The sequence below is a fragment of the Barbatula barbatula genome (assembly GCF_947034865.1).
Source record: "Barbatula barbatula genome assembly, chromosome: 19".
Taxonomy (NCBI): domain Eukaryota; kingdom Metazoa; phylum Chordata; class Actinopteri; order Cypriniformes; family Nemacheilidae; genus Barbatula; species Barbatula barbatula.
Window position 1 is genome coordinate 19,296,679 of NC_136782.1, and position 288,358 is coordinate 19,585,036.

At 40.9% G+C, this 288,358-nt stretch overlaps 2 protein-coding genes across 6 annotated transcripts in view; one reads left to right on the forward strand and one right to left on the reverse strand.

Annotated features, from left to right (window-relative positions):
• Positions 1-88,028: 88,028 nt before the first annotated feature.
• robo2 (roundabout, axon guidance receptor, homolog 2) lies at positions 88,029-242,113 on the forward strand (the record flags this gene model as incomplete). 4 transcript variants are annotated; one of them, XM_079482167.1, is made up of 27 exons in its annotated part: positions 88,029-88,689; positions 103,424-103,750; positions 189,410-189,567; positions 189,947-190,067; positions 190,414-190,552; positions 195,494-195,630; positions 200,486-200,610; positions 201,845-202,016; positions 204,700-204,905; positions 206,373-206,454; positions 206,542-206,707; positions 207,101-207,267; positions 207,782-207,903; positions 209,226-209,457; positions 213,060-213,184; positions 213,340-213,511; positions 214,557-214,745; positions 217,914-217,956; positions 223,584-223,708; positions 224,580-224,855; positions 230,934-231,093; positions 231,873-232,136; positions 233,066-233,271; positions 236,501-236,686; positions 237,288-237,446; positions 237,766-238,020; positions 239,453-239,652. In XM_079482167.1, the coding sequence occupies exons 1-27, from the start codon at positions 88,632-88,634 to the stop codon at positions 239,650-239,652; spliced, it is 4,572 nt and encodes a 1,523-aa protein (XP_079338293.1). In that variant the 5' UTR covers positions 88,029-88,631. The 4 variants fall into 4 exon arrangements, with proteins under 4 accessions (XP_079338293.1, XP_079338290.1, XP_079338292.1 ...); XM_079482164.1 differs by lacking the exons at positions 88,029-88,689; positions 103,424-103,750; positions 189,410-189,567; ... (1 more) ...; positions 190,414-190,552; positions 195,494-195,630 and adding an exon at positions 239,731-242,113 and having other exon boundaries at positions 200,492-200,610; positions 239,453-239,647; XM_079482166.1 differs by lacking the exons at positions 88,029-88,689; positions 103,424-103,750; positions 189,410-189,567; ... (2 more) ...; positions 195,494-195,630; positions 236,501-236,686 and adding an exon at positions 239,731-242,113 and having other exon boundaries at positions 200,492-200,610; positions 239,453-239,647.
• A 20,841-nt stretch (positions 242,114-262,954) lies between these two features.
• The window catches only part of robo1 (roundabout, axon guidance receptor, homolog 1), a 104,852-nt gene continuing 79,448 nt past the window's right edge, over positions 262,955-288,358 (reverse strand). Inside the window, exons 9-28 of one of the 2 annotated variants that reach the window (XM_079481720.1) lie at positions 287,385-287,466; positions 287,033-287,201; positions 286,369-286,535; positions 286,139-286,260; positions 284,934-285,168; positions 283,844-283,965; positions 282,063-282,234; positions 280,569-280,769; positions 278,278-278,304; positions 277,309-277,351; positions 275,739-275,893; positions 272,312-272,683; positions 271,557-271,667; positions 269,455-269,590; positions 268,852-269,085; positions 268,283-268,755; positions 267,467-267,631; positions 264,946-265,221; positions 264,248-264,450; positions 262,955-264,071 (exon numbers count right to left, since the gene is read on the reverse strand). In XM_079481720.1, the coding sequence (XP_079337846.1) occupies positions 264,057-264,071; positions 264,248-264,450; positions 264,946-265,221; positions 267,467-267,631; positions 268,283-268,755; positions 268,852-269,085; positions 269,455-269,590; positions 271,557-271,667; positions 272,312-272,683; positions 275,739-275,893; positions 277,309-277,351; positions 278,278-278,304; positions 280,569-280,769; positions 282,063-282,234; positions 283,844-283,965; positions 284,934-285,168; positions 286,139-286,260; positions 286,369-286,535; positions 287,033-287,201; positions 287,385-287,466 (3,480 nt within the window). In that variant the 3' untranslated portion in view covers positions 262,955-264,056. Of the gene's footprint in view, positions 264,072-264,247; positions 264,451-264,945; positions 265,222-267,466; positions 267,632-268,282; positions 268,756-268,851; positions 269,086-269,454; positions 269,591-271,556; positions 271,668-272,311; positions 272,723-275,738; positions 275,894-277,308; positions 277,352-278,277; positions 278,305-280,568; positions 280,770-282,062; positions 282,235-283,843; positions 283,966-284,933; positions 285,169-286,138; positions 286,261-286,368; positions 286,536-287,032; positions 287,202-287,384; positions 287,467-288,358 lie in introns of both variants that reach the window. The other variant, XM_079481719.1, reaches the window with a different exon arrangement.

Below are 288,358 nucleotides of genomic sequence, written 5' to 3' on the forward strand. Positions count from 1 at the left end.
GCCACCGCTTCTCTGAACCCATGCCACACAAGCACACAGACACACTCTCAGGAAAATACATTGGGACAACGGTGGTTCCCTCAGGGGCCTTTTGGCCTGGCATATGACGGTACCCAACAATAGCCTTCAGCAGATGCCCACGGTCCAAGCCAAACAGATGGAAGGACCGGGGTGGATTTGGAGGGGCAAGGTGCTCGCCCGCAGCGCCAGCTTAAGACCCGGGTCTGTCAGAAGAGTGTATGGAGATAAATGAACACGGCGGGGGGCAAAACACAGGGCAGTGCCAGGGTCCAGGAACAGCTTGCAGGGAGACAGGCTTGTGAGAGGGGTGGCACACCCTGAGGAGACCAGGGTGAGCTGGATGCCCACCAAGACTAATCCTCTACCTGAGGGCAGGGAGATGGTTTTGCTTGAGGCAAGAAGAAAAATGTGAAAGACAGTGGAAGATTGGAGTATTTTGAATGAGCTTGGTTTAATTTAGTTGCATGGATCCATTCATTTAATTCTGGGTTTTGGAAGCCATAACGCAGAAAGCTGGAACAGTAGTCTTGGTGTTAACCATTTGTTGTGATATGTGAGTGATCCAATGTTGATAATATGATGATGTTTTCAATGTAGTGCATACACTTGAAAGATGCTGGTGTGTTTTAACCCATGGTTGGCTAAAATATGGAATAGGTATAGAAATCCGAAAGACTTTAGCTGGTAGATACTTTCACAGGCGTCTGTGTGTGTGTGTTTTCAGAATCAGCTGAAGTTAGCAGGTGTGGGATTGTTCCCCTTGAAATGCTCCCAGGATGCTGACTCTGACAGACCCATGATTAGCTTTCCGCTGGCAATGAGAGGTAATCTAAGGAGGAGAGGGTACTGCGACCGATATGCGCACACACAGATACATTTACGTCCATCCGCCAGCCCCCGCACTTACCTACATCAATATTCAACACTTGAGCGCAAATACATGCTGGTAGATGCACACTTAATGACACTTTTTCAATTATAGGCCAAACTTAACGGACGTGCACGCTTCCTCATGCTCATTCTGAATGCCATAATGATTAGGATGCTTAGGATGAGTAATTTCAGAGCCACCTGAACAGAACTCAGCAGGGTCACTAGGAGACCCGGAAAAGAGTGTCTGTTATTAACAGGAGGACACGCTGGAGAGCTAAGATGGACACTGTGACATCACTTATAGAATCCATACAGTATTCAATCCTCACGCTCACACAATTTAGCATTCTGCCATCATCCACACCCTGAAAGCGACACACCCGCAGTGCCATTCATCCAAGCGGGGGCTTCGCTGGAATTGAATTCATCTTCCGTGAAGCTGGAATGGCTCACTCCCAGCTTCCCCTTGTCTCACACGTCCACCCGGACATTAGGCGTAATGAAAGCCAAGCGTCACCTGTCAGAGATAGTTGGAAATGACGCAGATCAACCGATCCTGCCTCGCCATTAAACGTTGTCACACTTCACACTTCATTATGGCTTCGAAGCGGATCCCGCTACCCGCTGAATGCAAATGCGGCCCACCCAGTCTGGTGTGCTCCGGATGGAGACCAAGGAATCAGGCATATGCTGAGCAGGGATCATTAGGGACCAGACTAAACCCGGGCTGCACCGCATACCAAATCGGGGAGACGTGCTATTTGAAAACAGCCCTAGAGTACGGCAAGCATATTTTGACACCTGATGTCTATCCATCAACAAAATAGGCAGACATCTCACATCAGACAATGAAATAGCTCTACTGAGACGAAATGATTGTGGGGCTGTGTTCAAAGCTTTCAGACCAATGTCTTTAAGTTTGACATTATAGAAGTCTATTCAGACTCTCAAACGGCGCTTTAAGCAAATGTGAGTCGTTTAACAACAAGCACTGGGATGTTTCACACGAGATACATTAAAACTTTTTTGGCACTATAATGAGGTCACTCTTTTGTTTTCATGACACGGGTGACAGTTTTATATTTGCCCTTAATTGGCTCTCAGAAGTGTTAGAGAATCTTTACTCTACATAAAAGGGTGGCATATAGAGGTTGTGGTTTGAGGGATGTGCTCGGTGAAGAATAGCTGTGAAGTTTTAGGAAGTGTGTGGACAATTGCGAGTGTCATTGCTCCCAGAAGACCAAGTGTTTTCTATATTATTGCATCGTATTTGCAAATGCAAAAAGCTATTTTTTCAAAAAACATTTGACTAACGTGAACGCAAGCCAAGCTCATTAATTTTCAGTACACGCAAGTAGGCTATGCAAAGAACTATGTGTAAGAGTGGCAAAACATTAAGAAAACATTTGGCAGGGGATTTGTGTTGGTTTGTTTTATGGTACTTACTAATTAAGAAGAGAATTATATCTAAAATAGTTAACAAAATAGCGATCATGAATCTTTAATATTTCTCACTTTTGTTCTCCTTTATCAGTGATTTTTTGTTGTTTATACTTTGGTTAGCTTCAGTAATAAGCTTGACTTGAAAATGTCTTGGTCTTAAATTGAAAGACCCGATTAATATCCAGGGAGAAATGAGTTACCAACCAAAACACCTAAGCAGTGTTCTGCTAACCCCTCTTCACACCATATCATCGCTCCATAGCAACACCCTGACAATGTGGAGGTGACTTTAGTATGGGTCGGTACCATACAGTCCTTGCATCTATTTCTCTCTCTCTCTCCCTCTTGCTGTATTTGCATGCATCTCTTTCTCTTGTCGTCTATCTGGGGTCTCATCTCTGCTCTGTTGAGTAGAGGTTTGCGGAGAGAGGACTCACTATGATTAAATGTGATCATGGCTTGGTTCCAGCAGGCCCCAGAGACCCAAGAGTCTGTTTTCATCAACCCAAGCTGCCCTCCTATCGCCTCGTGTCATCTACAGATGACCTTCTCCAAAATCGTCTTCAAATGAGCCTGAATAGATCTTTTTAATTTTTTTGTTTACAAAGCCATAACTTTCGCATGCCAGGAAAAAAGTCCCAGTTTTTGTAGAGAATAAAAAATATTTACGTGAAATATGCCCGTACCAGTGGAACCAAACATTCCCTCCGGGTGCGGTTCCCTTTCGAGCAGCATGTGAAAAACAACATCAACACATTAAGTAGGTATATGAAAAAAGGAACGGATCCAATGAAGGTTTGCTTTGATTTTGCGTTCCAGTCATGTTTGCGGAAGCCTATTTATATTTACGGTTTATTTTAATGAAGGATGTATATTTATTTATTTCCTTGTTTATTCACATTGTTTTGTTCTCGTGCCAATCCCAGGATTTTTGATTGGTGCTTTTATTTAAATCCTTATCATTTCATTTATCCACATTGTATACAAGTAAGGACTTTATAAATTATAAATAAATTATCTAATGTTTAATCATAATTTAAAAAAAATGATTGACTGCTTAATATTTATCAGAACCCTTTACTACAATCCTTTCACAAATCCATCAGGATATTTTGTTTAATGTTTTAGAATTTATCTCTCATATCATTGGCCTGTTAATCTCAATGACTAGATGTTCTCGGTGGGCTAATCCTGCTCTCATATTCTTCATCCTCATTCAAAGTGTGTTGGAGTAGCTTGCGCACCCAAAACCCCCAACCCTCTTCAAGCACACACTATTCCATCCATATGTGAGTGTGTTCTGGGGTTTGAGTGTGTCCAATGCTATTAGTTTATTGTGAAGCTGCTCATTGGTTGAGAGATTAGCGCTGCGCAGAGCTGTGATGTGAGGATGCTGATAGTCAGATTAGCCTGTAGGCAGACGTAAAGGGGGCCGGCTGGCTTTCAACGGGGTCCTCTGCAAAGGACCGGCATGAGGAACTGGACCTCTCATGAATCTGAAGTGCCACATTACAACTCAGCTGTAGGCAAAGCGCTTTGAGAATCATTTTCTTTTGGTTCAAGGAAGAGATTGAGAATTATATATTTGGCATTGCTGGTGGAATTTTAAGGAGCCCTGTATGTTTTCTACATGTGTTACACAAAAATGAAATATTTTATATTGAAAACAAATGAATAATTGTAATATAAATATGTATTTTATTAATGTATTTATAGTACAATTATTAAATATTTTTAATAAGAATTGTTTTCATCATACAAATGGGTAAAAACTCTTTTTTTAGGAAAATATATACATTTAAAAGTAACGCACTAAAAATATTTACTTATAAATACATTAATAAAATACATATTAATAAGTAAATATTTTAGTTCGTATTTTTAAATGTATATTTATGATTTATATATTTTCCTAAAAAATAGTTTTTCCCATTTTTATGTTGAAAACAATTGTTATTAATAATATTTAATAATTGTACTATAAATACATTAATAAGTTAATAAAATACATATTTATAACTACATATTGAAACTAAAAATATATCTTAAAACTTTAAATCTGGTAAATACATTTTGAACAATATGAGGGTAAATAAATCTAACAAAAATGTGACGGGATAATCTATCCTTTTAAACCCCCCTCATGTCCGCATTACTTCCTCTTCTCTCTCTGTTAATACTTTCAATGTGGCATGTGTATTAAGAAGTGCTTTAACAGGTACCTGAATGTGAATCTAAATGGTGATTGACAGCACTTTATTCACAATCATTTTAAAGGACATCATCGTTGAAAATGTTCACCTTTTTTTAATCATAACTGCTCTTTGATCTCCAATCATAATTGCACCTCAAAGGCATTCATTTTAACTCCATCTACTGTATAGAGAAACCATCACGAAAGCAAAGAGCTATTGATTTTAAAAGGTGGTTTTAAAGAAAGTCTCTGGTGACAATCAAAGAACAATGCGTGCCGAAAAGTACAGTTTATTATAATGCTCCAACTGTATTTTATTGAAATCGGAGCTCTCACATAATATAGATCTCAGTCTTCATTGTACCAGTCATTTTTTCCACATTTTCACATCTTTTAATGAGCTCGTAATGAGGTCCATAACCTGCTCTAGTAACCTTCAAGACGGTTTTCATCATAGATTATTTACAGAGATATCAATTAAGGAGTAAAGCGGAGGAAATGCAGATTTCCAGAGGCCCATCAAAGATATTGATGTTTTGTTATTAGCGCCGATGGGAATGTTGGAATAAAGCTTCCTCGCCTTTTCATCTAGTGCCATGGATTTCATCAAAAACATTTTGATGATGAGCGCGTAACACGTCTGCCAAGTGTCCTCAAAGAATCCCTGATGCTCCCCTTTAATTTAAGAAAGTCTAATTATTCATTTTATCTAAATGGAGTTTAGTCCTTGAGCTTAAAGGTTATTTCAGTGGTGTGATGACCTAACTTAGATGTGCGTGAAGTTAGCTAATGTCACAGAGGAAACGGATAGTTTTGCTCTTCTATAACCTTTCATTTTTTAGCTATCGAACAAGTTAATGAGAACATTTATCAGAAGGTACGTTAAAGGAATAGTTTTCCCAAATACAAGCAAAGTGAAACAAAGCGATCCGAGTTTTGCATTGGTAGCTTATATAAACTGCTGTTTAATACTGGAACGGTTTTGGTTTTAAAATTGGGATGAATAAGTGTGAATGAGATGACGAGTTGCAAGTGTCTTTCCGAAGCCAAATAATGAACTTCAGAACACGAAGTGTGTCTGTGAGATGAAACTCTTGTTGACTTCAGAGCCGAGTTGCTGTGGAATGAAGCGGTGGTGTGATCCATGCCGGCGGAGTTGTTCTGCTCTGACTGATGCTTGCGAAACCCATTGATGTGACAGAACTCAAGGACTCCGCCTGTACACCAGCATCGCACTTGTTCGCTTTTATAAGGGCTCATGTTTTCGTCTCGGTCTCATGTGTTTTATGACCGGCCTTCGTTCGTAACCGGAAGGATCTGTGCGAATTGCTTTGCAGTGAGATGCTGAGATTTGGTGCATGGGGTAATCAAAGTCAATCGTCGCATTTTTCTAGTTTTTGGGCAGCTTCTTACCTTTATCACACTTTAGCGTATGACTATTTCAGCTCACATTACACTGCTTTTACAATACTCTGTTGTATGGGTTCGTATTAGTCATTAGTAAAGGTCAGGAATATGTACATTATATTTAATGTGCGTAATCGTAATGTCTTTGTTTTTATGTCTTGAATGTCATTGAACTTTGGGGTGACTTGAACTTGTTTTCTAGTATGCCTTATTCATGCCCTCATGTTTCCCATAATGCCTTATTTCTTTTCTTGAGCAGTAAAAAACAAGAAAGCTTTTGTAGCGTTAATGCTTTTGATGATAAATTCACAGACTTTCCAAAGCTAACGCTGGCGTTTCAAGAGGTGTTTTCAGGGTTGTTTATAGATTTAATCAGACCTCAAGACACTCTTTTTCTTTACAGTTATGTGTGTTCAGTCTTTAAAAGAAATGATAAAGTTTTCAAATTGAAAATCTAGATTGTTAATGTTTACTTTCAGCCGTGTTGTGAATTTCCGTTATGGTTTGTTTTGTCTAGTGTGATCAAAAAAGGTCTCCCTTGTGTGCCAGGACTAGGTTTTCAAGTGTTATGAAGAAGATACGAGTGGCGTATGAGTTGGAATAAGTCATAACCACAGTGCTTGTGTGCTGAAAGATGGTTACGTGTTTACAAATGTGTTTTTCTGGCGCAGGCCTGAATCAAAACATCGCGACACATGTTTCTTCAATATTCTGGTTTCCGATTGCTTTAAAAAGCATAAAAAGAAACAATTGCGCATTAGACTGCACTAATAAGCAGTAGCACATACTCATTGATGTAGGTTGTTTAAAAAACGAATTATATGCAAAATTAATAAGTATGCTTTTATATATTTTTAGTTTTTGTATACGTATACGCCTGACCCGAAGTTAACTTTCGCTCTGTGTTTGGTCATAATATCACAAATATGTATTTGTTTCATTTATAAGTTGTTACGTTTATATTAATATTTTATTGCATAATAATTGTAAGAAATTAAATAAAAACTACTCAAACTGATACTTTGCTGAGGTCTTCCATTAGTTAAGTTTGGGCCATTTGTTTATGTTGTTGCCACTGAATATAAATATATTCTTTTGTTTTTACTATAGCAGCCTTACAACACCACAAAAGTTACAATTATTTGGTTATTATTCATTTTTTGTAGTGCGTATAAACACGCGAGCTGGCTTATCTCACCGTAGACGTGTCATCATGACACCCTTTGATGTGTGTTGACACCGACACCTCTCAAGAGACGCCACATTTAGCCCTCGGTGTAATGTCATTTCGTTCATGTGCCCTGGAGCAATGCCCCCTAGAGGCATCAATCCGTTCCCAACATACTTTATCAAACAAACCCTGGAAATAGGGCAGCCTGCTAACAACACGTTATTTTTTTCCCGACCTGCAAAGGGGCGGCGCTCATTATCATGCAAATACATGCACGCTTAAAGAGGGGGGAGAAAAATCGACGGATGGAGATGAAGAATTGTGGGTGATTAGCGGAGATGGCATTTTAGTTTGAACCTCGACAGTTTCAACTTTGGTGCTTGCGAATCGGATTCCGGTCGATAAATAAGGAGCAAACAAACGCGGTGGGTGGGGTGCAGAAGAATGCGCCTTTCATGCGGAGAACACACACAGATAAGGCAGCCGGTGTTGTGTTTTACAGAGACGGCTGCTAAATGAGAGAGCGACAGATCCGATTGTCATCACCTCTTTAATTGCAAATAAGGAGTGATATGTGAGACGGCGATTATCGTGCGGCTTCTCGTGCAGCGTGGATGTTTATCACGGCTGTGATTGAGCGTCTGTTTACGCAGGGATGCTCGCTTATCTTCAGTGCATGGATTAGTATGTGTGTGTTGATGGGTTAGCTCTTCTGTAAGGTTTCCCTCTTCTAGCAATTGCTTCCCTCCTGTTGAAGACTTTTATTCTCCGGCTTCTGTGTTTGTTGGAAGCCAGAGGCCTTTTCTTTATCCGCTCGTACTTTGTATGTGTCTCATCATCTTCTTTGAGTGCTGCTAGCTGTTGATAGGATGTCTGTTTGCTTACAAGGTTCGATCTGAACTCCAGGCCTTTTTTTACCCTCATGTCAATTAAAACCTTCACACAAAAGAGAAATGTTGTTTCGTGTCTATACTATGGAAGTCAGTAGGGGTCCTTGTTGTTTGGTTCCTCAATTTGTTTACTAAACATTTTTTCACGTAGTATATGTTTAACACAATCGCTTGATGAGTGGAGAAATGGATTGACATGTTGTTAGTGATTTCAGACTACTGTGTTGATTGCACAAATTGTGGGTGCCGGTGATGAACGTGCTACTTTTGACAAAAGACGGAACCTCTGAATACGATGTCAGCAATTAGTCAGGTTCACTTTCCTATGCAAATTCTGCAATTTCCTGCGCTCTTTCCCTCTGCTTTTGTCGGGTTGTAGTTGCACGGCTGTCTGATGTGCTCGCGGATGATAACACGAAATGCATCATATTGACGACAGTCTGCCAGACCCTTACTAAAGGTTCGGTGATATTTTGCTTTGGTTTCACATTTTAAGATTGACGCTTACTGTGTCATTTGAATAAGTTTACCTTTCAAATCTGAGTTATTCAAGTCACCCGAACTATAAATTCGCTCCCCAGTGGCGAACCACAACAACGGTTGATTTGAAATTAGGCCATAAATACTGATGTTCGCAGGCTCTGCCTTGATTTAAAATACTGCTTGGCAACAATTCTTTTTTCTGTCTCTGGCATTGCGCGCAAAGTGTGTGTTTTGCCTTCAGCTTCTCTATATCGTTCATATTCTCCTTGACCTCAGTAGCAAGAAAGCATTAAAATAACCATGTTTTATGCTTAAAAACAGCTGCCATGCATTGTTCTCCGTTTTTCTCGGAGTTTCACACATTCACACATGTCGTGCACAAATTCTCACTCGTTCTCTTTTTCACACACTAATTGGGTTGTTGATGCCACCATTGAACACAAATTGGAGACAGAACAGATGAATAAAAATGTATACAGTTTTAGTTCATAGAATGATATTTGCTCAATGTGTTTGACACTAGCAAGTCCTTAGAGAAATGCGTTATTTATGAAGCTTAATGGGTTGAGTGTGGTGCCTGCAATCCTATGACGACGAGTCCGATTCTCAGGGAACGGCACTGGAATATAGCCTCAGTCTCAAATATAATATCATTCACGATCAGTTATTTTGCATTAGTCTGAGAACACTTAGAATTTGGACTGCAAATCCCATATAAAACACACCATCTCAGTGGTGGGCTGTATCATGGTCGGAGGTTTGAAACAGAGAGAGCAGAGTTTCCTGCATGCGCCGTGGTGGCTGACAGGCGCACAAACAGAGAAAAACTGCAGGGCCACTGTGCTGTGAATGAACTGTATATTACCTCTATAAATCAACCAGCCACTGATGGATGTCAGCGCCTCAGAGAAAACGCCGCAAGACACCGATCTCAGAGCAGTTTTGTCTTCACTCATTATGGGCAGACGCTGGACGCAGGGTAGAATGTGGTCTCGGAACAGTGCTGGTAGATTTTGGCGTTTTTGGGGCTATGCAGTCACTTTGAGAAACAGACTAGAAGTTATGAGAACAGATGTTGGACCACCTGTGGTTGAATAAAGTCATTCTCACTTATGGTGAACCCTGGTCATTTAGTAAGTTTACGTTTATTGATCGAACTTGAATATGGCAAATATACCATGAAGAGTGGTGATGTTGATTTTAGGAGATGTTCTTGTGTAATTTGTACATTTCTTTTGATTCCCTATCGCCGTCTCTGTTTGAAATCGGAAAACGCAGGGTATTTTACGTACTTACTGTATCTTTACATGGGTTGAAGTCAAATGATGTCATTATACCATGAAATCACTTACAAAAATGTCAATTGAAAAAGATGCAATATAGCATACCAGTATAATCTAACTGGCCCATACTAACCGGCCACATGTTGACCCCCTGGAAAAGACACAGAATTCTGTGAACGTAATAAAGATATTGTCTTTCAAGACTTTTAGAGGACCTTCAAACTTTCAGCCAAGTATTCAACACGGCATGTAATTTCAAGAAAGCAGGTTATGTCTGCAAACTCTGTTATTGCTTCTCTGCGCGGAGTGACAGAAGAGCTGTGATTTGTCTTGTCGCGAGCTGAAGGGCAGATTACTGTACAGATAAATGGAAGGAGTGAAATAAATGAGTGTAAGGCAAGAGAAATGGATCTTGGAAAGGCGGAGTGTGAATGGAGGGCTGATTGTTCTCGCGCAGTATGAGGTGAGAAGCGAGGGATGATGGTGATATAGGGCCTCAGATATAGAGGAATAAAGACTTGTGCATTATAGATGAGAAGATCATCTGAAAGGATGTGAAATAAGAACATCACCTGAATGCCTTTAGAAGGGGCCTGTGTACGTATGTGTGTTTCGTTTCATGTTATGCATGAAAACCATGTGTGTTTGTCCAAAAATATTCAATTTATTTGAATTAGATACTGTACCCTCTAAAAAAGACAGCGTTTTTCACCCTCTCTCCCTTCCTCCATTTCGGTGAGTTCAGCATTCATCACCGGGCACAGTCTTTAACATAATCCGTCGCATAAGGCAAGTTTTAAAGTGAAACTTCTGTTCGACATGCTCATGACGTGTCTTTAATGCAAGCGATCACAATAAAACTCATTTAAAATCAACGAAGCACGTGCTGCTTAACACAGTAAAGCATTTGGCAAGAAAGACAAGCGATCATCAGTCTGTCAAGCTTTTTACTCTGACCGTATGTATAGACTTATAATTAAACTTATTGATTATACATACAGGAATGTCTTTTTTGAAAATATTGCACATATAATATAGTCTAGAATGCTCTCTGTAAATCGTTCTTCAACACTTCAATGGTGAGCATTTATAAAAATAAAAAGAACAATACCCAACCCTACTTTTACCCCATTGTTGGGTCAAATAAAAAAATTCTGGGTTAATTTAACCCATTGGCTGAGATCGTCCTATTTTGACCCAACGCTGATTAAAAATAATTCATCATTATTTAGAGCGTAAAATGGGACATTATCATACTGTATGAGTAATATACAGTACCTCCATTACCAAAAATCTTTAAATAAAATAATTCATGTGTGATCATATGACCATTTAAATAACATTTCAAAAATAGTAGAAAATATAGCTGCAAGCAGCGATACGGGGCTGAGCCCTCGAAGGCGCCATAAGGGCAGAGCCTCACCTGCGCAGAGCAACCAAAGCGTGAAAAACACACTGGTTGAGAACTACAACAAAGACTACCTATATAAGATCGGCACGCACACCACACAGTATTCGAACACACAACTGAAGGAATTTCAAGCAGGTGGCTTTGCCATTTGTGCCATACAGCTTACCACTGGGCCTCACAGAACTGCAAATAGCGATATATACCAATCACCGAAGTGCAGCATAAGGAGCGAAAATGGCAGAAACGTGAAAACAGACATGTTGAGATGAACGGCTGAGAACAATGTTGACTTAACATATAAACGTTACACATTCTGCACACAGGGTTCGAACCCCCAACTTCAAAGTCTGAAGGCGTGGAAAGATGGTACGAGCGGAGCTTTGAAAAAAAATTCCAGACCACTTTTGTCAAATGAGCAGCTACATTTTTTCATATGCTTTGCAATAAGTTAGGAACCGAATGTTAGAGAATGACAAATGAGGCATCAATGGAATCGGCATGGACCACGAGAAATAATGTCAGAAAACGGATTTCAGTCAAAGTGTTCAAGAGTTATAAGCAATTATATGAAAAGCGTCATATCTCATTTAGATTTACATTTAGTCATTAAGCAGACGTTCTCATGAATGCTAACAGGTTCATAGGGCTGCCATAGACTCCCATTGTGGAAGAAAAATAATAATACCAACAGCCCCTAATAAGGAATGAGTGTCCCACTTTACCGATATGCACCCTTATTGTTTTTTTTAAAACACACTAATATTTTTTGGTGAACTGTAATGTGAAGTGTTCTCTTGAATTTTAAATAGCAGTTCATTTGATTGAATAATGTCAGTTTGCAGTTTTTTTACTACATTAACGTTTTAATTCAATATTATTTTAGGGCACTATTTCTGTAAGTAAAGAAACTGTTTGTCATGTATTAATAGCACACTTTAAACAATAGTCTATATATATCTTCTCTGCAGTGGGACACACTTTGTTCTGACACACTTAAAACCTTACTTGAGTTTTTGTGATGTCATATGCACACTTTTTACAGTGGCTAAATACAAAGATCACAGAGACGACTGAACCTCGAGTTCTCACAAAGAAAAGAGAAGTCAGTGAACGGTGAGATGTTAATATAAAGTACAAGAATGTGCAACAAACATGGTATAGGCTGGGAAGCGTAAACAAAACTTTACTTTCAATAATGAATGGAATACTTAGAATGAAATGCATTATGGGATACACCATACCGAGCCTCATTTCTTGGGGTGGGTTTAAAATGGGCGGAGTCTTTGTACCTGCCCGGATTCTGTTTTACCTCAAACTGAATTTCTCAGTCATAAAAACTGATTTGATGGAATCATACAAGCAACACTATACAGTATATACCATAATGCATTTTATTCCGTTGCCATTCTGTAGGAGTAGAGATATGTTCCTCCCGCTTACTTCCTGTCTGTCATTGCTTTCTTTTCTGGTGCTGTTAACCTTGTTTGTTCATTTCCACACACACACACGGTTACATAAGAATAAAAGTACCATCTGTCTATAGCACACCACACATTCTGATACATGCTTGAATGTTTAAACACCGTAAATTTTACCACCTGTCCATGAGAACATGCAGCCAGAGCAGTGCCAAAACACACACCCGGTAAACTGTTGTTGACATTGAGATTGAGTACACATTAGCCAAGCCACAGCCGCACATACATACCAACCTGTCTGCATTGACTCTTCACGGCAGGCTTTACGGCGATGTGATGCTTTCAGTCGGATCACATTATGGCAAACAACTACATCTTATATCTAACTGAATATTTTCTGTTATCTTGACTTGTTTCTTCAGTCATTCATTTTCTGTCTATAAATGGAAATATTTTTTTTTAATTTGGGAGAAAAATTGTTATTGTTAGTAGTCCACAGAATTAAACAAAGCAGTTTCATAGGCCTATATTTAAATACAATGAACATAATACTATATTTTCATTTCATACTAACTGAATGTTCATTTTTATCTTTTAAGATTTTATATATTTCTTTTCAATCATAAATTATTAAGATATTACAGTGTTATTGTCCAATATTTGAATGCTGAGTTTATAGTACAGCTCTTATCAAATCACAAAAGTTTACTCGACTTGTACACATGACCAGTACAAAACAAACCTGTCCGCAGATAAACGCAAATCCACTACGTTCGTGTTTTCTCGCACTGGTGACCTTGCGATCTTAAATTTGCGGTCTGTGAGTTTGAGGTCAGAACACGGGACTTTAATGAAACCTTGTGCTCCGTCTGGCAACGCTGTAGCCTCAGTGCCCAAATAGACTGTTTGTATATATTATTGATGATTTGTCTCCTGCTCTATGTTTTAGTGCTGAGGAAAGCAGGTCAGGTACCCAGAGGGCCGGCCAACTCATATTTCTGTCTCTTATTACATTCCTATTGTCATTCTTTCATTACTTCATATTGGTTATTTTCTCAACCTCGGTGAAGTCGTGACTCTCATCTCATGGATGTCGCTTGTTCTTTGGAAGTGTTTTCTTACTATATATCACATGTTTGTATTTACACTTTATTTACCCCGGAAATGCTAAATTAAGCTCATGTATTTGTCGCTTTGATGAGTAATCTTGAATCGTGATCCATTATGCTAATACGTTTTTGTAGTTTCTCGTGCCAAATAGAGTAGAGCGCATTCACACGCCTGTGGCCAGGCCTGCTGTTTATTTATTGTTTTGTAATAACCGATATCTACCCTGCGGTTTTGGTTTTTAAGTGTAAACTGTAACATCACACTTAAAACTGGTCTCGTTTTTTGATGATCGCAGTGTTTTTGGATGATAACAGCAGGATGTGAGGAAAGTTTTTGACCCTGTGGTTTGGTAGCTTTTGGCAGGATTTCAGCACAGGAGTGGGTTTGAAACAGGATTGAAACTGCTTGTTCTACTCGGCCGGTTAAGTGGGTGGGTAATCCATAGCTTCACGGACTCCCGCCATCGACGAGTCATTTTTCTACAACTCATTCACTGATGTGTAAAGAGTTTATCTCGGGCCAAACCTGCTTCATCTCTTTTTACGAATGGCAGTTCAGTAAGAAATGAAATATTTGATGTTCTTTTTTCACTCCGTCCCTCTACGCCACTGTGTCTGTTTAGCTTTCTGATTTATTCCTCATTATTAAATCAATGTTAAACAGTTTTGGGGATTGTTCAGGGAACACCTTTGCTGTTGAATATAATTAGGACCTCGTTGTCATGATAGAAGAAGTAAATAATGAGCTGGATGACCCTTGGGAAACCCGAAAAAAACTGAGCAGTCACTCACCTTTTACATTTCTTAAAGGGAGTAAGGGTTGCTTGTGCAAACCTTGTATCGTTTGGTTCTGGTGGGTTGCCAGGGTGTTGTTAGGTAGTTTAAGGCATTCTGAGTGTTTTTAGTGTATCGTTACGCAAATTCTAAGCTTTGCTAGAACCTTGATGTATGATGTCACTTCCTGTTGGACTGTAGGACACTTTTTTATGAAAACAAAATAACTGGAGTTAAACAATTATTGTGCCACATTGTCTCGTTTCATAATATTATTTTTCAATAATTTATTTGAGTGTATTTATTATTATTTTTTGTTGTCAATTTAACACTGGATTCAACTAAATAACCAATAAAAACAAATAAAACATTGTTAAAAATGTGAATGCATACATTCAGAAACTAATAGTCAATAATAGATCAAATAAAAATATTTCATAAAAAAATACAATTGTCAATTTAACACTGGACTCAACTTAATGATTTTTTCATTAATGATTTTTTAACTTAATGACAGTGTTAAATTGACAAGTTATTTATTTATTAATAATTTATCCATTATTGATTGTTTGCAAAGTCAATGAGTGATTGTGTTAAATAATCATGATCTCGGCTTTAGGCGTAATAATCATGATTATACATTTTTGACCCTGAAATAATATTAGAATAAAGTTCAACTTAAAAGTTCAATTAGTTTTACTTGCTTTCATTATTGTGAGCTGTTACTTTAAGAGCAATTGGCTTGCATTGTATGCATCTCTTCTGGTAAAGGCCTCGCATCATTGGTTTTAATAGAGTGTAGAGAGGTCAAAGGTGGTCCGAACTCCCCATGCACTCCGGGTCACTCATAATAAGCTGAGCTGATGCCCCCGGGCCACATAAAAACGGGGCCAGGTTACCTCAATCTCTTTCCAGCCGGGCTAATCTTCTCCCAGTGGTGATTTTTAAACGTGTTCTGTGACCCCCGACAAAACACTCCCATAAACCAGAAAGCAATATTCCAATTTACTCAAGCATTAAGCTCTATGTTAATATTTTTTTTCCAATTTGACTGGATTTGTTTTTCCAAACATACCCGTCCCTGCTTGGAACTTGACGCCAATAACGGATATCTGATAAATATCTGAAGTCGATAACGTGAAACATTACATGGTCTATAAAAAGAGAAGGCAAGTAGACATTCTTGATAGAAGTAGAAAACGCTTTTTAGGCAGTTTTTCTGACAGTTAGTTTTTAAGGGTCCGAAGATGAATACTGAAATGATCCTCGCTGGCGTGCTTGAAGTTCCATCACTTTTATTGCGTGTGAGTAATGCACTTGATCATTATTAGCACACTGTTTACTCGGTTAATAATAATTGATAGTGTCAAAATCTCAAAGGGAAATGGCTAATGAGGGTCTTTAAAGGAACATTGTGTCTGTGACATCTTTCATGGATCATAGCGCTTAGCTCTGATGCATTAAGTGCTAGCAAGATGTCTTGTTTTGCATTTCCAATCGTTTTCCTCCCGCAAGATTGAAGGACATTGAAAGCGAGAGAGTGCAGAGGAAGACATTGATTTAATGCTGCAGCAACACATTGAGAAGAATGTGAGAGGCTGTGAATTCGAAAACATTTGAGCGTATTTATCAGAAGGTCACTTATTCGGAGCTCAAATTGTAGACTTTTATGTAAAAGCTATACAGTACGGCTTCACTGAGGATTTCATTGATTTGTTAGTTATTAACTTGAAAGATGCAGGCCTTTAAACTAGAATGTAGATAGAGCAGCACATCTCTTATTCTGCCAAACACAAAAACCTTTCAGGCTGTTAAATACGTTAAACGCATCCATTATAAATCCAGCTCCTGATGTTTGGTGAGAATTGTTTGTTCTACTGTAAATGACAGATTTGTTGCTGTAAAACTATTTTAACTTCTTTCTTTCTTGGTTTGGTCTCTGATGTAGAAAAAACTTCCACCACATATTAGTTGTTTTTAGTATTTTTCACTCAAGGAATTTTCACTCAAATTCAAGGAAACAATAAGCAATATGTCATAAAAGAGCAATAGTACGATAGGTGCTAATACAAAGTTACTAGTTTACAAAGTTACAATATATTAAAGTCCCAGTGAAATAAAACAATTACAACGTCTATTTTTTCATGAAATATTGCAGCGTTTATTGGAAATAGTTTAACAATTTGGGTCATTCTCCTGTGCCCTTATAATCTTAAATTAAAATAAAAAAATGCACTTCCGTCCTAAAGTGACTATCCCTCTTAAACGACGTACGTTACATGACTTGGGCTAGCATCCGTTAACTCCTCCCCTTCATCTTTCAGTTGCTGCCAGTTCCATTTCAAAGTGCGACGGCTGTTTTTCTACATCCAATCAAATCACAGAGAGAGACGAAAGCTACGGCCAGTATTTTTCTCGTTCAAAATTCCATTTCGCACTGAAATGCGTCAAAATACGAAAGTAAAAATGAGCGCAACTTCCGGTTCACGGGGACTTTAAAGCTATAGTACACAATAACATTAAATATTATTTCAATGTAGTCATAATTTGCCTAAATCATTTTGGCATTTGATCATGCCACTTCTTGGAGATTCACACAAAGATGTTTTTTAAACAATATAAAAGGAGTTCCCATTTATTGTGATCTCTTGGCTTCTCTATTTTCAATGTTTAGTCAAAATCATTAAACTTTAAATCAGTTTAAAATGAAAACTGCTTATCACAAATATATTTCTGTCTATGCAATTCATTTCAGACATTTAAGCATACACCTTGAGATGATTACCTTTTAAAGACAATGAGAAACATTTCATTTAAGTGTTTGGAAACGTTTGACCGGTAGAGTCACATTGTTTTGTTGGAACAGAAATAGGCCCCACCCAAACTGTTGCTATACAATTAGAAGCATGTTTTCTCTTGTATATCATTATATGTAGCATTATGATTTGTGTTCACATAAATGAATAAATTATTATATTTAGTTTGCGGTCAATTTGAGGTGACTGAGAGGACCTTGCGTGGCATCTTTTGTTGTCTGAGAAAACAGGTAGTCCTATCTCTAGCTCATGCCATTGGTTAAGTGCTACTCAGTCAAAGAGTGACATTTATTTAAGTCAATATGTCAAGTTTCCGGGACATTGATAGCTTACAGCCCATTTAATAGCGTCACAGCCACGTTTCAGCACCTTGGACAGCGACTCTCATATACATATACAAGATCTTATAGCCCCGTCTGTAATGTCCTGATCTTTTCCTATAAGTGCTGCTGCCTCTTGAATATCTCTCTCTCCCTCATTTATCCTCTGGCCCCTCTCGCTCACATTCAGCTCGTGATGTCTTTTATGGTTATTATTGGAAGAGCTTGCCTTCAGAAGACCGACACAATGGCGCGAGTAGTCCCCTGGGAACGTTTTCATATCAAGGTTAACTTCAAGTGATTAGGATAAGCAGCTGAAGTTGTTGCCATGGGGATGATGGGATGCTGAGCTGTAAAGCATGATAAGTAGACTTGAGGGCGGGAGGGAAGGAGAGAGGTGTGAACTGCTCAGAGGACCAGCAAGAATAGAAGTGAATGTAAATGGCCCTAAACTATACCTGCCTGTCAAACTCTGATGTCTGCTTTCTATTTTTGCACGGCATGCATGTAATTATTCATTTTTGCTTGTCATCCGCACGAGATGAACAAGCAGCAAGGATTTTTGTTCGCTCTCTATCTCTATCATTCTTGATTTTCTTTGCAGCTGAAGTTTGACAAAAAGCTTATCTGCTCTGTTAAGCCTCAGCGTGCGAGTTGTTAATCTTTGAACTGAATTTAGACTCTTGTGATATTTCTTATGTAGGATTTTAAGACAGAAACTTGCCTGCCAGAAAATGGCTTTGAGGACTCGATGCTGGTGACCTTTTTTAAGCGTTCAACTATTGGTATGAGAAAAGTTAAGGATTTTATGCTGGTTTTAAATCACATCACCATGGAAAGTATTTCTTTAGCTTTATAAATGAGTTAATTGCCTGCATTTGGTAAAATTGCGAGGTGTGCTATGATTGGCCAGTTAACCAGTGCTTAGTGATTGGTCGAATAATGCAAGCATGTAACGGAATGTAACGCCTCTTACCATATTCGTAACATCAGGTTCCAAAGCAATTGTACTGACAGGTACGCCCACCTTATTGCGTTTTCATTTGGGCGGTCTAAGTCAAATCATACCACGAACTGACGTAGATTTGTGGGGGTGTGGTTACACGAGGTGTTTCAGCCAGGGCTTGGTAAGCATTCGCTTTTAGATAGAATGCATCACTTACATTTTTACTTGTCTAATACATGCATGGGCAACCAAAGACACAGAAAACAAAGCACGCACAGTATTCGAGGACCCTTTTAAGCAAAACCACTCATGCCAGAATATTCAATTCAATTTTCTACAAATGCACGATTGGAATGAATGTTCCTCATCCAGTAAAATAGAAGCCCAAAACTAACTTTTCATTATTACCACAGACTTTTTCAAACCCTTTTCCTATATTCGATATCCTGCTGAAACATTAGGGAGAAGGGGGAACAAATGATGTCACTTCAGCTGGCCTGTGCAATTTTCTGTAAAGGTCTCTCTCCAGGCAAATGTTGGGTAAGCTGATTAGCCCTGCTGTCCAAACTCACATCTCAATCTGTCAGTATCAATCTGGCCTCGCGCGGAAAGTCAGCGTGCTGTTATTTGGCCGATTAATGTCTCCTTGATCCCCCGCAACGCAATGCTCGCCGTGCCGTGCCAAATGTTTAACAATGCATGAGTTTGTATCTCCAGCCACAGTCTATAAACAAGACAAACGTCTCCAGTCTTAACAGCAGAAACATGGACTGATGACACCACCGCTGGCACGAATTTCCGCTTTTTTGTTTTAGATGGAATGAATAAGTGTTTCCCATAAGAGCTTCTGCTGAAAAGAAAAACCCAGGAAACTTCCTCCTTTGAGATGGACCACAATTCCTCCTACCACCTGCCCCAGAGCTTTTCTACGAGTTTCTCGATGCGCTCTTTTATTCCCAACACAGCATCATAATTTGACTAAGGTGATAATTTCGCATAACTTGAAAGGCAATTAGAGAAATGCGTTCTCATGACTGGCAGGGGGGATTAAGCCTAAACCCTCGTGCTTTACGCATTCGCTCGCAACCCACAGAGACAGCAGATTTGATTTTTTTTCTCCGTCAAAGCCGGGTTCTATTTGGCAGCACACAGTATCGGTCATCACGTTAATACCCGGCGTCTCACGCCGCTTTTGATGTGTTACTTTAATTAAACTGGAAGAAGGCATGACGAATTAACACGGAATTAGAAAGCACCTGTCAGAGGTTTAGTACGGGTTGAGTTATGGGGTCAAATGTAGTTTTATGCCTCCCAAGTTATTCCACTGTAATTTTGCTCCCCCCCCCAAACGTATACAGTAATGAGTGAATGAACATCTGGGTGGTGTATCGAGTTGGAGCTTAATGCTCAGGGCCGCTGTGACAAATACATGCGGATTTGTAATTACCGCAATGAGCGGTGCTTTAGACCAACTGTAGCCCACCCCCTGCTGTCGGCGACGCGCTTTCATTTTCCGAAAGATGCTTTTATGAGCAATAAATCAATGAATTAAGCGCTATTTTAAACCTCTTAATTTCTTCTTATTTTCCAGTTAATGATATTGCTTTCAGTTGAATTGGAAAGTCGGTGCCTGTGGGGATGAGAGCTCTGTGCCGGCCGTGTAATCCATGATTCTGGATTTGACACCTGGCCTGGCGCTGGAGAAATCATAAATCCTTCCTGTAAAGTAATTGAAAGGTGATGTGTGCGTTGAGGCTTGGGCACCAATATCTGCTGGGTGTTTTGAAGGTGCTGTGTTTATTTGCTGCTTGTCTACATAGTCAGTGTGCATTTTGATGTTTTAAATCCATCCACAGTGCCGAATCAATTTTTTCTTTTGGCCTGATACATACTTCACACATGGACCTGAACCGAGACATTTGTAGCAATGCAAGCTTAGATTCACACGTTGTGAAATGTGTTGCGTTCTTAGTGTTGCTGCGAGGGGCTGTAGCATCATTAGCATAAACAGTATATTTCTAAAACCTTATTTCTGAACCTTTTTCTCCCCCCATAATGACAGATGTGACATAAAAGAAGGGCCACGTGAACAGCACGGGCACAGGGATTGCCACCACCTTGTGCTACGTCTTCCTCCCTCTAACTGGATTCCAGCTGTGGCAGGTGTCGCACGTCCAGGCGGCGTTCACCTGCAGGGGGTGGAGGATAGGCTCGGAGTTGCCATCAATATTTCACATGCTAAAGAACAAGCCCCCAGTAACAGCGACTGGCCTAGATGCTCAGCTCCTCCGCATTCAGCCTCATTCAAATGCAAATCCGGCAACAGTGGAGGAGAGAGGTGACGGTCTCAGTAAAAAATACTCCAGATGAATGGAGTATTTCTCATTGGTTAATCCTTCCTGAGAGCTTTCGGATAAACTGGCTTACTTGGCCGATTTAAACACCGTATCAGTGTAGTCAAAATTTTTTTTTGAAGTTTCGAAGTGCCAAATTGATGTGAAACTTCTGAGAATCAAGTTGGCGTCATGGATGCGATTGTCACTGTGATGGACGACATCATTCCTGAGATTGAACTTTGTTTCACCCGCTCTTAATTGTGAAAACATGTAGATACTGGGAAACTTGCTGACGTTTACATCAGATTTACGAAGGACACTCGTTCGTTCCGTCTTGTAGACGTTTGCATAAACTCTACATATTCAAGCCACCTCCTGAATTCCAGCCCAGATCAGGCTTTGTCTCTCCGTGTTTGTGTTTGTGTGTGCGTGCACGTGTCACGTGCATGTTCGGCGCTCCACAGCAAATTTAATTTGCCGAAGAGCACTCGCTTAAAGAGCTCTGTGAACAAACAAGTTAGCAGAATTTACGCTTGCCTGATGTCAAATTACACCACCAAACGAACCTAACCTGAGCGGGGAATAAATTGCCCCCTGTTGCAGTGTGGGAACCAGCCTCGTGTCCCCCCACCCCCTCTTACTTGTTTTCAGCCTTCATATTAAATATACATTTTGCACTTCTCTTCCGCGCGCCGCACGGTAATGACTCGGGCCTTGAATGATTTATGCAGATATTGATTTCACTGTTAAATGTGAGATTAGATGCATAGCTCCCGATGCTATTTATCAAAGACATTGGCATCTAATTAAATTGTCAGCTCTGGTTTTATGGCGGTACACTTCTATGAAATATTAAAGCTGGCTCTGAGATTATTGCGCCCCCGATGCGGGGCTCGCAGCTTGAACAATGATATTTACATGCAAAAGTAAGGCCGTGGAAAGGTTTGGATTATTGGACTAATAAGGTCAAAGTTGAAACAATGTTTTTGTTTCACAGATTCGTAGCATGCTAACTGAGTGTTAACCTCAAATGGGGCATTGCCGGAAGCCGTTGATGATTAATGAGCGCATGTCTAGAGGAACAAATAGGGTGACTTTCTTTATTATAATTTCTTTTCTTATTTAATTCTTTTTGTTCCTGTTATTAATAAGATCTTTACCCTCTGACAGGTCTTCATAGAGTCACCTTCTTCCTTCCCAGCAAACTGTGTTCGCACTATACACTGTGGTCCTAAAACATCTATATTTCAGCAGCGACTGGTATCCCTTGTGCCTCTGCTCATCTCATCTGTTTCTGCAAGATCTTCCGGGTCTTTCCGTAAATTAAGCCTGACCCAGATTGTCTTATCAGCCAGCGTGAGAGAGTTCTGGACTGGGTGGAGCCGTGTTATCTCCCTGCCTTCGCTTTTTCCTTTGATACGCCGTAGGAACGCAAGAAAAACACGCCTGTGAACAAACACACAAGGGGACAGGCGAGCAACAAAAATACACATACAAACATTAACGTGCTGTGCTCATGCTGCGTTTTACAGCAGAAAAACAACACTTTTTCTTCTGACCTGCATGCACAAGGTGAATTGAGTTTGGTTTGAGATGGTCGACTTACGTTTCTTTCTACGACACACTTTCATTTAATAAGCACCCGAGCAGAACACAATTTACTTACATGTCATGTAGCTTGCATTTCTTCTACCCTCTCTATATCTCATACACACCTCTGGTTCATGGAAGTACGCTGTATGCTGGCCCTCTCATTTTCCGCTGCACGCATGTTCGTTTAGCTGATGCTAAGACTCAGATGGTTTTTGCTGTATGGCCGGTTCCTGTTCCCCCCGGCGCATTCATCATTTAGAGCCGATATGAAGAATTAAAGGCTGACATTCACATGGATTTTAAAAATGTGTATTCTGCAATTATGCTTTTAAAATCCGGCTTCGAAAACCGCCTGACAGGAAGGCTGTGTGTGTTGGCAAGAGGCTTTTTTTACGTAAAATTATCTTCTTACTATGCCTGTCACATTATTCGATTTTCATGACATAAATATTGTGGCCAAAAGGGACAGTTTGTGATCATTGTGGCTCCTAACTACAATATGTTGGATACTAGAGATAATTTACGACATTTGCTTCGTGTATTATGATGTGTTGTTGCGATATCAATATCGTAGTTATTGTCAATACTGTTAAACTTTTGTCCTTGTTGGGAAAAATCAGTGCAAAAATAAGCTTTGTAGAAGTTGTTGTTCATTTTTTAAAAGAACACTTTATTTTAAGATTTGTGCCCAGATACCCCAACATACCTTACATCGCACATCTTAGAGCAAGAGACAAATGTCAATCACTCGGAATTCAATTGTTCTGTTGGTAGCATCCAAGTGGTACAACTTACTACCCAGAATGCATTGCTGCTGTTCTCAGTAATGAGATTCTCTTAGAGACTGGGGCAGGACAGGTTCTGTCTCTATCATACTGTATAAACATCATGTTGAGTTTCGAGGACTGTTCTCTTGAGGGAGAAGTCTTTCTCTTACTTTAAAAAGGAGGAAAAGTTTGTGGAGAAAAAATGTTCTGTGCAGTCGACTTAAAGTAAGACAGGAAGTGAGCGACACCAGAAACAAGTAAACAAGCAAAACTGCTGGTATACGTAGGAGTGTGATATTTCTCAAAACAAGACTTTACAAACCACACAGTTTTTCAGCTTGAATCTTGAGGACAACCAATGTCGAAAGATTTGAAGAATAGCACAGATGTTGCACATTTGTGTCCATGTTATGCTAACAATGCAATAAATGTCACTTAAACACACAATAAACATCTGCTAGTAAATAAGGTCAAACATGCCTTAAACTCAACATTCGCAATTTCGCAATACAGATTCTTTAATGCAAGACTTCTCTTGTCTTATGCTCTGTACACACGCGTTTGGCCCTGACAATTTCAACAGAATGTGTGCTTCTATTTTGAAAGCAAGCCATGTGTGACCTTCATCTTCAAGCCACTGTTATGTGACAGGTTTAGCCATCGATAAATCGTTGTACGCTTTCTTTTCCATACAGCCCCGCTCTTCACCTCAACCCACTGTAGAAGTTGAGCTCCTGTCCTCAGAACAGTGACATCATGCTCGGGTAACATCATACAAGCATCACATTGGTTAAATAAACCCGTGTCCATATGTGTCATGTGCTGTCGTTGATTCGGCCAGATTCAATGTTTGTTTCGTCTTCTTGTCATGACCACGTTTGAGTTAGACATACATTACAGGTGATGTTGAAGAATGATACGCATGCCCGGGACAATAAATATTAGAAGAATGTGAGATCATCAGAATGTCCAGGTAAATAAATCCATCTGAAGCTCCATGTTTTGGAAACTGATAGGTTTAATAGAAAGAGACATTTGTGTTGTATTTGTATCAGACAAAATTGACGTTGGCAGATGTCATTACCTTTCTCCTCCATCAGGTTGTGTGTAGCCCGAAATGAGCCATTGACTGTTGGCCCCGGACTCCAGCTACGCATTACACCAATGATACTTGACTGAAAGTCAAGCAGGATGGGGCAAATTATGCCAGTGCCACCCACTGCCCCGACTCCGACAGCCACAAGAGGCCCTCGAGCCGGCTTCGTGTGGAGCGACTACACCCTTGTTTAAAAAGTGGCCCAATTATGAACCCCTGTGATACGAGAACCACCCTACCTGGGCGGACTCATTCGCTCCACGGGTTTTAAACGTGACCTCGGTGGAATGAAGCACGCCGGGTGCCAAGTGCCCCTCCAGTGGCCATTAATGCCAAGTATCAGAATTAGAGAATGAAGAGAGATGAACATAGTACGTACAGTGCTGGTTCTGCATCATCAGATCAAAGTTAAAGAAGTGGTTTCCAAAACAAAGATTCAGACTTCAGTTTAAAAAAGTGGGTTTGATTGAAACACCAAGTTATCTTTTAGTTCTGGGCAAAAGCTTTACTTTTACGTTTATGTTCAGAGCTGAGAAAAGAAGATTAGAAATTCTGCTTTGAGAAAGTGTGTTATTCCCTTTAACGACCTTTGAGAAAAGACCTTTGAGAAAAGTTTGACCAAGACAACATATGCTTGAGAATGTACAGTATACCGGTCTTTTCAAGAGGTTGGAAGGAGTGTTAATTGGCTGATGTGTTATGAGCTTTTAAGACACATCGTTCTTTCTTTGCTGTTTCCAGTTATAGTTCATCCCAAATATAAAAATTCTCCCATAATTCACTAGTTCTCTTGCCATACCAGGTGTAAAATATGTGACTTCCTTCCTTCAGTTAAATCAATCAGAGTCATTAAAAAAAATATATATAAATATATATACACACGCAGCTAAAATTTGGTGATACAGCTAAAATTAATAAAAATAAAAACACAAGAAGATAAATCTCTCTTATACTATTTTGTATTTTAGGCTGAAAATTAAAAATATTATATATTACATTTTTTTGCTACGTCACACCGTAAGACACATTTTTGTATATAAAAGAACTTGTATATTAAATAAATTAAGATGGCATAGTTATCTTATATGGGATACAAAATGCTGAAGGTCGAAAAAGCAAATACATCCAACATTGAAGTGATGCAACTGGCTCCAGTGGGTTAGTAAATGTCGTCCAAAGCGGAAAAACACTTGTGACAGAAAACAATTCATATTTTAAGCTTAACAAAAGTACAGTATGTTGTTAACTGAAATGCAATTCTGATCGAAAAAATATCTTTATACATATTTTTTTTTAATTTTGTAATTGTTTAAATTTTATCCAAGCATTTGCTTAAATATATTTAAATTATTTGCATAGACAATATAGCATAGTGACTTCTTTCATTAGAAAACCACAATTTTATTTAATAAAAACGTTTTTGAAATGGACGATTTGAGCTAAATGATGAGGAAAAGGCGTTCTGAACGGAAGTAAGGAACTCGCATACATAAATGAATAAATGATGAGGGAAAGTTTTCCTTTAACAAGCCTCATGGTTTCTGGTGAGTGACCGTGTGCTTACCTGTGTATGTGAATGTGTTCATACGTTGTGGAGGTCACAGAGAAGGTCGAAACTCCAGAACACAATCTGACTGTTAAAGCTGTGTCTCTTCCCTCAGAAGTTTAGAGGTAGAAAGCTCTCTGCTCTCGGTGTGCCGTCTTCTCTCCCCGCGTCACGCATGCCGAACCGGGTGTCTGAAAAGCTCTCCAAGTCTGAGGTGACGTGTGGAGACGTGCTCCTGCTGAGGAACCAGAGAGTTGGAGTTTTGAAAGCAGCAGTGTGCAGAATGACAAACCCTGGTCCTAAGACTGCAGAGAACAGAGCCAGCCGCACAGGCCTCCTGCCACCGTTATTTACGATGTTTTAGTGTGTCTATCCGTCACGGCGCTACCGTGGGTTCGAGCTCATCTTTTTTCTACCCAGTAGAAACCTCTTCTTGACAGCGTTGACCTTGACCCCTCCCATCCGACTCTGAAAAATCTAAACTATTCTGCGGTGTTCTATCAGTCTTCACCGCTGCTGTCACAGATTGTGATTATGAAGCATGTGATGTGAGCGCTGTATTCAAATCTCTCCTTATTCCTTTTATTTCTCCTTTGAAACTTTTTTGCAATTGTAAAAAGTGAGAATGTGTGAGCGTACAGAAGGCCGGATTTGAAACCTAAACTTAGCTCTTTATAGTTCGGGTTGTAGATTTTGAGGTACGTTAAAAGACGCTTAGAAACATCATTATATATCCACGCTCATGTCAATTTAAAACTGTATGACTTTCTTTATTCTACACAAAAGAAGATGTTTTGAAGAATGTTGGGAACCAAACAGCATTGGCCACTAAGGGCTGGGCGAATCAATCGATTCATAGTTTTTTTTAAATGCGGTATATATCGATATAATATAGATTCTCAAAAGCCGTGAATTTATTTTCTTTGTTTCATATTTCCGCAAGCACAGAAAATAAATTTATGTGAATGTTTCTGCTACTACTATCCACTAGATATCACTTTTCCTTTTAGAACGGGTGGATGTTAACATGGCGGATGCAGGTGTGTCTCGAATTTACCATCACCTTCACATTAAAGACAGCGGTTCATAATTGCAGAAATTATGTTTATTATACTGCTTCTTAAATGTAAAATAACCTTATCCTGTTTGATCAAGGTATGCGACTGTTCCGTTTCAATATACTTAGTGTGTTTAAAGTTTAATATACAAATTTGTGGCTCTTCGTTTCATTTTTTAATTCACATCAGAACGTGATATTTTAAATATCCATACGATTTGTTATAAATCTATAATCACTGACTTGAATCGAGAATCGAATTTGGAACAATAGAATCGATACCCAGCCCTAATGGCCACCATTGACTTCCATTTCTCAAAATATCTTCTTCAGCTGTTCCACAGAGGACGAGTCATGTACAGGTTTTGAATGACCTTAGGGTGAATAAATGATGACAGTGTTTTAATCATCGTTTCACTTTAAAATTCCATTTAAAATAATATCTTATAATTTGCAAATGCAAAGGATTAGTTCCGGTCGGAGATTTTATGTTTTTATAATACAAACGTGAAAATGATGAAGTGTAAACGTGCCTATATTGCATGACAACTCAGAGTTGGTGTAATTTGTGACTGAAGTTTAGTGGTCAGTTAGTCAAATTTTAAAACGACATCACTTTTCTTTAATAAATCCGTTTATTTATTTTTTAAATGTTTTTTCTCAGCAGCAGTCAGTGTGTGTCTGTCATTTCTCCTCAGTTTCCTCTCTACCGTTTGTCTGCTCGCTTCGTGCTGGATATTATTCTCAAGAGCTGTGGAAATCTTGACCCTGTGCTCTCGAACACCTCACCCTGTCACCGTCTTGTCCTCTCTCTCGTCTACCTCTCCTTTTCTCAGCGCCGCGGATGAGTCCAGGGCTGGATCAGAACCCAGCAGGGCCCTGCATGCATGACTGCACTGTTGACGGCTGACAGGCTTTTTGCTCTTTCATCTTTCATTGTTGGCTCCGTTATCTACTCTCCCGGATTTTCAAGACTTTAGTGAAATTGATTGACATTTTCTTTTCTGTGTTGAAGATATAGGGAAATTCTCAAAAATAAAAATCATTCGCTCACTCTCGTGGCTTTACCAACCTGTTTGACTTTCTCCTGTAGAACACAAAGGAAGATACTTTGAAGGATGTTGTTGGCGAAAGGACATCGGACCCTATTGACATCCATTGTATAGACACAAAACCACCGAGACTTTTCTTTGCTGACACATTTTTTGCGTTCGACAGAAGTAAACGGTTCTGCTGACATAATTTTTGATGCTAGGTGTGTCATCACTATTATTGATAAGAGAATACAAAGCAGTAACATTATAATACATTTTTTTTCATTTTACAGTACCTGTACTTGCCGTCCTGTTTGCTACATCAATTCAAAAACAGACATTTCATTGGACATTAATAGGCACTCTCGATTGTTTTTCTGAATGATGCACAACTCCTCCCCTCTCTTCTCATCTCCTCTATCCTCCTGTCACCCAGTCAGCAACTGGAGTATGGGCTGCCATCGCCTCCTGTAATCCTGCTCTCCAGAAAGCCGTAATTGACCAAGAGATTCATGCTGGGATCATTGCTGTGATTTGGGGGAAGGTGATAGTGCCAGAATTCAGGGGAATTTCAGACAGAGTGGGGCATTTTAGGGCTGAAAACCTGGGAGGACGAGGGCCCTGTGTCCACCACAAAAGCGACCTCCTCCAACCCCATAATTTGAAACGGTCGATGTTTTAGTGCGTGATGCAGACAGCCTTCTTCAGAAATCTATACCCATCTTCGCACGCAATAAGGGGGAAACGAAAGCTGCCTTTAGGAAATGATTATAAAGTGAACGACTTTGTGTCACCTTTTTGTCTTGCAAAGCAACTTTTCAAGGTTTCTCTGAAAGATATCTGTATAGGCCGGTACCTCGAATAGATTGAGGTTGTTCAAGAGTGTCGGCTACATCTGTGTCGCTGAGCAAACGTTCGTCTCGTTCCGTCCCTTCGATGAAGCAGCGCCACACAGCTGTGATGTGAAAACTGTTTTCAGGGCATTTTTATCTTTTTATTAAAGAAACAGTTCACCTTCAAAATGAAAATTCTGTCATGGTTTACTCATTTTAAACCTGCGTGATTTTCTTTCTTCTGCAAAACACAAAAGAAGATGCTGGACTTCATTGACTTCTATTGTTTGGACGTAAAACCAGCTGAAGTCAATGGGGAACAACGATTTTCTGCGACCGACATTTTTGGAAATATCTTCTTTTGTGTTGTACCGAAGAAAGTCATACCGTTTTGAAATGACAAGAGGGTGTTACAGAATTTTATAAAATAGATACACAATTATTGTTTTGAAGGTGAACTATTCCTGTAAGCATCACCTAACAAGGATTTAGCGTTAAACCTGCATCATTCTGGGAGCTTTAGCGTTCCATAAAACTTTTATTATAACTTTTATGCTACTTTTCGCTAGGCGAACCAATGATTTCCCAAAGCTTTTTACAATAGAGTGACAAATGCAATTAACTACTTATTTCAGCTGTGCGTGCTAAAAACGAAACGTCTATCCAAGTTAACTGTAACGGTAATCGTGTTAAACCACCCCTTTATGAATGAAAAACACCAAAACACATGAAAACAAAGTCAAATTACATGACACGTTTTATTGGAAATGGACTCGTTCGTATGTCACATATTTAGATATTAGAAGCATGTGGGTTGTACTGTACATCAAACTCTGCCGGATTTAAATGGCTTCCAAATCTGCGGAGGAACGTTGAAGTTTATTTCCTACGAAGTTTATAAGCTGCTTAAAGCCTTTAAGGACTTTAGCATGGGCTGCCATAGAAACGTCAGCCTCCGAGACAGACTACTGAAACTCTGTTAACTGTGTGTGTGTGTGTGTGTGTGTGTGTGTGATGCACATAATTGTGGATAACTGTAGTGTTCTAGTTTCTCCTGGGTAACGTAAACTTGCTTGTTGAATGTCCATTGAAGTAGAAGCGGCAGTGCAGTGAATACAACATGTCATATCAGAGTTCGGTTTTCTGGAAGGTCTTTGGCTACAGAGATATTGAAACCCGCAAGGTATTGTGTAACACGGCTCCTGTTTGGATATGTATTTCGAAGAAGATGTTTTCTATGGTTCGCCATGTGAAATCGTGTCTTGTATTCATCTGCTCTCAGGGAATCCATTGCTGTATTTGAAAAGCTTCTTGTGACCGTGTGATCTTCTACACTGACGTTGTTGTTGTTGTTGTTGTTATTCTTTTGAAAACTGTTTTTAAGTGCTGTCAAAGGAAAGATGGATTCTAACCTTGGGAAGTGGGTGTGTCGGGCGCGATTAGCCTCATTTCCGCCTGTCTGGGTGACATCCAAACCCTGTCGCCCACCCAAGCCTGCTAATGGAGGCTTACTGAGACCATCTAAAGCTAATGAGTTTGAATACCCTGCCCTCCACCGACATATCTGACCTGACTCTGTGGGGAGAGTTTAATCACAGGTGAAAATTGTATTGATGGAATAACATAAAAAGGCATTCGAGCAAAGCTCGCATATGACAGCAGGTTGGATATTTTTCTGTCTGGGGAAACGAGTTACAGACGGAACATGTTTTACCTCTGATTTCTTCGCCCCTTACTAGCCTACAAACACGTCGAGCATAAAAGTAATTTTATTCATGGAATCTCGTATTTCTCTTGTATTGAAACATGTATTTTTTGGGTAGCCGCTCTCCTGAGACAAATGCAAATGTGCACTTGTCGGTTCCAAAGTGAGTTTCTTGTTTTTCCTCTCCGTGCGACACTCACAAGGTAACCTAAGCTTCTCATTGTTAAATGTGTTTTTCTGAATCTCTCCCCCGACTAATAACATGACAGTGTGTTTTCACTTTTACGAGGCCTGGATGAAGTAAACCGTGGATTTAGTATCGTAAAGAAGGTGTAATGTATGATTTGTGGGTGTAATGAGAAAGAAGTGGGGCGCTGTGAACAGAAAGCCGTTTGATTGATTAGTGAGGGCTGTAACCAGCCAAATGTATTCACGCCTGCTCTAATGCCGGGGATTGTGGACTGCGATATAGCCTGTATGCATTACAGTGACATATTCACCTCAGCCGGTTCAATAAATCTTACTGCGGGGAAATATTTCAGTCGAATCATTCTCTACCTCTTCTTATTTATTTCTCGTTGCCTCAAGCAATGAGGGTCCAGAAACCACGACAGTCAGGAACATCGTGCGGATCTTAAAGGGATCGTTTATTTTTTTATCATTCACTTTCATGTCATGAAACAAAGTTTCATTCTTTCTTTTGCAGAACACAAAGAAGATATTCTGAAGAATGTCGGTAGCCAAACAACACAGGCCCTCACTGACTTCCATCGAAAGGACACAAAACCGCTAAGACATTTCTCAAAATATCGTCTAAAAATATATAAAAGACGTGAGGGGGAATAAATGATGGCTTAATTTTTATTTATTGGGCGAACTAAAAACCTCATGGATTTTGTGTCCTTCACCGACGTAAACTGCTGCACACATTAGTGTCAAGGTTTGGAAATAGAACTCACGATATCCCAAAGCATGTAGGAAGTCATACTTTCCCTCGGTTGCACTCTTAAGTAAAAGCCTCAGATTGTGTAGGAGTGTATTTTAACCTCTGCTCACACGAGTTCCGACCATCAAATTGTGCAAACGACACATTAGACGGTGAAAAAAAGCTTTGAAGTCTATTTTGGTAAGAGAGATAGAAAGAGAAAGAACGACAACAAAAGCTCATAGGGAGGACATGTAGTGTATCGTGTGTCATTTGTTTGGAAACATAGATTACATTAGAGGAAGTGGGCTGATGATATTTCCTGCTGCGTGGGAGCTTTATTGTGCCCTGGGGTTACGTGCGTTGAGTAATTGAGGCACTAATGTAAATAATGACACTGATAGAAGATCAATCATTGGCCAATGCTCGAGACTTTAATATCAGAATCAGACATAAGCCGTGTCTGACACAGATATGAGAGATTATATGCAACGTTCCCTCAAGATACGACTAAACTGGCAGTGTGTTCATGTAAAGCTTAAATGTGGAACGTGTAAATGGCTTCCTTCTCTTTTTTCATCCTTACGCTATCCCATGTTTCGTTTGTAGGCCTACCTCAAGAATTTCAATTGAAATATCATTAATACAGTATCAATTGTTTCTCCCAGCGAATAATGGGATTTAATAGAGAGGAAATACTGTAAAAACGTAAGCTTTTCTTTTGGTTGACATAGTCTTTTTTTTCAAGGTATTTTTAGCCCCTCCCCACCAACCACCTCTCCAATAGAGACCATTTTTCACAATCAATTTCAGTTAAAAATCTTGCCCCGCCCTACCAACCTCTTATCATTTAATTACGATGAAAAATGCCCTTACGTTACATCTTCTGAGCTATGAAAGAGCAACCTGTGAGCAATAAAAGTTTCATTTGGACACGCTGGCTATCCAAGACAAAAATCTCTTCCATTCCACTGTCGTATCAACATTATTTAGCGCTGAGCAATGGTGAGAAATGCCCCAGATACCATCAGCCAATGGCCAAGCGTCTGCCATCTATCAGCAGCTACTGCGAATACAGGGAATTATAAATAACAGAGTCAGGGGACGGGGGAAATTGCTCCTGGTGTTCAGAGAATAATTATGTAAATGTTGTTGGACCTCAGACTTGTACGAAGATTTATCACCGGAGTTGTGGCAGAGTATGCAGGTAGTGTTCATTTACAGGTTAATCTGTGTTAGGGTCATTTGAAGGGTCGTGAAACACTAAACTACATTATTATGCTGGGTTCACACCAGACGCGAACAATCGTGTTCCATGCTCCTTATTACTTGCGGGAAAAGTTAGGTAGTTTCGCGTGAGTGACGCTTCGATTCGCGTCATTTGCATCGCCCTTCCGCGAGTTTGTGTCTATTCTTGTCTGTGCATTGACTTTGTGTGTAATTCGCGTTTGGTGTGAACCCCCCATTAGAGTTGTTCATGTTGCACATCACAGGATAAGACATCTGTTCATTTTGACAGGAGGGTCATTTTTAAAATATGGTCACAAACCTGTCCCTACACTTTACATGTAAAAAGCTTCCAAGTGAAAAAATCCACCCGATTTAGCCACTGACATGCAACTCAGTGCCTTTTGATAAAAACGATGTACTTGAAAAAACTAAAAAACACATGTCCCCCTCCATATGTTAACGTAAGGTGTATAAACATTTCCTTTTCATTTATTTTCTTATTAACTTAACCAACTAAACACAAGTATAGGGCCTAATATAAATATGCAAACCAAAATAATTATTTATAAATTCAAATAATTAAAAAAATATATCTGTCCTTTAATTTTTCTATCATTGGTGTTATTGGTGACACAAACTATTATTTTGAACAAATAAAAATATGCAAGTAAGTACAAACAAGGTCAAAGGTCAATAAAGAAGCTACTCTGTTCAAGCAAACACATGGTGAGTGTCCCATTCCTTTTTTTGTATGGTTCTTTAAAAGCATCATTGGTTTGTGTAGTTATGAAATAATGTTTCTCTGTATAATATATCTATTTTCAATTATTTTAGCCTCATCATGCTGGTTTTGAGGTGACTTTCATGTGAATTTGTCATTGGTGAATTGTTCACTGGTGTTACACCAATGACAGAATACTATATGCAAAAAATAAGTAGAGAAAAATAATTAACATTCAAGTTGCCCTTTATTATTGGTAACAATGTAATCATCCTAAAATCTCGGGCTTGAAAACTGAATAATTTTTTTTGACTTTGAGTCAGAAAGTCACAATTTTTTGAGAATGACCCAGTGGGAGAAAAATGGAAACTTCTTTTTGGGCAATATTTTTCTTCTGCATTTATACCTGCTTAATGTAAAAAATATCAACTCTTAAAGCATCTGAAACGCGTTAGGATTTACCTTAGGTAACTAACGTAATTTCTTGCCTCTGAATTATCGCAATATTCCTATTTATCTCCTGGAGAAATTAGAAGTTTCACGACTTTAAAGCAGCGTCTGCGTCCCACCATATTGGGCGTTGTAAGCTGATTTATCCTAATTGCGAGATCTAACAATTGTCTGATGTATTTAATTGGAAGTTCATTACCCAGCATGCGCAACGTTAGCGTGCTCATGCTAACGGTCTCCAGCGAGACACCAGCGTCTCCTCAGCCTGCTTTACGTCAGGACAAACGTCCAAAAATAAAGTGATTGATGTGAAAGCTCCGCCTGATGTTCTCAAGAAACGCCTTTAATATGTATTTAAAACCTCATATTAATGCCATGACAACATTGTCTTGCTTTGAGGAAGAGTAAAGTTCTATTTAAAGGTCCAGTGTGTCATTTTGTGATTATCTGTTGATATAAATGCAATATAATATACATAGTTATGCCTTTAGATGTCTATAAAGAGCTTACACAATGACGCGTTATGTTTTATCATCTTAGAATGAGCTATTTCTATCTCGCAGGGCTGTAGTCAAGTCCACCTTTGTCGCGCCCAAGACCAGGAATAGTCGAGACCGAGTCCAAGGAGGTTCGAGTCCAAGTCAAGACCCAGTCCAGAGACAGAAAAAATAATCCTTTTCAAGGCCACATGCTTAATTACATCAAATTAGGTCATTCTATTTACTTCAATTTCACCAAAGTCACATAAAGCCGAAGTGCAACTTCAGATTTTGAGTCAATCACATTCTGGGCTACCAATGGAAAATGTTCCCATTCTCAGCTTGTTGTCAGTGCTAACTGCATTGAAACCTTGAATCTTGTGTTTTAACGGTTTTATTGTCTGTTATAGGGTTAGTTATTTTCTAACCAATAACTGTCTATGTCTTGTGACTTAAAAAAATATGTCTTGTTCATTCTCTCCCTTGCTTACTCGAGCTTTAATCCTCCTAGTAGTGTGGCCTTTGTAAACTAACGGTACTGTTAGATTGTTGATAAAATGTTTATATGCTCTCCTACTTGTAAGTCGCTTTGGATAAAAGTGTCTGCCAAATGAATACATGTAAAATATTCTAACTAAGATCCATTGGGATCAGGTGATAAGGATTGTAGTCTTTGTGCAGTTACCTAAATAATTGCTCATGAGAGCATTGTGTTATTGATTTATGAGTATTGTGTGATAATACATTGTGGGATTAAAGCAGTGATAAATATATTCAATCAAACATCAAAAATCAGTGTATGAAACTCAACAATAGAGACAATCAACAATCATAGTACAGAACTCATTCATGACTCCCAGCATACATTGCAGTTCATCTGCTTTTCTGAATTACTACTACCATTGTTGAGGTGTGTATGATCACTGTTGATGTCAGGAACCAGAACACTCAAATTGTCAGCAACTCAATTTAGTTTTATATATACGTTTTTTACCGCTTGACACCCATCACCAAAAGGTAACCTACTCCAAGAGGAAAGATAATGAACTTAATGAAAGTCAAGAGTTCAACTAAAGCCAACATATATGCTTCATCAATGGATATGTTTGGAAGGAAAATAATCATCAGACTCGGTCGAGACCAACTAGAACATTTGGTGAGTCCAATGACCAAGTCCGAGACAAGTCAGAAACTACAGAAAAACCTATCGAGTCCGGACTCAAGTACTACAGCACTGCTATCTACATACAACGCGGGTCCCCTTGTATGTAATTCTTCATGTTCTGTCAGCTGTCATAGTGTTTCGAAAGGGAGGAAAGGGGTGGAGTGAGCGGTTTGTTGCAATTTGCAACCTTGCCAATAGATTTCACTGACTGGACCTTTTAGGGAGAGAAGTTCACAACTGTTGTTGTTTTCTTATCCTTATCCATGCGCTGTTGTTTGTTTCTGTAGAACACGGATGTACATGCATTGGAGATGTGTTGAATCGAAATTTTGACCAAGTCTGTGGAGCTCTAAGATGAGCAAAAACGCTATGAAGATTAAAGTGATACTTGACTATAAGTTGAATAATTGACTCACCCGATTGTTCCCAACCTGTATTTCTCTGTTCTCCTGAACACACAGGACAAAAATATTGTCTGATATTATCTGGAAGATTGTCAAATCTCACCCCGTATTTATTTTCCCTTCTATGGCAGTAAATGCTGGGTGAGATCTGACATTCTTTCCAATTTCTTCCAGTGTGTTCAGCAAAACAAAGACATTTATAGAGATTTAGAACAATCTAAGGGTAAGTAAGTGATGACAGATTTTTTACTAGAAAGATGATAGAATAAGGAAAGAAATATATGTACAGTATGTATGCGTTCTCTCTCTTTCTGAAGGTGCACAGTCAGTAGCTAACAGGATTAAGAGTCCTTCGCTCCTTTACCACAGCTTTGCCTTGGGGGCCGTCTCTATGGAAATGCTCTATTTACAGTACTGAAGGAATTCTATTATTTTAGTTTCAGCCATAAGAGGTCAGCCAATCCGTATTTCTCTCTCCTCCTCCATGCCAGATCCCAAACGTTGGTCTCTTTGCTTTTATCCTCAGCGAAGCTAAACAAATTGATGTCCACACACTTGATGAAATAGACCCCCGGGAGAGTAAATAACCACGGCAGCATCTCGCTCTTCCATCTCATGTAAACATTCCAGGGAATTATGTTCTTTTTATAGATTAATTTATTCATAAACCTTCCAAGCTACCCTGTTGAAAAACCAGCATATGCTGGGTTAGGTATGTTTTGATGCTGGTCCTTAGCTGGTTGAAGCTGCTCATGTGCTGGTTCCTCACCAGCCTAAACCAGCGCATGAGTCTTGACCAGCATCACAACATATGCTGTTTTTATTCAACAGGGTAGCCCGTAGTTTTGCCATCGACGGTGACACTCTCCCGTTTGGGCGTGTTGATTTGCGGCCTGGTTTGTTTCTAGCCTCGACATGCGTGCGGAATGTGAAATTATTTAATACGTCCCTCTGACTTTTATGCGAACATGTTTACTGGACCACATTAGCGTGATTAGCCTCCGCGCGAGCGTGGTTAGTCTAATGCACAAGCTGTCTCTCGTTACGCCGTTCGTCGAAGGCAAAGCGGTGGCGCTTAATTGGCTGGCAATGTTCCACATGGGCGAGAAGGCACTCGCCGGGCTTCTGTCACTTTTCCCTGATAAAGACATCACTACTAATGGGTGTCACAGCCAAAAACCTGCGGTTGGCATGACAAATAAAGCCATTATCTCTTCCAACTGGAGCGGCCATTTTGATTGATGCTACAGAGAAAGCGTGTGCGTGCCTCTGTGTGTGGGGAGAGGTGGAGAGAAAGATGGCATGTGTGGTATTTTTACAAAGTCTTTGTTTTGATGACCTTCTAAATCCTATCATAATGCATCTGGTCAACAGGCCCGTGTGCCCGAGCGTCGCCGCCTGTATCGTAGGTTCCATTGAACAGATGAATTAGAGCGAGAGCCGGAGGCTGTGAAAGCGTGCAGTGCTGTAACAGAGCTTTTGTTGGGGAGCATTTGAATAACAGACTAAACTGCAGATGTGAAATGCTAGTTTGCCACCAGGGGGCAGCAAACCTGTATGTTATCAATGCTTTTGCTTTTACACACTTGGATGAAACATACTGTACAGTAGAGAGAGAGAGAGATGTTGTTTTTAGCTTTTTTGTAAAAAATGCTTTTTAACAAGTCTCAAGAACAAGCTTTTAAAAAACATCTAAGCTCTCTACTGAATTTCTTTCTTTCGAAAAACATTTTGCCGCCTTTTGACCGCAAGATGAAAGACCTCTCAGATAATCCTGTGGCACTCAAGACCGGCAACATGTCGTTTCATTAGTCATCTCATGATCCGGACATGTTCCAATTCATGGGCTTTTGTGTGGGATATGCACTTCGTAATGAAAATTCAACACGGATGTCTGGGGAAATGGGGAAGCCCAAAGTCTTATAACTAAGAAATGGGAGACATTTAGTGCAGATGAAATTTTAATGGCGTTAATAATTTAACACGGCAGATGGATCCGTTCTGCCATACCTACACAGACCGCTCAGTCAATCTACCGCCCTAACAGAGGACATTCCTTTGTGTCGAGTTGTCACGCATGCCATCATTGTGACTTCTGTTGTTCTTTCTCTTTTTTTTTATTTCAATACATGAAAATTCTTATTTTGTACTCTTTAAAGGCAACCATGGTTTAGCTGTATGGTAATATACTCTGTGTAATGAAACATAATAACCACAAATCTATTGTTCGATAAATGGTAATCAATGTGCCAACAAAAACTAACTACACTTTTACCATAACAACTCGATGGGGATGATTTTCTCAAGGGTTTGTGTTGTTTTGTTTACCAGCCTTTTGTTTAAGTTCAATATGGTTCACTTGAAATGCATTTGGCTACACAAATGGAGGATGTTTGCTCGTTTCGGTTTAGGATTGATTACCTAATCTCAAGCAATCTTGTTTGACATCAACGGTCGCATGACAAGAGTTTGGCCAAAGGTCAGCATCGCCTTCGCCCGACAGCATTGAGAAGCATCGGACGAGCTGCGTTAATTGGACATTTGTCCAGTGATGGAGACTGTTCGCCGCTTTCTTTGATGGAGCTGCATTTGTCAATAGCATCAATGACTCAAGACAACACAAGACAGGACAGCTAAGAGTAAAAGTGTTGCCAGGCATCTTTAGAATCAGCCATGCACGAGAGAGAGAAAGAGAGGCTGAGCAACCAAAGCTGCAAAGCAGGCATAAAAACAAGAAGAAAAATGGACAGATGCATCGGGTACGCTCTCTGAATTCTTGCCTGTTCAGCGCAGCGGGGTTTAAGCCCCCAGAATCGCTGCATGCATGCATGTATTTATCCTCGCAATGTACACGGTCATTAAGAACCCTGCCAATTAGACACACGCGCATACGTACGTGCACTGACAGAGTTTTCGGCACATCAGAGGGCGGAAATCAAATTTCGGCCCAAATCGTGTTTGTGTGAACATGATTTGGGCGGCGCGGGACTTGAAAGGCTGAGTATGTGGGGTATGCATGCGTCTGCGAGAGAGAGAGTTATCGCATTAAATGCAGTTCCTCTCTCTCTGCAGGGATCATGGATACTCGGAGAACCTCAGCTGTTTTGTGGTTTTAATATCGTTCTTTCACATATATGGTTTCTCTGCATTCAACATCACAGCCTCGGAGGATTAGAGCGTGTGTGTGTGTTTGTTCTCAAACTTTCATTCAGGACCCAACTAGACGGGTGTAATCTATTTTTATAAATGTGTGTTTTAAACGGAAATGTTGGGGGAAATGCACATTCTTTCATCTTTCGTAGAGATGAATACAATATTAGTTGCAATACCAAAATACCTTATTGTAAGATATCAGATTGTTGTCTTTGCTAGTCATTATTGTAACCAAACAGTTGTTGGCCACCATTGAGCACCATAGTATAGAAAAAAATGCTTTATACATTTCTAGATGAAGGAAAGCAAAGAGTTCTGGGGCACTTCCATTAAATTAAAATGGTGGCCAAGAACTGTTTTGATACAAGCATTCTTCCAAATATCTTTCTCTGTGTTCATCAGAACATATATATTTATACAGATTACAAAAAACAACATCAGGGGGGTACAAAAGATGATAGAATTTTTATGTTATATTTAGTTTTATGTCTTCTAGCAGGGTGAAGGAGTGGGAAGCGGTTCGTAGATTAGACCGCTGCTCTTCTCTTAAAATCTCCATCCAAACAACATCTGTAGAATCTGTTTCGATGAATATAGTGCCAGTACTAACAGTTTAATTTCTGTGCTTTTAGTGACACCATTTTGATTTGTAATAATGACAGCTGTTTTCAAACAGGTTACATGAACTCGCGTCCTCTCTGCCATTGTGATCACCATCTGGCCAGATTGGAGACCAGCTAAAGATCAGTTAAAATGATTTTTGGGGGGAACGTTTGGGGAAATCATTCTGTTATCAAAGATGACTGCATGTTTTTATGTTCATGAGTCCGGAAGCTACAGTTTCAGACTAGCTTCCTTAACATCGATCTGCCTTTCCAAACCACATTTTCCTCCCCTTAATATGCAGCTAACAGATGTCTAGACCTTAGGAGTCACATCCGCGTTTTTTATTTATTTGAGTTGATTTTGTTTGCTTATTTTTCCAGACGGAGGCTTTTCACCCGGATTGCAGAGGATTAGGGACCGCAGATAGCCTTTTACAGCACCGGCCGCCGGTAGAGAGTGAGAGAGAGAGAGAGAGAGGGAGCTGTAGAAGCTCCATTATCAGGATCTGCCTGACAATGAGTCCATCAACGTAAAACATCAGCTCCGACAAAGCTAAATTACACACAGAGAGGTAGAGAGAGAGAGACGGCGCTCCCTCACCCCCATGTGCACATTGCTTTCAATTATGCTGCTCGCCCAATTTACGGTGGATTTCAACGGGGCTTGGCCCGGCCAGATGGTCCTGCTGTAAAGTCTATTTCTCATTTAGGAATCATTCGCCGAGCTACAGCGTTTGTTTAGCAACTAATGGAAAAGCTCCCTTTTTCTTTCCGACATGGATCTCTGTGTTAGTGTGCTTGTCATCGTAAAATCGCATAAAGGCATGCGTGTCATTGCGGACGCTTTCCTCTCTGTACATCCAAAAGCATCTTATATTTTAAAGCAGTGTTTTTTGCTGTGATAAGTACAAACCCCCTCCCCTCTTATCTTAAGAAACAATTTAGCAGATGCTCTCTTCTCGCATGCCCGCCTGCCTGGGTTCCACAGACCTAGTGATGTGATGAAGCTTTTTTTTGGCTAAACCCGTTCATTGGCAAAACTGTTATACCGCATAATCACCAAACCCATACGTCCAGTAAATATTTATTTCCACAGTGCTTTTTTCACAAGAGGCCCTTTCTCGTTTCGAAAACACTGATCCACGAAACATGTTGATTCTCGAAGGTCTTTTCATTGCACAGTAGCTGATAAAAACAGATAAGGGTGAAATCATATGTTGTATCTATCTATGTGTTCATGAACACGCCTTCTAGAAAGTTTGCTTTCATCTCCATCGCACAGTTGACCTGCTTGTTCCTCCACAGCTTGTCTGGTAGCCCCCCTCCCGTGCCGGAAATGATGGGCCGGGACCGTCATCTTCCTGTTGGCTCTGTCCGGCCCCGGACACTGGCCAACTGACCAGCAGGTGACCGAGCGATCCACGGGACCCTGGGAAAGATTAATAATTCGCCTAACACGTCAGGACTGAAATCAAGGGTCTAATTGCAGAAGCGATTTGATATGGTTAACAAAGACTGGGCAGAGGATAAAGGACTGTCCTTCCAGGTCAGAGACTTTCCACTGAGCCGAACGGAGAGAATTCCACGGCCAGATGTTCAATTGCAGTCGATGCCCTCGTGCCAGGCGCTTACACAAGGTCACTCTCAAAATGATCTGTGTGTTGGAGTCGATCTTAAACGCAAAGCTTTCTGAGTCATCTCCTGTCACATGATTTTTTTTGCACTTTCACAGAAAAATTCATTTGCTTTGGTTTTTCAATATCACTAATGTTTAGAACATTGCAAGAGTGCTTTTGTTTTGGTCGGCCTTCGTAAGGCTTGTGCACCGATATAGCATTTTGTTTAGACTTAAGCGGATAGATTTCTCTTTTATTTTATATATATTTTTTCTGTCTTTGGTTGGATGTTAATTACAAAAATAAGAATTGAAAAGTCTAAAACCCCACAAAGAATTATTATATTGTATATATTGTGTAAACCATTGTAGTCTCCATGTTTTTTTGGTTTACTGATTAATGTTTTGCAAAACGGTATTATTACTTTACTACAGGAAACATGTTTTTTTGGTTTTAACTAAAATCGGTGTTCATTTTCGAAAGGGAATGTGAATCATACAAAAACGTATGAATATTAGAAAAGAAACACACCCCTAAACCTTACATCGCCAGAGCAAAAGAAGATCGAACCAATAAGTTAGATTGTACGAATCTGTACGAATTAGCCATCTCACGAAATGGTTAGGCCTACCAATCGCCAGAAGATGTAATGGACTAACAGAGCATGTAAATTATCACGTGAAACCTTTAGGAAATGAGAGCACCAGCCCTGCCCATGTGCTGTATATATTGTACATTTATATATAGCAAGGCCACAAATTATATTGCAATTCAGTCCAACCGTTATTGCCACGTTTCAGTCGATCCCAAAGTTCTGTTAGTGGATGGAGGAAAAAGCGAACCGCGCTTCAATCGGGCTGAATTAGGCGCACGAGACGGCCCAGCCTGAGCAAAGCATCTGAAAGGAATTAACTCTAATCAGGGACTGGGTTTCATGGTTTCTTTAAAGAGAGGATGTGCACAGTACTCCGCAGGCATGCGGAGAAGACTGTGGGAAGGGTAGCCGTGACGTCGATGTCTTTGAATGCGTGGGGCGGTTTAGACCACCGTTATGAAAACCTCCAGACTCTGAGCGCTGGTTTGTGATTGATGGGGTGTCTGTCATGTAGCGTAGCTGCAGCTCGCAATTACACCCAAGCGCGCTCACCGCTGGAAAAAGTTGGGCGGATTTTAGCATCATTAGCTAGCGTTAGCCTGAAGTGGCTTCTCGAATCGGAGCCAGTGGAAAAGAGCTTACTTGAGTCTCCAGCATTATTTCTGGTTTGCCATGAACCTCGACATGAAATAGAAGAGCTTGAAAAGATACGCCTGGTATTTCTTTTTAAAAAAAAGAGATTAGGTAGTGTGTTTTGAAATATAGAAGAAAAACACTGAATATAGCCTATATATATATATATATACTGAATATTATTCATGCCGTATTTCTTTATAATTGATAGCTGAGAGAAAGGACTAAACTTAGCCTTCAACCGTCGGGCACTTTTTGATGGAAATATTTTCTGTCAGTCGCACTAGCCTGTGGTGGAAGCTAATTTCATGAAGGCTTCATAAAGCAGCCATTAATGTTGTTTTTGAGGCTGATATAATATTTGATGTAGTTCTGGATGCAGCCTGGCTTTGATAAATAGACATTTCTCCCGAGGAACAAAGAATAGACCAGCAGCTCTTTAAATGCATCTGAGACTGATTCAGAGTGACTTAAATTGAATCTGTGCTGTTAACCGAGGCCTTTTATTCTTCCAGCTCTTTAAATTATTCATCCGCCACATATTAGTTTATATACAGTGAGTGCCTTTTTGTGTGTGTGTAATATACAGTATGGATCCTATAATATATATCGAGGTGGGAATTCACACATATGGAACCGGTCGACTAGGAATCCTAAGGCTACGGTGTGATCAAATGTAATGTTCCAGATTTGATTTATGAAATGAAATCTGGATTGAATGTCCAGGAATGGTACAATAAAGGAGATAAAGTGGTTACACTCATCTGTCATCATACTGTTAATTAAACCTAGTCCATCTTATTTTCCATTTACAGGCAACAATGTACGTCAATATCTGTCATAAATGGGAAAGAGCTGAATTATTTATCAGGAATATGTCTTTGATAATGCAGAGAGATTTAGAAGAATTACCATCAAGGTTAGGGGTGTGTTCAAATCGTTTGCCCTATCAATAATCTCAAGTCAAATGACCTGTTCAAGAAAGGTGAGCTAGGATTTTTCTAAACGTTTGTCCAATGCTTATCTTTTGCACAAACAAGCCCTATCGTATATCCTTCCCAAAACCTAAAATCTTGTTTATGATGTTAACTTTCCTCTGTGGTAGTTCTGTCCTCACTAGTGCGTATCACTCTCTGTGTTCATGTCTGAAGTCAGCAGGCTTTACTTCTCCAAGTGTTATTTTATCAGCTTCACCCAGGTGGTGCCCGTTCCCTTCTGCGAAAAAAACATCAGACCGACTCTCTGTGTGCGCTTGAGACAGAGTTATTAAAGGTGGAAGAGAGTCCATGCTTGGTCTTTTCCATTACCCAAGAAGGGCTTAACTCTGTAGCCTGTGGCATCTTCAACACATCAGTGCATGAGGAACCCAAACGTCCCCAACTACCAGGTTACTACCTTAATGCCTTTCTGCATCTGTTCACCTGAATCTACAGTGTGAAAAAGCAATTGTGTTTTACAGAATTAGACATTTTTCAATTTGAATTTAAAGGTCCAGTGTATGAAATTTAGCAGCAACTAGTGGTATTGCAACATACGGCTCACTCCACCTCTCACCCCTCCCTTCCGAAGCACAGCTATGGATGTTGTCCCGTTTTCGCTTCTTTGCCGAAGGAGATAACGTATTTACATATTGTTTCGTTGATTGCGTGATTTGAGAATGGATGCCATAACATCTGACCTCTGGTAAAAAGGAATTAACATTAGTAATGTCACAACATTGCGTATTTAAATAGTGACCTAGAAATACTGCAGAATCCTAAATGTTAAATATTTATTTAGAAATACTTTAATTTCAAAAACGTCCTAAATCGTTTCAGATATCCGGATTTAATGCAGTCTCAGAATTTCTGACCCCAATATATACATCATGTTAATAGGCCGATCCTTCAGAACGTCTACGGAACATGCAAAGCTGCATGTATGGAAATGTTGCACTCACACAGACACATTGAAATTCACATATGCGCTAACTGTCTTGCATAGTTTATTGTGCCGTTCCTCCTAAAATTAAACATTTGCGCTGGCGTCTTTACATAAACTGTGTCTGCTGTGAGAGAGAGAGAGAGAGAGAGAGAGAGAGAGAGAGAGAGAGAGAGAGAGAGAGAGAGAGAGAGAGAGTCGGCCTGCTTCAGTCCCCAGTCAACAAGTTAATTAAAGAATGATTAACAGCGCTCCTAAGGAGGACACAGTTAATAAAAAGAGAAAGATGTCCATGTATATTTTATCTCCATTTGAATATCTCCAAAGCTGAAGAAGATTTATAATTAAAGTTTTGATTCATAACCAAGGTCGGAGTTCGATAAAGCAGAGGTAAATCACAAAGTTAGATTAGCTCTACGCGTGGTGCATATGGAACAGGTTAATATATCAAACTATGTTTAAAAATAATGTGTAGTTCTTTACTTTACCGTTTAAAAAAACCCTGTACCAAAAAAGTTGCTCTTAAATGTTTGACCTTTCCAATATGGCTGCCGACTTTCATAGAGCGGCCTATTGAAACAGGTAATAATGAGGTATGAATATAAATCTATGGATTTGACACGGTATGAGAGCAAAAAGTATAAAAAATACTCATGAGCTAAATTCTTTCAACGCATTAACGGTCATGAATTTCTGGACTGGTAGGATGAGCCAGATTATAATCCTCGAACATTAGTTTGAATGCTTCTTAATAACATAAAGCCAGTTTTCTTCGACTCTGTTTGGATTTTCATGGCTGGACATTAACACGTCTCTTCACTAATCTAACCTTCAAATTGGAAGCGAACAGGCTAATGACACATCACAGAGGACTGTTGGATACTGGAGGCTGTCTTGCATGCAGGCGCGTGGGCTTCAAAGTGGCCCGTGTGCAAAAGCTCTTTTGAAGTGGAAGGGAATGCGATAAGTCAGAAAAGGGATCAAATTGTGTTAGAGCAGGGCAAAAGAGAGTTAGCATAGGGTGGCACCTGGCCTCAGGGCATAACTGGCACCATGGACCGTGTGGCACTCGGGATGAAGGGTTTTACGCTGATGATCAGGGTTCAGTGAGGGATTCTTGGCCAGCAGTTTAAATGGATTTCTAATCTGGTTTAAATAAATGTTTTGGCACAGCCTCAGAACGGCCAGTCAACATTCAATGTGCTTCCATTTGTCAAACAAATACTTTTTTGAAGTAAATTTATTTTTCATTATATTTCATTGTATTCTCTTTGACTGTAGGTGTAGCTGGCCTTGTGGACTTTCCACCACAATGTTCTGTGATGGAAAATGAATGGTTTAAACCATTTTGAAGTAAATAGCAGACTTTGTCTAGCTACTGTGTGTCCTGTATATGTATACCATTATAAAGTGTGTAGTACATACATTATTATTAGAAATGCAGCGATACAAAATTTCTCTACCGATACCAATAGACGATTATTTGATAACCGATATCGATTCTAAAGATTGAAGAAATATTTCTTAATTTTCTGAATGTTAATTCAAATAATGAGTATTAATATTGAAGAGATGAAGAGTGATTGAGAGGACATATCGGCCCTGAACATCGGCTGTTTTTAAACTATCGGCCGATAATGAGAATTATTTCCGGAATTTAGGTACATCTTTTATTATTGTAGTGCATTATTAAAGCACAGCTTGATATAAAGTCATAAAATGAGGGTTTTTTGCACAGTGCTTTATTTAATCTTTGTTACAGTGTATACTTGGTTACAAAATATAAAAACTTTTGATAACTTGTAAAAAATTGCCGATAGAATGAAAAACTTACTACAAATTTTATTCTCAATATGAATTTATTCACTTATCAATTTAAAAAATGTAAGATTTTTTCAATGTTACATTTTAATATCAAAAGTCTGGATTCGAAATGTGAAAATATATAAAGTAGTTTATAAAATTATTTTTTTCCTTAGGTGTTGCATGCGAATATCAGGGATTTTGTTTTAAACAGGTGTGTGAAGATTTAACTAGCCGGTTATTTCATAGTCCAGGAATTCAAATCTTGAAATACCAGAAGCACAACAATATGATTTTTGCATCGTCTATGTTTAATACATGATGCTAAATTAGATTTGCTCGTCCAAAATAAATCCCCAAGCTATGAAAGATATTAAAAAAGTGGCAAAAGTCATATTTTTAGACCAGATGGGTCCTTGTGCGTGCAATATTGCCAAGCTCATGGTAATAAGGTTGTACACTCAATAAAGCTCAATGCGATTTAATGACAATAGGCACTTCTTATTGGATGCCTGACCCTTCTTATTCTCAAAGGTTAGTTAAACAGCCTCACACCCTACGGACAAACACACACGTACACACTCATATATTTAAGTTTATTGTCGTTGTGCTGGTTCTTTATTTCTTAATGAATATGCATTTGTGACAGAAGCCTAGAGGAGGTGACCCGGTCTAGTCCCAGATGGAGTTTCGGGTTTATCGGCGTGTGTTTACACTCTCCGGGCATAATGTTTCATTATTTTGCGCACTATGTAAATATATGAGCTTTTGTCGCCAGCTAATTCAAGTCACATTCATCTTTTCCTGCGTGCCTGCGAGCTGTTTGCCATTGTTGTTTCATTAGTATCTAAATGTAACGCATTGGTCTCCGTGAAATGTCATTTCGGCGGGCAATGAACATTGTGAGATATGAACTTCTCTGCTGTAAATACACATGAGAACAACAGGCATTTGTGACATGTATTTAATCTTGTAAAAGGCAGACTAGAATCCCAATGCTCCGATGTTAATTAAATGGCTAGTTTGCCCCAGATGAAGCATTCAGTTGCATTGTTCTGTCCCCAAACGTCCAGCAGATATTGACGTCCATTGTCACAATATCTTTGATGCCCTTTTAAGTGAAGCATTTCTGAATGGGAGTCCGATACTTGGTAGGATTCTTACACTACTATGGGTACCTCATTTGCACATCTTTAGACAATGAGTGCTATCTCGCTTATTCACACAATGAGAGTCATCCATTTCCACAAACATGCCTTATAGCACTGCTTGCTCTGTTTGGGTTTTCTTAAAGGGATAGCAACACCAAAACATGTTGTGGTGTATAATTTTTCTTCTTTTGTTGAGTGCCAAACACTTTCCTGTTTTATGTTTTACATTTAATCACAACGAATGGGGCCTGAAGCTTTAAACATAAAGGGGATTGTTGACCAAAAATTCTGTCATCATCTACTCACCACCGTGTCATTTCCAACCTGTATGACTTTCTTTCTTCTGCAGAACACAAAAGCAGATATTTTGAAGAATGTTGGTAACTGAACTACGGCGGTACCCATTGACCACAATAAATCTATCATCGCCGTTCAAACAGAAACAAATGTATGTTGTTTTATCATGTTTACGTCCATTTCGAAGCTTAAAAAGTTTCAGTCCTCATTCGTTCTGAGCAGCTATACTTCTCTGCTTTTGGTTTCAGGGCAAGAAAAGAGAGTCATGTAGGTTTGAGCAGCGTTCGGACGAGTAAACAACATCATTTTCATGTTTGAGTAAACTACGCCTTGCTGTTTTTTGACAAGTCTTGCGTTGTTGCTATAGTAGCTCTGTGTTAGGCAATTTAAGAGCCGTCGAATGAAACAAATTCCTCCGCTCCGGCTTGTAGATTGGGCCCCATTGTCCCATGTATAATGACTTCATTCAAGCGCTTATGAAATCCATTTCCCTTCGGATCGATGTGGCTTAATGTCATCCGTCTCTTTCGCCGGCTCTTGCGATGCGAGACTGTATTAATAACCGCATCGACTGCATTGATTTCTATTGGCAGTCGGGGTGTTGAACCACAGAGGGACGAGTGTTTGCCTGCGACCGCTGCCTGTTATGCTCAGGGCTCTAAATCAAATGACATCTCATTAGAGCCGGCAGACTACTGCTAACAGAACGTTGGAAGCTGTAAAAATGTGATCAGATGGGAATGAGGAGAAGGTGGATTGTTGGTAAACCACCTTTCTTGTTTGTTGTGTGCTCCTGGTAAGGATTTAAAGTGACAGTTATCCAAAATTTGTCAATTCTGTCATCATTTACTCACCCTCAGATTGTTTCAAACCTGTGTCAATTTCTTTGTTCTGTTAAAAACAAAGGAAGATATTTGGAAGAATTAACCAAACAGAGTTGTGTTTATTGTGCAATATCATGAATTTCCATTCAATATCTGAACATTATTTTAAATAAATATCAGGCTTTATTCTGATGATCATCTTCCATCCTCTCTTTGATTTAGTCTGACTAGATCATGACATAGCGCCTTGATGTGACCTCACAATACGTGAAAATAATCTAATAATCTCTTCTCTTTTCTTATTCCCGTGCCTTCCGTTATATTCCGCACGTCCCTGCTTTCATTAAGGTAAGGCACATTTTCTCATTTGCGGTGTGCGAGCGTTCCTGAATGCTTATGGCACCATTACCACAAACACACTCTGTGCGCCGGCAGAATGCGGCATGCATTTCAGCCCTGCCTCTGTTTAATTTAGCCTCCGTTGGTTGCCAATACGAAGGGTCAATTCACCCTGCCCCCGTATCTGCAGGAGGCTGCCGATGATATTGGGAGCTAATCTTTGGCCGGGGATATCGCCTAAATGAACAATTTGAGATGCAGGCCAAGGCCTTGGCTGGTAATGAGGCCGTAATGACATTTGGGACTGTCTGTGTTTTTGATAATGTGGCTAAGCAATGCGCCAGGGGGTGGTTTGATGACCTTATATGCTCACATCAGTGTAGCTTTTATATAGGATGTGTGTGTGTAGAGAAGCGACTACAAGCTGCATTATTGCTGTCTGATCAAGATTTATTGACTGGGCACGTCTCGAGCTTGAGCATAAATGTGTATTTAGCTAGCAGGGAGTAAAATAATAGGCATACATTTACATTTGCTAAAAAATATTTTTTTATTAAAAGATGCTGTGAGTTCACCAGAGTAGTGCAGTTGATTTCTTTCGATGATGGATTTCAATTGAAAATGGGACATTTAAAAGGCTTTTATGCCCTTTTTAAATAGCAATGAGCTTTTGTTGTGTTGTAGCCATTAACCGTGATGTGCTACTTACTAGTCTCACAATGCATTTAACATAATTTGCAAACGCTCAATACGATGCTATATGCAAAAAAAAAATGCTAATATACACTCATGGCGATCGGAAAACTGCCACCTAACCATTATCTTCATAACAACTCCCACATGGCCAGTCAGCGATTTCTTTTTCATAACCTTTTCAAATATTGATGTTGGAGATTCCGTGAGCCTTGTGACTGTAGAGTTAATACACGTGTCGCTTAAATATGCAATATGAGTTAACGGTGCTCATAAACAGCAGCTTAAGCTGTTGCCCCGGAACGAATAGATGCTTAGACCCGAAAACGGTATTCCTCACATCACCAGTTAACAAGCGAATATGTAAAGACACATGTGAGCCAGTCTATGAAATCCAGACTCAAAAAAATCTCATTCTGAGATAACAAACATCAAAGTTTGATTTCAATCATTAATTTCACTATGATTTCAATCTTTGACATTTCCTATAGTGAAACCTTGGTAACCATAAAATAACCATCGTTCCGCTACGGTAACTGTAGTTTAACCATGGTATTTGTAGTAAACTCCAAGAAGATTTTACTGTAGTAAATTCATGGATAATTTTCATAAGGGATGCAAGCAGATGATCCTTTGCTGTTGACTGTGTAGAATTGTGACGTATAAGCACATGCACAACAGTTATGTTGTGGTCACGTGCAACCGAGTGATCCGATCTCAGATCATTTCATCCCATTTGGGTTTCCTGTCCACCTGTGATGGGATCAAAGAGATGTTAGCACAGTATAATCAAGGTTAATGTTATAACATCCATCGGTCTCCTCTCCATTGTCCTGCTGTCTCTCATATCTGCTGAAAGCAGCAAAATCTGTGAACTCATTTCCCAGTTAAATTGATATTAGATTTGTAACAGAGATCTCTTTCCATGTCCAGCTCTCATCTATTAGCATTCAGCACCTTATAAATCCCATACAGACTCTTTGCGAATTGAAGGCATTAGTTATGATGTGCTCTGAGGCGCGGCCATAAATCCAATCGCTGCCGAGATGCGGACGCCCATGTCGATGGTTAGCCGCGCCGGCTTTAATTCGTAGAGGAGCCGTAATTCCTCTCTCTATGGGGAGAGATAGTTTGCTTCTGTCAAACGGTTGGCATTCAAATGGCGCAGTGTTTGGGTTTGTTCGGTTAAACCAACACTAACTGTGCTGTGTACTGTGCGTCTGACCACGCAGGCTATAAACGACTCTGCTGGTCTGGTAATGTGACGTGCGTTTCCCAGTTCATCTTTCAATTTGCTTTCCAGTCAAATCCTCATAATTCTCCAATGGGTTACATTTAAAGTTCGGCTCTGCACATAACGTTAACAGCAGATAATCCTTGTCTGATCTCTCTTAAGCTTAGAGTGGTGGTTACCTTAATGGCACGCTGACCGGTGTGATGGATTATACAGGATGGAGGTCATGGTTGCCCGGGTCTGAGGAGTTCTCATGATGACTCGCGGTGAGACTTGGATGGGTCTTAAAAGAGAGATGTCGACTGACCCCGTAGATCACAGCCTTTCTTGTAACGTACTCAAGGGTCTTCCATCTTGCCCAATTACTGCCACTCCGGTTGTGTTAGCTTTGCCGTGCGCAGGTATGGGTCAGGACCTTCTCTGTTCTGTAGACCCCAGCCATGTTTCAAAGAGCTATCCGAATCAAAGAGCGAGCTACTTCGAAGGTCCCAGGGCTGTTACTTTATTCAGCCTTGTAGTTTCTTGGAACTTGTTTATAGAGCTTCACTATCATATTTTGGGTTTTCATTTACAGAGAAATTGTATCTAGCACAAAGCTATAAGCGTAATGTGATGGGGTCACTACATTTTCCATTAAAGCAGATAACCTGACATTCACAAAATTTCAATATTCTGTACGGGTCGTTTTACCTGCTCCTTGCATAAAAACTGTAAACGGCTTGTTTTGCTTGATCCAAATAGCGAGAGGCAGATTTGCCTATCCGCTGTGCAAGCAGCATGCTGGGTTTGTAGTGAAATAAGTACTTTAAATAATGACGGTAGTCAGACTGTCTCTTGCTGTTCGTGCATGTTGCGGTGCAAGCCTCGCTAATCTGATCACCTGCATAAGCCACACCTCGGGTCACCCGCGCTCTCATTCATGTCTGCCGCACCATGGCGCACCGATCCACCTCTTGCTGTGTAATTACTGTCTTACTTGTACATTGTTTTGCCGTGATCATGCTAATCCAAGCTTTCACACTGTTACTAATTTCGAAAAAATATATACTTTGTTTGCCTGGTTGTGTTTTCACTGGCAGTCTGGTGAATTGAAACATGTTTGCATTGTAATAGTGAGAAATTGGAAGCATCTTTGCTTAAACCTGATTAAGCTGGTTTATTGGTCTTTGTTTGGTCTGGTTTTCTGGTTTATACGTGGTTTTGGGCACATGAGCAGAGCTGTACATCACTCTTATCCAAATCACTTCCAGTTGCTTTGTCACTATAGATCAGTGTTAGTTTTTATTCTCCTGAGCTCAGAAGGCTGTTGCAGCTGGTGGAGTATTTTGGTTGAATAGAAGGGTCTCTTCACATAGAAAAGCATGACGGAGACCTAAGCATTGGAGCATCTGGCTGGTCTAATGAAAGCCTCCCATGATGCATGCTCTGTGCTCTTGGTAATGAAGACTTTGGGTTCCATTAAAGCAAAAGAGAGGGAGGAGATCTTCCAAGACCTGCAATTTAAATGCAAGACAGAATGGTCTAATAAGAGAAAGCGGTCTGCTTCTGAACACACTGGGAAATAATGTAGTGTAGTGACCACTGGTTCAGGAATGCCAACATTCTGATGTGTTTAGGAAGTCTAGAATGAACATACTAGGGTAAAGGTAGAAAGACAAAGCAAATGACTTTAGAATAGTCTTCCGAAAAAAGATGTACTTTTTGCCAGTGCCAAGGGAGATTACACTAAATATTGTCTTTGTCTAAAGGTTTGGTTTGAAAATTGTCTATTTGTATATGTGTGCACAAATGTATACTACCTTTATTTTCTGTTTGTGTTTTAATAAAGAGACCAAAAATAAATACAAAAAATAACAAAGCTAGACGGTAGCCTAAGACAGACAGACAGACAGACAGATAGATAGACAGATGGACAGACAGACAGACAGACAGTTAGAGAGAGAGAGAGATCATCAACACAAAGATCATCCCATCCACTCTCCTACCCCGTAGAGACATTTACCCAGACTCCATCCAGAGAGTCAACTCCGACATCTCCAAAGGATGTGCTTGTCAACCTTGTGTGCACCTGGCTCATCACCTCACTATTACAGTAAGAGAAGTGTATGACCACGTACACATAAGAAGGGATAAGGTTAACGTGTCGGCAAAAACACTGAAAGACACAGCATGGGGCAGACAGACCACCACAACACCTCTAAAAACAAGACAGCTGTCAACACATCACACTCCACAAACCCAGAGACCCAGCAGAAACCCACAGTCTCATCACACAGAACGGCCACCAATGATTGGACAATACTGGGGACCCCCGTCCCAAACTAAAGTCTACCTCAGAACAGATTAATATCCGAAATCACTTAACAGTCGAACAATTTTAACACTGTTAGATAACTTTCCAAATAACAACTATGATCACTCTAAAAAGGTGTCAATCTTGCTGTGAAACATATACATTTCGTATTTGAAAAATCAGCAAAACAATTAAACAAAATTAAAAACAAAATCCGGGGAAAATCAGACCTGTCAAACCTTTCGCAAAAAGTGAGAACTGAGAAAAGTCTCGACCTGATGGGATTTTAAACAGAATGACAACATACAAACAGTGAATTCCAACGGGCCATTTTAAAACGATTTAACGTGATTATGAGTGTAGGTCACTTCCCTGACATCTGGAATCAAGGCTTGATAACATTCATGTTTAAATGCGCAGAGCACAGTGAGCATTTTCAATTCATTTGTATGGGAGCTTCGCTTGACGCTGACGGGTTGCATTATGGGACCGACAGCGGAGTGGAAAAGGTGTTGGGAGAGTCAAAAAGTTGAGCTCTTCTTAACTTTATCCAAATATCAAGCCACAAACGCCGGGCGGCAGCCAATCGCCGTAAGCAGTAGACGAGCCAAGATCATGACGTGTGTTTCTGGCTGCTTGCACATGGCGGAATCATTTCGGAGGTGAGCTTATGTACATGTACTTGAAACGCCTCGAAGCGAACTTGTTTCAGTGGTGCAAGCGGCACGCTCCGCTTTAGTGGAAATTCAACAACCATAGAGGCATTTGTGTGAGTATTAACCTGGGAAAACTATTCTGTAGTTTAATGATTGTCGACTCTTAGACTTCATCACGGCACACAATGTCCCGAGCAGAAGTCAAATAGGATTTTTACCAAACTACCGCACAACCGAACCAACTATCACAACACACATTTACATTAGGCACAAACCCCATAACACACACATCAAGCTACAATAACTTGGGTTTGACAAATCACACTCACAGGAATCTTTAATCCTACAGTAAATAAACGGAGAGATAGAGCAAGCAGGTCACTCGTATCTTTATAAAGCCCTGAAACACCAAGAGAATGAATCCTCTCTGTCAGCTGGTCCAGAGCTTCAGCCCCGATATCTCAGTTCGAACATCTACTGATGCTCTCAATCACAACGAGACTGACAAAATCGGACTCGACCAGATTTCAAACACAAATGAAACAAAACTACTGTATATCACTCACTGGGAAACCCAAACAAAACACCAAAGTAAAATGCTATGTTATTTGGCCCTACAGAGATAATCCAGTATGGCAGACTATCTGTACACAGTCACAGATAGAAAACTAAGAGCCACGTTGATAAGATACAGACTCAGTGGATATAAACTCACTATAGAGACGGGCAGACTAAGACAAAGATGGCTGCCACAGGACCAGAGACTGTGTCCACACTGTGATCTCAGCAGAATTGAGACGGAACTCCACTTCCTAACAGAATGCACAATATATACGGATGCACGAACAATGTTTTATGGAAAAAGCAAGTCCATACACCAGATGTTTGAAAGTCTGCCGTATCTGTTACGAGGACACACGGACTATTTTGTGTTAGCTGCACAATATGCGTCTGCCTTTCACAACAAAATAGAAGACAATGAATCTGCCCTGACCTGATGTTTCCAATATATGTACATCCCTTTATTCTGCTACTTAAGTTTTCTTTAAACTATACTCTATTTCTTTTTTTATATATTTACATATATTATAAACCACTTTAAATTGCACAACACACATCAAACTTTATTTTGTTTTACTTTATTACTATATTTATCTTCTTTTCGTTTGTTTACATACTTGCACTATTCGTACGCAGCCCAGCTGCATATGCTTCGGCAATATGGATGTACATTTTGTCTTGCCAATAAAGCACACTCAAATTGAAAATTGAGAGGGAGAGAGAGAGACAGATACAAACTGTACAAATACAACATATTTACAGTATATATGTATTTATTTGTTAATTGAGATTTTTAATCATTCAAGCCCCTTTTTCCAAATTCCAGAAAAGCGAAGAACATTCCCCGCTGTCATCGCTCATCCCGTGCAGGAAGAGGAATGTGACTCTTTTAACGGCACACGGTGACCTGAGCCTAGTTAGCGTCACAAAGACTTACAGCCTCACACTTCTCGCTATGTCTCTTTTCCGGCCCATTTTATGGCCGTGTGCCGGACTGCAGGGTCGGGCGATACGCCATTGCTCAGAGCAGCTGACATTCTCATCAAAGAACAATTTGCAGTAGATTTTGTGGAAGTCTATTCTTCCAAACCTGCAGGAAAAAAAGGCTGAACGTGAAACGCAGTCGAGAGCCACTGGTGATCATTTTTCACAAAAGCTTATATTTTCACTAGATTGTTCTCGTCGCTGAGAGTGACTGTAGGGCAGAAGGACATTGTGAGGCGAATACGAGAGTAGGATGTGTTATGAGGTTTGAGAAATATAGGATTTGTTTAGAAGTTCTTCTGTTCTGTATGTTCTTGCTATTCTGAAAGAAACTTTTGGTCATATTTGCATTTGAGCATTTTGTTATTACTTTTGCAGTTCTCTTTAGTGTCACTGACGTGTCAGAAATGACACATTTTTATCCATTTTCTGTCTAAAACAAATGAAGCAGTTACCAAATCAACCATTAAGATTTTAACAGTTTTTAAGCATGTCCTTCCTTCTCTTTGGCGGCTTTGAGTAGTGTGAATTTTTAGGATAGATGAAGACTGATCTGTTTATCTGTTATATGACAACAGAAGCAGAGCGGGCGTTAAAAGCCAAACTAATCTCGATGACAACCTGGGACTCGGATAAAACAGACGGGATTCGTCCGGGGTCATGTGCACGGCCACACAAACACATACAAGTGACCGGGTTGGGACCGTAATTCCTTCAACACTCCAAAAATATTGTGCAACTTAAACCAGTAAATACGGCCAAACACACACAGAGACAGGTTTTAATACCGGGACACCGGCAGCAATAATTTACTTTCGGCTTATAGTCTTTCCATCTCGGGACCCCCTAAATTCCTTTTCTATTATTTGAAATTCCATCTCGTGTTGCTGTGGCCCTGCCGCTCGGCTTATAATACAGTTTATTAAAAAAGCAACCCCGTTTGATCTTCAGGGGCTGGGGGGACAGAGGTCACGTGAGGACTGTAACCTGTGTCATTTATAATTCATTGCAGGAATATGCTCTTCTTACCAAGATTAAAGTTTAATAACTCCTGACACAGCCTTGGGTAAATACTCTTTTTGTGTCTGTGTGAGGTGCACGCGTGTATCGGGGTAGTGGGCAGTCGGGAGATGCCGGATCGCCTAAGCCCGGCCAAAGCCAACAGAAGCCTGGAATCAGCAGGTCTGCTCTACTTACTGCCGAAATGTGTTTGCCGACAGATAAGGCCTCGGCCTGAATGGGAGCAGCGAGAAATGTAGCCCCTATCTGCTGTGGGTCTTATTGTGCGTGACATAGATTAGATGAGCAGAAATGTAATACCTTTGGAAAGAAGGCAGTGGGTCTGTGGGAAGTTTGGCTCTACATTTGCAGGAACAGTCTGGGAGATGGAATAATGGAATTCTTTATTTTTCTACCTTGTTGGTGTGATATCCAAGGGCAACTTACTATATCGATCTATATACTATATATGTTATTTGTATACGGTTCTTTAAAGGTCCTGTGTAGGAAATTGAGTTGCATCTAGTGGTGAGGTTGTGAATTGCAAACAACGGCTCACTCTTTGCAAGGCTAAGATGTCACGTCATCACTTCTTTGCCGGAGGAGATAACGTATTTAAGAAAACCCGTAGAGTAGTTTTTCCGTTTACTGTAGAAACAACATGGTGACTTCCATGCGAGGGGACTCACCTTGTATGTACAGTAGATAGAAAACGCTCATTCAAAGGTAATAAAAACATAGCGTTTCGTTCTGTAAGTTTGTTATAAACCCCTGAACACATAGTTATCCATATTATATTCCATTTACGTATATAGATAGTGTTAGACATTCAGCACCTTTACAGAAACAGGGATATACGCTTTTAAAGACATAAAGCTGACTAGTTTGTCCGACCACCAGTACATTTTAAAAACCTCTTCTGTTCAGAGAAGCCTCTTCCGGTGTGCATTGTAACTGCAGACACACATACACGTACGCACACAAAGGCCTTTGTGTGATGTTTTGATTAGCCTGCCTCTCCAGAACAGCACATTACGCTGAGAGAGGGGTCTGCCTTTATCAGTTGCTTTGTCATTGTTTTGATGGCTTGTCATGTTTATTGCTGTCATTTAGCCCGAGAGAAGCAGAGGGCAGAGCGGGCGGGATAGAGAGCAGGGCTCACTGGTCACTGCTCGCAGCACAATGCATGTTGGGATTGCACCTGTCCATCAAAGGGTAAACTCTGCTCTGTAATTACAAGATCCTACTGTTTTCTCATACATTCTAGAGACAAAGAGCAGGTCTGTACCTTTATGTGTGCAAATACACACAGGGACTTTATTTGTATTTTGTTGTCTTACGCTGTCGTGCGTAGGGAGCCTTAAAGGGGTACTTCATCCAGTATTACAAATTTGGTCATCATTTATTTGTTTATTAAAGGTGTAAATGACTCTTTCTTTTGTGTTTTGGCGTCCATAGAGTAAGAGTCGATGCTGACCAATGTTGTTTAGTAACTAACATTTAAAATATCTTCTTTTGTGTTCTACGGAAGAAAGTAAGTCATACAGGAATCACATGAGGGTGAGGAAATGATGACAGAATTAGCATTTTCGGGGAATGATCCTAAAAAAACCTCAAATGTAAAGATGAGATGTATATTGACAGATTTCACCTCTTTATTTAAATATATTGATCAGATGAGATGAGAATTCTGTCTCTAAGGGTCAGGAACTCTGATCAGCTTTAGTGATTTGGTTCTTGGTTTAATGAACCAGTTCACATAAAACACACACATGCATTTTAAATGGAGTACCGAAAAAATACATGCATTTGCATTGTAGCATTGTCGACGTAGTTACTCGTTGTATAGTTTTTGTACAAAATGTGTTATTTTGTATAGTGGTGAAAAATATGAACAACACCAGGTAACACAATCTGTCATGTTAAACACAATTGCAGTATTAACCATAATGAAAATAAGTCATTTTATGCACAATCGCAAAAAACACTATACTATGTATGTACACATTTATATATAAACAACATAATTTACATAAATGTTGAATATTTGTAAATATATAATATATGTATATAATTTGTTAATGTATTTATAAATATTTGCATATATAACACATTATGTATTAGGGCTGTCAAACGATTAATCACGATAAATCGCATCCAAAATCATAGTTTGTGTTTACATAATATAGGTCTATGTATATGTTTTCTTTTTGTATTTATAAAAACATACACATGCATATATTTAAGATTTTTTTAATAGTTCATGTATAATTTCAATTAGTGTTAAATATAAATACATCAAATGAATTGAATATAAAGTATAGATGTATGTGTATGTGTATGTTTTTGTAAACACACAATTAATATGCACAGTATACAGATATATCATGCAAACACAAACGTTTATTCTGGATGGGTTTGATCGTGATAAAACGCCCTGTTTTGTGTATAATAACGCTCCAATTGATCACATTTGCTATCCATACACAGCTTGTGTTATATATGGGTTTGTTTTATTAGTTTTAATCCCAAAGTTCTTACAGTTAAGTGCTTTAAAGACTTTTGGGGTCTTTAAAAAGTCTTACAGTTTAAAAATAAAAGAAATATCAAACTATTTTTATTTTATTTTAAAAGCTTTTCCAGTTTATCTAGAATTTTTAATTCTCAAAAAACGCTACATCTCTTCATATATAAGTTTCCAATGCATGCAAGCAATGTGAAACCAGGGACAGTATAAAGACAAATATGCATGTGTACCGTATCCGAGTAAACTATGACAACGAGCGGTGGTAGTTCACCATCGCGCTGCCACGTGAAGCACCTCAACCTCTTTGACAACCGCTGGCACTCGCTCAACTCATTAACCCCATTAATTGGCTGTGTGAATAGTGGATTATGGATTGAGAAATCCTGTTTGTCATAGGGATCTCCCTTGATGGAGTCTTCGCTATGACTGACGGATGGTGCGAATGAAAGAACATCGAGGAAGACACAGGCGAAAGGGAAAGCAGAGCTAATCTCACTGGGATGGACCCAAGACGCTCATTTCATTTTTCTGTAATGGCTCTTTGAAATCCCCTCTTTAAACCAGAGGCGTGGAAATGTAGTTCTGTCATTTTACCCCTCGATGAGTTCTCTCTGATCGGCCTTTATGGGTCGCCTTGATACTCTATTGACTGCAATGGTCCGCTGCTTGTAAAACCAGAGACGGGATGGAGTGGGGTGGACCAGAACCCCTCCTCGTATCTCTTGCACAAATCACCTTGTCAAATCGGCCAATAGGAATCTATGGATTCATAGAAAATTTGACCAGCAGTTAGCTTGTCGATGGATTTACTGTACGTGTTTCCTGACTATATCTAGATACCAAAAGTTAGGATAGTTGTTGGTTGAATAAAAAACAGACTATAAAGGAATGTGTTTAGTCAAATGGATGTGAATGAGGATATGTTGGAGTAACACGTTCTCTGTGTGTGTGTGTGCTCGAGTTTTTAATTTGCTTTCCTAACAATGTTGATCCACTTCTGTGTAATGACTGGAATCGTGCTTGGCACACTAATATGACTAAGCCAATGAAACGGCAGCGAAGAAGCGTGTCACTTCCTGTTAACCTCGCTGACCTCAAGCAAAGCAGCACAGAGGGAAGCTCTCCAAAATGACACCTTGGAGAAAGCAAGGCAGGCAGATACAGCTGTTGTTTGATTTATTCGGTTCAATCTCACTACTTGTCTGTTCATCACCTTTAATTGAAAATGCTTGTAAATCAATCACATGACTGATAAATAAGTGACAGATTATGCAAATGTGATGCATGAATTATGGGTGAATGCATATGTGTGTTTTGGTAAGATATGGTGAGAGCAGATGACCAAAACAGACAGAGATGATTTATATTAAAACCTGTTTGATATTTGGATTACATTGTTATTTATGTTTATCATGTTTATGCGCATATTCTAGGTAAAAAAAATCTCAATACAGAATAGTTCTTTCTGGAAATGTATTAGTCTCGAATGGTTTAAAAATGGGCAAAAGGTTTTATGTGCACAAACAGCTTAAAGCAACCTTCTTTAAACATGACCCATTTTATAAAGTCAGTGCCGCACATCCACCAGTAGAGGGAGCTCCTCCGCTGAAAAACTTCACTAGCTGTTCGGGCACACACATCATCTCATTCCTGAAATAAACTCTCCACCATTTTTGTATTTCTGCCTGCGCCGCGTTACTGATAGATGGACTGAAGTTTTCACAGCCCTGCGTTCCGGGGGGCTTTGGGAAAGAATGAGGGATTTGTTGTATTTGTAAATGTGGAAGTGGAGAGGGGGTGCAATTCATTTTCGTCTCAGTCTGTGGTGCCACTGACCATTTACAGCCGAGTTGTTAATCAATCTCACCCTAAGAGAGAGAAAATAATGGTCACGTACACAGAATCAGGCCTTTGGGACCCTCGCACCCCCCTTGTGTCCATAAGAATTTACAGGGTGGAACTGTATATGACCCTCAGGGCTTGATAATAAACGCGAGGCCTTTTGCACTGATAATAATGTTATGGTGATACAATATCACGCAAGACTCTCTTAGCTCTGTGTTTTACCAATATTGTAAAACAAGCGGCTTATGTTCTACACGCTCTTGTTTGCTTTGGTTGTCTGAACAGAAAGCTTGTTCAACGAGTCACATTCCAAGTGCTTTTGTAGGACAAACCCTTTGCTTTTGAACTTCTGTGCTGGTAAATTTTACTGGCACGAAGCCTATTAGATGGAAGTGCTTTTTTGAAAATTACCCTTTATAATTTTCTGCAAAGTTAAGCACAATTGTGCGTGCGATGATACCACTGGGTGCTGTATATTTAGAGGAGAATATCGCCCTCAAGTTTACAAAAACCGCAGTGATCGGAATTATGTAAAACCACACACACATATAACAGTAAAAGTGTATGTAGAATGAGAACACGCACTTCACAGTTAACTGTAAATTATAAGGTACGTACAAGTTGTTTCCCACATTCAGTACCAAAATGAAGGTTTGTCAGAACATTGCTGTGTTTGTTGAAGAATCAAGACCCCCATTGACCCCCAGTGATGCAATTCCTTAATGCGACTGTCTGTTTACTTTTAACATTGTATAGTTTTGTTTTTGGACGGATGCGTCCAAATTGGAAGTCCTTTACAGCTTAAAGAGGTGTCCTTTACTTTCAAAGCAATTTGCCTACATGTTGGAGTCTCTTTTTTAGCATTAAGTGCCATTCACACCAGGAACGATAAATATAACAGTAAACAAAGACTCAAAGTTTCATCGAATGTGCGCATGCCTGACCCTCAGTTATCTTCCGATTTGTGTTCGGCTAGTGTCTAATAATATAACTATTTATAGTTTATTTTATTTTATTGATGTTAATATTAACTTATATTATTATTTTACTGTGTAATAATTGTATTAAATAAACAATTTGTTGAAGGGGTGCTGCAGTTTGGTCGCATTTGGAGAAACCGTGTGGTACATTGACATCTAGAGGTTGAGCTTGGTATCGCAGTCTAAAATCAAACTATTGGAGAAACAAGTTTAGCCAAGTAACTCTTCTTCTCTGATTATTTGGCTTGTTATCAGAAATAATCTACAGGCACTCTATTGTTTGTGAATGTGCACCGGAAGTTAAATTGGGGGTCACATAATTGCGCATGCGCAGTAAGGTTTGTTTGTGTTGTTAAGAAGAAACCGTCTATATTAGTGAACATTTTTTAATGTACGAGCCTTTGGATGAAATAGATTTTAATTGGTTGTCAATGTTTTTTCATTCCTCATCTGGGAAAAACACTCTGAAAGTAATTCCAGTAATATCGTTCCTCTGTATCGTGCCCAAAATAATTCTCAATAATGATATTGCGATACCTATTGAGTTTTTAAATAATAAATAAAAATTCTGCGATATTTATCTTTCATTTCTGTCTGTTTTGCCCAATGAATCACATTCAAAATCATAGAGAGAGAGTTGCATTGTGACCCAAGGCCAGTTGTAGACAGATTCTGAGTAATTAATGGTATTATCATACATGTAATGTTAACACTATACCAATAACCGCGGTTATACATATTACAGTAATGGCCAATATCAGAATATTGCGAAAGCTCTATTCCCCATCATTATTGTTATAGCTGCGAAGTTAGAATGATTTTTACAATTTTACAGTTATTGGTGTAACGGGTCCCCACAACCCAAACCAATACACTATTATTGTGTCTTTGGATGGTGTGTATAATTCACTAAAGGCACATTTGGAAACCTCAGATTTTAATTACAAAGTTTGTTCACAAGCTTTGCTTTTATCTCTTGTCTGCCTTTTTAAATGGGTTAGAAACCAAGCAGAATCATTGAATCAATAGAGCCGTGTGCTGTTGTTTATGACCTGTATGTGTGTATGTATGATCTTTAATATTTCACTTTCCTCCACATCCATCTTGCTGCCTGTTGGGGGAGCAGCATCCTCGCACGCGTCCCTAATTCAAACCTCTCGGGGAGAGACGTACGGGTATTTTTCAACAACACATCCACAGCCGCTTCGAGACGCGCAGCACGCCGCCGTTCCGAACGGGGCTGTTGCCATAGCAACGCCGTTGGTGTTTAAAGAGAGTCATATATTTACTTAATGTTGCCCTCATATCTTCAGCGCGGTCATTAGTCTTCGGAGGGCAACAGACTCCGGAATTTACTTCCCCCCCTCACCGGGGACTAACAACTTCTAAATGACTTCTTTCTTTTCTTTAAGCAGTCGTGCTCTCTGTCTGTTTCTTTTCTTTGTCAACCATCGTCTTTACATGTATAATTTAGTCAGATTTTAATGAAAATAGATGATCCCTTTCATGCTTCCTGTCTCAGTAGGGAACACAGAAAGAACAACAGTGCTCATTGTGGGATTTCATCAAGTCTTTAAAGTAAATAGTGACATTTAGAGACACGTGGTGTAATGCTAATGGATGAAGTTTGCTTCTGTTGTTTTTACAAATACGTGTGCAATTTTAATATTGAATGTTTTGTCAAGAACGTTTTTTGTTAAGATGTCTGGCATCTACATACATCTGTAGAGTTTCTAATAACACTCCCCATTTGTATCTGCTTCAAACGCGCGTCGTGGCATCACGGCATTAGCCGTTCCTGCCATTATACTTGCCGATAACACTGCATTTTAGGGCATGATTATATCCTCAGGAAAAAGGCAGGCGGTCTTCTCCCTTTCCACAGCAAACTAATCAGCCCCCCCAAAATTACTTATTGATCTTTGGTTGCCATGTGCGGAGAGAGATTCAGAGTGGCCGGGTCATGGCAGGAGTGCCGTGTGTGCATGTGTGCGCGTGTTTTGAAACACTGTTTGAATATAGACAGACCTTCAGCTCCTATTGTGTCATCGTGAGATCATCTAATATGAATCAATTTCAGCCCAAAATCCTTTTAATAATCCTTTCCTCCTCAATAATCGTCATAACGGACCCATTTGGGACAATATAAATCTGTAACGTCCACTTGGCAGTGATATAATCAGTGCTTTGACATTTTCCACTACGAAGTCTATCTTTCACCAGAAGGCGGAGCATGAAAATACAGTTCATGCATTAGATTTCCAAATAGCAGCATATTTCTATTGCCAAAGCAGAGAAAATATTAATGATCAGCCCCCAGGCCACAGATCAATATGGCTATTACATTATGTGTACGAGCAGCTTGTTATTTTGATATTAGAATCTGCCGTCTTTATATGCCGGTTTTCTTCGTTCGTGAAACAAACACGGGTGATTTTGAGGGCATGTTATGTGTAGACTGTGTTTGGGTCGGTGCAGTCTCTGTGTCAGGGCTCATTGATCCAGGCTATGGGAGATGAATGGATTAATTACAAGCTCTGTGTGCCCTGGGAATGCAGGCAGCCGGGCAGGAAACGTAACGGAGAGGCCGGGACGCAGAAAAAAAACTTTACGGGCAAATTGAACAATTGTTAATGAATGTAACGTCGGCTGTGGCTGCATCAGCGCTTCCAGAGTGTGGAAACTGGGCCATGCCTTTCACTGCAGCCCCCCGAGACCAGGCATGGAGGATGGGTGATGCCCCCTAGGGATTCAGGGTCTCTTTTTAATATAACACGTCGCCAGTGCTTTGAGATACTGTAAAGATAACAACACAGTCGGGATTTTGATCATTTATTAATTTTCCCTTTAAAGAAATGGCGGAACATAACCCTGTTGGACTTTGGAGTCGCTCTGCGCATCAAAGTGCCATGCCAATGGTCATCTACTGGTATTGCGGTACCATCTTGGCTCACCGCAATGACGTGTTATTGCAAACCCAGAAATATATTTTAAAATAACAGCGTTCAAATGAGCCAATGCATTTAAATGACCCTTAAATATGTTATATGTATTTGCTCACTTGCTACCACAACAACTACAATGACTTTGTTTTGGTTCACATCACACAACGGAGATCACAATAAGTCATTTATGAGCTAATATAATCAGGATACAAAACTAAAATCATGTAATGCAAAATAAACGTATGTCATTGTGAATTTGAATCGTCAACAAATTTTTATTGTGATATATCCGAAATCCGTGGCTTCGGGTTCTGTGTTAAATCCAGTCATTTCTTTATGGCTCTGCATTCAGATTGTGTTTGCAGCATATTTACTCACGGTAATAAAGGAAAGGGTTTGGACAGGGAGAAATGTATGCCAGAACCTATTAAACCAGCCCCGATCCAGCTGCCATAAAAAAGAAAGAGATGCATAATGAATAATTGAGTTCCAATGAGTTGTGGGCCTTCTGTTTATCCAATTACGGCACATTAAAAATGAATGATTAATCAATTATTGCTGTTGGGGACTCTAGGTGCTATCAAAGTGGCTGTCCATCTCTTTGTCCATCTATCTTCATAGCTCTGCTCGCTTTATATCTGCATTGGATGCTGCATTCCTCAGCAACCGCTCATTGTGCTAAAGTGTTTAATGTGTGCATTTTGAGCACGTTTTGATCCTTAAGTTTTTGTAGCATTTAGTCCAACAACATGCAACGTGTAGCAACAACAAATACTTATATAAATAGTAGAATTTGTTGGTTTGTCTTCTCTTATTGTGCACCAGTGGTCTTCAACATAGTGCCTATTCACATTCAATAGCCTTAATTGTAATTTTTAACATTCTTGAATTGTGTTTTTTACAATGATGTGTAATAAGATAAGGAGCTGGGTAACATATTATGTAACAATAAATACAATAAATGATCAAATTATAAGAAATTATTAGAATATTTTGTTTCAGAATAGAAATGATAAATGTATATATTTCAATATGTGTTCATGATTTTTCTGCATTGTGTGTTGAATAAATATAAATTTAACATTTTGACATATGATGCAAAAAGTGAAGCATGTTTGTATTTTATTTTTTTAGTACATTCAACAAGTTACATTATTTTGTATTTTATATGTTATTTTATAGTAAGCAGCTCTAATCTTCATAAGGTTGGAGACCTTTGGTGCATTCTCACCCTTGTTTTGATCGTCTATGGTATTGTTTGCAGAATTTATTCATTATTATTTTTCATTGACTTATTTGGTTTGTTCATTTTCAAGGCTTTTCTATGTGGTAAGGTAAACCAAAGGCATGAGCTCTATCAGCCTGATCCCTAGTAACTAATTTGTATATATTTGTATGATATGAATCAATCAAAAATGTATGATTATCATAAAAACAAACTGAAGCCACTCGTAAACTAGTAAGTGCCTTGAAATTGAGTTGGATCTTTGGGCAAACAGATGTACATGTAACATGGTTTTCTGGTCTTCAATGCTCTCCCAGTCAGGTCAGGCTGGTCCTTTGACACCTATAGTGGGCAGATTCGAGCTGACTTTCTCTCTTTGTTTGACTGATGGAATTTTCTCTTGGCGAGGAACATAAGCCACACACACACACACACACACACGCCCCCAAGCTGATTCCAGTCATTACTAGACACACACACAGATCCAATCCTGATCCCAGACATTCATACCATCCCAATATATCAGCCCTATTGATTTCCCTGCAAACAAATAAGAGTGTTTTTTGGAGCACTGGAATATTCTAGAGCACTCAGGAGGTCACAGACGCAACGCAGTGACCTTGAGTTAATCGACTTCTTTCATTTATTTATTTAGCTCTGTTTGTGAAAACCCGGCCTGAAAATGTGTGATATCACTGACATCATAGCGCTAGACCAGCAAAAGTCCATCTGTTAATTTCTTTCATTCCTTTTCTGCTATATTGAAAGGAAGTATGTACGGTGTTCAGTTCCTACTGGTAGATGAAAAGATATCTGGCACTTCCACCATCTGATCCCGGGTTTCATTTGATCTGGAGGTCAGCTGCATCATCTCGCTCAGTGTCCGTGTGTGCTCAGTGTAACAGAGGTGAGCGCTCAGTTTGTTGATAGTGAAGACGATGTGATGTGGAATTTCCTGGAACTGTATGAGCTGTTGTCCGTATCAGTAACCTCTTAACCTTCTGTGGGCTGCTTGCTTTTAATACCTGAGCTATTGAAAAGAGGTGAAAGGGAGAGAAATGGAATATTATCAGTTATTTAGCAAATGTTTTCTTGGGTGGATGGACGGATGGGTGGAAGATAAATACTATGGATGGATGATAGAACCTAAAGATGGATGATAGATAATCTAGATGAATGAATGGATGATATATACTATGGATGGATGATATAGATGGATGGATGATAGATACTAGGGATGGATGGATATAGATGGATGGATGATATATAGATACTAGGGATGGATGAATGGATGATAAATACTATAGATGGATGAATGGAAGATAGACACTATGGATGGATGAATGGATGCTCGAACCGATGGATGGATGGATGGATGGATGGAAGATAGATACTATGGATGGATGATAGATACTATGGATGGATGGATGGATGGATGATAGATACTATGAATGGATGGATAATAGATACTATAGATGAATGGATGGTATATACTATGGATGGATGGATGAATGAATGATAGATCCTATGGATGGACCGATGATAGATACTATGGATGGATGGATGAATGAATGATAGATCCTATGGATGGATGAAAGATAGATACTGTGAATTGATGGATGGATGATATATACCATACAGGGAGGATAAACCCACATACAATACAAATATTAATAAATGTGACATCATTTTTTCTAGCAGTACAACAATTGTCTCTTAAAACTAATTATATTGGATTCGCCTGTGCCGCCGAGATTCGTCAGCCATAGCACGTTATTTTAAATCATGCACTTTAAGGACTAATCCCGGCCGGAGATTGAGCTTCGAGTAGTCTGTGTAATATATGGAAACAAATTCAGCTTGTTCTAATAATCAGGGCTTCAATTACACATTACTCCACGCTAACCCGATTAGCGCTGACAATGGCAGTATCACAGCTACAATAGCAGCGGCTCTATCTTGACAATAAATGCACTCTCCTTTAATTACAGCTGTCTTGCCTCTTGATTTGTCTTGATCTCTGTCAGGTATGTGAGCAGGTTCTTCTTAAACGCTGTTATGCTCTTCAGCGGTGTGAAGAGAGTTATGGAGAACGGCGCTTATCGATTTGGGAAGCTTAAGCGGCAATTAAATCTCATCATTGAAGCTGATCGCGGTGAAATTTTTCAATGCAAAATGAATAGATGTAGGAGAAAGGAAATAACAGGTGTCTATTAGTTGTATTATTAAGATACATTTAGACTGAAGTGTTTTATTCTTGGTCTTTGTTGTCAACTTATCCACCGTGTTTTTCAATGTCTGTGAACTAACAAAAAGCATTTGTTGTCTACACTAGGATCGACCTAAAAAGATAGTAGAAAAATTAGCTTTTATTAACCTTCAGATTGAGTCTTTCGTCTGTGGAACACAAAAGAAGATATTATCAGAAATCTCTGTGGTTTTATGTCCATCCAATGGAAGTCAACAGGGACCAATGTTTTTCGGTTACCGGCATTTTTCGTAATATCTTCTTTTGTGATGTGCAGAAGAAAGTCGCCCAGGCTTGGAATGACATGAGGGTGAGTAAATGATGAAAGAAATAGTTTTTGGGTGAACTATCCCTTCAGGTTTTTATATACTGGACGTATCAACACTATAGACTTAAACCAATACAGATTCATTTGCATCTGAATCGTACTTACCTTTATGCAAGTGTGGAAAGTTCACTTCATCTTTAAAGTTTGCCTTGTTTAGACACTGACTTCAGCAAATTTCATCAAAGATTACACAAAAGTCTGGAACAAGACTTGAGGCTTTCGAGAGCTTTCAGATGTACAAGCTCTTTACTCTTTTGCTGCACTGGATCTAAATATTTCAGTTTGAGCTTTCTCCTAACTGTATCTGGCTTTGCTTTTATGCCTGATAGAGAGTAGATGGACTCATTTCTAAACCTCACGATAGTTACAGGTCTAATGCTAGTTTCCTACCTGGGAATTGAGTAGTTGTTGAACTCATGAACCAGCTCTAACACCAATGTAACCTTGAGCAAAGCATCTTATCCCGCGTTGGCCCATAAAGACTCTTTTCTGCAATTAGTGTACTATTAAGTGCTGCATCTGCTAAATGTCAGGCTATTAAAGCACAACCTTTCGAACAATCCGACCTATTATGCTTTTACGATCATTGCACGTGACAAAACAAGCCAACGATGAGGAGACAATCTCTTTTTCTTTAGGGGTTTTGGACACGGCACACCGTTTCGCTCCCGTGGAGAAAATTCTCTGCTGATGGAAATTGAATGCAGTCGGAGGAACGGCAAGAGCGAACCCGTGCCCCAGAAGACAGTCACAGCTTCTAAATGGCTCAATTTACCTCCGCTGAGCTCCAAAAGAGCACGGCCCCGCACCACACACGCTGTTACAGCAAAAATCAATAAGAAGTCTCCGAACAAGGGACCTTATTAAAACCGGACCCCTTTTCTCACTATGTGTAGAAGAAATACTTTCCTCCAGAAATCATCAATGTCCACAGCGACAGATCTTCGTGTGTTAGAGCCACAATCATCCTTTTAGTGCTTGTTTTCACGGTGGGCTTTTGTGATGGTGTGGACGGTTGGTCATTACCAGCGTTTTAGTGATACAGTCCCGGCGATTTCATTACAGCCGCTGAGATGAGTTCTCCCGGCAGGTGCTGTTCCGTAAGGTTCGGCCTTGAAGAAATTAGCAAAGAGGAAAATAGCTTGAGCCATCAAGGTTCCTCAACAATGGGTATTGGTTAAAAACTAGACAGTTGGAATGTGGGTCGTAGCCTTAACTTACTGAGTCTTTTGCCAGAAGAAGATTACGAAATCAATGTTCACTTTTTGTTTCTTGACACGTAATTGGATTGTCCTGGGTGAAATATATTACCATCTGCAGTTTTACACTCACACCAGCCCCTGGGTTGGTTTAACCCAAGATTAAAGGTGCGAGGTACATCCTTCAAACAAACCGTTTGCAGTAAGCAAGTGTATTTTTTGCACTTAGGTTTGATTAAATCCAAACGGAGACCTTGGCTCCAGTCATCTTTTTATATCCCATAATGCTTTCGGTGTCCGTGTGTACAGGCAGCTATTACGCTGCAAAATATCCCCACCATTACGAGCTTCATTTTACATTCCCCGACCGGTCATAGAGATATAAAGTCACACTCTCAGAAATACCTCTCTCTACCCTTAGTGTGAAAATGACCTTTTGCAGTTTTTATATCGGCAGCGTTAACAGCCCACAATAAAGTCTCAAGGCCTGTGCCGCTGCATAAATGTGAACGTGGTGTAAAAGGAAACAAATAGTACGGTTGACCTGGAGCTCGCGAGTAGCCGCACACCCACACACCGTCCATGCGCTCCAGTAGAACCAAACTTCCACTCATAATAATCTTTGAGGAAAGTAAGGCAGGATTCTCCATGAATTCTCTAGGTCCTGTTTTCGTGAGCGTTGCATCACATAAATGTTTTAATTGCTAGACCGAATGAGACTGAATAACAGAATGAGACCGCCCGCTGTACATATACTATATGCATGTATGTATGTATGTTTGTACAGCCACAGGAAAGAGATTATTCCAAATGTTCATTTAAGCAGCATTTCTAGATGTATTGTGGCCATTCCAGTCCATTGTCCGAATTTCAACAAACCTCAGGAGTGACATAAAGTCGACCAACAGCAATGTTAAAGACTGACAACATGTCAAGACACATGAAAACCGTGTAGCTCAGAGGCGTTATCACAAAATATATTATTTCCTTGATACAAATATTACTGTTGAATTGCTATAAAAGTGAATATGAACTTGTTTTCGTTGCAGTATTTGAGGTCTGCAAAAAATACAGAGCATAGTGTTTGTTATTGTAATGTGTTTCTCCATTTTTTTATATTCTGCAAATAGAAACAGTATTTTTATTTGACTTTTGGGACAAATATTGTTATTAGTTCAATAGTAAATTCAGAAAAACTGAGAATACTTTTAAATGGCCTCTTAATTTTTTTCTGAGCTTTAGACAGAGAGACAGAGAGAGAGAGAGAGACGCAAAAGAGACTAAATGTTTTGGGAAGGCACCAGAAAAATTATTTGACGACAATATAATGATTCCTTTTGCATAACTGTATTACATGAATACATTAGCAACAGTGTTAAACCTATAACAACTCCTGAATGTTTGCGAGTTGTTGAATGTAAATCACACGAGGAGCTGTATTTGGTAGCATGCCTGTTTTTACCGAAGCTACTTAGATTCTCAGGATGTCGTTTACAATCATTTCTGTACTGTAACATCTGCTATCAGATTCCTGGGGAAGTTAGATAATGAATGTGTAACTCTGTGAATTTAGTGCTTTCGACAGAAAGATTGAAAAGGTTGACAAAATAAAGTGAAAATAAAACTGCTAAACTCATTCCAGCCTCATACAGTCTGACAGCACAAATATCTCACAGGTAGCAGATGTGTCTTGCAGACGGGTGAAAATACAATTTTGTTTCTTGGTCTAGACACAATAACATAAACAGAATCAGAAGACAATTGGTTTTACATTCCAATCTAATGGTTAAATAGGCTAGTATATCAGTAGATGTTTTATATGAATAATGCGTTAAAACACGTTTTTTTATTTTGGAGATAGTATTGTAATGATCATTTGGAACACGCTAACTTTCTTATAGATCATAGAAGAAATTACAAGAGTTATTCCGGATGATAACATATCATAACAGCCGATCCTTCCTATACCCAGCTTGCGTAGGGCCTCTGCACCACCAGGGGGCCGTTTGAGGACCGAATCAAAAACACTATCATGTAAACAAAATACTATTTGTAAATGTTGTGGATTCGACTTTAAAGGAATAATTTGGAAAGGTCATTTTTAGTACTTACTTTATTTAATTACTTTGTTTTGGCAAATTATGCAAGTACAGATTTTCTAATGCTACTGGCACAGAGTTAGTTTGACGTCAAGTTTGATAGTTAGAATTTAGGGACCATCTCCAAAGTTACATAGGCTACATATTAATACACACGTTTGTTGAATAGCATTTAAAGGGAATGACTAACAGTCACAACACCAGCTGAACAGTATTCATGTGGGTGTCAGCTATAATGTACACCTCTTAGATTTTGATATTCATCATAACAAACTGTCAAATAATATGTAAATATTACTGTTTATTTCACTTTAATGGTTTTCGTCTTTCAGTTTTTATTCCTTTTAGTGTGTTAATTGATTTAATATTTCTTATAGTTTACAGTTATGCTTATCTATATTGAACTATGACAAGGGCCCCTACAACGGTTTTCTTAGGGCCCCCTGACGTCTAGGATAGGCACCGAATGATTCCTTTCCACACAGGAATTATACCCTTCTTTAACATAAATCTATATCACGTATTGCCTGTTTTTTCATCCACCAGATAAACTTTGTATGCCTAAACGCATCTCTTTTCAACAAGCCACACGATTTGAGAGATCATTCATGTTCGTAGAAATGGTGAGACAACAAGCCGAATACTCGACGTTAGAGATTCCCCATATAAAAGAAAGGCAATAGAGATGCTGTATTTTAGCAGGCACCACTAATTGAAACCAAGAACTTGCCAAGATGGGGATGGTGTAAGAAAAGAAATTAAAGATGAGGAGCAGATCGGTTCTTCGGTCTTTCTGCCAGCTGCTAATCACAAACGCTGTGGAGAGGTCTAAATCGTCCAGTAATCTTTCTCAATGCGGGGTATTGATATATTGAGACGGCTTTGACGTCTGCCAAGAGAGCTTTAGTTTCTCCTTTAGCACTTCTTGAACTTGTTTGAATGGAGAAGCGAGGATGAAAGCGCAGCCAGAGAAAGAACGGGAGAGAGAGAAGAGAACAGGGAGTGTTTTGGGAAGATGCCAGAAAACTGATTTGATGACAATGTAATGATTTCTTATGTAAATGACCAAATCAGCAACCTAATTTAATTGGCCCAGCTGTGCTGTAGTCTTTTGTGGCGCGCTAACCGCTCTGAAATCTGTCCCCCGTGTTTCCGTGTCGGCTCTAAAGAGCCATCTTCAGCTCCTTCGAGAATTGCTGTGCCTCTCTTTCTCAACATTCCCACCTGCTAATTTACATATTCCTTTACTGAATTACACCCCCAAATTCTAGCTTTTATAACCCAAAGCGCTGGTCTAAGAGCGGCAGTCATGCACTCTGTTATTGACTCGAGATGTAGTCCACTGGCACAATTCCTTTTGCATAAATAACAAGATCAATTCTGTAATAGCGAGGCCAATGGAGAATTTGTTGCTTTCTGCGGTACTGGCGAGCTCATACAGTAAACACAACTGCAAGCATCCGCAAATGGACTTCATCTGATGTTTACATGTACTCTTGACGCTTGGGGCTTCCGTGCCGGTTTCAGAACATAATTGGCCTTTCTTACCAATTATTCTAGTCCTTATCCAACTTGCCGACGATAAGTGTCTACATCCTTCGCTGGGTATACCATATAACCTCAGACTCATCCATTTCTGTTTTTGACTGGGTGCTGAGCTGCATTATTTCAGGATTGCATAAGGCTGCAGAGGGACCAATTAGACGGCGGAGACGAGTCTCCATTCAGCTGCAGCTACTAGTGCGGTATCAATGTCAGTGGATGCATGAGCCCCACCGCTACAGAAAAGTTTTCAGCGCGTGTGAGAATACGGTGATGTTTACTTTCGGGCGTTTTCCTAGAACTGGAGTATTGACAGAATTTTGTGAGTCAGACGAGTTTAGTCTGTGGATCAAGTAACGTTATAAATATTTCAACATAAAAGGTCGGGCTTATTGACGCAAAGGATCCATAGACGTCGAGTCGCGAAGCGACGTTCGCTGTGTTCTTGTAAAGCAGGATTGAGTTAATAATTTATCTTTTTTAATATTTCATAGCTCTTTCATGAAGCTATGTAGATGTTATCATTTCTAAGCTTGGGGATGTTATGCCGGTGCAAGTTTTGCTTTGTAAATACCAATTCCCGCGGTGAATGTATCGCAGTGTTTATTTCAGTCCAGGAAGTCAGAGATTTGTGATTCTTTGTGGCAGTGTTGCTTTTCACTGCCCCGATATTAACAATCACAACTACTTGTAAATGTAGCGTTTTAATGATAGCTTCACATATTTACGAGCTGTGGCTAAATTAGGGCTGTCACGTCGCTCGTAAAAGTTCCAAGATTCGCCGAGATATGCACACGCTGCCACCGTTCCGTAATGGCTCCTTGGAGGTGTAAAAGTGCTTTTTCAGCACCTGCTAATTAAATGGATCGAAAGGGTCAGCCGTACACCTCCGACTCTTCATTGTTCCTCTCGATTCGGGTCAAGGCTGAAAGCTCCTAATTGTACCTCTCGCTTTCCCATTTTTGTTATCTTTCAGTCACGGCCTGTTTCTCTTTATTGGGTGCTTTATAAACTCCTTCACGTGAGGATTCGGAGCGCATCGCGAAGGTTTTAGATCAATACGGGACAGTCGTTAGCTGATTTTGTTACTGTGGATGCTCATAAAGCAACAATTACAGAGGGGTTAGGATTGGAGGCGGTGATTCGGGCCGTATTGGGTCCTGGGGGAGGTGCGTGTCAGTTTTATCAGGGAGCGCGGAGATCCATACCGTGTGGATGGGTTGAGGTGGATAGAGATGATTTGTAGCCCAGAGGCGTTGGGTCACAGTTGGGCTGTAAGCACGGTCAGAGGGCTGTATCCCGGGTCACTGGAACCCAGAGGAATCCACCCACTATCAAATGTGTTTATTTATTTTTGAGGGTCAGTGATGACCGCAGGGTAGGTTGACCCCAATACCGTGTTGCTTTGGCTCCTACAGGAATGGACAATTACAGGTCCATTAGTGTTTCACTTTGGCCCTTTTGAATTGTGGACACATTTCAAAAGGTTGGCAAGCTTTACCTGTAAGCAAGAAACAGGGACACGGAGTGAGCCAAGGGTCTTTGCATAAACAAGCATAAAAGTGGTTTTGGTGAATGCAGCTAAACAAGTATGAGCGCTATAGGTCATGGTGTTGTTTGGATATGTTGCGACCATTATAAACCAGTATTAACTTAGTGAGATCTTTATTTAGGTGTCAGGATGCTACATGTTTTTGTTAAAATCGTGTCAAAGCTCTGCTTAGTTGTATTGTTTGTGTGTCTTTTCGTTTTGGTATTACTTTGCGAAGAGTTGTCTGTGTGCTTTGTTCTTTCATATTTACCCTTGTGTGAATGTGTGATAGCTCTCAGTGAAGGACAAATACCAGACACTATAATGTGCTCAAGTTGGAATATCATTTTCCCCAGTCGTGATTAGAGCCAATCCACAGATGAGTGGAGGAGAGGATGAGAGAGGAGGGGCAGAGGAGAGCAGATGAGCTCTAATGGTTTTGGATCTGGGCCCTTGTCCAAAACAGCGCATGGTTGAGGGGTAATGGAGAAAGATTCCTCAGAGAAGGCATGCTTTGCATGGACATACACCGAAGCCTGTCTCTCTCTCTCTCTCTCTCTCTCTCTCTCTCTCTCTCTCTCTCTCTCTTCTCATTTCGCTCTTCATATCAAAGACAAACAGGAGGGGTGAAAATAATTCATGAGCTTATTCACTGATATCACAGAGGTATTTTATCAGAGTGCTATATGAAAACTGTGCCGACGCTGTCTGGATAGTATCAGCCCTGTTTGAGTTACTACCCACAATGCATTGCAGTGGTTAAATATGAGCCTTCCTTTTCAAGACAGAAATGCTGAGGAAGAATATCATTTTTGTGTTGCTGTGCTAATGCCAGTCTCTTCTTGCCCATTTTGAATATCAGAAGTGTTTTAATTTTGATTAAAGTAATTGAAAAATAAAATAAAACGAAATAAATAAATAAATGTTAACTAAATATTAACTATTGTAATAATATTTTTTTATATTTACTCATTTTAAATTGTTGCCTTAGCTTTTTTAATAAAAAACGACATATGCAAATGGTTTAACAGATTAATAAATAAAAAATTAAAATGATTTTTAAACAAGTGTAACACATTATACAATTTATTACACAGCTCTAAAATACTTGATTCTGGATGGTAAGTTTTCCTAAAAAAGGAATAAACAGAATAAAATAGCTGTGCTAGTCTCTTCTCGATCTAGTAAAATGATTTATTTCCAAATTATTATTTATTGCTAAAAATATTTCATTTTATTTTGAAAAAATACCACACAGTAAAATCTCCAGTAATTGTTTTAACACTGGCGATTTTTCTGTGCAGAAATACAAATTTAAACCAAAGAACGAATCCCCTTCCCTAGTGGAGTTAGTAAACCCAAAAAGCAAACATCCTCTTATGTTCTATTGTTTTTATGTATTTTTATAGTCCACTTTAATCAAAGAGAGTGATGTGGTTCTGTTTATCACCACAAACACAGATGTTTTTCAGCTCCGTGCAGGAAAATCAGAGGACTTGAGTGAATGTTATGCAGATAGCAGTTCTTCTGTGGTAATCGTACTCTCATGTGAAGTGTAGTTTTCGGACTTAAGGCTTCTTTGTCTCCTCATTTGCATGACTCATCTTTTATCAAAACTCTGCCTTTATCCAATTGAACATGAATTAGACTTCAATAGTCAATTCAATAGTCAAGTGCTAAATATCCTCATTGAAAACTTTGGAGAGAGAAAGATGCTTTGGAGTAGTTGAAGCGCCATGTGATGTCAGGCGAGAAAAAGACCTTGAGGCGCTGGAGATATTCGCCTGTGTCTTTTGAGCAAAGAAAAAAAGAGAGTTTCAGACAAAAGAGAGTTTGGCAGATGGGGCGATAGCAGGTGGGAGGAAACAGCTATTTATGAGCGAGTGGAAAAGGATTGATATGAAATGCAGAATGCAACCTTTGGAAATGGAAGCAAAACAGCTCTGGTTGTTTTTCGTTGGGCGGTCTGGTTTGATGAAGGGGTCGTGGGCTGGGTGGGCTGGGCTGGGCTTCAGACCCTCATCAGAATTCTCTCTGGCGTTCCCAACAATTAAGATCCTAATTACCCCAGAATTCTATAGAGGAGCGATACCCCTAGATCGTGCAGATTCAGAGGCTGTGTTGTCAACCATATGTCCTTCTGTCTGTCTGACTTTTTTTTAGTCCACACTGTTTACAAAAATCCAGTTACATTCTGTGCAGCATATGGTGCTTTTTGAATCACAGATACTGAGAAACTACTTTGAATTTGGTTAGCCAAATCTCGTATCTCAAATCTGTTTCCTTGTTCTTGCTTGACAAGATTGACTGATTTCCTAGTATGTTTTGCTGAATGAGCATCATGTTGTTTTGCTGTTTGTATGTTGTTGCTATTGTTATGCTTTCCTGTAGCTCAGTGGTTAGATCATGGCACCAACACCAAAGTCATGAAATTGCACAAAATCAGAACCAATGCATATTATAATGCAATGTTAGTCGCTTTGGATAAAAGCGTCTGCCAAATGCATAAATGTCAAAATGTAAATGTGCATCTATTAAAACAATGTACATCCATTTGTTAGGCCCATTTACTATGTTTTCATCTCTCTAAGATTTGCATTAAACTTCTCAAACATTATTATGAAGTTCAAACAGTTTAGATTTGATATCCAAGCTTTGCTTTATTTAAACATGTTCTAACAGTAATATTTATGTGAGGGATGCAACATACTGTACATTTGAGTCCGTCATAAATAGCCTACAGATGCTCCAACGTCGATGTCAAGCACTCACGGTATAATATCCATGTGTTCTTTTACATTTCTTAGCATTGCGAGTTCACTTCTTCAAAGATTAAACTATTTAATAATAAGCCAAACAGGAAATGTGTAATTGCCTTGACAATTGCATATTCTTTCAATGTATGAAGTTCACAAAAATTTCAACTCGATCAAACAAGTTAGTGTTGCTTTTTTAAACAATTCCTTTTGTCTCTTCCCTTTCTATCAGGTTGAGGTTTTCATTCCATTTGCTCTCTTCACATCTTTCTCTTTCATGCTGTCGTTTGAAGGCCCAGATAGTTGAAAGTGTTTATTTGGGTTAAGCATCTCCTCTCAGATCTCCGGCCCTCCAGTCAGGGCCTTGCGGATGTTGTAACTGGCGTGTAATTAGTACAGAGTGGTTCTTAAAGAAGACTTACATGCTCAAAGGGATTTGAGCAATGGCTTTAGCCGGGCCTTCGAACAGCTCGGTCATCGGCTTGACCAGATAAGGAAGATGGGTGAAGGTCTGCACCCTCTTTTCCGTGGCTCTGTTTCTTCTTACGATGATGTCCTCCTGCTTGTGTTGTGTCCTTCCCTCTCTCCATCTCTCTCACTCACATCGCCTTTATCTCGCTCGCACTCATTTTTCGCTCATTAGTGCTAAACTGCCATCATTCATTGCGCCTCTGTGTTGGCGAGACCCATCAGAAACTGTGACTGGTGTTCTGTTATCTGGGCCGAGCCGGGCCGAGGGAGCGACGGATGTGGGTATCTTCAGACCTGTGGTTCTCTGTTAAAGGGTGTCTTGCTAATGAGCGTCTGCAGCACAAGGGCTGCAAGAGAGAACAGCTTCATCAAAGATACGAGGCAATGACAGCAAAAGGAGTGGTGAGCAAACGATTATGGAAACGGGCTACTCCATACATAATGTATATATAGAACCACACATATATACACACTGTATATACATACTGTATACACACATATGAATATGTATGTATGAACTTACAGTATGTATAAGTGTGTGTGTGTGTGTGTAAAGTATATGTGTACATTATATGTCCGTATGTATATTTATGTATGTATGTGTGTGTATGTATGTGTGCATAATATATATATATATATATATATATATATATATATATATATATATATGTATGTATGTGTGTGTGTGTGTACAGTATATGTGAAAATACGTATGAATATTTATGTATATGTATGTATGTATAGCCTATATAAAATCTAGTGGGTGACCGTAATCATCACAATATTTCTTATGTGTCTCTCAATTTAACGTCTCGCTGTGGTTGAAATTGTGTGCAGCCTGTCTGGATTTTGGAAGCTCATGGGGTTTTTCCGAGGCCCACGGTGCTTTTTATAGAAATCGACGGCAGAGCGCCATGTCATACCTGTTTGAGGCAGACAGCTGGGACAGCCCTGGCCAGACGATGCAGCTCACCTGTGGGAATTCCCCTGCTACTCAGGTGTGAATTATGGAACAATTACCCAGCAGGATCTGCCCATCTCCTCTCTGTCATTACAGCCAGCAGGGATAATAAAGCCGCCACGTTCTTCCCGGCCTTGATCACAGGTGGAAAACAGCTTGCCTTTGGAGCGCCTTGCGTCCTCCTCGCGCAACTCGAATAGCTTCCACGGGACGGTTAATGGCGTGGGGAGGTTTGTAGTTATTTTTGGAACGGTTGGAGACCGAGAGAATATCCAGACGTTGAACTCCCACAGTCCTCCGTGAGCCAAGACCGATGAATTTGCTAGCTGTCATAGATGGAGAAATTCTCTCGGAGAACCCCCGCAGGATGCTAGTTTAGCTCTATAAAGACGTTTGAGCCCGTTGCCGCTAATCGTGTGTACGGTTGTGATAGTGCGACGTCTCGGCTGAGTCTTATCCTGAAGAATGCTGAACTTCCAGAGAAAGAGGGCAAACATCTCCCTCATAAATCACAAACAGCTCCCAGACAAGAGCTTGACTCCCTTGTTGACGTTTAGAGAAGGGGGAGGGTTGGTTCGTCTTGACTCTAGGGAGAGATACACTGAAAAGGAACTGAGGGTGATGGTAGTGATAGATTAGAAGAAAAGGGAGAAAGTAAGACGAATGAAATTCGGGAGCCACTCCAGTTTCACCCCATCCCAGTTTGTGTTTGAAGGCCAGAAATGGATAATCTGAACCATTCAATCAAGCTGTGCGTTGATGATAGATGTGTCGCTAAAAATTGAGCGAACAACAGGCTTAAGGACCTTTCGCTGTGTCTCCATGTAGTGAGTTTTAAAACTAACCTCTAGAAGCTGTAAAACTGAATGTATAATCTAAATTAAAATCATTGACCAGCACAAAATGTCATCAAAGGACAGGAAGCAATGATCTTGTGCATCAATCTAAACCATGGCTGGGTCAAATATGGCCAGAACTTAATTTTGTTATTTAACTCAATGTTTGGATATGTCCATATTTGTCTATACTTGACCCAACTATTTGTTGAAACAACCCAGGATTTTTATATATGAAATTATATTGCAATTCAAGTCTATGTGTCTTGTTTTAATGCAGGAAGCTTGTTTCGGAGATAAACAACCACAACGCTAATGCATTCAACATTCTTTAGATGATCATGTTTTTCAGTTTTCCTGTGAGGTCTTTGGAGCGCTTCCATGCCAAGCAGATAAAGTATGGTTGCTATGTGTGGAAGCTTCTCATTTCCTCAGAGTTGAAACCTGGAATTGGGATTTCCCTTCAGAAAACAGTAATTGGCGAAATCCACAAAGCCTTTGTTGTTTTACGCTGTGTTTTCATCTCTTGATCTACCAACCTCACCTGGGCCACCAAACACTGGTTGTTGCCGTGTCTCTAGGGAGATTGCATGGCAACCAAGGAGTCCCCAGGGCATTCTGGGTGGGTGGTACATTTGTATATTTCCCATTATTCCAATGTCTGGCCAAGATGCGTTGTGATATATTATGGTCCTTATGTGTTTAATCTTCCATGTACATACCTTGTCGATTGTTGCATCTCAACATGTTAGCGTGCCTAGAGTGCCTTTCTAATTTCTTAAAGAGCTTTGTCTGTGCTAGCTTTTAGCAATAAACGTCATTATATTCTCCCTGTTAAGTCAACACAAAGATTGATTACAGTACATAGGTGTTTCTGGGTGGTTCCTCAAGGAGCGCTCAGTTGCTGTACACTCTTGCATCAAATTTTGTGCTGTCTTCTCCACAGGAGATTGGAAAAGCCAATGTCCTGTTTATAGGCTGGAGTTCTGCTCAGTTTTATTGTAGGAAATAAAACCATATGTGTGGACGTGCGGCCTGTGAGTTCCAACTCTGCTGGTCACAAATCTCTCGCTTTCCCAGCACATCTCTCTTAAAACACTGTCTTAAATGAGAAAAGCAGCCCCTGCAGAATGCACGGGCCGAGGTTTCCTGAGATGCGAGTTCCTTTGATAGCGTACGTTTGAAGAGATGCTATCTGCTTTACAGCTCTCTGTAGATTTTACTAGGCTTTATCTGAGATTTTTTGGTTATGTAGTGTTGCAATAGAGTGTGTGGTATTGTTTCAGACAGAATTTTACTCTTACCCTTATATTCTTTTTTGCGTAGTGCACTTTCGGTTTCTTTAGAAATGTTTTGCTGTGGTGTTTTGGTTGTTGAGTGGTTGCTTTGTACACATCCCAATATCGCTCTTTGATTTTTGGCCTGATTGCAGGATTTAAATGGATGGTTCATCCCAAAAGGAAAATCTTTAATATTTTTTCACCCTTCACGTAAGACAAAAGGAAGATATTTTGAAGAATGTCGTTAACCAAACAACACTGACACCCATTGACTTCCATCGTATGGACTTAAAACCACTGAGACATTTCTCAAAATATCTTCTTTTGAGTTAAGCAGAGAGAAAGTCATACAGGTTTTGAAAGACTTATTTTTAAGTGATTCTGATGTTTAATACTTAGTTAAGGTTTGGAAAGTTCTCTGATCGCTCGTATGATCAATAACTTACCAAGCATCATTAATTCTATGCTCACTTGCAAATCGGTTGCAAACAAACAAAATAAATAAAGTTGTCTTGGTAAAAAGTGTCTTTGATAAATAATGGCATTTCTGTTTGTGCTGCAGGTGTGACTACACAAGCTCCTCAATCTTCCATTGCAGTTTATTCATTCAGCAGTTGTTCATATAACAGAGAGACGGAAATTATTCACTTGCCAAATTCTCTGTCATCTTTGTTTCCACCCCAGTGGGAATCTAATTTTAGTCTGCGTCTGTGCTTGTATATCTCTCTATTCTTCTGCATGAAAAGTAGAGTTTGTGATTTTTTTTATGCGCATAATTTTCAATGTTTTGTGAGCATGCACAGATATATCTTTGCGCCTTTCGTACCGTTGGTTTGTGCTTATTTATGTGTTTGTATCCGCGAGTAAGTGCCGGCATTGCACATCACAGCTTAAAATTCAATTGTTCAAGGGTTGCAGCCATTAATAAGGTTCTGATCGGGTCGGTCTGACAGAGAAAGATCAGAGGAAAGAATCATGTCTACCCCAGGGTCCCTGAGCCTCAGGTAGCCCCTCTCTGCCAGTCCCTGGTGTCATTACCCATGTTGAGGGGGCTGATGTAGTGTTCCCCCACCTCTGACACCTACATTAATCAAACTTGCACCCCACCTCCTTCTCGTGCCCACCCGCCACCCCCTAATCATCAGAACCCGGGCGCTTTGAGCCGGAGATAGTAGCAAGCCGCAGTGTGAAGGATGTCCACCTAAACATTCCCCGTTCGGCTTTCACACCTGACTGTGACTGATTGGTTTCCGCAGACCCCCCTGACCCACCACACAATTAAATATCTGAGGCCTCGCTCACTGGGACGAATTAAAGTCCCAAATTACCCTCGCCGTTGTTTTTTATCTCCGACGTGGCCCGTCCCCCCACGTCTTTCGATTCCAGCGGTTTTGATGAATGTTAATGCTTTGTTAAGGTACAAAGAATTAAGAGTGATGGGGGAGTTGTTTCGCGATCGGTACCTTTTAAAAAGTGAAAACGATAGAGGGGCGTGTCGGAAATCAAACTGGAGAGTGTTTCACGCCACCCCGACCCTTTGAAAGCTATGCGTGTAGAGCACCATAACATCCGTAATGCTTACGCACCTGGCGGAGGCGTATTGATTGGCAGCCACCGGCATGCTAATTGTCGCTAATGACAAAATCGTCCATGTAGCGTTGATTTGCATGTGCAAACACTAGAGTCGCGTCACAGTCATCCGCTGTGATGGAAGTGTGAGTTAATCAGGATGATGGACTCGGAGAGGTCGTAATTTCAGTCTGGGGACCCCCGTCTTTGTTGTGTTATTTTTAGCATGTAAAACTAGTTCAAGTGGCGTATTTGTTCGTATGGATCAGCTGTATGTAGAAAGCAACAGAAAAACGAGAGGGCCTTGTTTGGAAATCGGTTGCAATCAGGATTTTTTGTTGCTTCTTGTGGGGTTGTTGAAACATAGTTATTTTCTGAAGGGAAAGAGCAAAGCTAATGTTTGGCTTGTATCTCATGTGTGCCCGTCAGAGGAGGTGGTCATGCTAGAACTGTGATCCTTTCACTCGCATGAATGTAGGAGAGCTGGTATGCAAGCATTCGTGTAGGATTTTCATCTTTTGATGTGTATTGAAAATCAGGTTTGGTGAACGCTGCTAGGAAGATGCCAAGAGTGAATGAGAATCACACGCGGGTAAACGTTCTTGTTTAATGTAGGTGGTTCACATTAATATAAGTACACTCACACAACCTGTTATTAAAAAACAACACAGTCTGTCCTCTGAACACTAGATATGTGTCTAGTAAAAGACGACACATTTTGTGTTACCTTTAACTCAACCTTGTGTCCCTTTTATTCACATGACTCGTAATGTTTGAAAAAGTAAAAATTTCATAACACAAAACGTGTTGTTATTTAACACGTCCTTTTTGAGAGTGTGATATATAACATAAGTTTCATTAACATTTTACTTATTTAACTTATTTATGTGGATCACACTCTAAAAAAATAACATTAAAAATAAATGTTGAAATTCAGATTTAAATGTATAATCGAACGTGATATATGATGTTTCGGCTTGAACATTTAACATTTGTGACCTTAATCTGAATATTTACAGTAATTATGATAGCATCAAGGTGACCAAAGCCATAAATGTATAAAAGTCAATGTGTTTATCGCTGTAAATGATAGATTATATGATACTGTATTTAAATATTGTATTTATAATACTGAAAGTATTGATTTTAAACACTGAAATAATGACTATATTGGCACAAAAATACAGAAGATGGCTTCCTAAACATAGATTTCAATCTTTGACCTTTGTCATTATTAAGAACATCAAGATTATATTTTCACCTACTTTTCTTTACATTACGTAAAAGGATTTTATGTAGAAAAATGTTTATGTTTGCTAGGTTTTCACATGCTGAGTCACGTTTGTTGGAATTAAAATGTTTATTTCTTAAAAACAGAAACCTTGTTGCATGACATCATATCCTGATAAAGATTTAAAGACGGTGGAAGTCGTGGTGTAAATGAGCTGTGACTGAACATGACATGTTTCCTGTCATTCGCCACAGGTGTCTGTTTTAGACATTACAAAACCTGGAGGAAGTCCATAAAGCGTGTGAAACTTGTTAAAAGATCCCAGACGCACCCCCTGTGATGCTTCAGAGCAGGACCCAGAATTGTTTAGCCAGTACCTCTTCCTTCTCATCTTGTATCAAGAAAAGTGATGCCCTTAAAGGTTCCTCATTCCGGTACGCTGTACCCTAAGAATGTAGCGGTGTGCCTTAAGGACCTATTGTGTGCGAGTTACATACTATGGGTACAAAATAGTTTTTAATATGTTCTTAGAGTACAATAATTTACCCAAAAAGGTACAAAAAGAACCTTTGGCTACCGCCGCAGTGACAGAAAAGGTCATAAACCTTTGTTTTCTGACAGTGGAGCCCTAAGATACTGTAATCTTAATGGTTCTTATGACTAAACTAGAGGTGTTTACCAGAAAACTGCACCATTACAGAGTGGTCAGACTTATTATATATTTTTTAAACAGCATTTTGTCCGTTAGATCATTCACAGGAAATCTTGTCTGCGTTCTTCTGAATATAATATCAGTTATTATAATCTCCGTCTCTGCGTTGTCAACGTTGAAGAAAAAACAAAAGTTAAGTCCATCAAGACTTTTTAGGTGCGTGGTTCCCTTGGATTCCCTCACCAGATGGTCCGCAAACAAAAAGCGAGAGAGGGTCCTGATAGATGATTTGGTTTGATCAGATTACATGCCCGTAATTGGCCAAATGAGTTGACAGCGTTAGGCGCGTGATTGGTTTAGGCGGAAACAAGCGAGAGGGTCGGTGATGGTGGTGACATTGCCATTGTGCCGTGAGAGATGATGGAGAGACGAGGTGCATAGAGAGGAGGAGAGGGATAATTTGATGTGGGTTTGTTCACGTGTGAGTGTGTTTGCCTTGCGTGGAGCACACATGAAAGCCCAGCCCTGGTAATAGCGCTGGTTTTATTCAACCGTATGAATGCTAATCTCGGGTTGTTTCTGGTGATTGACAGCTTGCCGTAATTTTGCTGCTTTTAAGCTCTTTTGAAAGCCTATTTTGGAAAAATTTACATTCACAATGTTTCTATGAAAGCAGAATGTGTAGTATATTTCATCTTGTTATTTTGACCTTTGATTTCAGCGGGTGAATGGGGGGGGATTTTTTTCATGTGGAAGTCTTTAGTGCACTTTATAGCTTTTCCAAATTTAGTGAGTAAAATCTTCAGCAGAATGTGTTAAACGGAGCTGAAAATTATATAGTTTTATTGATACCTAAGTGTATTATCAAATTAACCAAAATATTTAAATGAATATGCAATCCGAGCGAATGATGGATGTTTGCACTTTGGAAAATCTGGAGCTTTTCATGGAAAACGGTTTGTGCCGAAACCAAGTCTTATTTACAATAATAATATGCGTTGTTTAATTCCTAATATTTGATATATTTTCCATGACGCTTATCATGGGTTACCAAATAAAAGCTGTGATTGCAATATGTTTTATTCCTTCTAATATTCATTCAACATATAGTTAAAGTTTCCAACAGGCCGTATGTGCATCTTTACACTTTCTACCTTTGCAGGACTGATCTGTGGCCCACATCACAGAGATACAGCCACATTACATTTGAAAGCCGTTGGGTCAATAAAGGAATAATGAATTCACATTCGCCGTGACGCTCGCACACATGAATTAACCTATCGAGAGAGATCTCTGAATCGGACTTGTTGACGGCACTCACCGCAAACTAAACGCTGCAGCACCAAAGGCCTCGCAAGCGCCGACATGCCACTTCGCAAACAAACAGAGGTGAAAAATGCTTCTAAGAATCAAAGCTATCATTATGTACCTACTGAGTGCTGTCTTTTAAAAGAACTGCCGCGATGACACCGCAAACGGGTTTGTGAAGCTCGGCAGGAGTTTGTGTGTGAGGGAGAGAGTTTGAAAGGTTAGAGAAGAGCAGGTATTTGTTTTTAAGTGTCTGTGTCTGAATGATTTCCACACTATGACTTTTATTTTGCTTTGATGTCAGAAATCAGTTTGAAAGCGGGGGATTCCAGCTCGCTCCGGGAATCCGGCCCCGGCGCTGCCCGCACAAGTCCGAGCACACTACATAGGAGTCAGGCCTTGTTTGATGATTTTACAACTTTGCTTTTAAGGGCCCGCTGCCTCAGGTTTGAATTCTATTGATTCAGGGTTTCACTTCAAATTCAAAACATCATATCAATCCATATTTAGCCCGGAATTAACTCAAATATGGCTCAATTCAATGAATTCACATGCATTTTGCAATACAGTAATTCTCACAACAAGTCCTTTAAATGTAATATATAAAATGTGTCTCATCTGATTTGATGGTGTGTGTTTTCTCTAATGTGGCAGTAAAATAAGCAAAATTACTTTTATTTTATCAGTATGGTGGAATTTTCCAAATACACCTGCTGTAGCCTACTTTTAAACATGTTAAGATGTTAATAAAGTGCCCTTTCAGATGTTAAGTATGGGGTCAGTAAGGTACAACATCTAATGTTAAGTAAAAGGTAGAGCATGTGTCTTTTGGGAGAACTGTCCAAATAATGAGCAAATCTTTACACATTAAAATCATCGTCCGTGCATTTATTGAGATTTTTTAATAAATGTTTTTCTCTGGAAACATTAGCTGTAATAGCCTACTTAAAATATGTTAAAATAAATTATTATTAGAAAAAAGATATGACAATTTTTTATAGTTCCTAAATACATTAAGACCATTATTGTTGCCATAACAAATACATTATTTAAAAAAATCAAACCTTTGGAGGAACTATAGTAAATTCACAATCTGCTTTAATAAATATGGAACTGGTCAGTTTGGCTGGTTTTACACTCTTCGCCTGGTCAGGCTAGGAGATCACCAAGACTAGTTTAAACCTAGACCATCTTAGGTTGGTTTAAGCAGTGAAAATACACAGAACACATTTCTAGACTTTTGCAATAAAGATATCATCATACATTGACAGGGTTCATTTGGTAAGCCTGTTTGACATCGCTTTCTTTGGGGGTTCACTGCTACAAAATTACATGTATGTCTTAAAATGTCATTGAAACGGTATGTAATTTGCATTTCACTATTGAAGACCCGTGCTTCTTTGTTTGATTCAGTCTTGTGTAATGTGACCATTAGGGGGCGCAAAAGATTCGTCTGTATCCAGAGGCGGATGCAGGCTGCAGGCTGCATCCAGCGTTTCCACGCTTGGATGGAGATACAGACTCGAGCCATGGCCCTGTGCAGTTTAGCTGTGCCACATTTCACAACGTTTTTTCACCCTGCCTGACACTCGCTCTCGATTTCATTATAAAAAGCATCCCACACCGAAACTGCCGAAATAACATCAAGTAAAGGTTATGATAAACCAGCGTATATTTGTTTTTAATAATGCAAAGCACTGCCAAGTGCATTTCTCTTCAAAATGTCTTTTAATGTCAGTGTGAGAGTTATTCTGTTCCAGTACGTGACATTTTACTGTTTGATCCACAACAATGCAGGACAGCTTATTGACATACGTCTGTTTGTCCGTGTGTGCCTCCAATGCGCCCACTCTCTCTAGTATAATAACATAAAATGTCAATAATTATTTTTATTTAATTTTTTATAAAATATGTTTTTCTCACTCTGATAATGGACTTCTAATATTTCCACCATCACGTAATAGGTAATATAACTGATCTGTCATCACAATAAAAATGTTGTACTGTATTGCACAATGAATCAATTTGGTGGAAAGTATTAAGTAACCAAATCTATCCTTATGGCAATTCAGGTCAACTTCATTAGGCGACTCTAGAAAAAGCTGTGATCCAAGATCGTAGAAAACCTCCGAGCGATCCCTAGCCACCACTCTCCACAGCATCCTCCCTCTCCTCCTCCTCCTCCACTCCTGCTCTCCTCCCCCTCGCCGCTTCACTCTCCAGCATGAGCGTCAGTCTTGGCTCGGGCCGGGAGCTGTGCGCATAGGGTGTCAGTTATGGAGCTGTAGGAGCGCTGCGGAGCTCTCGCCCTTCCCAAGGCTGTTCATAGTCACTGCCGTTGACTCGCAGAGCGATCGGGGCCAGCGCCACCCCCACCGATTTACGGTGGATTTAAAGGCGCGCCGCGAAACTTTGGCTGCGGGTTAACGCAGCTTTCCAGACGCGAAATTGAGATTGTTTTGAAACACAAGGACGATTTAACACTGTATTCAGCGGAGGGGATCTTTAAGGTGCCTCGGGATTTTCTGAAGGAAACGGGGTGCGCTAAATTACGCGCGTTGGGTTTGGAGAGATCCGTGCGCTTTTTACGCGTCCTCGCCGTTAATTCTGTTTTCCCCCGAAATTAAAAGCGCAAAAGCTGACATGATAGAGAACACATATTGAGGGACACAACTCGGCTCTCGAATCTGATTCTTCACCCCCCCCAAAAAAACATGTGTCCCGTGAACACTCTGACATTTCAGCTGGATGTGAGCAGCTACTGAGAGAGCAGAGAAATACTCCAGAACTGAGAAACTTCTCCAGTGTTTGAGAACTGAGGTGTGGAGTGGACTATGATACAATGAGTCCTCTAATTCACCTTTTACTCTGTGGATTATTATACTTGCATCAAGTGGATGGTGAGTTACTTTGACTTTGTTCTATGTGTACGATGCGTTTGGTTTAGCTTTGGTTTTGAGTAATTTATAACAGTTGAGACTTTGTTGTTTATGCATCGCGCTTAGTAGAAGTAAAGAGTTTTTATTGTATACCTTAATAGCAAAACAGCGAGGGATACAGTATCATTTCGGCCGTTTTTATGGTCTCCAGTTTCGCCTTTTGCAAAGTAACATTTGATTTAGTTAATTGTATGATACGTTGGATATTTTTAATTCACAAGGAGGTAATTCTCTTTTTTTCTGGTTAAGTTTGTCACATACAGTCTACTAAACCTCTGGTGTCATTCATATGTATTGGTCTGGGGTTGCAGGCGGTGTGGTTAGGTACCCCCGTGTCCCCTCAGCAGGTGCCACAGAAGCGCATCGCGGAATGCGGGGTGACACCTGCTGTGTGAAGCACAAGTGGATGCGCAAAGGCGTGGCGCAAAGATTGCACACACATACCCCACATAATAGACACAGAGCAAGCGGAACGACAAACTAACCATTTTAGCTTGGTTAACCAAACAGTTTATATAGATGGGCAGTATTGTTGTGATGTATTGTTCTAGGTCAAATACATACATGAGAATGAATTGAAAGTATGGGCTTTTGTAGTCCTTCCATGGCGAAGAGTTTGATGCGTGGATATTTGCTCTGTTGGACTTAACTGCATTTTTTTTGGTGACTCTGTGTCTCATTAAACCCTCTGCTTAGCCCATTTCTTCCTGTTAAAACATTACATAAGGAGTTTTATTCCAGTCAAACTCGCAGCGGCTTATGTGATTTATATACAATTCCAAACAGCATGCACTTTTCCATCTGTTAATGTTTTTCCCTGTAGTTTTAAGCTTGTGTTGAAAACTGCTCAGTTCTATAGATCAACACTGTACTCCGCATGGCATCAGATAGCCAATCACCTCTCCCGATTGAGGACTTTCACCAGCTCTCTGCTATAATGTACGACCAGATAACAAGTAGAATCACATTGCTTGATCGCTCAGCACTTTTTATTAAATGACTAATAAGGGAAAGTGTGACTTTTTTGGTGTAGTCGCAGCGCACCCATCATATTCGAAATAATATACTTAAATGTTTATTGTATAATGCGATGTGTTTAAATAAGACAAATAGCCACTACAAGCCGTCGTGGGGTCTTTTATTATACAAACTGCACATATTTATCTTCGAGTCAGTCACACACACATTACATTAGCCGTGTCAAGAGCGTCTTTGTCTGAAAGCCCCATCTCACACTTAACAGTGTTTGCTTGGTTTTTTTGTTGAAGCTCTTTAAAGAAAATCAGGCCAGCAGATCTTAAGGTGACTGATGTGAGGCTGAAGCAGGCTATGGCCTTCAGATTCCGCTTTTGTCCCTCCGCACTTGTGCGCCGTCTTGCTGATTGTCTCCTGTTTTCAGTTTTGTTTGTGTCTATATCTATCATGGAGCCTGCTAGTCTAGCCCAATTCAGCTCAAACTCTCTCCGTGTTGCCCCATTTCTCTTTCGCCCCAGCTGCCGGTTGCTAGGCGCCTGCTGAAGGCATGGCCCTTAGTTTTTGGAGGGAGAGAGGGGTGTAGGTCTTTCTGGAAGAGCCTGTGAATCACTCCGGCAGACCATTTACCCCGTAACCCTCCTCTCTTGCCCATCAGCCTGGCCCATGAGAGCTAATACGGCCGTTCTGGCGGAAGGAGGAGCCTTTTTTTGAGAAGCAACCCTCTCCAAGCAGACAAAAAAGGTTGTGGAGATGCATTCAGGAAAGGCTGTGTTTGTAACAAAGCTGTCCAGGGTTTGAATGGCTGGAGACGTTGGGTTGTATTTGGAGCCGGGTTGATTAATGCGTGTTATCTGGAGGGGTCCGAATGGAGACTTGGGGTAGAAGGTAATTTTTGGGCTGAGACTTAGTGAGAACAAAGAGTCGTGACAGATTCAAGGTGTTTTTGGAGATGTTAATATGTTAACATGATGCTTAAATATCCTGCTGTTTGAGTTTTTTTGAGAGTTAAGGTTGACTGTTTTTTTCATATTTGGCGCTTTTTTGTACGGTGTCTCTGAATTGTCAAAACGTCTCTCAAAATCCTTGCTACGGATGCGCAAAACGGCAAACTTGAACCCAGTCATATTTTTTTATGACGGAGGAAAATATCGAGGAAGTGTGTACATGTGATTGACACAACGTGAGGTCATATTTACTTTTTAACGCGAGTAAATTTCTGACGCAAATTTCAGACTGAATGTGCATTGGCCTTAACTCTTTTCGTCCTTGAAAACCACATTCAATTCAATGTTCTTCTCTTAATGTCCCCACGTCCCAGTTTTCTGTATTATCTGGGGTCTGATCCCATGGTTTATTTAGCTCCTGTCAGTGTGCCGATAGCTGAGAAAAGAACAAGATGATGCTCCACTCCCAAGCTTCCCCGCTGGAGGTGAGGAGACATGCACCGGCCTGCCAGCGGTCCCTCGTGTGCCCGCTCTGACGACAATGATCTTTCCCCGCGCATTAAGGTTTCAGTTCTGCACCGTCAGGGGAAACCAATCCCTGTCTGATATACTCGTCAGCATCTGCAAGTCGTCACTGAAAGAGAGATGCAGAGAAAAAGGAGATCGGATGCTGTGCATTAGCAACGAAACGTCAATGCATGTTTTTTTCTTGATGTCTGAGAACCAATTTAGCGCAGAGTAACATTTCATTGCTCATTGTTGTTTTATAGCTTAGGAAATAGCATCTCAAATGGTCGGCTATTTTTTTTTCTTTTTTACTTTTGATGGCAGTTTTAGGTGTTTTGGACAGTGAAATGGCACAAATAAATGAAAGAATGGTTGACATAAGAGTAATAATTTGGATGTGTTCACATTAAGATTTTCTTAAGAAGTCGTTCGTTCTCTTTTTAATCTCATCGCTGTCTAGGAAAAAACTAACCTTTCGTGAATTTTTTGTCCAATCAGAAGCTTGTGTTTGTAGAAGCATCCAATTGTTTCCTTCGCCATAGGATTCGCAGTACGCTTAATCGCAAGGATCACGCAACCGGCTCGGGGTAATTGAAAGCGAGTTGTAATTAAATCTGCGGTTGTGGGGTTGTACTGATCGGGGGTCATTGCGGATGAGCCGTCATAAAGCTCCGCTCGGGTTTTAAATGAGATTGTTCTGCAATAGTTGGCCAGGCTGTAATGCATCACTTTTGTAATTGTGGCTCATTTTCGAGCAAAGGCCTGCGGTAATGACGCGTACGCGCCGAGACCGCAGACTCGGGGAGCACTTGTGCATGTGTGCGTGAGGATGTGCTGCCCTGTTTTCACTTTAAGAGTTCAGATTAAAACGAGGATGGGCCCTCGGAGAAGGAATGTGATGGATAGCTGAAGCGAGAGGGATGAGGATGGGCGAGAGAGAGACAGGGAGAGAGGGTGTAGGGAAGCTACTGTATAATAAGGGTTAAAGTGGGGGTCAGCGTGTGAGCACTTTGCTGACATTGTTGTAGTTTCAGCCAGTGAGAGCATCAAGTATCTCCGCCGAGATGCTGGTTACACTCCGGATAGGATTACGCCACGCTGCTATACTTAGAGTATCACTTAAACGCTTTAAACCTGCCTCTTCCTCCTCTGAGAATCAGACAGATTCCCTCGTAATGGATAATTACTTCCTCATCTCGCAACAAATGCGACATTACACCAAACAGAGAAGGCTTCCGTCTGAGGAAGCGTGATGTAAGGCTGAGGCGCACTTAGATCACAGTTTTTGTTGACGAAAATGTGATGTTGATTCACACCAGGAATGGCTGTAAAAGCAGGATCTGATGATGGTTGCCGATGGTGAACGCGCCGCTATGTGCTGGCTGTGTTCTTACGGTTTCTCTCGATGGAAATGTCACAAGCAGCACACGGCAAAGAGATTAGATATAGAAGGTGGGGGGGGGGGGCAAAAGCGTTTTCATCTGCTTGGCTCGGTCTCAGTCAAGCATGCCTATGACATTTTCTAGACAGAGGATGCAACGTGGTGAGATTTTGAGACAGGTGAACGCTCTTTCTGAAGTGTTTTTGTTCGTTGGGTTGGAAAATTAGTTAATGCGACGGCATGCGGTGCTCGTGTTCGACCAATCCCTCGTTTTTTAAGTTTACTTATGCAACTGAAAAGAGATGATTTATCATACACCGATGTTATGGTTTTACAATCACCTTTGAACGTGGTGCTTGGCAAATGCAATGTAACGCTTTCATATATACAACAGAAGAATGTATATGTTTGTGCTGCATGAAGGCTCAGACAAGATCGGTTGTACGTCCAGTAGTTTGAGCCTTTTGCTCCGTGCACGTGTGTTCAAGCTGATAACACACCTGTGTGAGGGAATGCGTGGGGTGCACACATTTTGTCGGTCAAGTCTGTGAAGTTCTCTTTGTGCATTTTAGGACGTTTTAGCATTCAGGCCCTTAATATGCTCCTGTACGTTGTATCTACTTTAAAATACAAAAGACCTTTTAGAAGGCCTATTTTAGTGTTTCCTTTTATAGTGTATCACAGAAATTGATATTGAATTCTGTCATCATTTACTCACCTTTGGGTTGTTCCAAATCTGTATGTCTTTGTTTTGATGAAGCATTTGGAAGAATGATTACAAACCAAACAGATCTTGCCCCCATTGACTTCCATTTTATCATTTCTTTGTTCTGTTGAACACAACAGAAGACATTTTGAAGGAACCGAACAGTCCATTTTGACTACTATTTTATTTTTTCCTACTATGGGAGTCAACGGGGGGCAAACATCTGTATGGTTACAAGCATTCTTACAAATATCTTTATCTGTGTTTATCAGAAAAATGACATTTATAGAGATTTGGAAAAACGCGAAGCTGAGTAAATGATGACAGAATGTTCATTTTTGGGTGAAGTATCTCTTTAATGTTTTGTAGGTGCACATACAACATTTTTGTGCAATGAAATGTCCACCTGCCTTGACTAGCAAGAGCATACAGCAAATATCTTTGTGGTCTTATTATTGCTGTGTCACGCTTTAATTAATTGAGTTTAGGTCACAGCCATTTTTTATGATTCGTCCTGTCCCCAGCTTTACACATTCCAGGTGGGCTAGAAAACCGTGCTCATCTTATAATTTCACAACAAAAGCGAACAAGTGTCACTTATTTTTCCACAGACAACCATTGGACACACACTGCCCTTAGTTTCTTAGACCCACACTGGCAGTCTGCAGGGAAACTACAGTGAGATAAGCGCTACAGACTGGTTTACCGACATGGGATTGTTCTGTGGAGATGTAGCCCGGCCTTTATCTTTTCCTCCGTTTGACAGTCAACAAACTCTGCTGAACAGTTTGTACAATCCGCTGACTTGTTCGGTCCACAAAGTCATGTTTGGGAAAGTGTCTTTTGCGCTTTCATCCATTAGCTTCACCTTGCCCTGGTTTGGTTGTCTCACGGCAACCCTTTGATAAGAAGCGATCTGTGTCAAGGCTGAATGACTCAACGCAACACAAACAGATAAGAGCACACGCACACCCCAGCAAAAGAATTCAAATAAAATTCAGCTACGCTATTTTTGAGAATAATCAAGTCCCAGAGCTGTGGTTTCACCCTTGGTGAGCGACTCGCTCGGGCCTGTGCTGGTACCTTCAAGATTTTGCAGTAGAGACAGTGAGATTAAACACGCCTCTGCCGGTCATGAAAATGGATGAGGCCAGGCCGGCTGAAGACAGAGAGACTGCCTGGCACTCCAAAGCGCATCCGTCATGCACGTCAGGGCAGTAATGCAGAGAAAAGCCGGGCAGGGCAGTGTATAAAATGCTCCACGCTGCCACCTTCACTCTCATGCATCACAGCACGCGCTGACTGCTGCATTTCAGACCGCCCGCTGCGTGCAGGAGACCGGCCTTTTGATTTTCAGAGAAAAAGTGGCTAGAGATGATTCTTCTGCACAGGGAGGTTTATATTTGAGTTCAAGGTTCAGAGAGTTCAGATTCAGGTTTACATTCAAGATTGTGGGTTTGGAGTCAGGATAGCCTATTTAGATTCAGGATTGTGTGTTTACATTAAAGATTGTGGGTTTAGATTAAAGATTTTGGATTTACATTCAGGATTGTGGATTTAGATGAAGGATTTTGGATTTACATTTAGGATTGTGGGTTTTCATTCAGGATTGTGGGTTTTCATTCAAGATTGTGGGTTTGAAGTCAGGATAGCCTATTTAGATTCAGGATTGTGTATTTACATTCAAGATTGTGGATTTAGATGAAGGATTTTGGATTTACATTCAGGATTGTGGGTTTTCATTCAGGATTGTGGGTTTTCATTCAAGATTGTGGGTTTGAAGTCAGGATAGCCTATTTAGATTCAGGATTGTGTGTTTACATTCAAGATTGTGGATTTAGATGAAGGATTTTGGATTTACATTCAGGATTGTGGGTTTTCATTCAGGATTGTGGGTTTTCATTCAAGATTGTGGGTTTGAAGTCAGGATAGCCTATTTAGATTCAGGATTGTGTGTTTACATTCAAGATTGTGGATTTAGATGAAGGATTTTGGATTTACATTCAGGATTGTGGGTTTTCATTCAAGATTGTGGGTTAGACTACATTCAGCAATGTGTGTTCAGATTCAGAATTGTGGGTTAATAGTCACTTAGATTTTGTATTTAATAATTCATTTAAAAAACTGAACTAAAGTTGAATATCAATCTTTGTAATATTATCTGCTGAGAAGTTCCCAATGTTAATAATAACTCCCCCACACAGCTGAATAAATAAGGTTTTTTGTCAGCAAACAGCACCTGAAATCAGTGTTTGGTTTCCTTGGACAAAGGCCATGTTTGGGTCGTGTGATGAGTTTTTCTGGAGTCTGTTGATGACCTTTCAAACACACGGATAAGATGGGTCAGAGTAAATTTAATCCACCTGTTCGTCTACTATCTTTCATCAGACATATCTGCATGCTCAGAAAATGAAACTTTATATGTCTGGACCCTTTTATACGAACGTTCTTATATAACATAATTGCAATCTGACCTCACCTGAAATGAGGTGTAATGAGCTTTGACAGCATCTACATGCATAATAACTATTCAACCTATAATACATTGCAAAAATTACTTTCTTACTTAGTATTTTTGTATTGTTTTCCAGTACAAATGGCTCAAAATTCTTGAATCAAGATACATTTTCTCGATGGGCAAAATAACCTAAGGAAATAAGTCTTGGTTTTTAGAAACAAAATATGAAATTTCAGTAAATTTGTGTTTAAAACAAGCAAAAAGATCTGCCAATGGGTTAAGAAAAAGTTAACTTAATCTTAAAGTTAACTTTTGTCTTAGTCACTAAATTCAAGATGATTTTTCTTGCCCCATTGGCAGATGATTTCGCTTGTTTTAAGCAAAAATTCACTTAAATTTCGTATTATACATTTGTTTTTGATTTGTCCTAAAAGTCTTTTCATTTACATACATTTAGTCATTTAGCAGACGCTTTTATCCAAAGCGACTTACAGATGAGGAAACATTGGACGCAATTATAACAACATAGGCAACAAAATACATAAGTGCATCAAAACAAGTCCAATAAAGCCTAGCACAGTATACAAAGCTTTTCCATATATAAAGTTCTTATCAATATAGAGCGGACCCCTGCAGACTCATATCTGATTTGAACCTGAAACCTCATCTCCGTGTCCCTCCGCAGAGACGTTCAGATTAAGACTTCTATGAAATAGGACTTTAATAAATCTCATTGGCTCTGGGTACATGCTGAGGCTTACAAACATAGACTCGAATCGCCCAGATCAAGCTTTTCATTAACATGCATTCAAGGCTGATCTTTCACTTCTTTCTTTCTTTCTTTCTTTGTCTCTTTCTCTTTCTTTCCTTCTGTCTTTCCACAAAGTGTTTATTTAATTTAATCTCTTTTGAATTTGTCTCGTGGCCCACAAGGTTATAGGTAAAGTCATTATTGGAAGACAGGAGACAATCCATACTTCTTTTTATGTACGTGCACAAAAGCTTCTGTACTGTTCAGACATCAGCCCTCACCAGGATGCAAAGAATGAGCTAGCCGTGCCGCAGAACACCTGCGTGTGTGCGTTCATTAGGGCGTGGGCTTGTACGCGCACACACAAACATACTTCTGATGTGAGCACACACTCTGGTATCACAAAAGATCGTACACCAAAACATTTTCACAAGTCAAACAAACTCACACCTGCGATGAGGATTTCAAAGCACCCGAGCCACGTTTCTACAAAAGAGGATCTTTGGCAAGGATCTTGAAATCTGTGTTTTCAAAAATGTGCTTTAAAGTAATTGAGAAATAACAATATGCACGCGGACATGCTTTTCACGATGGGAGACAGAAACGCGCGGGGAAATATTTGAGAATGAAATGAGATCTGGGCACGTTGAAGGATAAATACACACAGAGCGTTTGTTGCTGATTATTAAAATCTCGTTCCTGCTGTCGTGACTATTTATACCTCTCGGAAGGAGCCGACTGGAAGTGTGCTCGGATACAAAGTCAATAACTCACTGCAGGGGGAGAAAAAGTGAGGAGAGAGTGAGGCGATATGTAGATCCTATTTTTTAAGTAAAATATAAGGTTACCGGAACAGCTCTCGTGTTTGCTTTCCATGTGTGCGATTGAGTTTTGGAGAGTAGATGGCACACTGCTCGGGTGCACGGGGTTCTGCGGGTTTGTGTCTTATGGAGCTGTTCTTTACTGAATCGTTCGGCTGTAACCACACCATTTCTATTTTCGAACTCCCTTCGAAGTGGTTGTGCGTCCAGACAGAATGCCAGAGGGAAGGCTCTGTGTGTCGGTGTATGTGCGAGGGGGTGGCAGGGTGGTGACATGATGAATCTTCAAGGGCGTGTCTGTCCATGCGAGGTTGTGTGGCGTGTATTTGGTACTGTGTGTATTGCGTGTCTCACTCTGAGGGCATCTAGTAACATCATCCCTGTTTCCCCACAGATTTTGTTTTATATTTTCCAGTGATGACATGATGAATGTGTTGCTGTCAGAGCAGGCCGAGTGAAGATATTCATCTGAAAGAGAGAGAGAGAGAGAGAGAGAGAGAGAGAGAGAGAGAGAGGGAGGGACTTTCTGTGTCTGAACCTAAAGTATAACTATATTTTTGTAGTAGTTGGTCAGAGCTAAACGGCATTCGTATAACACAAAGTGATCTGTGCTGATTTGCCGACGAAACGGTTCTTGGTCACTATTGACTGCTTTATGCATTTCTTTGTTTTGTTAAACAAAAAAAACCTTCCAAATATCTTTCTCTGGAGCAACGGACATTATAAAGATTTGTAACTACTCAAGGATGAGTAAACGTTGAAATAATTTTCATTTTTGGGCGAACTGTGTAGTCGGCCCAAGAGCAGCACAGCAAAAACATTTGGCACAAAATAAAATACTGGTGTTTTGTTTCTAATGTGTAAATAATACCTCACCGTTAAAAGAAGGCACATTGGTGTATTTCCTGGAAAATGGTTTCTGGTATTTCTGGTCATTTTGTGCTTTTCCAGGACGTAAGAGTGGCTAATGTCAATATCTTGATGAAAAATACATTACAAAACCAGAGAAAAGCATCTTCTCTTATAGATGCTTTACCGAGCCGTGAATGATTATTTATGACAACGTTCCTTCAGGCGCATACTAATTTAATTAACGTTAATCCACATCAAAATCCTGAGATAGCTCCGTACCTCAAACGGTGACCTCTTTCTTCGCCTTTATTTATTGCCGATGGAACAGTGTAATTAGAACACCTTTGGGAGGTTGCCAGTGGTAACCTCTGATCACACACACAGAATAAGTGATGCATCCTCGGGGATGTTTCTGGCCTTGCTCTGGTGGGTGGGTAGCATCTCTGGCTATCGATTTGGTTGGTGGGCTGATGAATCTCGGGGGAACTAATAAAAATAATTACTATAAAGATCATCAAAGCTTCCCAGCCTTCTGTTCTGCACATGAATAAATAGGCGGCACGGTTAATAGTCGGTTAGTGGAGGTGGCATATGTGGCCAGCCATAACCAGAAGAGAAATTTATAGCCCAGAGGTTGACCTTTTATAGCTCACAGTTCTCATTTAGGTTTCTTTTAAGTATCAATGCTGTCCCAGATGTTTCAGATGGAGAAATAAATATATTAGACCAGAGGGTCCAGTACATTTTGGACATATGCAGATTTTGGCCCGGTTTCACAGACAAGGTTTAAGACTTGTCCCAGACTAAAGTGAAAGTTTGAAATAAATTGCCCTGCCATATCTTTAAATATGCCATTGTTTTGTCTCAAGATACACACCAGTAATATTTTTATCTAAGGCATTTTAATAAACGTGACTTAAATATGCAAATTTTACTTTACTAGGCATAGTCCCGGTTTAAGCTGATCCTTATGTCCTGCAAATCTAATGGATTCATAAATTCAAGTGGTGTTTGTTTAGTTATGCAAAATGTATTCCTTGGTCAGTCCTTGTGGAACAGGGTTGAAAACCACTATCTTAAATAAATCAAAAGGAGACTTGTTTGCCCTGTTTCACAGGCTTAAGACTAGTCCCAGGACTTAAATGAATCTTTGAGCCTTATAAACTGAATATAACTTGACATATCCCTGACATATCTTAACATATGTCTAAAAAAAAAGATTCCCAAGACTTTTATAAATATTTAAATTTAACTAAGGCATTGTTCTGGCTTAAGCTAAGCCTTGTCTGCGAAACCGGGCCTAAATGTTCTTTATGGAGGCTTAGATGTTTCTGCAGCAGGCTTGGATGGAGTTTGCGCTGTTATTTTTCTCTTCCACCTCTCATTGAATGGAAGGACAATACGTACAAGGATGAAATTAGTCTTCTCGCCACGCAGAAGACCAGAGGGAGGACCTGCAAGAAAGCTATTGTTCTTAACCGGCCTGTAAACAATGACTAACATGACAGTTAAGCCCCCAAGCTCCGTCATCCATGGAAACCACATCCTCCTCCTCATCTAAATCTATAGGCTACATATGGAAATAGAAAGAAAGAGAGAGAGACTGGATCTGTGGGTGATGTCTGCCTTCAAATCTCTTAAGGCATACGTTTGAAAGTTTTTTGTCTTGCACGTTTCATATTTTAATACAAAATGAGAAATGGGAAGTTTATTTCTTTTTGTACCTGTCTATACTGATGTCATCTTATTGACTATTTCTGGCTTCCTGGTTGGATATCATTGTGCGTAAATTTCTGACAGTAAAGTGATTGTATTGCTGGAGGGTGCCTAGTATTGTAGGTGTTGGTAGTTGGTCATAGTGGGCGTATAGCTGCTAGTCCTCAGTGTTGTTGGTGGGCTGAAATACAGGCAATATTATTCTCATTTGAATCATTTTAAAATTAACTTTCCAGAGGCATTGTGTTTGTATGAGTTATGTGTGTTTCATCTCTGCACACATTTTGTTCAACACTGTTCATGTCTAGTTAGTTAATTTAGTGATACACACACCTTGTCCATGTGTGCATATACTGTATGTACTGTATGTGTTGGCTGTTTGGGGGGTCTGAAGGAATAGTATGAATAGTAGGCGTTCAGAGACAAAGCAAAGAGCACTCTCCCACGCGGCCAAGTGCACTTGATTGTTCAACAAGCAATGATCGCATTAAGAGAGGGCAACAGGACGAGAGGGGATGGAGACAAAGAGAGAGAGAGAGAGAAAGGGAAATAAATTGACTTTGCCAGTGGCTTAGTCTGCTGATTGAAGTAAATATAGAAAAAACGAGTTTTTCATTTTCATGTGCGATGTCCTCAAGTGTGTTAGGGGTAATGGAGTGTGTTTGTGGCCCTGCAAGTTGTCATTGCAGACATTGTTTTTGCATTTTAGAGAGTGATGATGGACCACCGTTTCTCCAGCATGCACACATTTTTTATAGCATTTCAAAATGTGAAAGGAAATCACGAAAATGTTTTTAGAAATCCCACTGTCAGTAAAACACGTAATAAGGGTGTTATCAAAACATGATGTGCACTTGATATGTTTGCAATTATGGAATGACCAGTATCTCTAGCGTTGAGAAAAATTAAGAAAATGCGTTGAAAATACGTTTATACATTCAAGACAAAATCACGTGAACGTACTCACATATTTATGATTCATGAAATTTGCATCCTTGGTTTTCAAATGCAGTTTGTATCGTAAGATAAAAACAACATTACAACATTACAACCTTAAAACGTTACTGCCAAGAACATTGCCCTATTTGTGTATTCAAAAGTAAACAAAATGTATTCCGTGTTTGTTATCCGGAGAATAATATCCCTGTCTGATTTTATATTTCCTTTAATTTCTCTCCTAGAAAGCACAATAAAAGCAGAATTACAAGCATCTGCTGGGCAAAAATGTTCCTTGGATTGAAAGAAAAACAGAGAAAAGTACAGCAAGCAGATGGCGCCTTGAGGTTCAGGCGATTAGAGCTTGCGTATTGGAATATGAATTGGATTAAAAGAAATTAGTCTAATAAAAATCTAATCACATGGCAAGTGCCAGTATCGTCACCTTCCCTGTGTAAAACTTGCCGCCAGTGGCTGTCGATTAGAGGCGAAACAGATGCTCTAAAGAGATACTGTTGCTGTTAATGTGTGTGCGCGTGTTGGTTGAGGACAGGGTCCCCCTGCATCACGGTCTTATCTCGACCCACCTCATTTATCAATGTCATAATGTTAATTAGCGCTTCATTTATTTAGTCACTTATGGTGTCACGTGTTTCTGATTGGCCTTGCTTATGCATAAAATAAGCTTTAAGAAGGAAGGTTAAATATTTAATACAAAAGGTTCATGTCGACAAAGCTGACGTTACAGGTAATGTAGCAATAAAGTAACTTTAATGTAACACTTTACGCTTACAGGATGAACAACAGAAAGCGACAGAATGCAAAACGCAAGCCGTAGAAGGAAAGAGAAAGAGAGAGGACGACTGAACAGAATCAGCACATTTCAGCCGAGCTCCATTACATTCAAAATGCGCCGCAGATTAAACACGAAACCTTTATGATTATAGATAAGATTTTGCTCTGTCAGTAGACGTTCTCTTGTGTCCGCTCTAGTCTCTGGGTGGCCCTACGTAGACAGCAGACAACCGAGTGATCACTAATCAATGAAAAGAAAACGGCAGGAATTAGCACAAATTAGGTGAAGTGAGGCGGTGGGGGCGCACTCCCCTTAAAAGAGTCAGCACTGCTGCACCCCCAGACCACCAAGACACATGCCAGATTCAGAAATGCCCCATATTTGAAAGGTAGCTAACAAGCTTGTTTTACTGTACTGTGTTCTGGTCCCAGTGGTATAAACTGGTGGTTATAATGGATCTGCACTGTTTCCGTCTCTTACATCAGCATTCAAAAAGTACCACCTGCTGACCCGGGGGAGAGACTGGCCAACGCCACCCCTCGCTAGCTGCTGCCATTGGGTCTCTTGTTGTTCTGGGTCCATCCTGCACACCGTAATGGTTTGTGTTTAGCAAACAGCTAGCGAGCAGATGTTTCAGCGGGTCTAAACAAACAAAGCTGCACAGCTAGCGTGCCCCTGTAGTAGGAGGTTTAGCCTGCTAGCTATTCCACAAGCTTCATTTAAGTCCTAATGCATGCAAATTTATTTTGTTTCTATTGCACATTGTTTACAGAAAGAGAATATAATTAGTTTTTATACCATTGTGGGGATGCTACGTTATCTTAAATTCCAAAATTAGGCTTATTTCTACAGTGTGTGCTAACCCTGACTGTAGCGCTAAACTTAAAAGTGAAATAATACAATATTTTGAACTCAATTTTATTCCTGTATTTCTTATCTGTTTGAAGCTTTGACCTTTTAGGGATCAAAATACGTACCCACCTTTGACCATGATTATATTGCAGTAAATATAGTTCTGTAGGAAAACCATGATTACTTTTTGGTTACTTTATGTTAAGATAGCACAACATGAGAGACATAATTGTTTTCCTTAAATATTCAGTATTCAAATTCTAAAACATTTTGCCCTTCCCCCTCACCGGTTTGGAAAGTCAGACATAGAGTTAAGCAATTCAAATCCCTGAAAGAAGTAGAAAATCAGCATTTACAATCTCAAGGGTGTTTCTGCACTAACCAAGTGCTTTCGAAGCATGCAAAGCTAGCAGCATTCATCTGACGGCAGCCCATAGCGGCACAGAGCTTAGCCCTTCTCTTTGGTGGGGTTTTGGTGGGATCAGGGGCCACTTTTGTCCTCATTCGGCCCGTGCCTTAGTGATGTAAATGCAGGGTGGCCTCTGGCTCCTTATCTCTCGGGTTAAGGCTCATACTGCTCTTTCTGCAATCTATTATCATAAGGGCCAGACTCCTAGCGTGGGCTGCTAGCGTTATCCATGGCAAATGCTGGGCTGTGCAGGGGAACATTCAGGGGATTAGCATTTTAACACAGTGTGAGTCTGAACCCCTGAACCCCTCTGTCACGGAGGGCAAGTCCCCGATGGCTTGCCAGCTCAATGAGTGAGCTGGATGAGAGAACCACGTTGTGCTTTTGTCGTAACTTTTCTTGGATCACAAGTGGTAATTTGGTATACTGGGCTTTTAACTCAAAATGCAGCTTGGTTTGTGGGAAATTTTGCATCATGATTATTGAGTTTGTTCAACAACCAAAAAACATGTTTTCCATTTCCTCTTTAAAAGTTTCAGTAGGCATATAAGGTCATACTGATAAGTATTTCTTTATTTTCTGTTTTCCCAGGATCCCGTCTGCGGCAGGAAGATTCTCCGCCCCGGATTGTGGAACACCCCTCTGATCTGATCGTATCCAAGGGCGAACCCGCCACCCTAAACTGCAAGGCGGAGGGGCGGCCCACCCCCACCGTGGAGTGGTATAAGGATGGAGAACGTGTTGAAACCGACAAAGATGACCCACGATCGCACCGAATGCTCCTGCCCAGCGGCTCTCTCTTCTTCCTGCGCATTGTACATGGCCGTCGCAGTAAACCCGATGAGGGCGCGTACGTGTGTGTGGCACGCAACTACCTGGGGGAGGCCGTTAGCCGAAACGCCTCTCTTGAAGTAGCATGTGAGTTTGTATTTCAACAATTTTTGTCTAAAGCGACAGTTACAGCCAGTGTTGGGAAACTAGCTGTGCTCTTCAGGTTGGACTTCTTCATGTTCCCCGAAGCACAAACAAAAATTACAATTGCACAAAATTATCCTTTGAGTGTTGCAGTTTCCACATCTTGGCTGATTTTGGTGTTGCCTCTAAGGAATGTTGGAAAGCGTCGTTTCCAAGGTTAAAAAAAGAGAGATGGGTATTTTGCATATCGCTCCATAGTTTGATTTGTTCTACATATGTTTTGGCATATTTATCAAGCTGTTTCACTGCAACCTGCCAAGTTTTCCCAAGAAACTAGTTTTAGCAAGAAATGACGGAGTTACAGATAAAAGAGAGATGGCTTTGCTATGTGCAGAAGGAAAGCTGTACACATGGGATACAGGAGAAGGGTGTATTGACAACCTGTAGATGGGTTTGGCTTTGATGATGGGTCCCTGTTTGTTTGACTAGCATTTTTAGAGAGATCACATCCCCTGGGCTCAAATCCCCAAGCCAATCAGAATCCAGCATGAGTGACAAGTCACCCATCCTAGTTTTTTCTAACCATTGGCCAGATATATTTGAAATCTCTGCTATTTCTTTGTTATTTAATTGACCCTTTGCTTGGCTGACCTTGAGTTAGTTATTAGATAACACGTTCTACCATCGAATGGTGCTTTTAAAGGATTTTTGCCACATCAAAGCTGACAGAACTAGCTTAGCCAATATGTTAAGTCATTAGAGATTAAAGAAGTATTGGTCTTGCTTCGTTGTATTTGTAGTCTAGACCTGTAGTCTAAGAGAGCGGCTATCTTAAAGTCTGTTTTAACCCCAGGCTGATCAATACTGAGGCCTCGCTTATGCCTTGATATGAAAATAGAGGCAATCCATCATGAAATAAGGATATGATGATAAATATTGAATGAACGGATAACCAAACCGGCTCGGTGCGCCGCCGCCAAGACCCCATGCAGTAATGAGAGGGTGTGTGTGTTTGCTGCTGAAAATCCTGACTCTAAAGCGAGGGATTGTGGGAAGCTTTTTGAGAGGCAAATTTTTAACACAGCTGCTTTTTCTATTTAACTGTGTAATAGATGATACAGCACAGGAATTTGGGTTAAAGTCTATGGATACACAGATGATTTGTGTTTATTTTGGTAGCAATTGTGGCAGGGTTTTCTGTAATATTTTTGGATACTTTTCTATTGTTTGCTTGTAGCTGTTGATACACAATGGTATATTTAGGTTATAGAGTCCATATAAAAGGCTTTAAAGGCAGGAATGGTGTTTGTGTGTGTTTAACTTGTGTAGTGGGCAGGGGGTGTGTATTTGCTCTGATCTTCTCTGGGCTCTTCACAGGCGTGCTGGAGGCCCCCAGGTGCTAACTGTGTGACAGCAGCTTGATCTATCGATCGCGCTAAGAGGGGTGTCCTCGCCTAAATGAAAATTCATGAAAAATTGATGAAGTCCCCGGTTATTCCTCTTTCTCTTTTCCTTTATCGCTCTCTCTCTTCATCTCTCTACCTCTTTCTCATTCAGAGTTTAGTGGAAGAGTGTAAATGAGCTGTAGGATATTTTTTACGAGCGGCAGGTGAGAGGTGAAGGGTAGAAGAGGTCGGCGTGACAGTGAATACTTAAACTACAACGAGAAACGCACCAAAGTGAAACCGTCAGCTGTGTTGCATTACACAGTTTCTACTCATAAAACTTCTCTTTAGTGGCGAGCGATCATAGAAGTGAAGCCAACGTAAACCGATACGTCTCTCGGATGGTGCCAAACAAAATATGTTTCATCAGTCACCTCGTAGAAATATTCTGAAGCCGAGCTGTTTTCTCAAGAAGTAAATGTTGATTTTATTGCCAGCTGTGTGTACGGACACTCATGCGCAGAAAATGTTCCACTCCAACACAAACAGCTGGCCTTCGGTGACATAAAAAAATGCGTCTGACGTTTCAGTCTGTAGTTCTTGGGGCTTCTCGGTTGCTTCATCTTGAGTCACGAGTCCTCTCCTGTCTTTTCTCTCTCTCTTTTTCTTTCGCTCTCATATGGGGTCGTGTCAATCCCCCATCCAAGCATCCCCCCCACCCCCTTACACTGAATGAAAGGCTCTGTTGAAACAGATTGCAGCCAGGCACTCACCGTGGACCACTGGAGCCGCCTGATCAGAGAGACCCCAAGCTGGGCTGCAGGAAGCTGAGAGAGGCTTGTGAAAGGAGCTCGCTGCATTATTAATATCAGGGCAGATTGTGGGGAGGTGTCCGTCCGAGCAGGATTATCTCAAACGCTAGTCTTTAACAATTGATTATTAGCAATGCAACAAAGCAGACACACAGATCTTGTTACGCATATTTGTGTCCAATAGAGTTGAAAGAAAGAGTAGATTTTGTCGCTATTCAACAACACGTCAGATGCAAGTGTGTAAATAGCTAATATTAGTGTTTGTTTGGTGTGACCTCGGTTCCATGTCATTTACTGTCGTTATCTTTCCTTTCGACTCTTGAAATGATCTATTTCTCTGTTTTAAGGTGAAGTGTAAACTAGCAGAAGCAAAGAGAAATGCAAAAATGTGTGAAAATTCTGCCCTACAATGGGTTCCATTGGATAAGCTAGTGTTGCTGTGTGTGACTGGAGGGGTTAGTGTCATAGACATACAAATATGCTGCATTTGTATCGTATTCATATTGTGAATCGTATGTCAACGGCGCTACCATATTGGGAAGTTGGTCTGCACGATATCGAAGAAAAATATGTATGCAATAACTCTACGAATTATGTGATATATGATTTGCAATACTATTGTAAAAATAGTACGTTTGTGAAATCAGTTTTATTAATATTGAAATATATCCTCACTTTGAAAAGAAAGCAGCATTACCGCTTCTGAAACTCAACCATGTTGTACTCATTACGTGAACAGTCATCTTACATTGTTATTGCAAACCATGATTTCTTACTATTGTGCAGAAAATTAAAGCACCACTGTTTATCACATTAATTTAATCAGTTTATTCTCAAAAAGTAGAAAATAAGTGTCAACAAAAACAAAGTATAATCGTATTATAAAGTTTAAACGTGCATTCATGGCAGCTGATTCTAATCAGAAGGTTGATTTCCGCTGTATCATGGGAAATAGTGAGTAAATGAGTGGACATCGGATGTACACTCAAAATCGTAATGCATTGTGGGTAAAAAGTAGTGAACGAAAGTTGTTCACTGAGAATTCGGACAACACTACAAAATGGCGGACACCTGAACTATGTAGGAGATAGGGGCGAATTCAGACACAGCTACAGTCTTAACTTAGCGGCTAAGTTTATGCAACTGGGCCCTAATATGGTGGACTCGTTCGCTGACATATCTGACTAAATCTCACAATGCGGCTGCTTTGTATATCTGTGGTTAGGTTTGGGGGACAGAGTTTGTAAATCTAATAATGGCTTGCTTATAGCTTTCGTCACATGCTAAGCAGAAATAGGAGAACATATTTTAACATAAAAAAACGACACACTTTCCACCAGGTGTTTTCCCACTTGCCTCAACATAAATTAATCCCTTTCCTGTCTTTATAAGCTCTTAATTAGACCAGAGGAAAAATGAGAAAAGGTGCTGACAGGCTATTGGGAACGATTGGCTGAACCCCAATTTACATACGTCTTCAGCCTAAAGGTACATATTTGACTGGTGATAGAAAAGTACATATTTTTCAGCATGATGTAATATTGAAACAGTGTCATGCATTTTTTTTGTTTTTAGTTTTTATGTTTCTCTCTCTCTCTCTCCTGTCCTGTCGCTCCCTCTTTCTTCCTCCTCGGGATAAACTGGGTCAATGAGCAGGTTCATAAATCATTGTAAAGAGCATGTCAGACCGCGGCAAACCCTGCTTTGAATAAATTTGCCAAAGCGACGGAATCTCGGGTCAGAGCTTGTGTACGGGAAGCGTGTGACAAGCCACACCTGGGGCGAACAGTCATGCAGGAAAATGTTAATTAGCTGCTGTATCTCTTCTTTTAGGTGTGCAGGTGTATTAGAAGTCTGGAGGCAACAAGCTTGTTGAACATGGAGGAATTAATTGAGAATATAGGGTGTGAACCGTAGACTGTGAATGTGTTTGTGTCTGTTAATGGTTTGCGATAAACAGTTGGAAAGCTTGCGTGTACTTTTAAGTCTTAGAGAAAAAAAGTGCCATTTCGTGTAACCTTTAAAAGTATGCAAATGGACAACGGGCGAAACGGATGTCATTGCCGGTGTGTAAAAAGGCCACCAGTCTGCGATTGGCTGGCGTTTTTTGAAAGGTTTCTGCGATTGGCTGACGTTTTTGAAAAGGTTCTTTTCAAGATTCTTTGATGCGCACCAACGTGCCACTTTGGAGCATCATTTGGCACCATTTGGAAGTGGTTAAGATTAAATTCTAAGTGGGTAAAAGTGCAGCTTTATTGTGTAAAGCTTTTCAAATGAATCTCAAGCTGTTTGACTGTGTGTCTAGAATTAATAAAACCCAATAAGAGTGGGTGAATCTGATTGGATGGGCGCAACTAGTTGGGGTTGATAATATGGTATGACCAATATGTTAAAATTGAATTAAATTAAAATGTAAAAACGGATTAAAAATCTACGGCCAAATATATTCTGAATGGATAATCATATTTGCAGCTGTTGTCAAATTTGGCAAATAAATGGATGCACAATAAGACAAAGAAACGACGCCACTTTAGTCAGTGTATCGTTTTTATGCCATTTATGTCGCTAAGATCATCATATATTATTGTTACTGGATATCAAACAGGACAAACTCTGAACAACTTAAATGTGTGTGTGCGCATAAATAAATCACAGACACACTCGCATAGAGTGGCGAGTCCGGTTGTAAATGCATCCAGGTCCACTGACCCGCGTTCAATCTGTGTTATCCCGGGATACGAGCCGTGGATTCTGCAGGTTCTAGGAGCTGGTGATTAAGTTGAAAGCAGATGGATGTCAGAAGGTATCCGCGGCCCACAGGGAATGGTGGTCTCTGATAAGAGCGTGGAAGGGTGAGGTGGAGGAAGGAAGGATCTCTGGTTCATGATAAAGGAGAAAGAAAGAAAATCCCTGATTGAATGTGTCAGTGGTGTATATCTGCAGTCCTGGAGTCGGCACAAACACTGTAAAGACCGACCTGCTTATCAGCACCACGTTACACACACACACAAACACACGGCGGCTGTGAGCCATGCAGATTTTATGCTTATCTTACTGTCACATCGGAGTGTGTGAGACGATCGGTGAGCTCGGTGGCTAGATGATATTCAGTGATACTTCATGTATGTATGAGAGAGAGAGAGAGAGAGAGAGAGAGAGAGAGAGAGAGAGAGAGAGAGAGAAAAGATGAACTGCTGTATATATGTAAGAGTGTGAAGGTGGCGCTATACAAAGCAGATAAATCATTGGTCCCATGGAACCTCTCTGTCTCTTTCTTTCTTGTGAATCTTCTGCTGTATTTCTGTGTTTCAAGACTCATGCAGGGAGAGAGAGAGAGAGAGAGAGAGAGAGAGAGAGAGAGAATGATGTTATTATGCCGCTGCATTAAACACATGCACACATGAGGTGGATTAAGATCTGGTGCATGTTTTCAGCTGAAAATAGGTCAGGAATAGAGTTTTGCATTTAAAAAGAGCGTGTAATGCACTGAGTGTTATTAAAGTCGAGTATTTTGGCCCGTATCGGAATAAAGGAGATCACTCTTTACAGAGATGTACCCTGCTGTGATAGTCAAATGGATTTAACAGAGCCCATTGTGATCAGATGGTCGGTGTGGATTAGTAGAAAGGATTTAATGTTGTTTTTTTGTAAACAAATGTTTCAGCTTTGTTCAATTTGTTTGTTTTGAGTCAGTCAGGACCTCTGCTTGATCTGAACATCATTGCAGAGAGAGAATATATTATAGATGTTCAATTTATACATGTTTTCAGTTCTAGTAAGCATTGCTTGTTTGGAGATTCATTGTGCTTTGTTATCTGTGTTCTGCCTATCTTTGCCTGTGTATACATGTGCTTATATTTGCGTGTTACATTGATTCAGTGTGGTCTCTGTGACCCTAAACTACTTAAAACTCCATTACATGATTGCCCGCCATCAAAAAGTGCCCCGAGCCACGCCGAATCATTCCGATTGGTCATTTAAATCCAATCAAAGTCCAGACTATTGACTTCAATCCTGTCGTTTGCATTACCAGGCCACAGCAGACAGGGTTTTGTTTTCTGTGCCGGAGTACAGAACGAGGTTCCTCTGTGGTTCCTTGCAGTAATTTGAGGTACAAACCATCTACCCCTTGAGTTGATGGATTCCCATGAGGTTTCCGCATTCTGACAGTGACTGAGATTGGATCCGATGACCCCTAAAAATCCCAATGTCCCACTCAGACCAGCCGCCATTGCAATTCCTTAACGTTCGGCTCCGTGTAGAGCAGATACCCCTCACCCTATAGATACGCCACCACTGTCTGCTGTGACCCCTGAAGCAAAGCCTCCTGGGACCCCCACCAAGGCCTGTAATCCATCATATGTGTGTGTGAGAGAGAGAAAGCTCAAATTCAGCCCCGCCCCTCAACGGAGGTCTGAGGAAATTGATTCAGCTCTCTGTTGAAGCGAACAATCTGTTATTTTCCTCAAAGAAAAAAAAGTGCAGGTGACCCAAATGTTGCTGATGCTGCAAACGCTGTCTGACACACACAAACATAGAGATGTTGGTGCTGCGTGTGTGTTATGGAGTGTCGTCGTTAGAGAATGCTTCCAGTCGCATTGATGGATTGCGTGTTTTTGAACTCTGGACTCTAGTCACCTACAACACACACACACGGCTCAATCAAGATGGCCACATGAAGGTATCTGCCAGGACGATGACATCATCCGTCTCGGGGAAAGTTGGTGTTAAACTGGCATTTAGATGGTGCCAACTTGAGCATGTCATGGTGTTTCTCTCTCTCTCTCTCTCTCTCTCTCTCTCTCTCTCTCTCTCTCTTTCTCTTTCTCTTCTCCAGTTATTTTATAGCAGTGTTTTTCAACTGGTTTTGTTAAAAGCCCAAAAGTAGTTACTGGGCAACTAATGGTGAGCCAGCAAAATGTGAACATTTCTTTTCCATCTAAATGAATTCATATTATCATGAATGGCAAAGTCAAGTTATTTACTCTTTCACGTATTACTTTTTGACAACCTCTGTCAGCTTTTCGTGTGTTCTTTGCTCTTAAAATGTAAAACTATATTTTTTTGGGTTTGTTAAAAACAATTGCAATATCTTTCAAAGATTTTTAGATGCATTTTCTATTAATTTGAAGAGCGACTGTAGCTGTGCACCAAAGGGTTGATATGACAGGCTGAATAAAAGGCATTTACTGAACTTGAACAAAAATCATTGAATAGAACATTTGAATAAACTAAAATAAATGTGTATTAGTATTGGCCATATAACCAAGTGACGGATACATTTTATTACCAATGAACAAACAGCCGTTGTCATTAACAAAATATTTGAGAATTTCTCCTCTCTTTTAAACATTTATGATTTTATACATTTTTCAGGTTCAAGATTATTTGCAATTTATTATTTGTATTAATTGTTTTTCCGTCCTATCTGTGTTTTTCCACCAGTTGAGAATCACTGTTGTGAATGGTCTAACGGTCTGTCGTGATCGTGTGTTAATATCTGGACAGATATTGGGTTTGACTCTGGTTACTGTGTGAACGGGAGTCTCGTTGCCGCTCGGGACAGCTGCGTAAGGAGGGTCGGCAGGGTAGGGGGTAACCTAAGCTTCCTGTACTGGGGTGTGTGTGTGTGGGGGGTGAAACCTGAGCCTGGTGTCCTTCCTGCTGGTGTTTGAAATTGATAGGCAGTGTGGGGTCCGTCAGAAGGGTTGAGAGTTTATGAGTGCGATGTGAAGAACAGCTGGAGGTGGACGCTGGACGCTCTGTCTGCGCTGCGGCCCCACGTTTGTGTCAATGAGAAAATTTGTCAGTAGTGAAGACCTCTGCCCTTGTATTTATTCCTTTGAGTCCTGTTTGTGTTAATTGCCTTTTTTCGTTGCTTTTTGCTTTCTTGCAGCCTTTAGAATGAACACTACTGTACCTTTAAGACTATGTGACTATCTCTGTTATTATTGGCTATCTTTCGCATGATGGCATAGTTTACACTTTAGTTTTTTATGGTGGGTCCAGAGCCATTGAGAGAGAGAGAGTTCAAAATGTTCATGCGTCACGTGATTCATGGAGCATTGAGTTCCAGGAAGTTATGTTGTCTCTCGCAATGCTTTTTCCCCCTTCTATGATATGACTTACGTCTTTAAATGGGTTAAAAGTTGACCTTAGTTGGTCTGTTAAGCCGCAGCTTCATGCGATACTATTACTATTGAGAGCCGCCATTGCTGTGTTCCATTGGAGTCAACGGAGTTGACGTGACTCTCTCTCTGTCATGTTTCTGAGTACGAATAGATGTTAATGAGTTTGGGGTTGTGACGTAATAACTATGAAAGCTTTAGATTTTTTGTTGCGGACTTGTTAAAATTGATAATATCGGAAATAGGAAAACAATAGGACATTGTTTGATATGACATTTCCCCCTTAAGGGATTGCAATAGTCTACATTTGAGTAAATGTTTTGTCGTATGTGAATGTTAATTTGAGACAAATAGTGATTCATCTGTGTGGGCTTATGAACTCACGTTTAGTAGTGAGACAGCGAGACAGACAGATGGACTGATAGACACACTCACTCACTCACTTGTGAACTTGAACATGAAAATGAGAAACACATGGACTGGCTAGTCATACATCACACGCACATACATACATCATGGCAAAAGGCCAAGCTGCATAGAAATCAGAACAGCTCCATTCAAATGCTAAGTAGAGTGTTATCTCTGGACTGCTCTTCGCAGTTTTCCTGTCTCCACGATTGTTATTCGGGGATGTTTGTACAGCAGGTTCGTGTGGTACTTGCACACGCCCGGAGTGATGGTGTGAATATCAGAGTGAAGGTCCAGTGAGGTTCCGCTGTTATTATTTCCTTGTGATTTTTCACTAGACACTTTTAGATTTTACTGGGGGTCACTGTGGCGGAGCTTGCAAAAACAAAGCCGAACCTTTATGAGAATAATCTGTCACATTTTTCATATCTCCAACCTGATCAAACCATCCAATATTCGCCTGTTTATGCCTAGAGGGGCCAGTCACGAGGAAGGGCCCACATTTCATCTCTTAGATTCTGCTGCATGGTGTCTGCTGGTCCCAGAGAGGATTTCTAATTTGAAAGCTGTTAAATTGTCGTGATCAATCACTTTAATTTCTCGGCCACGTTGTTATCCAGGGTTAAATGCGTTTATGTATCGCTGTTTTAAGATCAGAGCCGTTTTGCAGTCTCGTGTGATGTGTGTGAGGATGTCTTTGGATGGTCTTATATCAAATTACTGACCTGCACAGGAAATGAAAGCGGCTGACAGTGAGTGATCGCCTTGTAAGTGTGTGTGCGTGTGTGTCTGTCTGTGTATGTGTGTGTGTGTGAGATTGACAAACGGAGGCATTTGACTTCTTGAATATTTGATAAAAACATTAATAGTCTTTTACTCAGGCCCAAGACAGTCCCAACATACATCAGTTTGTCTGTGTGTGTATCGAAAGGGTGAATTATGCATTTCTCGCTGACTTTGAAAAATGAACAGTGTCATATCCTCATCTGCATAAATCTTCATTGTATTCATGTTTATGTAGCGAATATATGTTTAGTTTTGTGTTGTTTGTATAGAGGTTATAATGACTAAAGCAGCAGGTGACTTCCAAATTCTCCATAATGCACTATTGCAGCGTCACTGCATGACACAATAAAGTGCATTAAAAATCTCTTGTGTTTCCATCTCCTTCCCATTTATTTCTGAAAATATCTACCAGGAGACAACTAAATGACTTCTCGGACACATTACGAATATTGATTTGGCTGCTTATATAGCAGCACTGAAATCATGACGAACAAGCGCAGGAGTAAAGCATTGAGTCGCAATCTCCAACTACGCCTCTGTTAGCACCAATAATTACACAAATATAGATACTGTAATTCAACTGCAGATTCGCATGCTTGCGGAAACATAAAGACACAGGAATTCATGCATTGACGAATGCACAAAGAAAACAAAGAGCCTCAAACACACATAAACATGCTGAGTTAGTTGTAGATAACCACACAAACATAAACCCATTGTAATTCAGCTGTAGATTCCGGCACACACTGCTGGCATCTATGCAAAGCGAATCGCAAGCGTTATGCAAAATAAAATTGGCTGCACGTGGCATTGTAATACTAAAACCATGTTGGTCCAGCAGGTGGATGGCAAATAAACCACGCGTGTTAGTTGATACCCGCTTTCCTCAGTACTGTATAAAACCACATTGAATGGCCCCATAGTGTTCGGAATCTCTCCGCCGGACGGGAGAAATGAGAAGTCCGATAATGATTTCCTGTAGCTCAGCCTTTAATCCCAAACACAAGGCTTATCTCTGCGGTGTAAAGCATGTGTTGTGTGGTAAGCCGCTCTCAGATTGGCCCTTTCTGAATGGGCGGCCACTGAAGAGCCTTGGAGAGTCCGGTGTGCCGGCGTGATTGCGGGACCTCTCGAAGGGAGCGGCAGATAAAAGGTCATTCCCTGGAAATGACCTCCGATTGGGCATTGATTGACCTGCGATTGAACCTTTGCTAATAAACTGAAGAGACGGTACGGGTCGGTTTGCGGACGATACAGTGACATGCTTAACATGGGCTGGCTTTTGTGTTGCAATCTTTATGGTAAAAGCAGTAACGTTGGGGAAGCTCTGATATAAAAACTTGGGCAAACTGATAGCTATTAATTATTTTAGTTATGGCCAATAACCGGTTAATGATACTATCAATTGTAGTTATTGGACTTATTTGATTTTCAATGGTCGATGCACTAGGGTTTTTAATTTTCATCTCCTATTTATTATCTTTACTATCCCTTCTGTTGTACCTGTTGTTTTTTTACTTTTACTTTTTTATCTGCAACTTTGCAGATTTTCAACCCTCTTTGTATTGTTACAATGTTTGTAGTGTATGTAATGATGCATGTTTTGCGTTATTTGGTGAATTTTGCTGGCAAACGCATTTCTCAATCCAAGGAACATAGAGAAAGAGTTGTTAATTTACATATACCAACATTGTAATAATGCAAAGTGGGTTTAAAAGTGGCAAAGTGAGAAGCCTGGAATGAATGCAGTGGTCTGTAATGTTCTAATCAAACTAACCTTTCACTTCCTGTACTCCCTCTTTTTTCCTCAACATCCCTCTCCTCCGCCTCCTCTGATTGCCGTGGTCCACAGATGATAACCATTCCCCCTTGTTCCCTGAACCCTCCCCCCTCCAGGCACACACACATCAGATAGGGGTCCGCGGCAGGCAGCTAATGAAATTAGCCCCACGTTGCCCATACGCTTTAATAAGTCACTTGACTCGATTAAGGATGTGATCGGGGGGATGGAGGATGTTGGATAGATACAGTGAATCTCCAGCTCGCCCAACGGTGCCAACCGGGGTGTTGATTATCATAAATATTCCCTGTCCACACGCACACATGGATAGCGATACCTCAGGCAAAACCATTACCCCGCTACCCCCTTTTCCTCATGTCGCTCCTCTTTCCTGGGCCAGGCGTTTTTGGCAGTCTGGCAAGCAGCTCTGAAGAAACAGGAAAAGTGGGTGGTGCCAACATTGTGTTGTCATCAACTTTCTTTGACTGGCAGCCATGAGGCTGTCTGAGCCCCGCCCCCCTGCGGTGCTGCAGTTTCCACCTCCCTCTTATGAATCTCTCTTTCCTGTCATCACTCCATCCCAAAGTGGCAGCGATTCCTTGGGTCTCAGCTGCTTGGAGAGATGATACTCCAGACACCCGCTGCTCGGGTGAATCTTTTTGGATCGGAGAAGTGGAGCCAGTCAGCCAGCCCCGAGTGAAAGACATCGGCTCGGTGCGCAACCTGATCCCCGCTGCCTCTCCGCAAAAACCTCACGCTGAGCAGATAATGTAAGCAATCCGCAAATAACTCAACATCAGCTACTGATTGCTGAGTTCAAGGTATTTCATTATCACAGACAAGTCAAATCTAAAATTCCTGCTAAAATTCATTACATGTTGTTAAAGAGTAAATATTTTGTGATTATTAAGGTCGTACTTTGGTTTATTGAGTGTCCAACAACAAGTTTACGTACACGGGGTAAAACCACTTTCATTTTCTAATAAAAGGCAGCTATTATAAAGGTACTTCTTGACTGACTATCAAATGATTTGTTTTGCGATTCATCTTTCTAATCCCCTCCTTTCGGTCAGCTTTCTCTGATCTGATTGGTCAGATGGTCTAGTCTGCTGTGATTGGTCTACCGCGTGCAGCGTCGCAAATGGAAACGTAGGCGAACATTACACGGAGTGACGCAAATCCGACCCGGAACTGAACTTAGAACGACAGATTACTCGTTCGCATGATTCAGAGTCGACTCCTTTTTTCCCAAGCCAATAACTTTGTTATTCGTTCACTTTCGGCTTTACAACTTGGCAGACTGCTTACATTCGTACACAGCAACATTACACACTGAATGAAATGTAATCTTAAGGACATTGTAATATTTACTCTTTAAGATTTTTTTATTGATCAACGAGACAAAATATTTATATTTCTAGCTCTTCTGCCTGACTAATGCACGTAGCATCCTCGTGCCCTGACAGCTGGCAATCTGGTACCCGCCTTGACCTGCCTCACACTTTCTGCTCTTTCTCTGCTCTGTCTTCCGATCTTCTTTTCTTTTTGATTCGCCCCTCATGTTTGTCCAGCCACATAAATAGACCTAAGAGCTTATGACAGCTGGAAATGAACTTGTGTTCCCCTCTGTGACCCCTTTTCTAAGACGTAGAACAAGAACCCCACACACACAAACGAAGGCATCGTGCCCCCCCACGCCAAGTCTCTGATCCGCATGGGGCCAGAAGGGGTCAATGGATTTGCCAGGTCACCGTGGCAACTCTTGACAGGCTCAAATGTCAGTGAGTTGGCCAGCCATGACATCGCTGTCAGAGTCAAATGCGCCCCCCTCATTCTGTGGGTCATTACAGAGGACGGAGGGGAGAAGAAACGGGGGGAAGCGGTGGGATGCAGGCGACCTGGAGCTGTTAGTCTTCAGTCCGGTCCGGTTGTGTCAGAGGCACGCTGTCACTTTATGTCTAATTGGGGCGGGTCAAAGCCCAAGAGGCGTGAAGGGTTACGCTCGCTCTGTTCATTTCTGCGGGCCTTTTTTGTCTCTCGCTTGCTCAAAATTTGGCCACCTATCTAGTCCTCTCAATCTTTTTTGAACTTGCCAGTCGCTTAAAGGGATAGTCCAACCAATTCATCATGTTTTTTTATGGACTATAAAAGAGATGCACAAAAAGCTGCAATTCACAATTTCTGTCTCTATTGCCACCTCTGTTTGAAACAAAAATTGCAGGTTGCTTTCTGTACTTATCTTTTAGTCAGATGATGTAAAACTTAAAACTCATAAATCTATAGATTTTTTGTGTAAATTATAGCTATTATAATTAATTATATTATTAATCATTTTTACTATTATTAAAAGTTTACCAATTGGAATCAGCGCAAGATAAAAAAAAATTATGTATCTGCTTTACCAACAACAATAAAGTTACGAGGTGCACCTTTAAATTGTTTTGTATGCTTGTTTCTTAAATAAGCATTTACAGTAGTTCAAATAAATGTACAGTTTAAATCCTCTTTGTTTTTATACTTTTCTTTTGTGCCTTGCACTTATTCTGCATGGCATTATGGGTAATTTTGTAACCGTGAGAAATGCAAGAGACTGTACTTCAGGTGTAAATAATGAAAAGAGAGAGAGTTTATACAGAGATGAAGAGAGCTATTGGCAGAATTTTTTTATTGATATGTTTGTTGTGTCAGTGATGTGCGGATGATTGCATTGATTGATCCGGGGGTTGTTTAGGGGTCATTTTCCCTCAGAGGGGACCGATAATAGGTCACATTATTTATCATGAACCCGTTTAAAATGACTATTACCTCTCTAACACAGCTATAGTGGTCTTATTGTCAAGTGTGTGTTTGTGTCTAGCTTCTAAAAAGTAAACATGCATGTATCTGTGTTGGCCTGTCGTGTTTGTGTGTATCGTGAGCCCTGTGTGTATTGTGTGTGTGTGTTCAATGCAAGCTTTCTGTTTATGTGTTTATTTCTGTGTATTTTAACCTTCGGTGCGAGTTAATATGTTGTGAATGTTTCCACATTAGCGCTTCCATTAAGCTGCATTTGTATGCACGTCCACGGCTGTGCAGGCATCGCGTTTGTGCATGTGTGTATTTGTGTGTGTGGTGAACAGTGTCAAATGGGTTTGTTTGGCTGCTTGAACTAAAGGAGCTTATTCTGATTGGCTGCGAAGCCAGAACTAATACCTGCATATTTATTTTGCGCTTCATGAGCAAATGCTACCGACCCCCCAAATAAACACACACTTCATATCCTGCTGAACCATAGTAAAATCTTTGGAAGAGAAGCGGAGAGCCTCCTATATAATCAATGTTAAAAAATGAAACCTTACATTTACATTCATGCATTTGACGAATGCATCTCAATGCATTTATCATTATGTGTTTTCTGAGTGATCAAACCCATGGCCTACCAGTTTGACTACAGGAACCTTAGCAACCACATAGCAACCACTTACAGCAGGGATGCTGTGAGGTTCGCATGGGTCGGACCATTCACACTTATTTCATTGTAATACAATTTTACAAGGCAATACTATAGTACGAATGTTACGATAAACAAAAACAGATGCATTATCCAAATGATCTGTAAATCAGCGAGACGGACGCTTTGCGGTTGCGGGTGTTAATACATCACTGTGCGATTGCTCTATCTGTCCATTAGTATAACGAAATGCCACAGAAACATTACACAAGATACATTGACTGAAGTGTCAGGATTGCATTGTGCAGTTTATTTTTCCACGGACCGTCACATCTCTCTCCTCGCTCTCATTATCACTCCATCACCGCAGTTTGTTTTATTAGACCCCAGAGGTGGCTGCCAGGCAACTGTGTGTGTGTGTGTGTGTGTGTGTGTGTGTGTGTGTGTGTGTGTTTGTGTGGTTTTGCACTGTGTCTGTTCCCTAAAGTGGGAACTTTCTTCCTTCTGACCTACATTCTTTTACAGCAATATTTTAGTGGAGTTCGTTTGGTTGATGTGCGCTTGGAGGTTAGACATACAACAAAGGCACACACGCGGTCCCAAAACAAATCTTTTTTGATAAGGCTCTGGGGAAACCAGCTACTGCTTGTACAGCGGCCGAAAACGCCCTGTATAGACAGAGGGTTTGAACAGGTGCTGGTAATAGCGTATTGTGTTTGAGAATGAGCTGTCGTTTCATTCTGTCGTAGTTGACTCACCGTTACATTGTTACACAAACATGTATGATGTGTAGGCTCTGAAACCAATGTCTTTGTAGTTGCGATAGGGTCAAATTGATCAATTTATCAAAGAAAATTAGTTTAAAACGGCAAATGAGAAAATGGTGAATATTAAAGGTCCAGTGTGTAATATTTTGGAGCATCTATTGACAGAAATACAATATAATATACATAACTTTCTTTAGAGGTAAAAAGAACGTAGAGAAGGAAGCGTTATGTTATTATGACCTTAGAATGAGCTATTTCTATCTAAATACGCCGCAGGTCCGCCTGCATTGAATTCACCTTGATGTTTCTACAGTAGACTGACTAACTGCTCTACAGAGCGTGTTTCATGAGTTATCTCCTTTTGCAAAGAAATGACGACATCGTAGGCGGCGTAGTGATTCAAAAGGGAGCGGTGGAGTGAGCCGTTGGTTGCAATTCACAACCTCACCGCTAGATGCTGCTAAATTTCATACACTGGACCTAATTTTACTGGGGAATAATTTCTTAAAAATTAGGGTTCAGTAACGCCTGCTTCATCCAGCAGTTTGTGTTTGCGTGTGGTTATGTGTCTCTGTGCGTGGTTGTGTGTGTGTAGTTCTCCTGCAGTGAGCTTTTGTCTGCCTTTGTCTCTCCGCTCACCTCTGTACTTTTACACACACACACAGTCATGACCGGCAGTCTGGCATCAGGTGGATAAAGCTTGCGTCTGTCCGTCTAAGAGTTTGTCTCCCGCTGTGTGTGTGTTTGAATGGTGTATAACAGCAATTTGAACCCTCGTGAATTGAGGATACAATCATACAGAAACACAGGGACGGTGTTCTGTCGACTTGTCCTACCATGTCAGAATTTCTTACCGCAGGGCAAAACTTCATATAATCTAAACACCATCGTCAAAATAAACAGGTAGGATGATTTTACAATGCAAAGTCAGATAGTCCTACCAGTTTAAAATAAACACAGCGTAGTTTACAGCGTAAATACCCTTTCAGATTATCCCACCAGCATAAAAGAAACATGTAGGAATAATTTACAGCGCGATATACCCTATCAAATTGTACTTTGTTTAAAAATATGTAAATAAATGTAAATAAATTACACTTATTAAATAAATATGTAGAATGATTTAACAGCAGAATCAGCACTATAAAATAAACAGGATGACTTTATTGTGCAAAAAAATGACATAATATTGATGTGCACATTCCTGGTAGGATAATCTGACGGGTAGGATGAAATTTCAGGACACCGGCTCCGTCTCCATCTCTTTTCTTCCGTTTATTCTTTTTTTTTGCATGTCTGTGTCTCTTGGTGTTTTGTGTGCAGTGATGCTGTGTTCACGGACCCGTGTGTGTGTGTAGTGGCAGTATTACCCCCGGTGTCTGTCCTTTACTATATGAACCGCTACACAGGAGCACTAACAGCTCCTCTTTAAATCCCTGTGTTTACTGTGGACTGTTGTTTGTATGTGTGCGTTTATGACTAATGTAGCCGGAGGCCTGAGAGATGAGCTCTTTAAAAACACACAGCCATTTCCTTTCAAAGATTCCTCTAACACACACGCTGCACAGACGCAAATGCAGACTCCTAAAAGTCTCCGTGAGACTGATTGAGGCTGATTGCAAAATGAATGCTTTCATCACCAGACATGAAAAGCATTTTCCCTCTCTCGCTCTCTTAAAATGCGGAAAATTCCACATCTTGCTTTTTGTGCATCTGTGTTTACGAAATAGCCACACTTGAGTTACAATATTAAAATGCACCTTCTTCGGAAAGTAATGGGAACAAACCGGCTTTGTTTGCTTTGAGAGGACTTGATGTCCTGTATTTTGCTTTAAGGTCTTACCCATCACTAAAGAAGGTTAGATAGAATAGTTGAAGTTTGTAAATATTTCAACATCTCACAGCCCCTTTCAGATATCATTCAAATCAAGGTTGAATCGATGTCTGTATATCGACTTAGGGATATCAACGCTCGTATCCCAAGATGTTCTCAATCCGTTTCTCTTTGCTCGTAAGGTCCCCTGCGTTCTTCTAAGCCTTTGTTTCTGTATCTCATCCCTGTGTGTTAACAGGCTAACCACCGGTGTTTATCCTGTTGAAATGATTGGATTTAAATCGTAGGAACCACGTTGGGAAGGAAAAAAAGGAATAACAAACATTAGGAGAGTGCGAAGGGGGGGTACCGTAGTTAGGAAGGCGTCCCCCTGGACAATAAATCCCTTTCTCCCAAATCCCATTGTTAAGAAAGCATGAAACCGGATTCCTGTAACAAGGCCTCTGATCTGAAGAGGTATGACCCACAGGACTCAATTAGAGATACAACAGGCGTGATCTTTATACCTTTTCTTTTCTTCCATTCCCCGCATCCTCTCTTCCCTCCTGTGTGGACCTGCTGGGCTGCAGCGCCACAGCTGGGGTCTGGAAAGCAGAACATGATCTCGCACACACAACCACCAATAAATGACACGGCCAGTCACTGAACCGTGGCGTGGATTGTGTGTGTTTGGTTCTTGTGCTGTCCTGCTGTGTGGTTTGTATTCCGGCTAAAACTCGTTGGGTTCGCATAGGAACAAATGAAGGCTATGTAAAATGGTTTGTGCAAATAGGTGCCACTTAAGTAAAAAACACTAAAATGCTGAAACAAGTTTTGTCATTGTTTACTCATGCTTGTGATGCCACTTTGTTTTTCTATACAATGCGAATGGTTACCAAGACATTGACATTCTCTAACATTGTGTTTTTTTCTATTCAATGAAAGAAAGAAAGCGATATGGGTTTCAGGGCGAGTATACGATGATAAAATCAAATCACAGGCCAAATTCTTTAAATAAAAAAGGCATAAATATCAAGCATATACATTAGCCAGATATCTGTTTTAAAAACAAAGCATAGCCTCCATTCCCCGAAGACACAATTTCATGAAATTATCATTGGTACCTTACTATGGTTACACACTGCCAGTGTGCCTGGGGACGATCATTTGTGCGACGCATTGGCAGGAAATGCTGCTCTGATTGTACAGAATCTACGGCATCAGATGCTTAATCTCATATAATACATTTAAATATTCATGCGAGCAGCGTGCGAGAGGTCTTAATTTCAATTTGGTTTCAAAATAACCTAAACTGATTTGGCTTACAGTGCTGAGTTCAAGGTTAATAGTACAATAATAAGGTTATTGGTTTAAAACATCATATATTTCCAATGAACTGTCTTGACTTTTTGTTGTTACTTTAAAAATTTTAAGGTAAATGTTTTGCATTGCAACACGTATTACAGTTATATATATTATATGTATCAAATAATATAATATAGCCTAATATAATATAATTTTTCAAAAATCTTTTTTTTTTGTTGAATTTCAATCAAACTAAGTAATAATAACGAAAAAATATAGCTAACTAACACAATCTGATCTGATCTGATCTGATCTGATATGATATAATTCTTTATTTCAGTACAATTCTACCTGTTTTATTTTGGTTAATGTACTGTAAAAGCAGAGGTGTTGTGGACTTATTTATACCCAGGTTAATGTGTGTGTACGCTATTTTCGCAAAAATCAAAAGGAACCTTAAACCACTGATTGTTCTCAAGCCGCAGAAGTCAATTAGAGGCTCATTAAAGAATAAAATGAGTTGTTATAGATTTGATAGGTGAGGTATGTGTGTAATGTTAGCCACCCAGCAGCAGGGAGGGCCGTTTTTGGCTCCTAGGGGAAATGAGTGGATCTCTGCTTCAGACCAGCAGTTAATGGATTCTGTTTAGTCTTGATAATGTCTGGTAATTAGTTAATCAAAAGCGGCACCAACCCACGCGTGTTAGCTTCTTTTACATTAGCGGCTTTGTGCGAAAAACAGGTCAGCGAGCGACTGCTCGTGTGAGACAATGGAAAGCCGAGGAGTGACGTTCCGGGTCCCCTGTCTGAGTGCTTTCAGAATGAACTGCTTTTAATTTCCTTGTTTATTATGTGTAAAAACACCTTACTGGAGGATCATTTTGACCCAATCGTTTAGTTTGTTTCAGACGATGGCTATTAAAAGTTTGATGCAGCGCAGTTTTTGTATGTCATTGGACCATGACGCCGTTTATGGCTGAATGGCCCATGAGAAAACAGTGGGCATTGACAAACTGTCCTGCTGGCTCCTGGGTCCCGCCGCTGTTCTGTGAGTAATATGCTGTTTTCTCAGCAATCAATTAGTTAACCGCCATTATTGAAGCCATCGGTTATGTGACCCTGACAAGGAGAGGACAGCCAGCGCGTGTCCTGGACGAGGTCCTCGACTACACTGCGTTACAAAACCAACTTCAAAATGCAGCTTCTGGTCAAACAGTATAGTTGCCGACTATATATTGAATATTAATGTTTACGTCATATCCACAAGTATCATCGACATCTGTTGTCACTGCTGGAACAACTTTTCCATGAATCAAAATGTGCGCCGATGATTTGTAAACAAAGATTCACATTTCTTCGGTTTGAATCCGCTAATGTGCTTCGTACCTTGTGCCAAACTAGAAAGAAAAAGCCAAACAAGTTGGCTTCAAGGTGGCGTTGTTACTCATTTTACTAGGTTTTGTTTTCTCTAATAAAAAACAGACACAGTAATGCAACTTTACGTCAATCTGGATTGAGAGTGTTGTTTTAGCTACGACAAAGAATGTTGAACATGTGTTGAGCTTGCCATATATATTAATATGGGCGTGAATATGACAGAAGCTTGCAAAGTCGACCTTCACGTTCTCTGTACTTTGATGAGAACCGTACGCGCAGCTCGAGCATCCTTGAGACGTACATGATTAGAGGCCCGCTGAGATTAAAAGCACCCGATATTGGATCCTTACATGATGGATGAACGGATCAATTAAACGATATGAAATGTGTTGGGCTGCTGACATGTTCATTACGGACCCCCTGAAACGGGAGGGAGGGGTGGAGGTTTCTTTCCCTTCTCATCATTCTGTCGCCGTTCCCTGCTTCATGCCACACCGGTGATTGAGAGAGGATAAATATCTGCACAATCGATGGGGACACAGATTTATTTACTTGTTTATGAGGGAATTTAGGGTTGGCTGTCATGCCGCGACAAGTTTCATTAATTTTTTTAACTCGGGAACTATTTAAAGTGTATTTCATCTAAAGCTAAGCAAGGTTTCTCACCCAGAGAATGGAAGTTTGTGTGATTTTTAGCCTCTGGCAAATGTTTTTCACTCTGTACGGTTTAATATGATTTTAAGAAAAGTTAGAGAAATGAGAAGCAACGGTTAGAATTAGATTTGCAAGTCCTGGAGGATATACCAAAGCGTGCAAAGCAGCAAAACAAGAATGTAAACTAGTTACAAAGAAGTATCAAGTAGTGTAGAAAGGTTTATGTAGGCTGTGGGAGAGAGAAAGAAATTGATTGTGATGTGCAAAAAAGGGATAAATGCATGTCAGGTAGAAAAGACTAATCACAAATCAGTATGCAAATATAACAACCGCATTTGCATTTGTCGGAAGAAATGCAAGTGCCAGCAAAAATAGGTTTGAGCTTCAGTTCTGCATAAAAAAGGACCAGAGTTTTAATCTTAGCCATCCACACAAAAAGTCTCCACAGTAATGGTACGAGGACCAGATGCTCAGTGTTCCAGCAGAACAAGTGTTGACAGGAATCCTGCATGACTGACCATGACAGTCTTCGACTGAAGCTTCTTCGTGTCCCCTGTGCACCTCTGCTTCTGTTAAGCCCTTAAAAGAACCTCTTCCTTCTCCCCTCATTCGCATATCTTTACTCTGCCTTTGTTGGTTTTGAATCAGAAAGCCACAATTGTGCAAAATGTCATTGCCATTGTGTTAGTTGGCAAAAAATTTATTTCGTGCTTTTGTTAGGATTAAAAAACAATGACACCCAAAAATGATAAGTAATTATTTACGCATCTTTTATAGTCACCAATTTTCCCGATCATGTCTTTGTAATTGCATTAAAAAGTACAACACATGTCGTGCCACTCGGCGGCCATGTTTGCAATTTCTTTGGGCAGCTATGTACGTCATAGCATGTCAACCGTCCTATCTCCTTGAATGTTGGAAGGCAGATATTTCTTAAGTCGCTGGCAAATTCACAATTAAATAGCATATTTCTGATCAATAAATAAACCTGATATGTACCATAACTTTGGTTTGCTAAGCTTAACCAGCTGGAAAGCGCCTCACAAGAGTCATGCCCCAGAGAATCGTCAGTCTTTATCGATTGGATCGTTTTACTGGAAGGCGGGGCTTCCTTCGTTCGAGCGGCCATATTGAGCGTTGCATTGTTCCCCATGCATAGAAATGGCAGTGGTGCATATATATTGTCTTTGACAAGGGTTAGTAAATGATGGCGGTTTTCAATTTTGGGTGAACTGTTTCTTATGTAAAGTTTTATACCTCTGTAGTGTAAATGTTTGCACTACGCTACTTTTTTTCTCATCTTCATTCATCTGTAGCCTCTCTTGTGATTGCAAAAAATGAGGAAAGCTGAAAGAAACAAGATACATGCATCAGCTCGTCTCAAATGCAATAAACTCTGAAGTGTTCTCTGTTCTCAGCCGGGTGAATCTCAGTGTGCAGTGCACTTGACAAACACACATGAAATATGAAGAAATATCCACATGACCAGTCACATAAGTTCCAAGTCGCTGCTTACAGGTGTGTACACATCTGCATTTCTTCTACTTGTTAACATTTCCAATTGGCATTGGGAATCATAGCTTATCGTAATTCATTAACCGTCTGCGATGCCAAACCCTCCTAATGGTTCTAATACAAGACAACGAATTGAATGCAACATACAATTAACACCAAGCTTTGCCTATTAACTTCTACATATTAATGAATTAGCGTAAAGCTCCGCCTATTAACCCTACATATTCATGAATTAACACACATGTTAAAACCGACTTGTACGGTTCGTCTAGAGGGTGGCTGGAATCCCTGGAAATGCGTCAGATGGGCACAAGCCTTTTCAGGAGAATCGTGTCATTGTTGCCGTCTGGCACCCCGGCCTCTCCGTTCATGCCAACTCCCCCATGATAGAGTGTGCATAAGTGTGAGTCGGCGGGGAGGGAGAGCCCCATTTACAGATGGGCGGCACAGACGGACGGCCAGCATCGTGGGCCAAGCTGGGCGACACGTCTTCTGAATGCAGATGCCACGGCAACTGGAAAGTGCTGCAGTCCGGTACTCATTTGGGCGGAAGGACGTTCAATGGGACGTAGGGAGAGGAGGTTATGGTCATGTTATGGGATGTTTATAGAGCAGATGTTAGAGGCGTTGCAGTTGACATCTGGGCTTTTAAGAGGACGGTGAAGGCCAATGTAATCACATTTGAAAGGGTGTTTGGAGAGCCCAGATGTTTGTCCGGCCATGCGTGTGTTGATGATGTTCTTGCACTTTATAGTATTTTTTGGCTGGTTTTCAGCTTATTTATTTTTACACGCTACTAGATTTTATCATTGCATGTCTATGGTGAATTTGTAAAAAAGTAGTGTATGTTGATAGTGAATTTAAATTTTCTTATTCAGTTCATCAGTTCTATCAGGTGGAAAATTGCATTTGCCAGGTGTATTTGCACTCCTTTTGAATAAACAAGACAAATAACAGCGAAGAAACCACACAGCGGGCGTCACTCCGATCTCGCTCATCTAAATTTGCTTTCCATTTTAGTCCATTATATCTACAAGTCAGACAAGATGGCAGATGACTTTTAAATCAAGTCCCTCACGATAATCATCGTGTCCCATCCCCCAGCAATCTCTCTTCCCCTCTCATTCCCCCAGTCTTTCACCGTCAGAGCCCCATTTTCCTCCAATTTGATTTTTATGAAGTGATGAGACTATGACAGCTGGCGAGTCGTTCCACTATTACTCCATCTAACAGAACAAGAAGGAAGGTCTATGGAAACTGCAGTTGCGACAGAGAAATTGAATCAAAAGCAAACCTCTCTTCCTGGTCACAGCTTGCCGGTTTCTGATTAAATTGTAAATACATACGGTTGGATAAAGGTGGGTACTGTAGTCGGTAGCGAGTTGGCAAATAGAAGTCTCGGGTTGGAGGCCTCCGTACGTTCATATTTTAGAAGTTTTTGTTTGTGCCCGTAGGCATAAAACAGGCTATTTACAATATATCTGTGTAACAGTGTCTCCGTCAAGCCCCGTTGAACATGATGAGAAAGAGAGAGTAGATATGAAGCCGCATGCGGTCTTTGAAGCACATCGCAATATGTGTATTCACTGAGAGACTCATAACCATTACGACTCACCGCCCAGACAAACACCCACCCTGCTGCGGCCGTGCAACAGCTACACGGTTCGGGAAAGATATGAGCTCCATCCACCAACCCCCCAAAACCCCTCAGAAGCAGAGGGACCCTCTCTCCCTCATTAAAAAAACAACAGCCATTAATACTAAATGAGAAGAAGATAGAGGGAGGCGAGCCGGGCGATTTTAGCAGAATGGCGTCATCACTGAGCATGCGCGACTCTCACCAAACATACAGTACTGTATTCTTTACAAACTCACTGCACTTTTACAGATGGTATGGTTGTTCTCAGTGTCCTCGTGCCCGTTGACCTGTGGAGTTTACATTTGAGTCTGTTTTTTCTGGAATTACTTAAACGGAATTCCAGCAGTCAATGCATCGACTCCAGAGAGACTCTTTCTTCAATTCTTCCATTTCAACTTAGTCTGTGAAAATTTTAGTGGCAGGGCGCTATAGGTAATCAATGCGCTTGATAGCAAATTGACTCCAATAATCTCAAGTCAATGATGCACCAATAGTAATGATCCCACAATGCAACACTTTCACCAGCGGGTTAACATTTTTCTTACAGAGGCTGGATTTTCTGATTTCATTTGTATTTGATTTATTTCTGGTCGTACAAGACTACATAATTTCTTATGTTTTTGACAGCAGCAAGGATAGTAAATTCTATGTACTTTTATATAAAAATAAAGGTGGTTAAAAGGCTTTTCACAGCAATAGAAGAACCATTTTTGGTTCTTTCTTTCCTTTTTATAATCTGAAGAACCTTTTTTTGCCACAAAAACATTATTTTCACTCTTTAAAATAAAGATGCTTCAAAGGTTATTTGATAGAAGAACCTTTTTTGTCTAAATGGTTCCATAAATGTTTTACAAAAGGTTCTTTGTGGCAAAAAAAGGTTCTTCAGATTCTAAGAAGGTACAGTAAGAAAGAGACGGTTCTTTTAAAGAACCTTTGACTAAATGGTTCTTCTATGGCATCGATGTGAAGAACCTTTTTAGCACCTTTATTTTTAAGAGTGTTCTTCAGATCTTAAAGTTTCTTTATGGAACCATCTAGACAGAAAAGGGTCCTCTATGGCATTGTGTAACTTGATTTGCTGGTTCTGGTTGCTTTTTGATAAATATTAAGAATCAGATCAATATTAAGAATCGGAATAATCCGAACTTTCCATCTCTTTGAACTTTTTTCTTGAGTTGTGTTTTTCAAATTTTGGGTGAAGTATCCCTTTAAGCATAAACCTCATTAAATGCATTATTCTGTATTTTTAACAACCATGTTTTGCAGTGTAGGAATGTTGCAGCCCGAGGAGTTTTGTGTGATCTGAGAGTTGAATTTTTAAGTAACCGCTCAGAAGCGCATATGTTTGTGTGTGTGTGCGCACTTTGCATGTGCATTGGTGTAATGCCATTATTTGGCGTGATATTGGTGCTCTGGGGCAGCAGGGTAGACGGCAGTGCTGTAGCCCTGTAGCGATGCTCTGTCTGTGGGGACGGTGCTGGGCTGTAGGCCCTGTTTTGCTGGGGTGCTGTGGGAAGGGTGGTGGATGCATAATGAATGCTCTTGTCCACAGGCTCTGTGAACAGAATAATTAGCCTCATCAAAGGCTGAAAGCATAAACACCAGAGCGTCTTCCTGCATCCTGAGTCTTAACTGAAACAAAGCCCACATCAGTCACCTCATCTGCATGCCTTCCATCCAGGTTCCCTAAGTTGTATTTTTTACTTAAACTTTTTTAAAGCTGCAATGCTCCCTTAGGTTGTGTTTAGGACAAAGATCATATATTTTGAATGTTGTCGAATTTATGTCGTTGGTAGACATCAAAGAGCTATAACGGTACTCCCTAAAAGTTCTGGGCTTTTTCAACCATGTTAGGGTAAACTATGGAACAAAAACGTATAAAAATCATATTTGCCTTGGACACAGATAAGTGTTTTTGGTGCATAGTCTTTCGTAAAGGTCGGACCTTGAGGAATTTAGCCAATTCGAGTCCTAGAATGCAAGATCACGTTTCTCTCTGTTTCTCCCCTCCTCTCGTCCTCTCCTCACCCAATGGCGTCTTCAAGAAAAGGTCAAGGTTGCACCAGAGCACCTTGGCGATTTGCTTCTCGCTGATATTGTACACATCGTACCTTTGACCAGGAGCGTGTGTGTATAACACACCTCACCCAGTTCCACACCAAAGCAAAGAGACAGATGGAAAGAGTCAGCATAGTATTCCAGATTCCTCTTTTCCTTTTTTTGTACTTGGGATTTATAGGGTCTTACCTTTTGTCTTGGACAGTGATGTATTAGTTGTAAACCTCAAGCACGCTTTAAATCTTTCAGGGTCCTTCTTTCTTTGCTAAGCGCGAGACGTGGTTCCTCATTAGGTCTTCTGTGGCCTTACGACTGCTGTTTCTGCTGAAAAGGTTCCAGTATGGATTGCTTGTGTCCTCTATTGAAAACCCCAGGGCTCTGGACCATGTGCCACCTGACACCAGCAGATCCCCTTAGGAGGGACAGAATTCAAGTGACCTGGCCTTCCTGTTAGAAGTTACAGTCACCTCACACACACACACACACACACTTCTTGCTTACGTTAGCAAATATCTGCCCTTATTGCACACATACGTTGGCACGAAATCCATGGGATGTGTTTTTTTACGCTCCCCCGAGTTGTTCCAAATCTGTATTATTTTCTTGGTTCTGATGAACACAGAGAAATATTTGAAAGAATGCTTGTAACCTAACAGTTCTTGGCCACCGTTGACAACCATTGTAGCAACGATTGTGGCCAAGACGTCAAGTTGCAACTTGGATATCACTTTTGGCCACTACGGTACTTGAGTATATATACTGTATACACATAGTACATGTGTACTAGATAATCCATAAAGTTAAGCATAAACTGCAGTTCTCATTAAGCTCTATTGGTTTGCATAATGCTCATTTTTATAGTTATTTTCTTTTCTCTTCATTTCTTGCCATGTACAGTATGCCTATACATTATGCTAAATGTGGTCACCCATCAGGGATTAAGTCCATCTTCATCTTTGTAGTGGGTAAATACGTCAGTTTATCGTGCGCAGGAGACTGGCTGTCGTCATGATTGAAGTTGTTATTGACAGTGGCACAGGGCTGATAAGAGAGGCTTAGTCGCTAATTACTGCACCACACTGTCTACTGCAGTCAATAAAGACATTCCCGTCCCTCTCACTGGACTGGACCCTCTGGTTTTATGGAATTGTAGATTAGCCAGTGTTCCTCATTCTCTCTCTCTCTCTCTCTCTCTCTCTCTCTCTCTCTCTCTCTCTCTCTCTCTCTCTCTCTCTCTCTCTCTTCTCCTCTTCCCCCAGTCATCAGCTCGTTAAATGCAAATGTGCTCATTTGTTTGTAAGGATGGCAGGCTTCAGTGTCTCTCCAGTGTGTTGTGTTTGGTTATCTGGGCTACAGTGTCTCTGCTCTCGCTAATCTCCAAACATTAGATTACTTTCCGCTAATTAAAGTGGCTTCAGAGCCAAGCAGGTGACGGACAGAGAGACGCCCATTCTTTTCCCTCAGATCGACTCATGCCTCCTGTAGGTTGGCATGGCTAGGTTCATGGGACGTAACAGCACTTAAAGGAACAGTTCACCCAAAAATCTTAATTCTGTCATCATTTACTCACCATCATTTAGTTTCAAATCTGCATTAATGTCTTTGTTGTGATGAACACGGAGAAAGATATTTGGAAGAATGCTTGTAGCCAAATAGTTCTTGACCACCATATTAGGAGAAATTGCTTCACACATTTTCTTTGTTCTGTTGAAGAACAAAAGGAACAATTTGAAAGAATGTAAGAAAGCACACAGTTCTTGGGCACTTTTGACTACTATTGTCATTTATTGCGCAAATCTGCATGTTTGAGCGAGGCGGGGCAAAGAGGAGATACAAACATGCACGGTATGTGGAAAATATGACCCCTTTAAGTCTCTGAAACGATTTAAAGACTTCCCTAAGAGTCTCGGTATACCAGACTATACAATTAACAAAACCTGCAGGTCCAATAAACTGCAGATGAGAAGGGTTTAGCCCAAATTGCTGTTAGGAAACATACAGTATAACAGTGGAAAATTGTCTTTCAGTGGGATTGTTAACAGCTCTTGCTAAGCACACATTTTCAGCATGCTGGTGGGGGTGGTGGGTAGGAGAAAGAGTGCTGAGATCAGCATCACACCGTAGCGAAAGAAACGGAGAGAGCGGCGTAGAAATTGCTTATGGATTTATTTTTGTCAAAATTGAAAATGGCGTTTCCCCCTTTCATCCTCTCTCTCTCCTTCAAGTTTTACACTCTCTGCATTTTTACCGTTATCCTTAATTCTGTACACCATATGGGTGTGTGTGTGCACATGTGCTACCTTCAGCAATATGACTTAAATAGAGGGTAAATGGCAGTGCGCACACACACCCTTATGTTTGACAGCAACCGGGATAAATGTCACTTGTGACAATGTGTGTGTTGTGCCAAAGAGATGGCCTTTTCCACAACGTCCCCTTACGACCCCTCTGGCACGCTCGGTCTCAATATGGTGTCAAGTGGTGGACCTGCACATCTATATGCATGTTCACACCTTTGTGCGCACAGATATGCAAGCAGGTGGAGGAAGGCTGACAGAATGGATGTGATTTCAGTATCACCATGTCATCAGAGACCCAACGTGATGTCAGGTGTCCGTTCTCTCTTCCAGTGCAGTTTAGCCTCTGGAGCTTACCATTTATATCCCTGTAGAAGTGTATTTTTTGTCTCAATACGTTCTGTTTGTTTATTCGTGAGAACAGTCACAGTCATTTTCCACAGACATTATCTCTTTCGCCAGCAGTCTTTTTATTTTCCCATGCCTCTGGCTTTTCCCCATTCATTGGTTTATCTTGTGGTATTCGTCATGTTTTGTAAATAACCAGCTCCTAAATAATGATGCCATATTACCCATTAACGCGAGCCTTTAGCCATAATAAAAGCTGCAATCCATATTACAAACGGCCACAGCAAACACTTAATTAATGGTAATTGCCTCCATCCACGCCGTTACTCTAAACCTGCACACACACTGTTTTCTTCTCGTCCATTCTCTACGCTCGACGTGATGAAATGCAGTCCCCCCACCCCTTAGCCTACTATTTACCTGCTCCTCATCCCCATAATTCCCCAGGAAAACATTTTGCGAGCTGCCAAACAGCTTTGGTTGGTAGGGAGGCCATTTTTGATGCGGCGGTCCAAGCGGAAAAGAGGTGGATGGGGGGTGAGAAATGTTCGCTCCTCCGTCCTTATCGCTGTGCTGCACACCTGCTGTCCTTATGGTGCTGCACTTCTAATTGCTTTCTTCATCCTTACGCCGCAAGACCTCCGCCCAATATCTGCCCATGCCTCACGTTCCTGGATAATGCCTCTGTTGTTTATTAATGCCAGTAAAGATGTGGATTTATTGCTTTGCGAGGTGCAAAGAACTGGCCATGTCTCTTTTGGAGAAAGGAGATGGAAGAACCATTTTTGGTTCCACAAAGATCCATTCAGTCAAAGGTTCTTTAAAGAACTATCTATTTCTTACTATTTTAAGATCCTTTTTGCCACAAAGAACCTTTTTGGAAACAGAAAGGTTCTTCGGATGTTAAAGGTTCTTTGTTGAACCAGAAAGGCCATCAAAGAACCTTTTGAAGCACCTCTTTTTAAAGAGTGTGAGAGACGGCAAGGTGACTCTATTCTGTCAAAGTACGAACCATATCTTCTTATTTCTTCATGTTGTATGATTTCCTTTTTTCATAAAAAGAGAACCTTTGTGACCTACCCAGGCGTATAACTAGTAAGATGTCAGAAAAGGTTTGAATATGAGATTCAAGTCACCTTTAAGACATGCAACATCTGCTTGGTCTTAATGACACCTGTGTGATGTTTTCCTCCCAAACACGACCCTAACCCATTATTGGGCTTAGTCAGGCTTGTCATTGAGAGGTAATTTGGAAACACTTTTGGGCCTGAAGATGGGTAGTTCTCAAGACCTCTCTCCTGTCTAAAAGTGCCCTAATAGTGCCGTCTCTCAGTCTGGGGGTCAGTAGGAGGCTTGTGTAATGGGAAGAATTCATCTTCGGTGTGCATTGAAAAGCACTTCCTCCCTGTGGGATGAGACATATTGACAAAGACTGTTTCCCCTTCAGATGGGAGAAGTAGATTCCTTGGGCTTTAGGAATACCTATTTGTCTGTGCTTGGAAAATTCTCTTTCCTCCACTTGACAGAATATTACAGCACAAAAGGCGGGAACAAGAGCACTCGCTGTGGGCTCACGTACCAGCCCCCAGTGGGACAGCTGGACGAGGTGATGCAGGCTAGACCACAGCAGTGGTCGAGCCCCTGGGGTCACGAGGGTTCTGAGATCTCTCAGTTGGCATTGGCCTCCACATTGATGAATGTTTGGGAACCCTTTGGGTGACGCCATATTTCTCATCATTAATCCAGCCCATTATAAACCCGTTTCCCCCATCATTGATCCTACAGTTTCTTCCAGCTCCAGGAAAGGGTGGGGGTGGCCCGGGTCATTGGTTTCCTTGAGGAAGGACGGAGATCAAGCCCTTGGCAATGTGTCGGAGGGAACCAGAAGGTGCGATAGTGGTGCAGATGTTGTTACGAACGGTTGTCCAGCTTGCATACGAATTTGAGTTCGCTGACAGCTGCGGTCGCCAGTGTGGTGTTATTTTGTAAAGATGGATGTGAGGATGAAAAGGTTTGAAGCTTTAACAGATGTCACCAGATTGTAAAGGTCACCATTGACGCTTCGGTGATTCAAGAGAAACCTCAGTAATACTGTGTTAAATGGCAAAGAATTAATTTGCACATCGGCTGTGATCTGAAAGGCAAGATATTCAGGTGTGGCCTAGTCTGTAGGAACTGTAGAGAGAAAGTTAATATTTCTAAAAGAAAATTCTGTATTACTTGCCGTCATTCTAAACCTGTATGACTTGCAGAGCACAATGATTTGAAGAACGTTGGTAACCAAACACATTGCCCCACATTGACTAACATTGTATAGACAAAAAAAACACTATGACATTTCTAAAGATATCTTTTTTTGTGAAGAAAACATATACAAGTTTGGGATGGCATGAGCATGAAATAAATTACGTTATGATTATCTTGGGGTGAACGATCCTTTTATGCCCCCTCTCTGTCTCTCCCTAACGCCTTTTCTGGGAGGCTCCTCTACATTTTCTCTCTCTCATTGCTTCTTCTGTCTGCACTTACGAATGATATCAAATATAAGCATGGCAAAGTCTGTCAACTGTGAAATTGCTGATAGTCAAGGCCCTTATGCCTCCGCCCACTACAGGAAGTGAGGGACTCCAGAGGCGACGGAGGAGATAAAACAAGGAAGCAAGTAGGTGATTCCCGCAGGGTCTGTCTGCTACCCACCTGTGTCTGTTGATCAGGAGTAGACCTTTCTAATTGGCCAGCCCCTGTGATTCTAGTTCAGGACAGATGGAGGGTTTCTTTGCCCTGCAGGGGACAGACTGTCTTTAGCAGCTAACTGTTCTTCTGACTAGTTCCTCTTGTAGATTAATTTTGTAGAAGACTTCTCTCAGAGAGAGAGGATTGTATATAATACGTGTTTCTTATTCCATCATTTAAAAACTGAGTTTTAAAACATGAGTTTTATACAGTGCTTGAAGTGGGACGCTATGTACCTAAATGTCTTATAAATAGCCAATCATGTATGAAGAGGTCACCAGACAGCAAGGTAAACCACCAATGGTTTGCTTAATTTTATGTGACGTTAAGCAAGGTTATTTTAGTTCACTAAAATAAAACATTTAAAATGTTTCTGTTATTGAAATCAAATCAAATATTGGCCTAAAAGCTATTGGAGGAACTTAAACTAAATGAAAATTTGACATGTTTAATGCACTGAAAGTATAATAATCTAAACTATATAACAAAAATTGAAATAAAATAAAAAAATACATTAATCTTTCACATCAACATAAAAATAATAATAATTAATTAAATATATAAATAAAACTAAACCAAATTATAATAACAGTAATAGGTAGTTTAAATGATTAATGCATTAATTATATGTAAAGAAATTGTTTATGAAGTATAAAAGAGATCCAAAAATGAAAATTATTAGATTTTCCTTCTTCTGCAGAACACAAAAGAAGATATTTGGAAGAATGGTGGAAACCAAACAACATTGAACCCCATTGACTTGCATTGCATTAACACAAAATAAATACTGTTTTGTTCAATTCAGTTGCAAATGCGTTATTGTTTATCCCAAGTGGTAGAAAATTGTCTTTAGACCAAGGCTCAAACACACAAACAATACAAATAATCATCACAACAAACTTTACATTGCATACAAAACATTTTAAGATCCCGTTAAAAATGGGTCTTTTTATACTTTGCCCTTTTTACTAAAGGTACTTTTTGCCGTCTGCCAGAGGGAAGTAACTGGAAAGAACCACACAGGTGATGAGAAGAGTCTCCCACAATAACATCCGCTTTCCTTTTCAATGCCACGGTAAAGAGATCAGTGAGATGTGGTCGTCTCTCACAAATCATTTTACTCGCCACCTTAAAAGTTAACTTTGCTTTCAACAGAAAGAGAGTTAAACCAAGATACAATTTTAAAAGTTAGAGAGTTACAAACTATTAAAATGTCCTTTTCAATCTGATGACAGAGTTTATATATAAAAAATATATACATAGGCTATATACTGCATATATATGTAATATTATGTAAACTTGTTTTTTCGTATCAGTGTTCTACAGAAGTGGTGTCAGTTAGCGGGAGAAAATAAATCCAGGTAATCCGTCCAAATGTCCAGCGGTGACGTGGGAATGCAGGTGTTTTTTTGGGAATGGAATGCTCCCTTTGCCGTACATGTGTGTGTTTGGTGTGTGTGGGTCAGCTAGACGGAGTAATTACTCGGATCAGTGAGCATGAAGGTGGGGCCGTGCTCTCCTGTCAGCAGCGGGTCGTGGCCGGCAGCTGGGGAGCTAATACTCCTATCAACAGCTGTGTAATCACAGTCCTGTGCTTCAGCCAGTCTGGACTCGCTCACCTGCCAGCACAAAGCGCGCGCCCCCTTGACTCCAACTCCCATGATCCTTTGCTGCATATGCAGGCGCAGGCTCAATAGACAAGACAGGGAGCTCTCATTAGAGTCCAGAAACAAAAGAAAGAAAGAAATGCTGAGACTTTTGTACGTTTCCTAATGCCAAACCCTGCTAGGGACGTATTATCAGAGTTTATCGGCGTAACGGTGGATGCCGACTTCATTTGTCAGCGAAAAGCGGCGGTCACGGTAGCTGGTGAGCCGTGTGGTCTCGTGGAAGATGAAGACATTAGGGGAGGTGTCGCTTTATTACCTTACTGTTTCCCTAATGGAAGAAAAAAATCAAATTAGCTGCTAATTTGCGCTGATGTCTCTGGTGACAGGAAGTTGCATGTCGCGTCGGTCTCCATTAGAAGAGGCTCTGTCACTTTTTTCCTGTGATATTTCCTGAGAACGATGCACGCTGTGATTGACCTTTTATGAAGATAGCGTGATGTTCGGCATATTAAATATTAACAGCACATTAAGTGACTTGTAATTGGAGGTTGTTGTTCTGTTCGCAGTGTTCATGTAATATTTAAGCGCTTAAATGATTCAGATCTTGATTTCTGTTTCACTTCAGGCAACTGCGTTTTTGATGTCAGTCCAGTTTTTCAACAGCGGATATCACAGATTCATTCATGGACTGATAGTGGGTGTTGTTGTGTGCTGAACGCCACTGCAGTTTTCAGTACGCAGAGTATCATAAAGATAATTGCGCCTCTGTTTAATAAGATTAGCCACGTCCTATTTCCGTTAACAAACGTCCCATGTTAATTCCTTCGACGCAATTTGTGCAATTTGCGTTTAAAGAAATGCTAAAGAAGTGGGCGAGCTGTGATCGCGGATTCGGGCGTTATTCACTCTGAAAGTGTCTAAATAAAAGAAGAACCCTTGATTGAAGGTGAATAGATGAAAAGATGACACCCATTTACCCCCTATTAACATCCAAACATCTGGAACTTTGTCTTTATATGAGGCACGTCTTTACATTCAGACGTTTATGTTCCAGATATCGTCCTCCAGCATAGAATAACTTCGCTCACACGAGGAATGAATGAAAAGACTTTGACAGATGAAAAGAAATCAGGCTGTATTGTTTGATACGCCCTCATGATAGTTTCTGTAATAGGGGTCTCGCGTCTTCATGTGGGTTTCTGGAGCGCGTGCCTTGCGTGTCTGTAGTTTATTTCCGTTTCCCTGTGAGTGTAATTTCGTCCACGTTCTTCCCATGTGTACGTTTTCTCTTGGGTCGCCGGGCCGCCCCGTGTCATGTTGTTGTCAGTCAGGAGCTGCAGGCCAAGCGTGGAGATGGAGCGGGAGACGGTGGAAAGCATGAAAAATACATGATAATCACGACGCCACACTGAGCACAAAGGCCTAATTGGGAAAGAGTTTTTTTTTCTCTATTTGCGCTGCTGTGTGAGCCCGCGGGCTTCAGGGCTCAGATTCCGCAGAGAGACGCCACGCTGCGACTTCTATTACAATCCTTTCATTTATTTTATTTACTTAGATGCGGCCTTTTGGAGCGGAGGTTTCACAACATCTCTTTATGAAGAGACCAAAAGAAGACAACAAATAATAGATAGTCTGGTTCGCTTTTTTCTTCATAAACATGGTTTGTTCGAGTGAGTATGGCACAGAAAATATTTCCACCCCAAATCTATAGTTTGGGCTGAGCCAGTGTTGAGCTGAACATTTATATTTCAAACCTACAAGTGGGTTACTTAAAGGGAAACTTCACTTAAAAATGAAAATTCTGTCATCATTTACTCACCCTCAGATTGTTCCAACCCGGTATACATTTCTTTGTTCTGCTGAACACAGGACGATATCTGAAAGATTGGCAAATCTCACCCCATTGACTCGTGATATCAATATTCCCTACTAGGGCAGTGAATGGTGGGTGAGATTTGACATTCTTTCAAAAGTGTGTTTAGCAAAACAAGACATTTATACAGGTTTGGAAAAATCTAGGGGTTAGTAAATGATGACAGAATTTTAATTTTTGGGTGAAGTATCCATTTTAGTCCCGCTCCCATCAACGACAATAACTGAAACTATAAAGAAAGACTCTCAAAAACCAAAGTTTAAAGGGACAGTTCACCCAAAAATGGAAATTCTGTCATCATTGTTGTTTCAAACCTCTATAAATGTATTTTGTATCAACAAAGAGAAGAATATCAGCAGTATTCAGTTCTGGGGCAACATTGACTACCATATTAGAAAAAATTTAATTGGTGGTCAAAGATGCGCGAGTAATGTTGGCCTTCCTAAATTCTTCAAAATATCAAATTTGCTACTATAGTGAATGTTGTCCCATGAAAATGACTAACATTCTTACATATATCTTTCTTTGTGTTCAACAGAACAAAGAAATGTATACAGGTTTGGGTAAACTATCCCTTTAAGAGAATAGAGGAGTCCACATAACAACTACAGTATAACAATACAGAGTCGCGATCATTTTCCATTTTTTTCTGCTGCTGAATGACAAAATTGGTATTTACAAATGTAAAATACTCATGCTATTGAAATGTGATAATACTACCTGTAGAAAAAAACACGGTTCCGCTCGTGCTATACTTATATTTATATTTATCGTTCTTGGTGAGATCGCGTTTTAACATCTCATCTTGCATTGTAGGCTTGAATAAAATAAATTTTTTAAACATCACAAAATTCTGCACTTTAAATTCAGCTTTACATTCCCCTGGCATAGATGTGATGAATACAAAAATGAGGAGTTAAAGAATGATGCACCATTTACCCTCCTCCTTCATCTCCTCCCCTCCATTCTCTCATCCATTAAACCCGGCCAGGCCCATGCGGCTGTCCCTGATTATAAAACAATGCCTTATCAGAAGCGCATTCTCCTGCCATAAATCAATTAGAGGCTGTGTGCGGATCTGTCGCCCTGCATGCAAAACTCACCGCCTACTGACAAACAGGCGTGCTCGGTCCTGGCCGTCCCCTCTGAGATCGGCCAAATTAATAACAGTAAGTGGATAAAACCTCGGGTCACACCGGCATCCAAATTCAATTCCTGTATGCGGATTAAAGTGCAGATGGAAGAGGCCGACTGCACCGATTCCGCTCTCCCATGATTCCTTCTGGTTCACATGCTAATGCTTCAATTTAATTGGCAAAACGAGCTTTTGGGTTTCTTCGCTTTCTACTCCCGGAAAATCTGGGTATACGTGGTTTCGTGTGGAACAAAGAAAACATTGAGTTAGCACAAATACAAATTCGGTTTCGGCCTGGAAAGATTCCTTATCTCTTGACGTTTTAAAAGCATTTTTAAGTAAATGCACAACTGAATTTCTTAAGTAGTTGTTTGCATGCGCCGGTAGCCGGTCAAATCGGCATCCTCTGTTTGTTCTTTTGGAGACGAGCAGGTCACCACGTCTGATTAAGTGTGCTTGTGGTTTGAGGGACCTTGGGTTCCTGTGGTCCTCCAAAGCTTCGTGTCATGCTTTATTCCTTATCATAAATCCTGTTGAAGGATGGCTCAGATGAGCTTTTTCATCTCCTATCCCTCTTGTTTTTTCTCATCATGTCGAAATTAAAACGTGTCTCTCTCAAGGTCAATGGTATGCTCAACATCTGAGTATTCTTGCTGTCCGTTTCTGCTCCTCTTTGTTTTTGTCCTCCTCTCTTTTGCTTTGAGTGGGCGTCTGTTGACGCCGGCTCTCCGGGGAGCTGATGGCCCTCAGAATCACCACAGGAAAGAGAGAAGAGGCTGTTAGTTTAATTTTCTCAGGCAATGTCAGCAAAGGGCAGAAAATGATGGTGGGGTAGAATACAGAAGCATCATGTCCAGGCCTCAGTGTCTTTTTTTATTTTGTTTTGGAATTAGTTCATCCAAAAATGACAACTCGCTCTTTATTATTTTAACAGGTGAATTTCTGTAAGAATATATTTGGGCACTTATACTATATTACATGAAACACACAGCAAAATAAACATCACAGAAGTCATGCAAAAGTCTTTACAAGCCATATGATAGTTTAATATAAAGTATAAATCATTACAGAACATGAAAAATCACACATTTGATCCCTTCTTCTAGGGACCGTGACGAATTGGCTGCCTCCTAAAAAAAGCAGAAAGCAATTTCTTGTGCAGCATACAATGAAGGATACAGAGCATCACTTATGCGTCATTTTAGGGTCCTAACATCATATAACTGCTTTTGTAATATCTTTAGTACAGAGGCTTGTCTTCTTTGACAGACAGGGTGAGCGGTGTCAGAGATGAGTTTAAAACAGTTCAACCTCTCGCCCTTGTTTGTCACCCCGTGTGACATACGGTTTTGGGGGCCGGGCGAATGATATGATGTGTCGAAGAGATGGGGGTCAACTAATCCTGCAGCCCAGCATGCCGGCGCTCTCTCACGCACGACTGCCTTTCTATAAATAAAAAATAGAGAACGTGTCTCGCAAATGTAATATTAACCTCCCTAACTCCAGCGGGAGAGAAAGAAAAGACAGGGTTCGGTTCATGAGCAGGTCCCTGGACGTGGCGGAAGACACGCTGTGCTAATGGAAACACAGGCATACCGTATTTGAAGATTAGACCACTGCGTACCTTTAAGGACTTCAGTCTAGGGAGAAATGGGGGTGGAAATTGGAACACGGAAAACACCCTGTTTGAACCCTGCGACTGCCTATTGCATCTCATTCCCGGAGCGATTACGAGTTCCAACGCGTTTTTCCATCCCGCCGTTCACCGCAATCGAAAAGGTCGTTTTCAGAGAGAGGAGGTTGAAGGGTTTGAGACACGGTCTTATACCGATGTTGACAGGCCACACTCGCATGCGGTCCTGCATTGCTGCTCAAGCAACCACAACCCCTCTGCTTTTTTTTAGGAGATAGCCAATTGGTCACGGTCCCTAGGAGAATGCGACTGACCTCTGGAACCGAATTTTATATTATTCTTTTTTTCAATAAGCCAGAACCGTTCCTGTTGAGCAGCTCTGGAATGGAGCCGTAAAAATATTCCTGCCCCGCTGGAAATTCCTGTTAATATTATAATTGAGAAAGATAAAATTGTCTGCCATTTCTGAAATAATATTAATGGAGACCTTCAAACAAAAACACGAAATAAAGAACAAATCGGAAAGAATAAAAAGAAGAAAGTCGTTCCAGGCTTTATCTTTTTGACTTTCATTACCATGCGGTTAATGGAACCATGTCTCGGAGAGAATGTTAATTACAGATTCACTGCTTCTGACCGACAGACGATTTTACAACGTATTTCACAGTATACAAAGCTGTTGCTCGCTGTCCATCTGTAAGACGCGATTCATTCTGATGAAATGAGCTTCGTCACGTTTCGTCCTTCACAACTTCCTGCCTATCAAACCGCAGTGATGCATTTTAATTCCATAATAATACTTTGAAATGACACATAGTCGTAATCCAGTCATCGTCAGTCTTTATCTACATTCATCTATTTTTAATCTTTCCTAAATCACAATGAGCAAAGAGCCTCTTCATTTATTTACTTCACTGATGTGAAGCTTGTTTTGCTTTGGCTGTGTTCTTCTGGTCCACATACAGATGTGAGATGCTTTTCAGCATCATTAGATGTGCAAACTCTGCAGAAGTCCTGAGAAGCTTCAAAGCTTTCAGACCGGAGATCAAAGGCTTGACTCTTTGCTGACTAACCGGCACATATATCTGAAATCAATTTTATTTGAAGTAATGCTCAAATAAATAAATAAATACAGAGTCATTACGCCCACACAAATCCGTTTACATCAACAGACCATTTCAGTGATTGGTGTCGTAGAGTATAGAAACAGTCAACCGCATGCTCACTTTGTGTCATGATGAATGCTGGAACTCTCTTACAGCATTTCTTCTACCACGCCGAGAGATACTTTGCCATTTTTTATGTTTTTTATGAATCTGACGTAGTTTCGAAGACGTGCATGAGCTTAAAAGGAAATTACGAGGCAGTTCTTTTGCGCTGGTATTTGTTTGCACTGCCAGGACTTTAATGGCCGATCATGCTTCAGTATCTCTCTCTTTCATTCTTGTCTTCCGTCCCTTCCCCTTCGTTCAACTTCAGATGGATATTTTCTGCCTCACTGACATTCCTGCGGCAAAAAGCCCAGTCAAGGAGCTACGCAAGGTCGACAGAGAACAAGAGGCAGCAGGGGGAAAATTACACATTCAATGAATCCTGCAGGCTTTGCTTTTAACATTTGCCTAATAATTCAAGCCATTTCAATCTCTTGTCCAATAGAGCGCAACAGTTGGGGTCCGGAGATAAAAATCCCATTCGGTTATATCACAGGGAACGTGAAAAGCCTATTTAAGTCTTCAGCAAGTTCAGATATCAAGTTATGATACATGCTTCTGTGGAAGCCACTTGTCATTGTGATTTCGGCTTTCTTTTTCATTATTTTTGATACTAATATTTTATATAATGTTATATTTAAATTATAATATTAATGATAATAATTTTACACTATTGATCGTAACAATGATAATACTTTACATAATAAATGTATTGTTGCTATTATTAGCATTTCATTAATAAATTTTTTTTTTTTATAAAATATCAATATATAGATCTTTTTTTATGACAATTACTGTGAAAAAGGCCTCTAAAAACATGAGGTCACTGTTTTTTTTATTAAACCCGTTCCTGATTTTCCTGTGTTTGCTTTATACCTGTCCTCCCCCTCACGCTAATCTTCCTGGGTTTAGATTCGTATATCAGCTTGAGCTTTTGTCTTTAAGCAGCGAACAACTTTTAAATCCCTCTTGAAGTCTTTGGGAATTCCTCAGGCTTATCTTGATTAAAGAAGATAATACCGATAATGGCGGCCAGCCACGTAATTATTACAGGCAGCACATATGTTTGTTCACAGCAGAAATTGTTGCGGTCTGATGGACTCCTAAAGGCTTTCTGTGGTCTTAAGGGTGGGATGGAGCTGGGAATCCCCTGTCATTACAAAGAGTCTGACTTTTTATTTATTCATTTGTTCGTTCTACTCATACATCCATACCTGTCGTCCCTTTTCATGTCCCATTCTTTTTGTCGTTAGAAGTGGGTCACAGAGGGAATAAGTGAAGGTCAATGAATTTCCCTCTTCCTTTTCTTCCGAGACCCCTCCTGGCCCTCGCATGCATTCTGGCCATTGACTACGCCGCTGATATTGATCTGACAGACAGGAAAGGGTTACTACAGAGAGAGAGGCTGTTTTGAAACGCTCGCACTTATATGCAGATAATGTCATTAGCACAGTAGCGCTGCTCTCCGGGGTCCATCGAGTTCCTGTCCGAGACTGTTAGCTTGAGACGCTGTGCTGACAGCTTCTGTCCAGGGTCCGTGTACTGCCCAGCGCAGGTCCGATAGGATTTCAGCACCCTGCTTGAGCTGCTTATGAGTGTATGTGCGCTGCCCTTCCCCAGCCATTCTTCCACAAATACACGCTTGTATACGCTCGGTGAGGTGATAACACAGTTAAGCCAGTGATGAAAAGCTGTTTGACACATTGTTGACGCTGGGATAACACTAACGCTTTGTCACGGTGGGTTTTTAGCAGGTGTGTCTCGCACCAGGCGTTCGGTCCCCGGTGCTCGTGTTGCCAGAATGACTCTTCTTAAAGACAGTTGTAAAAGTGTGTGTTTTCTGCAAATCCTCGGTGTATAACCAACAATATCTGTAGCAAAAGCCAATACTGGTGACAATAAGAGTAGCGATGGTATGAGAACCGCACGTTTTGTGTGCGTGTATATGTGTGTGTACGTATAAATAACACAGACCCGCTGCTTTTGTTTGGTTTACATAATAATAGGCTTTATGATGGTGTACCTATCACATACCACTGGATCTACAAAAGCACACACACTGAAATCAGGACTTGATTTAGAACCAGCAGGTGTTTCAGTAAGCCCGTCTAGACCTGGATTTGCTCAATTCAGCACTGAACAGCTCCTGGTATATTTACATTAACAGCTCTCTCTCTCTCTCTCTCTCTCTCTCTCTGACTCTGTGAGTCTCTCAATCTGAATACTCTTGTTAGGGAGTTTGTCTGCGTTTAGCGAAGTAAACTATATCTGACTGTGCTCACTGACCTTCCTTTAGCTCCATTAAGCTCTCCGTCTATCCCACAATTCCAAGAGCTTTTAGCACGTGTGGTTCCTAAATAGGGTTTTGCAATCTGTTCATTCTTTAAATGTTTTGTGTCTAATTTGTTCTGCTTTCTCTCTTTTTTCTCCCACATGCTTTTGCCATCACCTTTTCCAAAACGACCGGTACAGGTGAGTAGTCAGATTTCTTTTCTTTCTTATATTTACTACAGCGCTTGCAAGTCCGCACAGTATTAAAATGTCATATATTTTCACATTTCCTTTAGAAAATGAAATCCTTTCTCTTTTCTTTCTTTGTTCCTGGTAGGGATGCACTGATATATCGGCCATTAATCGGTATCAGTCGATAGTTTCAAAACAGCCGATGATCACCTTTGTATATAGAAAACGTTTAGAAACATCACCGGTTTGATGATCAATATTAATAGTCATTATATGAGTTCATAAAATTCGGCAAGTTAAGAAAGAGTCATTTCATCTTCAGAATCGATATCGGCAGATTTCACCATCAGTGGAGAAATTTAGCATCTCTTGTTTCTCTTTGCATATTTGTTTAATTGAAAACGCTGTTCTTTTCTGCCTCGCAAGCACCTTCAGGAAATGCAAATGTAGTTTTATTTTCAGCCGTACAAGCTTACAAATGCACACACGGTACATGTACTGTGAAGACAAATGGCAGAAAGAGAGAATATAAAAGGAAACCAGAGGAAGAAAGACAGAATCGTTTTTTCTCTCAATTAAACCAGCCGCCTTTATCGAATCAGGCAGAACTTCACCCTCCAGAGTCACCGCTCCAATCCTTCTCTATCTGTCCTCCTGCACATCCCCACACATCGCCAGCAGCAGAAATCTCAAGCACTCTTTCCGTTGCGTTTGCAAACACAAGCCTGCCATCGGCCGATCGCCTGTCTCACAGGTGAAGATAATTCTGTCAGATCCGACCGAGCGCACGCTTTTGGTTACGAGAGCCCTTACTGCAACGGGGCGCAAGGTGGGTTAATTAGAGACAAATTCCCACCCAAGACATCTTCTGGAAAGCATATGTGTGCAGCCCCCGCGGGACGGGCACGTGTGTGAGCGCAAGAGTGTGCGAGAGTGACAGCGACATTTACATGCTTTAATGATGAGGATGGAACGGGTGCTGTCAGGCCACCTAATGAGTGTGTGTTGTGTGCATGTGTGTGTTTAGCCCAGGGGTGAAAAGGGGGGTGTCTTGCGTGATCCTCTGGCTGGCATCTGTCTGTCCACACACGCGCACACACAGACCATTATGGATTCAGTCCTGTCGCTCGCAAGCCACCGCACACCCCTTAATGATCACACGCCACCCCTCTGTGTCTGTCTCCCAAGGGCCGAATTTAAATAAACACACATTCCGGGCAGTTTATTTTTTTAGCACCTGTTATAGTCAATGTGATGGTAAAATGGATTGTGCTCTCTATAAGATGCCTAATTTAGTCAAATGCTCGAACAGCATAAAATAACAAAGTAGCTCACTAGGAATTGTTTTGCTCTACATGTTGTGTTACATGCTTGCTTTGGCATTTTGAGGTGCTGTTTTCGTGTTTTCTTTTTCGGACGGGCTCGTGGTATGTGTGAGTAATTGCTTTATGTTTGGCTGTAGGGGATTTTGTGTGTATGTGTGTGTGTGTGTAAGGCAGCAGCAGCTCAGGGTGTGAAGACGTGTTGAAGTCTTAGATGAGCAGTAATGGTCTCCCTGTTGACCCGTGGACTCTCGATGGATTTAAAGAAGCGCATGACGTAGACAAAAGAGAACTTGATTTCACTGGCAGTGTTTTCAAAACAGGATGAGTTAATACTGCAAATAAGCGGGGGTAAATCTTTTCTTTTTTCAAACGCGCAAATGCACACGATTCAGCATTTGCAGAGACCTCTGTTGATTTCAAATGAGGCTCATCGTAATTACTAGACTAGACGCACCCAAACAATCACAGCCAATCACAGTGGAATATTCAATTATTATTGACAGTTTTAAAGGAATCGTTCTCCCAAATATGATGGGAAACTATCATTATTTACTCGTGCTCATGTCATCCCAGATGTGTATGACTTTCTTTTTGTGGATGAACACCAATGGCTTTTTTTTATTAAAGTGTTCATCATTTGATATACATACAGTACAGGGATCATGAAAGTAGCCCAGTTGTCTCCAATGGAGTAGTATTGCAGAAACACAACACTTGTGAGAGAAAACAAATTCATGTATTGCGGTTATTTGGTGAAACCGAAATAACAAAAAATCATATGGCAACTAGTCCAAAACAACAAGATCTGAAGTTTGTTTTGGTTTAAACTTGGCTAAATAAATATAGTAAGAATAATTTTCTCATAAACATTGAAGCTATTGGTTCTCTTCGGAAGACAATATATTTACTTTTTAGGGCTTCAACCGATTGGGACCAATACATTATACACATATAATATATCTGTATTAAAAAATGTTGTTCTATTATTGCATATCGCTGCAGTCCTACTGAAACCTCCTATCTCCGTATTTTAAAATTGTATTTCTTGCCATACATTATTATAATGTTACCCTTTATGTTTGTCACTGGGATTTACAAATATAAAGTATAAAAAAGGTAAAAGTCAAAATGTACAGTGTGTTTTCCCAGTAAAGAATCAAACATTTTAATCTGGATGTATATTTTGCATCAATCTAAACAGAGAAATACTGGAATTATTGAAATGTGTATTTTTGTGCCCGAACTGACTCCGCCAAGTGTGGCAATGTACTGTACAGTACTTTATCAACCCTGGAACAACATGGTTGTAGAAAAAGCCTTTACCCATCCCAAACTCTATTCAAATTCATCCTAACAATCCAATGGAAATGGTGTGAATTACAATGAACTGTAAACTGATTCCTCAAATTTACATTTAGTCATTTAGCGGACGCTTTTATCCGAAGCGACTTACAGATGAGGAAACATAGGCAACAAAATACATAAATTCATCAAAACAAGTCCATTAAAGCCTAGCACAAATCTGATTGGTCGATTGAAATGTTGTCCTGGGGTTAACAATTATGTTGACCCAAGAACATCGCTCACTTGGCGAAATCAGGAAAGCCATATTTGTTTACCGTATTATGAAAACATCATTATATTTTCACCAACATGACCAATGACAAGTCATGTTAAGTTTAGCCACAACGCACTCATCCCCTACATATCCTGTTCTGTGAATGAAAGCCCTTTTAAGAGCACTAGATTGGCAGCTCTCATGGCAGACAGAGGTATTGATTCAAGCGTGAGTGCTGTCCATTGAGCTAAACTCTGTCTTAGTGTGCTGTGAAGAGGTTAAGTTTGTTCAATATGGAGCAGTCATTAGCAGATCTATCAGTGTCGTATCGGACGTGCATACTCGAGGGTGCTCGTGCAGAGAGGGGCCCCACTGATGCCCCGGTGCCCTGAGGCCGTGTCCCTAAGGTTAAAGGTCAAGCTACTAGCCCGCCTAAATGCACTTTCTGTCATTATATGCATTAGTGAAGGGGAATGGACAGATTTATTTTGTCTATAGTTTGGGATGCCACCCATGGTGCATGTCTGAATTTAGGTGCTGTCCGCTGCATTTTCAAGGTCAAATATCTGACCTTCCTGAAGGCGGGTGTGTGTGTGGGTGATATGTGTGATGTCTATATATCACTCGCAAAGAACTACACCAGTGCTATGGTTTAATAACGGAGTCCAATCGTAATGTTAAAGGGCCGGAAATAAAAACTATGTCATCATTGATTGAACCTCATGTCATGTCCAAAGTTGTTATTACTTTCTTTCTTCTACAAATGTTGGTAACCAAACAACATTGGCCCGATTGACTTCCAATGAAGGGACGCAAAACCACAGGGACATTTCTCAACATATATATTTTTGTGTTTCGCAGAACAAAGAGTCATATAGGCTACAGGTTTTGAATGACATGAGGGTTAAAGAATTATGATAGAATCTCAAAAAGCATCCTAATTTAACCAGAACTAACCTTGATATTAAATCTCAAATATAAAATATCAAAATGCCACTACTGTATCTGAAATGATACTGTAAAACATGTCAAACCTGACATTTTTTTAACACCATGTTTTCTTGGAAATTAACTGTTGGATTGAAGTATGACACCATGGTATTATCGTTATACTTTACCACCATACCATGGTATACCCAGCAGTGTCTAAATCGTGTTTTTATGCTGGATTTTGTCCACATGCACGCCCTCAATGTGCACCCACAGCGGTACGTCACCCTGTAGCGGGTGTGTTCCGGGCCCTTGGTCTCCCACCACATCAAGAGCCCACATCAGAACGGAGATCTCCACGGAGCTGCTCCCTACTTCAGTCCATCAGCCTCTGTTTGTGCCGCTTTAATTATAGCTCTCCACTCCGCCAAGCTGTCATTTATAAAGCCCAAAACACTGTAATTAAGTGCTGTTTTACGGTACCTCATAAATAATCCCAGCCCATCTGTACCGTAGCTGCACTCTTTACAGACCTCCGCTCTTCCATACAGCGGGGTGCGCGAACGCATCTCCAGAAATAATCCGCTCGCTCTTATTTTAGTCCCCTTGTTTAGTCGGTCCCGCTTTGCAGTGGCGTTTTCCTATTGGCTAGATCAGAAAACATTCTTTTGTGTTGGTTTCATTCGCTGTCACAAAGAAATATTTCCAACTGTTCTCAACATGTTCTGTTTCCCGTTCTCAATCTGTTGAGCGGTGATGTAATTAATGACTCCCAACAGCAAACTGCAGGGAAAACGTAACCATATGGCTAAAGCGAACATACATTTAGGCAATCTTTCCCAGTTGTCCTTGACAGTTTCCTTTTTTGTAACATGCATTTTAGGCATAATGTGTTTGTAAGTGTATCTGTGTTTGATGTGTATGCATACTTGCATGTAAATGTGTGTTTGTGCGGTCAGATGGCAAACCTTACAGTGGCTCAGTTATTCTTTGATCTGCTTCTTTGAGCTCGGAGACAAGCTGCTACCTGCTGGAATCCACAACACAGAGTCGACTTTGCTTTTCATGTCATGGCTTAAAAGACTTTTATTTATAATTGATTCATTCTTGTAAGAACGGCGTCTTATCAGAAAACTCGCACATGGTGTTTTATGAACAAATTATATTTTATGGTTAACATTTTTGATGGATTTTTGACGCCGGTTGGATCGGTTGATTTATAGGCCGGTAAACCCGATGTAGATTGTGATTTGCCATAAATATCTACAGTCACCAGGAAATCCAGTGCCAATGTGTGTTTTATGTTTAGTGATTTATGAAATAATTTACTAGAATTCGTAAAGTAAATGTTATTTGTTTTCATGTAAAAAAATTTTTTATGAAATTTATATTACATAAAATGTAAACTAAGGTTTGTGTGTTTTTGTGCATATGTGCACATTTTTTAGAAATATGTGAGACTTTTTCTTTTATCATTTGCATGTTTAGGCTGCCGGTGTGATTTATGAAGTAATCTCTCTCTCTCTCTCTCTCTCTCTCTCTGGTATTATCCGTACTCGGCATTCCTCCTCTCATATCTTATGTGAGACTTGCTGCCCAACGACACATCGCAGACAAAAGGAGAGAAAATAAATGTTTTTCTTTTCTTTCTGCCAGTGATGAAAACATGAAAAAAGCGAGGGGACGCATTGTAGCCCTGGGAGGTGGGAGAGGGGGCTTCACCTTAGAAAAGCTAAAGGAGGATGGAGAGGTGGAGAACAGGAGAGCTCTGTTCTACAGACCCTCACACACTATTGTTCATCTGCCCGAAACGTAGAGGCGTGGTGAACGCACACGCACACACACAGTCCATTGCTGCTGTTCAGACCACCCAGAAACTCCATCAGCCCCATTTACCCCAAACAGAGAGAGTTAGAAATACATCTCTTGCTTTCACTCATTCTGTGAAGTTGTTGTCCTCTCATGCAGCTAGAAAGAGTCTAGTGAGTATTATCGGCACATCCCTGAGCGACAGGGGCATGTAGGGAAATCTAGTTTGCTCTAATGTGGACTTCAATCTAATCCGGCAAGCGAAACATCTGTCTCTCTCTGTGTGTGAGCGGTATGCGTCTGTATGTACATTTGCCTTTGTGTCCTTACAAACACCCAGTCTGTTTTAAAGGAAAGAAAAATCAAATCAGGTCATTATTTCGTTCCAAATCTGTATGAACATGGTCACTATCATGCATTGATATAAACGCCTTTCTCCAATTCGTCCCACTTTTTTTTCGGTCCAAAACAGCATACAGGATTGGAATGGTGGACAGATTATGTTTGTGGGTGAACATTTCTTTTAAAGTGTGTATTGTCGGATGCGTATGTGTGGGTCTTTGCAAGGTAAATAAATGGCTCTCCGGAGAGCTAGAACCGAGCTCTTGAGATGAGCCTCAGAGACATTAGACCTTCCCTCGCCAAGCTGTTCTCCTTAATGACAATATGCTTACCAGCTCCTGCCACACTGCTGAAAGAAACTTTGTGTGTGTGTGTGTGTGTGTTTCAGTTGTGTCGGTCATTTGCGTGTGCTGACATGTACTCGTCAAAGAGGCATGGGGGCGGGGTCACTGTCGTATGATTACTGAAACATCTAAAAGCTTTAGTCGCGCTGAGTTTAACCCCGCCCACCCCCACACACACAATGCGGCAGACCACACTGACCCACAAAAACATCAGATTGATATTACGTGAAATGATTACGTGAGTGTTGATTTATTACATTTCAGTGATTAATTTACGCAAGCTGTCAACTGCACTTTTTTATGTCACTATGGGTAATAATCCCAGAGAAAGTCATCTACCTAAAGAAATGAACACGGGCAGATGGGAAGAGATGGACGGCCAGATATATAGACTGAGATTAAAAACCGTAAATGTTTTATGACATTTCATAAATGACATTATATAAATAGTGCACGCAGTCCAAGATTTACAGTGTTTTAAATTGATGTCATCACCAGGTTGGAAACAAAATGAAAAGCGTATTTCGGGTAAACCGTGAAGGCTTGACTGCTGCGGTGGCCGAGTTTAATTTCCAGTGTAATTAAGGCTGAACAGAAAGTGCTGTGATTGTCCTGCGATCTGTTATTAGAGGTAAAGTAGGGTGATTTATTTCCAGAGGCGAGAAGCTGTCATGTCAACTCTCTTCTCTCAGACACTGGAAGTGCCCGGCGGACCAATTAGAGAGAGAGAGAGAGAGAGAGAGAGACAGATCTGAGCTGTCATACTCCACAGACACACACTGGCTGTTCTATCGATTTTTAGCATAAACACCAAGCATCACTATGACAGTAACAGTTGCAACATTCAACACAATGCCATTGTTTATATGTGTGTTTTTAAGCTATGTCATGTATATTTCATACCTCTGTATGGTTGGTTTCATGCCATTGTCCAGTGTAACACACACACACGTCTCCATCCGTATGGTCGGTGTCATGCACAGGTAATTAGTGGCCATTATTATTCAGTGTGTGCTACACTAATTAAAAGCTCTGTTGTGTGTCCCTCTGTTGAGTCTCTGGTCACCTCAGGGGATCGACTCACCATTCAGGTCTTTTTTGTAGGACCGAAAATACACTCAACCTGGGCGGGGCTGTATGTGTGATGTTATATTTTCCATGAAACTCCATTCAAAGAGACTAGGGCCCCATCACGATGCCAGTGAGAAGTTGTATTTGTGCGTGTTTCTATTCGCTGAATGATGCTGAAGATTCGAGTTACTAAATTAATTCTTCTGCGATTCAAATATTGTATTTACAGCTGCAGAAATAATTAAAAAGTGACCGTATCAATATTGTTTAGAGGTTTTTTATTTACTATTTATAGGTATGTGATGAGGTAAAATGTTCATTTTTAACATTTTAACAATATTTCTCCCAAATTTCAAATAGAAAACTAGTCAATAACAGAAAATATGCTCCGTATTTTTCACGGCAAAGAAAAAACGTCATTGTTCACTTTAGAGCGACATTTGTACAAAAATATTTTTATTTGATAATCTGGAATTTTATCACAGTTTTTAACTTTCTTTTTTTGTCATGCTTTCAGTCTTTTACGTTGCCTTTATGTCACTCCTCAGGTTTGATTTGTTTGAAATTCGAAAGACACTGGACTGAAATGACCACAATACATCTAGAAATGTTGAATAAATGAACACTTGGAATGGTCTTTCAAACTTTTTCGCAGCTGTATATAGGGCAGCTCGATTATGACACAAACATAATCCCGAATTATTTTGGCCAATATTGAGATCCTGATTATTTAACACGACTACTCATTAACGTTTAAAACAACATTGAAAATAAAAAACTTGGCTTTTAAACTCTGAATTCAACTGAAAAATAAATGTGAAGAGATTGCACTGCTGAACCACTCTAAAGGAAAGGGTGCGCTGTGTTTTATACTACAAGAAGAGAAGATCCTTGCAAAATGGATTGCAGCACAATAATTGTTTACCTCGATTATTTTGTTTTTGTAATTGATGAAGGCTAAAATTGACGATTACGATTAATTTGCGATTAATTGCACAACCCTAGCTGTATATTCTAAACAGTTAAAAGCAAATTCAATGTTTTTTCTCTTTCACAATGTACAGATTCTTAAAACATTTTAGCTCAGAAATTACAATTACAAAGAAAATCATTCAACAAACAATAAAAGACGTACAAAAATGTAAGAGAGACGTAAATACAACAGTGGCAAGGCTGTATATATATTCCTTAAAGTGCTATAACATAATGGTTGTAATCTGAATTCATTGAGAACAGATTAAACAGAAATTGTGTTTTTTCTTTTTTAAATGTATATGTATATATAATTGTTAACAGTGTTACCCTTTACAGCAAAATGAAAGGTCCTGTGTTATGTTCTTACAATGATTTGATAGTGTAGAATAAAACTTAACAAAAGCAGTCGCCTGTATTTCGTTCTTGTCGTGAACGGATTCGAAATGATCCAGCGCTGTCTAAAGAAATCAACAGATAAATGACTTTTTCCAGAACTTCTCCGCGGTTAGTTTCGTTTTAAACGTTTCGTATATCAAATCGTTCGTCTTCGGGCTCAGGAAATCTGTTGTGTCTGTATGTCAATGACGACCTGGATTGTGCGCTTCTGCGGCAGCGGGAAACATCACTGATGCGAGTGACCAGTTGACTATCACACACAGCCTGCACTTGAGGCGAGCACTAAAATTATGTTCTACTCGTCTTTCCACGTGAAATAACAACTGCAAGAAATTCCAAATTCGCAGGTCGTACATGCGAGTGCAAAATGCGACCATTTAGTCGCAGCCTGGAGCCCCGCTGGTTAAAAGTTGTATTACATAAAAATCACACATTGTTATTGATCTTCTAGATTTGATGCCAGGTTTGTGCTTGTTTGTGCTTTTAATTCCAACAATTTCTATTCAGGGAATTCTGATTTCTAAATCCTCAGTGGCAACCACTTCAACTCGTCAACGATGCAATATGTTACACGCCCCCTCTTTATTGAAGCAGGACAGAGCAGAACAATCCCTCCCTCTTTTCTTTTATATCTCCAATGCAGATTGTTCACATCCATCCTCGTCTCCGTCTGGGCCGTGTTCTGACCCCGGCTCGACAGCCCTAATGGTTGCAGGCGGGCAGCTGGAGTCTGGCGGATTATCCCAGAGACAGTTAACAACTTTTGTACTGTTTACCGAGCACAAAGAGGCTTCCTCACCCGCGCGGCAAAGCATGTGCATATTTAACTTGCATGCAACAGAAGGGGGCTCGGCATTCTCTTGTAGCCGGCGGCAGGCCTACAGAAGCTGGTCCCATTAGCAACCGGTGTCAGATCTGGAAAGGAGGGGGCTGATGGGATAGGATCGAGGTCCTCTGGGAAATGGGAGTCTACCTCGATGGTGAAGGGGGGTCGCGGTGTTGAGGAGAGACGGGGAACTTCATCTAGAGGATTGTTAAACTGAAGCAATGAGATTAGAGGCAGATGAGGACTTTAATATCAGACCCGAGATATTGGTCGGCTTCTGTGTGTCCCTTAAAAATGTCAAATGTGATTTAGGAGGTTATTACACTGCTTAGCAGGTGGAAGAGGCATTCACTATCTCTCTCTCGCTCTTTTTCTTGGCTGTCACTATTTCATAATAAATCTCTCAATGTAATCAGATTCAACCTCGCCATCTGTGTCACGGTCTCAATTATCCAGGCGTAGTTGGTTAAAGAAGCTCACTTTTAGAATAAGAGAAAACAAAAGCGACGGTGAGGGGTGAGAGAAACGGCATATAATGTAAGTTGAACAAAAATCAATGAGACTCGGGTTGGTGTGATGTTGTAGAGTCAAGCATTGATCAGTGTGTATGTGATTTGAAATGAAGAGAAATAAAGAGTGCTGAAAAAGATGCTAAACGATGGCATTGAAGTGGCATTTTTGGATGCATGGTTTATGAAAGAACTTTGATTATAACATTTAGATTAAATAGTTTCACAAAAATGTCTTTGTAGTGGAAAAATATTTATTTTAAAAAGTGTCTTTTAAGTACCTTTGACTGAATCATTCTTTGGGGAGTCAAAAATGTGTCCTATACAAACTGTAGCATCTTTATTTTTTAAAAAGTGTTATATGAGTCCTAAATTCTTGGGTTGCATTTTTAGACTAAAACAATTGTCTGTACGTTATTGTAACTTGAGGATGAGTAAATGACGACATCATTCTCCTTTTTGGGTGAACTATGCTCCCTAAATATCAGCTTGAGGATATTTTACCAATGAATCCCACCTCCCACCTCCTCTCTTTTTCCACCCATCCCTTCTTTTCTTACCTCTCCCCGCCCCTCCTGGCGCACTGTGGGTGCATCTATCATCATTCAACCCCTGGTCTCACTGTTGCTGGCATGCATAATGCAATGAGTCCTGGATTCCATTGCACCTGCTGCCTTCTCTTCCTCTACCATTCCATCTCTTCACTTTCTGCCCCTCTAGGGACCAGGATACCCCCTTGCCTCTTAATCCATCCATCCCTCTCTCTTTCTCTCTTTCTGTTGTGGGCCCTGCAGTGCCGGAAGGTTTGAGTGCCAGTCCTCGGTTGTGAGATAAATGGTGGATGGGGTGTAATTCTATAATCAGAGGATATGGCTGGGAGGCTGATTAACCTATCAGCTGCTGCCCTCATGGCCATCTGATCTGTTTCTCGCTCAGATGGACCGCCACTCTTCAAGGGAAAGGGATTGTGGGATGTTGCCCCAAGCCAGGATAAAGTTGGAGTTTGATCATTCTGTCTGGATCTGTAGGAGTGTGATAATCATTTGTTCCAGCTTTATCTGTCATACATTTGTTTTATCACCTTTACTTGCTTTGTGTGGCTGTTTTATTCTTTCTTTCATTCATTAATTCATTCATTAATTCCATAACTTCCTCCTTTATTGTATTTTATATATTAAATTATTATAATTGTTTCTTTTCTAAATTCATCCTCTATTATTATAATATAGTTATTTTATAATATATTTATATTATATTATATATCTTTTGTTTTGTTTTGTTTTATTACTGTATATCATTTTTTCCTTTCTCTTTAATTAACTTTTCCCGCTACCTTCCTTCATTTCATTCTTAATCCCTCCTTCCCCCCTTCATTCCTTTTTTCTTTATTTCGTTCTTACCTACCTACTTTCCTTTCTTCATTCTCTTTCTCTCCATCCTTCCCATATCCTTCCTTTTCTTACATTCTCTCGTTCTTTCTTTCTCTCTGTCCCACCCAGATCCTGTGCTTTGACACCCCACCCATCCATCTCTCTCAAATCCCGGACAGATAAGCAGCAGGCTTTCCCTCCTGGTGCTGGCCGACAGACACCCACTGCGTGCCAGTGGTTATGCCAGGTTCTTATGACGGTCTGTGTATCCCGCCCATGCCGGGCTACATGGCTCGGGCTAATTACCTGTCATCTGGCTCACGAAGACAGGCAGAGAGATGAGCCTCTTTGTCTGCTTTCGGCACCGCGACATGTTTGACGGTGTCTGCGTGCTACAAAACGGCCTCATAAATATAGAATTTGTTTGGAGATGTTGCTCATGTGGGTTCGAATCCACCATGCAGCATTTGTTGTTTTAAACTGACCTAACTCTTGTATAACTTCAAAACAGATATTGTATTATATCATATAATGTTTTGTTCTTTCCGTATGTTTCAACTATTTCTAGATGTATAATACAACCATTATTTGCACAGAGCAGTAGGCTACTTGAGCAAAGCTCTAAGATCTTAATTTAGTAGTTTGTAAACTTCAGTAAGGTTTTAAGTGTAGGTTCAACATTTCCAGCATGCTTTATTTCAAACTCAATAGGCTCTGGTTCAGATCATACGACAAACCTTTAATCGAAACAGATTCAATCTTTGGCTTGTAGAGGAGATAAAGGTTCAGTGAGCAATGCTGAGCGAGAGAAAAGAGAAACACAGTCGCAACACAAAAAGTGAGAGAGAAGTGATAACGCCCTCTCTTTCTCGCTGGCGGACCGCCGCGTGGAGCGTTCGAGCAGGAATGAGAAGAATAGCAAAACAGGGATCCTGGATGTCAGCCAATATGTTTTTTGTATTTCTCTCCTTTACTTTTCTTCTCCTTTGTGTGAATCTTTATTGCCTGTGCCAAGATCTTTATCCAGGAGGTAATGAAATCTTCCTCTTACTAGCGGGAGGTTACAGGGCTGGCTGTAATGGTGCCATATCGCCGGTGTATTTTCTACGGTCCTTCCGTTCTTTGTCAAAGTTGTTCTTTTATCCATCAAGAGTTTGTTGTGAGTTGGAAACTTGTAGCTAGTCATGCATCGAGATGTTTTCAGGACCTTTAAGTATAAGGCATGAGCTAATGGCATGGAAAGCTGGAGTAAGACATGACCTGTTGTGTTATCAGATTGTTTGACCTTAGGAACCTTTAGAGGATAACAGTGGATGATCTCTTGTTGACCGAACCCTCGAAGCTGAACTGTCGACCTGACGTGGGCACTTAATGTATCATTTCCAGCAATAAAATTGGTTTTGCAAAGCACAGCAAGTTAATGCAACCAATGCCATGCTTGCAAGAAAAGTTTAATTCTGCTTCTTCCCCCACCCAGCCTCAGGCTAACAGTCATCTAATAGGCCAAGGTAGAAACCGGGGTTCGGTTTTGATGAGCTGCCCCAGTTTGACACTTGCTCTTTGGTTAACAAGCTGCCGATGGACCCTCTTTGCCCCGAGGCCTGTAGGCCTGTCAGTTTAAGAACATGAAACAGCTGAGATACGCTAAAGGTGGAGACAGAATAAAGCAGATCTGACTGAAAGCTATACAGCGTTTCTGGATATTTCTGACACGGCAGAGTCAGACCTCACAGGCTCATGGCAGGAGACCGAGTTATCTGTAGATGTCATGTTGCCTACTTTGCATTTGAAATGAAATCTTTCTGCATTATCCTTTTCCCCAAAGATTAGCAGAACTCCCACAATACACCCACCATCATCCTCAACGGTTTTTGTAGTCCGATGCCATAATAGGATCTTTCTAGTTAATCATCTAGTTAATAAAGATATCCATGCACTGAAAAGGCCAAGCTGGCGGATCTGAAAGCTGCGCAATATAAGGAAAATGTTGCAAATGTGCAATCGTATGCATATTCATATTGCAATGTGAATGCTTTGAATACCTAGAAATTGAGGTATAATGTTGTATAGTCAAAGTTTTCGGTTGACTGGTCAGACAGAGAGAATGATGGTTTTATATACTTAAAGTATACATATAAATTTTAACATTTTCCTAAATTTTACCTTTTAAACTGAATGAATTAGGAAATCTTTATCTTTAGGAAGTATCGATGACTCTTGTATGCATCAAAATGCTCTGTGAATGAGCATGTCTCCTATCCAGGTAGACAAAAAATTTCGTCTTTAAGTGAAAAGTTGGAAACCTATTCGACATGTTTGGCTCTCCAAAAATGTACTAAATAAAACCAGCAACACTTTTCCACTCAAAGCTCTCAGAGTAGAAGGATTTCGTCCCAGAATGTAGAAAAGCGATGCCAAAACATCTCCATATATGCACCAGGAAAGACTCCCTGCCGTGGAATGTAAGAATTGGTGTGTCTGGTGTGTATAAAGGACTAAAATCCTGTGGTCCTCAGAGAGGCCGCGGTGAGTGGGCCCTCAGCTAGCCTGGCAGCGGGGGCCGTTTATCTGTTATTAGAGCAGATTGGATGAAATAATCCGAAACTGTAAACTGTGGCGAGTGTCTCAGTCAACTCCCCAGGGGGAGAGAGAGAGAGAGAGAGAGAGAGAGAGAGAGAGAGAAAGAGCGCCTCCCCGCATGAGTCACTCTAATACGCTTTTAAACGCTCGCTCGCACGCGCATGCATACGCACTCATAAAGGATATGCACTTTACACACACTTTTTAAAACCCCTCAGACATTCATGTGTTCATACATCACCGCAACATGCAACGCAACAAAGTCTGTGTTGTGGTGTTTACTTCCAAAGCTGCATGCACACAAATACACACACATACACAAATACTGTACAGATGCACATATGCCACCGAGTCATGCCACATGCATCACCCACCTCGCTGCAACACACACACGCCACCTGCTCGCATACACACACATAATGTATTCCTATCTCCAGTGGCTCATTAGGGATTAGGCAAATGGTCGGGAATGGAGGAAATATCCACTTTGATAGCCCGTGTTATTTACACTGGAAAAGCACAAGGCATCTGGAGTGTGTTTACGGACGGGAGGAAAAGTGTTCCCTCCAGACAGGGAAATAAAGCCGTCACCTCCGAATAAAAGTGTACTGTGGAGAATCTGGACTTTATGAGGATAATAAGCTTTATTTTGGTGAACATTTTTGATCTCGACTGTCTTTATGACTGATCTGTTTCAGTGCACGTTTGTAGCGTACTGAAATAGGAAACAAGCGACATCATTGGTAAACAATCTACAGTCCTGTAGTCACCGTTGTTGTTTTGGTTGTCAAGTAGCCTACTTGCACATGCACATGCCTATTGATTGAATATGTAATTTGCATGTACATGTTGTCACCTTTTTCACAAACTTGTGTTCTTGTAGCTTACAGAGAGACAATTTTAAAACCTTTTTATTTTCAAAAAACACTTTGAAACACGTTTTCTTTTTCATCAAAAATAACAGCCAAAATGCAAAGTGCAAAGTGCCACCTTAAAATACAAATTTGATAGATTTATTGATGAACAATACATTTTTGCATAGGCCTAAGTAGCTGAAACAGCATTGTTTGTGCTTTTTAATACCTACATGTTTTACCTCCTTTACAAAAATGTCAACAATGGTAACCATACGTGTATATTCTACCACACCATAGTTTTATAGGAAACTTTATATCACAAATGTTCAAGTTGTAGTTCATGTAGATGTCTTTCTCCAAGACTGCTTTTCCAACTTGAAGTTTTAAGCGTTGAGTCAGACCCCGTCCTGCTACAGAAGCCTCTTGTCCCTGATTTTTGTTTCTTTCCATGCGGTCTCAAAGATTCGTTCTCTATGAGTTACAGATGGGGTGGTGGAGGAGGGGTTTGTTGGTTGTTATAACTGTACCCCACCCTGACTTCTGCTAGGATCCGGGCTCCGAGCCATGAGCTAGACTCTTTTGAAGAACTGTAGAAGAAAGAGAGACAGCAAAGGCTTATGGGTAATTGTAGGTTCTAGCTGTCTTGCCATGCAGTGAGAGGAGTTTTATCACCATGTGACCCCTGGGTATGACATCACGATCGTGTGTTACTGTACATCAACTGGTCAAACATTGTGTTAGCAGCACCAAGGTCGGCGGTTCGTAAGTTAATAAATAAATTTGAGATACAGAAATCCTTTTTAGGTTCTTGAAATTATAACTTTAAACTATTTTGTTATTTAACATATGTAATGCTATTGCTTTCAAACACCTTTTAATAGTCAATAATAATAAAACAAAAGTAAATGTCTATTATCAAAACATCTGTAATGTTTCATATCAACAACATCTATTCACGTAACATGGATACTGACACAGGACTACATTAATGTAAAGTAACCGTCTGTATCTAATGAATTCTAACATGCGTGCTGTTTCAGGGTGAGAACATGTAAATGATTAGTATAGATCATTCTAAGTGCTGTGTACTCTCCCACACGGGTCAAAGGTCAGAACAGGCCATCGGTTCTCTGCTTCACAGCTGTGGATTTACACCTCTGCTCCTTATCACACGCATACACACAAAAGCTTTCTACAGGTCTGAGTGCTTGTTGAAAAGCAAAGTTTGAATGCTTTTAGTTTTATAACACAGAAGCACTTAACAGAATCAATCTGTGACGGTTATTTTTATTTCATTGCTTTATTGTGCCGTAGACTGTCTGATGTTGTTGTATGGAGAATTTCGGGTGTGTACGAGCAGTTAACACTTGCCAGTTGTTTTTTTTACATTTACAACATTTGTTCACTATATTAGTGGAATGTCTGCCAAGATTCTAGAAAGATTTAAAGGGACAGTTCACCCAAAAATAAAAGTTCTGTCATCTTTTACTGACCCTCGAGTTGTTACAAATCTGTATAAATGTCTTTGTTCTGATGAACACAGAGAAAGATATTTGTAAGAATGCTTGTAAACAAACAGATTGACTCCCATAGTAGGACAAAATGACTTAATAATTACTTTTTTTTGGTTCTGTTGAAAACAAAAGACGTTTTGAAGAATGTAGGACAGCAAACAGTTCTGGGGCACTTTTCACTACCATTGTATTTTCTTTCAAACCCCGTCTGTTTATAAACGTTCTTCTAAACATCTTTCTCTGTGTTCATCACAACAAATAAATGTATACAGATTTGGAACAACTCGAAGGTGAGTAAATGATGGCAGAATTTTCATTTTTGGGTGCAGTGTCCCTTTTATAAATGTCTTTGTTTTGTTCAACACAACACAACAGAAGATATTTTCAAGAATGTAGAAAAGCAAACAGCTCTGGGTCACTATTAAATACCATTGTCATTTTTCCTTCTACGTTCCAGGGTGTTGCTGTGGATTCCCTAGCGTGTTACTATAGCGTTCAGCTAAAAAAGTAGTTTTTTTCGGAGGGAAAGTCAATGCGCTGCTAATCTTGTAATATCTACAGTATATCCAACATGAAGTATTTATCCTTGAAGGTTTATGGGATTTTTTGTCACCCATTTACAAAAGCAATAACACTCCTCATCTCAAAAAGCCAATTTGGAGTATCACTTATATCAAAACTTTGGCCAGTATCACAAATTCAAAGCTTGAGTTCCTTCCATAGTATGCAAGCTGTGATACACAGCAGCCAAGAAACATAAAACATTTTCTCACCTCTCTCTCTCTCTCTCTCTCTCTCTCTCTCTCTCTCTCTCTCTCTCTCTCTCTCTCTCGCTCTCTTTCTCTCTCATCTTAGTATTTAACACCCCAGTGGATTTGTGCTGTTATTTACTTTGTTTTAACCGCTGCATCTGTATTCGCCTTTTGTCCACATGTGCCTTTGGTTTATTAGCCCGCACACACACCTGTGTCACGCGCCACACACACCATTTGAGGTCTGCCATCCGTTTAAAAGGAGCTCAAAGAGTGAGGCAAGAAATTGTCGAGTCTGGGGAAAAGACCCATTATATAAGAAAAAGCCGGAAGGAACAGCACGTCAAACAGGACACAACAAAGAGCTCTACAAAACGAATGCTCCATGCGGTTGAGATTTAAACTTTGGGTCTAAAGGGGCCCCGGCCAGCAACCGCGGCCGGGCCTGCTCAGTCCCCCGTGGGTCCTCGTAGCAACGCTCAGCCCGGGCCACAGGCCGATGGCACAGAAATAACATCAAGCAACAAAAAGGAAGTAATTACGACTGCCCTGAAATTGGCATCCACATATTGAATTATTACCAACCAAAATAAACACCCAATCCCAGCAGGAGATTGGTCAGTCTGCTCGGCTCGGGCTGAGTTGCCAAGACGATGGAAATAATCAACACGGGAAAATGGAAGAGAACGGCGCAGATTACATCACAGAGATTTCGAGCACTTCAAAGAGGTCACTCCGGCTAAAACAAATGAGGGTTTCATTCTCCAGCTTATTTTCACGCACGGTTCCCATGTTTTCGTGCGCGATTTGCACAACGCCCCCGCCAAATGTTTAACGCTGATGATTTGGCTTCGGAGATTAATATTTCACATAATGTTTGCTCGGCTGAAATAAAAGCCGTGTAGACTGCCAATCGGCCTGCAGACGTGTGCTGTATGTATGATTAACTTTCTTCATGAGCTGTGTCGTTTTGGCGGGGTCCCGAGCATAGCCTGTCTTCATTTGTCAAATATGTTTCATTCACAAGTGAGGTACCTAAAAAAAAACTGGTTTTGAAGTGGGCTTTAAATAAAACAATGGAGCATTATGGGTAGCCTGTGTGAATTTCTAATTTCGTTATTTTTCTTCCATAATTGCTGTGTTAACAGTTTGAAAATGTCATACCTGGTTGAAAGACCACCTTAACCCTGAGGGTCCTGGTGTTAGAGCAGAGATCAAGCGGTAGAGAATAATACATAAGAAGATATGAATTATAAATGTGTGATTGTCTTATAAATCGCCCGTAGGAAACGGGAGGTGGTGGTCCCGCGCGCTTCTTTTATCCCACGTAACCAGAGTTCACCAGATCATATTTGTGCGTTTATGTCTCTGTATGTGTGTGTTCGTGTGGCAGACAGAGTCGCACCAGCCAGATTTAATGCTTCATAGATGAGGCCTTTGGGCAACGCTGATGCATCACCACGCTCTTTCTTTCTCTCCATCTTTGTGTTTTTCACATTTTCTCTCTATTTTCTTTGCAACGTTCATGCACGTTGTTCTCGTCTGTTTATTTGAGATTGATGATGCGTGCTTGCCTAAACAACACAACTACACCCTGACACTAGATACATGCACTTACTGCGCACTGCACGCTTCCAGACTGCTGTAAGTGCTGACATCCCACTGTTTCTGTTGTGCAGACTGTCTGGGATCAGATCTATTAATGTATTTGCTGCATTAGCAAGCAAAACAAAAAGAGCCATGTAAGTCGAAAGTGATATCAGTGAGAAGGTGTGTTTATCAGATTACATGCAGTTGTTTATAGATATAGACAAGGATTATTGATATTAAGGGGATATAGTTCTCTCAAAAATAAGTCGTTCATCATTTATTCATTCCGAACTCGTATGACTTTCTTTCTACCGCAGAACAAAAAAGTTATTTTGAAGAACGTTGGTAACCAAACAAGAACGACCACCATTGACTTCCATAATACGGACGCACCCCCCCCCCCAAATGACATTTCTCAAAATATCTTCTCTTGTGAATGACACGAGGGTGAATAAAGGATGACAGTTCTTTTCCAACACGCTGGAATTCATTTTTTGGTATGTATCTGTACCCATGCAGCAACAACAAATGAAAGCATCTACACTTTAACAAAAACAGGTCTACAATGGCGCCTGGTGCCGTATCCCGAATTGACAGATTTTCAATCTGTTATTCCAAACGTGACACGATCATCTCAACCACTTGCAGTTCCTTCAGCGGGGCGTCTGTAAATCTGCCTGAATCATTTCGGCGCAGGTGCTATAATGCTTCAATCAGCACGGCACAATTTTCACTGTAGACTCTAAAGACAGACTCGAGCCGGTTTATCCGAGCGCGGGCTGCCTGCCGGATGCGTCTGTAATGCCGGCACTTATAAAGTCTCTTTCTGCTGATTGCTGGTGACATTTTGGGGGCATCAACGAGCTCATTTAGTCACAACGCTCTGGAACAATCCCTTGCCGCCTATGCGTTTTTAATTTTAATGAGCGATGTGTAAATGTGCGTCTTCACTGTGTTGTACTATGATCATTTGGAATTCTGGGTAATGGAAGTTCATGCGTGTCAAATGCACACACACACACACACACACTGACCTCTGTTCTCCTGTTCTGCCGTAGCCCGGAGCCCGATGCCTCACCAGCAGAATGCGGTGTTGTTTTTCTTTTTTGCAGAAATGGAATAATAATACAGAGCTATAAGACACCCACCAGGCCAAATGAAAGAGAGAGACGGTCAAGGTTGTGCGGATGAGTTTCTCTTCTAGTCATAGGTCAGAGTGCTAGCAGCTGTTAGCGGGAGAACTAGACGACTGTAAATGTGTTTGTGTGTGAATGAAGATGCTAAAGGGGTGTTAGCACACACAGATCTGAGGCCAATCTCCCTAGGGTGTGTCACGCCATGCTAGCTGTGTTTACCTAAAGCTGGAGTGTGCACCAAAAAAATACTATGAATCATATGATAGAAAATATGTAAATATATTCAGAATTAAATCTAATTGTGATGTTTTCTTTCTCTTTTTTCATCCTCCTGTGCCCCTGTGTGCCCATGTGTGATCTGATGTCTTCTCCTCTCCACTAAAACAGGTGAGTTTTCACACACACACACATTGTTGTCTATTGTTTTTATACACAACTAGTTACAAATAGCCTACTATAACTTACTGCTAACCCTGAAAGAAAGGTTATATTGCATTTATACAATTTCGGAAAAAACATTTGTGCTGCATTTTTATAGTGTTTATACAAATAAGAGCATCCTCACTTTTGGGTGCAAATTTGTCACTTACACACAAACACACACACACACACACACACACATAAGTCTTTCTTTGGAATTGCATACTATCACACTGCTTTTACTTTTTTGTTGTTCATAGTATGTAAATCTCATGCTACGGGGAGGATTGTATCCCATAATGCAATGCAGTCTTGATCTCCTGTCTTGAAGATGGATGAATTTACCTGACATCATCTTTTTATCTAAATAAAGAAAAATAGCTTTTTGCAAACTAAGCGCATGTGATAGGGTTTAATAAAACTAGTAGGATTTATTTAGTCTTTTTGTGTTATTTACACAAGTTTTTGCACACTGTTTTTAAAGTAAACTTACTTTTCTTTTACTTTGCACACAAACGTGACACTTTCTTGTGTCACACAAATGTTAACACACAAAAAAAGTAAATCCTACTTGTTGTTTTAAAGTGTAAAGGCTGCCACATGTTACTGTTTAAAACGTGTACCTTTGCACATAGCATGCAGTTTCACATACTATTTTTGACTAGTGTGCAGTGCAGAGTATATACTACCCAGTAAATATCACCTTAGTATTCGAATCCAAATATAGCAGTCGTCTCTCACAGATACTCTTCCCACACATGCTGTCTCTTCCTTCACCTTGATTTCATTCTAACCATGCGTGCCTCCAGAAAGAGTTCATTATTTCTGATCAGGATTCGACTCACGAGAATTGTTAACAATTCTTAAATCATAATAATCTGGTGTTCTGATCGATCTTATATTCGGAGCTTCAATTGGTTGCGAGTCTTAATGCGATTATAAATAGATTTTCCTCAACTATGAACGCATCATCTCTCATAATCCTGAGAAAATGTTCGACTCTCACGTCCACGTAAGCGAGCAACAGATGGTTCTTCACAACATCTTCACCACTTCAGTAGTTCAGGGGGCGGGGGGGTCTATAATAAAGTGAGACTGTGAGACTGAGCCAAAAGGAATGAAGAGAGAGAGATAAATAAACACACAAGTTCTTGTCCAAAGCTCTTAACAGGATTTCCTAAATGTGTTCAAGCTTCCTTAAAAAGTGTCTCTTCCCACGTCGAGTAAATGCATGCCGTCCTGCGAGTGTGTGTGCAGTTCATATTTGTTCGGGGAGGCCCAGTGTGTGTGTTTAAGCCCTGCTGGGATGACTGGAGAGAGATGGAGGGAGCAGATAAAGAGGAGAGTGAGGCTCTAATTGGCTTAAATGGACCCGTCTCCGTTCACAGGAGTGGGTGAATGACATATTTTTGTAGCTTTTTTATCACGAGGAGGAAGGAAGTGAAGGTTTTGTTTGACATTGTGTCTCACGCGTGTTTCCACACACGCTCACGCATCGGGCACTTTGCTTAGCGGTAAACCGGGCACTGTTTGCTTAGTGTCATATCATCTTTAACTTCACATTTTCAGACATCAGTTATCAGACAAAAACGCTTCTTTTCTGAAACAAAGTGACACTGTTACCGTACTGTACGTGACACAGCTACATGTGTTGAAATCTCATATATCTCTCGGTTTGACCTTCTGTCAAACAAACGTCTCAATGAAGAGCAGCTGTTAACAGCCTTTGATTCACGCCTCTGTAAAGAGGACAGTGATTCATTGTCTCCTCATAGTTCGTTGCACTGATGCAACAGAATGATAATCTAAATCTAAATGAAAACTCGTTTTCTAAGCTCATTTCTGAAGTCGACTGGACTTCATTAGCTTGTTTGTATGAGCTCATACAAGTTCTTTGTTTGCTTTCGGACCCCAGTAACAAAACTACGTAAAATTCAGGTCGAGCCCCTCAATCTCTCTCCTCCTCCTCTTGGCTTACGCACTTATCTCTCTTCAGGGTCGTTGCTAAGGGTTACCAGCAATGATTGAGACACACTCTTTAGTGTTTTTTCCAGCGTCTGATAGCAGTTTCTGAGGACAGTCATTGTTATGGTTGCGTTTATCTGCTGGCGAAGGGTCTGTGTACAAGTCTTCTGGTTTAGATCCATGCTCTGTTTTCAAGTGTTTGACTGCTACGGACCTACGGTAGCTTGATGGGTTTACCTGTGATGCAGGTGTGTAACCATGGCAACAGTTGGGAACAAAGTGTACCTGCGAACATTTTAAGGACGTGACGTATTTTACAGGCCCTACCTTATGTATTTAAGTTTTAAATTAAAGTTTAAGTCTAAATATATCAAATACGATTTTCACTTTTGAAATATGCATATGTATGCATATAATGTATATAAAAAAGTTTCAAATGACTGCGTGTGTGAAATGTTCACCAAATTTTAAAATTTCTCGTATACAGTGCATACTGTGCCTATACAGTACATACGTAAACAGGAAATTGTGAAAAAATTGTATACAAATAAATACACGCACATTTGATGTACTTTTATAAACATTTAAGTTCCAAATACTTGCTTACTGTATATTTGCCCCAAAGATCATTTCAGTTTTGATTAATCGCAGAAAGAGCATCTGTTTATGGCTTGAACAGCATTTTTTTGTGGGACCTCTCTAAGGAAAGTTTGTAACGTAATTTCGGTCAGCTTTGCGAAAAAAGACCCATTCCCTCTTCAGGATGGTGTTTCGACAGTTTACAAGCATTTCCGAGCAAAAGCTGAGTCTGAAAATCGCACCTAAGCGTTTGAATGACCACAAAGAAAGATGTTCGGAATGCTCGTGTGATATTTTTTAAGTGAAGCGATGGTTATTGTCAATGTTTGCATGCTTGCTTTATTTGAGGGTGCTTTGAAGTGCCCTAACTAAGGAGTTCAACAGAGCACACTAACCTCATAATATCCACCCTGGATATTGTTAAATCACTGAACGCGGCTGGAATTGGCGTGTAAGCTGATGTCCTTCTTGCAATGCTTTAGATGTGGACTTTATGTGCGAGTGTACATAAGGGCCAGTGGGAGCATATTTATTCTCTGTTAAAGATGTTGGCCTGGGATGTGAGAGACTCGAGTCCGACCCTTCTGACGCACGCTGTGGATCTTTCTGAGATGCGCAGCTCGTTTGATCGTCAGCAGTGGGGTATTTCATTTCGGCGGTATTGCGTTTCTATACCGGGCCGAGTGGCGACACGTTGCGCTTGGGCGTAAATAATCTTCCTCACGGTACGAGAACGTAATTGTTCATTGTAATATTCTAGAGCGCGACTGATTCGCAGTTATTGTTGGCTGTGCGAGCGGCTGTAAGGAGAGAGAGAGTTTGGTAAATGAGGAGGAAAATCCCCGCACACGCTGTTTGGCTGAGCATCAAGAAGTGCTTTTCACACGCCGAGAGAGCTCTGTTTTCTCACACGCCTCACCTTAATGAAACCATTTCTGCCATTCATCGGATCGCTGTTAAGATCTTTACCGCGTGACGGCCCGTTAACCACCGAACTCCCTGAAAAATAAATACAATTTCCAATTCTCCGCTTGAATTTCACTTGCGAGCTCTCTTAGACTGTTGACTTTTCCCCTGCCCAAACATAAGCGCGACACGCACGTGCATTCTTCCTCTTACCGCCCATTATTGCGTTTTGACGACAACTGACGCCCCTCCTTTAACCGGAGCAGTCCGGCCAATTAGAGCGTGGAGCGGGGAGTCAGTCTCCGATGGCGTTTGTGTTGGGAGAGCGCTGTTATTGTTCATTAGGTGAAGGAGAGGAGCTTCTGCACTAATGAGAAACGTGCCACAGCCCAGCCGCTCGTACCAACAAGACCGCAATTCCATTAATTACAACATATTGCCTAATAATGTGGCCTGAATAATCCTGATGTGCCTTTTCTTCTCATTTTCCATCGTTTCCTCTCGCTCTCGCTCTGCGGTGCACCGTGTTTGTTTGGCCATGCTTTGGGGCTTGGAGCGCAGGGTTTTGAAAAAGTGTGCTGTGTGTTTTGGCAGACGGAGGGTTTACAGAAGAGAGGCCAGTGCCAGCCTGCAGTGTAGAGAAGAGGTCTTTGTGTGATTTTTTTCTCTTGAGTAACTGTATTGACTGTGTTGCATTAGATGTTTGTCGGAATCAGACATATACGGGATGACAACAGCATCAGGTGTTAAAATGGTCCGATGGTTCCCCAGGTATCTGCTCCACGCGTCTCCTTTCATAGACCCTCATCACGGTAATTAGGTCGCTCTCAGAGGACACGAACCGCCGGCTTTTTCTAGGGACGCGTTGCTTTGCTTGGCAACCTCGTGTCTTGTAAACACACAGAGGGAACCGCAATGTCACAGTGAAATATCGTAGGCCTGTATTTCCTCTCTATTTTGAGTCGCTGAGATCCATCACTGTATTACTGTATCGGTATAAGGCTCGCGTAGACTCAATGAGTTATGCTTTCCTATATGTGGATTATTCTACATGTTAAGTGACTAATGCTTTCTTTTGAAGAATATTATAAGTAAAAGGACAGATTCATTTTGTGATTGTAGTAGAGCTGCGCTCACTCCTGCTATTTGACGGATTGAATCAAGCAGGCCGGCAGAGCTCATGTATGATATAAATGGAGAGGTGATTCACTTCCCCTGGAGGCAACGGTATTTAGCACCGTCACCTGGGGCAGAGAGAGAGAGAGAGAGAGAGATAGAGATATCTGCCCAAATGGACCCACCTAAACTCCACCATCCTTCATGACGGGTAATTCGGGGGTGGCAGGGAAGGGTGGAGGTGGTGGGGGCGTAAGCTGGAGCCCCGTAATGAAGAAGCTTGACCCAACGAGATGGATTGAATGTGTTTACACAGTATAAAGAGACAGTTTCCCCCATGGCAGGGATGAGAGAAATAATATAAACGATTTTATTACAAAATGAGATAGGTCGGTGGATGGATGGATGGATGGATAGACACATTAGCGTTAAGTGACAAAGACCAAACAAAGCGTAAATTTTTTGAAGTAAATGGCATCTTCAAAGTGTCAGTTTGAAGCGTATCGTCCCCCAGCGGCGGGTGTTAGGCAGGATTAGGTCCGGGCAGCCAGTCAAGATGAATAGGCATCTTTTTCTCAAACTAGATCTTCTTCAGCATTCCCTCAGCGCTAGATAAACCGTCCTACGGCCGTTTGATACAGAGATGATACAGGGTTTCAAAGCAAACAGAGAGATCGTCTTAACTCAGGGCACAATCGATGAAGGTTTAGAAGAAACACAAGGGCAGCGTTCTAGGCGTTCGCATGTTAGACGATTCATTCGATTCCAGGCAGACGTGCAAAGGTAATCATACACAATTGTATCTCATGAATAATTGTGTTTTGATTTGCTATGATTTGGCAATTTCACTTTGTGTCATCAAAGCTTCCCTACATCCATTTATTTAAATTTCAACGCAAACAGACACACAGAATAACGTTTCTGTCTCGGTCTGTTCCCAAGGTACCAAATGACAGGTTTGGCAGCCGAGAATTTCAAGTTACCCCCAAATGTTCAGGCCCTACTTATTACGACCAAACGGATGTTTCCGTTACTCACCACCACCACAGTCTGCGTGATTCAGACGGTTTCGTCCTCATACATCAACAGCTCCACGACGCCCATATACTTATTTATTATGTGACTGATGTGAGCTCATCGGAGATCACCCTCATGTCTACCTGATCAGTATAGAGACAGACTAATGTGATTTGTGAAGGCTGATCTTTTTTCCCCCTTTGAAATGAATGCACACTTGTTCTTAATAACATAAGTAAATATTGAAGTGACCCTGGATGAAAACATCAACAAAATGTATTCAACTGTGTCGTTTAAAGGTCACGGATCATAGCGAAGTCATTCCAGAGCTCTGATTTTTAAAGAACACTTTATTTTCTCGTGCGACCTCTCAAAATAATGACTTTCCACAGTCATTGAAATGTTAAAGAGGTAAAACTGTTGAATAATTCTGTCTCTAATGTGTTGTTTTCGTGCTTAGCCCTGGCTCTGGGACGCAGGAAAAGTAAACGCGCTCTCGGATTAGATATTCAGCTCGCTCGCTGATCGATCTCTCCTCAGCTGTTCCACAGGGCACAGCGCTGCCCTCTCAAATCCTTCCCCAGATTATTCTTCCATACTGAATCTTTGCTTTCTGATTTTTCATTTGTCTCTTTTTCAGTTGAACACATGCAGAAACAGCCCAAAAGATGAACAATGACAGTCAGTCATTTTGGCACAATAGAAAAATACACTAGAAATTTATTTTCTTAATAAAACAAAATAAAATCAACACAGTTTCAGGTGGAGGGGTCAGCGTACATTTTAGCTTCTCCCTAATGACTGTTTGCGTTGCCTTCTCAACCGGCAGCGTGAAATAACCGTCCGGCTCATTTGATGCTGCTCAGCATCTCTTGCTGTATGTCTGTTTGCTAGCACGCTCCAGTCCTGCCCTTCTGCACGAGCACTAAAGCTTTAAGTGCCACTAATTGACAGCCATTAGCTTTGACCTCTGTGTTTTTGTGTTTCTTCCTTGTGTGTAAGAGAACAGGACAGTCTGTCCGGATAAGCAGATGGGGTTGAGATAGCATCCTCGTCTATTCCACTGCCTGATGGTTTAACCTTTGACCTTTAAGGTCAGGATGGATTGACTTTGTACTGAGTCCATCGTTTGGGGGAACATGTCATCATTTAGAAAGCACACACACCCCTCAAATGGCCTGATGTCCTATGGCCATCAGCAATATGGAGACGATTTCGATTCGTCTTCTTTTGCGAGTTTTGTCGGGGTAAATGACCGGCTGACCTTTTTGAACCTAATGACCCTTTACTCACCCCATCAAAAAAAAGATGTCACCCTTGGTTTTCCCTTGGGTCCCGCCCTCACCTGACAGCACCCTTTATTCATTAAATGGCATTTTTGTTTCACATGGAGTTTAATGTCATTATTATTGGATGTCTTATCTAAGCGCCCCTTATACAGGGTTAATTTTGTGTGCTTTTCTGTTAATTTATATGGGAACCATAAAACATCAGCCAGTCGCTGTGTGAAACATATTTTGCGTATATATGCATAAGTGAATTTTTTCAAATATTATTAGACGGCTCGTTGAAATGCTTGATTCTGATTGGCCAGTCGCGACAGTTGCAGATTCGTTATTCCCAGAGAACAACCTCTCAAAACGATCATAACCCTGATGCAGCAAATAATTTTGACAGATTTTTTAAACAAATTATATATAAATATGTCTATAAATAACATATAGTGACATCATCAGATAAAGTGTATTTCTATGACATCATCAGAGGTAGTTCTGATAAGTGATCAAGCGTGTTTCTATGACATCATCAGATGTAGTTCTGATCAGTGATCAAGTGTGTTTCTATGACATCATCAGAGGTAGTTCTGATAAGTGATCAAGTGTGTTTCTATGACATCATCAGAGGTAGTTCTGAAAAGTGATCAAGTGTGTTTCTATGACATCATCAGAGGTAGTTCTGATAAGTGATCAAGTGTGTTTCTATGACATCATCAGAGGTAGTTCTGATAAGTGATCAAGTGTGTTTCTATGACATCATCAGAGGTAGTTCTGATAAGTGATCAAGTGTGTTTCTATGACATCATCAGAGGTAGTTCTGATAAGTGATCAAGTGTGTTTCCATGACATCATCAGAGGTAGTTCTGATAAGTGATCAAGTGTGTTTCTATGACATCATCAGATGTAGTTCTGATTAGTGATCAAGTGTGTTTCTATGACATCATCAGATGTAGTTCTGATAAGTGATCAGGTTAAATTTCTTTATACAGTATGTCAATGACAGCATTAAATGTGTAAGTAATGGACAATGAATAATTTTGTCAGGTCAGCTAAATCTTTATTATAATACTAAAAAGCGATTTTTGTGAAATCGTGATAGACCTATTATAACTTTTGATATATTTGAACAGGATGGTCTTAGTGTTATGGTTTAACAGCGTTCCACGTGTGGTATTTTGGTTTGAGGCCCGTGTGAATGTAATCGTCCTCTGTAAGTGATGACATATAGTGAATGTATTTCACGGTGTCATATAAAAACATGAAACTGGATATATAGCTCCCAGTCCGCACGTGTGAATTGTATGTTTGCGTTTCTGTCAGTGTGTGTGCAGCCTTCCCATGAGCAGCAGAACTCGCTGTCAGGACTCGGATGGCCTTTATATTCAGTATATTTCCGTTTGAGGTCATGAAATAACAGAGAGGCCCTGTTAATGGGCCTGTCAACACTTCAGACCGCTGCCTGTCCGAGACTTCAAGTGTGTGCGTCCTATTACTTTTGTGCTCTCTTGAGAGTGTGTGTGTCGTGTTACAGGACAGGCTTGTGTCTCCCATCAGTCCGTCACCAGTCCGGCTGCGGAGAAGCAGTACGTGTATCGTGCCACGATGTAAGTCTGTCAGCACGAGAGGTGGTAGATGATGACCCCCTCTGTCTTTTGTTTTAAAACATTACGAGGTTATCCAAACTCATTTTCAAAAAAGGCCACAGCTTGACCCACAGTGGAATGATATCACAAAAAGAGGCTCTTTGCGCTTCATCTGAATGTGTTTTTTTGGCTCAACTTCAGTCCAGTTCCAGTAAATCTATTGATATTAGAGATTCTGAAAACAATAGCTTGGCGGTTCCCAGAGGTTGATTTAGCTGAAGTGAGTCACGTGTGATTCAGAAGGATTGCTGGAATTTGTGGTCTAGATAATCTGCACCGTTACCTGAAATTGTGTCATCACACTAAAGACCAAATGAAAATGAATTGAGCCTGTTTGCTTTGTTATTGTGCCTGGTTGTAGAGCATGGTTTGCTGTTGGTGGATAAAGTCCAATCCTTCGTTTCTCAAACATTTATAGTTTTTTATTTGTTAATGCATCACATTATGGAACTAAAATCGTTGGTTGAGAGCAATCAAATACTTGAACTTGAATGCGCAAACACAATGTCATTGACAGAGTATTTAGATGGACTATAAGGGGGCTTGTGTTGTGTTTTTCTGCGTGTTCTGGAGGAGGTCGGGCCCCTGAAGCCCCAGGGTTCTTTATGTGCAGACAGCATGCTGCAGAGATGTCTATAGCGCTCTGCTGTGCTATCTCACTCAGCACAGACGTTATTGCTGGGATTACCCAGCTTGACATGGCAGGCCGTCTATGATCAACTGGCCATTCAAACACACCAGCACGCACACACATAAAGTACAGCGTCTCACTGCTCAGATTCACGCTGTCTTGTGTAGTAGAAAATATTTGCTTTGAAGAACTACAGTGACCTTATAGAATAATGGCAGGAGTATTGTAATGAAAATGTCGGTGCATATAAAAAGTAAATAAAAAAACACGTGGAAACTGCAAATAAATCATTTTGGACCTTTTCTCAGAACGAACTTTTCTACGTTTTCAACCAACGGGTCTCAAGGTCATTTTGGTGAACGTATGAAGTCAGTTCACCTCAAGTTCACACAGGTGTCCCAGCAGCTGTACAAATCTCCAAAAACGTAATTTCAAACAGTTTATAGAATGGTCAATGATGATTTTGTGCTTTTCTGCATGAAAGTAAAAGACACTTGATTTGAAATTTGCTTATCCCCATTTAAAAAAATGTCCAATAGCGTCCTCATATTTTTGGGGGGCGCTATTCCTTTGTATGGTATGTTTATATTTTTAGTCTTGATAATAATTGTAATTTCTGAGTAAAATATGGACTTTTATTCATGTTTTATATAGGCCTGTTACAGCACTGGATCACAGTTATGTTGTTGTTTACGGCGACTGTTTCATAGGAACCGTAAAATGACTAAAATGCAGGAGCGAGATGTTTATGATGTCCCCTCTCCCTTTTCTTTTCTCTATCTCTTCCACTCATACCCATTAGACGGCAGTGTGTACAGCTCCCCTGGCGCCTGCTTAAACATTTAAAAGCTTTTCCTCCATCTTTTACTGTCTGTTTGTTTATATATATATATATTACTGGTGACCTTGATTTTCTGCCCGCTTAGAGTCTCAGCCCAAAACAGCATCATAGTATAACGGCCATATAACGGAATCTTAATAATGACGAAACAATGCGTCTTTACGTTTGTACATCATTTTAAACATACTTGTCCAAACGGCTTCTTTTTATGCTCACCTTTTAATATCTGGCAGCTTTCTGGCACAAACAGACAATCCGTCGTTTGTCACAGAGACGGGATGTGGTGCTTTGATAGACTAATGACTCATCTGTCTTCACTATCTGATGTGCTATAAAAGCACAAATGGCGCGACGATAGTCCCCCGACACACACACCTACCTCCAGACCCCACGGGGGCACGGGGCATTGCTAAAACTCAGCAGACCGCGAGACAGCCCCGCGTGCTGCCCACCCTCTGACGCACACATTCAACGATCGGTGGGTCATTTTTCAACCTGACAACAGCGGAAGCTTCACGCGAGGTGCTACAGGCTGCGGCGCCAGATGTTGACAGCTGCAAACCCAAAGGGTCGAGCGGAGTCATAGAGTCCATCACAGATCTGCACATCTGCAGTGACTCTTAAGCCAAATGAGCCTATTCATTTCATCTAGATTTTATTGAAATATTTATCAACCAAGGGTGCAATATAGATCTTATGAAACAATTTTTAAGAAATCGTTTTATTTAATACAATAGTGAATCACATTTGTGACTTTATTCAATTAGTTGAAGTTTAAGGATCTGACAGAGATTGCTGTTTTGTTCGACACGTTCAAGAGGACAGAAACCATGCAAAGAAAATCAAATTACCTTTGAAATAACTCACTCTGTACTAAACCGTGGAAAACTGCAGATCCTAATGCTCCGTGTTGTGCCTTTATCGTTCATTCTAAGCCTCCGACTTTAATTATTGGCATTTTTAATGGATATGACGACAAAGTGTGATTTGATTTCGTGGGTGCTGAAAATAGCTGACGGGTTGGATGGTTTGAAAGGACCATTAAGTCCTCGCCTGCCAAATATGATCCGATTAAGACCAAAGCTCATCACTGTAGCTTTCATTAGCCGGAGCTCTTCCAGCTCCACTTGTAATGTGAATAATACAGAGAAATGTCATCCTGGACGGTTTTGTTTCTCTTCTGATTGATATTTCATTAAAAATATATCACTTTATTTAGTAATCTGTCATATTTTCCCTGTGAAAGCTGCGGCAGATGTTGAAGACATCTGGGAGTTGTTAGCATTTGTACCGCTAGCGTTCGTAACATCACACAAAGAGACCTTTTGTTATTTGTGGATTAATATTCCTTATCAAGTCAACGCATCATTCAAAGAACACAATTTCTTCTCTGGTTATTCACTACACTGTTTATGTTGGTGTCAATCGAGAACCTCACGCGGTAAAGAAAACTGTTTCGCTGTTCATGTAAATATGTTTATTAAATATGGATTAGTTTGCATTTACATGCATGCGTTTGGCAGATGCTTTTATCCAAAGTGACTGTGTGTGTTTCCTGGGAATCAAACCTGTGCTCTCTGAAGTTTAGATATACAGTATGTCCGGAAAACTTTTTTTCGAAACATGACTTTGTCGAGTTATTAGTGAGTCACGTTCAAAATTGAGATGTTTGAGTCACAGTTCAGCACGTGAAGGTGGGTTGACAGATATCTGCAATCCATCCAGCTCCTTCAGGATTGGCTCTCGAACCCCTGTCGAGTGTTTAAGTTACTTAATACCTCTGAATCCTGTTTGATTTCATTAGTGTTAGTGAGGAGGGTTTTATATCATACATAATGGAAGGCAGTGGACGGGAGACAGACAGCGAGGAAGATTAGAAGGCGCTCTAATTGCGTGTGCTTTACACCGAGGCCGGTGTGGAGCGTGGGATCGATCGGGAGGGAGAGGTAAGAAAGGAGGAATAATCATGAGATGGAAAAGGAGAGGAAGAGATGGAGTGGCGGAGGCTCGTTACAGGACGAATGATGTATTGATCGCGTCTGACAGGCTGGCGCAGAGCGCATCGACCATTTACTCGTGTGTGTGCGTGTGTATGTGAGGGCATGGTAGTTTTGGAGAATTTGCAGGTCTCCACGACAACCAGGACAGGTATGATCAAGAATTTATCTCTGGCATAAATGGACACATTAAGGCCATTTTTCCCACATGAAAAATCAAAGATGCTACAAGGTTCTTTGCTTCCCCAAAGAACCATTCGGTCACCTTTGCCTTTTTCTATTGTCTGTAACATTTACATTATATTTCATGATAATTCTTCATTAAAGGCGCAGTTTATGATTTACAGCGGCCACTAGCGTTGTATTATAGATTTGCAACGAATCTCTCAGTCCAAAAAACGACGGTGGCCACCACAGTACAAAACATGTCGTCGGCTGCGACAGCGTGTCTTCTCATGTAGACGCAGGAAAGAGATCATGCGGGCATTAAAAATACTGTAGAAAGGTCTGTGGATTTTAAGTATAAAAAGTAGGATAAAAGTCGAGCGGTAGCTGGGATCTGCGTTAATTATATTATAATAAGATTATAAAGAGATACTCATAGATATCTATGGAGATACGTTACAGCAGAGAGGTGTTGGAGAGAAAGATGGTCTAAAAATCACCCCCGAGGAGTTTGCTTCGTTTCGGATCAGTATGTGAGTAACATTGGTTCTCATGTTTGTTAGAACCATTTACAATAGTAACGTTAAAAAACACTTTAGTTTCTGTGAATTTTGCCACATTTTATATAGTATAGTATACTACCATATTTTTCATGTGGGTAAAACCATTTTACACCCCATTTTTGTAAGTATCAGTTTTGTATAAGTTTTTCGTGTAGTTGTAGCTGGAGTGGTGGTTGATGATGTACCCGTCTATAGCAGTTAATAAATCGCTGAGTTTAACTTGAAACCAGCTATCGTGTTTCAAAGCACAGCTTCTTTAGCAGTGTTATCATTTTATCATCCGGTATCATCACTGTACTGTGGTATAAGGGAATAAGCTTCACTTTGGCTCTTTGAAACTTCTTATTGTTGTTCTACTCCGAGAGCAAATGAAGAATCTAACAGTTTGGTTTGTTCATAAATCAGTAACCTTTAGTGTCCCTTAAACACTCTACTGTATATTACAGACCAGCCAGCGATGAATCACCTCTCCTGATTGAATTAGTATGCACATCTTAGAGAGCGTTAAAACCATTAGTCACTCTTAACAGGAAGTGAGAAAGAGATAGATCAAAGCAAAAAGAGAGAGCGAGCGACTGTTATTACTGTACATAAAGAGCACAGTTTCACAGGAAGTTGAAAAACATTTGGCAAGCCTCCGGCGCCATTCACACCAAGGAAAGTAACTATAACGAAATCCATAATGATGATCACATTAGCGTCCACACCGATGGACGATAACATTATGCTTGCGCACAGATATTTGATATGAGCAAGCCCTTTAACTTCAAATGAATTTGATTGGTTGTCAGTGCTTTATGGTTTATCAACTGGAGATAAAATGCTCCCAACAATCATGGCATAGTTGTAGTGTGGACTTCCTTAAATGTTATTGTCTTAAATTCTTCTATGTGCAATGCCAAAGGGTTCTTGTAAAAATAACTTCCGCAAAAAAAGTATTTTGTAAAGCAGAAAGTTATTTAGATGTTAAAGGTTCGGGAACTATTCAGCCAATGGTGGGTCTTTATTCTCCTCTATGAATGTTCCTCAATAGATATGCTGTGACTTCACCCTCCAGAAACTCTGCAAGTATATGCAAGTTATGTAAATGTGTTTTCTTTTTGAAACAACCGCACATTCATCTCGTGTCTGTGGCCACAGGCTGCCTTCCGGCCGCTTAATTGATTGCCTCATGTTAATTGAAGGCTGCTCTGAGTGGGCTCTGTTAATGGAGGGGGAATCGCGTTGGCCTGACAATAAATCGCAGAGTGATCTGCCAGAAAGGCCACGGCATTGAGCGCGTGTGTGGCATCACCGATAGAATATTCTATTTCAACAGGAATAGACATTTTTCCATCAAGACTTTCCGCTCCTGTAATCCCCGAAAGAAAGTAGATTGATGGAGAGGTGTCCATATAAATGAGACTGAGAAAGTAGTGTGAATGCACGCGGATATATTCCATTACCTGACAAACTCTCCGGCTGTGTGTTTGGATCGATGTCCGTCTCTCTCTCGTGTCCGGCATCGCAGCGTGGCGGCATTTGCATTCATCTCAGGTAATTGCCGGCATTAATCACACCCGCGTTTACCAAACGTCTTCGACCGTGGACTGATTATGCTAATCTCCCCAAAAGCTGTCTTTAACTGCAAATTCTTTCTGGTGACTTGAACAATCGTATTTCAAAGCCGGGGTAATGGTTGGGTTTTTCGCAGGCGGGCTAAAACGGAACGTCCCGAGCAAACCTCGTCCCCAGTGCTCGGCTTGTCTCTTATGGGAGCGTATTGATGTAAAACATGTCACAATTACCTGCTTCCCTGGCCGACCCTGCTGAGAATACTAACCGGGATGCTGTCAGGAAGGCATCACACGGGGTCACAGGTTTCTGAGAGACTCTTTCATCTGCTTCACTCGCTTCCCCCACCGGAAAATGTCAGCCACATCTTTTCACAAACCGGACCCGTTTTTATGCCATGAATTATTCAACAGAAGAACCGGGGCTTGTTCGGGTCAGCGGCTATCAAAAGAGCCCAGGCTCTGAAAGGTATGGCCTCTGTTTTGCCTGTGTTGGGTCTAAATCGAGCCTGAATAATAATAGCCATCTTTGAAGATTGATTAAACTTGCTTCTTCGCTTCATTGATGACCGCTTTAGGTTTTTTTTGCAGTCGTGTTAAATTTCTGCCACTGTTGTTTTTTCATAGGGAGCGTATGCCTGGGAGATGGAAACAGGTCGTGTTAAAGAGTCACGGCTGGGTTGAGGCAATCTCCAAATTTAAAGAAAGCCCCGCGCACCCAAGAGATGGATTTTTCGCTGTTGGTTCCGCCTTACTCCTGTCAAATGGATGTCATGAAAAATCAAACTTCATATCGCCCCCTTTTTTCTCTGAGTGCAGCCATTCAAAACATTAGACAGGCTGCGAATGCAAGAAAATTGTTTTGGGAAACGGCATTGCGGAAAAAATGACTTTTCCGCCGACACAATAGATTTAAACTTCCACCCTTCGCTGCCAGTCAGTGTTAAATTCCCCCCTCGAGGAACAAAGACTAGCTGTCACGTTTGAATTAGCGTGTATTTTTGAATACATTCCCTTTTTGTGCATTGTCGTTGCCTTTCTAACTTTTCTTTTTTAAAACAAGCTGCATTGAGTTTTTTAAGAATGGGGTAGACGGGGGTTTGTTTTAAGTTATCCGCACACAATAACCACAACCACTGTTATTTTCTGACAATTTAATGAATAACAATACAACAAAAGGCAGTTTTAAAAGTTGCAAACTCAGTTTGATGTTGGTGTAGTTGAAGTCAACCCGGTGGTGAAGGTTACACTCTCTCTCTGGAGGTGTGGGATACAGGCCTGGAGCTCAACAGCCGTTGACACTGATACCCGCCTTCAAACGAAAGATATGCAAAAACAACCACACTCCTTCTTTCAAATATCTCTCTCTTTTTTCATGGAGAATTGAAGGAAGACAGCAGCTCTGCTCGCTGCTGCAGAGAGATGAAGAGAGAGAGAGCGAGTGCAACTCGTCCGCTCCCGTGCTCTTTCATGTTTCTCCAGAAACATTTGAAGCGGAAGAAATGTGAGTCGGTTTTCCGACGTCTGCGGTCTCCCGTCTCGGAGATTGATGCGCTGAAACCGAGAGATGCAGACGTTCTGCTAGCTTTGACCAAGACTTATTAAAAACGAGACGGTTTTCTTAATCTGAGTCTCGATGCTGAGATTACAGAGAGACACTCAGGAACGTGAGCACAGGGGGAACCGTTGGATGTGTTTTATCCGTGTGTGACGTTTCGTTTTTGCCCGGGTGCTCTGTGCTGAGGGTTATCTGGATATCTGTGTGCAGCAGATAACACATTGACACTAATTGGGTTGTACGGAGACATGCAGTCCTGCAATAGAGATTCATTACCCTGGGGAACCAGTGGCCGCTCACAATTCCGACGTGAACGTTTGTCTATTGTCGCCTACTTATCTTTCCAACTTTGCTGCTCAAAGTTAAACGTTCATAAAGGTCTTGAGGAGACCAGCAAAAACAATCGTGCTGTTGTTTGTTTGGGTTTTCATAAAGCGTATTTTTCTATGTCAGCCCCCGGTCGCCGCCATTGTGAAGTTGAAACGGCACAGGAAAATATTAATGTAAGTCTGTGTTTTTAGTTTTTGGGGTCCATTCACAATATGGCCCCCAACTTTCTTATTATTCTATACTGTAAAAATGATTTGTTGTTTTTTGTTGTTTCAACTTTAAACCTGGTTGCCTTAACATTTTAACTACTGTAGAAACAACATGGTGAATTCCATGTAAGGAGACCTGCTTTTTTTGTAAATTCATTGGCATTCTTTGCTCATTTAATCTTGCTGCTTATACAAACTATTACAGATGTGCAATGTAAACATCCATACATGTTTTGGGAGGCAACACAAAGTATTAATAAGTTTGTTTGTCAACAGATTAATTTGTTTTAGTTAAGATGCATAAGCTACATTTTAATTGATTTAATATATATATATATATATATATATATATATATATTATTGAAGTTCATTTAACCAGTACTGAAGTTCTGTCAAAGAATTGTGGACATAACTTTATAAGCTTGTCAAACTCATGAAGGTCATTAACACGGCCATTAAGAAGACAGTGAAGCAATGATGGATGGTAATGAGATTCGGTAACAAACAGTTATTGTCTAACTCTTTACAGACTTCTAGGTACGCTGACTTTTACTGTTTATAAACACACACTCCCATTTCTCCCCTTTTTGAGATTTGCGCAGCAGTCTGGCGTTATTAAATTACCTCTAACAGTGGGCAGATTAGTATTGACGTGAATGCTTTTTTTCAGTAGCTGATGTGAATAGTGTTCTATAGTCGGTCTCTAACCGAATTGGCTTTGCCATTTAATTAAAATGAGAAATCCAAAAAAGAGAGGACAAATAAAGAGCGTTTGGATTCAGAAGCGCTCAGCAGAAATGTACTCGGCTCGGCAGAAGGCTTGCGGTGGGCAGTAGGCGAACGGATGCTGGATTGAGCACATGACCTGACTCATCGTATTCCTGCTGGTTTCACTGGGGTAAAATTGCTCACATCAGGCCGAAGCTTTACTGATACAGATATTTGTCATCTCCAGCCGCACTAGTCAAGTAATCGCAGAGGATCAGGAAGCATTATGACTTCAGGGCATCCAGATGTAAGGGCAAAATACTTGGGAAAGATTATAGCACAGAATTATGTCATTTATTTGGTTATGTAGACCATTTAATCTTGCTGTTTATGTGGGTTTTCCAGTTTCAGGACATTCAGTCATAAAAGATTTATTTGCAAAACAAAATGTTTTTTTTACAAGACTTGACTTTTTAATTTTAGTGCTGAAGTGAAAGTGGTGCCTTTTATTTTATTACATTTTTGTAAAGAACAGGTAGGTACAGATGCCTCCTCTGTAGTAAAGACAGAGCAAGACACATTCAATCGTATGTGCAGAGTAGATACATTTGCATTTCAGATGAACAACACATCCAGCCACACACGTTTCTGAACCGTAGGGGGGCACTTCACATCTTAAATCTGCGTTCCAGTCTTTGCCACACAGAGCCGAGGGTTCTCCCCATAACATCTAGTTTTCTTTACAAAGGCGTATCTGAAGTTCATCCCCCACTGCATTGCGGCAGCCGGCCAATTACAAGCCAGACAAACAAAATTACCTCCCGTAGCCTATGATGCAATTAACAGCAAGAGAAACGTACAAATGACTGTGAAAGAGGCTTGCGTGATCCGGTGAGGGTCTTTGTGTCGTCTATTGTTGAGCAAAACAGGCCAAGATGATTTATACCGAAAACAAGTCGGTTCTTTATAGAGACTGAGAATCAGCTAGAGACAGAAGGAAACATCTGTTAATGACACAGCAGGTGTGTTTTAATGCGCAGGTGTTTGTGTGTGAGATGTTTTGACATTAATCTTGCAAATAGATTTCGGTCTTTTGTTGGAATTCATTCAAAACAAGCCATTTTGTTTTGTTGCTGGAACGATGTTGTTCTATTTTCCATCTTAACTTACCGTGTGTGTGTGTGTTTGATGACCTAAGCCTAATGGTGCAGAGATGCTGAGTTTGCAAACAACCCGATGAATGTATTTCCAGTGTTTAGCTGTAAAGGGTTAGCGCACACACGAGCAGATGTACTCGCTCTGTTTTCTTTTCGCTGTTAGTTTGGGTCGTTGAAGCCGAAGGTCCATTAATCTTGTCCTCTGATGCAACACACACACACGCAAGCACGCAACCAGCCATGACTGCAGAAAGATGCAGCAGATTTTCACATATCACATATCCCCATCTAACTCGCTTTCTCATGCACGTGGATTTCTTTCCATCTATTCATGGCTCAGAATGCTGTAAAGGTCATCAGGATATCCAGTGTAATTTTTGCTCTTCCTCTCCTGTTAAGATCCATAAAACAGTCAATAAATAATTTTTAACGTCGGTGTGAGAGCTGAGCGCTGACTTGGATTCAACACCAGACTGCTGTCAGCTCTCTCTCATTCCTTGCCATATACACACTGATTGTTCTGATAGAGAGAGAGAGAGAGAGAGAGAGAGAGAGAGAGAGAGAGAGATAGATAGATAGATAGATAGATAGATAGATAGATAGATAGATAGATAGAGAGAGAGAGAGAGAGAGAGAGAGAGAGAGAGAGAGAGAGAGAGAGAGAGAGAGAGAGAGAGAGAGAGAGAGAGAGAGAGAGAGAGAGAGAGGTAGGTCGGTCGGTCGGTCGGTCGGTAGATCGATAGATAGAGAGAGAGGTAGGTAGGTAGGTCGGTAGGTCAATAGATGGATGGATGGATGGATGGATGGATGGATGGATGGATGGATGGATGGAGGGACGGACGGACAGACAGATAGCAGTGTGTCTAGCATTAATGTGGCTTGTCCGAAACACACATGTACTCTAGTTTGGAAGCGAGGCTTTTGTTCATGAATGCAGCGTCTCCAGCAGAGAGTTTGATTAAACGCGAGCCGCCGCTGATATCAGACACCTTCCCACAAAACACCTCCACTTTAATTAAATACAGCAAAGCATTAAAGCCAGAAGACCACAATCAACACATAAGACACATATTCCCCTTTCAACCATTGTGTCTGTGAGTACATGTGTGTCGCATGCTGCTGAAACTATAGAGCTCATTCCAACAATAGTGAAGGTCTCCTCACGGAGCTCCACCGTGGGGCTCACGTTACCCTTCTAAGGTCAGGTCTGCAATGTCACTCCACGAAAAACACAATTTTTTTGTTCATGAAGACCAGAACTGTATTAGTGTTTTTCGTGTGTTGATGTGCTTTCACACTGCAGCTGGCTAGTGTTACATCCAGCAGAGTTTGCGTCATCCTGCATCGCTTCTGCATGAACGAACGGCGCCAAAACACATTGCATGAAAACAATCCATACATATACGGTATGTTGTAACACTGGCTAACGTTATGGAAATGATGCAACTTTAATATAGTTTATCGTATAGTGTGCCTCTCTTCATCTTTCCTCAAATTCGGTTCCTTCGCTGCACGCTGGCCCTTTAGGAATAGAGTGAAGCTTTAGAAGCGAGAGAGACGGAGAGATTGATTTCAACCCATTTCCTTTCTAAACCCCACTCATCTGAAGTGACATGTTCTTCTCTAAGACGCCGCAGACAGTGGAAAATCCAGAAGGCAGCTGTGCTTAAATGACTTCTGACCCACAAAATATACATCTATAAAAATATAAATTGACCACAGCTCTGATTCTACGCAAGAGTTCCCCAATGAGCGATCGTGACGCTTTCCGTCTTGACAAACTAATTTAAGAGCAGGAGAACGAATAGAGGAGAGAGCAACTTTGTAGGCATATCTCAGAAAGCCATCTGAAGGTTTTCCTCTCCGTTATATAAATAGACCAGAGAAGAGCTCAGCACCTTCATTAGCCGATGGAGATCTTTGATATCTCGGAAATAAGGAGCAGCGTTCATTTTATTAATCTTTCTCCCTCGCTCGATTTCTCTTGTTCGAAAAAGGTGTAGGAGTAGATGTGACTTTTGGCTTTTGATCAGGGTTTCACAAGCAGGTTTCTCACCGCGCTGCCGAGGCTTCCAAAGTCAGAGGAGTCGTTCATTATTGTGGATCAGGCACACCAGATGACTTTTGGAACACGTGGGTGACTTTTGAAGTGGTTCACAAACTGCGGTGCGTATGCATCCTGCTGTTTGCCGCTTGAAGAAGCGGCTAAGATCAGTGTGATACTCCATTCTGCTTTATGCTGGTTTATACAACCGCAAAGCTGGTTGATCAACTTGGTTTTTCTATACAATGCTTCCAAAAAACTCAAAACGCAATTTTAAAGGTTGTGGAGGCGGGCGAGTTTCTATAGCCGTGGCATTTGCATTTTGTCTTCATACATTGTAGTTCATTTTGGGGATTTAATAAGATAATCGGATTTAATTGTCCGTGCCATCGATAAAGCAACACATTTTAATAAGAACTTTTACGCCCATTTTCATGGTCTCGATGCCCACCGGGCAAAACGCATTCACACAGGAAGATGGAAACAGTTGGCGTCTCGCAGAGACCCTGAAGTGCCTCCCTTAATAATTTTCGAAGGAAACGTGTCTTTAGTAATCAGTGCTGTTTAATTAATCCAAAAGTCTCACCGAAAATGAGTCGGCCAGCGCTCGTGTTGATTATGCAAATGCTTGATGTTTTCAGTCGCAATTAAGCGATTAGAGAGTCGTCGTTCTCTTTGTCCCATCATCCACTTTTCTTCTCTCTCCTGTTCTCCGTCTTCCTCATTTTGGTCTTTGCTTTTCAGCAATATCACAGTAATGAAGCTATTACTCCGAGTGAATTTTAATGACTTTTAGCCAGCATTTTAATGAGCTATACATTACCATAAAGCCCGGGATTAGACTCAATTGAATTTGGGGAGTGGTGTGTAGAAGACACACGAACAAAAGGTTCATTAAGAGTTAATTGTATTGTTTGCTGATGAGTGCGGTTTTCGGAGCAAGAGGGCGTCCTATTTGAGGCCTTTGTATGGGACAGAAGTCCACACGTATCCGAGATTGAGTATGCGGAGGAAGCTCTGCGGACGCGTTTGTGTGAAAGACGGACGCGGAAAGTCAAGTATACCCGCGCCTTTATATGTTTGTTGAATGGAGAGTTGAAATATATTTGTGATCTTCGGCCACTATGCAAGACGGAATGTGTGTTTTAGGCCTCAAGGAGGAGATTCGCGATGATGATGTTGAAGGCCAGATGTATCCTTATGTGCGTGACTGGAGGGCTTTATTTGCAGTGTGAGGTTTAGGAGATGAGATGGGGTTTACTGGGGTCACTGGGGCTCATAAGAGATCTAATACAGCCTGCAAACAAATGAAACTGAATTTGTACCCACTATGGACTGGCCAGCATTTTTACATTCATCTTGTATGAAACACACACAGACACACACAAAGCCGCGGGCAATGTTTAAAAAATGTGCTTTCTCTCCGAGTGACACATTTACACTCTTTCATTGGAAAGCCACATCAGAAACTGCACAGGGTATAGTGCGAACACTTTCGAGAGACTCTCAAATGAAATGCTATCACTGCTTATATCATACTAGGAAGGCACTCATCTATTCACCGTCTCTCTTTCTCTGTATCTCACGGTCAGTATGTTGTTATGAAGTGCGCTACAAGTGTGATATGCTGTAGGCTAGTCCTGTACTGTAATTCTGCTGTGTCCTGACCTTCGCTGCCTTTGATGCAGACACAAGCTACCAGTGCTGCAATGCATGATGGGTGAAAAAAAACAGTTTTTATTTCCTAGTAAAAAGAGACATATCCTCCACATGCTATGTGTGTTCTCACATTTATCTTCATACAGTTGCTGTATCTTCATACAATACAATGTCTTTCGATCAATTGTATCGTTTTGATAAATCTATAAAATAATAATATTATGTTCTATTGTTGTATTTTCTATGTTTCATAATGTTTATATTATTCATAATTGTATTATTTGATATTATGTTATGTTATAATAATAAATAAACAAAGTTACAAATATTTTTACATCCTTCAAATATTTGCCTTGCATGTCTTTGTGGAGCAGATCTTACCTCAAAATAGATGTTAAAAACATGTTTGGAAAAATGATTCCTTTCGTACTCTTCCCAAATAATATTTAGACAAATATGACGTGAACGCAACCAACGTATATTGAACGAATGTTACACATTGTACAGGGGCATTCAAAAGCATTGTTACTTTACCTCCCTTAGCTCATTCAAAGACGTCCGGCCGGTAGTCGAACTTGAGAGCACAATTGCCATCTTGTTGCAAGATTTTGTGGCTTTCCTGTGACTAACGTGCCAAAAATGTACCAACAAAAGAAAAGTCAACTCTAATATCGACACTTTTTAATTGCCTTTGGTATTATCCGGCTGTACCAAACATGCTTAAGTACAAAGTAGCATCTGTCCTTGTTTAATGATTCTCTTGGCTTTCCTCCACCGTACCGTCTCATGTTACCCTCCTTCACTGCGAACCCTCAACTTCACTACGAAGTTTTGAAGCATTGCCAAAAAAGTGCAAAGTTGCCTGTTTAACCCTCAACAACCCCCTCCACCTCTACCGCCCGTCCTCCAGGAGACGAGGTGGAGAAATATTCCTCAGATTCCTTCTGTAGCCTGAAGCCTGGCAGACAGATGCTGCTCTCGCAAACATGCGGGGGAGGAACAATATATAAATATTAATCAGACGGAAGACAGAGAGTCTCATCTCTCCATGTGAGAGACAGAAAGATATGAAGAAGGCGGAAGTCGAGGCATTTAGGGGGATGAAAATGCAATTATGCGTATTGAATGTCTGCATGCGCCCCGAGGCCAGAAAAAGTCATGAAGTTTGGAAATGTTTTACACATCCACGCTTCGTCTTTTTTACTTGACAGCAATATTGTTCTCTGCTTAAATGAATTCCGGGAGCACGTTTTGTTTTACCGCGTTGAAACCTTTTGTAGAAGCACAAAGCCGATTTGACTGGATCTGAAAGTGAAGACAAAATCCAATAAATCTGCGTTCTAAGGATTCATTTCTATGGCTCATACACTTTTCCCATTATGTAAAACAGGCGTATTGGTCCCATTGCATGTTTGCTGCCGTGTTTCTCCCTCAAGATTAAACATAAAAATAAGGCGCTGTACAACCTCCATACATTAATACCTGCTTATATCCTTATGTGTATAGAAAGCATCATGCAGGGACTTCCCACGAAATCTGTGTACAAAGAGCTATTCTTTTTTCGCTTTTAAAGTCATTATCTGTAGTCTAAATCAAAACAGAAGCATTTTTCTCTATTAACACATGACCGGCTGACAAATCCCTCATAACAGGTCGACGCAAAGGTATAATACCCGACTTGTTTATTAATAAGGATGTGGTAACGAATGTGAAAATGTGGCATACAGGTGTGTGTTCATTAATCCGCTGGAGTTATTTATCGCTGACAATTAGGTGACCTCTTGTATGTTTTTCGTTGTTGTGTTTATTGCTACTTTAGTTATAGCCAGGGGCGTAGATGGCAGGATGAAAGGGTTAGCATGGGTGATTAGTTCGCACAGATTTACTCGCCCACCCACCGACACCGTATGAGTGACAGAGAGCTGGAGGGCATAATCTCTCTCTCTCTTTCGCTCGATAGTGAACCTCTATTAAATCCAATTAAGTATTTCTCATTGTCACCCCATCAAATCAAACACACCCTTTTTCATACGGATGCCATCACACACGGTACGATTTATGGCGTGTTATTGATGTGACCTTAAACACTTAACTTTCAGACAGGTGTCCTGCGCACGTGCGCGAGCACGTTCCAGCTCAGCCGAGAATTTGACGTCTGATTAAATGACATCTGTTTCAGCACAAGAGCGATTATTTGTGCCCTAGGGACCGTAAGCGTGGCTACACTTGCAAATGGTTCGAGAATTAGCTCATCTGTATCTCTTTTTCTATCTCTTTCAGTGTTACGAGATGATTTCAGACAGAACCCGACAGATGTGGTGGTCGCCGCCGGAGAGCCGGCCATCTTGGAATGCGTCCCACCTCGTGGCCATCCGGAGCCCACCATCTATTGGAAGAAAGACAAAGTACGAATTGAAGAAAAGGATGACAGGATAAAGGTGAGAAGAGGATACGAAAACATTACGAGCAGATTTTAGAGGAAAAGTTTGTAAACCAGTAAATAAAAATTGTTCCGAGACCGATAGCCAATAGGAGATGTTTCAGTGATATCTGTCAATGCCGATACCGATAGTATGGTGGTTATAATACCTTGCATTAATTAAAACACAGAGCACAAATTCATTGGATTTTTCAGTGCTCTTTTGATAGACAGGATATATCGGCCCTGATCAACGGCTGTTTTGAAACAATAATGGCTTTAATTGGCCGAGACAGATGATTTGGCCGATATATATCGGCGCATCTCTAAAATATAGTTTTTGGAGTTAAAATGTCCTGAAGTTTTGTTGTTTGTAATGTTGTGATGTTGTTACTCAGATCCGGGGAGGGAAGCTGATGATTTCCAACACGAGGAAAAGCGACGCTGGCATCTACATCTGCGTGGGCACGAACATGGTTGGCGAGAGAGACAGCGAGACGGCTCAGGTCACCGTGTTTGGTACGTGCCAACTGCCTAGTCATGATTCTCAGATATTTCCGAACATCCTTAAAAAAATCTACAAAACTGAAAAAATGTTAAATGGTTGGGTCATGTTCTGAACATTTTTTACGTTCATTGGACAGTCGTCATGATGTTTTTCCATAGTGAGAGAATGTGTCATTCTTAATTCCCCTATTTATGCTTGTGTATTCACGTTAGTCGTAAAATGTGCCGGGACACGTTTATCATTCTCTTACATAATAACACAAACCTTTTTGTGGTTTGTTGTTTCATCTCAGCGTGAGTCAACACTGAGTCATTCTCTGTACTCCTAATGTCCTTTTCCCATCGGTGTATCTTCCAGAGAGGCCCACGTTTCTGCGGCGTCCCATAAACCAGGTGGTTCTTGAGGAAGAGGCGGTGGAATTTCGCTGTCAGGTGCAGGGAGACCCGCCCCCTTCAGTGCGCTGGAAAAAAGACGAAATTGACATCCCCCGCGGGAGGTGAGACAGGGACACGCTGGCGTAGACGTCTGCCAATCTAAAGCATTATTTCAAATCTCTACTCCTATACCCATAAAAGCCACCTGTAATGGAAGCGTTGAGCTCCACGCTGGGCCCCATTTACAGAAACACAGGAGCTCTGTTTGCGGGGCCCACCTGCTGATAATTTAAGCCGGAGCTGCGCGATGGGCCTCAGCGATTGGTGTTTTTTCGCTCCGTGCTGAGGCCCTGAGGTAAGAACAGGTGAGACTGAACCGGTTCAAGTGAGGTTCTGTCATGAGAAAAAAGAAGTGGCCTTCTTTATTGTAGAGGCAGCGAGAGGGGATGAAAGCGGTTCTGACAACAGTACAAAAAAAGATCTAGTCAAGTACCAGATACATAGTGTCAAAGGCAAGAAAATTTGGATCGATTACCTCGAAAGAGAGACGAGATAAGACAGACAGGAAGGACACCAGTGTACAATCTATCGTTCTTGGCCGATATTGCAATGTTGAAAGCATCGTGGTGTCCCAAAGTTATTTGCACATTCATGTGAAAGTTATTTTGGCATAAAAAGCATAAAAACTTAATAGCATGACAAAGAACACATTTCCAAAAGCAAAACTTTGAAAGTGTGTTTTTTGATCAAAGTCTTTTGGGGGGTTTTGAGAAAGCAGCTTCAAAGGCAGACAGCTCCAAACGCGCCCGTGTGTGTGTGCGAATGTCCTCAGCTGACAGATAAGAATGCAGGCAACGGCTGGATTTTAGCGCTATCGTGGCTTGTTTGTTTGTTTGTTTGTCTGTGTGTTTGATATGATACGGGTCACCAGTCCACATGCTCTTACAAGCACAAACAGACAGACTAAACAACTCTACGTCTGTGTCGTATCTACCCACATTTCAGGCTTTAAAACATCTACATTTGTATTGCTGTCCGATTGACGTAAGATTTGCGTCATCCATCACAATCACATTCAGTCCGGCAGCGCACACTTGCCAAACGTAACAAAGATTAAAATGTAATTACATCACCAAGTCACTTTCAGCAGAACGCGAATGTCGTGGGCAAAGGTTTCGCACCTTTCCCCGCCGAGTTTTCTTGCTATATTAGTTTTGGAGGGAACAATTTGATTAATCTGCATTATTCAGCTGTCAGCTGAAACACACATCGTAATTAATTCGGCGAGTACAATCAGTGTATCCGTCAGGTAATAACTCAACGCTCTTCTCTTTTCTTTCTGAACGGCATATCAAAAGATTAATTAGGTTTAGAGAAAGAAACGCAGACAATCAGACAATTAAATAACTCACGGCCGTGCGGCACGTAATTACCAGAAGACCCAGACTAGACAAAACACGTGTCTCGTGGTCTTATTTTATTTGCCGTCTTTGAAGAAGCCGATCATTTTAATTTGGTCATTCTCGGCCGTCGCGCAGTCACTTGTTTTCTCGTGGACTCCCGCACATGATTATGCAGATGTCTGACTTCTAAGAGCATGCACATTTTGTAGATAAATGTTGAGCAGTTGACCTTCAGCTTCATGAGAAATATAGAGTCAGAAAGCGTATGATCTGTAATGAAGAAACACGTTAACCCATCATACAGCGCTTTGTTGCGCTGGAGAAGACATACTGTAGACAAAAACGTATAAAACTTAGCCACATTTTTATGACGTAAAACATTTCTGAAGATACATGTGGGGTCCCGCTAACATGCAGAAAGCTTTCCACGGCATGAATGTGGTGAAAAGTTTTTAACTTTGTTTCAAATAAATATTCTGTTTAAAAGTGCTTCTCAATTACAAAAAAAGAAAGACAGAATCTTAGCAAAGTTTGCAAAATTCTTAATAAAACCTGTAAGGAAAAAGTGTCTCAAAGAGCATAGTTCATACATGTTTTTTTACTTTTTTACGTTTCCTTTTCCACTTACTACAAGTGCCAGATCTTTCCCTCTGCAGTGCGGGAATTTCACAAACTTCTGCCGTTAGATGCCTGTGATGTTCATATAGCTGTGAGATATGATCTCATTAGTTTGGCAAACTAACACCAGGCCATTTGGCTCAGACTTTCACAGCAGCTCCAAGTTCCAAGTACAAATTAACAAGAAAAAAGACCCTCGCGAAAGCTGTTTCTGCAAATGTTTACACCCCGAATCTGTCAGCAATACACGCTGTGTAATATGTGTGCGTGTTGTTTAAAGGCCAATGGACTGAACTGAATTCTCAGCCTTGCTTTATTCCACGTGTAATTGCATTCCTCTCTTAATAGAGAACAGATTCAGCTCGCAGAGGAAAGAGCTACTGTTTCTCTCTGTGTGTGTGTGTGTGTTTGTGTGGTTTCACCAATCTTACAGAATATTTATTCTTAGTGGTTGAAAATCTGATTTCCTTCTGTTTATGTCCTCTCTCAATCTCTCCAGACTTTATTCTTAGACTCTGTCAGTGAGGCACTTTATATATATCGACTTTTCAGCATCTGCAATCTGTCAGATCTCTCAGTCAAAATCTTCCATTTTGATTAAAACGATAAAAGCAGTATTCACAAATCTGACTTTGACGTGAACCTGGACTTTGTGACCTTACACACATGATCAAAGCATGTATAGATGTGCGCTGTGTGCTGTGACCATTATGACGTTAGTAGTCAACGTAATCGAATGCCATTTTTTATAATGCTGTCCCAGTTCTGTCAAGAATGAGCCAAAACTGATGGGTCAAAACTGTCAAGGAAATTTCAGGTCATAGTTTACCTCAAAATCAAGAGAAGATCAATATTTATAATGAAATACATTAAAGGACCGTTAAGATTATTTGCATTGTAACATTATTTCCATGACAATTACGCAAACTCTGTTTCCTTAATCTCAGAAGTCGTCAGGAACGTGCAGTATTATTTATTCCACATCACAACAATAAAATATTGTGTGAAAATGTCAGAATTTAATATGTCTACCTACACAAAATGGAGAAAATGTAAACAAATTTCATGCGGCTCAAACTTAAGTTGAATACAATAACAAAACAAAATGGTGGTCTTCTGGTCTGGAAGTTCAGGCTAGGCTGACCTGACCCCCAGTTAACTTCCGGTTTGTGCTTGGCTAGTGTCTAATAATATATCTATTTATATTTAATTGATGTTAATATTAATTTGTATTATTTTACTGTATAATAATTGTTTTAGGTAAATTTGTTGTATTCAAAATATTGGAGTGACAAGTTTAGCCAAGTAATGCGTCTTCTCGGTTTCTTTTGCTTGTTTTCAGAAATAATCTACAGGTGCTTGTTTGTGAATGTGTACCGGAAGTTAAGATGGGCGTCACAAAAGTGCGCTTGCGCAGTAACGTTTGTTTATGTTCTTAAGATGAAACCGTCTATAAATGATTAGTTTCCTCTCGTTTTTTGAAGAAAAGCAACGTATGAATAAAGCATCTTTTTAAGAAGAATATACATTTTGGAATGTGATTGCATCTTTCCTCATACTGTAAATATCAAAAAGCAGATGTGAGAATGGTGGTGATTATTTGGTAGTCAGTGTCAAGAATCAGCATGTCTCTGAGCCCGGCTTCCTGCGGAAGGGCGGATCTGAAGTGACAGACAGCAGACAGTGTGTTGTCTAGCTGTCAGACGAATACTGCCATGACACAAGGCCCTCTCACACGCACACACATATACACACATACAAGAAATCCCAATTATAGCAGAATACTACAAAGACGACCAACCCGCAAGGCCTGTCAACTTCTCAACCTCACTTTCACCCCACACGCACACGGAGCTCATCACCTTTGGCTGTCAGTTTCCAGGACATACTCCTGAAGTACCTGGAGATGCCAGAGAGGTGCGGATCAATAAGGCTGGATCTCAAATCCCTATCTGCACAGTCTGACCTGGTAACGGCCTGCATTTCTGATTAGCTCACAAATACGCCCACTTCCTTCTGTCTCACACACACACGCGCAGGATTTGGACGCCTCATAAATATTGAAAGCATCTGTGGTTCTGGTTGAAAGCTTCCTCGCTCTATATAGAGTGTGTGTCATTGTTGAATAATTGATCTTTCGCTGTCAGTAATGAAAAAATGCAGTGTTTCTATTCTGTGTTTCTGTGTCTAAATATACTAGATCCGTCTCATCCGGTATTCTCTATAACATATGACACACTGTCAGTTTAAATGGACTCACATTAGCTAGACCTTCAGACTGTAGCTGGTGATGGTTAACTAGATTTATATATATTATTTTTAATATATTATAGAGTTTATATACGGTTATGTTTCCTGATGAAAAAGACAAAAACACAATCGGAAATGTAAATGATATAGTGCTTATTATGGGAATTGTATTGGTTATATTGGAATGTATAGGTGTCTACTGGTATGTGATGGTCTCTTATAGTGGGATGTAATGTGGCAGATGGGAACCAATAGAACGCTGTTAAACCTTTTGGAACGATACAGAAAATGGACAAAAAGTACATTTGTAATGGTTTTAATGGAAAAAAGCTAACTGCTCATAGTGGTATTTTAACAGAAACGGCTGAAAAAACTATATAGAAACCATTAAAGAAGTTGGTTTTAAAGGGATTTGTATTGGTTTTAATGGAAACTATAATGGGGTTTACTGGTATGTGATGGATTATATAGATGGGATATTAAATGCTACTGGAATAATGCACAAAAAACATTTTCTTATGGTTTTAATGGAAAAAGCTCTTGGATCATAATGGTTTTTAATGGAAACCATTTTGTTATTTCAGCAAGGGTATTATGTATTATATGATATTATTTATGTGCATACTGTATGCTATTTATGTTAAATAGCAGTGTTCATTAATAGAAAAGGATGACATTTTCATCTTTATATTATTATTAAAGCAAACAGACTATTAAGGAAGAGATATACTGAGCATATACATATACACTGTATGTAAACTAAACAAGAACTTATGTTTCTTTGTGTTCCAGGTATGATATTAAATACGATAAAGATGACTATGTGCTGAGGATAAAGAAGGCCACAGCGAGTGATGAAGGAACCTTCACCTGTATAGCGGAGAACCGAGTGGGCAAAACAGAGGCGTCCGCCACCCTCACGGTCAGAGGTCAGTCAACATCTGAGACCACCACACTGCTTAGATCTCCTATAGGGGGCATTTAGAAATCTAAAATCATGTCGGACATTCTCATCAGAGCATCCAAGAAACGAATGCAATCCTTATGATGTGGTTGATCACACCGTTGTTTTCTTCCTCCCAAAAATGTCTCGCACGTTTCATACCTCAAGTTTAGATTCAGCAATGTTTCACTTAAAAAACAAAACCAAACGGTGATGTTGTGCTGATCCGGGTTATTTGACTCTATTGTAAAGCCTTCCCTTTACTCGAAATCGATAGCGGTATAATGTATTTGCTGCAGTCTCTGACTAAAAGACTGAGATAACCTCCTGATGTGCCGCAAATGAACTCCTGAAGTGTAATTTACGTGTGGGGGGATCTTGCCCTGAGCACCAATCCTTTTTATTATTTACACCCCCTAGAAGGGAAGTCAACCCCCCCACACACACACACACTATCTCCACCTCTCCACCGTGGCTCCCGAGCCAAACCAGCAAAACCATTTCACAGCTTAGTGGTGCAGACCGACCTCGAAAAGCCCCACCCGGGTGGGCAAGGTTAATAAAAACGTTTTTTCCCACCGTAATCTCACTCTCTCCCCTTCCACCTCTTCTCCATCTCCCTTCTCTCCTCACCACATTAAATCAAACTGCTTAGATGCTCGAGCAGGAGGGCTTTAGTACCTCACGGGGGGTTTGTGGCCTTCTAGAGGGGGCCGGAACTGTCGATGGGGACCGTCATCAATTTGCATCCCTTGGATTTACAGGTTGTGTGTGGAGATGCCCGAGTGCAGGGAGAGAGATAGAGAAGAAGAAAACAGCACTCTGAATGTGATTGCTCCCTCTTAATGTCAATATGGCATCAGCCCTCTCGACAGCTGGAGTATTGCATTAAATATGAACACTTTTTCTCTTTGTCAGCTTGTTTCTCTCTCTCTCTCTCTCTCTCTCTCTCACACATTCTGTCTTGCTGGTTCAGCTTCCTCACAGGGAGATGTGTATATAGACCTCATTAATGCAGGTGAAGCTGATCTCACAGCACAGTGTCTGTTTTTCTCATGGACGAGCCCCCAATTTGAATGACTTCAAATAAAAATGCCTCCCAGCTTGTTTTGTTGTCCTGAAAATCATACACACGCAATGACAATAGATTCTACATTGTTTTGCCACCAGGTGGCGCTAGTCCAGATAAACATTGTTTGGGATGGTGAACTTAGCTGTGACAGTGAAAAAAACAAAGCGTTTCTCTTCACATCTCTGCTGTGGAATCAGTTTCCACCCCGGACACTGTGATGAAATGATGTGGCCACATTATCATTGTTCATTCTGGATTTGATTTGGTTGGTTCTTACTTCTTCTTTTTCTTTGTTTTGTTCATCCTGTTTGTTTGTGTGTGTGTCTGTCTTTTCTTCATTTTTTGGTTACCTCACTCCACCATTGTGTCTTCAGCTCGCCCTGTCGGTAAGTACCCATCACGATCACTCCTCCATATCGCATGTGATCCCCCTCTCTCTCTCTCTCTCTCTCGTTCTCTCTGTGTGATCCTGCAGCACATGCACACGCTGCGGTAGCTCAAGTCTTGAACTAACCCTGTTTTAATAACAGCTTCGGTTCCGTCCTTCCTATCTTGATGTAGCTCTTAACTAAGATAACATTAGGTTAGTTTGCTATCCCTTACTAACATGTGGATGCACTAACTAGTTTTAAAGAGATCCTTAAAGGGACAGTTCACCATAGAATGCAAATTCTGTCATCTTTTACTTACCCTCTAGTCATTTCAAATCTTTGTGGGTTTCTTTCTTTCGCAGAACACAAACAAATATATTTTAAGAACATTGGTAACTGAACAATGGCTGTACCCATTCACGTCTATTGTATGGACATAAAACCAATGCAAGTCAATGGGTCCCGCAGTTGTTCGGTTACCAACATTCTTACAAATATCTTCTTTTTTTGTTCTGCAGACGAAAAGAAGCAGGTTTGAAATGACAAGAGGCATTTAGGGTGAACTATCCCTTTAATGTGTGTGTGTATTTGTTGAATGGATATAATAGTTCTTCTTAACACAGAGCCATTTGTACAGCCAAAAAACTAACAACTGTGAGATTTAAGATTCTATTTTTTATATATTTTGGTTAGCTGGTGTGTATTTATTCCGAGAGTGTCTTTAGTAATCGAAGGTTTTTTTGTCTACGTGTGAAATTGAGGTTGCGTGTTTTTCCTTTTCCGTGTGTGTTTACACATAGCACTCAAAAGTCTGTTAAGTCTCACCAGCACATGACAGATGTGATCCATCATGAATTAAACCATTTGGTTCTTATAGTGCAGTTTTCTCCCACCAGTTTCACAATGAAAGTGCAAAATGTGTGCATATACACAGGGTTTATCATGCAAGGGACCCCAAAAATTGCTTTTTTTAAGGACTCCCTTCCTAAAAGGCATATCCATCTATATATACAGTACTGTATATTTTATTGTCTAAAAATGCGGACATATTAACTCATTTGCTAAAAGAAGCGTAGGCTAATGTTGGATGTCTAAATCTAAACAGAAATATTATTAATTCAAATGTATTTGTACTGTAGAAATTTTCATTTCATCTTTGCTTAAACTGCTTTACAGAAAAAACTGGTCAGAAAAACTCACTATAAAGATATAAAATATATGGAAAGTGAAAAGTATGCATGGCAAAGAAGAAATAAACTCTGAAAAATAAATATGAAACTTCTAAATGAAACAATATTATTTTTCCATAGACTTTTACATTTTTTGCATTGTCATTTTATTAGTCTGAGTTTTTTGGGGGAGCCCCTAGAATCTTCGGGGGGCCCCTGGGGATCCCGACCCCCAGTTTGAAAACCCCTGTGTTAACACACATGCACAATTAAAAACTGAAAGAATATACCAAAGATACAAAGAAACCTTTGTTCTTCTTTATAGACTCTTGTGGAACAGAAAAGTATGGCCTCTAACAAGATCTCCAATGGTCGATGATCTCGTACGTCCAAGTCATTAAACATACACTGTCAGTGAGTGGCGCGTGTAAACGTCCATCTTTTGTGCCCACTTGCCCTGTTGCGGAAAAGCTCAGAAGCCGAACGAAACAGGGCCAAACTGCGATTTAAAGCTTTTGTGTGATGCCCAAACCCGCAGAAGTGCCCAGATTGGGACGGCTGTAAATCTGCCACCATCTGTAACGTGGCCGAATGTGTCAGCCTTAGTCAAGTACTGCCTCACAATGCGGGATAAGCCACATAAATGGCAAACACTTGCCGACTTTTCATTTGCCAGCTGCACGGACAGTAGAGGGGCTCATATGGGGATCAAAATGGAGGGGAGGGTTGTTTTCTTGTGTGTGTTTGACCCTTTTGTTCCTGTATAAAGGCGTGTCGTGAAAAGCCGTTCCCCGCTGAAGTCTTGAATCTGGATTTATTACACAGCCGTCAGCATAAAACTAACACATGTTCCATTTTCATAATAGTTGTTGGTTTTGCTCTGAAATCTTGACTTACTGTGAACCTCAATATGGAGAGAGATATATTTTTGAACGTTAGTGTGTTCTGTGTAGGTTTTTTTGGGTTGAAATGATTGATTGTAGGTTCGTAGTTCGTAGTTTATGGCTGCAAATCTATCTTTTGTTTAGGTCAGCTGAAACATTTATTTCACAGACCTCTGCTTCATTTTTGAAACCCACCAACTGTAAAGCCCCAGTGTTCAACAGCATTTAATATTGCAAGCCCCAGCAGTCATTTTTTACTTTTGAAGGCTCAAAGCAACGTTTTTCTTAAGTAGACTTGTGCCCTAACCTTCTCATTAAGTAGAAAGTAGTTGTGACTCAATGTCAAGGGGAAAGTTTGGTGCAGTCTCCCGGAATTGTGATGTCATCTTAAGGTCATCCTGGATGGGAAGATGGTACTTTTTAATTGGTTTATTTGAATTCGCTGTCCAGGAACGTTGGCTGGGTTTCCGTGCCGGGTGAGTTGAGAGGTTAAAATGACTTCGCCACAAGTGACGCAAAAGACAAATCTCGTTCGGTGAGAACTTGACCGGCATATAGAATACAAAATAACAACCATCAAAGGTCCATTGTGTGATCTTTGGGATGATCTTCTCTGACAGAAATGCATATATTATATACAGTATACATAGCTATACCTTCAGAGGTGTATAAAGATCGTACACAATAAAGTTATGGTTTTACTACCTTAGAATTAGCTTTTTCTATCTACATACACCGCGGGTCCCCTTGCATGTAATTTGCCATATTCTTTCAGCCATCGTAGTGTTTCGAAAGGGAGAGGGAGGGGTGGAGTGAAGTGGAGTGAGCGGTTGGTTGCAATTCGCGACCTTGCCGATAGATTTCACTGACTGGACCTTTAAAATGCAAGCATCTTCAGCTTGTTGCACATTTAAGTTGCGATAATGATGTCAAATAATGAGTTTAACCAAAGGTTGTAGCTCAGCAGGGACAGGTTCAAAAATCCACATCCTCTAAGTGTGACCCAACTGGAATGACCCTCCCTTCCCAATGTTGTGACCGCAGCACGGCCGTGCCCAAAACCTGTCATTCATTCAGTTCTGCCCAACATGGCCCTGTCTGGATGAATGGCTCCCTCTTGTTGCTGTTCGTATCCCCTCACTGTTTGTGGTCAAAGCAAACAGAGATTGTGAACCCGAGATTGTCGGATGCTGTCGGAAACAGACTGATGCATGGTAGTGTGTCTCAGTGACCCCGGCAGTCGATGCCTGCGGATGCCTGAGGTTCCACCGATTGGTGTGCATTTGCGTGTTGGTTTGCCTGTTGATGTGATTTATAACGTTTATGTCTTCGGTTCTTGATCCAGCCCCACCCCAGTTTGTAATCAGGCCACGGGACCAGATCGTGGCACAGGGCCGCACAGCCACTTTCCCATGCGAGACCAAAGGGAACCCGCAGCCGGCCGTCTTCTGGCAAAAAGATGGGAGTCAGGTAAGGAACTCGCTATTTTTGATGGAAAGCAATGGCACATCAGAAGATGGGTATGATGGAAATGATTGTATTCAACGTACAAGAAATCTGTATGATTTAACTTGATTTGTAGTTCCCAACCATGAGAGTGCTTTAATACTTTCTGTAGTACATTATTTAAGCATCTCTCCAATTTGTGTGTAATGACCATACAGTTTTAATGAACTCATATTAATTAGGCAATTTATGTATGTTGAACATTCATTTGCCACATTGCTTGACTACTTAAATGAACTGTTAGGGGCCAAAATGGGATTCAATAATAAATGACACTTTCCTAAAACCTCTCTTGTGATTGTGCATGGTGTTGAAATACAAATACCTACATTTTACAAGAGTTTCACAGCTAATATGAACGCAATATGGATCTCACTAGGCCCTTTTCCTCCCTGTTCTCTCTTAAGTGAGATATGAAGGTATTTGTTGAAAGGCAAAATGAAAGCAGTTATTGAGTCATTAGTGCGGACAGAAGCCTCTCAGTCACACTCGAGGATAATGGACCCGGCATCCATCATGTGTGAGAGGCTAATTAAAAAAAAGAGCCAGAGAAAGAAAGAGAAAAATATCATTTGGAGCATAATTTGAAGCATTAAAGTCATTACGTGTAATTGAATCCGCCTAATGCCTTTGTTTTTTTTGCCGATCAGCTATGAGGATTTCGAAATGAAAAGAAAGAGTGAGAAAATAAAAGGAAGGGTCGGAGAGACCTCAAGGATATAAAACCCAGGGTAAATGTTGAGGGCGGCCATTAATGAACCTGGCGCGTTATCTGGCGTAATTAGCGAAAGCGACCGCTGGTGGTGAATGAGCTCTGAATCACCTTGCCACCTCCTTTCTAACAGATTTCATTTCCAACCCCGTCAGATGAAGTGAGTAAACAACGATGCCCGGAGCAATTACCAGAGTCATTTAGACACAAAGGATGCTTACACACAGTGTACTGGTTAGAAAGCGCTTTATCTGCTTGAGCCATTGAGCCATTGCGCCGAGCAATTTTGCAAATTAAAGTCGAGCTTTTGGAAGACGTTGATAACACTTTAATCATTTGCCTTATCTAACGCAAGAATGCCATCGCCGGAGTGCGTCTATTCAAAGAGACGACTGCTCCGTATGAACAATTCCAGAACCGCGGGTAACCGATTTCCTCAGAAATGATCATTTTCGCACTTTTCTCTTTTCTTCTCCGTTTGTGTAGAACCTTCTGTTTCCGAATCAACCTCAGCAGCCCAACAGCCGTTTTTCAGTGTCGCCCGGTGGAGATCTGACCATCACGGCTGTCCAGCGGAGCGACGCGGGGTACTATATCTGCCAGGCCCTGACGGTGGCGGGTAGCATTCTGGCCAAAGCCCAACTTGAGGTCACAGACGGTAAGCGCTGGGGTGGATCGGGGCATAGCAGGGCTCTTGATGCGGTTCTTAGCTTGCCAACATTTTCTTTTCTTTTTTGTTGGGCGTATGCACAGCACATGCAACCCGTTTTAATTGTTTCAAAATAAGTGAAAAGTGGTTAACATCAGTTTTGGATTACTAATAATCTCTGAATATTATGTATATTTTAAATCTCAACATTTTCTTTTAAAGATTGAGAATTTAAAAGTGTAACCTGTAACTTACATTTACATTTATGCATTTGGCGAACGCTTTTATCCGAAGCGACTTCCATAGCATTATCCAATACATTTAAACATAAGTATCTGCAATCCCCTGGGATTGAACCCACAACCTTGCGTTGTTAACTAAACAAGTAACAAATTTCAGCTTTAAACTATTGTTTTTAACAATAGTGCCTCTCTCTCTCTCTCTCTCTCTCTCTCACTCTACCACCCTTTATTTTCTCTCATGCATATGTTAATCTGCACTTTTTACACCAGTAAATCCGAAGGCCTCTGTATCGCCGCACAAAACTAGCAGTAAAATGAATGTCATAGAAAAACACTTCTGCCGCTTCTGGATTCACATTAAGAGCTGAATTGCAACGTGGCCTTGAGTCTCCGCTACATTCATTCCACCTCGATGTGTGTAATGAAAAGCCCCACGACCCTGAATTCGGTACACGTTTAAACATTACAGGAGCCGTCTTTCTGAACTCCTCCTGACACCCGGAAAACTTCATTTCAACTTGAGAAGGGAGTGAAAAACTAGCGTCCTTGAGAACTTAAGATACCGATGTCTTTGGCAACGTTTGTGTGTTTAAGGGTTGTGTAAGAGTTCTGGTAAACTTTTAAACGACATCTGGATAAATATATTTTTTTCAAAGTGACAGCTGCTGCACTTTATGCATAAAAGATTAAATCTCGCACTTGAAACTGCATTTGTCTGCTGCAAATAAGTGAGTACGGGCGAGATGTTGTGAAGGATGATGTGAAAGAGAACAGAAAGGAAAGAGGTCACGGCCACACCTGTACTGCGGAAAGATTTTGATTTAGTGGCTGTTAAGGTGGCAGAGATATCTGAACGGGTTCAAGGAGAGATCTGATGAAAAATGTCTGATGATAGACCAAGGCCTTCATGCCGCCCCTTCCCGCGATGAGTAGTATCCATCATGCCAGTCTGACACACACATATCACATCATAAAATCTTATAATACATACACACTCGCACAAACACAAACTTGAGTCTTGATGCATTTTTGTTTGGAGAGTTTCCTCAGCTTTCTGAGGAAAAATGTGAACTTGTCTTATCAGCAGGGAGTTGATCTGAACAAATGCATCCCGGTCAAGTTCAAATGCAACCGAGCAAATGTTAAAGACTCATCCTGCACAGAAGATGCCGTTTCTAATCCAAATACAGCTATTATGCTCCATCAGCCTCCATTTATCTACACGTGCATCTCTGGGGTTTGTCGGTGGTCTGATGGATGCTCCTGCAAAGCACTCTGGGATTTAACCTCGGCGCTGGGTAATCCTCTGTGATGAATTAGGATGGCGTCACTTTGGCCCTGAACCTAAATGAGCCATTCCGATAGAGATTTGGACTGTATAAATATCATCCTTTATTCAGCTTGAGACAAATACTAACACAAGAGAGAAGGGAGGGGTGTGCGTTTGAAACTGTGTTTAAGGGTTAGATGTGCACCCGCAGGCTTTTTCTCATTAATTCACACCTGCTAATGAATGTGTCCTCAGAGGGCCAGAGAGACACGACACATGTGTTGTTATTGTTAGATTATCAGGCAGAGAAATAAAAGGTCGTTGATCCGAAAGGGATGTTTGGTTCCCATTCATACAGTATGTGTACATTATAGCCCTGAGAATGCAATCGTTTTTCGTATTTATGTCCAGTTCAAACTGTTTTACTCATTTTCCACCACACTAACACTTATATTTGGCAGGGACATTGTTTGCATTGCTATTGCTTGCACTAAAGGAACAAAGAATAAGCACAGCAAATGTAAAAAAAATAAGCAGATCTTGTGTGGTCCCACATGACAAAAAGTGAATTACATAGATCCAAACTCACTCCTTGAATTCAATTCAAAATAAAATTATCCATGTGCCGTACGATGGAGGTTAAATGTTTTCCGAGGCGATTTACCAGTCTGTCTAGGCCCTCTCCATGGAGACGTTCTCGTAACCAGCATGAGATATTTCCCCTGACCGCACTCGCTCCGATAGTCGGATGTATAGTAATATATAAAGTTTTACTCAGGCTTTGGTTCCTAAATCAGGGATCCCAGGCACTGACTGGAAACTACAAAACCACCTCACTACCACATCAGTGGACTAAAATCCAACACTCAGCATTTCCTCCCACTTTTCCCAGAATTCTTGGGGGGTAGACGTTGCCCTGCGGTGCGACCACAAAATGTGCATGTAACCCCGTTACCTCCAGGAATAGGGCAATCGTGGCTGCATCCTGTTTCCTGCGGCACGCGGCATATCGCCATCGTGTTCATGTTTCCAGTCACCTTTAATGGTGGACGTATATGATAAATGGATGGTATCATAAAGCAACTCTGAACTTCAGTGAATTTGTGGGCTCAAAGATGACATGACATGCTCCAATATGACATTTTAATATTTAATACATTTTCCTTTTTCTCTTTCTCAGTGTTAACAGACCGCCCTCCGCCCATCATCCGTCAGGGTCCTGGCAACCAGACTCTGGGTGTGGACAGCGTGGCTCTTCTGAAGTGCCATGCATCCGGAGAACCCGTCCCAACCATCAGCTGGCTGAAGGACGGCGTCAGTCTGCTGGGGAAAGACCCTCGCATGTCTTTGCAGGACCTCGGCAGCCTGCAGATCAAGGGTTTACGGGTGAGCCTAATACATTTTTGTTTTTGCTGTAATGGATATAAATCGTGGGTACAGGAAAGATTTTTAATTTTAAATTTGGTTTCTTCCATGGGCATGTCACGTGGGCATGGGTGGGTATTTACCTTATTTTTTGTGTATGGGCTTGGAGTAGTCAAAATGCTCGTATTTTTATTTAGTTTGTTTCATTTGATATGACCTTTTTTTCGTCCTGTACGATCTTTGTTTCAACTATGTTTAAGGGATAGTTCACTCTTTTGTCATTTCAAACCTGTATGACTGTATGAAGGTTTGAAATGATAAGAGGGTAAGTAAATGATGATTTATCACTTTAATAAAATAATAGTAAAAGTTATTAATAAAACATAATAATACAAATAAAGAAGAATGCAAAGCAATATAATAAAATATAAATTCATAAATGTTTGTATAGAAATGTGTGAAACAAATTCATACCTCAACTGACCACAAGCTGTGGGTCAGCTGCATATTGAAAAACTAGTATTAAAAATCTATATTGTTGTTTATTCGAAAAATACACTTCCCCAAAATGCAGACCTTTACCAAATCTGACAAATGTACAATAATACAACAGTCAAGATTAAAGATTTAGTACTCATGTAAAATATGACCTTTTTCCAATATCAGCCAAACATTTTATCACGTTCTATTTATCGTTTGTTGTTTAATAATTACCGGGCGTACAGTATTTTACATCCCTACCATTCAGCACAAGTTCCAGATGTGTATGTGTATGTGTGACTACTGGCTGTCAAAAACCATCTTCAAGTGTGATGTATAAGCTTAGCAGAATTCAATCAGATATCGGTAAGACATAACAGAGATGGGCACAGGGAATCATATTGCATTATAGGGATGAATGGGAAATATTGATTTTGGTAAATTGTTTGATACTATCACTTAGGGATACGACAGCTCTCCCAAGAATCATTTATAGAAGCCTGGACCGGCTCCAGCAACACACACATACTGTATGCACACACAGGACACACACACATACAAACACAGTTTTAAGGCCATATTAAATTTAAAGTCCCCAAACCCACCCCCCGTCAGCTCAGAATGGAATAGCCATTATGTATGACAAGGCTGCCCACCTCTGACATTTTATCTAATAAATGGAGGCAAGACGCTTAGATGAAAAGCAACAAAAAACAGAGGCAAGGTCCCGGAAAGGTAGAGAGAGGGGGGACGCACGCCAGCTGTCAACAGTCCAGGGGGTTTCAGCGACCGGCCCTTTAAATGAATTAGTCTGCCTCTCGTTGCGGTTAGAAGGGTGGTTTGCGAATTTGCCAGCAGGGATAAAAGCCGGATGAAGGGTGAAGAAAATAGAATATAGCCACCATATTAGTGTCAGCACCCAAGCCAAACTGAATGCTCGCTCTCGATCTCACTTAGATCAGAGCTTGAGCTCCAAGATTTCAAGATATGCTTTTGTTTTTATTTCAGCTCTCAGATTCTGGTATCTACACCTGCGTGGCCGCTAGTTCCAGCGGAGAAACTTCATGGAGCGCCTTCTTGGAAATCAAGGGTACTTTGCGGTTTTCCAAATGATCAACAGTTATTTTCTCCTTCCGACATTTTTCTTTTCTATTGACTGTCTTTCTTTTCCTATCAGAGTCTGGTGCTCTTCTTGTAGTCAAAAACAGAGATGAAAGTGAGCTGCCAGGTCCACCGTCTAAACCTCAGGTCACAGATGTCACTAAAAACAGCGTGTCGTTGTCCTGGCAACCTGGCCTTTCTGGGGCGTCGCCCATCTCTTCATATGTCATCGAAGCCTTCAGGTGTTCATTATTTAATAGCCAATTGAGATTCAGTTCATAATTTTTGTACAATGCATGTTGTTTTAAAGCAGCTTGACAAAAAGTGTCATTGTATTTATCGTTATAAAACGATCAGATTTCGTCCTTGACTCGTCCCTGGCTGTGCCGTTATAAAATACCCCGATTTATAACGGCTGACCGCATTACATAGCCTAAATATTGTTTTATAAACTTTATTGTATGAAATAACCGTATTATAAAAGCAATCGGCCCCACGAAGCAATGGGTGTAAGTGCATTTTATAACAGCTAAGGGCGTTGTGGCACGACACAAAGCTTCTTGGTGCTTATTGCTTTAACAACACATATGAGTGGACTGACATCTCTATGACATCACTTCCTCCTCCTCATGCAGCCAATCGGTGAGCAACAGCTGGCAGACTGTCGCCGATCATGTGAAAACAACGCAGTACACCATTAAAGGTCTCCGACCCAACACTATCTACCTGTTCATGGTGCGAGCGTTGAACGCCCAGGGCCTGAGTGACCCCAGTCCAATGTCTGAACCCGTTCGTACACAAGGTAACAAATATTCCCTTCATATTGACTTTCTAAGTTACTTACGAACCTCAATTCTATGTGGTCCGTGTCAACATGAGTGGCGTCCACATGTAGTTTATCACAGACATGGAGAAAGAGACTAAGCCTGGATACTACGCAAACTAACAGTCTCTTAAGCTTATTTGTTCCAGGGATGGATGATCATGTAGAACAAACATCTACTTTTGCAGTGTATAATAGAGTTAGTGCCCTGCCTGGTACCTTAATGATCATTACGGGGAAAAAGACTGGAAAAAGATTTGATTAAGGTGCCACGGAGTCTCCGTATGTTCATTAGGGGTGACTGATTCTGGGACCTTGAGCGGTTACCTCGGCGTTTGGTTGTGAAGCTGTTTTTTGCTCAATGGGAATGACTTCTCATCCATCTTTTAGGGAATTAGATTGTATTTAAGGGATTACGTTGTACCGGTCAGCAATTTAGCTATTTCGGTACACTGTATAATTTAATGGCATTGCCTTTTTTGTCTCCTTACAGATATAAGTCCTCCAGCGCAAGGTGTGGATCACAGACAGGTGCAGAAGGAGCTTGGTGAAGTTATCGTGAGGCTACACAACCCCGTGGTCCTCAGTCCCACCACCATACAGGTCACATGGACGGTAAGATGCTCTGTGATCGGACGGATGTTGTAGAATGAGTTCTTGGTTGTTGTTTCTATTTTTCATATAAAGATTCAAAAAGTGTTTATTGTTTGTTGAATTGCATTAAAAGTGAGTTTTTACAGCTCAGGCTGTGTCACATTAGTTTCTAAGCACTCTCCTGCGGTATATTAACGATTGCCATCAAGCATCATTACAGAGACAAATGTAAGCGTCTGTCTGTTCGGCCTAAATGGGGATAGACTGTTTCAGAGGTATTTTTCGCCTATGAATAATCCATAAATCATCAACCTACGCAGCCCCCGGATACAGCAGCACTCTCGCTGTAAACATAGATGGGTGTCAGGAAAGCTTTTACGATCCTGAATCATTCAATTAATGAAAGTTAAAAACCGTAGGAAGGAATTGAAGCCCATTGGGCAGATTTATTCATGTGCGGGGAGGAAAAGCAGATGTGTAATGTCTCGCTGCGCTGTTGGGGAAACATTCATGTGAGTTATGCCCGCTTTTGTTTCGCATTAAATACAACTTTTATTCAAAAAACAAGAAAGGAATAAAGGGACTTGTTTACTTTTTTATAAATTATTTGTTGTGTTAAATCTTTGTGGTGACACACTGCAAAAATGAACTTCTTGAATTAAGTAGTTAATAGAGTAAAGTTTATGTTTCGTACGCCAATGGCAAATTCTTTTTGTTTTATGCATAACTGATACAAATTTTGTCAATTTTATTTTTTAAACATAATATCCTAAGTCATTTTGCTTTTCAAGGATTAATGGTGATTGTTCGCATCCAGAATGAAAGTTTGTGTTTACATAATATGTTTACGTCCTTTGCAAATAAATGTTGTATTTCGAAACACAAAAAACATACACGTACATGTGTACGTATTTAGGAAACGTATTTAGATCTCTTCATTTATATTTACCAATGTGCACAGTATGTACTGTATATGTTTTTAATAATGCAAAATGAATATGCACAGTACACAGACGTTGTGGAACACAAACCTTTATTGACGCGATTGCGATTCATTGTTTGGCAGCCCAAGAATTTGTACCCATTTGTACGTAAAAATTAGACAAAATTCATTGTTGTTAATATTTACAGTACGTTAAAAAGTATGAAGTACTAACGCAGTATACAAGGATTGTAATGAGGATATTATCACACCTAATGCCATTTTGGTAACCATAACCTAAAACACAAGAAAACCCAAGATGAGCATTTTTTCTCACTAATACATTCTTCATCTCGTCTCATCTCTCTTATTTTGAGTATTCTTTGCCCCCTTTAAATGTCATCTTCTGTGTCCCCCGCAGGTGGACCGCCAGTCTCAGTTCATCCAGGGCTACAGAGTTTTGTACAGGCAGATGTCAGGCCTGCCCTCCCCCGGGTCGTGGCAGAGCCAGGATGTGAAGATTCCCTCAGAGAGGAGCATGGTGCTCTCAGCTCTGAAGAAAGGCATCGTGTACGAGATCAAAGTCCGGCCTTACTTTAACGAGTTCCAGGGCATGGACAGCGAGTCCCGCACAGGCAGAACAACGGAGGAAGGTACGCAGGTTGGCTCCTTTGAAGAGCTACAGGAAATCTGTGATGATGTTTTGGACATCTTATGGTTTTGATGCGTGACAGGAATGAATACGAGAGTTGAGAGGTCGAACCTCTTAATGGTGTTTTTGTTCTTGGGCAGCAATTTTGGGGTAGTGATACATAATTCTCCCTTAGGCCAATGTCATTACAAATACCGTAGTATGCAATACTTACCTTGCTTTCCACAGCATCACAGCCTCCAGCTTGTCTCTAAATCTGACAGCACTCATGGGAAATACGCCATTATTTTGACACAGGCATTGACCTTTTCTTTGTTGTGGGTATCGTGTGTGGCTGATAAGACCCTAAATAAGCATGATTTGCAAATGTGTTCCTCCTGTTAGTCTCGGCTAATAAAACATCAAAAACACATCTTTTGTCCTTCCTAAATGAATCATTGGACAACGTGACTCTGTTACTCAAATATGGGACGTAAACAACATCCAGGATTCACAACAGTGTCTGGGTCTAAATGATGGTCACCACCACACATAAATCTTTTTTTTAAATCATTTTGCGAGACATTTAAGCAGCATATGGAGATCTCGAGACGTACATTCACACACACACACACAAGCACAGAAGGTTTGCTGATTAAAGTTGGAGCTCAATGACAGACTCATTTGTTACCCCGAGTGTCCACAGAGAGCCGTATCTCCTCCCCACAGCGCCTGCTCTGTCTGAGCTCACTGCCGTCACACCTTACACCTGCATGTCATCGCCATTACCGGAGCAAGACCAAACACCAGGTCCCCTGGTGAAAGAAAGACAAGGGGCCCGCGAGCTGAGATGGACCCCTTTTGTTTCTTGTTTTCCTCTGTGTATCGCTCGAAAGTGTTTGTCATGAGAACAGGATGATTTATTGACCATTGTCTTATTAGACAATTAAAGCTTCCCTCTGGATCTCGCTCTTTCCGTGTGCTTTTCCCACTTTGTTTTTCGCAGGGAAGTGCCTTCGCTTTCATTTAGACCTTCTGCTGAAGTGACAAATTTTGCAGGCTGACATGACTTTTTCTTTGAAATAAAACTGTGGTAAATTGGTAACAGACACCACTTTGATCAAAAGACATTAAGCAAGTGATGTGGGAGTGGTAAAAGCTTTGAGAGAGATCCCATATTTCGCTGCTGTCTGTAACTTGTTTTATAAAAAATTTAATTCACGTCATTTGACTTTACCCCACTTAAAGATAAAAACATAAAGTAACCTGCAATTTTTTGTTACAAACAGAGATGGCGATAGAGAGAGGAAATGCTTTATATTGTTTTACAGTAGCAGCGATATTTGTTTTCGCTTAGCAGTACATTTTGGTTACCGAGTTCTCCGTTTTGTCATTCTATATTTCTATAATTTCTGTTATTATAGTATTATTATAGTGTTATTACAGTAATATTATTATAGTAGCTGTATTAAAACTCCAGGTTGAAAAGGTGAAACAGACTCTTTCCGAAAACATCTTAATCCATTTACAAGTTAATAATCAGCTTCTCAATGGTAGTCTTTTCCCAAGGGTCATTATCGCACAATGATCGGTGACGTGTTAAAGCAACCTCACATTTCTGCCGCAGCTCACCCAGGGTCTCAATATTAGCTCACTTCAGTGTTTTTTTCCCTTCAGATTACAGTAACTGCAGTGAAACAGAGGTCACATCCTCACTAGCCATACATCACGCCGCTAATAGCGCAATTAGCATCGCCCGCGCCGTTGCTCGCCATATGAGAAATATGTATTCTTTGGCTCAAACGTGCATAACGATGAGCCTCCAAATGATTTGAGGCATTAACTTTGAATGACATTGGCTGCATTGTTACGAGAGGGATTCTGTCACCTGCGACGTGCCGAGTTAACTCAGCGCGCATTATCCAGATTGAATCGCGCCGGCCGCTATTTCATTTTCCCTCGGCTGCAGATGTTTGATGAAGGCAAGCTGCCGGCCGTCCCGTCAAGCCGTTCGGGGGTTAAAACGGGCCGCCCCGTGCGAGGAGATGAGTGCGGCTTTGGGATATATGCCATTTACTTTGGGGTCAGAGGGTGGAGAAAGAAAAGAGAGAGAGCGAGCGGGAGTTTATCGTAATTGAGCTGTCAGTATTCTGCTGTGTCGCTGAACCTCGGTTCGCCACCGAAAAACCGTTAAAAAACAATGTTATTTTTCATGACAGCTCGCTGTTATTTAATTCATTCCCTTGCACTCAGACTGCTAGTGTGTCTGTCAGAGGGGCTCTGATGGGGTTAATAAAAAGGGGCCTGGGGTCCCGTCGCACAGACAAAACAGGGTCTTCGATTCGCAACCGGCTTCTTCCGATCAATATGTGGCTGTCGATTTGTTTGCCCTGTGCTTTATGCTTTACCCAATCTAATCCATTTCTCGAAAAATATCTGTTCTTCACATTCTTCAAGTCATTCCTTCAAGCTCGACAATCCACCCGTCTGTCAGAGCGGTTTGCTAAGAGAGCCAGATAGTTGCTGTGGCTGACTCTCATTGTCTCTCAGTTAATGTGTTTTTCAGTAAATCCCTTCTTTCACGGGCGAGATATAAAATCTTAGTGAAATGTGATGGACTGGCAGTGGCAGGCTAGAAATCCCCATCTAATGAACTTGTGCACTCGTGAGCACCTGACTTACTTCCTAAAGCTCAACACACATACAACAGATTCTTTCAGAAGAAACTGAATGTGTGTTGAGAGATGCACACCTGGAGGAAAATTGTATTGGGTGCGCTTTCATAGTTTAGGAGATTTGATCAAATTCTCAGTTGTGTCTCATTTACCTCTCAAATTAGTCTCAGATGATGAAGAAATGGTTAAAACACATGAAGAATATTTAGATTGAAAATGAAAGTAGATGTAAAATAATCTCAATTTGGATAAATTTGAGACATGTTTGTGTTCATATCGAGATCTTCAATACTTCAATACAATTTTGATTTAGCAGATCTCTTGTGTATATCTAATAGAGACATGTGTGAGATTTATGGGCCTTTTTCTTTGGAGATATATTTGAGACCCACATTTGGATCTGCTCTCTGTTTAATCTCATTTCATCTCATTAATGTTGAGGAGAAATAATTATAGAGATATTAAATTGACGGGCAATTCCAGCGTTATGGATGTGACATTTTGCAATATGGATGTGACATTAAAATGCTCAGAGTTTCTATTTTTTATGAATATATTGAACCATCTGTTTATGTTTTACTAAACTCATGATAGAGTCTAAACATCAGGAAAATGTCAGTCTATGAACACATTTTCTATTTTGAGAAAGGGAAATCAACATGCGACCAATGGATGTGACCAAAGAAGGACACTTTGTAGGATCCTGAAAATGGCTTTAAAATTCGAACATGGATATTTGAACCACCAAATGTAGATATCTGTACTGTTAGCATAGTAAACATTCTTAATTGAAAAGGTTGACATTTTCACAGAATTGCCCAGACTTTAAAGCTTTTTTAGTGCTTTAAAGCACCAGTGAAAACTGCTTTATGTGGTAACACGTATGTTACTTCTCGCTTAGAAAACCTCTCTCTCAATTTCTTTCTTTCTCTCGCTCTCTCTCTCTCAGCACCCAGCGCTCCACCTCAGCAGGTGACTGTTCTCACGGTGGGCAATCAGAACAGCACATCCATCAGTATCTCGTGGGACCCTCCTCCAGCTGACTTTCAAAATGGCATCATCCAGGAGTATAAGGTAAACCCTCCCAATTTTCCTTTTTTCCGAACAATTTACACTCAAAATCTGTCTGCTCGTGCTTCATGGAGGAGACCACGTGATTAAAAATGTGACAATTATCTTCCAGACACTAGCATGGCTTATTTCATCTCACTTAATAATATTTCTTTCAGATCTGGTGTTTGGGGAATGAAACCCGTTTCCATGTCAATAAAACGGTGGACGCTGCCATCCGTTCGGTTGTGGTGGGGAGTCTTCAGGCGGGGGTCCTGTATCGTGTGGAGGTGGCCGCCAGCACCAGCGCTGGGGTGGGGGTGAAGAGCGAACCCCAAACCATCATCATCGGTATCAATAACCTTTTCTGTGTTTGGCATTTATAGATGATGCATCAGAAATGTCTTTATGGCTTGACTGTTGATTGGATCGATTCCATTGCGGGCATCAGAAACTAAATTAAATCTCGAAGTCACAGTGGCAGGGATTTTTCGTACCATGTTTTGGTGGTTTTAAGTGAGTAATGTGGATTGTGGCGGGTTGTGACTGGTTTGACCCGTAAGTGATGATTTGGCCAGCGATATGCCCTTATTCCCAAATGTCAAACTCACTATCTATCGTCACACACAGCCAGAGGCTGATAGACTATAAATCACCACTGTGACTTGAGCGTATGTGTGTGTGTCCTACCATCTTTTGAACTTAAAGCGGTGGGTTTAAAGGGAGAGTTTCGCTTGTCATTCCAAACCTGTACGACTTTCTTAAATTCTTATAAGATATCATGAAGAACGTTGGTAACCAAACAATACTCGACCCCATTGACTTCCATTAAATGGACACTAAACCACATTTAGACATTTCTCAAACAATCTTATTTTGTAGAGTCATACAGAGGTTGTGAACAGCATCAGGGTGAAAAAAATGGAGAACTGTCCCTATAAATGGACCTTCTTTCCTTTATTGAGAAATATCCTTCTCTTGTGCACACACGCAAGTTGTTATACAGAAAAATATGTTTATTTCATTCCAATTTCATTCATGTCTTCACCTCAGAAATGACTTGTCTGTTCCGCTTATGTAATTGAAGCTAAGTCAATGTAAAAAAATCATATTAAACAATAAGAGCCTAATACTCGTCCTAGGTCCCACCATAACAAGATGTTCTTGACAGTTAAATGTGATGTGTGAATGTCTTTCAAACTTCCAGTTTTAGTCATTTTTTACACGTTTTCATCCTCTGCTCACTGATCTGACAGTAACGTCGAGGTGATGAGCCCTAAATGCTCCAGTTGAGATGATTAAATGATTTCATGCTGATGTCTGCTGGAGCGTGAATGTTTTCCTCGTGCCTCCAAACTTGTGTTTAAAAAAAACGATTTCTTGTGTGTTCGTGCAGGAAAAGACTTCCGGGACGTGATCGTGAGCGGAAACAGGAACAACAGCATCACGGAGCAGATCACAGACGTTGTGAAGCAGCCGGCCTTCATCGCGGGCATCGGTGGGGCCTGCTGGGTCATTCTGATGGGCTTCAGCATCTGGCTCTACTGGCGGAGAAAGAAGAGAAAGGGTCTGAGCAACTACGCAGGTAGAGACGAAACCTAAAAGTTGTTTGCGTGTCTTCTGTGTTACTGCCCGCCTTATGAGTTTTCCTGATTGTTTGGCTGCGATCGTAGCGCTCGGTCTCCTGCGGCAGCACAAACGCACACGCAGAAATAAACGCAAACATGCATGCATATAACACAGACGAGCTCCAGCGCACAAGCACTGCAGGCTTTGTAACGCACACTCTTTCTGTCTTGTTTTGCAGTTCAGTCCTTCACCTTCACCCCTGCAGGTACTGTTCATTTGTCCCGTCTTCTACAACTCCCATCATGCATTGCTCCTCTTGTTCCCACACGCATTGAAGCATCCTTTTTCATGCGTGCTAGTCTTCTGTTTTTGTCCACACTGAGTTGAAGATCTGTGGGCTGGAGGTCATACTGCGCTCAGTTTTGTGTTTCCTTGTACTTTTCTTTAGCTCATTGGTGGTCACCTCTTCTCATGTGGTTTTTCTATCTCATGTTTGCAAACGTCTCCTTGATTTCTTCTGGGTGTCTGTTTGTACAGGTGTCAGGAATGAGTTTTGGTCTTCTCCGTCTTTGCTCTCCTCGGTTCTTTCATTCATTCCGCCCTTTGTTATTAAATGCTTAAACAAGTGACATCAGGGGTGAATTGGGATTTAAAATTTGGACTGGCATTTTTGACCAATGGCTGTCTTCCAACCGTTCCAGCGACGGGGTGGGCTGTCATTCCGATTTGCGTTTCTAATCTGTCCGTCGGCCGTTTCGGCCAATGCGTTTGCGCTATATCCCAGAATGCCAGATGTCTAGTCGGTAATCTTCTAGGTCCTACGAATTGGCCAATCTGAGCTTGTGTGGGATTCACTACTTGCTTTTTGAAAGGTTTTCGTTAGGCAAACATCTTATGATGTTTTATTTAAAATGAGGTATTCTGTCTGCTATTTAAAAAAAGACTTTGAAAGGGTTGTATTTGTTTAATGCAATGAACAGTATAGTTTCCAGCATTTATTCATCTTTGGTTATGTTAACAGATACAGCTTTTGATAAAAAAAATGTATAAGTAAATACTAAATGAACTAAATTAAAAATAGTAAAATAGTATTTTGCCATGAGGATTATGGGAATTAAATGCTCCTTAATAACAGGCATACTTCATAAAGAGTACGTACTAGCCTATAAACTGCACAAATAAAAACAATGTGCTATTCCAGACGAAGCCATATTTCAATCAAATACATGGTCTTCGATACGTCAAATATCATCTCATTCATGCTCCCCTTGATTTTACACTTATTTTCGCAATAGCTCGAGAAACGTTTGTAATTCAATGGTTGGTTTGTCCGTAGGTCGTGCAATATACAGGAGATTCCCAAGCCTGCAGAGGCTAACCAATGATGACCCGATCTCACATGGTTGACCACAATCACCCTCTGAATTGATAACAAAACGACAGACAAAATTCAGTCAGCTGGCCCAGGTGGTCTTCGGGGATTGTGTGTGGATTGAGGTGCTTTTATCTTGTTGGAGCTCCAAACTTCATTACAGATCGCGTCAGTCTCCTTGCAAAAGCAGACACTCCTTCGCTTTCTCTCTTTCGGTGGAAGATAAGAGCAAAGGTGGCCGGGTCTTATGGCCCAGATATCTGCTCTTCCCGTTCTAATGCACTCCAGTGGTCCGGTCGCCACTGCTCCAGTGGTCTTCAGGGTTCTTGGGTCCCAGAGGAGCACGTCTCGGGTGGTTTCCCGACGCCCGTGTGTCGAGCAGATAAGTGTGGCGTTCAGTCGCATTACCAACATGCCAGACCCCATGTGTGTAACTCGTGCTGAGGCATTCATCCGTGCTGGTGAGAGCAGCTTCTTCTGTAGGTTAGATGTTGTTTCCCGAAGCTGATTTGTCTTGGGCTCATTATGACGGTTCACTGAAAATCTTGCGTTCCAGCATGTCTGGGGTTAATGTAATAAACAACGATCGTAAAGGATGGGACGTCAGGGTTTTAGGGTGTTGTTGTTCTGAAATGATATGACATTTAAGAAATGCCCATTTGCCGACGAGTTTGTTTATTTAAAGGAGGCTGGGGCGTCGATGATGAATCCAAATACACCTGTTCGCACAAACGCACCAACGTCAAAACCGTCGCTGCCGCGAGGCTGAATCTAGTTCTGCTCAGGAAGGAGGGAAGATTTGATGGAATTTTTATACAGCGATTTTGTGCGGCTGTAAATGCTTATTAAAGAGGAGTAATCAGTTTTCATATTGGAGAGAGTGCTTATCTGGAGCCCAGTCTGAGCCGATGCCAGCGCCAGTCTAACACGCCACATCAAAAAGACAGCAATGTGCTCTATTGTAGATAGGCACTTAACAGAGCTACACACACATAGCGTCACATTAAAAGAGTCCCACGGGGAGAGAAAATACCGTTAGTGTTTGTTCTCAATTTACCAAAATGCCAGATTCTGGAATTAGGCACGAATGCAAATAAACAATGCTCAGAAGAGACCAGACCCCCAGGAAGTGTTCATCTAGTTTAATATTTAAACTGTCTGTTTGTTAAAAGAGGTGATGGATTGTGATCACTGGAGACTGAAATGTCACAGATCTCATTTGGATTCTCTGCAGGCTGCTTCGGTAACGGATTGGGAGTTCGGCATCAGAGCGTGCGTTACGTTGGGAAATAAGTAGGGATGTGTAATACGGTAAAGACTTCTTGTTTACTGGTGACCAAATCAGGCGCAAAATGACAACGATAAACCATGCAAGTAGTGAGCACTAAGTAGTGTTGATAGAAACGGAAGCTCAAGTGATCCTAACTACACAAAGACGTCATCACCCGTTCATCTATTTGTGTTTGTTCATTTTGTGTCCAGAATATAGAAACATTTCCAGAGAAAAGAAAATTATATAAGACATGGGCGGAGATGCTTGGATTTTAATTTTGCATGTTTATCTGCGTGCACGCTCTGGGCGGTGCAGTCACTCGTGTAAGATTACAAAGACAGATAAATGGATAGATACAACTTTTAATTTCTTCATCAGTTCCACTTCTTCAGCGTGGAATCTTGTTTCAAAGAATCATCAATCAGACAGATATGACTGATGCATAATTGATTTCATTTTGTTTGTATTATCATGCTGCAATGACTCAGTTTCTCTTTCTCTCTCTCTCTCTCTCTCTCTCTCCCTTGTTCTGACCTCAGTGACGTTCCAGCGCGTTGATGGAGGCTTGATGAGCAACGGGAGGTAAGATTCTTGTCATCTGTTCTCTCGTTCTCTTTGTTTTTCCTCGGCATGCCAAAAAACAGCACCGGTTATTATATTTGTGCCAATCAACTGCCTTTAACCTTCAAAGACCAGCCCCTCAATTCCAAACCTCATTCATATTCTGTCCATCATCCTTTGGAAGGTCATCAAAACCATTATCCTCTACAAGGCAGCCGTCTTCCGACCCGTTCTCCTCTTTTAGGGGTTCACGCCGTCCCCGCGCAGCTAGAAATTCATTTTGAGACGTCGCAGAAAGGAGAATTGAAATGTTGTTCTTTAGGTTTCCGTGGGACTTCGCGTGGGGAACACAACCATTTCTCATGGGTCAACAGCTTGGTTAACCTTCCAAACGTCCGAAGTAATTGTCATAACATGAAAAAGGGAAATGTGAAGATGCTGATATGCACTGAAAATGTATAGCTAACAGGTTGGAAACTGCAGAACCATATTGTAGAACCAAAGCCGCTTCATTTCAAGGTATAAAACCAAACGCACGTTGGGATCACAGCAGAGGGTCGTATGTGTTCCCCATGATCAGTTTTATCAACCGATCAAACTGCAGAACGGCTTTGGATCTTCCAGCGTCTCCCCATTCATACACACATCAAGCTGCTTCTAATATCACGGCATGACTGATGGAATATAAGATGAGATCTGCCTGTTTGTGTACCCTGCCTTCTGTCAAACACACACACGTACGCGCACACATCTTCCTTCACGGGCGGCTGGCCGCTCATAAATCTCACCCCCCAAAAAGAATTAGCAGGAACAATTTAAGCAGAGAAGGGTTTTATTTTATCATTTGTCAACCCCCCATACGGCCCTGCTGCCTGTACGGACCCCCGCAGTGATAAATTTGCCTGTCACCTCAGCTGGGCGGATGGAATATGAGCATGTGTAATAATGTAAAAATAATTACCCCTGGGAAAGGCTAGACCAACCCTTACAGATTCCTCAGGCAGGTCTGAGCTGAGTTTTTTCGGGGGGCGGCAGAGCAAAGGAGAGGTATGTTTGAATGACACCAGTTACCCGACGGATTGCGAGAATCAATCGGAGGGGGTTTGAGGGGGCAGGGGGGTCTGTCTGATTTTCGTCCTAGTGTCTTTTATCATATCTGACTGGTCAGATTCAAGCAGAAGGAGGGGGGGTTTGGAAGTCATTTTCTGCACCCGCACATCTTCTCGTTGTCTCTGTTGCTAAAACTGTAGATGAAGGTATATCTGTATCTGGAATTAAAGTCTCAGCAGGTGTCGTGGGTAGCAGACACTATCATCTGAATCCCCCTGCAAGGTTTCCTGCTCAAGTGAAGTTCCGCTGTAATTGATTTGATGATTTCAGATCCCGGGGGTCTCCTTTCCAATCATAGATGATGCCCGATTGTATTTTTTAATAGTGATACCTTGTCTTTTCCTGTATAACACTCGAGAGACCAGGGATAAGCAGTCATCTCTGTAGAGATGATTAAAGGAAACAAAGACATTCATGGTAACATGATTGTAGTCTGTATGTAACTTGTATTTATAACAATGCTACTTATTCTTGTATTAGTATTCCATAGAATGCTTGTTTATGTTTACACAGGTATAACACATTAGGTTTCTAATACTGTATTAATTGATTATCTATCGAAATTTTACCTTTATTATTATTAAATTAAATGTTTTATAATCATAAATGATATAACATTTGACATATATCCCTTGTTTTTTTATATATTAAGTAAAATAATTATTGCACTTCAATATTTCTTAATAGATCATATTAACAAATTGATTTTAATCCATACTTTTATTGTCTGCTTAAAGGTATAAATCTGATCTCTGTAGGAAGTATAGGAACTCGAGATGCAAATTTCAGAGCGATGTCTGCCGATACCAATACCGTTATATTAAATCACATTTACAAAATTCGGAAGATTAAATTAATTTTTCTTAACTTTCTAAATGTTATTAATTCATATAATGACTACTATTGAACATCCCTCTGGTGATGTTTTTAGCACATATACAGTGCACAAATGCATTGCATTCTCTAATAGGAACATAACAAAGATACAAAACGGATTTACGAAATTATGAATCCATAATGCATTTATAATATGAATTTATAATAAATGAATTAAAATACGGCCTAGTAGATAGCATCGTAGGTTAATTGTGAATTGCATTAGGCTGCGAAGCTGTAGATCTATTGACTTGATCTGCTCTTTTGGTTAAACCCCCATGACCAGTGGAGTCTGGGGAGATGATGGGTAAACTGGGCAGAATGTGTTCATTTGTTACAGACTTTGTTTATTGCATTAATTAGACAATAGCAAATGAAGCTGCGTCTGTTTCTCCAGCTTCTCATTGGCTGCTGCCAAATTGCTCGTACTGAACAATTAAGCTTAATCGATCACAGAATAAATGATTCGTGGAAGATGAATAGGCTGCATATCGGTCAGGACTGGAACTGATGGCAACTGATAATGTCGTTTTTCTTTCTCACATGCTTTCATTTTCTATCAACTTGTTTCTTTCTTTCTTTTCTTGCTCCATCACCACACAGCCTGTGATATACGTGTTTATATGGGCATGTTTGTGTGCATATTAGATTTTCACTGCGACGGCATCCAGCAGCCAATGTAAATCTAAAAGGCAAATGCGTGTTTCAACATGCCTTGAGCATAATTTAATGTGCACACTTTTAGTTCAGTCTCCCTCTCTCTCTCTCTCTCTCCCCGTTTCTCTGGTGCCGCATCGGAGGGCGTGTGGGCCTGTAAAACTCGTCTGATTTATGAAGTAGGATTGGGATTAAAATTGCCCGCTCGACTTGTTTACGGCGACCCTCACAGACGCGCCGCGAGGTTGTATTTCACTGTGGCGCGTGCGTGGCAGGGAAGAATTGAGCCAAATCAAATCTCTTTCGTCTCAAGGCCGCGGTGGGCTCCTAGTGTCATAGGAGAGGGATTCAGTGTTGGGTGTCAGGGTCAGGATAAGGCCCCTGGCCCCGCTCCCGGTGATTTGCAGGGCAGAAATATGCCCGCTAAAGCGATATTTCTCAATCTCATCATCTTGCGCTGGGAAGATGAATGCAAGGACAGGGCAGCAGTTACCACAGTCAACATCATCATCACCGGTTCTTACAAATGATCCTGAAGGGGCCGGACGGGAGGGTATGCATGTGTGGGTGTGCGAATTTGTGTTGCCTGTGGTTGTTTACAAGAAAAGTCAAACTCACGCAGTTGATTAATTCTGACTATTAATAAAGAAATTGTGAAGTAACATTCGTAACAACGTAACATTCACTGGATTACATCATCAGAAAAGAAAATCTTCGCATGGTTGGAGAAAACAAACAAAAGCATATTATAGTACACTATTGAAGAATAGCTGACGGCACACAGGAAGACTCTTTAGAAAGAGGTGAGGGGGCACAGGATAGATGGAGGAGGGGCATGGGGGGTTGGCTTAAGTCCTTGTCACATAACTCTATAAGAAGCGAGAGTGTCTGAGGAGGAGCCATCAATTTGAATGACTCGTCCCTCCCCGAGGGCCTGTTTTGGCATTCAGCTGCCACATCGGGGGGCTTTTAGCCTGTCAGGACCCCCCTCCCCATCAGCTCAAGACCCTCCATTCCGGCTCTTCTTGGTTCTTATTAAAACCTGTGGCTTAGAGCGCGACTGGTTCCAATACCCTCATATTGCCCCCGGCCTTAAAAGAACACACGCTATTCCCCCGGTCTGGGGAAAGACTAGCCCCCCTGAGGTTTGATTTAGTTCCATATGGAGAGAGGAGCTGAGGGAGAAAGACGCGTGCTCTGCATTTGCAGGATTTCAAAATGTCCACTGACTTACCGTACAAAATATTTTACCAAAGGTTGGTGTGTTTGCGTTCTTTTGAGTTTTATGACCATGGCCACAAATCGCCTTTTGTCAACAGCAATGAAAGCGAACACAGCAGCCGAAAAAACGTCCTTGAGCGCTTTATTCATCCACCCCTCCACTCTTTTTATCATTATTCTTTTGTTACAATCCTAACCTTCATCTTCCGACAGCTGTTTATTTACATCCACATTCATTCCGATGAAAAGGCATTTTTAGTTAATCACTTTATTGAAGGAATGGGTGTAAAAACACATTTGGGAGGTTGGACCTTTGGCGTCTGTTGCCCATGGCAACGAGCATCCGAGAGAGGTGATTGCAGAGTAAAGTGGTGGTAATAGCTCACAGCACTCACCCTTGCCAGGTTAAAGTCTTAATGATGGTACACAAACACCCTTGGGAAGACACACAACACCTCTTAAAATGAAATCTACAATGAGTGGTTTTGTGCACATAAAAGTGTCAGATGTGTATCACGAAATACAGAAGTTGTATTTGTTTGTGTAGACAGGCACGGGAAAAGTTTTGATCTGATACGTGACATAGATAAAGCACTCCTTAAGGTTTACTATTTTTGGTATTTTGTGAATTTTTAGATCCTAGTTTTCTATTTTAAAAGTTTAAATAAAAAAATCCAGTTTGAATTTCGTTGACGTTACTGTTAACATAGAGGAAAAGATGGTAATCCTCATGAAAATCTTAGCGATACCAAGTGAAGAGAGTGTGTTTTGTTAAACCGTGAGAATAACACACTTCTCTCCTCAGCAGGTTTAACCACACACACACACAAACACAGCCATATGTTTGCATTTATGTCTTTATTCGGACTCCCTACAGACTCTCATGTGTTTAATTCATTATTTCTCAATCCTGTCGGAAAATCTTACATTGAGACAGATTGAGACAGACACGCTGAAACCAGACTCATTAAATGGGACATAATGCCTGCACGGAATTATATATGCATAACATACTCTACATTCCAGTTTTACCATGGTAAACGTTCCATTCTGCCGTATTTTAAACTTTATTATGCTGCTTTCCTTCTGAAACCTGGTATTTCCGTATTCTGTTTTTATTTTTTTCCCATGAATCATTATTATAAGTCACCGTTTATGTGTGTCACTGGGTTTTGCAAATCTCTCACCAATAAAAAGTATTAAAAAGTCCTTGTTAACTTTGACAACAGAGTATGCAATCATTGGTCACCCAAGGTTTTTCCCATTTTCTAAAAAACTGTGAATTTGGACATACAAGGTTTCAGAAGGACATCGACGATTTACATCTGTTCTTGTTAAATCTTTACCGGTCACAAAATTGTCAAAATATGTATCACTTGGGCAGTACCCTTTCACAAAGGTCCTAATATGTACCATTAGGCACAGATACGTTGGCACCAATATGTTCCTTTGTAATACTAATATGTCCCTTTTGAGTACTTATATGCACTTTTTCGGTGCAAATGTGGACTTTTCGAAAGGGTACTGAATATTGTTCTGATAAAGTGAAAAACCTGGAAATATGAGGGAATTTGAAGCCTTGTTTAATAACACTTTTCATTAACATTATTATAGTTCCTCTCATATAAATGCATTTCTCTAATCGTGCTATTCTCTAAAATATTTCATATTTAATTTTCGCCCTTTTGAGTTGGGTCTTTTTAATTATTCAGTTGAATCACTTTGGTCTGAATGATATACTTTTGTGGGTCTGTCTGAATCAAAATGTTTCTCTTTTCCCATAGTCGCCCTGGTTTGCTGAATGCAAGTGATTCTGGGTACCCGTGGCTTGCTGACTCCTGGCCGACCACCAGTCTGCCTGTTAACAGCGGCTCTGGACCAAATGACATCAACAACTTTGGCCGTGGAGGTGAATCTACTTTTAGACTCATTGCAGCATTGTCTAGGAATTTAAGACATGTTGAGTTTATGTACCTGCTTTCAAATGTTATTCCAAATTCATCGAGTATAAAAATCGAGGAGGAGTTTAGTGATTCGGCTATCACCTCACATGAAAAATCTATCTTATTAAAGCAGTATATCACTCAAAAATGTCAAATCTGCAATGAATTACACGCTGTCACACACTTTTTTCACTTTACAGAACACAAAAGTCAAAGTTATTAGGTAGCTCTAGTTTTGGGAATGACAAGCGTTGGGCTCATTCCAAAATGTCCCCTTAAACTATTCCTTCAAGAATAAAGTAAAACATGCCAAAGTTCTTTTTATATTTTTAGAGAATGAATTATCCGTCATGTCGCGTTGATGTCTAAAAGATGTACACCCGTATGCAGATCCCATCGCCCGTGCTTGGACACACATTTATTCATCACGCTCAGGAGACAGAGCCATATCGCCACCAGCATTCCGCTGTCATGCCGAGAATAATAGCCGCTGTTCTGACCCGCTGTCAGACGCAGGAAGGGCTAATAGCAGAGGAGAAGAGAGAGACAGAGAGTTGGGGTTTGAGAAAAAGATGGTGGTCGAGCAGTGAGTCGTAAAGGACAAGCGCAGCTTGAGTTAGGCAGATGCAGACGTTGTATATGATTTTCCCTTCACTACACACACACATATGCAGAGTTTGACAAACCTCCAAAAATATGAGAAGTTGAGTCAAAGTCAAGATTTTGTTTGTATTACGGGTCAAGTGTAAGTATCAAATATTCACAGATTCTTAGTATACTTGTTCTTGTTTGCATATCAAGATGAAAATGAACCTTTAAAATCTTTTTGCCGTTCAGACGTGATGCCCAGCTCTCAGGCAGATAAGACGGGCACCATGCTTTCGGACGGAGCCATTTACAGCAGCATCGACTTCACCACCAAAGGCGGCTTTGGCAGCCCAAGCCCCGCCTCCCAGGCCACGCCCTACGCCACCACCCAGATCCTCCATTCAAACAGCATCCATGAGCTAGCTGTAGATCTGCCCGACGCCCAATGGAAGTCCTCTCTACAGGCCAAACAAGAGATGGCAAGCCTGGGCTACTCACTGCCTGACAAAAACTCCTGCAACAACAGTAAGTGAGGGATCCGTGTGTGCGTTTGTGAACTTCAATTCACGTGAGCCTGTCCGTCTGAGTCCAGCTTTTTCCTTTATAAAGCGTTCCATCATTTGAAACAAAGCCAATTTCTCTATTCCAGAGATTGCCTGAGGTTTGTATCAACGTTAATTTGAGCAACGTCGTATTAATGCTGCATTGTTTTGACGTACACGAGGAGTACGAATGCGTTTGTGGGCCTGCAACAAAATCATCGACCCTTAAATGTGTTTCCGACCAACCGCGCTGCGTTTATTATTTAAATTGTCTTTGGGCTAAAAGAATGTAAAATCATTATGTTGGATTTATTCTGTTTTGAAAAGCTTTTAGATAAATGCACTCAGATTCTTTAATCCAGAAAGTTCCACTATCCATATTAATGAACCTGGTCTCCACGGTTGGACAGAATGATAAATCGCAGACGTTTCTGTAACGCAATTAAAAAACATTTTCTCTTTGATTTGGACTTAGAGACCTCAACCTATGAAATTACTGTAAATCACACATATAAATGTTTCAGTGATCTGTTTAACTTTGCAACAAATAGAATTAATTCCAGGAAAATTATCACTAATGTACGTTGTTAACCTCTGAATAAGATGCTTTGCCAGGAAACTAGACATAATGAGATATTGTTACCGTGATTAAGTGCTAAATCAAGTAATGAGTCTGTATTGTTCACACGAGTCTCGCAATGGGGTAAGACCTGGTAGTTTTAAATACTCATTCTGCATTTACTTTGTGTCGGAAATACTACGGAGAAAATACCTTTTTTTGTCGTTTATAAGATTTTATGTGAAAGGGAAATATACATGTTAAGTAATTCTGCAAAGCCAAGGAGATCCATTTTGACGTTGTTGTATGCCTTGCGATAAAAAGCAAATCATTTCTGATTCACAAACCCCTGCGTCCGAAATTGCCTACTTCCAAACATAGTAATAGTATATAATAGGCGAAAATCAGTATGCGAGGCGAGTAGGATGTCCGAACTCGAAAAGCAGTATTGCGAAAAGTACCCAGATGTTTCCTAGATTTTTAAGTGTGCGTTCGATGGACACTTTACCATCTCATGAACCCGTCACTCATGAGGCGTCATATTTCAAAATGGCGGAAAGCGTCGGCTGTAGCATGTCCGAATTCCACATATACTACTAATACTCATACTAAATAAAATATACTTTTGCTGCGGTCGGGAAGTACATTTCGATAAAAATGTAGTACTACCTACACAGACAGTATGCGCTTTTCGGACGCAGCTAACATCTCATGGTAGATTCTCAATCGCAGTTACGAGAATTTGTGCATCAACGCGAACGCGACATTATTCTGTGTGTGAGCCGCGCTTCGCTTGTTGCTCTAACTGCACGTTCTTGCATGCGCTTGTGCCATCTTGCCCCCCACCTGATGCCACTGTTTTCCCCTTCGCCTCCACTAGCACTCCTTTTCATTCCTGACTACCGATTGGCTGACGGATTGTCTAATAGAATGCCCCACAACCAATCACAGGATTTCAGCACTACCAGCTCCCACAACAGCTCAGATCGGAGCAACAGTCTGTCAGGTTGGTATTTCACTGATCCAGGGTCAGCAGCCCCTCCATCTTTCCTACAGTCTACCCTTTCCCTTTCACCTCAACTAACAGTGGTATACGCACCGTGACATGAATGCTGTGACTGGTTATGTTTTATAACACATCATGCGATTTTAAGAGGTCGGCCGGTATATGATGGCCTGTTTATTTAAAAAAGCACATTCGTCCAAAGAAGAGGGTTTGTAGTGTATGTGACGGGTCCAGCTATTTTTGATCTTTGAAAAGACTAATATAGATTATGGCATACAGATGATTTAATACCATAGATTTATAATAGAAATGTAATAATGTGTGACAAATGTTATGGTCGGTTGGTTGGCACAGCTGACCCAAAATTATAGATATTGAATGACTTTCTGGCCTATCGCTTTTTTTCAAAAAAACATTTCACAAAAAGATCAGCACCGACTTCTTTAATTTCATGGTAACAAGCCAGTGTGTTGTGGTGTTGGTTTCTTCACAGAATGTTTAAGAAACGACTCGGGAACACAAACACAGCACACTCAAACCCTCCGGTTTGATGATTCTCTTTTTCCCCGGTCTTTCCGCTAATGGTTACTAGCAACAATAAAATTCATGTACCGAAAATTACAATGTCATTTATAGGACACAGAGACGGCCCCCGCCCCTCATCTCTCTCTCTCTCTAATCAAGTTTCATAGCCTTTCACAGTAATCCAGCACAGCTTCAGACTTTACATGGGAAGATCTCCAAGCATCTGCCTCAAGTGTGTCATGCACTGCCATTAGGAGTCCAAGGGCAGATTAAGGTCAAACATCTCAACCTCTTCAGACAGGGGTTACAGATCAGCTCACCAAACCAAATCAGTCAGACCTCATTTAACCTATATATGTAAAGTAATGGCGTGTTTAATAACTTGATAAGTGATATAACATGTGTGCACTGTACTGTCTCTAAGAAACTGATTAAGGTAAAACAATTTTATTACAGTCTATCATTCAGACAGACGATACAAATGATTTTGTGGAAATATATTGCGAGATCATTTTTAAATGCCTGTTCCTTTTCCTCTTGATTAATACATTTTCCACCACAAGATTTATATTCAAGTTTCACAAAATGTTGAAACCAGTCTGCACTTTAAAGAAGTGCAGAGAGAGTAAAAGAGAACCATGCATGTCTGAAAGAAATATGGAGAGGATAGGGAAGGGCCTCATTTGCATTTCCAAAGAAAGAGGCTATAGTTCGTGTTTCCAAGCTAACATATGTACTCAATTTGTTCGCCTCAGGTAATGTTTGGGCTGCCATCCAAGAAAATTCAGAAATATTTGGACCTCCAGCGTCGACCCCCGTGATTGTATGTCTCATTTGCACACTGAGCTTCGGAAGCTGTAAAAGGGCTTTGGTCTGTCAGCGATCACTTTTAGACCAGATAGTTAAGGTCAAACTACAAACAACTGTCCAGCTTGTTCAAAAGGCATCCCAGCGTGCACCTCACCAAGTTGGTTGAGAGGTGTATGAATGCTGAATGTGCAGATCCGTTGACAAATGCAGACTACTATTAAGAAGCTACAGTCTAACATGTTGCTGGCGTCCTTCTGAAACCTTGTATCTCCATATTTCGTGCTTTTATTTTTTGCAAAATCAAACATTTTCAAATATTTAACTAATAAAAAGAATTGAAACGCGCCCGTCAACTTTGACAACACATTATGCAATCATTTAAAGTACAGAGTTTTTTCCATTTCCTGAACAAGAAGAGAATTTGGACATCCAAGGTTTCAGAAGGACAGCGATGATATGTTTAATATGATCAAAACCTTAAAGTTTGAAGGGCCTTTAACCTTATTCACAAATTGGGAGCGTTTCGGCCTATAGAGAGATGTCCTGTATCAACACAAAAAGAATATAAATACAGGCTAGGAAAAGAAAACATTTACATTGAGAAAGAATGCAATATGATGCAATTGGTTCTCGTAAACCGTGCGCTCATTGTTAAAAACAGAAAAGCATCCAAGTATCTAAATGTATAAACTACTTCGTGTCATAATCAGAAACATATAAATTTCTTTCATAGAAAACCCATAAAGTCTTTCTGCTGTCCAATTAAAAGGCAATTATTTTGAAAGCTGTTATTACTCCTCCTTCCCACTGTACCATACAATTAAACCATAATTCACAGCACAAGACACAACACATCGGAGTTGAGCAAACTCTCAATGATGCATCAATAAAGATCGTTCGGTGTGGCCAGAATTACGAAATACTCCTCAGCGGACCTCAATCCTCCCAAATGCACTTGAAAACACCCTGTTTATCTCAGCGCACTTGTGGTTCAGGAAGTGACCTCATGTTTGTCAGTTGAATTGCCACCCCGTGGCACCCTGCCTCTCCCTCGCATTTCATACGCCAGCATTTTCAGACGCTGCCCGGGGTCCTCAGCAGAGACTCGTTTACATTATTGATGCCCTCTCCTCAACAAACAGAGAAAGAGAGAGAGAATGAAAGCGCGCGGGTGATTGAGCGATCACGCCATCTCTCCATTTATTGGCTGATGCCGAGCGTCACCCAGAGGAGCGATTAGGAAACCCAATTACTTCCCCCCACTGCACTTCCACTCCAGCCACTGCTGCCTCCAGCCTGTTGTTATTTTTTTATTACTAGCATGCTTTATTCATCTTCGTTTGACACTTCTATCCCTCCGCAAGACTCCTAATGCCTCTCGCTCTCCCTCTCTCGCCGGAACAATAGCGCACAGTCAGCGAGAAGTTCCGCCGATGAGAACTCGCTCTAATAGGCGCTACCGCCAAGAGCGTCGTAAACGTCAGGCTTCGTATGACGGATCTGCCCTGAACGGCGCATAGCTACAGTTCTGGCATGTTTCTGGTTTGTTCACTCACTCGAAGGGACAGTTCACTTAAAAATTGTTACAAATAGTTTTTATGTACTTATCCACCATTAAAAGACACATTTTAAAGAATACGATTGAACCACTTTGTTTCATGCATTTAAATTAAAGGTGCCGTGTGTAATAATTTGCAGGATCTAAATGCAATAGAATCAACATAGCTATGTCTTGAGAGGTGTATAAAGACCTCACATAATGAAGCGTTATGTTTTTATTACCTTAGAATGTGCTTTTCATATCTACGTACACTGCGGGTCCATTCACCATGTTGTTTCTACAGTAGCCCTAAATGGACAAACTGCTCTACAGAGTGTGTTTCATAAATATGTTATCGCCATTCGGTAAAGAAGCGAAAATGTGCCGTGTCAGCCACCATAGTGCTTCGAAAAGGAGGAGTGGGGTGAGCCGTTGGCTGCAAGATGCCGCTAAAATCTCCACATTGCTCCTTGTGTCTGAGGAAAGTACATATGATTCTTCAAAGTCTGTTTGTGTTCAGACGCTTTAAAATTCCATGAGAGTGAGTAAATAATGACAGGATTTCCCATTTCCATTTTTGGGTAAAATTCTTTAAGGGTCTAGAAAAGGTTTAGTCTTCACAGCCCAGAATGAGCCCTCAATTGAGCTTTTACAAAATAGTTTTTTGGACGTAAGTTATAGCCATGTCAGCATCCTGCCGCTATATTAAATGATACGATGTTTGAATCCACAGGGTTGCCTAAATCGGAGCGTTTTTGAGGCGGCAGGGACGATTAGAGGCCATTGGCAGAGAGATGAAGCTGACAGATAGAGTTCCATACAGCAGGAAGGTTGCCAGAGGAGGTTTTTCCCCCGTTTACTTTTGGCTCTGTGTCCAGATCTTTTATGTGGGTGGATCTGGCAACAGTCGGCAGTCGCTGATCATGTAGAGTTTGCCAGCAGCGGCATTAATAATTTACAGTAATGAATCTCTCTGCGTGCAGCCTTCAGAGGACACACATATACATCACATCCCCGGCCCAAATGTCTTCGTTTGCCATTGATGGCTGTAACATTAAGATGGTTTTGGTAATGAGTTTATGACAAAAAAGCGATTCATGTGCTAAGTACAAAACCGTACGGAAGTTGTTATTGTGCGATCGTGGTTGAATGCATTCTTACGCCTTGAATTACATGAACTTTGTGTCAAACATTTCTTCTCAAATTTCTCTGTACTTTGCTTCGTGAAAAGAAAATTAAGTTTGCACTCGTAAAATAAAGCTGGCAAAGATATTCCTGCCAGTTACAATGACAGGCAATCATGGTAACAGAAGAAAGGCAAATTAATATCTGTTCAGCCGGCGTTTCTCTGCTCTGTTAAACCCTGACATCTTTGAGGCCTGTGCTTTTATGGCTGTGTCACCCAAGGAACATATTGAAGGCAGTTGTGTGCAGTGAATTTAGAAAGCCCAGTTGTACGTGGTAAAATGCAAGCAGTTAAATTTGACACTGGTTTTGCAAAAGCCTTCAATTACCCCTCAGAATTTCATGTGGTGAATAAAATTCATGTTTTTCTAGGCCAAAACGTGAAACTCTCTATTCACGTGTTGTAATTGAAATACCCCAAATTTTGATGTTATAGGTGGGAAAGGAGGAAAGAAGAAGAAGACGAAAGCGAACGCAAAGCCCACCAAGATGAACGGGTCGAATTGGGCCAACGTTCCACTGCCTCCACCTCCAATCCACCCTCTTCCGGGAACAGAGATGGACCACTATGCCACAGAACACCATGATGCGGGAGGGTAGGTTATATGGTTTTTACAACTTACTGTAAGAGTCTATACTACAAATTCAGTGTCTATCTAAAGAATGTGACCCATGCAAGCACTGGATAAAACAAAGTCAAACCCGCTACGATTAGGGAATTTCCCAAACGCTTTGTTCTGAACAGCTAATATCTTGCATCAGTCAATCCTTATTAATTAATGATTTGGAGAGTTAATAAAGCCAAAGTACGACCAAATGATCTATTTATTGTGTTTATTATTAATAGACGGCCTGTTTCTCCCAACGTGTAATATTCACTTTGACAAACCAATCACGCTCAGCAACTTTCCCCTCTGACGGCACTCCACCCCGACGAGATACGGGCGTCAGCCCATCTGTACACTTACAGGAAACATGAAGGTGGTGATAGAAATTAAATCTCCTGCTTGAGAGGTGTGCTTGCCTTTCAACCCCGTTAATTTTCATCTCTGAAAGTCATCTGCCTTAATAGGCTCTCTGGCAAATGAGAAGTCTTCGGAGCTGTAAATCTCACCACTGTCTTTAATGGCTTCAGATTAAAACTGTTATGTCCTACGGGATATGCACTGACAAATTCCTCTAATGAACATCGGCTTTATGACGTGTATTATTTCAGCATGTATAAGCACAGTTCCGGGAAATAAAAAAACGCAGTCATTCTGCTGGAACTGTCTTTATTAAAAATGAAGTGGCTTTTTTGTATTTAACCCAAGATTTACATCATATTTACTGGGTTGGATGTTATGAATTATGATTTCATCTTTATTTGTTCCAGGTATGATAGTGATGGTTGGGGTCCACCGTTGCCCGTCCAGACGTACCTGCACCAGGGTTTAGAAGATGAGCTAGAGGAGGAAGAAGAACGGGTGCCCACTCCGCCCATAAGGGGCGTGGCCTCCTCTCCTGCTACCGTGTCTTTTGGGAAACAGTCCACGGCCACTCTGAGCCCCTCTCCACGTGAGGAAATACAACCCATGTTTCAGGCCCACCTCGAAGAGCTGACCCGAGCCTACCAACTGGACATGACCAAGCAGACTTGGTAAGATCTAAAGAGTACTAAATAGTGCCCTCACAAAGAAAGTTCTCCCAACGACAAAAATGATGCTTCATCCTCATGTCATTCAAAACCTGTATGTGAATCTTTCATCTGCGGAACTCAAAAGAAGATATTTTGAGAAATGTCTCAGTTGTTTTGTGGAAGTCAATAGGGGTCAATATTGTTCGGTTACCAATAACGCTCCTCAATATATCCTGTTGCGTTCTCCAGATTAAAGAACACTTATTTTTGAGCAAACTATCCGTTTAAGAGCTCGGCCTTAATTTCATCAGATACAGTTTTTCCTTTGGGTAAAAGTGTTTGCTAAATGAAACAAAATCGTAATTGTAGTTGAATTACACATCAAAATGATTCGGTAATGATTTGGTGTTCGTAAGGCGCCATGCTATGCTTAACCTGTCGCCGCTGTTGCCGCTTAACCTGTTGCAGATGTCAGCTTCCGCCTTAATGAATATTTCTCACAGTGAATTTTTGAAGTCAAGGGAGAGCCCATAATTATATGTGAATCCTGGCACGGCCGCATCAAATCACCAGCACCGCACAAACACACACATACTGTATATAGACACAGAGTGGTGCTGTCATCGAGCTTCAGCGTCTTCCTGGTGACAGCCGCTGCGAAGACACGCCTGTGGTGGTTGCCATTGTATCTCCTTCAAGCTGCAATTAGCAGGTCATTGTGTTAGCATGCAATCCGTAGCGCCGCTGAATTAGCCAAATTGTCCCAATTCATCTGAGACATGACAAGGAATGTTCTAGGAATACTGACAGGCCGCACACCCTACGCATTTCTCTTTTGTCTTGACTTGTCGCTCGTTGACACCTTTTATCTCCCGTTGACAGCTTGTGAAGCACACGCTTATGCAAAACAGCGTGTTGTGTTTGACTTTGATGTTTGGTATTCTCTGAAGGCACATGCAGGGTGGGCCTTACCCTCCCCAGGCCCCCGCGCCACCCGTGGGCTACATCTCCAGCACCCTGGTGTCCGATATCGAAACGGACCTCCCCGATGAAGATGAGGACGATGAGGACGAAGGGTATGAGATGTCGCCACCGATCAGGGGAATGGAACACACGCCAGGCTCAAGCATGGACAACTTGGACAGCTCTGTAACGGGTGAGCTGGGATTTGTGTTTGTCATGAAAATGCACACTGATGGTAAAACTATTTTTAAAACGTTCTTTGTTGGACATTCTGAAGACCTCTCCTAAACCTTTCGGTGTACATTTAGATGGCCGGTGGAGATTGTGTTCATTCAATGCATTAAGCATTTGCTTAATATCTCATCCGTCGTCCCCATAATCTAAGATTTCTATCTTTCTAATTCATTTCAGAACTCAGTTTGAACCCAGTATGGACAGAAGAAAAAATATATAATTCAACAAACCTGAGGAAAAATGTTTAAAGTGGTTCATTAAAATGCAGTTCATTCGGTCAGAGACACCAGAGGATACGATCTGGTCACATCTCGAATTATAAAACAAAAGGCACATGTGGCTTAGAGATAAAACAATAAAACAGTGGTCTCTAATCTAAAGGCTGCACATCTCTGTCCAGCGAGCACTTGGAGATTGTATTGTTCATGTTAACATGGAAAGCGGTCATGTTTTTTTTACATTTGTAAAAACAACGTATGTGTACAACGTGGCTTTGTTTGCCCTGAAGAGAGAAAAACTCTTATCTGTAAATATAGCAACATCATGTAGTCATTATGACCGTGTGGGTGCGTGTGTTTACTCCCACCTCAACTATAGGGCAGTGCATTGAAAGCTAGAGAGAGAGAGAGAGAGAGAGAGAGAGAGAGAGAGAGGCCGTATGCATTCACTGCATCACAGCCCATTTCCTCTTTTCGCCTTTGTAGCTTTTGAATAAATCTCACGTTCACGTGGCTCCGTTTCCCCATTCGAGACAGGAGGCACCGTTTTCATTTTACAGCTTTATTGGGGTTTTATGGGCCGCCTGTCAGAGAGGACTCATGAAGGGTATGACATTGCAGGGATAAAAACTCAGAGTACTCTGTTCTGTTTTAGCCCTGGACCGAGCCAAACCCGACGTTGATCTTCATTATCACTGGGCGTCATTTTCACGTCTGAGGACAGTGTGCTTATATGTATACAAACAGAAAGAAATATCAAAAAAGAGAAAGTATGATCTATGTAATGCAAACTTTAAGGGAACTAGTAGTATATGAAAATATATAAAAGCAGAAATAAATAACAATTTGGGGTGAAATTTCCCTTTCAATGAAGAAGCATGGGTCATCCGTGACACATTTTGGACTGAGAAACACAGAGCAGGTTCTGTTCACTGGTGTCTGTGGACTCCTGTAAGACTCTCGTCGGCTTCGTTTCTTTATTTTGGTCTGCAGTACTTGCTTTAGTTTGTGCCCACAGTAGCGCCGGCCCGACAGTAATGCCCCAATTCTGCCTGAATCATTCTATAGACAAGACAAAGACGAGCACTTTAGTTAATTGAGAAGACCTATTTCTTTTGGATAGTTCTAGCAAGCCTGAGAATCGTTTTAAAGGTAACCATATTTTCCTTTATTGGGCATAATTATTTATTGCGTTTATCAAGTTTGTGAAACCGAGAGGCCATTAAGGGTGTTGTAATGTCAACAGTGAGCTCACTGTCCAGCTCCTATATGCTGCTCTCACAGACTGCACAGAGAAAGTGGTCACGTGACGTGAGGCGAGGGTCTCCTCCCATCATCAAGAGGAATAATGACGACGCTTAACGATAATGCAGATGAGGCCACGGGCCGGTGTAAATCAACTTTGGGTGGGTTTTATCGTCCTGCATTACTCCAGTCGTGACTGATATGGGAAAACAAACTCGGTATTCCAAGCACAAGGAGTCTTTGTCCATAAAATGTTAAAAGATTTTTTCATATTTATATAAGCTGCAGTATTCTAGCTTCAGACGTTTGCCTGTGTACTGCCAGCTCTGAATTAAGAACAATTTGTGGGAAGTTCTCTTCACGGCACGCAGTATAAAGAGAATACGGTTTGCGAGCGCGCTCCAGAATTTCTTTTGGATGAAGGATTGTTATTGTTTTGCAGCTGCCAGGGTTATTATACGGTACAGAGTGAAAGCTCAGTGTTTTGGAGGATCTGGTTGTTAAAGGGGATATTATCTCTGGAGGTGGGAGGTGCTCAGGCATACAGCAGGTATTCTGCAGGAGCTGTCTCCTCTGATGGGAAGGTGTGTGCCTGCTTCTGTCTTTGCCAGCACATCCAATTCATTATACGCACTCCTGTTTTTGCTGAGAGACGGTCTCCAGAGACTCAACTGTTTTTTTTTTGGTGAAAAAGTCGTGTGCTGTTTCTGAGCACAGGAGCTTGAAATCGGGAAGAGACTGCAAGAAAGAGATTCGTTTCCCAAATCTCTCTTAAAGACATAGTTCACTTAAAAAGTCGTCACTTATTCACCCCCATGTTGTTCAAGACCTGTACATGATTTTTGTCTTGTGTGGAACACGAAAGAAGATATTTTGTAAAATGTTTCAGTGGTTTTGTGTCCATACAATGGAAGTTAATGGGGGCCGATGTTGTTTGCTTACCAACGTTCTTCAAAATATCTTCTTTTGTATTCTTCTGGATTAAGTCACACAGGTTTGTAATGACATGAGGATGAATAAACGATGAAAGAATTTTCATTCTTGTATGAACGATCCCTTAAACCTTCCCATACGCTTCCCTTATCTTTCATTGGTTTGACAAACAGGAAGCCCTACCCCAACATGTTCATTAGCAGTACACGAACAATACATGACATCAATCTATCACCAGGACCTCATTTTGAAATGCACAAACCTGCACTCACAAGACCGAAGCCAAAAAAGATTACCCCGGGAACAGTGACTGTATCCACCTCAACCTCAGATCATTAAACAATAGTCGCGTCATCTCGCATCAACTTCCCCGAGGATGTTTGCGGCTCCTGCCATCAATCAAACGAATCTGTGCCGTGACTATGACAAGCGCCAAAAAAGCAGAGTCGCTTTGATCGCGCTGCGTGTTTCCATGCGAGATATCAGCTGCCTCACCCGAGGCCACGCGCAGGTGCTCATGCTCAGTTCCATCAGAGCAGTCAGAGGAAGTGAGGTCGCTGCTGATGGGTAGACAGGTGCCTGCTGTTGTGTCGTGAGTTTATACGGAGGATGTGGGCAGAAAAAGTCTTTGTTAGCAGAGCGTAAAGCATGATCTTTTAGACATGAACTAACTGTTAAATATAAATGATGTTGGAAAAAATGTAATGTATTACCATTAAGCTCCTGTTTCTCTGGATAAGACGCATTATAAAGCTGGTTAATGTAACGCCCCCCGCCGCCGCTCCTATGCAGGCTCTATGGTGAACGGTTGGGGTTCGGCTTCAGAAGACGATGACAGGAACTTTTCCAGTCGTAGGTCCAGCGCCGGCAGCTCATCCGACGGGTCGCTCTTCACTCGCTGCAGCTTCGCACGAGCCCTGGTGGCCGCCGCTGACAAGGCCGGATACCGTCTGGACGGCACCAGCCTAAGCAAGAGAGGTCCGTCTGGAAGAAACCCGAGTCTGGACTCTGGCGCTAGTTCACTTTTAACAGAATCTTTTCCTCTTTGACTGCCTTTTGATTTTTGCACTTGTGTATTCTTGCAATTTATCTTGAGGGGTTTCGTGTGCAGCATGTTGCAGATACTAACATCTTCGGGTTTGCTGAGTGTGTTTTCATGACGGCTGTTTTCACTTAGCAAAGTTTCGATCCCGTGCTTTCAACATAATGATTCGTGTTGCGCTGCGAATGAATTTACTGGGAACGGATCAGGTGCTTATGTTCCTTCCATTCTTTTGTTATGCCTTTCGGCTTTGACTTCATCTCTTTCCATTTCTGTAACGATCTTGATTGTTTGGAACTTCCACAACAATTCATGAAGTCGCCCTCACAGTCTTGAATCCGTCTCGGGGTCAAGTTTTCTCCAGCAGGCTGCATAAGAAAAATGAAATATATTGATCGATTTTGCTGCGTCTGGATCAAACTAACAAGCTATCCGCCCTCCTTCTGAACTCTCCTTTCACCATCTATTTTTTTTTCACTGCAGGATTTCGATAGCATTTATTGCTGCTTCATAATCATGGTTGTCTCTGTCTTGCAGATAAAGGTCTACATCACAGACCTCGTCCTTCCAGCCCGTTCTCCACAGACGGAAGCACGGTGGGCACGCACAGTCTGGGTCACCAGCGGGCGGCAAGGCCCACCCGCAAACACAAAGGCCCTGGCACAGCCCAGAACCGCCGCGATGCCAGCGCAGACGGTGAGAACATTTCATTTCAGTTTCTTATGATTATACAAACATATGTTTAGACAAATATGTTCCAGAATGGGGTTATTTTTGGTTACATAAGATGGAGATGGAGGGTCAAATTAGCAAACCTATGATCTGTTCATTCCGAATCCATTACTTATCAATTAGGATGGAATCAATATTAGCCTTTTAAAACCATTTAGGTAGCTACAAAACACGCCCAGTGCCAAGGTGATATATGCACAATGTATATAAAAAATGTGACACACCTTATGTATGAGGTAAATTTACACGCCATTGTGTGACAATTTACAACTTTTTTTTTTAGATCTGCCCCCACCTCCAGAACCTCCACCCTGCCAGTCGGCTCGCATTCAAGGGGCGAGAAACATGTTCAATCCCTCCGATCGCCAGGCCTCATCGCTAGAGAGACAACCTATGATTGGCCTCGAGGAGATGAAGAGTTCTTTGGACCGGCAGACCCGAACATCACTGGAGCGCCATTGGCAGGCCCAGGATAGACTGGGGTCCATAGAGAGAGGCGAGGAGAACAGGAGAGGGCAGAAAAACGGCCCTGTTTCAGGTTGGTCTTAAGATGCGAATTAAGGGGGTAGAGAGACATTTATTTAATTAATTGATTTAAATTATCAGTTTTATACTGTATATAATGAATGAACTTATTATCTATAAATGTTTTAATTCATTTATTGTTATTATGTTAAAAAAAACTAGTGTTATAGCGATACACTGTGAAATATTGTGAAGAAATGTGAAAATACCACAATAATATATCACACAAAAATTATAGGATGAAACATTTACATTTTTAGGTATTTTTACAATCGATGTCTGTTTAATCCTGTTGATTGAGTTTCCAACATGTGACATGGATCAACATCTATTATATTGTAATTTTATGTAGTGTTTTATTTCATTATCTCTTTAAAAAGTTGTCTCTAGCATTATAGCCTTCCTAATTGTTTTCTTAATTTTATATTAACGTTTATTGTATTTGTATTCTTCTATTAAAATACTTTTTCTATTTTTATGACTCAACATGCAGAGCATTTAGTTAAACTTTAAATATTGCCAATAGACCTGAAATACGTTTTACTTCAATATTATCTTAGGTCTTAACTTACTTTGTTCTTTGTAAAGAAATCTTGAACTAGACATTTTAGATGTTTTAATAAGAAAACAAGACCAAAAAACTACGTGAGAATGTCATTTTTCTTTATATACTTACAGGAATGTGTTAATGATAAGGAAATAATTTCAGTTTAGTTTTTTTAAATGTTGTTCAAAATATCACTGTACTATCGTAATTGTGAACCCGGTTCATCAAATTGTAAGCCTAGTTCCTACATATCACAAAAAAGAGTCAATACGGTACACGCGTGCATACGTGTCCATACGATTTTGGACGGATCTGCTTGGCACAATAAACGCACTCTTAATTTACTAGAGCGAGCTTGTAAAATGTTATCTTGCTATCATGGTCGCCAGAGACAGATGTTTGACAGCACCAGCTGTGGACCCTTGGCATTCATTTACAGTCCCCGTTGTACGGAGGCCAACCCGGCCTTCTCCAGGATCCCGCAGACAGGAGGCACACTTATCCGCACAGATGTACCCTAATCGCTCTAGCTCTCATTTTTCACTGTATACACACACGCTGCAATGAGGCAGGAGCTCCATCTGTGCCTGTCTGATCATTAGGATCCAGCATTCTGGCTCACATGAAGCACAGAGAACCAGCGAATCTGGCCAGACCGGGCAACCCTTCATGGTCCATCTTCAACTTTAGTTTGGGGATTCGTCCGAGCATATTGGTAATGGGTCAAAGCTGGCTCGCGTTGGTCAGACACAAACCAAGTATGGATAGTTTCCAAACTGGAAACTGCCACCCAACCTACAGAATGAGAAACACCTGCTGACATTTTCAGCTACGTGTAGACGTTCACCGAGATGTCTCACTAGGGTCGTTAACGTATGGTTTCGTGTCTTTTTTTCAGATGAGGTCATATTGCTGTACAACAAACCGTCATTCCCATCTCCTGGGGGGCACAGCTCATCTGGGACAGCTTCATCTAAAGGCTCGACGGGTCCTCGGAAAGGAGAGGGGACGAGGGGACAACACCAGCGCTCCAACACTGAGCAGACCGACAGCGGATACATGGGGCCCAACGCGCAGTACTCTGGAGAATTATGTTAGTCTGGGATTTATTGAGAAGCTTTGGTTGTTTGTTTGAAAGCGATTCTAATGTATTTGTTCTCTTTGCGTCTTCAACAGAGTGAGCCATTTTGATGGAAACAGACGAATGCCTTGATCTTTGCCGGATACGTGGCCTCACCTTCCCGGTGCAATGAACTCGTGAAGCGTCAGACGGAAGAAAAGAAAAAAAGAATAAAACGTCTGAAAATGACCAACTGTATATGTGATGTAAAGATGGACGTGCTACCCACAACATCCCTCACCTTCCCCCTTAAACTTTTCATTCACAGAAAAAAAGAAAGTCATGGGGAAAAATACGCTACGGATTGCCAACGTGGGCGAGCCCGCGGAAGGGATTCGAGTTTCCTGTAAATATATTCTTGACGTCAGAGATGGAAAGTGGCATTATTGTTATTGCATCGCTATGCAAACCGAGTTCTGTTTCCGCGCTCTCCTCCCTCTTACGCTGTTGGTCGTTTGTACGATAAGTGAATCGATGGGCTGTGGTGCCATAGAAATTATGTTGTCATCCATCATTTGTTAATACTTCTCATGAATTAATTGTTGTCATTATAATTATTATAATTAATTATTTTCTTTTGCACTGCAATTTTGGTGATAAGCACAAAATTATAGCTCCTGCTGACATGAAGAATTGTGGGTAAGGAAATGTGAAGGGGAGTATCTGTACTGTAACTAGAGATTAAAAAAATATATAACAGTGTACAGAGATATATTAAGAGATGCCTGCATCTATGGCGGTGTAAAGATTTTCTGCAGTTGCGTTCCTCTGCGGTAGAGGAGCTAGACCCTCTCCATGCTGGAAATGGGCAATCTGGTCACAGATAGGTTGAGAAAACTGTCTCCAGGGACATTTATTAAAGCGGTTCTGCTTTCAACTGTTCCCACTGCCCTTAGCATTTCTACTTAATAGTCAAATCTAGTCCACTTGGTCCGATTGGAATTTTTTAACTACACTGGACTTCACACACAAAACTCTTCGTCCTCACTGTCGGTTGCTTGCTTCTGTTTTACATGTTGATCATTTCATTTTTGTATTGGTCCATCTGAACAATTTGTAACACGGCTAATGTTCGGAGAAGACTTGCGAGATAATTCTTGTGTTTTTCTTTACTTTTTTTATCTCCACTATGAAAACAAGCACTTGAAAGCCATATGAACAAAGCTACAATGCCCCTGCCTTCCCGGAAGGTTTCTGCCTTTCTAAAGAGGTTTTGTAGATGTTCTTTTGCTTGTCTCGAGATTCGAGTGGAGAGTCAGGTACTTAGTTTTACTTTTGTTGAGCACTTAATGTATCTTGTTTTTGACAATGTCCCAAGCCTTGCTTTTCTTTCTCTGGTTCTTTTGTTTTTCCACGGATTCGGTTTAGATCCTTTGAGTGTCTTTCGATCACATAAATCTAAAATAAATAAAAAACAATAACATTATGCCTCGCAGAAAAAAACGCATAATCGCTAATGCAACGTCTTTAGTTTGGGGACAATTTGTCGAACGAACTGTGTTCACAGACACAATCCCCACTTGCACATCACATGACCGTTTACCGTCCGTTTTTGCGAACAGTCCAGTAAATTCTTTCAGTGTCCTTTTTGGTTCTTTCGCCCACTTTTACGAATATAAATATATTCTGAAAACATGACTTACAAAAGGCTGCTCAAAAGGATATTTTTACTGGAGATTCTTCACGAGTTACTGGTCAAATGACTGTTTGCTTTCGTTCTTTTTCGTTTTCGTACTGACGACTATGAACACACTCCCAGACCGGGCCGTTGTTCTCAAATGTTTCACGTTTTCTGGAATTCACGTCATTTCGATGCTAACGTCAAGCTGTTTTGGAATAATGAGGTGCGAACGAGTATCTCAGGTGATTTTACATCTATAATGGGTGGTGTTGATGTGGGTGTATATAAATGTATAAATTCATATGCATCCTCACGTAAAGAGAGTTCATTTCATGTTCGCTATCGAAACGTTTTCCACCCCGTGTAGGCCTACCTGATGGATCGCTATATGCTCTCTTCCTTTTTGGCCCCGTCGACAGTGGATGTCCATTTCTTCCTCTCATCTGAAACGTGCCGGTACACTAAATGTCCATAAGACAAAGATGTCACTTACAGAACATACCAAAATTAATATTGATATTTCTAATGTCTAATGCATTTTAGTGTCTTTTTTAATACTTGTTTCTTTAAACATCACAGTGTTGTTGTTTTTTTGTATTTATTAAGATAATAAAGGTATATTGTGAAAAATGCATAAAGGTTTGTGGAATATAAAATGCTTCTCCTTGACTTCATTTCACGCTGTCAACCGAATTCAAAGATTGTCTTTTATGGTTTGTGTGCAATGCCTCCTATCGTTTTACAAACAGAACAATAACAACAACAAAATATTTTTAAATTCAGATAATGCAATAAACGTTCCCCTGAAAATGGAACACATACAGATCGTTTCTGAACGTATTTTTGGCACATTTTGGTTGGTCTTACATAGAAGATAATCTAGATAATGATGCCGTAATGCTGTTCTATAACTTGAAAAATCTTGCAGAACTATTTATGCGTATCTTGAGTTACTAAAACCTCTGTTATGTTTAAACGTGTAGATCTCAAAAAGCTAAATAAATAGCGTCATTGGGATATTTAAAAGAAAAAGTCTGCTGAATGAGCCGACAAAAAACACACATTCTGCCAAATGCACTGAATTCTCAGCGTAAGATGTTATTCAGGCGTCAAGACGGAGTGTTGAGTGCATCACTGCGGCTTTAAAGTATATATTCAAATACACCCAAAGGGGGTCAAGCCCATCGACAAAGTTAAAAACATATCTGATGACGAGTTTCAGAAAAACTGTATCTGTACTGTACAGATTGAAAGTTTAGATTTATTAAGATATGCCTGCATCTATAAGATTTTCTACAGTTGGGTTTCTCTGCGGTAGAGGAGCTAGATCAGGGGTCTCCAACCTTTTTGTAAGCAAGGGCTACCAAAATATCTAAAATCATCTAGAGGGCTACTTGTTGATAACATACTTTCGAACTTTAAACACTTATTTTTACGCTAACAGAACCAAATTCAGTTTTCTTTCAGATATTTTGCACTTGAATATATTAAAGCTCATAACACTTGCTAATAATAACCTTTCATGACGGTGTAGCACTTGGCTGATCGGTATAGTCACAGATTTGTCAGCTGTCTTGAGCATTATTGGTGAGCCCTGTGTTTAGCGGGCACCTTACAGAGTTCACGCGGGCTACCAGGTGGCCACGGGCACCACGTTGGAGACCCCTGAGCTAGACCCTCTCCATGCCGGAAATAGGATAACTGCAAAATAAATGACATCAGGGTAAGCAAACAATGACAGAATTTTCATTTTAAAGTATTGAAATATAATAACTCAAAAAAAAGAGATTAGCATTATTTGCCATTTGTAGGATATTTGGTCTGTATTTATATTGCCATAGTATCTCTGGACTATGTAGATGAGAAAAGTAATTTGAGGGAAGGGGACGAGAGAAAAACAATGGGAAGTCCTCTAGCTGCGAATATAAACCATGCTTTGTGTTCAATGGAAAGTGACTGTGTTTGTGTTTATAGCAAAAACCTGCTCTGTTTTCATTGGCTGTGACCCTCAGAGACTATGTTACACACACACACACACACACAGATGTGTCCTGTATGCTTGCCAGTCAGAAAAATAATGACTAACCCTTATTTCGCCAGCAAAGCAGCTTTTTCTCGCTTCCCCAATTTCATGGTTCTTCCCTTCCATTTTTCACCTGCTTCGCCTAAATGCATTTTTTCATTGTCATTTTTCCATCCGTTTCAAACTGGTCACAATATGAACTACACAGCATCTACAACGTTTTATTGTTGAAGTATATATGAGCTCAATTGACTATTGACTTTAATTGCACGCATTGAGCATATGTTTGCTGCTTGATTTTGATGGGTCGCATTTGAGTCCACGACTGCAAGCGGCAGTCTGCAAGGCATGATGCAAGCAGTGCGTGTGTGGCCGGTGGATGCTGGGGATGTGCTGGTATGTAGGTTAATTAAAGGAAACATCCCTGGCTACTGTTGCTGTTCTCTCTCTCTCTCTCTCTCTCTCTCTCTCTCTCTCTCTCTCTCTCAGTAATGAGGAATGGAAACAAAGAGGCCAGTGAAACCAGTACAACATAATTCATCATTCTTGTCCGCCATGCTAGAGCCAGCTGCTCAGAACAGACACGGAAAATTAGCATTGCAACTCGCCTCTCCCTCTCTCCCCCCCCCTCTCTCTCTCTCTCTCTTCAACCCCTCTTTTGTCACATCTCACTGTTAATGGTCGTTCCTTATCATTTAACCTGTCTTTGATTATTGTGACCCAAATGTGTCTTTCTGCCATTTCGTTTTTGCTGAAAGCTCATTTTCTCTGAGTTGGATGACAAGATCAAATAAAAAATATTTAAGTTCTGGTTTGAGTTTCTCTACTCGTTGTCGTGCAATTCTTTTAAATGTATACTTGTATAAGGTGCGATAGTCTAAGCCTCCGGTATTTTTGCACCTGTAAGTAGACTAATGATGTGCTATCAATCTTCCCACTATGTACAAAGTGCAGATACAGACAATGATTTTAATGTTCTTTCTGGAGATTTAGTCTTATTTTAACAACGCTTTCAATTCAATATTTGTTTGATGTATGCAGATAGACGGACGTCGATTTCAAGCAATGGGAGAACGGTTTGCATCATTATTTTATGAAGATTCTCGTAGGCCTACACACTTCAAAGAAAGTGTTTCAAAAGGTGCCTTAGTTAGTTTGTACTTCATAATCCAGCCTTGGCTGAAAATTGGTCCTTGGTATCGCTATACAATCAACGATACGATTAACAAACACAGCATCACAATACATAATACAATACACAGCCTCCACCTCATGTAAAAAAAAGCTGAGTTCTTTAAAGAAACTTTGACAGAATGGTTCTTTGTGGAACCAAAAGGGGTTCTTCTACGACATGGCTGTGAAGAACCTTTAAAGCACCTTTATTTTTAAGAGTGTATCTCAGAATATTGTTTATTTGGTGTCCGAAGTACTTGGTTCTTTGTGGAAGCAAATATGGTTCTTCAATGGCATCGCTGTAAAGAACATTTAGGCTTGATGCATTCTGTCCAACACTCTTTTTGTTCAGCACCCCAGCTTTCATGTTAAGCAGATAAATGCGCCACAAGGTCATTTATTTCAGGTTTATTTTTCCTATTATCTTTCTCCTCTCCCATGTTTTTGTGAAATCCACTAACATAGCTGCGGTTAGCTGAAGTCACAAGTACTGTAATTACCCACGAACACTTGCTAGAACTTTTCTTTTGTCGAGCCAAGAATGAACCAAAGGCCAATCTCGGTGGCCGAGACTTTATCTGAAGACTGAATGAAGTTCAGCGAAGAGAACATCTATTCAACCGAGAAAATTATTTTACCAAACCTCAGGCTCTCTGTCCACCTGAAAACGCACCTGTTGGAGGATGAGTTCAGAGATTCGGTCCGAGCGGTGGCTTGTCTTCAGGTGGGATCGGCTGATGAACATCTCTTAATCAAGCCGTAATTGTTTGAGCAGGACCCCCGGTGACCCGGCTAATGGAAATGGCCCAGATTAATGATGTGTGCTCACTCACGCACTTGGAGGTACCGCCCACACCCGCGACTCATTGGATCTCTCGTTCATTTATTAATTAAAGGGTAACAATGAGGCTGGAAACAAAGAAGCAGCACGCGGACGGCTACAGGACAATGAGGAGATGGTCTTTCTGCATTGTGCCGTGACTCATATGTGTACTTAAGTATATTGATAATTAAAAAACGTTACGTAAAATTGATCACAGTTTGAAAGTAATTATTGAGTTAGAAAAGGACGATACGGGGCCATTGTAACACACGTTCTGGTCATAAATATTTTCTAAAGACGTCAATATGAAATGAATGAAGCGTTACATGGATTTAGATGGCACCATTGTTTTAAACATATTCTGTCATATATCTAGGAATTTCGTAAATTTGCCAAATGTGTCCTCTCTGAAAATCTTTTTTTTAAATCGAAACTGTAACCTGAACACATAACTTTATTATAACACATAAAATCAAAGTAAAAGACCAATCGACCTCATAGCTTGTACCAGTTGTATTGTTTACACAGGCACATTAACCCAAGTAAATCGTCTTTATTGGTAGTAAAACCACAGTGATTACAAATTTACTATGATTTCACTACACTACACTAACCAAATAATATTTCTACCCAAACTGCAGTCGTATAATACAATAATACAGCAATCTGTAGTAAAACAAATATGAAGGCCAAAGACAACATATACAGTGAGGGAAATTATTATTAGATCCCGTTAATTTTAACTGATAGAGACAGAATATCAATTTGCTTATCAGTCAGTGAAATAAGTATTTGATCCCCGAGCAAAACATAACTCGGATAAACCCTTGTTGGCAAGCACAGAGGTCAGACATTTCTGATAGTTGGTCACCAGGTTTGCACATATGTCAGGATACATTTAGGTCCACTCCTTTGTAAATCTTTAAGGTTTCTTGGCTGTCGCTCAGAGTTTAAACCTCCTTCACTGATTTTCTATAGGGCTATGGTCTAGAAAGACTAGCTAGGACATTTAATGTGATTCTCCTTAAGCCGCTCTTTGGTTGTATTGGCAATATGTTTTGGGTCTTTGTCATGTTAAAGGAATATCCACGACCCATCTTCAGTGATCTAGTTTAGGAGGTTTTACGGTACATGGGCCTGTCCCTCAGCCCCTCAATGTGGTGAAGTCATCATGTACCCGTAGCAGACAAATAGCCCTAAAGCGTAATGTTTCCAATAATGGGCGTCTCTGTAGGGATCCTGTTCTTGTAGTAATAGTCAGCATTTCTCTCCCTCCAAAAACACAAGTCAATTTTGGTCTCACAGCACCTTCTCTGAATCATTTTGATGTTCTTTGTCAAACTTCGAGCCAGGCGGGCCTTCTTGGGCAGGAGGACCTTGCGGGTGCTTCAGGTTATCAATCTTTTGTGGCATAGCGTGTTACCAATGGTTTGCATGCTAACTGTGGTCCCAGCTGTCTTGAAATCCTTAACAATCTTCTTCCGTGGAGTTCCTATCACTGTGTCCTATCACAAATTAGCCTATCACTGTTTTCTTTAAAAAAAACACTTAAGATGTGTATTTATGTATAGGCAATGTTCAGGTTGTTAGACACTTTAAAAAATGAAAAATGCACTTATTTATTGTGAATGTCGGTTAAGCTTAAACGGCACATCTTTCCGTATCCTAAATTACTGCCGATGGCCTTGAATAGCCTTTGCATTCGTTCATAATAATATCTGATAAAAGTTTCTGTGAAACCACAAGAGGAAAACGTCACTCTCTTCATCCGCCTATGTCCAACGGATGAGAAATGATCATCCAGAAGTGAAAAAAAAGAGTTTCACCTCCCTGTTAAGCCAACCTGCCCCCTAAACCATATAGAAACACACTAACTGATCAAATCTGCAGACTGGCACAGACTTTCTGCAACAAGTCCAGACTGAAAATCTGAGCAAAAGTCTCGTAGTGTGTTTTAGCCACACGACCATACTTCCATCTCATTGCAACAAATCTTAAAATCAAAGACGATGTCTCTTCTTATATCATCCTAAAAATCTGCTAGACGGGCTTCACAACATACAGCAACAAACTCCTGCGAGTCTTGTAAATTCTCTGGTTTAGGGCGCATGACCGTCGAGGTTATTTCTAATCATTTGAGTGCCATCGTAGCGTGCACGTGATTCTTCACGAGGCGGCTGAAGTTATTAGACGTGGCGCTTTCGATGTAGCGTCTCACTGAAGCAGCAAATTAACACAAAGAGACTGCGACGCATTAAGATCGAGGAAGGAAGAAATACTAACACGTTTCTGCGGTTTTCTACCGTAGCCTTGGCAATTTCTTACGCAATTAATCGAACAAACTGTTGGAGTGTTGACATGTCCCCGTGTGCTAACTTATAGGGAATGCGTTAGATGTCGAGCAGGTACAGTAAGTGGGAATGTCTTACCTCAGGGGCACATGCAGCGGGTCTGTATACAAAACACTCTTCTGAGACTGTTAAACGGGGATGAAATGCAATCGGCTTGAAATTGCGTTCATAAATCCATAACAGCGCATTATTTTGCTGGCAATTTTAGGTCTCAGTGTAATAATCGACACGTGTAGCATTTCAGACATTTAACTCTGTGCAAAGCATGTATAAATAATGTAAGTGAACGCTAATATTGTCATAAGCTCATCTGAGGGCCAAGCAATCTAAATCTGGATTGAATGGAAAGGGTCACGACTTGGTTTGGTCGTGTGCGGATCTTTCAACTCAACACAAGTGGTTACAGGCGAAGAACTGTGAAAAATCAATGTTTAATCACAGTCGTTTTAATATTTGGTCCGTCCCAACTCATCCATTAGACGACTCTCCATTTTCCCAAGATGATAAAGCTCATTTATGATATTACAGTTTTATGGCTCCTCTGGGTCAACTGTGATGAGTTTGAGAGGCTTCCTGAGTGCTTGATGTAAATGCTTATGATGTCATTTCCAAATATGTTTTTGTAAAGGACTTGAAATTGGTCTAATGGTGGTCGTAAAATTATGCTTTTATTATTTATCTGTTAATTAAGCAAGAGTAATTTATATGACCAAAACGGTCGATTTTATTCTTTAATTTTATCATAACAATATTGAGACTAGCAAAAAATGTCAACTTTACAATCTCTGTGCAGCTGACAGAGCAGTTTAAAAACAGGCTTCACCAACCGGTGCAACTCCTCAAGACATTTGGTTCTGCGCCAATACATGTTTGAGCATAAAATTTACATGTATGTTTATTTACATGTAACGTTTTGAATTGGTATAAGATGAAGCTTAAGCTCAAACACAATTTTCTTACTTTTCATGTCATTCTTCTGTGTAACACAAAAGAAAATATTCGAATAAAAATATAATACATGCAAGTAATTGAGCGCCAATTTGGTTTCCAGAGTTCTTATGTTCTAAGTTATGGACGTTTAAAATGCCATGAAGATGAGTGTCAAGTTCTCAGGGGGTTTTGCTTTACTTCTGCCCAAACTTGAAAGAGGCCTTAGCCATAAACAGGGGTAGATGGAATCAACTCAAACAATTTCTTCTTCTTGTGATTTATTAAGGCAAATTATCAGAAGTTTTCCATTTAGTTAGCCATTTAGTTAGCCATTTAGTTAGCCATTTAGTTAGGTTGAAAACCTTTACAAGAAAAGAGAAACAAAATACAAAATACAACAATTACTTTAAACTGCCTAGTAACAAATATACAAACAAATATAAAGTTCTCCTTAACCTTACATTAACTTCAACAAACAACATTCACAGTGTTAGAAGAACCAACATGAGTGCAAGGCATTTAGAAATTAACTACATTAACTCTAGCAATTTCACCATCAACATTTGCATTTAACATTAAACAGTTGACAAATATCAGCATCAAATCATTTCTTACCAGTAGCATCCCTGGAAATGCCCAGCAAGTAAAGTCCTTCCCCAATTCATCAACTTTCAACAGCAACTCACAACAAGTGCTTCACAGCCTCTCACTGCATGTGCTTCAAACAAAAACTCTTCACTTCCTGATTTCTGGTCTGAAGACTGGAAAGTCTCAACTCCCTTTTTCAAAATAAAAGTCTTTTTTAAAACAAAAGTCTCTGTCCATTTGCAATCTGACAGCACACCTCCCACTTGAGCTCCTGGTTCCAGAACCCGAGGAGGTCATGTCAAGCTTCTTTGGAGTGTACCGGATCTTCTCTTCATTGCTCCTCCACTGGAATCAACACAACAAGACGCCTAACGTCTCTGTGTAAGATCGTTGCAGGGATTTTGTTGGAAAGCTTCTTCTTTGCTGGCGTACTCCTGCTGTGTTCTTCATGGGAGGGCTTCTTAATCATGACCGGATAGCTGGGAAACGTCCTGATTCTGACGTCTCTCACAACTCCTTTCTCGTCAGGACACACACTGATCACTCTGCCTAATTTGAACTGACCTCTTAAGGCATTCTGATCCGCAAGCCAAACAACATCTCCTACTGCAACATTTCTCTCCTTTGTGTGCCATTTGCTTCTGACGAAGAGGTTCGGGCCTGCCAATTGACACCATTTCTTCCAGAATTTATTCACCTCTGACTGGATCACTCTCAGCCTTTTGTAGGGGTAACCCTCGAACTGGAAGTCTCCTGGGTCTCCTCTCAAGCTTGCTCGCCCCAGCAGGAGAGAGTTTGGAGTAATATACTCCACACAATCCTCTTGGACTTGTGCTCTCGCATCTATAGGCCTCTCGTTGGCCAGGTTGGCTGCCATATATACAAAGGTCTGGAATTCTCCCCATGTGAAGACTCCATTGCCACCTACATTCTGGAGGGCTCTCTTTACAGTTCGCACTCCTGCCTCAGCCGCTCCATTTCTATGAGGCGAGTCAGCTGGATGGATCTTCCAGGACCACTTTGTGCCATGCTTGGCCACCTTTTTTTCCACTCCTGATCTTTCCAGGTGCTCCAGGAACTGATACAGGTCCTCGAGGGCAGGTTTGGCCCCGACAAAGTTGGTGCCTGGGTCAGACCATACCTTGCTGGGGTGTCCCCTCAACGACGTAAATCTCTGATAGGCCAGCAGAAATCCTTCTGCGGACATATCACTGACAATATCAGCATGAATGGCTCTGGATGCCATGCAACTGAACACAATACCCCACACTTTCAGCCTTGCTCTCTTCTTCACCTCATCTTTCACTTCATATGGGCCAAATAGGTCCACGGCAGTGAACTGATATGGAGCTGCTGGCGTGGTCCGCTCAGGCGGCAGGTCGCTCATTATTTGCTGGCATCTCTCTCCTCTCGCTTACCTGCAGATGACACAACTGTCCACTACTTTTTTGGCTATCCTTCTTCCCTTAACCACCCAGGCTTTTCTCCTCATCCTCAACAGCGTCCCTGCTATACCCTCATGATTGACATTGTGTGCCTCTTGCGCAAGCAGTGTAGAAATCCACGTATCATGAGGGAGAATGGGCACAAACGATTTGTCTTCCCTGAAGGTCTGAATTCTGCCGCCGCAGAGAAGGAGTCCATCTTTGTCCTTAATCACCACTAGTCGGTTGAGCGTAGTATCAGGGAATGTTGTGCCTTCTTGAGCTGCCAAGGAGAGAGTTCTGAAGGCATAGTCGCAGTTTTCAACATTGAGAACGAGAACTTCTTCTTTTGAGGGTGATGCCTCCCACTTTGATTTCTTTTGGGCCTGATATTTCAGGCCTAGCCAGCTGTCAGCAGCCTGTCGTACCCAAGCAACGACATTCACCAACCTGGACAAGCAGCTAAACTTCTTCACCTCCAAAAGATTTTTGACAGCTGAACTGGAAAGTGTTTTCCTCATCGCGGCTTCATCCTGCTTAACTCCTGGATCAATGTCTGATGCATCAGGGCAGACAGTCGGGTGAGTTATTTCAGCAATATTCCTTTCATTAGAGTCTTCAGCTTTGGTGTGCTCCTGGGAGGTAACCCCGCGGCGTCTCTTCACTTGACCTCTTGTCACTACTGCTGAAAAGGCCTTCCTCTGTAGCTTACTAATGCTGTCTCTGGCGTCAGTTACCACTTCCCCAGCTGACTTTATTGGCCAGTCTTCTAATGGCCTCCTCAAAAACTCCGGTCCACTTTGCCAAGTCTCTTTCAGATCCTTTAGAGCAGCTCCCCTAGTAATGATGTCTGCTATATTGAGGTTCCCTGGGATCCACCACCAGTCTTCAACCGACACAGACTTCTGGATTTCTCCTATCCTGTTGGCAAAAAATGTTTGGTAGCCATAGCTGTCTCGCTGAATGGCTCCCAATACTGTCTGGCTGTCAACTAGGTGAAACCAGCGCTCCATCTCCATTCGGCCATGCCTCTCTACGTATTTTCTCAATCTGGCTGCAAACACAGCGCCACAGACTTCAGCCTTCACGGCATCGCCCTTCTGATCCATTGGTGTCAGCTTGGCCTTGGATTCTAGCAACCTGATGTCTATTCCTTCATCCGTCTCCCATCTAAGGTATAGAACCGCTCCGTAGGACTTATCACTGCCATCTGAGAAGGTAATGGCCCAGGGTTTTCCTTTCCAACCTAGTGGAGTAAGGCTTCTATGAAACTTTACTTGTCCCAGCTGTGCATACTCCTCAAACAGCTTGGTGGCCTCCTCCCTGAGGCCCTCAGAAAGTGGCTTGTCCCAGGTGTTTTGGGCCAGATTTCCACTCCCTGTTTCCTGGAATGCTTTCCTAACGAGGATGGCACCTTTCTGCTTTAGAGGTGTGACCAGTCCGATTGGGTCATAGAGCCCTGCAACCTGACTCAGCAGTAATCTTCTAGTGAGAGGATTAGGTGTTTTAGATCTCACCTCCTCCATCAGCAGGTCTTGGCCCGTCCTCATCTTCCCTCTTCTTCTGGAGAAGTTGACTGATGACATTATGTAGAGTTTGTCTTCCTCTGCTAGATACCCAATGCCTAATGCCTTGTTGTCCTCATCCTTCATCTGATTTGGCAAAACAAGAATTGTGTTCGTCTCAGAGGGCGTCCTCGCCGTGAGGTTTGTTTCTCCACTTTTCTGCCTGCTACTCTGTGCAGACTGGACCCATGGCTTCAGGGAAAATCCACCTGCTTGCAGAATCTCTTCAATCTCCTTCGTCATTTTGCTAAGTCTGTTTGCATCATTGTGGGATGTGAGGACATCATCCATGTAGCTGTCTTCCTCCAGCACTCTTCGCGCCTCCTCCAGGTGAGAGAACTTGGTGAGCCTTGCAGTTTCTCGCATAGCCAGCTGTGCTATGCATCCAGCAGGTCTGTCCCCTATATTCACCCTTGTGATGACGTACTCCCCTATCTCTTCATCCTGCCGGTCCCTCCAAAGGAATCTGTGCAGATGCATTTCACGTTCCTCCAGCCACACAGAGTTATACATCTTCCTGATGTCTCCTAAGGCTGCATGCACTCCTTTCCTAAACCTTAGTAAGACAGCTCTGATGGGGTTTAAGACATCTGGCCCTTTGAGCAGCAGGTCGTTCATGCTCACTCCCCTGAACTTTTGACTGCTGTTCCATACAAGGCGCACTGGAGTAGTGACTGAGTGGGGATTTGGCGCAACTAGATGACTCACGTACCAAACTGGCCCTTTCCAATCCTCAGTCATCTTCTTTGTGAGTCTCTTTGCAGCTCCGCGCTCAACCATCTCGTGAACTTGAGCAGTGTAAGCAGCGAGCCACTCTGGTTCCTTCCTGAGCCTTTTCTCAGTTCTTAAAAAGGTGGCCTCAACTCCACTTCGGTTATTGGGAAGGCAGGCAGGATCCATTATCCAAGGATACCTTGCATCCCAGTGTGGAGACTTGCTGTGTTCATCTTCAATGATGTACGTAAGGCCATCTTTTATTATTTCAAGTTCCCTTTCCTCTGCTAAGGTCATCTCCTTTCCTCCAGGCTGACAATTCCCACAGCGGCATCCACCACATTTCGGCTCGCAGGCTGCACCGATACTGTCCCATCTCCACCACTCAAGGAAGTCGCGGTGAGTTGCGGCTGTATGCCTAGTTTCAGCGATGGTGTCTTGAATATGGAGTGTCTTCATCATGAAGGGGATCTCAGCAGGAATCTCCTCATATTTGATGGCAGCTGTTCTCATAGAACGGGCAAAGTGCGTCTTCGACTCATGTGCGGCCACGTTTACTTGCTCAAACAGATCAGGGTGTGCTCCGCCCACCGTCTTTCCAAGAGGACTCTCCCACAAGACAAGATCTCCTACAACCTTCATCCTTTGCGGGGCAAGTCTCCCTTCTCTGTGACTTATGAGCAATTCAATCTTCTTCGGTCTCCTTAGCTCCTCAATTTCAACTTCAGGGAAGAATCTCCTCAGCTCTTCAGGCCTAATGACTTGGTGAACTTTGGCGATCTCCTTCAGCCCATAACAGAGCAGTTCATGGGCCCTCTCAGTTCCCTTGGAGGTTTTGATTCGAACTCTGAGGAGGTATCTCCTCGTGGCTACTTTGGTAACCATTCCACCAACTCCATGCACAACAAGTGTGATCTTCTCGCTCCTAAGATTCAACCTGTTGGCTGCTTTATGAGTGATATAATTGGTGTCTGAAGCCAGATCCACCAGGGCTCCGATTTTTTGACCTGCATTAGCGGTCACTTCCATCAACATCATAATGACGGGGAGTTCTCTCAATCCACCTTCTTTGAGGAGGCTCACCTGGCAGTTGGCTGGACAGCTAACCTTTGACACTGTATTGGTGAAGGCCTTCCTGCATTTCTCAGCTAACTCTGGTGTAAGTTCACCCAGGAATTTCTTCTGTTCCTCAGTTAAGCCCTTTTTGTCTCTGTCATCTGTTTGAGGTCTCTCAAGTTCACGCCTCTTGTTGTTTCCTCGTGGACAGAGAAAGAAGTGGTGATCTGAGGGGCCTCTCGTCCTGCAGTCTGCATTTCTGCACAGATAAGTGTCTCTGCAGCCGTCATCATACTTGTGGCATCCCAAACACTCCCTACATGCACCGATCCTTTTCACAGCAGCTTCCTTTTCTGATAGCTTCAGACCCTTGAATTTCTTGCAGAAGAAAATCCTGTCCTTATGTTTCTCATCTCCACAGATAATGCACCCTTCCTCAGAATCCTCTTTCTTCGTGGCTTTAGTCGAGGCATATTTCTTGTTGAACTTCCTTTCTGCTTGGTCTGGTTTCTCTGGCTTGTCTGTGATTCGTAGTTGGTCTAGCCTCTCGAAGATCTCCTCTTGCTTCTTTAGAAAAGCTAGGAGCACATCAAAATGGTTGTCTGGAGTAACACCGTTGCTAGGATCCACCATGAACGTTAGCCAGTCCTTCTTCACAAACTCCGGAAGTTTGCTCTCTAAAGACCTCACCACCAGAGGGTTTTTGATGGCGCCGGTACTTCCTAGATCTGTGAGATCAGCAAGCGCTTTCTCTATTGTCTGGATAAGGTCTACTACTTTTCTTGGCTGATTTCCTTTAACAGGCGGAATCTTCTCCAGCTCTTCAGCAATCTCTAGAGCAATGGCAGATTTATTTCCATACCTGTTAGCTAGCACTCTGAAAACATCATCCGCTGTGGTATAGGTTGACAGGCGAAGATCTTTCACAATTCTTTCTTCCACACTATCAAGAAGCTGAATCTTTTTGACCTCTGGCGAACCAGTTGGCTCTCCCTGCTTTTGAAGGATCTCCCAGTCAGACTTCCAGCGGTGGAAGTCTCTTTTACAGCCGTTAAACGTGGGCAGTTTGGTCGGCTTAATTTTCACTACTGGTATTCTCAGTCCAGTTGGCTCCTGATTCACGCCTATACCTTGCTTCTCCACAGCAATCCTCCGTGCTCTGGCAAACTCAGCTTTCCTCATGTCAAGCTCATTGTAAGACACTCTCAGGTCCTTGCTTCGCATCCGAAAGTTCCTTGCCTCCGCTCCAGGAATCCATGACTCCCAGGCTGTGAATGCGATAGATGTTTCTTTGATCAACTTTTCCAGTACAGTAAGGTGGACTTCAAATCCTTCACAGTTACTGCTTTCCACAGGTATTCCATATGCATGCCTCCCGGCTTTTTCTGCTTCTTCAAAAGCAGCCTCCAGCGTGTCTGATCCATATCTGCTCCAGAGGTTGGTTTTCAACTGTCAAGTTCTCAGGGGGTTTTGCTTTACTTCTGCCCAAACTTGAAAGAGGCCTTAGCCATAAACAGGGGTAGATGGAATCAACTCAAACAATTTCTTCTTCTTGTGATTTATTAAGGCAAATTATCAGAAGTTTTCCATTTAGTTAGCCATTTAGTTAGCCATTTAGTTAGCCATTTAGTTAGGTTGAAAACCTTTACAAGAAAAGAGAAACAAAATACAAAATACAACAATTACTTTAAACTGCCTAGTAACAAATATACAAACAAATATAAAGTTCTCCTTAACCTTACATTAACTTCAACAAACAACATTCACAGTGTTAGAAGAACCAACATGAGTGCAAGGCATTTAGAAATTAACTACATTAACTCTAGCAATTTCACCATCAACATTTGCATTTAACATTAAACAGTTGACAAATATCAGCATCAAATCATTTCTTACCAGTAGCATCCCTGGAAATGCCCAGCAAGTAAAGTCCTTCCCCAATTCATCAACTTTCAACAGCAACTCACAACAAGTGCTTCACAGCCTCTCACTGCATGTGCTTCAAACAAAAACTCTTCACTTCCTGATTTCTGGTCTGAAGACTGGAAAGTCTCAACTCCCTTTTTCAAAATAAAAGTCTTTTTTAAAACAAAAGTCTCTGTCCATTTGCAATCTGACAGCACAATGAGTAAAGAATTTATATTTGCCTTTAATATAAAGTTTTTTCTTGGATGTAATTGGATGGAGGTTTTTGGAGTTTGGTCACCATTCATCTTAATCCCCTTCCAAAGTTTAGTTAAATTCAGATTTATCAATCCTTTGTGGGTTTTGTTTTCATAGTTCATTTCACAACACTATCAACAATAGGAAGTCGTCCTGTAAGCAGTTTATTATTCAATCATTTCATTTTACTCCACACACATGATCCTTTTATTGCTTGACTGTTTCCCCAAAACACAATGCAAACATGTTTTCTGTTGTGCATAAAATGCATTGTATGAGCATTTAAATGAAGGCAATATATCATAACATTTCAGGTTTATCTGTATCTCCCGTCACATTATCCTGAAGCCACTTAATGTTTATTTCATTCACTGACAGAGCATACATAACAGCATGTATAACCATCACAAATGCAACCGTTTCACAAAGCCATTGTTTAATATTATCACCAAGATAAAATCCAATGCTGCAGGGTTACAAACCTAAACCCGCTAAACATTTGATCATAAACCTATAGGTGCGAGTAGTAAAACGTTTGGTGCAGAGAACGGCATTGTTTTGATGCATGTGCAGATTATGCCTCAGAGGGAAAGCAAGCACATCACGTTGCCATCCAATTTGTGTTCCATTCAGCAATTACTTTCATGCTCGGCTTGCCCCCATCTCAGACAGAAGAGAGATTATCTGTGTAGCGTCTGAATCCTAATTAAAAATACACTGTCTGCTGATAACACAACTGAAAATAACAGATAGTGGAAGAACCCAAGTGCAGGCAGCGAGGATGAAGGGGTTAAACAATAACTTTTATATATAAACACGATAACAAACACCCACGATGGGGAAAAACACTAACCAACTAGATACAAAAACTGAAAACAAATACTTCCCACAAGGGGGGCAAAAACAACCAACTAGGAAAAATAAACAAAGAACTTGGACTATACATACAAAATGACCGGCACAAGGAAACTCTGAACAAGGCATGGAACACAGTATACAACCAAAACAAATGAGCACAAGACAATAGACATGAGGGCATTAAATAGGGAGACAAACGGAGGAGATAACAATGGGCAGGAGCCTGTCATGATTCTGCCCCAGAACTGAAAATCAAGACAAGAGAAGGCAGAATCATGACAATAGTTATTTATAGAATAGTTTCTTGTGCCGATATTTACACTTTAAACATTTTCTTCACAGCAAACTAAATATTGAAGTCAACACGTGATACTCCGTGTTTGCTGATAATGCTACAATTTTAACATTGTATATCAGTATTAGTAGATTGTGTCAGATGTGTTTTTACTCTGCTGCGTTATGAACGGTGGATGTTTATAGCAAGTAAATAAGAAACTCTTTGCCTTATGTGTTTAATAAAATTGGTATCCTGGTTTAAATTGTATTATGTTGAGAGTTTTTAATTTACTCGGAAATTATTAGTCGTAGGCTTATTTAAAAAAAGTTGAAATGTGCCGCCCTTGTATGAGGAACTTATCCACTCGCATGATTTGTACTGTAAAGTAGATGCCACTTTTTATTCAACCAAAAAAAATCCTTTTCATTCCAAATTTGCAGTGTTGCATTATTTTTTGCAAAAGACTGTCCATCAAAATTTTCCAGGAGTTAGGCTATGTTCGCATTTAACTTCTTTTTTGAAGCTGCCAGCGTCTTTTTTACATCGAGATCCTATGGAGTAAACTGTGTTCTGACCGCATATTAAAACATCAACTGCCACTCGGAGCGCCTTTTTCATCGCCAACCAATGACAAGCGAGTAGCGAGACCAGTCGTTTCCAAAACAAAAAATGGCGGCCGAAACACTGCTTGGATCATACTTTAGTTTCCACAAGTTTCCGGAGGGCGCTTGAGGGACTGTATAGTTTTTAAAAGACGAACTTTAAAAAGGTGGTCAAATATCCCAAATGAGAGGCGTCTGAAAAGCAGCATTAAACTGGGATGTTCCCACCTCCGGCTTTGTTGCAGACGCGGCATCAGTTCACTCAGATTCAATACGATTATCAAAACAAGTTGTATACATGCATGCTACACACATCAGCTTCTCTCCGCCTTCCATCACACTAATGAAGATAGATTTATCCAATCTATTCCCGGATTTATACCCAAACCAGAGCAAGCCCAGCCCCAGCCCCCGCACGATGCCTCTTCCTTCTGCGCGTCTCCTGCATCTCTTCCGCGGCACGCTACCGTCTAAGATGTGGAAAGGGCAAAGAATTTGTCACCTTCCCCAACAAGACCCTCGCCAGACGAAAGAACAGCGCTATTAATCATTTGACATTTCAATATTGTATTACCCTTTGAGGTGAAAATCAAGGGGGTCATTAAACTGGTTAAAGGAGACGGGGGCGGTGATCAATAGAACATATCACGAACAGAAGCGCGAGTTATACGGCCAGCGCCAGATTCACAGTCGCTGTCAGCAGGTATGATGGGACGCTGCCCTAACTAATTAACTCTACGTGAAGGCCATGAAGTGGCGTTCAATGCGCTGAAGAGCAGAAATGAGAAGAACACTTCATCAGCATCCAATGAATATAAACAAGCGACCATCAGCAGGGATTCAAGTTAATAGAAGCCTCTGGTATGTGGTGCTGTTTTGATGGGGGTCATTGCCAATGTGACGGGTGTATCTCTGTAATGTACTTAGGGACTCATGGGTACTTTAAGTGTGAAGCGTTTCCACTCTAAAAAGTGTTAGGAAAGAATTAAATATACTTTTTGTTTTGGCATCTCTTCTCTCCGAAGATCTTCATGTCTTCAGCTTCTATCATTCATGCTGAAATCAGTTGTCATGTTCATTCAGCTTTGAAAACATGTCAATCTAGTTGGAGTATGTCTGTGGACATCTTCCCGAACACATGTCTGTCATCACACCCTGAAACCTTTATTTTTGTCTGCCTTAAGTTTTTAAGTATTATCAAACCGCTTTACGGGTCATTTCAATTTACTAATGTTTTTATTTGTGTCATTAATAAAAAACAAGTTGACATTAAGGTATTTCGCTTAATTCTTTCATTCGTTACTCACCCTCGTGTCATTCTACACCAGTATGACTTTCGATTGTCCGGTGAACACAAAACAATATATTTTATATAATACACATTTTGAAGAACGTTGGCAACCTGGGAAGGTAAAACAAAAAGAGATGGAAAAAAAGTGTAATTGTCAAAGTTTAGGTCCGTGACTTTAGCTCTCATAACAAAATCAAGGGATCCCTTTTGTTGCTTAGTTTCATATTTGACGGTTTATGTTAAAAGTGATGCCATTGTTATGTTAAAATACCCTATGAACTGATATGCAAAGACAACTAAGCAAGGTATTAAAGCTAAAAATGAACACAGTAAACAACAACCCTATAACAGAATTGCCTGGCACATGAGACAACTTACATTTTCATTTATATTTATATTGAGGCATTTAACAGACGCTTTTATCGAAAAGAAAATTTGTTGTCAGGTTAGCATTCAGGTTTTCACGGTCAGAACAATACATGATTCTTAGAGACGAGATTGCATTTGGAAGATCGTTCCTCAAGCAAGAAGCGGAAAGTGATTTGGTGCTAAAACATGAGGACAACTGAATATTTAAATTTCATAAACACTGTTTTTGTTAAAGACTGCGCACACAATAGCCTACACTGTACATTTTTTTGCTGTAGTTTTGCAGCTAGTTGCCGGTAACTAACTGTAGACTTATATTTATCTCATTTAATGGCAACAGTTTGTTCAAAGATAAATGAATAACAAGTCTTTATCTTTACAGAAAAAAACTACAAAATAACAGCCTCGTGCAAAGGATTCTGGGAACCAACAATCCACGTCAACCGTTTTGTCTAATTTTGGTTCCCAGAATGCTATATATATATTTTTTTTCTGTAAAGATCAAGACTTATTCATGTTTATTGTTCATTTATCTTTGAACAAACCAATATATTACATAAATGTAAATCTACATTAAATTACTGGCAAACCGCTGCCAGTAATACTGTAATTTCTACAGTCTCTGCCTTGAACATGTTGAGTAATTGTGATCTATAAAAACTCAGCTGTTTTCTTTGTGATTTATTGTCTTCTACATCACAAAATACTCCTAAATACTGTAGCGAACATTCTGTGAAAATGTTACCATTTGAATGTTGACAAAGGACATGTCAAAGATTAAAATAATGTTTAGGAAGCCAACTTCTGGTATTTTTGGTGCAAAATAATAATGTCAGTGAAATCGTTCATTTCAGTTTTCATCTTCCTACATAACTAGATGTGCATCTTTAGTCTGTATTTTATAGACATGGTCACATATGCTACCAGGAATAAAACTGCTCGCTGATTTAGTTGTAGTTTACATTTTAATCAATTGAGCCTGTACAAATGAATGTCTTTTTGCCGTTGTGCAAAAATCATTGTTATTTGTGTCATTTACTTTATAAATGATGCTATTGTATGTTTTTGCTGACAAAAACATACCATCAATATGCAACATTAATCTGTTCCTGCAAAGTAATGTAAAATCTGAAAGGTTCATTTGAAGTGTCATCCCTTCACCAGCTTTTAACCGTTACCATGTAGCGTCACATCATTAATCAGCTTGGCATGTCATTCCTTTTAATCATTGGTTTATGGAGACATCTCGACACGTAATTCATCTCTTCTGTTTTCTTTAAGAGACCGTGAAACGTCTTCGTCAGCAAGTGTTGACTGCGGCATCCCGCATTTACTCCGATATTGGCCAGAATGAACGATGACAAACTTTCCGTCCATCTCTGCCGATTCGGCAGCATTCCTTTTGGCAGCGAGACGGTTACATTAATTTGATTGAGCTTCGTTTTGATGAGCAAAAGTGCAGCGTCTTATAGTGTAAAGGATAAAAAGCTCATAATAAAGTTGATGTAAAGTTGGCCCGTTGACTGTTGGGATTACGTCAACCCGCGTGTACAGGAACAAGAGAAGATGTGAAAGAAAGATGAAGTTTCTTTGAGGTTAATTGTGAGGTCTGAGTACACATGGAGTGAGTTCTGCTGAGCTGAGCACTGGATGGACTTATTAAAACAGTTATTAAAGGAAAAAAACTACAGCTTGGTCCACTGTCAGACTCGGGGGAGAAAATCCTTGTTCGGTTTAATTGAATTTGATGAATTCGCGACGTTCCACGAGATATGCCCGAGTGATACGCCGGCGCTTTGTTAAAGGGACAGTTCACCCAGAAATGAACACGATATCGTCATTTCCAAACCTGTATGACTTTCTTTCTTCTGCAGAACACAAAAGAACATATTTCGAAGAAAGCTGGTCCCCATTGACTTCCATTGAAAGGACACGAAACCACCGAGACATTTCTCAAAACATCTTCTTTTTTGACTATACAGGTTTTGAATGGCATGAGGGTGAAAAAAGGATGGATGAAGGTAAACTAAAAGAAATAAGTAAAGACAAAGAAAGAAAGAAAGAAAGAAAGAAAGAAAGAAAGAATGAAAGACAGAAAGAAAGAAAGAAAGAAAGAAAGAAAGAAAGGAAGAAGTGAAAGACCGAATTCATTGATCAAATCAAGACAATCATGTCATGTGTTCTCCAGAGGAGATGTAGTAAATGAAATGAAGGTACCTTAGAACGAGGATGCGAGTTTTCAGTCTGAACGAGCAGGTGGGATGAAGTGAACGAGGGTCTCCTGTGGGTTTCCTGACAGCACACAGCTGTTTCTCTTAATTCCCTTTTACGCGCCTGGGGTTCATTACACCAGTTTGGCTGCAAAAATAAGACTTTTCTAACAAAGGATATTAGGTTAAACGCTACACATTACTGCAACAAGGAATGCCGAATGCTCATCATATTTTCAGTATCACCTCCGAGTTTTGCGTCTCATTTAACCAGCAAGTGCTCATTAGTGCCACACCAAAGCTAGACAACCCAAAAACCTGTTAGGTGCATTTTGTGATTCCCTATCTTGCACTAATGTTTCATAGAAAAGATATCTTGCATTTTCTAGACAACAATGGCCCTTCTCTGATCTAAATGCAGCGCAGGTGTGTTTAATAGGAACGAGGGACAGAACCGTCACACAGAGTTGCAGCCACGTAAGTCTTTTTATAATAATGACCATGATATATGACCACTCATCTCTGAGCCACATAGACTGTGATGATGTTAATCTGAAGGATAAAGTGTGTGCCTTTCTCTCATCTCTCTGTGTGTGTGTGTGGTATCTTTAATCACCTGTGAGCAGTATACACACCTCAGCTCATTAAAATGATGGATCATGCCAGAGGGGGAACTCTCACTTGCTCAAAATTTGTTCTCGTTTAAAAGGTGCTTAATAGGAGAACACCTGAGGGGAAGAGCACGCCTTCTGACACCAACCAAGATGCTCCGGAGAAGGCACCCCTACCTCGATATTTGTCTGTGGATTGTTGATATACATTTACTATACAGTTTGACTATGTATGTGAAAACTCTGATCAAACTGCATTCGGTCAGCATGCATGGGATCTTTCTTGCAGTTACAATTGCAATTTTAGTTAAAGGGATAGTTCGCATTTAAATACAAATTCTGGCATCGTTGGTGACACTTTACAATAAGGTGCTATTAGTTAACATTAGCTAATGCATTAGCAAACATGACTTAACAATGAAGAATCGAGCATTTATTTATCCTTGACAATGTTAGTTCATGTCAATAGAGTTATTCATATTAGTTCACGGTGCATTGACTAATGTAAACAGTGACGACATTTGATTTTAATCATGTATTAGTAAATGCTGAAATGAACCAGGAACAAGATGCAAAACACAAGTCGTCAAGTCAGTTTCAGTATTTTGATTTATTTTTTTTCTTCATTTTTATACGCTTTTTGTTTTAAGAAACAAATGCTTGCAGATGTCAAATGAATTATCACTCACATCCACACCTCTATAGAGCGTGAACGACTAATCAAACCCGACGGCCAATCACCACTCCAAATTCTCAAGCCGACACCCACTTCCTGTTCACAAACATCCTTATAAGTGCATCAAACCAAGTAAATCAAACAATGTTTTCGTTTTCTAATGTTTCGCAAAACAGACGATTTTTGCAGGTTTACGGGTGCTGAAATCAGAATCTGAAAGAGACGCCAGAGGTGAGGATGCGGGAATTCGTTTCAATTCATTCACGCGTTTGTAAACAGCTTATCCTTTCGTTTCTCATAACCTACATCGACAGGTTTAACAAGGCCTTTTGTCGTAGCGCCCGTTCGCTCCCGGCGTAAGACAAAAAGGTTAATCGATAACATGGTTCAAAATAAAGTTTAGTGATTGTGCTTTTAAAACCAAAGACATAGGACAACAAACATTAACAATGACGAAAAGTATAACAGTGCATTACAAAAAAAACAAACAACAAATATCTCTCAAAATGTGGCACTTCTCCCGGGCAGTTAAAACACTATGACAATTTACAAGCAGGATGGAGGCTATAAAACAAATTATATTAATTGGCGTAATAGAAATTTTAAATGATTCAAATAAGCCGAGGAAGACAAATTGAATGTACCACAATGGATTATAAAAGACAGTTAGATACACGTGTATGTACATGTCAGTCCTTCCCTTTGTGCCTGAAGTTTCGTTACAGTACCAGATGACCGACGATCTTCTTTTTTCATGGTGAACAAAAGCCATGAATCAGTTTCTGGAGCTAACAGACACACCATCATATTGCATTGGAATCAAATCAACGAAACCGCTTTAGCCCCTCCAATGTACCCTTATTTTTTTCTTCGTTGTCTTTTTTTGTTCTTTAAATGCACATTGAAATCAAGGTAAAGAAATGAATGAATGCTCGGTCAGTTTTTCAAACGTGACGTAACTCATGGTCGGTAGTTTTCAGTGAAAGATACCGCCGAGATGACCGTGCCGCGCTGACGATTGGTAATTGAAGATGGTTTGACGACGATATTGTTATCTTCAGCTTTCCACCATCTGAAAATAGATAATATTGCATTATAATTTACGGCCACCCAAACATGTAATACCGATCATGCAAATGTGTGATCAGAATTACCCAAATTTATTGCAAGTTGGACAGTTTTTAACAACTGTAATGGCGTGCAGGTCACAATTACTGACATTAACTGCAAGAGGGATTTAGGACATACCTCAAGCTCATCCCCTCCTGTCTGGAAGGCGTTCAGCCCAAAATCCGAAGGGTTTCTGCGAGCCCCCGGAGCCGCTTCTCCTCTCCGTCGTCCACCGGACCCTCGAGACGACAGTGAACTGGAGGAGCTGGGGTCCCTCTCCCCACGAGGGTTGTGGACGGCTGGGAAAGACGGACGGCTGTACGGTGGGATGTCCTCTGGTCCTGGGTAAAAAATGGAATAGGATGTATATGAGAAACTTGTCCAAATCTTACATGTGCGACGCTTGCATAATATGACATCTTTATGTAAGAAAAGGGGCGGGGCATGACGTTTTAAAATAGGGAATTGTTTGGGCCAGGGTGTTAGTTTGATAAAACAAGGATGTCAATGGAGAAAAAAGATTATTGTATTTTCAAAGTTTTATACTTTTTCTATCGTTTGATCATTGTTGAGTAAGAAAATCAGCATGTATTTTGGAGAAAAAACTTAACCAAATTCGAAATGTAAATGAAATTAAAAAAGCTGCTACGAAAATAGACCTTCTTGTTCTTTACTTTCCATATATTTAATGTTCATATATTGATAAAAAATTATCTAAAATGTTGGTGCTGGTGTCGAAAAGGTAGATTTCAATCAAATGCTTATTAAAATAAAATGTTTATATTTTATATGCACCAACGAATATTTACAATAAGTGCAAATTGTTTGTGTTGTACCTTGGTGTTGGCGGCTCTTCGTGGCTTCTTGTTTGCTGCTCTTTGCTGACCTCGGGCCTTTCTGTAAATCCTGGGCCTCGCGTCGCTCTGAAGAGCTGGTCCGTGTGTCCGAGCCGTCCCTGGGCCTGGGTCCTCCTGAACCTGTTCGTCTATCCTTACCATCAGCAGAACTAGACCTAGGAGACATGGCCCCCCGTGGACCCTCTGGGATAGTTTTGGCCGGGTGTGTTGGGGACTTCAGCATGGCCGGGGGAGGAATTGGAGGAGGTGGAAGATCTGCGAAGGAGCGAGAAAAATAAGCGTGATGTTTTGTCACATTAATGAGCATCGGAGACTTCAGGTGACGATAACAATATCCGCTTTTCACGTGCGCTTGTGTCCTTCAAAGGCAGACGTTCTGCTAATTGACACCAGACCTCATTTGGCTGGCACCCGGAAGGTGGCACGGAAACACAGCTGTGCCAGCCTTCAAACAGCTGCACGCTGGAGCAACTGTGGAGAAGCTGTGAACATCGGTTCATCACTGTCACTCCACGTCTCAACACTTCGCCTGCGGGTTATTCAAGGTCATTAACAATTGCTTTTCTTGTGAAATAGCACCTCCTTGGTAGCACAAACCTCCAGTGAGATGCGTGCGAGATGAAATCCTAAACTTGACCAATGGACGCCCATAAGAAAGAAAAATGACTCTCTTTTATATCTCATTCATTTCTCATAAACATCAATGAGATTAAATGGAGAGCAAGTCTGCACTGCCTCAGATATTTCGTCTGACAAAAAGACTCACAACCGCCTCAGAAGAGAATTCAACAATTTCACAATTTGAACTCAGATTTGTCAAGTCGATGTCAATGCAGATCTTAATATGAACTCATTATTTCTCCTTAGCCATCAGGGCTCATGATGCTCGCACAAACCGAGTGCCCGGTGAAGGTTTTCACACTCTCAAAGCACACCTGACGTCTTCTGCGCACGTGCCTGGTTTTGTCGGGGAGAGATTAACAAGCTTTCATCGCTGCTCTGACACTCAGGAAAATCTGAGAAGGGTCAGTCGATCGTGGGCGGTTTTATGTCTTGCTGTATTCAGGTGGCCGATCGATGGCTGGGTGAGAGAGATAGGGGGCTTTTTTCAGGAAGATGAGGGAGCCGGATGCTGGGAAGGTTTTCTTTGTTGCTGTGCTAAATACTGGCATAATGTGTCTACCCTGCTATCTATGTGTGTTTTTCTTCTTTAAAAAGAAGATAGTTCGAGAAATGTCTCCGTGGTTTTGTGTTCATACAATGGAAGTCAAGGGGTGCATTGTTGTCGGGTTACCAACATTCTTCAAAATATCTTGTTTTCTGCAGAAGAAAAACAGTCGCACAGGTTTGAATTACACGAGGGTTAAAAAATGATGAAAGATTTTCATCTATTCAAGGCTAACACGTTCTTACTAAACGCCAAGAAATGTTCCTTTTGATTTCATGGGGACTTTTAAGATTTCTGAAACTCCTCTAACAAAACTCCGTAAATCTTCAATGCAAGTTTGACAGAAGCATGTAAAAGAAGGAAACTAATGAAAGGCGGGTGGAGCGGCGCAGTTAAAGACTGGCGCATTTCTCCCCAGACAGAAGTGGAAGCAGATGAAAGGTTCAGGGGGCCTTCTGGAGAGGAGTTGGAGGAGGATGAGATAATAAGCCTGGTGTCAACCAAAGCACTGAGCAAACAAGAGCAAAATTAACAGAGGCGGAGGAGACTGTGTGTGTGTGTGTGTTATATGGGGGTTGGTAGGCAATCTGTGTTTTAAAGCGGTTCGTTTCGAGTGTGCTTGTGTGAGATGTAACACACAGAGAATTCATATAACAACCTTCCTTGTTCTCGGTGCATTCAACCCTCCGTCGCGATGCAAGTCTATCGAAACACATTCTATAGAAACTGATTCTGACTGCTCATTCTGGCTCTATTGAGCGGCGACTGCGAACGCAGACGGGAGAGAGAGACAGATCAGATGAGGGGGGACGATGAGAAGAGCTACTTGATCTGATTCAGCCGGCCGGGGCCTGTGCGTGTCTGATATTAAATCTCACTGTCAACACACATGGACAACCGACTGGAGGATGAGACGCAGCAGATGAGAACACACACATACATACACACAAATCTTTACAGCCGTCTAAAAGTTTTGTTTGTGATCACTTTTCTGTGTTAACATCACACACACACACACACACACACACACACGAGATGACCTTTCTGGCGACCTTTCTAGAGAGCTCCTCAAGGGGAGCGCCGGCACCTTCTGCAATTTCATTAGAGACCGAAGCTGAATCCATCCCTCATGACACACTAAAGCCGAGTCCTCCAGTCCGTCGTTTCTCTCTTGCACAACCTTTATGATCCTGCTCGATATATCTGTAGATTAAATGTGTGCTAGATACGGCAGCGTGGTGCGCGATACGTGAAACAAGTCGTAGCGATAAAAGCGAATCAATCAGAATTACAGTGTGGAAAAAACAGCATGGTAGTTTTGTGTGTACGTACCCTCCGTGAAGACCTCTCTGCGCTGGTAGCCGGTCTGAGCCGCTGGATGTTGTTTCTGTCTCTTTAAGGGCCTCCTCTGACCCGGGGCCGTGCTAACGTTACTGTCTGTGGACACCGGGCTGCCTGGACGGTGTCCTGGAGGGAGGTTTTGGTATTTCCGTGCGGCTGGTAAATGAAAGGACAGACGGTTTGCTAAGCTGCAGATTTCTGCTGTAGTACGTGTGTTTGTCTTATAATGTCTCAATTTCAGTTTATCTGTCTTTTTAATCCGTGAGCTAATATTGACAAACTCAATTTAAGTGTAAAAAATGGATATTGCTATCTGGTCTGTTTGTGCAAAATACATTGTGTTTATAAAAAACTCACAGTTAAACATTGATAATGTGCTTTGCTTTGGTTTCAAAGGGAACCGAATTGGATTATCTATAAATTCTTAAAGATACATGTACTTGACAAAAAAGCTCATTTATGTACGAAAAATAAACTTGAATATAGTTTAGCTTTTTAAGTAAATCTCCTTGGCTAGTATTCAACATAAACTGACTTAATTCTTATATTTCCATTCGTAAAACAAGACTAAATATTTTAGGTCACTTTCCTTGTCAAGTAAATGTATCTCGATCTCTATATTGATTTTTTAAATACATTTTGTAATAAAAACAAGACAAAAATACACATTTCGAAAATGTTATATCGCACAAATTGTATATTGTGAAAATTCAACTTTTGTTTTATATGCACTAAGAGCAACACACAAAACATCCTTACTTAATTGCTGTATGTAAGGGTTAACTAAGCATCATATTTTTTTAATACCTCCAGATACTGGCAGCTGATGGTGGCCTTTCCCAGAATGCTTTGCCACTCGTAGGCCGGCATACTCGGCCGCCGCCGCCACCGCCTGTGCGAAATCAGCATCGGTGAAGAAAGACCCGTCCGACGAGCTGACGGCGCTAGAGCGGCCCGACGAAGCGTTATCCTCCTCCGATGCCGAGCCCCATCCGTTGATCATAGAACCGGTTACCGAACTCTCCAGATCACATGTGCTAGAGGCGGGAGTCTGCTCCAGGCCCCGTATGAGAGCCCTCTGCTGGTTTAAGTGCTGCTGGTGAGCGAGGGCGTGGTGCTGGTGGACCCGGGCCACTTCTGCGTCCATCTCGTCACCTTCTATATCGTCCTCTTCCTCCTCCAGTCCGTCCGTGTCGAGGCCCAGCGGGCTGGAGATGTAACCGTACGTGTGCGGAGGGGAGAGAGGGTGTGGCGGAGGGAGAGGGCTTACCAGGATTCGCCTGCAGGCGAAGTGACATACAAAAACATCAATAACTAAACTTGCACAACTAAAACGATTTACTGCTCGAGTGGTGTGCGTTTGAATTCCAGCGTACCTGCGCTCGTGTAGGTCGGCGTTCTCCTGTAACATGGGCTGCATCTCTTCCTGAGGGGACGGGGTGAGGGTCGCAGTGGACTGGTGGCTGTAGGAGACCGCTGCAGGGGAGGAGGCGGCCCCCCTCACGGGAGGGGTGGGTCCCCGCTCGAGCTCCGCCTCTTCCTCTTCTAACTCATCGGGCTGCAGGTACATGCGGGAGGACGGCATAGGGCACTGCAGATCTGTGTCATAACTGATGACAGAAAAGAAAAGTTATGTTATTCCTAAAAATGTATTTCTTATAAAATCAATTCAGTACATTCAGTTTGGGAAGTTGCTTTGGATAAAAACATCTGCTAAATATATACATATAATATGTAATGCAGGTATACGAGTTCATTATTTAATGGTTTATGTAAGATAAATATACATAAATATATTTAATAATAATTGCATTTACTTTGTATAAAAATTACTGTATATGATGTAAATAATTTTAATTGAATAATAATCATCAGTGTATTTATTTATTTATTTAATTAAACAATTTATTAACACGATAAATACAAATCCTATTTAAAAAAAGAAAAGTTTGAAATAATATATATTATATAATTCTCACCTGTCGTCAATAGCAAGTGTATATTCCTGACATGGGGGTGGATTAACTGGGGGAGGGGGCAGCAGCTCAGTCCAGTTCATTGGGTTCTGTTTGGCATGTTTTGTCGTGCGTCCCCCTTTCTTCTGGCCTTGGCTTCCTGCACGACAATAAAACAAACAAACAAACAAACAAACAAGAATTAAAACTGTCAAGGCACACCAACACAACTCCAGCGACACCCAGCCCACAACATCTCCGAAATCATAAACTCAAATGAAAATGCATTAATAAGCACTGCTTCATTTCTCTTTCTGTTGGTTTGTTTGCCGAACGTGATGCCCGTGTGAAATAAATGGCACTTTTACACTCAGGAGAAGCAACATTAATGACACCCACACTGTAATTTATGCGGTGTAAAGCGCTTACGTGCATTATCTCTCTATTTGTAATTAACGTTGTGCTCTCCATCAACAAAACGAGTCATTTTTCAAATCTAACACTCCATTGCCCGGAGGAAAGCCAGAGAGAGAGAGACCGAAACATCACAGGCCAATTAACAGCCAGGAATTAAAATTCAAAGCCAATGAGCTGTGAGGACCCCCGTGCCCTCGGACCCTCTCTTTAATTACCTGAACTTCAAATACAATATAAAAATACATCCCATGCATTACGCTGGCAGCCCTGCGCACACCGCAGAATGGAGCTCATTTATCTTTGTCCCGCAACTAACAACGTCTTTCTGACAACATTATCCCCCCTTTCTTTGAGTTGGAGGATGAAAGCTGAAGTAATTAATGACGGTGTGCTGAATCGGGGAAAGGGAGGGGGATCCTAAAGGTCCAGGGAGGGATGCAACAGACCCTGGAAATCTGCAGGGAATGTGGTTTTAACTGAAGGAATTAGAAAAAGTGTTGCTACCGTGTTTAAACTACGCAGTCGTGAACTATAGTAATAGTGAGGAGGAACAATCAAGCCCCTTTGTTGAGACGTAATGACTTTCTTTGTCTCCCTGGAGTTCCAACACTAGGAAGAGTCATTTGATGTGATCATGTGATTGATTTTCCTAATGTTACCAAAAATCACATTAATCGAGACAATGTTTTTGATGGGTGGACAGACAGACAGACAAACATACAAATAGTTGGATGGATGGTTGGAGGAAAACGTGGATAGAAAGACAGAGAGATAGATGGCTGGACAGAGTGACAGACAGATTAATAAACAAAAAAGAAAGATAACAGACAAAAAGACAGACAGATATATAGACAGACGGATAGGTGGGTGGATGATTGATGGATAGACAGACAGGTGGACAGACAGATAGAGACAGATAGACGGATAGGTGGATGGATGATTGATGGATAGACACACAGGTGGATGGATGATAGATGGATAGACAGACATACAGACAGAGAGTCAGACAGACAGACAGACAGAAATGTGGATGGATGCAAGATGGATAGAAAGACAGACAGAGAGTCAGACAGATAGACAGACGGATTGATGATAGATGGATAGACAGACAGAGAGACAGGTGAATGGATGGATACATGGACAGTCATACAAACAGACAGAAAGGCAGGTGAATGGATGGATAGTCAGACAAACAGACAGACAGGTGGATGATAGATTGATAGACAGACAGAGAGTCAGACAGACAGAAAGGTGGATGGATGGATGATAGACACACAGACAGACAGAAAGGCAGGTGAATGGATGGATACATGGACAGTCATACAAACAGACAGAAAGGCAGGTGAATGGATGGATAGTCAGACAAACAGACAGACAGACAGACAGACAGAGAGCTGAATAGACAGAGAGATGGATGAATATATGGATAGACAGAGAGTCAGACAGACAGAAAGACAGAAAGGTGGATGGATGATAGATGGATAGACAGACAGACAGGTGGATGATAGATTGATAGACAGACAGACAGAGAGTCAGACAGACACAAATGTGGATGGATGGATAGACAGACACACTGACAGACAGAAAGGCAGGTGAATGGATGGATAGATGGACAGTCAGACAGACAGAGAGCTGAATAGACAGAGAGATGGATGAATAGACAGAGAGACAGACAGAGGGATGAATAGATGGATGTTCAGATGTCTCACCAGATGTGCTGCTCCCTCTGTCTGAGCTGCTGTATGTTCCTCCAGTATGAGTCTCTTGACTGTGGTTATAGGGGATGGTGACTGAGATGTTACCTTCACCTCTGAAGTGGTCTAGATGATGAAGAGATTGGTTATAAAACAGCTGAAATACTGCTTTGAGGTCTAAAATGTGTGTGTGTGTGTGAAACAGACAAACAACAGCTCTTTTATAAAAGCATATGCACTTCAGTACACAACATTGCAGGGCGGAGCATCTGACACTCGAGCGGTGAACACTTACACAAGAGTTTAGTCATAAGCTGTTATGACTTGTTAGTGACTGGTTTCAATTGTCTAGTAAGTGTGAAATATCACACCCACACACACAGTTAGATTCATGCAAGTCGAGTCACACAGACAACACCGTGACCTTTTTAGTAGCAACACATGGATAGCTTTGATCTAGAGTTACACCGCCCCGTATTTGTACAGTAATCCAAGATCTCTGGCTTCACACTGTTCAGAGACATCGGACACCTCATAATCTTCTCTTTCCCTTCATCGCCATCCAAACAGTAAAACAACGACTATAAATAAGGATTAACTTTACTAGCAGAGCGTAGAGTTCAGTTACACGCGAGCACGCCGTGACGGATCAAAACAGGGTTGAAAAGTGAAAGATGTGAGGATGCCAGCGAAGCTTTTTAAAAGAACAAAATGAAGAGACACAAGAATCCTTGAGATTCTTCAGGCCCCAAGTAAATCCACAGACTCACCCTTGTTCAGTTTGTTTTGCTCCATGACGTTGAACTGGAGCGGCGCGATGATGTCGGCTTGTTTATGAGGAGTGCCCTGACTGCTCTTCCAGCACTGCTTCTCGTTGAGGTCACTTCCTCCTCCGCTTCCTCCGCTGCTGCTGTTCATGTTGTTATTGGCCAGACAGGATTGGATGAGCTGGGTGGTGGCGTAGGGCGTGGGCTGACCTCCGGGCCCAACGAAACGGCCGTCTTTTAGATTGGGGCTGTTGAAGGTCTTCATCTCGTTGATCTTGTTGGAGAGGTCCACGTCGCTGTAGAGGGCCGTGTCTGGAGCCAGCAGGTTGCCGGTTTTGTTGTCCATCTGGTTGCTGTAGTTGGCGATGCAGTCGGCTGGACGATACAAGATATTTTGAGGATTTTGTACGGTTGCTGTATAGGATTTTAAGATACAGTTGGTGGATGATATGCCTTTATAAATTCTTTTAAGATGTCCTCACTTGCTAAAAATATTTTCCTAGCATTTCGTTCTTGTTTTTTTGTACAAATATTTAAATATACATTTACCGGAGAGGCAAAATGAAATATTAAGCTTTATTTTCGAAAACAATTTTGCAAACTTACATTTTTATCAACAGATAAAACATTTTTAATAAATGTAATTAATATAATTGAATTTATTTTGACTTTAAAAATGTTTCGCATCTATTTTTTTCCTTGAAAAATCCCTAAGAAGGAAAATAGATTTCTTAAAAAAAGATAAAAAATGAAGTGAGTTCATACTTAAGACAATAAAAATATCTGCCAATGGGGAAATAAAAAGATAACATAAAAAAACAATAAACTTGACATGAAGTTTATTTTTACCCCTTTTGCAAATATTTTTCTAAGAGTAAAATTAAAGTAAAAAATGTTTTAAAGAAACCAAAGGGTTTGGAATTAATACTGAGAAAATCATATTTCTTAGCGCTCGGGTGTTTTTCTTGTCTCAGGGTATTTGTAACAAATATCAATGCCAAATGCCAATTCTGAATTATTGTGTAGCCTTACATGCAAATCCAAGTGAAGTCTCTAATAAAGATTGACAATCGGTTAAAAGCCAAGAAATAGCACAATAAATTGGTTTTAATCTATGCTAAACCGCCGACGATTAAAAGAAAGAGAAAAAATCCCAACACCACCACTAGGAAGCACAAAAATGCAAATACTATAATAACACCCTCTCACACTCTTCTTCTCCTCATCCTCTCTCTTAGGCCCATGACACAAGTCAAGCGTGTCACTTTGAGTTGAAAAGCGGGCCGGCTCATCGAGCAGGATGTTCTAACACGACCGAATCAAAAGCCTCCCGAACGCGAAGCGCTGTAAAAAGACCATCCTCTGACAGATCCAATTTTCAACGACTCATAAAATATTCAAATCCTCCGCAGCAGCATCCGAGCTCGGAGCCTGGCGCGTAAATACCGCCGCCTGCCATCGGACGGATTCCACATAGCTCGGTTTCCGTACGGCGGAACCTCAACGGTTGAAGTGTCAGTGATAAAAGATCTCGTGGAATAAGACGAACTAAGTCGTCTTTCCAGAGAAGCCCTGATGTTACCGATCCGGTTAATATCCTGGAGATTTTTTAGTATTTGGCACAGCAGGCAGGTGGGTGTCAAGCTTTTAAAACATCATGCTGTAAGAAGCACTCGACATTAATCCTTCATTCCTTCTTTGATGAAGGCGACAGGAATAAAACCTGGTGTTAGTAAAAACACACTCGCAATGAAAAGGCAAATCAAAGGTAAAGCGAAGCTTTGAGGGTTAAAAGCTTCATCCCAAAAACGTTGATGCTCTCTGAGAATGGCGTGTCCACACATAATCCTCCAGACTACGAATGAAAATAGTGACTAATTCATGAACTTCAATGAAGACGTTTACTAAAAACCTGGATGCGTTTCACACGTCTTAATGAATGAAATACTCTCACCCACTTATATCACAGAACCAAACACGCTGTAGCTATTGGTTTATATCAGGAGTGACTGTAAATATTAATAATGTAATACTGGTTCTCCTCAGAACAACAAAAACCTGAAGGTCCTCTACGACTCCTCCCCTCTTTTTCCATTCTTGGTTTATTGTGACCCGCGTGACCGCTCCTGGTTTCCTGAAGTGAGCACTTAGGAGAAACTGCATTAGTGGCTTCTAGCAGTTCTATGGAAATCAGGCGGTAGATTGGATTAGCTGGACTACAGCCTGTAGGGCTCTTTCAGTATTGCTAGCTTTTATTTTCCCTGACGTCTGGAGAGCGCACACGCACGGTTGCGTGTCAAAGGAAGGACACCATACTTGCTGTGTTTCGTTCAACTTGGAAATTCCAGTCGCCTGCTTGGAAAAGTGCAACAAAGCACCATTTGTATTCAAAGGGTTCGCAAAATCATCGACAGCAACAGACACGGGTGTATGAGGTCGTACACAGTTAATAAACACAGTTGTTCTGGAAATTGTAGGAATTACCTACAAAGAATATATATATAATATGTAATAATTTAGATATTATATTTATGAATGACATACATAAACGTTCACTTTTACATTTTCTTATTATAATTGATAATGTAAAATTTATTTGAACTTAACTTAGACCTAAAAATGTTATTATTATGAAATATTTTTATATATTTATTTATGTTTAATATTTGCAAATTGGAGGAAAGACCTACAATAAATAAATAGACATATATATATATATTATTAATTTTAATAATATTTAATTTTATATTAATAAAGGCATACATACACGTTCATTTTTACATTTTTAAATTGAAATTGAAAATGTAACATTTATTTGATCGTAACTTAGACTTATAATTTTTGTTTTATTGTTGTTTTTAGACTACTTATTTATGTTTAATATTTGGAAATTGTAGGAACGACTTACTTATTGTAGATAATATGTTGATAAATACATATATAAATTTTACAAATATTTAATTTTATATTAACAAAGACATACAAACACGTTTATTTTTACATTTTAAATTGTACTTAACAAATATATTTTTAACATTACATAGACTTACGTTTTTTGTATTATTATTGTTTTTAGATAAGTATTTATGTTAAAAAATGTAATCATCATATTTTCTGGAAATGATATGCTGTTATAGTTATGTAAGTTAAGCTAATTTCTAAAGAGCAAGTCGCTTATTTTGCCCCAATTGTTGTATACTGTTTAACCTTTAAAGAACATGCTAATAAATATTTAAAGAGTTTTGCCTGCAAGGTTTTTTCTAAGACATTTGTACTTCTTTCAGAGAAAACGTGTTTTTTGGATAAATATGACAAAATGTAAATGTAGGTAGGCAAACAATAAATGGTCTTCTGTTTTACCGGTTTGTTCCTTCATGTTATGTATGCCTGCAGAAAGTTGTAAAACACACGCATTGTCATACACACTCACCAGGGCGGCTGTAGGTGGCCAGGTTGCTATCGCTGTTTCCATTACTGCCAGTACAGCAGTTGATGGTACAGTCATTTTGATTGGAGCAGTTGTTGGGCCAGGTGTCTGCCAGCCAGGGCTGAGTCGCCGGTTCGCCGATATTCAACAGACCTGGTCTAAAAATACACAAACATGTTGATTTATTACCAACTTTAACACAGACATGGTTAATAAACAAGACATGTGGTGCCAAGACCTTGAGCGGCCATCTTTGATTTTAGCCCTCGATGGAGGGCCGTTGGAAAACTGCTTTTAAAACGGTAACATTGCTCAACCAATGACGTGAGTTTGTGGAGGAACTATCCCTTTGTCCAACCAATGGAGTTGAGGGAAAAATGAATTATTTGTACAATTCTAGGTGGATCAGAAACATCACTTTCCACAAAGGCCCGGTTCTCTTTCTCTCTTCCAGTGCTTCTCTCCGGGCATTTGTGCTAAATGGATTGCGTTTTCTTGACTTGCTCGTGACTCAACTTGACACTTTCCTTGAAGCCTTGTGACTGTCGGGTGGATTTCGGATTACCCAAACGCAGGAGAACATCGCTGCTCCAGCGTGGGAAAGACGAACCCGAATCATCTAAGCCATCACTAAAGACGAAGGGCTCCGAGTTACAGCTCATGCCAGCATGTCGCAGTCTATCACTATCATCTCAGATGTTTGAAGAGGATCTGAATGAGCCTGAATACATTCAGATCCAGATCTAGTGCAAAACAACTTCACTGAATTTCCCATTTGACCTAATTACAAATCCAGAAACAAGAAACAACGCAAGCGTTCTTTCATTTAGCGGTTGTCTTTAAAAGCGCTGATGATATAATAGCAAGTTCTAGAGAATTCAATAACACCATAAAACAAGGTCATATTAAAATGATGGAGGAAGAAAGAAATAAGAGGTTCAGAGGATATTTTTCCAGGGACGGGCATCAAAGACGCATCAAAGACAGAGTTTTGTGCTTCAACGTCAAAGTGCGGTAAATGGCTTCCCGTTCCCCCGGCGCTCGCCGCATCCCTGCAGCAGGTTCTGCCTCTTTCTTGTATTTCACTAAGACGACCTAACAAGCTCTCTTAGCTCCGAAAAAGGTCTGAAACCTTTGCTATAGGCAAGGGTAAAGACTTGGCTAATGAAAAGAACACATAAAGGAAGAAGACGCGCAGGAATTCTCATCTGCGGCTATTCATATGAAAACAAAGATGCATACGTGCATGAGGGAACATCAATTCTCTCATGCGTGCCACCAAACGCTCGCCATGGGGATGTGGAGACATTCAGGGTAAATGCATAAATATGTTGGTGCAAATAATTGCATTCGCAGGGGAAATAAAATGGCCTTTGTCTCTTTTGGCTTCTGAACGGCTCCATCTCACAACACACGACAGCTGAATGGATATTTTACAAAGACAAACATGCCCCCTGGTGTCAATAAAATGCGATTGCACTGCAGCACGCACCCTCCATGTGGACGTCATAGGGTTCAGCTAAACCTGACATTGTTTTGAAGATGTAAATTCAGACGTTGTGTATATTCTCACCTTCCTGCACTGGTGACAGCCTCTCCTCCTCTCTGATAGGCCACTGCAGCAAAAGAAAAGAAATGGTAAGAAAACATACAAGACATTTTCTTTTAAATGGATAGTTCACCCAAAAACATGAATTCTGTCATTTATTTTTTCCCCGTTATTTCATTCACAACGTGCGAAACACAAAAGAAGATATTTTGAGAAATGCCTCAATGGTCCATTCACCGGTGTTACCAACGCTCTTCAAAATATCTTCTTCTGTGTTCTGCAGAAGTATGAAAGTCATACGGGAATGACACAAGGCGAGTTAAAAAGATAAATATCAATCGTAAAAGAAAGATTTCGGTCATGCAAAAGCAGATGGGTCTAAATTCATTCCACTGAATAAGTTCACATCCAATCCCTACACGACAAGACGTTTTGTCCTGTCTGAGTTATCAGAGTAGTCGCCGGTGCTTTGATCAATTCCTCTGTCGGTTCTAACGCCCTCTTTATTCAAGCACGCATTCTCTCTCTCTATATACTTTTATGCTGGCAGTCCGTGCGAGCGGCTAAAGTTCTCTCTGATTATCCGTGTCAACCTCAGACTGGATTTAGACTTCCTTTCTTGTGGAGAGATGCATTTAGATCCTCCCACACTTCCCCTGGTGTCGTTCAGTTTAGTTTTGGGTTAAGCTGCGAACCGGACTGAACCGGCCGTTGAGGAATATATTGTTACTACAGCTGAGAAATGGGAAGTAGCAATGCGTGACGGGAAGTGTAGTTCTTTATGACTTTTGGAAGTCAAACAAACAATTTATTCGATTTAACACAGTGGACAGAACATGGACAGGAAGTTGTGTCAGACTCTAGGAATTGTGGGAATCTCCAGGGTGTATACAGGAATCATGGAGATGAAAGTTATACTTTTTAAGACTCTTTCCACACATTGTTAGACGTCATCTTTTTGACACCCTGGGGAAGTCTATGAGGTGTGCTTACCTGTGGGCGTGAAGGTGAAGGAGGGCACTGCATACACACGAGACAGCAAAGAGAAGAAAGACATATCATTAGTTATTCATTAGATTCACAATTATTACTCACAACATTATATATTTATGATATCGGATTCTCGCGTGAAAATATTGAGGCATAAAAACACAATTAAATAAACATGAAGTAGACAGACAGACACTCAAAACGTATTCGAACACGTGTCCTCCGTTTGACAGAAATCGAGTTTCTTTCATGTTGATCAAAGGGCCGATAAGCAGGTGAATAAAACGGCGAGTCAATCTGAGCGATATGAGGGCAGAATTCGTAATAAACAGCCCATCAGACACATCAAAGTGTTCATGCAGAGATCTCCTGTCTGTGCGCTTGTTTTTTGGCTGTTTCGGATCCATCAGAATTCAACACCTGCTGTCCGCACCGCCTCATTTTCATCTATTTACGGGAAGACATCCTTCAAAACGGTCCAAATGTCATGTTTATCGACAGTGCTGGTCTGGGTTCCTTGGCAGCGCTTTGAGGAAAGATGAGTCAAGCAGATTGGCCGGCGTTTTTTGATGATTTTCTCTTAAAGCAGAAGTAGATTGACGATAAAACAAATTTCATTGGTGAATAAATGATTGACAGGGCTCACAGAATCTCTTCACACTTTAAGATTAGGCACTTAAAGGGATACTGCTGTCATCATTTACTCACCTTCGAGGTTGTTCCAAATCTGAATAAACGTTTCCGATGAACATGGAAAGATATCTGGAAGAACGCTTGTTGACTCCCATAGTAGGAAAAAATACAATGGTAGTGCCCGAGAACTGTTTGCTGTCCTACATTCTTCAAAATATCTTCTTTTCTAACAAAAAAATAAAGTATATTCCTACTATGGGAGTCAATGGGGGTCAAATTCTGACAGGTAAGTAAATGATAATTTTTGGGTGAAGCATCACTACTTTACGAAACTTCAAGCAAGTCGGGGCTTGTCCACGACAGACAACCTTTATTTTCGCCGTACCTTCTGCGAACGCTATAATATCAGTCGCGCCAGCCCGTACACATGTTGTGTAAACTGTTTTCTAGCATTCAAAAGATCATAAGCGATCAGAAATAAAAGAACCCTACGTTTCGTCTTGCGCTAGCATTTACAAAAAACACGACTGCCGGTCATGTCAATCTTGTCGTTGTTGAGTCATTCTGGTAAACACATTCAGGTGTTCTCAACCTTGAAACGTGGACGTATTCAGTATTGCTTTTTTGTTCCTTTGCGGTCGACACGTTCAATTAACTTGAATGCGACTCAGCCTTCGGAGTCTATGAATGCTAACGCTAATGAATGGCTTGGATCTCTTCCTTTAGATTCTTGCCAATAAACATTCCATTCGCTTTATAACCTTGAAACATGCAGCTATTGCACGCCGAAAAAACGCCATTGTTCGCATCGCTCTTCCTGTCAACTCATCAAGCGAATGAGAACGGATTGTAAAGAAAACATTCAGACTGTCAGGGATCAGCTGTGATTCATCGCGGTCAAAAGCTTCTGGATACATGGAAACGTAAGAGTTGTATAGAAGCGTCCCTGAGGGCAGAAATCAGACTCATCTCATTTAAGAAACGGGTGCGAAAAACCTGTGCGTTTCCTTACATTAGGTCTAATAAAAGACCTTGACATCTGGGATTAAATTTGAGATTACGACGCAAAACATAAGCAGCTGTACAGCTCGAGGCCAAACGTTACAACTGAGACGCTGTGAGAAGATAAGAATACTTTGTAATACAAGTTTCTTGAAAATGAAAAAATAACAAAGCATAAATAGTTATGTCACATTTAGTTTTATTACAGTACTACATTACTCCACCCACCCAGGTATGAATGATAGACCACGCCCCCATAATAACAACTCACAGACTCGTAATTATCAGGTTGGAGTAACTAACCCGCTGCTCATGTCATATCTGATGCTTTTGTAAATCATTATATGGGAAATATTTGTACCGACTTATAAAAGTGATGAAAATTCTGTCATCATTTACTCGCCCTCTTGTCATGTCAAACATGTCAAAAAGTTTTTAGATGAATGTCGATAACCGAACGGCGACATCCATTGTATGGCCGCAAAACCAATGCAAGTGAATTTGCTGCCGTCGCTGCTCGGTCAGCAACATTTTTCCAAATATCTTCTTTCGTGTTATGCGGAAGAAAGAGACTCGTACAGGTTCGACATGACAAGAGGGTGTGTAAATGAATTTCGGGTGAGCTGTCACTTTAACCTTTGACCTCAGTGTGAACTGACCTTTACGGATTCCGGCGTAGCTGCTGGTCAGCCCGTTCCTCTTTTTACGGTGACGGTACAACCAGATGCTGAACACCATGAGAATGATCCAGCAGGCGGCGCCGATGCCTGCGATGAACGCCGGCTGACGCACCACGTCCGAGATCTGCTGGGAGATGGTGTTCTCCATGTCCAGAGGCGAAACTATCCGGCCCGATGAATCTGAAACCAAATTGAAAGCATTTTTAGTTCAGCTCAGATGAGTTTTCGTTTTTCTATCCAAAAGTGATTTTTACGCGAGGAGTTTTAATATTGACTTGAGCGAAATCTAAAAACTTGACTTCGTGAAAAGCAAGCTCTGCGTTTCTATATTTTATGATCGAGAATTGAATTATTAATGAGAAGATGTAACAGCAACCACAAAGCCGTCTCCACCATCTCTTATTCTTCCAATCCAATCCCAAAAAGAAAAGTTTATTTTCTCTTCGCCTCCTCTTTCTGTTTCATGTGGGAGTCACTTTCATCTTCTCAGACTATATTCTGTTTTATTTCTTCTCCTGCTTGGAGCGAAGCCGAATTGCTGTTCTACACCTTCTTGTATTTCTCTCTCCTTTATCGAGTTTCATCCGTACTTCCTGTTTGTGTGTTGTACGGTTGTGACTGAAACTCCTCTGAGAAGCTGGGGCAGGACAGGTGCGTGGGCAGCGGAGATGCGAGAAAGCTCACGGTGTGACAGATGCTTTTGTGGCCGGCATCTTGGGTTTCCGGCATGTCTTTCTGTCCTGATGTAAGGCTCAGCGGGGGAACCGGCTGAATGGAGGCACATCAGAAACTGCGATTTAAGTTGAACCCACGCAGCACTTGACTAAGGGAAGAAGCGGACTGCTTCACGATCTTTGCTGTGGATATGTGCGTGAGGTTACAGCTCAAACCCTTATTTCCGAACGCTTTTGACTGGCAAAAGTAAACATGTTACCCATAATTCACTGCTTCACTACTAAGAACATGTCAAATATGATATATTCTTATATATATACTCCATTGACTTATTTGACTTTCAATTTCACTGTCCTTTCAATTTTTAACTTTTGTTTTATTATTTGAAAGTACGAAGGGCGTCTTCTTTATTCGTGAGTTTCAAAGTGCACTTTAATATCTCTTTAATCTGTTAACTATTCCTTGACCGCACATATGATTGGCGTCTTATTAAAAACAGATTTATAAATCCAACCTATTGTTCACGCGGATCCAATGGCACGACACCAAGTTCTGTCACAATCCTCGTTATTAATCGCTGGCAGACACGACTTGAGCTTCGACAAGTTAAAGCCGGTGAGTTTACGTAGAAATAAGCTTTTCAAGCAATTAAAAGCTTTGCTGCACAAAAGTAATCGACTCTTAACATCTGCGTCGAGAAAATGACTCTAATAAGGCCGTTTTGGTTAATTATATACTTCTCAGAATGAATGTAACCGCAAGACAAGTCACGACTGTGGAATAAGTCATCCGACTCACCCAATTGGAAGAAGGTGGCCTCGCTTTTGACCCCCGGACCGGCCCCGGTGCTGGCTGCCACTTCCAACCTGTACGGCACACCGACCACCACACCCGGAATCAAAACCGAGAAGGTTGAGCCGTCCACCGTGCGGTTAGTGTGATAGCGGCTTTCGTTTCCAAGGCACCAGATCTGAGAAGAAGGAAAATAAATTGTAATGGGACACAAGAATGTACCGCTTCATAACAAATAGTGTAACTTGGGTAAAATTTAAATGTTTTAAGTAACACCAATGCCGTCAACCTAAATTGCTAAATTGCAGACGGATTAGCTACCTTTTCTTGGCTGTAAATACATCAAGTCAATTTAAAGGGATAGTTCACCCCGAAATAAAAACGTCGGCATCATTTACTTACTAAAACTTATTGTGCTAAACACAAAGATGGATATTTGGGAGAATGTTTATAACCACATAGTTCTGGGGCACCATTGACTACCACGGTAGGAAGAAAAACTACTATGGTGGTCAATGGCGACCCAGAACCGATTGATTTCCCACATTCTTCAAAATATCTTGAAATTGACACCTACCCTTTCCGCAGGTCTTTGGAAATTCTTATATAATAGACATTTTCTACACTTTTAATATGTTACAGGTGGGTTAGCAAGTCAGTTTGTTTTCACGCTTTATCATGTAGCGCTAAGATTAAGACAAAACTAAGAATTTACACACTGAAATTGTCGTCAAAGAATTGTCTTAGTCGGGGCTCGCGATTTGAAACTTCTCCTTTTTTTGTTTTCATTGTGCACACTGATCCCAGGTCTGTTTCTACTCAAGAAACTCCCGCAGTCGGTCTTAAAATGAGCATCAATGTGTGTGTGTGTGTGTCCAGAGGTCGTATCACACACCGTCAGCCTAACACAAGCTCGAGCCCGGCGGGGGGATATTCACCGGGGTGAAACGTGATATAGCTTCCTTTATGGAATAAAGTCTCACATATTTTTCCACGCTGACGTCCTCAGCTTCGGAAACGCTAATCAGATTCAGACATCCCTAAAGGCCACGCAAAAAAGGGCATTGTGGGTATATGGGGAATGTGAGGCAACAGACAGAACGTTCTGACGGTTCTGAAGTTCTCCTGAGGCACAGCGGGCCAAAAAAATAAGTGTACAAGAGAAACGTTTAGCGCGAAATTCTCCTCCGCCCAATTTAACAAGCGTGAAATTACTCACCACCTTCTCTTCCACTGCCTAAAACATTTACCTGAAAATGAACCGGGACTTAACAACTCAAACCGTGTCTCTTCCTGTCGGAGGAGGCCTGAGAACCGAATGACGAAACGGTGAAAACCCATTAAAATGTATGCGCATGAAAGGGATATTGTATTAGATGAGCGCGTTATCATGCTCAGACATGATACAGGATGATAGGGAAATATTTGTAATTATATTTTGCTAGTGTGCATGATTATGTAAGATTAGAATTGCAAAGTGACAATCAAAAAACGAGTTTGGTTTAATGAAAACATGTTTATAAGAGAGCAATTGGTACACTGCAAGGCCAGGAATTGAAGCGATACCTTCCATCAACCACTAGGTGGCATCATTTCACAAGCTCTCAACTTCCACCCGAGAAAATCCAACCATTATCCGCCAAAACACGTTCCATTCGTTCTCCGGCTCACAGTCAAATAAATGGAGTGAATCGATGGAGTGTGAATATAATTTCCTCTGCCTATTTCCTTCCCTCGCTGTTGTTAACACAATCCCTGTTTCTTTGTCTATTTCATGCCGTTCGTACCTTATATTCCTGCACCACGCCGTTCTGCTCCTCCTCTGGAGGCGGTTGCCAGGATACCAGGATAGCTGTGCCGTTGTCCCCACTTCCTGTTACGGTGACCCCCCGGGGAGCTGCGCTGGGTGCTGCGATAAGAGACGGGGAAACGTGTCACACACACACACCTTACAATATGAACATCGCACATGTATCTTACAGTGTGTGTGTGTGTGTGTGTGTGTGCGTGCACATTTACAAACACTGTAATATGCATGCTATGTACAGACAGTACACCTAATAATACTGTAAATGTTTAATCGTATAAGCATATTTGTACATACAGTATATGTATGTGCATGACCAGTGTGTGCCCGTCTGTGATCGTGTGTGTGTTGTCTTCTCGTGCACAAGCGTGTGTGTGTTCTCAGTAATAACACATGTAAGCACTCGTTTTAATAGCTCGACTCTCTGCGTTATTAGTGCACTTAAATAATGAGAGAGGACTGCCAAGCTACATGACTCCGAGTCCTAAGTGCCAGCTGCCAGCGGGACGAATCTGCTATAGCTCAGGGTGAACGGAATCCAGAATTCACTTTACATCACCATTATCCACTTTATACAAAAATGAAACCGTTTGCGTTTCGTTTGCTGTAGCTGACGTTCTGCGGTTTTTTTCGCATCAATTGATGACATGCATGGGCACGGGCGCAATGCATTCTGGGAGCAGACCGGATCCCTGCTGCCACACCCTCAGAACAATTAGCACAGCAGTTGTTTAAGCTTTCCTTCTGGCTTCTTGTTGGTCGCTTGGCTTTCGTTCTTTTTGGCTGCCTCGAGGGCCGCAGACCGCACGGTAATGCAAACAGAACAGCGGAATACAGATTTAATGGGAAGAAATACACACATACACGCCAGACGTACGTGACCTGAACCGAAATTGAACAACAAGATGAACAACGGTACGCCAGTAGATTTAGTCGCACATCTTCATTAAATCTGCCTTTGTGTGCGAGTTCTTATAATAGCACATTCATTTGTGTTGCGCCGTAGGTGAGCGAGAGAAGAAACTAGAAGCGTGCTGAAAAGCGGCAGATGGGCAGAAAGCTTTTCTCACCTTCCTCCAGGGTCTTGGCCACTTTGACATCGCTGTCAGTGCCTTGAAACTCGTTGAAGAAAGGTCGTACTTTGAACTCAAAGGTCACGCCCTTCTTGAGCTGGGTGACGACTGCGCTGTTCTCCCCCAGGGTTCGAACCTCAAACACGGCCCACTCCACCCGCTGCTGAGCTGCGTCCGGGGACGGCCGGTACATCACCTTATACCCCTGAATATACTGCGACTGCTGCTCGACCTGAGAGGGAAGATTCAGAATAACTAACTTTGTTAAAGTGCACAAGATGATTTTTCTTCCAAAGAAATTGGCAAAAGAAACACTTCTAAATGCATCTGTAAAGATGCTTTTGCTAAACTTTACAGTTTTGTCCCCAGCTCTGAGACACGGCGATGATATCATCATGCCTGCTAGCGATTAGCATTGCCCAGCATGCTCCGTGATTCAGAGAAACCGAACAATAGGAAGCCCAGATTTTTATGTTTGGTCTACACATTGTTGGTTGTATATCTGAACTGCGTATCATTAGTTGAAAACGTAATGCTTTTTAATAAAGTCTGTATCTGCAATGCATTATGGTTAAGCTGAATATGGCAAAATATTTAAAACACCAGCTATATGTTGCCGGGGGAATTTGTAAAAATTAATAAAGATATTAAATCGCGTCTGGGCTTCTGTTAACCTTCTACGCGATGCAAATGTGATATCGTAGGTCTTCTGGATCGGGATCGTCCCATATGGCAGCGATTGAACGTGAAGCGCACACGCTCGTAACGTTTTTCATTTCTTGATCCTCCCCAATAAAAGCAGATGCCGTATCAGCTGTCTTTGATTAAACGTGTATTAAAGTGAGAGCGGCCCCAAATGTTAAAGCGAGGCACGCTGGGAACGGCTCTGCTCGCGTCCGGGGAGAAGAAGGACGGATCAATCATCATTTACATCCGAGCAAATAAAAAAACATTCAACACAGCTTTGTTGGATGATAAAACCATTTCAGGAGCACTCCACGGAAACATAAATCGGATGTTATCTGACATCATGTTTATTTTTACTCCATTATTTGTCCTTTATCATCAAGAGTAAATTTATAACTGAAACAATTCCCAGTAATCTGAGGTTAATCATCTGTTCGGTTAGCTTTGTGGGTTTCAAATCTACAACCCGACTCTTTAACCACCGTGAAGTCGATAAGAAACACGTCAGAACTCACGGTCCACTGGACTCTGACGGAAGACGAGGAGAGGATTGTGGGATTGTGGAGGTGTATGACAACATCTCCTAATTCTCTCTGGATCTGCCCATGTTCGACTCCTTGACTCGTTGGTGGAACATCTGCTCACATACACAGAAAACATCAGACGCACACGTCATAAACCATGACAAGCTTGTGAAGGGTTTGTAGTGCAAAAAACGTACGCGTGAGGTCAAAGGTGAACTGACCTTGCGTTTTCACAGCGTCGCTGATTGGACTGGGGTCGCTCAGGCCGTACGCATTAGCAGCTCTCACCAGAAACAGGTAGACGGCGCTCGGCTTCAGACCCTTGAGGACGTAACTCTCTGTTTTCACGTGATCGGCGAGGGTCTGCCAGCTGCTGCCCGCCGCGTGGCTGCCGTCCACACCACACAAATCAAGCGTAAGTATTTATTACAGCGGCCCAAACTTCACCAAATAACATAATTACAAACATTTTTCAAAACAACGGGGTTACCGCAGAACACGGGGCTTACAGGAAACCGTGAACGCGGGTATGATTATTTATGACATACCACAGCGGATGAATGGAATATTTATAGAAAAGAATTATGTTGTCAAAAGTATTTAATATTGTTTTGTGAAACGCACGCTTGTACAACTAAACCAAACCAAGCAGGAAAAATAAGAAAATGGTGACCTGGCAAAAAACCCGATTTATACATTTAAAGTAATATGATATATTATTTCAAATACAATTAAATATTATTATTAATATTGATTATCGAAATATTAGATATAAATATAATAACTTTACAAAGCAAGTTATGGGTTTAATCTAATATCTATATATATGTAACATTTTTGAAACCCTATAAGCTATATCCTCAATGAGAGAGTGTGTGATGTCACCTGAAGGCCTCTATGACATATGAGGTGGGCGTGGCCCCGGCGTTGAGGTTGGGCTTCCAGGATAAAGACACAGATGTGCGACTGACATCCGTGACCTCGGGTTTGTATGGGGCGCTGGGAATCAGATTCGGATCCGTGGGTCTGCCGGGTTGAACCGGAGCACCAAACTCTGAAACAAAGAAACACAAGCATGTAACGACTACGCCAAGTATAACTCTCTTACAGGCTTGAATTTGCATGAAGGAACAATGAAACCAATTCATTTTCATTTCAAACTCAATTTTAAACATAGTTTCCTGTCTTCTCTCTCTCCACGGCTTCATCTCTACGGTCTTTTATCTCGGCGACGTACCTTGCACCTCCAGGTAAGCCTTCCACGACGCCTCTCCGCTGGGGGTGGATGCGGTGCAGGTGTACACGCCTGTGTCTCCCAGCTGAAAGATAGTAACCTCTTTAAATGCAAATGCATTTGTCTACACATTTTCATTAATGGCGATACTGTGAACAATATAACGCGGAGATGGTGCCGTGCTGGTCGTGACGCGCAAACAAATGTTCAATTTTTATGTAAATCAACCTACTTAACTACCGCTATGTGAAGCAGCGATAAGACTACATTTTAATATACAGAGAAAACACTTGAACTTTAAAGTAATGTGACAAATTCAACATTATGCACTTCAGTTATGTGATGTTGAAGTACTTGTCAACGAGAGATTTTATCATTTCACCCTGTTAAAAACCAACAATAATCACGAAGGTAAGCCGTATACCATATGCAAATCTCAAACAAAGCAAACGGAAACATTTAAGACCACTTCAGCCGATCTGTCGCTCCGCGTACGCAGGCGGTATGAAAGCAGTCAGACACAGACGTCTATCTCAAGCCGCCGCTGCGTGTGTGCTCCTTTAATGGCACGTTCATTAATGCCGACCGCCCGAAGCGCAACAGATAGAGACGCATCTCCCCATCGCGCTTTATCTCTCTTCCATTCTTTAAAAAAGCGAGACGTCTTCAAGTGAGACATCCGCGTTAATTAAAGTCGCATTCTGACAGCCCGCGCCGCAGGACCTTTGACCCCTACGACGGGGAAACCCGGGCACTCGTGTGTGTGTGTGTGTGCTGTGACAGGAAACACTCCTCTATCACCCCCTCTCTTGCGTTCGCTCGGTGGGTGTGTGATGCTCGGCACGGTTGGGGGGAGAAGCGGGAGTGTGTGTTCTCACATCAAAACCTGCAGGCTGACTGACAGCTCTCTGAACACTGGCCGTTTGTCCGCATGTGTGATGATGTTTTTGGTGCAGGGAGGGATGAAAGGAAAGCAT